At 36.1% G+C, this 270321-nt stretch overlaps 11 protein-coding genes across 14 annotated transcripts; 8 read left to right on the top strand and 3 right to left on the bottom strand.

Moving 5' to 3' along the window:
• The first annotated feature begins 13192 nt into the window (after window positions 1-13192).
• On the top strand, window positions 13193-44809 carry LOC140153229 (uncharacterized). 4 transcript variants are annotated; one of them, XM_072175916.1, is made up of 7 exons: window positions 13193-13457; window positions 35856-36176; window positions 37220-37345; window positions 39548-39695; window positions 41151-41297; window positions 41986-42105; window positions 44298-44809. In XM_072175916.1, the coding sequence occupies exons 2-7, from the start codon at window positions 35880-35882 to the stop codon at window positions 44384-44386; spliced, it is 927 nt and encodes a 308-aa protein (XP_072032017.1). In that variant the 5' UTR covers window positions 13193-13457; window positions 35856-35879; the 3' UTR covers window positions 44387-44809. The 4 variants fall into 4 exon arrangements, with proteins under 4 accessions (XP_072032017.1, XP_072032019.1, XP_072032018.1 ...); XM_072175918.1 differs by lacking the exon at window positions 13193-13457 and adding an exon at window positions 13486-13790; XM_072175917.1 differs by lacking the exon at window positions 13193-13457 and adding an exon at window positions 13827-14416.
• Window positions 44810-71953: 27144 nt separating this feature from the next.
• Window positions 71954-82813, top strand: LOC140153231 (uncharacterized). The gene is made up of 4 exons (XM_072175921.1): window positions 71954-72176; window positions 78378-78626; window positions 80253-80445; window positions 81766-82813. Exons 1-4 carry the CDS (start codon window positions 72033-72035, stop codon window positions 82188-82190), a joined length of 1011 nt encoding a protein of 336 aa, XP_072032022.1. The 5' UTR covers window positions 71954-72032; the 3' UTR covers window positions 82191-82813.
• A 6282-nt stretch (window positions 82814-89095) lies between these two features.
• Window positions 89096-93116, top strand: LOC140153228 (E3 ubiquitin-protein ligase TRIM65-like). The gene has a single exon (XM_072175915.1). It carries the CDS (start codon window positions 90243-90245, stop codon window positions 91371-91373), a length of 1131 nt encoding a protein of 376 aa, XP_072032016.1. The 5' UTR covers window positions 89096-90242; the 3' UTR covers window positions 91374-93116.
• A 1232-nt stretch (window positions 93117-94348) lies between these two features.
• LOC140153227 (CDAN1-interacting nuclease 1-like) lies at window positions 94349-105133 on the bottom strand. The gene is made up of 11 exons (XM_072175914.1): window positions 104951-105133; window positions 103559-103604; window positions 103133-103191; window positions 102283-102343; window positions 100630-100708; window positions 100099-100178; window positions 99143-99192; window positions 98358-98425; window positions 97522-97587; window positions 96121-96226; window positions 94349-95284 (listed from the first exon to the last, which is right to left on the bottom strand). Exons 1-11 carry the CDS (start codon window positions 105067-105069, stop codon window positions 95155-95157), a joined length of 864 nt encoding a protein of 287 aa, XP_072032015.1. The 5' UTR covers window positions 105070-105133; the 3' UTR covers window positions 94349-95154.
• A 1311-nt stretch (window positions 105134-106444) lies between these two features.
• Window positions 106445-122412, top strand: LOC140153226 (uncharacterized). Its single transcript, XM_072175912.1, has 7 exons — window positions 106445-106651; window positions 117410-117730; window positions 118527-118664; window positions 119842-119912; window positions 120560-120654; window positions 121380-121544; window positions 121973-122412. The coding sequence occupies exons 2-7, from the start codon at window positions 117469-117471 to the stop codon at window positions 122406-122408; spliced, it is 1167 nt and encodes a 388-aa protein (XP_072032013.1). The 5' UTR covers window positions 106445-106651; window positions 117410-117468; the 3' UTR covers window positions 122409-122412.
• Window positions 111750-112778, top strand: LOC140152234 (uncharacterized). The gene is made up of 2 exons (XM_072174536.1): window positions 111750-112122; window positions 112558-112778. The coding sequence occupies exons 1-2, from the start codon at window positions 111801-111803 to the stop codon at window positions 112776-112778; spliced, it is 543 nt and encodes a 180-aa protein (XP_072030637.1). The 5' UTR covers window positions 111750-111800.
• Window positions 122412-124758, top strand: LOC140152233 (uncharacterized). Its single transcript, XM_072174535.1, has one exon. The coding sequence runs from the start codon at window positions 122683-122685 to the stop codon at window positions 124756-124758; it is 2076 nt and encodes a 691-aa protein (XP_072030636.1). The 5' UTR covers window positions 122412-122682.
• A 10228-nt stretch (window positions 124759-134986) lies between these two features.
• On the bottom strand, window positions 134987-137530 carry LOC140153225 (uncharacterized). Its single transcript, XM_072175911.1, has 3 exons — window positions 137340-137530; window positions 136567-136726; window positions 134987-136002 (listed from the first exon to the last, which is right to left on the bottom strand). Exons 1-3 carry the CDS (start codon window positions 137344-137346, stop codon window positions 135693-135695), a joined length of 477 nt encoding a protein of 158 aa, XP_072032012.1. The 5' UTR covers window positions 137347-137530; the 3' UTR covers window positions 134987-135692.
• Window positions 137531-140744: 3214 nt separating this feature from the next.
• On the top strand, window positions 140745-144968 carry LOC140153224 (F-box only protein 48-like). Its single transcript, XM_072175910.1, has 3 exons — window positions 140745-140851; window positions 142274-142735; window positions 143059-144968. Exons 2-3 carry the CDS (start codon window positions 142499-142501, stop codon window positions 143218-143220), a joined length of 399 nt encoding a protein of 132 aa, XP_072032011.1. The 5' UTR covers window positions 140745-140851; window positions 142274-142498; the 3' UTR covers window positions 143221-144968.
• A 2770-nt stretch (window positions 144969-147738) lies between these two features.
• On the top strand, window positions 147739-254648 carry LOC140153223 (cytoplasmic dynein 1 heavy chain 1-like). Its single transcript, XM_072175909.1, is given in 88 exon segments — window positions 147739-148065; window positions 163410-163518; window positions 164106-164279; window positions 165241-165496; window positions 166190-166376; window positions 167727-167947; window positions 168566-168786; window positions 169670-169715; window positions 169717-169830; window positions 171462-171553; window positions 172255-172471; window positions 172768-172854; window positions 173360-173857; window positions 174229-174312; window positions 174709-174888; window positions 175374-175520; window positions 175953-176099; window positions 177069-177313; window positions 177709-177781; window positions 179024-179134; window positions 180859-180978; window positions 181492-181632; window positions 182090-182188; window positions 182702-182825; window positions 183306-183451; window positions 184075-184185; window positions 184326-184535; window positions 185891-186037; window positions 186352-186518; window positions 187344-187495; window positions 187498-187516; window positions 187957-188122; window positions 188675-188860; window positions 189382-189582; window positions 189715-189997; window positions 190500-190600; window positions 191015-191174; window positions 191931-192165; window positions 192658-192841; window positions 193855-194067; window positions 195206-195358; window positions 195888-195973; window positions 196650-196806; window positions 197414-197632; window positions 198149-198352; window positions 198974-199141; window positions 200027-200260; window positions 200410-200584; window positions 201132-201285; window positions 201476-201805; window positions 202546-202732; window positions 203759-203854; window positions 204118-204213; window positions 204796-204867; window positions 212133-212345; window positions 212699-212790; window positions 213678-213771; window positions 219174-219365; window positions 219968-220147; window positions 222004-222157; window positions 222879-223074; window positions 223726-223843; window positions 224483-224698; window positions 225413-225652; window positions 226280-226464; window positions 226774-226843; window positions 228359-228505; window positions 228901-228990; window positions 229500-229648; window positions 230003-230168; window positions 230766-230995; window positions 231722-231896; window positions 234860-234892; window positions 236904-236979; window positions 238213-238373; window positions 239465-239637; window positions 240322-240445; window positions 241144-241257; window positions 241894-242166; window positions 242627-242748; window positions 243395-243498; window positions 244188-244348; window positions 248811-248879; window positions 249583-249849; window positions 250331-250441; window positions 251226-251383; window positions 251765-251801; window positions 252489-254648. Coding segments are annotated over 88 exon segments (13959 nt in total). The 5' UTR covers window positions 147739-147839; the 3' UTR covers window positions 252627-254648.
• A 5768-nt stretch (window positions 254649-260416) lies between these two features.
• On the bottom strand, window positions 260417-263239 carry LOC140153222 (uncharacterized). The gene is made up of 3 exons (XM_072175908.1): window positions 262627-263239; window positions 261660-261844; window positions 260417-260991 (listed from the first exon to the last, which is right to left on the bottom strand). The coding sequence occupies exons 1-3, from the start codon at window positions 262967-262969 to the stop codon at window positions 260422-260424; spliced, it is 1098 nt and encodes a 365-aa protein (XP_072032009.1). The 5' UTR covers window positions 262970-263239; the 3' UTR covers window positions 260417-260421.
• Between the last annotated feature and the right edge of the window lie 7082 nt (window positions 263240-270321).

Below are 270321 nucleotides of genomic sequence, written 5' to 3'. Positions count from 1 at the left end.
CATTTGAAGGAAAGTGTATAGAAAACTATTATATAAATTATTTTGCCATAAACTCATTAGACTCTGATTAAATGGGGATGGAACTACTGGAGACTTTCTTTTTTGGCTGTGTTTACTTTCACATCAATATGGTCCATATGATCACAGATTGTTGAGAATCTGTGATATGATCCGGGGATATGGTGAAGATTTTGATTCTATAGATCTGTTATCAACATGAGATCACGCTGTTCAGTGGTCAAGGAGTAAGGACCCCGGTCAAGGACACTGATATGACATCATAGGTGATGTCAGATTTTCTTCTGCTGACCATATGATGCTATATATATTAACTATTATTGTTACATTTAGGCCTTTAAACTTTTAAAGTCATAATTAATTAGTTCAAACATAACTTTGGTAATACTCACTCGTTTTCGTTCGTTGAAACGGCAAAACATACTTACTTTTCCTAACAAATCGAATTAAAATATTTAAAAAAAATTTAACCACAAAAAGTAAAAAAAAAAATCATTCCAATACCACTAAAATATAATCTCTTGAGTAAACTGACCCCAAACCTGAAACAGGTACCAGCCCCGAATGGGCTGGCGAAAAATGACTTCATTTACATGATTTAAGCCTTGCGATTGGTCACATGCAGAATGAAAGTGTCATTGTCAACAAATTGACGTCAGGCGTACACATATACGCTTGACATCAATGTATTGTCAACGACACTTTCATTCTGTACACGCACCTATCTTTAATCATGTTTAAAACACGGGAGCAGGCGGAAAGTTGAGAAGCTTTGAGATGACCTATAAGATGCCCCGCGACTGAAAAACATTTCCTCTTTACTACGCTGATTAATTGCGAGATAATATTGTAAAAAGTTGATGTCGGCCTTGATATATAGTTATAGGTTAGTTGATATCTGGGCATTAAAGACATGATAAATAACATGCATATTGCATGGTAATGAAAAGGCTAGTATATAAATGTACAAATGAGGCCAAGAATCAATAATTTGTAATAAATCTGTATATATGTATTTGATATTGCAAAAAAAATAATATAGCTGAAAATGATGAATGGCTTGTTCATGTTGTTATGAATTGACGTCAAACTGCTTCTTGTGTTAAAGGGCAGGTCTATCAAGTTTATCTCTATTCGAAGAGAATAATTATTACATTACAAGTTGACACTCGTTGCAATTTTTTTAAAGTCCAGCCTCGTACGTGTTCTGCCCCCGTTTAGTGAAGCGTATACGTGTTCTTCCCCCGTTTGGCTGATGACGTAAGTAAATGAAGCGGACACATACCTCTCTCATCATACAATCACAATCACTTTGACAAGTTTGACATTAGCAACAATGAGTTGTTCTATTATTTACCATAACAATGCTGCATAACAATATGCAGACTATTGTTCTCATTTGGGAAGAAAGCGTTACACAGTATTGTTACTATGCGTTTGCTTTGTAATATTTCATCCAACTGAAACTAATAACTATAGCATATTGCAATACCGCACAGGGAAGTATACATCCTGTGCATTGAGAATGTTTATAGTCCCTTCTCGCAGAGCAGGCACAGTCATTTCATGACGTCAATCTTTTTCTAGGCCAAATCTGTCTCGTTCGAAGGAACTCATCGCTTAAGTTGGTTTTTGCGGAATATCAATTTTAAACGTCTTATTTTCTCCAAAAGGAGTCATTTTCATTGTCCTCATAATATTACCTTGCCAATGATATGATGTTGTCCGAGCAATATACCTGACCTTTAAATGTTGCTCGAATATTCGGCTGCGGTTTTAAACTTTAAAGACAGGTGTATGAAAGTGATATTATTTTGGAAAGGAAACAAGCCATAAGAATGCAACTTTAATTTCCAAAATTTTTAAAAAGAATGATTTTTTGAGAAAATCCCAATGGCATTTCCACCCAAAATTTCAAACCACCATGACAAGTTGCGTCCATCTCAACAATCAACGTATTGGATGAGACAAATATCTATACGTACATTCCTCTCAAGTTTTGAGTATTTGGTCCTCACATTTGCCAAAGTTATAAATATCCAAGAACTTGGAATTACCATAAGTAAGCCTATAAGTTCAAAATTTGAAAATGTAGTGCTATTTCAGTTTAAACAATAATTAATAGGCCTAGTTGTAGAACTGTAAGTAGTTATGATGGTTATAACATTTGTTATTTTCTCAACTAATTTTTCCAAAGACAGTTTGCATTTTTTGTATGTTCTTTCCACAAACGCACACTTTCATATACTTGTCTAACATGGTGAAATGCCACCGCTGCTGTAAAATGGGTACAGTGCACGTAAGGCGTCGGACTAAAATTTCTAATTATACATGTAGGCCTATAATACTGGCCATATAATGCAGATTTTACAAGAGTCAGTTTTACCGAAAATCGCGAAACCCGATCTTTTATTCTCCTGCTCCTTACATAAAGAGGTCAGATTAAATATTGCAGCACTCGATGTATATTGCATAGCTTTTGATTTATGTAAATATTTGTAGAACATGTAGAATAATATCAAACATTTCAATGACATATCATTATTTGTAAAGCAATACTATTTACCGCCACCATGGTATTTACAGATACTTAAAACTAGCAAGTATTGTAGAATTTTGAAAATGAATTAAATATTTTTACAAAATTGCATAAAATACAATGTGTGCTTTGTTGTTGTTGTGTGTTTTTTATTTTTTGGGGGGGGGGTTATTTGCTTTTGTCGGAGTATTGTATTTAATTAAATATATCTCAGTGATCTAGCACATTAAACTTTTAGATAGAATTTTTAGATATAAAATACTACGTCTAACTTGAGGGATCGGATAGCAATTGCACAGTATTTTTACGAGGAATGTCCTTCTGATATCATATAATTTTGATTTTATAGCAAATTTAATATAAAAATGATATTTTTGACATTTAACAGTCCTCGATGTAAACTTCGTAAATCTAATGATTTTAAGTAGGCCTACATATTCTGAAGTTTACTTTGAGGACTGTTAAATAGGCCTCTATCAAAAATGTAAAAAATATCAAAATTTAATAATTTGCAATAAAAATTTGTATAATATCGCGAATTTCAAAAAACAAAATCAAAATTATTTGATATTCCTCGTATTGAGAATGCAATTTGCTGTGTCTGATTTGCTCCCAGATCCCCAAACAATTATGTGCAAACGTTAAGCCAGCTGTGTATATCTGAATGAGTAGATATTTTGCTTTTCTTGAACACAATCCGTGTGTGTCAATATCGAGGTATATACAACAATTTTTCCGTCAGTAAAGTTGCACACTTTTCGCAAAAAGATGACTTTTTTGGTCCTGTAAGGAGCACCCTCAGGAAATAATGGTTCTTTTAATGTTCAAGAGCCCAAAGGTTCTTGATAAAACCAAAAGGGGTTCTAAAGACCCTTTGGAGAACCGGGTTATTTGAAGAATCTTAGGTTCTATCTAGAGGACAGTCAAAGAACCATTTCGGTAAAGATATTTTTTTAAACTACTTTTAACAATTACATGTGCTTTATAGTTGCTGTTGCATAGTTTTACGATACGGAAGATAGCGGAACATGCAGATCCAGCAATTTTGTTATGGCGGAAAATTTCCCGTAAAATTGCAACGTTACGGTTACAGCATGCCCGAGATACTTTTACAGTGTAGGTCATAGTTCTAAAGATGACAAAATGTGTCATCAATCAACATCTTATATAAAATAAAAATGTACTAGATATGGTATCAATTTTTCATACATATACAGGGTGTCCCAGAAAAAATTACTGGGCAAATAAATTTGGTCGTAAGTCAAAAAATATACATCAAAATCCAAAGGTCTGAACATCAGCGTTTAGCCCATCTTATTCTTCATCTTATATGCCAATTTTACTGGAATCGGTTGACTAATCGCGAAGAAATGAGCGATTACATAACGCATGTGTCAACTTACATCATTCAACACATATGCGCACTCTAGTGGTTTAACTGTCAATGGGCTTCTTATTTTGTTCTTTGAAATCCTTTTCGTTCTTTTTAAACAACATGTTTCTTGCAAAACATTTAATTAGGTTTTGTTCAAATTTGAAAACCTGCACGATATTGAAAATGAAAGCTTGCGTGTAAGATAATGCTCGGTATTTGTAAATATCTTTTTTCGTTAATGTTAATATAAATGTTGCATAAAGAATTACAACATAAAGAATTCCAGCTGGCTTAAAAATTTCTCACACACATTAATGTTTTCGGAATATTTCCAAGAAATTGTAATGCAAAGTTAAATATTTTAAAACTTCAACATTAATGTTGCGTGGTATATAAAATCACACATAAAGCTGTAAGCACTTGATCATTGTCATTCTTGGCTCAAATGTTCTTTGTAAAGTATATTCGCACGACCTAAAGAATTAAAGTTGGAGAGCTTCCAAATGCAGAAATCAAAGTTTTCTCGGACAAACTGTTATTCATCTTCAGTGAAAACATAACACCGTCGGGTTTTAATAGATAATGTAGACTAAATTTAATGAGATAAACAAACTTTAGCAAGCGGTGAGCGAGTATGAAAAAAGCGCCTGTAGATCATTATGCAATTATTGATTTCTCCGGAACCAGTCAACCGAATCAAATAAAAAAATTTGTATGTGATGCACAACAAAATAGGCTATGCACTACATTTTGAATTTTTTGATTCTGATGTCTATTTATCGACTTACATTGAATTTTATTCACTCGGTAATTGTTTCTGGGACACCCTGTATAGGCCTACAAGTTATTTTCACGGATTCGTATTAAATTAATATTGTATTTGTCTTCAATTAGATTTTAAATTTTAAAGTGATAGAAAAACAATAAAGCGATAGTTTGTATAAAATTGATGACACAAATTATACAAATAATGAGCTCAATAACCACATCAGTGATGGTATAATTTTATCATAGTGTTACAGTTTTAGAACTATCAGCTGAACTATGCACTGAGCGAGTATTTTGAGGTAACGCTAATGGCGATATTAGGCTAAAATTAATATGCTTCCTCTGTCGGCTACTAGAGCAAAAGGACGCGTTTTACGTTTTCTGTAAGCATACTTTCTTATAGATTGGTACCCTTAATATTAAAATGATGTAACTATACAACGTATAATTAACGGTGTATGCGTATAATATATATTAATAGTTAACACAGGCAGATGTCTATGCTTTCTTCTGTAGTGGTAAGCCGACATTTTGACAATTCAAACGTCATTAAACAGGCCACTATCTTCTGCTTATCAGGGTTTACATTCTCTATGAAAGCCACAATTTTGGGATGACAGGATGACAAACTGGGCCAAAAAATGTATTGACCATAGCGGCATGCATCCGAATTTTGTCAGGGGAGATTTGCGCCAAATTGCCGCAAGAATTGAACATTTTCGTAATTTTGTGTTTTGACTGATGGAGGAAACTGGAAGAAAACCTCCTGACTGGGGCATCCCCTTAGTCTTGGCGCCGCCGCCGCCATGATCATTTGGCGATGAATAATCACATGATGAGCAATAAGATAGCTCATTATACATGTCATCAGAAAGCTCGATACATTCCATTGGTCAAAACCAGTCGCTTGCTATCAGCGACTGCACTGAACAGTAAAAACAGCATCTTTCTCATGGGATAAAGCATATGAGATATTCATGTCTATCTTGTAGTGATCTTGTTGGCGAATGAAGCAGATATCTCTACCCATGCTCGGGGGAAATCAGTTAATGCCCATAGTATCCCTGAAGAGAATTACTGTTAAACTTCTAAAGTAAGTTTAGTTTGCCACCGAAAAATATCCTGCATTCAGCGACGGCGTCGTAACATGGCAAACTAACATCGAGGCACACCGTTGAAGTCTAGTTAGCCTGTCAAGTTGTGTTTTAGTGGAGACACACGCTGAAATAACAAAGCGAAACACAATGGGTGAACTAATGATAATCATGTATGTTCAGAGGACAGAAATTATTTCCCAGCTTAGCAGGTATATATAACAATATGAGGCATCAAGTCTCTTGTACCACTATCAATCCTTGCTCTCTTCTTAAACCCGCATCCTTGGAGCATTCTCTGTATATAAAATGGAACACATCACCAGACTCCATTTGCAATGGCCACTACTGTAACTTAAAACTCATTTATTAGCTCATTTGCTCGCAAATGTAGCTATAGGTGTAGTCCATATTTCTGTATGTTTTTTACTTTCTCTTGCTACATTGTTTGACCAATGGAGCTGCTAATTTGAGGGAGCAATCTTTGCATGATCGTTCATGATTGTTACTTAATTAGCTAGGAAAATTCGGACGGAAAGTGTGATTTTTGGAGCATTTTCTTACGAAAATTTTTACCAGATTTCATAGAATAGTCTCCTTTACAGACTGTTTGTGGTGCTGATCATATTACAAACACTGTTCTAACTCCTTGATCTGGCGATTTTGTAAAAGAGATGTTGAATTTTAATTGCTTCAGTGCGGCTTCAATGTTTGCTTTTCAGTGTTGCTTGCCATACATTTTGCAAGTCCATAGATATTGCACCAAGGCTAACTAATAACTCAATGGTGCTGCTATGTGCTAATAATGTGTAATTTTTCCAATTGGGAGGTTTTTGGGGGACCAGTAAACAACTATAAAGGCTTAGCAGTCATAAAATACTGAGCAAATAATCTGAGAGCTAATTAAATACACTTAATTAGATCAGGCAAACATGTTGTGTTCAAAAGTAATTATATCAAGAAGGTCGTATCTGCAATAGCTACCCTATACATAATCTTAAAAATAAAGCACTTGACAGCTATTGCATAAACCCTACCTAGATGGGTTTTTACAATTTTGTATATAAGAGATAAAGTACACATTAGGGGTTTAGGGCAAGAAACCCCTATCTGCAATAGCTGCCAGGTGTAAAATGTGTACAATATAGATTGCAGAAATTACCCAAATGTCTATGGAGCAGCTATCACTGCAAACCCAGAACGTCTAAATTCAGCAAAACTTCTAGTATTGGAGATTAGATATGAATCTAGAGTATTAGCCTTTGTTAAACTGATACTGGACAAAATTACTTATGGAAACAATTATTATAGACACATTCATGGTCTGCTAGCTCCCTCCCAATTGGTTTGATATACACTTTTTCTGAAGATCACTAACTATTATTCAGTGTTGATTGTTGTACAACTATATGTAAAATTACTGCTCAAATAATACTATTAATAACATCACCATTGAAATCCATGCTTATTGTTTGCTAGCAATTCACTGAACTGGAAATTGCTCCTTTGCAATGATTTATAAGAGCCCATAATGTTACCCATGTTTGCTTCTTATTCCAGAACCACCCATGTGTAAAATGCACCCTATGCTGTTTTGGGCTTATAGTGTCTAATTTTGAGTCTATTTATCAGACTACATTTGAGGTCTGATCTTCTGGATTGTATACTCCCCAAATAGTGGTCTAAATTTGTGCCTATATTTAGTAATTAATCCCTCATTGTTACTGCCAAACCAATTTTAGAGGATCTGCTGAAATATAGGCACTTTGGGTTTGCAGTGTATGGTCCTAAACCCTCAATATAATTGTTTCTTGTTTTTCTTCTCACCCAGTTGTTTGTCTCCAAGATAAGTACTTAGTGGTCCAATTAACATTATTGTTATCTTATTGACTATGCAGCTCGTAAAAATTTGGCCCTGCTTTATATTAAGGTGAGACAGGTGTAATCGGTTTTTGTGTGAAGATCATAGAAATTTAAAACTTGGTACAAAGTAATTGATATAAACAAAAAATACTCAAATGTTAAGCATATTAATTAACTAATTTGCATATTTAATTAGGGAAAATGAGCTACAGCACCATTGGTGCTCTTGTCTATATTCTATTTTTTGCTGTATTGTATTGGAGTGCACTGTTTTCTACTTAGATACTGCTGTCTACTCAAAATAGCAATATCTTATTGCTATCTAAGACTTGCTATCTACTACAGATAGCAAGATCCTATCTCAAAAGACGTTCCATCTCTTGCGCTATCTACTGAAGATAGCAATATCATATCTAATCACATGACTTTATACAATGTAGAAGAGAACAAAATCTTATGTCAAAACACATGCTGAAGTTGGTAATATCTTATATGTTACATCGTATCTCAATACTTACTATACATCAGGATAGAAATTATTTCTTTACTATATCTACTGACGATAAAATATCTTGTTATGTCAAAAGACTTACTATCTTCTGAAGATAGTATACAAATATATACTGCCATGAGAGGTTCTGGTTAAAACTATGGGCCCGAGGTGAGATCAATAGTGCTATTTTCCTGAGGGGCGCAGCCCCGAAGGAAAATAGTATTAATTGATATCATTGATTTGAAAATAGTATTAATTGATATCATTGATTTGTTAAAAGAAAATTATTTTTATCTTATTATTATGATTATCATTATGATTATGATTATCTTATTATTATGATTATCATTATGATTATGTCATAACTTACTATCTATTGATAATGGCATATCTTTATTGTCAAAAGACTGAAGATATCAATATCATCATATGTCAAAAGACTTACTATCTATTGAAGATAGCAATGTTTTATTTAATATGTCACAAGACTTACTATACTATCTACTGAAGATAGCAATATCTTATTATATCAAAATACTAAATATTACAGGAAGATATGTCCAGATGATTGACAGATGAGATGTGTCAAAGACATGGCATTATAATTGACAGGTGTCATCATTTCCTATATAGCACTGCTGTTCTTTGTTTCCTGTGAGGAAGCTTGAAGTCGTTACTTAGGCGTGTTTGAGAACAATGTTGTAAATCAATTTGGTCTTCTGTCAGTTAAATATACATAATATTATACACATATAAATACTTCTGCTCTTAAACTTGTCCAGCAATATCTGGCTCACTATCTGAAGATAGCAATAATTTATTATGCCAGAGCACATAAAATTATACTAATACTGAATATAGCAATATCAGATTATATCAAAAGACTAATCTAGCTAGTATTTGTTTTGACATAATAAAATATTGCTATCTTCAGTAGGTACTGAGTTTTTTGATATAATAAGATATTGCTAGAAAAGTTGATGTGCAGAAGTATTTATATGTGTACGTATTATGTGAAAAGACTACTATCTACTGAAGATAGCAATATCTTATCATGAAACTTACTATACTGAAGATAGCAGTATCTTATTATGGCGAAATACTTTTACTATCTACTGAAGATAGCAATATCATATTATGTCAAAAGATCTACCGAAGATAGCAATATCATATCATGTCAAACGACTCATTATCTACTGAAGACAGTAATATTTTATTATGTCAAAAGGCTTACTATCTACTGAAGATAGCAATATCTTATCATGAAACTTACTATTATACTGAAGATAGCAGTATCTTATTATGGCGAAATACTTTTACTATCTACTGAAGATAGCAATATCATATTATGTCAAAAGATCTACCGAAGATAGCAATATCATATCATGTCAAACGACTCATTATCTACTGAAGACAGTAATATTTTATTATGTCAAAAGGCTTACTATCTACTGAAGATAGCAATATTTTATGTTAAACGACTTACTATATCACTGAAAAGTTTCATCTGTAGGATTGTTCGAGAAATTATTCAACTTTTGATAGGCAAATCCAGAAATTAAAACTTACGTTTCTTAGTTTTCGATAGCTGAACACATATCTCAAGAAAATCATGTTTTCAACTGGAAGAGGGCGAAAATCATAGACAAAGACTCAAATCAATACACCAGGAAGATCCGCGAAGCAATATGGATTCGCAGAGGGGGCGACAAAATCATGAACAGAGACACTTGGAATGTATTCTCTTGACCACGTATATGACTCACTGATTAAGTACACATCACATCGTAGGAACGAGACTACCAGTTCCCGCGGGAGATGCAGTGAGCCTGGAAAGCACATGTGATCAGGATGGCATACCCTGCTATCGAAAGCTAAGAAACGTAAGTTTTAATTTCTGGATTTGCCTATCAAAAGTTGAATAATGACTGAAGATAGCAGTATCTTATTATGGTAAAAGACTTTACTATCTACCGAAGATTTTATAATGCCAAAAGAGTTACTATCTTCTGAAGATAGCAATATCTTATCAGAAGACCTTTACTATCTACTGAAGATAGCAATATTTTATTATGTCAAAAGATTCACTGAAGCTAGCAATATCATATCATGTCAAAAGACTTACTATCTACTGAAGATAGCAATATCTGAGTATTTCAAAAGACTTACTATCTACTGAAGATGGCAATATCATATTATGAATGTTTATTATATATCTGCTGAAGATAGCAATATCCTGAAGATATCAATCTTATTATGTCACTGCACTCACAACTATGATTTATCATGAGACCGCGTAACACTCTAAAATATCACGACTGGGACAAAACATTATATATATTAAAATACTTACTATCTACTGAAAATAGCATATCTTATTTTGGCAAAAGACTAAATATCTACTTTAGATATCTTATTATGTCAAAAGACTTGCTATCAAATGAAGATAACAATATTTTATTCATGTCAAATATGTCAAAGATATCAATATCTTATTATGTTAAAGACTTGCTATCTACTGAAGATGGCAATATCATATCATGAATGTTTATTATATCTACTGAAGATAACAAATTATATCCTGAAGATATCAATCTTATTATGTCACGCTATGATTTATCACATCCGAAAGGAGATTATGAGACCGCGTGGACATAATAATAATATCATGAATGTCTTAACGCTAAACATTGACATTATGACATAATGTCATAACGTCAAACATTTGACTGGGAAAATCTCAGTCAAATGTTTGTCGTACTTCTCAAGTCATGTAAGAAAAGACATTATACAAATTCACATAGAAGAGTGACCTTTAAAAGCAAGTATTGATAGAAGGTTGTGTTACAATAATATCTCATATTTACACGTTCGTTTTTTGTAACCGCTTTCTCCATGTTCTCACTCAACTGTTCAGATACGCTAACTTGCAAAGTGACTAGACTCTTTAAATCTACCCCCTCTTTGTGACACTAACTTTCATCCTTACTTTTTATTTTAATGATTTGCATACTCAACATCATGCCATCAACATGGTCAACGTTTTGTTGAAATGAAGGACTGAATTTGGGTTAAAACTAATTAAAGTATTTTATTTTTTTGTAAATCTTTTATCACCATTGTCGGAGATCGCAAGAAAAAACGATACCGGACCGGTCACACCATCCATGTGAAAAGGCTGCCAATTTCAATACAACTTTGAAATCTAAAACTTCAGTAAAATTTAAAAATAAGCAAAATAAATGTAGCAAAATACAACATTGAAATTTTGAATGCATGGTTGATATGCCCAGGGCCGAATTTACCATTGGGCCAGATGGGACCGGGCCCAGGGCCTCCCAAATTTCCCTGTGTATCTTCATTTTTAGCCCATGTTTTAAGCCATGATGGGGTAAAATTGTAAGATAAAGATTTTGGTATGTTCAGATCTGTGTTCAGATCATGCGCGTGAATTTGGAAATGTGAGTCTAATCAATCAACATTGAAAAGTTATGGAAAGTTGACAACGGTTGCAGTAAAAAACCAGTGCAGATCAAACAACGTGTACAAAGGGAACTTGTATAAAAGTAAGATATTGGACGGAGAGGGTTGTAGTTTACTTCCTCTTGCTACACTAATGCATTGTTTTGTTTAAAAGTGCACATTGTCGTTCATTTAATACATTGGTTTTTATTTAAGTCGGAACACATTGTCGTTATGGTCATTGGCCTTCAAAGGTTCAGGGAAACACGCATGAGTTGGTTTGAACTAAGTTCAGATATAATATGAAAACAAACAAACCAAATTCAATTTACAATAACGGTTAAGAGTCATAAAAGGAGGCTAACAATATCATTAATTTAAGGGGCGCCATGATACCCCTAAGGGTAGTGTTTGGTGGGGGTTTGCGAAAAATCAGAGTCATTGCAAAATTGACGACTGAAAGTCTCTTGTCAGACCTTTTTAGGTTGATGTTTTAAAATAGCAAATGTATAATGCATGCAAGCTTTCTGAATGTCAACGCTTAAATAATGCAACGTAAACAAACTTTTATGTTGTGAAGTCATGCTTATGACTACAAGTACAAAGTAGTACCGTATTGAATTTATATTTTGTAGAAAATACACACTTGAAAAGAACATAATCATTATCCTTATTAAAGTGACTCACGCATGGAAGTGGAAATGTCCTTGGATTTTGTACTGTTATAATAATAATAATTGTTGCACATCATTATTATAAATACTAAAGGTAATTTTGTACACCATAAATTTTATATCCAGCCTCGTTGATGTTATAAGGGTTTTTAATAATTGTGATAAATGCAAAACAAAAAAACAAACAAACAAAAAAAAACCCAAGGTAATCCATATTTTAAATATTTGACGATTTATCAACTACATGTAAATTGCCATATACGCTAGACATAAGTTTGATAAATATTCAATTAAAATTTATGATGATAAAAATAAGCAATAAAAACAGCACGTTTCATTCGTAATGGATATCTAATACTACAATAATGCCGTTTTGATTTGAATATCAACAGCCGGTTATTATGAAAGATGAAGGTTGATGCCCGTGTATTCGACCTTTCATTCAAAACTGGTAAAAAATGCCTTAGTCAACGCTGGACCTTTCTTCCATGGCTGGACCACACCCGCGGGGCCACACAATAACAGCAACATTATTACACGACTGATATTACAATACGAAGATGATTACAATGTAGATACATTTCATATGATAATTTTTATGACTCATCTTTTGCTGCTTTTGTATCCCCTCTTTTCTTCTAAAAATGTAGTAAATAAAAAACTCAATATCGGAATACGTACATAATTCAATTTGCATAGTAATCTGTCACCGCAACAATAACAAGCTTTTACATGCACATAAATTCGCTGAACATATTTTTTTATCTCCTTAAATCCGATTATTGCATTCAATATATCGATATTACATGAATATCATTTTTTATAAGTGAAGATCTCACAGTGGGGGCAGGTGTTCTAAACACCCCGTGTGTTCACCTCATATACCAAAATATGAATAATTAATAAGTGAGATCAATGTTATACCTCATCGTGGGCTTCCGCAAAATTAATGACAGTGTGATGCTAAATAATCTTAATTCAATATAATGAATTCAAAGCTGCTGATTTCTCAGCTTAGGTCACCGACTAGCAATGGGCCACATCTTGCATTTATTTATCACATCAGCTAAGGGAACTACTAAAGGATAGATTACTCCGGAGTTGACCAAGCTTTTGAGTGCTATATTTCTATTGATGATATTTAATATACGAGGAAGGTTTCATTATTAAGGTAGGTATTCTAGCCGTTGTCGTGGTTTTTGAGTAGTTGGTGGTAAATTTACCGTGACTAGTGGGACAATAGAACGACAGAATAACCCTCATAAAGAAATTATTATGACCTATGCAGTTTACTCAGAGGTACATTAAAATGCTGGAATAAAAGGGAACAATAGCGGTTTGAAGAAAACGTACAGTCAGTCACTTGTAACCGGAGGGAAGATTTGTAGTTGAATACTATGAATTCAGAATGGAGTAAATCCGTTGCTTGGATAAGCTTTTAGATGAGGACTACGAGTGGTTTTAACTGAATCTTTAAGGAGCCGAACACAAAGGACCATAACAGGTAATCAGTACTTCTTACATTCTCAACATGCATGTCAAGTGAGGATCAGTGAAACCTTGTTACTACAATACGTTATATGCCACATCATGAATCAGTGGTATCACTAACGCACTTTTGGAAAACACATGTTCTCTTAAACAGCAACATCATCTCGCGATAGTTGCATTACCGGTTTTTGTCACATATTTTATGCTAGCGTGGGTGCGTAAAATATTTGAATTGCTATTTTGCAAAGAATCTACATAGAGCGTGAAACTACTCACTCTAGTCACACATCAACGATTAAGAAATAGAAAATATTCATGGGATGTTTGCTTGTGTAGGTAAACACACACGTCGGTCGGACACAGTCAACTCTCTCTTATTATGCATTTGACAACCAAGCTCTCTATTCAAGCAAGCAAGCCACAGCAATTCTACGTGTTACTTGCATAGACGTAGAGGAGACCAATGCTACTTCGTGTGAGATGAATTGCTAAACTGAATGAAAATAAAATTCATATATCTGTGCAGATGACTATATTGTGGATGACAATGTGACAAAGCTGAGGATGATAAAAGCGATAAGAGGAGGAATAGTAACGTCTACACTTGTCAATTTTCATTAATAATTGCTGTTATTTAAGGTAGGCTAACCACTCTACGTCGGATTTCTGATTGACTACTGTCTCGCACTGCTTGGGATGTCTCAGGTTGGATTCTAATTTGTTCACTCTCAATGAACACAATTATAATCTTCCAATTTTATCTGGTTAATTTAATATGACCTATAAAGCGATGGAGGAAAAAATTAAGATGTGATCGCACTCACTTTAAAAGCAGAGTTATGCACGTTCCTTAAAGGCTTACTAAAAATACAATATTAGGCATTCTTTGACACTGTGCTGAGTCACACGGGGATACACACGGTATGAATTACCATAGTATGGATCTGTGCTTTGCCTCAATGCAAAAATTCAACTGGTAAGAAGAGCTCTGGTATAATGTGTGTGTCATCAGTATATGAACATTGTGGTGGGGATAGTGGGTGTGTGTATAGGGAGGGGAGGGGTAATTATGATGATGAATCTGTGATGGGGGTGCGTGTGTCAACGTGTCAACTAGATAATTACGTCATTTGAATGACACGTGAGCCCTCGAATCTCGTGAATGCAAGATCATGAAGATGGGGGTGTGGGGTGGGTGTGTGTGTGGGGGGGAGTCACGTGCTGGTGGTGGAGTGTGCAATATATACATGTATGCTTGTCCCGATGAGGATGATGTCTTAGAATTTGATGAGTAAGAAAAGCATTTTTCAGTGGTATTGCGAGATGTAGTAAAACGACATTACTTTACTATGTGTCAGTTATTAAGACTATGATGGGGTGGGTTGGTGTGTGCAGGGTGGGGTGGAGGTGGGGTGCGTTCAGATGTGAGAAGGGTTGGTGTGGGGATTTACATGTGAATGTATACTAGTGCATCCATCAGGGGCATAGTGGGTTTGTTTCTCTGATTGCATCTGCATTTTATTTCTCTGACTGCATGCGCTAGAATGTTATTGAATGTGTATATCTGTGAAGTTTTGTATTCGGCATTATATAATGCAATTAAGCTGTCAGTGTCAGTAGCCAGTGAACGTGAGACTTTAACATGTGCATATTATATCGGTGTCAAATGCATCCTTACACTAATGTACAATACAATTAATCATGAAAAACAGCCGAGTGGAAAAACAGCGATTCGTCTTTTGTTCAGGTCAATATCCTCAAGTTCATTATAAATTCAAGAGAAAAAAGACGATAGATACAAGAATGCGGCGATATTTAGATAACGTGTACTTGAATCACCATTGGCAATAGAGCAAGATGCAGGAGATGTTATTCTAAAGCTTGTTAGACATCTAATTTTGCCGAATTGATAACATCAGTACATGACTCTGTAGTTATCTTGTTGAATAAACTGACAGTATAAAATGAGCTTCATTCTTTTCCAGGCATGCATGCATTTGCCAGGCACGAGTTCAATCTCAAATATACACAAAACTTAAAATCCCCGGTTGTGAAATCCGATTCACATAGGCCCAGAGTGTCCTACTCAATATCTTGAAAATAGCATTTCGAGATTAATATAAAACATTATTAACTTGAAATTTAATGCAGTTATTTAGTCGTATGAAACCATATAGCTTTTAGATAATTTTGTTAATAAGGGATGTCGTTGTGGCTGAAGTGTCATTGCGTGCACGAGCATCAGCTCCAACATACCGCGATGTAATTACATAAGAGACATTAGACCATCTCCGTTAGAAATATCAAATAATACATTTCAAGTTCAAATAGTAAAAAAGACACACTGACGCTGTCAATAGTTTGTATTGGAAAGAGGTTTAAAAAAGAGTCAGCAAGACTAGACGGCAACGGTTAAGATGAAGACATCTTTTATCAAATGTCAAAGACAACGAGTTACATCAAATATTGAGTAATTTGTTAGCCCGCTACATGCATGCAAGCAACGCAGACGACTGCCACAGAAAACTGGTTAAAAAATGATCAGAAATCAGAATGCCTTCAATATTATTTGCAATATTTAAAATGATCCGTAAAGATGAGCAGTATTAATCCAGCGATTCTTAAACTAAAGTAATATATTGTAAAAAAACGTTTGGTAAAATTTCTATTGTATGAGTATACCGATATTTTACATTCCTCCAAATTACGTATTGATCAATGTATCATATAACATCTTCATTGCCCACTGAATCAGAATCGGAATAGCTACCACTTGTCAAACCAAGCTTGCTTCGATTTCAAACTGAACCTTCAACTAAAGTCTTTGCAAAATTTTAAGGGGCCAATACCTTAGGCTAGTTTTTGCTATTTTAAGAGTCTTTATGCGAGTAGCGTCTTGAATGTAAAGAGGGTGGGAAGAAACTTCTTGATTCTATGTATGGAGGTATTCAAGACGCATGCATAGTGGTTTAGAAAATCTCTTGTAAACCTCTTGTACCGGGTAGGCATGTTTGAACCAATGTGATGCTATAGTATGTGTGTTGAAAATATAAAGAGTACATCAGTACATTGTCGGAAATTGCAGAAGTTATACAGTAGTCCAAGGGCATTCAATCTGCAGAATTCGGCATCCGAACAGCTTGTGATGTCAGTATAGAAAAGGGTATTCATACTGTGCGAGAAGGCGCGAATATGCAAAACTGGCTATCTGTGTTAACTTGATATTGTAAGCCATTTCAAGATCCATTTTATATTGATGTGAATTGATTTTCTTGCTGAATTCAAATTGCGCAAAAGATAATGTCTTTTTTGGACAAAATTGCTTTTTGCATAGATAGTAGATACTTCACATGGCACACATGTGCATCGAGGAGGTTAACGCTATAAGACTTGGCTTGCTTGCTTCAACCAAAAGATGCCTCCGGTTTTAACTTGTGTATAAGGTCATTTTGTTAACCGGGAGGAAATCCGAAATAGATTCACTCCATACAATAATCTTGTTATTCTTCTGCATAAATCAAAATAGCTCCATGAAAATAACGGTAGTAGTTATAAAGCACCCCTGATTCTTGAATTACAATGGATTTTATGACCATGTAAAATGCTGTTTCATTTCATTCTAAATAGTATGGTTACATTTCAGCAAATGTGGGCAAGGAAATGGGTTAAATCGATTCTACTTGTAATTAAAGTGTGGGTTAGTGCTTCAATCCGCGTGAAGAGAGGATAGTATTGCCATAATGTGAGTGCTTTAGCCATAAGGTTTGTAAATCCCGTTATATCAGTGAGAGTTACACTGACCTCCTAACTACCTTCATTTGCAGTTTGCATTAGTGGTTTAATGCAGTCTGATTGGACAAATATCAAGGCAACTTGAAAGCCAATGTCAGTGTACTGATTGGCGTTAATCTGATTTAGGAATGGGATTTTTGTGTGCACTTTCCGCAAAGTAAACACTTTTAGTCCGCATAATTTGATCAATGTCAGAATAAAATCAACACAATCACTTCACTACTTTTATGAAATTCAAAAACTGGTTTCAACCCATTACTTTCCATGCTATGATAGCTGTGCCCGGGACCTGTGCATAATTTTGTTTCATCCAACGTAGCATCCTCTGTTCATATGTTTTGTTATCGTACACCATTAACAGAAGATGTACGTATTTGATTTCATTCGTTTTATATGGCTTGTGTCTGAACATACACGCTTTGATAGGACCCAAAGTAAAATGTAACTTACACAGGTATATTAGGCCAAGTAAAATAAAATACAAGTTTCTCGTCCCCGCCCGCCTCCTTTTTGGCCGCCGCCTCCTTTTATTTACTATTTACTATTTATTTAAAAAAAAAAAAAAAAAAAAAAAAATCGATTTTTTTTTTCCCAAAAAGTTTTAAACTGTTTTTCCTACCCTTGCACAAAATCTAACCCACCCCAAACCTTACTACATGTATACAAACCCACCCAAGCTCAACTAGCCAAACACCCTTGCCCCAACCCCCAAAAGGGAATTAGGGATGAAATTGATTTCACCCCAAAATCGGACCTATATTTGGTATTTTTATAATTAAAAAAAAAAAAAAATTCCAAATAACAATTTCGATAAAATGAGGCAAAATAAAGTAATTAAAACGTTAACACATTCATGCATTTAAAAACATTATAGGTCCGATTTTCAGGTGAAATCAATTCTCCCTAATTCCCTTTTGGGGTAAGGGCAAGGGTTTTGATTAGTTTCAAGGTTAGTTGGGCTTGGGTGGGTGTATATTTGGGGTGGGTTACAGTTTGTGTAAGGATAGGAAAACATTTTAAAATGTTTTTAAAAATTAAAAAAAATAATGTTCGATATCGGTTTCGGTATTGATTTCAAACCGATATAAACCAGGAACTTCGGTAAATCGAATATATGCCTATTGTCAAGCTAAACAAATGTACATTTTCACTGTTTCTGAATTTTGAAACATGCTTAGCAAGTGGACTAAAAATGATACATTTGTTTTGTCATACATTGCATCAGTATACTCAAATATCGGTGATTAAATTGAACAGCCATATTTAGCATGGCGGCCATCTTGGAAAAAAATAGCAAAAATTGAAAAATAGTAAATAGTAAAGCCCTGCCTCCTCCTTTTTTGAAAAAGTCCGGACGAGAAACTTGTTTCTTTTTTACTTGGCCTTATGCATAATGTCGGTCAAAATATGAATGTAGATTATGTCCTAGTTAGTACTAGTAGTTGATCTATGTTATTAATAGGCGTGCCTCTGTGTTATTGTTACCCGCCACTATATGTGTCACAAGTTGAATTATTCATGAACGACCTCAATATACCTGGTTTTAAAAAGGGTAAGAATTGAAATGTAGCTGAATAAGCTTTCATTGGCAAATTGTATTTACTTAGCGTAACCCTCATATGTAAGAGATACGGTGTATGATATGGATGAATGGATTGAATGAGGCAGTAATGGTTTCATTATGTGGTTAAGGTAACAATGACCTTGAGAATATTCTGATTGTTTTAGGTTTGAAATTAATTTTGACAAGTCCACTACTAGTATCCCGAAAGTAAATCAGACATCTCACATTATCTGGCAGGTTACAGGCTAATATTTACATTGCTTTATAAATAATTGTAAAAGGGGGAAGGAGGACTTAACATTTAATCAGCATCTGTGTCACCATTATTCCATTTAGACGACTTGATATAATCCATCATGCTAGTTTTCAATATTATAAGTTGCAATTGTATGCATTTGATATTATTGTTATGTAGAGACACATTTTGACAGGATGATTTTAAATGCCAGTACATCCAGGCAGTAGATATTTATGTCTGTGATTACTGGTAGTATACAGCTGTCCAGATTTCATAACATCCTCCTTTAGGCCTCCCTATGTAATTATACCTCTGTCCTCGCGGATATAGTTAAAGTTATCCTACCTTTTCAAAATTTCAGAACAGTTTATGTTTTATTCTTTTGTTTGAAGGATCACCTTGAAAACTGAATGAATATTAATCCACCAAAGTCAGGTCCCAAGTCCAGAGACTTCAGAGTACACTGATCTAGACAGAGCTGTTCTGCATAAGGTGAATTTTCCCTACGAAGTTGTCTTCACAGAGTGATGTACCAAGAGTGCTTATCTTAAAACGGATGAAATAGGTTCCAGTTAACAGCGCTGGTGTTCTACCAAAATGAACTATTCACCAAATGAACTATAGTCCCATTTAATATTTACATGAAAATGGTTTCAAAACAATACAAACAAGCTATACATAGCATATCGGTAGAGTGGCGTATGGTTCCTGAGTTAATCTTATTATTATTTGACCCATTTTCAGGCACATATACGGTGTACATGTTTTTAAACTGATCTGCCTTCATATATAACATTATAAAAATATCTATTTGAAAAGGATATGCTGAATTACTTAATAGTTCTATTAAAATACATTGTACATTAATTTTTAGTCATCTCGTTGAATAAACAGACAATTTTAAATGAGCTTCACTCTTTTTCAGGCATGCATACATTGCCAGGCATTATGCTCAACCTCAAACATACAGAAAAGTTCAATTCCCCAGTTGTGAAATCTGATTCAACGTTGGCCTATACAGATTGTCCTACTCCAGTGTCTTGAAAATAGCATTTTAAAATTAATGTAAAATAAGCTTGAAATTTAATGCAGTTATTTAGTCGTATGAAACCATATAGCTTTTAGGTAATTTTGTTATAAAGGGATGTCGTCGTGACTGAGGTGCCATTGCAGCATGCCTAGCCTGCAGACCACCAACTCCAACATGTAATTACATAAGAGACTTTTAGACAACCTCCATTCGAAATAAATAGCAAATAGTTTCAAGTACAAATAGTAGAAAGACAAACTGGCGTTGTCAATAGTTTGTATTGAAAGCATGTTTTACTTATAAAAAGAGTCAGCAAGACTAGACGGCAACGGTTAAGATGAAGTTATCTTTGTCATAGACAACGAGTTACATCAAATATTGAGTAATTTATTTGCCCGCTAGGTACAACGCGCAGACGAATGTCACAGAATATTTAGAAAACGATTAGAAATTAGATTTCCTTCGATACTTTTTGTGATATTTATATGATTCGTATATGGTCGAATCCAACCAAAAGTGTTCACGGGCCAAAAATAAAAGTCCGAAATAAAAATGTCTCCACAATTTTTTCCTTTTGCCCATTGATTGATGACATATTGGCCTTATAGGAACCAAAAGTGCCATTACTAATCTTGAAAAATAAATCCAGGACGTGTGATAGTAAATGTGATATAAAAACCAATGTTACCTACGAATACCACTAGGATGCTTTCACTATCGCAATACTAATCAACCTAAAACAAATGGAATATTCCCATTAACGCTTTTTTTCGTGTAATGTAGACCACAAGGTGTCAGGAAAATGCTAGCTCAACCAGAAAATATTTGTTTTTATTTTTATAACGCGATCAATATGATCTTAGTCAATTTATGCTAGTTTATTTTTGAAAATGAAGTTTAGGTCAGTTTCTGTATTTTATTTATCAAATGAGTATGAATCAATTTACACATTGTATAAGAACGAGTATGATATATGTTTTCAAGAATATTATGAATTATACGCATACACCTAACGCTTTATACAATGAAAAGGTGAAGAAACCCGGGTATTCGTAGGTAACATGAGCGATTTAACAATATCTATATTGAGTTTATAGGTTTAAATTTTGCTATTATGGTAATGAATTAATAAAATGGTAGTTTTTAGATCTCTTTTAGATGGTACGTCCAAATGAATAAATGCTATTACCGTAGATCAAAAAAAATTTGATGCTTTTAGCAAGATTTTGACCACTTCATTTTGATATACAAGTAGTTAATCAGCAATTTTACATAATAAATAATTGTTGAATGAATCCGTATATGGGTAATAATAGTGTCCTGGGGTACCGCTTAAAGTTTTTGGCAATTAATTTCCATTGGTAGGGACACTTCATTACACATATCATATATTATGCTGTATTCGTAAGTAACATTTCAGTATTTGTAGGTAAGAATTAGACTTTTAGTGGATATCGCAATCAAAACTTCATTTTATAAAGCACTTTGAATGTATTATTTTCTTTATGTGCGTTTATTGATACTTTAGACCCTATCATGTATTAATAATGTCGGTTACAGCGGTTGAAAGAGGATTGAAGTAAGAAACAAAGGCACTAAAGTGACTTTAATTTGTAATTGCACACAAATCGCTTAAAACCGTTATTGCAGACTTGTGAAGTCCATCTTGGAGTCAGTTACGACTTGTGGCCTTTCGTTTGAGGACAACTACAATTAGCTTTATACCAGGGTCCATCAATGTGTTGTCTAGATCATTAGACAATGAGAACAGTCGTTTTTTCCATGGTATTCGTAGGTAACCTTAGCGAAAACGTCAAAAGTTACCTGCGAATAAATCTATTTGGACACAAATTACTCAGAAACCAGAAGGTCGGTAAACATTTAAAATGAAGCACACATGACAGCTGACAAATCCAAGTATTTATCCCCTTCTAATCTCCTTTGAATCTGATTTTTCTTTCAAATGAGCAGACCGTCGTCTATTTCAGTATATATTTTTCACCAATTAAGCCGTATTCAGTTTTGCATGGTGGGCATGTATGTGAATTTGCAACTTTCATTGACATATGATTTGATAGCAAACATACAGGCCTTCGTTATGTACCAATATGGGCATTGGCATGAATGGCGGTGTTTCACAATACTGTCATGATGTCAAAAGTGTATTCGTAGGTAACATTCGGTTACCGAAATTTACCTACGAATACTTGCTTTTATTGTTGACATCTCAGAAATATTTAAACGCAGGTTATTGAAACTTGGTAGAAATAAAGAGTGTATTACCCTGCACCTATTGCTTAACTATTGTTTACTATTCTCTCACTTTGTGAAAATGGCACAGCTTTTAACATGTATTCGGAGGTAATGCATATTTTTTACCAAACCTACCTTTGTGCCATTTAGAATTTCTGGCAGCTAAACACAATCATAAAGATGTCCGAATGCAATGCACTTCAGTATTGGACATATCAAAGCTTGTATCAATTGCACATTTATTAGTGATTTCCATTTTTAAAGATATATCTAGTGCTATGAAAAATTGTATTCGTAGGTAATGTAAAAAATACCACTCAAAAAATTATCACAAAAATTCATAATTATGTACAAATATGTGAAAAATTGAACAGGCAATCTTTGAATACACACCTTTCAGGAAATCAATTTAGATTCAATCCAATGACTTCTTTTCATAACTGATTTAGTTGTTTTTAAAAATACTTTAAGAAATATTTTGAAAAAATGGGTAAAAATAGCATGTTTTGGGGTCTCTGTGTCTAAGTTTTTCACAGAAGGGGTCTTATTATATATGGCGCGAAGCGTATGATCAAGGCGAATAAACACAATACAAAAACGAATGCCAATTGATTAATACTTTTAAGTTATGGGCCTGAACATGCCGTGTACACTTTTCGTTGGATTCGACCATATCCATAAAGATGAGCAGTATGTCCACAAATTCATACTGTTGGAAATATTTCCATTCCTTCCATTTTGGCTATATACATGTACTGATATAATACATTAATTTCTCCAAAATTACGTATTGAGTAATTTAATAGTGTATCAGATAACATCTTCATTGCCCACTAATCAGTCCAAGAGAACGCCAAATATGGATCAAGAGTATTACATAATAATACCCTGCTATGACAATAGCTGCACTATAGGTTAATCGTATAATCTCCTTATGTGGTTAGCATGGCTGGGCCAGGAAATCCACAAGGTCAGCCAATGTATGTACATGTATTCGGTACATGTGCCATATCTTTTACAATGGGTGATAAATTTCTGGTTTGTTTTATTTCAAAACGCAACAGTCGATATTCTAAAGCTTGGTCCAAATCCAAGAGAAGAACCAACTCTAGTAATTTATGTGGTTTCAAATTATATCGGCCGTTGCCTTTTTGATAGAAATGGTGTTTGTTGATGTGCACAGTTTCCCATTAGATCATCACATGCTGTTGTACATCCAAGGTCAAAGGTCTTTTAATCCATATTTGGCGTTGTTCTGGGACTGATAATGAGAATAAGACTACAGCTACCACTTGTCAGGGTTAAGCTTGCTTCGATTTCAAACTGAACCTTCAACTAAAGTCTTCACTAAATTTTAAGGGGCCAATACCTTAGGCTAGTTTTTGCTATTTTAAGAGTCTTTATGCGAGTAGTGTCTTGAATGTAAAGAGGGTGGGAAGAACTTGAATCTATGGAGGTATTCAAACCCGGAATTCAAAACGCATGCAAATGGTATAGAAAATCTCTTGTAAACCTCTGCTTGTAACGAGCAGGCATGTTTGAACTCAATGTGATGCTGTGAAAATAGTACATCAGTACATTGTCGGAAATTACAGGAATAAAGTAGTCCAAGGTTATTCAACCTGCAGAATTCGGCATCCGAACAGCATGTGATGTCAGTATAGAAAAGGATAATACTCATACTTTGCCAGAAGGCGTGAATGTGCAAACTGGCTTTTTCTGTGTTAACTTGATATTGTAAGCCATCTCAAGATCATGTGAATCGACGTTCTTACTGAATTCAAATTGCGCAAAAGATAATGTCTTTTTTGGTCAAAATTGCGTCAGAATCTTTTTGCGTTTACACAACCATAACTACTGTATGTGCATAGAGGAGGTTAACGCTAACCATCACTGCGGTATAAATACATGGGATTGCTTGCTTCAACCAAAAGATGCCTCCGGTTTCAACTTGTGTGTAAGGTCATTTTGTTAACCGGGAGGAAATCCGAAATAGATTTACTCCATACAATAATCTTGTTATTCTTCTGCATAAATCAACATAGCTCCATGAAAATAAGGTTTTGCAGATATAATAAAGCGCCTCTGACTCTTGAATTACACCGGATTTTATGACCATGTAAAATGCTGTTTTGTTTTCTAAATAGCATGGTTACATTTCAACAAAATATTGGCAAGGAAATGGGTTAAATCGATTCTACTTGTAATTAAAGTGTGGGTTAGTGCTTCAATCCACGTGAAGAGAGGATAGTATTGCCATAATGTGAGTGCTTTAGCCATAAGGTTTGCAAATCCCGTTATATCAGTGAGAGTTACACTGACCTCCTAACTACCTTCATTTGCAGTTTGCATTAGTGGTTTAATGCAGTCTGATTGGACAATATCAAGCCATCTTGAAAGCCAATGTCAGTGTACTGATTGGCGTTAATCTGATTTGGGAATGGCATTTTTGTGTGCACTTTCCGCAAAGTAAACACTTTTAGTCCGCATAATTTGATCAATGTCAGAATAAAATCAACACAATCACTTCACTACTTTTATGAAATTCAAAAACTGGTTCCAACCCATTACTTTCCATGCTATGATACATGTAGCTGTGCCCGGGACCTGGGCATAATTTTGTTTCATCCAACGTAGCATCCTATGTTCATGTGTTTTGTTATCGTACACCATTAAGAGAAGATGCACGTATTTGATTTCATTCGTTTAATATGGGTTGTGTCTGAACATACACACTTTTATGAGAACCCAAAGTAAAATGTAACTTACACAGGTATTTTATAATGCATAATGTCGGTAAAAATATGAATGTAGATTGTGTCCTAGTTAGTACTAGTAGTTGATATATGCTATAATAGGTGTGCCTCTGTGTTACCCGCCACTTTATGTGTCACAAGTTGAATTATTCATGAACGACCTCAATATACCTGGTTTTAAAAAGGTATAAGAATTGAAATGTAGCTGAATCAACTTCCATTGGCAAATTGAATTTACTTAGCGTAACCCTCATATGTAAGAGATACGGTGTATGATATGGATGAATGGATTGAATAAGGCTGTAATGGTGTCATTATGTGGTTAAAGTAACAATGACCTTGAGAATATTCTGATTGTTTTAGGTTTGAAATTAATTTTGACAAGTCCAGTACTAGTATCCCGAAGGTAAATCAGACATCTCACATTATCTGGCAGGTTACAGGCTAATATTTACATTGCTTTATTATAAAAGGGGGAAGGAGGACTTAACATATAATCAGCATCGGTGTCACCATTATATTCCATTTAGACGACTTGATATGATCCATCATGCTAGTTCAATATTATTAGTTGTAATTGTATGCATTTTATATTATTGTTATGTAGAGACACATTTTGACAGGATGATTTTAAATGCCAGTACATCCAGGTAGTAGATATTTATGTCTGTGATTACTGGTGTATATATACAACTGTCCACTGTCCAGGTTTCATAACATCTTTATCTAGGCCTCCCTATGTAATTATACCTCTGTCCTCGCGGATATAGTTAAAGTTATCCTACCTTTTCAAGATATCAGAACAGTTTATGTTTTATTCTTTTGTTGAAGGATCACCTTGAAAACTGAATGAATATTAACCCACCAAAGGTAGGTCCCAAGTCCAGAGACTTCAGAGCACACTGATCTAGACAGAGCTGTTCTGCATAAGGTGAATTTTCCCTACGAAGTTGTCTTCACAGAGTAGTGATGTACCAAGAGTGCTTATATAACGGATGAATTACTTAGTAGGCTCCAGGTAACAGCGCTGGTGTTCTACCAAATGAACTATTCCCATTTGATATTTACGTGAAAATGATTTCAAGCTATACATGTAGCATATCGGTAGAGTGGTGCATGGTTCCTGAGTTAATCTTATTATTTTTGGACCCATTTTCAGGCACATTTACGGTGTATAAGTTTTTAAACTGATCTGCCTTCATACATTATAAAAATATCTATTTGAATAGGATATTCTGAATTACTTAATAGTTCTATTAAAATACATTGTACATTAATTTTAGTCATCTCCTTGAATAAACAGACAATATAAAATGAGCTTCATTTTTCAGGCATGCATATACATTGCCAGGCTAATATGCTCAACCTCAAACATACAGACTAAAGTTCAATTCCCTAGTTGTGAAAGCTGATTCAACATGGGCCCATGGACCCTACCCTACTCCAGTGTCTTGAAATAGCATTTTAAAATTAATGTAAAATAAGCTTGAAACTTAATGCAGTTATTTAGTCTTATGAAACCATATAGCTTTTAGGTAATTTTGTTATAAAGGGATGTCGTCGTGACTGAGGTGCCACTGCAGCATGCCTAGCCTCCAGACCACAAACTCTAACATGTAATTACATAAGAGACATTTAGACAACCTCCATTCGAAATAGCAAATAGTTTCAAGTACAAATAGTAGAAAGACAAACTGGCGTTGTCAATAGTTTGTATTGAAAGCATGTATTAGTTATAAAAAGAGTCATCAAGACTAGACGACAACGGTTAAGATGAAGTTATCTTTGTCATAGACAACGAGTTACATCAAATATTGAGTAATATATTAGCCCGCTATAGGTACAACGCGCAGACGAATGCCACAGAATGTTTAGAAAACGATTAGAAATTATTAGATTTCCTTTGATACTCTTTGTGATATTTATATGATTCGTATATCCATAAAGATGAGCAGTATTGGTCCACAAATTCAACATGCATACTGTTGGAAATATTTCCATTCCTTCCATTTTGGCTATATACTGATACGGTATACATGTAATACATTAATTTCTCCAAAATTACGTAATGTATCAGATAACATCTTCATTTAATCATTGCTCACTAATATGAGAATCAGACTACAGCTACCACTTGTCAGGGTTAAGCTTGCTTCGATTTCAAACTGAACCTTCAACTAAAGTCTTCACAAAAATTTAAGGGGCCAATACCTTAGGCCAGTTTTTGCTATTTTAAGAGTCTTTATGCGAGTAGTGTCTTGAATGTAAAGAGGGTGGGAAGAACTTGAATCTATGGAGGTATTCAAACCCGGAATTCAAAACGCATGCAAATGGTATAGAAAATCTCTTGTAAACCTCTCCTTACGAGCAGGCATGTTTGAACTCAATGTGATGCTGTGAAAATAGTACATCAGTACATTGTCGGAAATTACAGAAATAAAGTAGTCCAAGGTTATTCAACCTGCAGAATTCGGCATCCGAACAGCATGTGATGTCAGTATAGAAATGGATAATACTCATACTTTGCTAGAAGGCGCGAATGTGCAAACTGGCTTTTTCTGTATTAACTTAATATTGTAAGCCATCTCAAGATCATGTGAATCGACGTTCTTACTGAATTCAAATTGTGCAAAGGATAATGTCTTTTTTGGTCACAATTGCGTCAGAATCTTTCTGCGTTTACACTACCATAACTACTGTATGTGCATAGAGGAGGTTAACGCTAACCATCACTGCGGTATAAATACATGGGATTGCTTGCTTCAACCAAAAGATGCCTCCGGTTTCAACTTGTGTGTAAGGTCATTTTGTTAACCGGGAGGAAATCCGAAATAGATTCACTCCATACAATGATCTTGTTTGAGAGAGGGTTTTTTTAAACACAAGTCTCCACATACATAAATGACAGCCAGTGAAAAAATTTCACTGACCATCCAGGATTTGAACCTGGGACCTTCGGATCACCGGACCGATGCTCTGCCAACTGAGCTAATGAGTCAGATGGAGAAGAGCAGTGATGTTATTATCTATAGGCCTTCAGTTCAATAATCTTGTTATTCTTCTGCATAAATCATGTAAATCAACATAGCTCCATGAAAATAGGGTTTTGCAGATATAATAAAGCGCCCTGACACTGGAATTACACTGGATTTTATGACCATGTAAAATGCTGTTTCGTTTTCTAAATAGCATGGTTACATTTCAACAAAATATTGCAAGGAAATAGGTTAAATCGATTCTACTTGTAATTAAAGTGTGGGTTAGTGCTTCAATCCACGTGAAGAGAGGATAGTGGGGATAGTATTGCCATAATGTGAGTGCTTTAGCCATAAGGTTTGTAAATCCCGTTATATCAGTGAGAGTTACACTGACCTCCTAACTACCTTCATTTGCCGTTTGCATTAGTGGTTTAATGCAGTCTGATTGGACAAATATCAAGGCAACTTGAAAGCCAATGTCTGTGTACTGATTGGCGTTAATCTGATTAGGGAATGGGATTTTTGTGTGCACTTTCCGCAAAGTAAACACTTTTAGTCTGCATAATTTGATCAATGTCAGAATAAAATCAACACAATCACTTCACTACTTTTATGAAATTCAAAAACTGGTTTCAACCCATTACTTTCCATGCTATGATAGCTGTGCCCGGGACCTGTGCATAATTTTGTTTCATCCAACGTATCATCCTCTGTTCATGTGTTTTGTTATCGTACACCATTAAGAGAAGATGTACGTATTTGATTTCATTCGCTTAATATGGCTTGTGTCTGAACATACACACTTTGAGAGGACCCAAAGTAAAATGTAACTTACACAGGTATTTTATGCATTTATGTCGGTCAAAATATGAATGTAGCCGTTGTATGCCTCAATATTATTGTTACCCGCCACTATATGTGTCACAGGTTGAATTATTCATGAACGACCTCAATATACCTGGTTTTAAAAAAGGGTAAGAATTGAAATATTGAAATGTAGCTGAATCAGCTTCCATTGGCAAATTGAATTTACTTAGTGTAACCCTCATATGTAAGAGAGTACGTTGTGTGATATGGATGAATGGATTGAATAAGGATGTAATGGTTTCATTATGTGGTTAAGGTAACAATGACCTTGAGAATATTCTGATTGTTTTAGGTTTGAAATTAATTTTGACGAGTCACAGTACTAGTATCCCCCGAAAGTAAATCACACATTATCTGACAGGTAAAATTGCTGTAGAATATGTAGAGGCTAATATTTACTTAGCTATTGCTTTATAAACATGATAAATGGTAAAAGGAGGACTTAACATATGTGACCCGGCAGCACAAACGAGCCGTAAATTCCCTAAATTGTATTCTGAGTTATGGTGTAAAATGTGTACGAAGGTCGTATTCATCGGTCACTAAAGCTGGCGGCGACATCTGTCTTATTTTGATAGTCACAACACCAATCAATAATCCTATTATTGAAGTGGATAATAAGCTTCTACCTTAGATGGCTATAGAACTTTTAATAACTCTGGTCTTTGCTTGCTTTTGCTAAATCCTTTTCAAGTGGTGGGTTATTTGTATAGGTATGCATAACCAACAATTAACAATGAGAGAACCTTCTTAAACCTCGTTGACTTGGGGATGATTTGAAATGACCGCCAATTATGACTGTTTGATATTTATTGCCAGCAATGTGGAAAAAGAGACACACATAGAAACGAAAAAAGCTATAATTTTGTTGAAGGAGCAAAGTTTAACTAACCATAACTCCGCTTCTGGATATCGTTTGAAGTCAAATGATATACCATTTTTAAGTTTATGATGTTTATTTTTTAAACACGAAATAAAACAAAATTGACCGGGGGAGGAATTTACGGCTCATTCGCCGTGGACGGTCACATATATATAATCAGCATCGATATCACCATATATTCCATATTAGACGACTTGATATGATCCATCATGCTAGTTCAATATTATTTGTATGCATTTCATATTATATAGAGCCACATTTTGACAGCATGATTTTATATGCCATTACATTCAGACAGTAGATATTTATGTCTGTGATTACTGGTATATACAAGCTTATACAGCTGTCCAGGTTTCAAAACATCCTCATCTAGGCCTCCCTATGTAATTATACCTCTTATCCTCGCGGATATAGAACCATGGTGCTTCAAGTTATCCTACGTTTTTCAGTTTATGTTTTATTCTTAACTATACTAGATATTTACGTGATAATACTTTTAAAAGAATAAAAGCAAGCCTGGTTCCCGAGATGCTCCCATATTTTTAGACCATTACTATGCTATTCAGGCACATTCACGGCATCCATGTTTTTAAAATAATGCAATAATTTTGATAGAGACGTGTATTATCATATTAAATATTTATATAAATTATATTGAATGGCTTATAATGCTCTGATAAAATTCATTGTGCATACATTAATTTCTGGGTAATTAGTAATAATTATAATTTGTCATACATGTATCTCTACGTGTTAGGGTTTTCTCCCGTATATCATACATGGCACAGCTTTCACAAGCTCATCTGTCGTCACATTATTCTCACCAGATTCATTTCCATCGAACTAAAAGCAAATTTACTCTAATCTAAAACCGGTTTCCACGACAAATATTCACGAACTGGTGAACTGAAAATTAACATTAATACGAGTTAGCACGTTACTTAGAATTTAATGAGGACAAGTGTGTCACATTTAAGCAGCAAAAAACCTAATCTGTTCTGGAGATAAGTTTGCGGAGATATCTCCAATTTCCGCGATGAAATCCACAGTCGCTCTGTACAGATTGCCTTTCTAAGTTGACATATTCCCGCATCAATCAAAAAGCTATATAAAGAAATAAAGGTCTGACATTTCCGACGAAACACTTGAGAGTTTTACCGATTTAACATGGGCAAATAGTTACGTGAATACCGCTATGTAATTTGCTGCGAAAGAATCATATTTCTCTATAAATAAGCCAGTTAATGCTGTACGTGAGATAAAGCCATACTTGCAATATTAAAGCAATTTCAAGGCACTGTCAGTGCTTCATCGAATCAGAAAATCTACAAAACTAATCGGAAATCAGATTTTTGTAAAGAGTAAAACATACTATGTACGTGAAACCGAACATGAAACAGATCACAAACATAGTCAATGTTGGAGTCTGTTCTATACGAAATACACCTAATATCGTAACAATTTTATTGACTTATCAGCTCTTATCCTCCACTTGAAGTCATTCTAAAAAAAACACCATCTATTTTTCACTGGTTTGCGGGATAGAGAACACTTTTGACCACTTTTTGCAAATGTTACATAATAAACACACTACGTTTTAAGCTACCTAAATTTCAAAATGATCTTTTTGCAATATTTCTATGTAACTACAATTAAGCAACTCACCTGTTCATATAATGTGCTTTAATATACTGACTGTACTTGTATAATTGACATTTCATGTGATCAGGCAAAATAAATCATTTATGGAGGAAAATCAATTTTATTCTTTTTATTTAGTGTTTTTTGCAAATGTTTTTAGTGGTACATGGAACGTTTACATTCACGGTCCTGCATATTAGACTATTCGTGCTATTTGCACGTTGTATAAAAAACAGTTAAAAAAATCTGCAAATGTCAAATTGTCATGTTTAAAAACTATTGCAGTTATTTATTGCAATGATATAATTCAAGTAAAACACTACAACCTTGCTGACCAGTAATTGCTAACATTAACAGTAATGTTATCATCGCGGTGTACCTTTAATTCAAGCCTTTATAACAAACATTCACATGGATGCAATTTCGACATGCTTGACATATGAAATACATTGTACGTTTTCGTTTTATTAATTTTTGTGACTCAAACTACATCTTTTGCTACGGCTCATCTAAAAATAGTACATTTGTGTACGTAGTATTTCCATGTGACAATGCGCCGTATGTATATATAAAAGTGATGTTGTAAATTTGGACCGTATGCATGGTATGGCCCCTTCGGCCCTGGTTCGTACATTGAACTGATGCATTCGCTTCCATTACAATAAGGTTTAAATATAACTTGCACTTAATGATTTTGAAATGTAGAACTCACGTAAGATTTTTATACGAAACAGAAGTTGTTTACAAATGCAAGAAACAACACTAACAGACTTTCCCAGAGTGTTCCTCACAATTTGTGCAGTAAGAAAAAGGGTCGTCATTTCTTTTGATATATTTGTCTGCAAAACAAAACTATATGATTTTAAACATGAAGCTCATGCTGGATTAATAATATGAACTGAAATGTGAAAAAATAGTTTGTTTGTTTAAACAAATTTAGCAGATAATTGTCAGATACATGTATGCGTTCTCCGCGCTGGTATTCTAGTAATATATGAGTAATTCTCTTTTATAAATTTATATAATCATATGCCATCTCTATATAATTGAATTCAAAATCAGATAAGACTCTTCAATGGATGGCTGTTCAACGTAAGTTTTTCCATGCAAGCTGGTACGTTAAAGTAACAGGTGCCATGCTATTGTTGTTGTTTAAATAAAGCACTACGACCTTTCACATATAACAAAGACACCATAATTTAATTAGCTAATTGGCTTAACGTAATTATTTGCTAAATTAACCTCTTTTGTTTGACGGTTAGGTAAAACTGTAAAAAACAATGGAACAACGAATGGTCAGCGAAAGTAGTATTGTTTTGATCATAGCTGATGAACGCGATAAAGCACACTTAGTATATCCCCTTAGCACACATTATGTAGTATGTAAGCCACTCTGTCGACGAATCATTCGTGTAGGAGACACCAGACATAACAGTCAGAAAGGCACTCTTGGGAGCCGTGCGTGTCCGATCAGGACGACTCTGTCGGTCGAAACTTTACTTTTCTTTAGTCGGGTAATGGTGAGGCATTAACCTGTGATGTATATGTGATCTGACTATCTGATACAGCCATCTTCCGTGAGTGAAATTTTAACTGCAAAACAAAACTTATCGTTAAATTATGTGGCTTCTCTACTTTCTTTTTTATGCTCAGCAGCATGTGTAGGGAAAATTGTATCCTCATGCTGAGGACAAAGTTCAACAACGCTCAAGGAAGAGGCACATTATTTCCTTGTCTTATTATGAGGGTACTCGACACAGTTCCTCGGAAATCAGATTGAGGTCCATTTTACAATACACCGACAACTGCAAGTTTCTGAGCTATACATTTGGGAATTCCGAATGGTGACTGCATCACCTTAAAGATATGATGACGCTACTTCATTTGGCAAAGACAAGACAGTTAACACTCAATCGATTTTGTAGAGAAGATACGTGTAATGATTGATGACTATATATTACCATCTATGCAATACAAGTCATCATTGATGAGTCTGTCCATCCTGTCATGCCGACGAGGCAAATGAAAAAGATATACCGGGAGGATGAATCAATCTGCATAACTAAGAAAATTATGTGATTCTGTGGGGTCTCTATTAGCTTCTGGAATTACGCCATGGCTTCTGGAATTACGCTGGATTTAAGGAAACCAACGAGTTGAATGACCCTTGTCAGCTTATGACTGGACTGATTGTGGTTAAGTCTTTTACAAATTGTGATGTTTTACAATACCTAATGATGACTAAACGGTTGGAAATGGTAATACTGAATTGTTGAAGGATCCTGTGCATCAGGTTTGGTTCGAAAATGTGGAGGAAAACGCCCGAAACAGTTGGTATTAACCAGGCCATGTTTACATGATTAATAATATTATTAATGATATAACACTGACGCAGGTGTCGATGATCACTGTCGCAAAAAGTACAACCAGGCTGTATTATTTATATTCTGGATAGCTCGTTCTTGTTTATTATTATAGTACTGTCAAGAAGTTCCGACCAAAAAACTGAAACCATTAGATTTTTTAATGTTTGTTAAAAAAGCGACGTGCATCATTATAACTTTTTTATGTGATGTCCTAATACGACTGTTGTTCTCCTTTCTAAATCAAACAAAGAGCGTACTGAAGAATACTATAGCTACTATACTGAAAATACTCAAAATAGTACAAGTTGGTACTCCAAGAAATGGTAAAACTGCATTGACACCATAATTGCCGATAATATATAGTATACCAATGTGTCATATACTAACAGTGCAGACTGTTCGTTATCATGGTGGAGTAGGTGGTGGGGAGTGGGTGTGGGTGTGGGGTGAGTGTGAAGGTGTAGGGTGGGATTTGCAAGGGAGGGGGTGTGTGGAGGCCCAATACATATGGGTTTAATTGTTGGTGGTGTGTGTGTATACTATTATGAGCTGCCATGCGAGTTTGTGCTTCATTTTAATAGCTTTAAATTGTGGTTATTAGATTATATAAATGTGCATTTCAGCAACCTCATTACTTGAGCATTCAGTATACCACGCTATACATCGAATTCAGCAGGGAGATATTTTAAGTTCACATCAGCAGAGGAAAGACATAGATAGATGAGCGTGCCTTGCAAATCAGACATTTTGTAGCCTAATTCGGAATGACAAAACAAGCAGTAACCGTTTATCTTAGCTCTACGTGGTAGTACGCTTTACCTTTCACGGCAACCAAATTTAGCATCAAATAGAGCTCTGGGCTCAACGTAGTTTTCCCAGGAAATGGGGATTTGACTGTTATAAGCTTCCCATGATAATGTAAATGCGATTTGTTTCATCCAATTTGCAGAGTAAGCAAGCCTCGCTAAACCTCATTTATTATCCCAAGTATAGATATATAATACGATGCGGTAATTTTTCAATTTTCATTCTCAGTGGTAGCAGGTAGCGATATTGTACTTTGACAATCTGATGAACTCTATATATTTTCCTGTAACAATTCGTGCATGAACATTTTATGAGACGGTAACAATATGTCGGCTACATTCATTAGATATTACAAATATAGCAAATTATACGTCGGTAAAACATAACGAGAAACTAAATCGATACTATAGTATTATTACCATTTTAATTATGTCGTTTCTTCCGGAATGTTCTAAATGCTAAAGGCATAACAAATTAAATTAAATTGACATAAATTTAAGCATATTTTATTCTTCTTTTTGAAAAAAAAATGCTTTGTCGATTTCGCTTGGTTGCCTAAGCCTTCAAAAGGTTAAATCGTGGTTGACTACTGTATCTTTTTCAATTTTTGTCATTCTATGGCTGGGTGGTTTATGATGAATACAAAGAATAAAGTTGTAACTAGTCGACGTCATTGGCTGACTTATTATTGCCCTAAGGTAAATGACAGGGCGGACTAAATAACTAACCTCCAAATCACACGTATCGTTAATTGTTATTCAAATCGAAGGTATTTTGTTTTTCTTCACGTAATTCTTCGTGATCCCTTTCTGACAAGCGACTGCTACGCCATGAATGCGTTCTTTTTGTGTTTAAGGAACTCTAAACCATTTTTCCCTCTTTCCTTGTTTACTATTCAAACAGATTCAACATAGGAACTGAACCAAGATGGAAGCCTCAACAGTGACAGTACTGTCTGTACTTCTAAGTATTATACAGTGTGTAAGGACTGATTTACAGTGGATTTCAGATTGTGATCGAACTAAAGGGTGTTTTCGTTACCCCCCTGATTGTGCCAGATTTCCCGATATAAATAGTCTTCAATATGATGCAAATGCGTGTGAATTTACTATCACTTGGCAGCAAACATTTGATACGAAATCAGTCAATTTTGAAGTCTATGCACCTGCCACAATGGATGATTCGGAATATATCGCAATTGCCTTTTCACATGATCAGAATATGGTAAGTGGGGACTGGGTAACAATATGGCATAAAGTGTACATAATTAATTATAAAACTTCGTAAATGAAAAACAAATACAGTCTAATTCTTGAAAGCACAAACTGAAAATTATCCAACACTATTTCTTTCTTTTCTGGCCAGCATGCGTATGCTTTTCTAAGCCTGGCTTGAGCATTTCCCTGAGCCTGGTCCCATCAGGACCGGTCTGTCCCATCTCCGCACGGAGGAATGACCGTTTAGGGGCTGTGCAATAATTATGAGGGGGGGTAAATTTTCCGACGGCGTGTCATAAATACTTGCCCCTCCCCCTATCTGCCTGCAAAAATCGCTTGCCCCCTCCAGGCCTTCCAAAAATCTTTCCCCCTCCTTTGCAAATGCCATATTTTTTGGATCTTAAATGGTCTAGATAATATGGCGAGCGTGTCGAGCAGGAAAAATTGCAAAACGTGTCCGTACTGTTTTCCTGAGTCGTTTTTGAGCGTTTTATTTAAAAGATGCCAAAACTCGATTCCCCCCCCTCGGCTGGCCAAAAATGTATTGCCTCCCCCCAATATCCCCAGGGCTCATAAATATTACATAGCCCCTTAATCAAACAAACAACAGCAACCCACAACCACCAACCACCAACTTAAGGCCCATTCAAGGGCTCTTGGCCCATTCAGTGATTTGCTCATCATCATCGGGAGGATCGTAAAAATCATCAAAATTAATTTTACCATTGTTAGTGTCTTGTTAGTGGTTAAGCTGAAAGCCGTGTATTTAAAGACAAGAAATTTTACACGAATCTGTAATTTCTTTACTTAAAGGCCCATTCAGTGATTTGCGCATCCGGACAGCCGTAAAAATCATCAAAATTCAGATTTTGGTACCTTTGTCATTGTCATAGATGTGCTAACATAGCCTGCTAGTGTTTGAGCCGATTTTGTTTTTAAATACACGACTATTTTGGCTTAAATGGTTAATTTTGTCTTTATTTTTAAAGACAATATTTTTATACTGACAGTATATATAAGTAATATTTTGATTCTCTTATTTTCCCACAGGCTGGTTCCGATGTTTATGCATGTATATCATCAATGGGTAATACAAATATGGACAATAATAAAGCTCAAGTAACACTGTCACATTCGTATAACACAGTCTCTCATATAAATGAAGCAAAAGAATTAGTAAGTTGAATTTTTGCTTAGCTATATTTGAATATTTTTCTTGAAGACCGTGCAGAAAGAAGCACTTCTAAGTGGTGCTAAATGCACTTCTTCAAACTCACATACATTTTCTCAGTCTCGTTCATGTAACCATCTATAATCTCACTTAAGGGATCAGATAACAACGTTTGCACATTATTTTTTGTGGGACATATCGAATTTCTATTCTGAATACAAGGAATGTCCTTCTGATGTCAAATATTTTTGACTTTAAATTTGAAATTGGCGATATTATGCCTACATATTTTATGGCAAATTATTATAATTTGATATTTTTTTATTTTTTCCCTATTTAACAGTCCTCGATGTAAAATTTATAAATGTAGCTGGGAGGAAAAGCCGACGATCATTCGAAAAATTTATTTGACCTTTCGTATTGAAGATACACGTTGTTTCCCCAAAAGACCTAAATTTTTTATGTCTTTTTGGAAAAAAATGTATATCTTTAATACGCAAAGTCAAAATCTTCAAATGATCGTCAGCTTTTCCTCCCAACTACATTATACTTTACAAGTAAATATCATTAGATTTATAAATTTTACATCGAGGACTGTTAAACGTCAAAAATATCCATTTTTAATAATTTGCCATAAAATTTGTATTATATCGCGAATTTCAACAAATCAAAATTATTTGATTAAGAAGAAATTAACGATTACATAATGCGCGAATCAATGCAGTTCATTTCAAGTTTGATCAACAGGCGAGGCTTTTTCATACTCGCTCACCGCTACCCAAAGTTTGTGAATCTCATTAAAATTAGTCCACATTATCTATATAATTTACAATCCGACGGTGATATGTTATTCATGCTTTCACTGAAGATGAATAACAGTTTGTCCGAGAAAACTTTGATTTCTGCAATTGGAAGCTTTCGAACTTTAATTCTTTAGGTTGTTCAAATATGTTATATTAATGTTTAACTTTCCGAAGAACGTTTGAGCCCAGAATGACAATGATCACGCGCTTACAGCTTTACGTATGATTTTTGATACCATGCAACATTAATGTTGAAGTTTTAAAAGATTTAAACTTTTGAATTACAATTTCGTGGAAATATTCCAAAAACATTTCTCACACACAAAAATGTGTGTGAGAATTTTTTTAAGCCAGCTGGAACTCTTTATACAATAATTCTTTATGCAACATTTATATCAATATTAACGAAAAAAGATAAGTACCGAGCATCATCTATGCAAGCTTTCATTTTCAATATCGTGCAGGTTTTCAAATTTGAAAAAAACCTAATTAAATTTTTTGCAAAAAACAGATTGTTTAAAAAGAACGAAAAGGATTTCGCAGAACAAAATATGAAGTCCATTGACAGTTAACCACTAGTGTTGAATGATCTTTCTTTCAAACTTGGAATGAAATGAATTGACGCGTGCATTATGTAATCGCTCATTTCTTCGCAATCAGTGAATCGATTCCAGTAAAATTGGCGTATACGATGCAGAATAAGATGGGCTACACGCAGATGTTTAGAATTTTGGATTCAGATGTCTATTTCTCGACTTACGTTCAAAATTTTTCGCCATGTAATATTTAATGGGACGCCCTGTAAACAACACCTACATAGGCCTACATGATTGCACTGGTAACGTTAAGGACACTCCTTTTGTAGCATTATTCAAATCGTTTGGTACATACACACCAACATCTCAATATGAAGTAAAAACAACCTGCCATGATATATAGAGCAATAGTATTTTAATTCAAATCTTAGATTATTATGAGTCACTAGAAATTGCCACATGCCTCGTCAGAAACCGATAACTTGATTTTGCCGTTTCCTTTTCTCAAATGCTACAAGCATACATTTCCCTTTACTTACCCCCATTCTCGATGGAACTCATGACTTATAAGCTTTACTACGACATGTACAAGCTCGTGCGTCCGTTGATTTAACATTGTATTGTAATTTTTTGTGTCAAGTTGTCAAAAAAATCTTCAAATAATTTAAATGAACCAGCACAATTTGCGCCTTAATTGGATAGGGTTGGAATTATAATTTTGATTTATTTCGGTATTAGAAATGTTGGAAATGCCTAGATAATATGCATATTGCATAATATCAAACCTGTCCATGTATATAGCCTATAGGCCTATATCTGTAAAGCTGTAAAAATAAATCCTATTTTGAATTGTACATATTTCTTGCAGATCGGAGTAAGTCGTCTTTCCGGATCCAACTCGAATGGAATAATAAATTGCAACTTCACTCGAATCAAACATATAGATGGCCAGAAATTTTTTCATAATTTAAACAACCAATTTTATATGCTAGCATCGCGTGGACGTGCTTTAGAAGGTAAGGTTTGTTAGAGCTGTTACTCTATCCAATTCCTTATGGATATATATAAATCCAAATGCAATGTAAACTGAGCTCAAAAAGAAACTTATACTTTTTTACAACTTGTGAATCACAAGGTCATATCTTAAAATACTGTCAATCAAAATGAACCAAAATTACACACAGGATTACCTTAATACTCTACTCAAAACACATGTTAGTAACCAAGCAGTTGTCCAACTGACACAACAGCAAAATGCACTGTCATGGGACAGCTTCCCGGACTTCCTTCACTTTCACAGCCCCACAAGATCCTGGCACAGATGATAAAACGATGCTGCTTTCTGCTTTTCATACACTTTTTTCATGAAACAGGGCTGGGCTGTGAATGTGGTCCAGGAAGCTGTCCCATATCAGTGAATTTTGCTGTTGTGTCAGTTGGATAACTGCTTGGTTACTGACATGTGTTAAGAGTAGAGTATTGAAGTCAATCTGTGTGTAATTTTGGTTCAATTTGATGAACAGGATTTCAAGATATGACCTTGTGAAAAATTATAAGTTTCTTTTTGAGCTCAGTTTATTTTGGAATCATTAATAGACTGCATGTGACATGAACACAAATTATAACTTTGCACATTGAAGACACACAATGTTTGTTTGTTTTAATTCAACTATGAATGATCCTAGCATTTAGCTAGTTCTCCAAATCCGTATAAATAAAAATAAAAAAGAATAAATAGATATATAAAAATTGTGTCATCAACATGCAAAGTTATAATTTGTGTTCATGTCCTAGTCTATTAATGATTTCAAATTGAATAAAAATCCAATGTATTTTGAAATCATTAATAGACTATGACATGAACAAAAATTATAAGCATATAAAAAGGTTTCCACTATAACTTTGACCACAAAGCATTGGCATTGATATTAACGTCGTTTGAGGTAGTTTTGTTTAATTTGTTAGCTGCAGTTTGGTACCATACTTGTGTAAAACAAAATAGGAATGGTCGAGAAATTAAGGATTGAATGGAATTTGATGCGATTTGAAAAGTTGCAAATTCAAACAGATTGCCTGGTATGAAATTACATACCGTTCCACATGTTCCACTCACCTGACGTGAGTGGCGGTCAGCGTGTGTTATCGATCAGCATGAGCCATCTCTGACCGCGGTCTATTCAATTTGACGAGCATTATGCATGGTTGAAATTCATTTCAAGTTCTTTTTAAAACTGTATACTTGTATACAGCAAATTATTAGCAAACCCATATACATGTGGGCACATTTATATTAAGTCCATTCTTGTTTTGGAGAATCCATGCGTCAATGTAAGAGATGCAGGTTCGTGACACCTCATGGAAACCAAACGTCGGGTGTTCATTTTAAATGTTATTGCTATACCAATAAATACCCTGATATTGTAAATTTTATTATGTGTTATAAATTATAATTTGAATTATCCATCTTTCAGGTAACGTAGCGTATCACACGATTGGCAGATGGAGATCATCAGATGAAAAAGAAAACAAATATGATTTCAGCAAATTTACAGCTGACCCAGAGCCAACAACGCAGTCGCTAACGTCAGACTTAGGTTACAAAACTGGACAATCTGGAGGTAAAGTTCTTAACGTTCAAAACTCCGAGTGGGTACAATCATGCAATGCAATGCAGAACAGGCAAAAGATGACTGAACTCCTTTTTACTGGATACATTATTGTAGTATTCATCAGTTCATCCAAAACATGAAGCTATTCCAGTCACCCTTCCATAGGAATTTTGGCGATGCGTAGTTGCATTTTTCGACACAATATGATTGCGTTATATTCGTTTTTGTACCACACGCAACTCAATGGTTAAGCTTCCGATAATTTCAAATGTATACAGATAATTTCAAATGTAAGGGAGCACGGTGGCCTAGCGGAACGGGCACTGACTCATAATCGGAAGGTTGTGGGTTCGAGCCCCGGCGACGCCATCGTGTTTTTCCCTTGAGTAAGGCATTTTATCTCGATTACAGTCCACCCAGGTGTTTAAATGGGTACCGGCATTCTTAAATGCTGGGAAGGTAATAAAACTCGCTGTAGAGGAGGTGTAGCGAACCCCTATAGCAACATTACATGGAGGAGTCTGGCCCAATCGCCAATGAAAGAGAGATGGGCACTCCAATCACTGCTTATACAGGATCGTCTCCTTTACCTTTACCTTTACAGCTGATCGTAACTTATAGAAGCAGTGTCGAAACTGCAACAAGGGGTGTGTGGCTTTTGTGCCGTTATTTATTTATTTATTTATTTTCTTTCCAGGTCTTTTAGGAGGCCATTGTTCAAGTAGCCCATGTCAGAATTCAGGAACTTGCACGCATACAAAGACTGGCTTCAAATGTGTGTGTGAATATGATTACATCGGAGATAGATGTCAGCAGAGTAAGTATAGAGCATCATCTAATCATGGCAAAGTGCAAGTATTTCGCCTATTCGTTTCTCCGACCTCTTTACCCCCGATTTCAGAAAATGTGGAATTACTTTAATAATCCTATATTGGGAGTAGTACTTAGCTGTAATAAAACAATTGAGAGTCATATGAGTTTGGAAGTAAATGGCAAAACATAAAATAGCGCCTTTTTACACATATAGTCCTCTACCTCAGTCAAAGACAGTAATTTAGGGTTAGGAATAGATTAGGGCTTAGGTAAGGATTAGGGTTTATAATACTTTTTTAATTCTCGGATTACCGACCTTTCGGACTTTGTAAGCATCTTACTTGATTAGTGATATCAGTTGCCGTTTGCAAGTTTTTTTCTCGAATTGTAATATTTGAGTCTATAGTAAGACTTGAAACTTGACGTGTCACTTCTAGGAACAACAATTTGTTCCTGTCAGTCCTTGGATTCATCTTCAACGAAGTGACCATCCAATGTCCTTATTCACTCCTGAAGAAAGGTTACAAAAATATGACATTTTTATATTTATTGAGATGCTGAAAGTATATACCAAGCATTTATTGGACCTCACTATATAAGTATAAATTATACCACAATAGTATCGTATTTTGTATCCCAAAATCAAATATCCGCCATGATTTACATCAAATTGGACTTCCCAATAAAGATGCAGATCACATCTATGGGTGACGTTAGTGGGGTTTGTGAAGCATATTCACTTATTAAAGAGGCTTTCAGGGATGGACGGAATAGCCATCTATATAAAATGTGTTAAGGGGGTACACCCTGCCCAATTTGTGCCTATTTTTGCATTTTTCTCACAAATTATAGCGCATTGGTGACAAGTAAGGTATGTATATATATTTTAGGGGCAAGGACTACAACTTCTGCACTGGAAATTTTATTTCAGCACGGACAACAGTTGTGGAGTTACAGTCAAAAATGAGGGAAAACCAATATTTTATCAATGAATCAATAACTACTTGCCTTGAGTTGCTGAATTTTCAGTGCAGTAGTTGTAGTCCTTGCCCCAATAATATACATATCTTACCTGTCACCCATGCGCTATAATTTTTGAGAAAAATGCAAAAATAGGCACAAAATTGGCCAGGGGTGTAGTACCCCCTTAATGTGTCAAATATTGCAGAACAGAGTGAAGTAAACATCCCTTATGTACTATGACCATGTCGCCTCGACTAAATTCTGAAACACGTCACGTGTTTATGGCGTTTTTTGATGTAATTGTAATTGGAAACGCGTACTAGTATTTAGATTGATTTGTCCGAGTTAAATTGTATTCATGTTATGGCTCCATGCATTATACTGGGTGTTTATAAAGCATAAAGCATGTTCAGAATGAATATTGACGTACAGACATGGCTAGAATACGGTCAGCAATATTTACCTTGTATCCAGGAGTTCCTTAAGGAGAGGATATATATTTATATAGATTTGTCACCGACTCATCGTGATTTGTCATCATTCCGTACGCATTTTTTCTTTCGAATAATGGCGTTGTTTTGCGTAACGAGACTGATATATCAATGGCCAGTATGAGGTCTCGGGTCCTGAAAGTTAGTCTCTTAAACACTTTTTCATAATTAATCGTTTGCCAAAAAACCAAAAACCAAAAAAAAAACACCAAGGAATACAAATTTCCTATACGTTTGGGCCGTCAAAACTTTTCATACTCGAATACAGAGTGCTTTGCTAGGACTCGTTCATTTCATCATCAAAGAGTATGCATGATATAATATCAAAGCGACTTAATAAAGGTAAAACTGTTTTGTAAATGTTGGCCGTAGGAGTTCGTACGTACGGACAAGTTACAGCTACGTGCAATTGAAATATGGAACTTCACATTTTGCAGCACTCCTTTTTATATCAATTTTTCACATGAAAAAAGTACAATTTCCCTTTTTAGCTTTTTCATATAAAAAGATCACTAAATGTATAACAAATCTTTATTGTATGCTATATTTCGATCAAGAAAAATATTGTTTCTGAATAAACGGCATAAATAGATCATGTAGATAATCGACATATTTGAAGGAAGTAAAATGCACATATGTAGGCCACTACAAGAAAACCACGCAGTACAAATATAATAAGCTATATACAAAATCACATAAAAAACTACATTATGACCTACTTTATATTTTTGTTTCTTTACAGAGTCAGCAGGCAGTGCGGTGGTCTATTCACATAGGATACTATTATTAGCGATTTTGGTGACACTAGTTGTACATTCATTATGTTTATGACCTTAATATAAGATATTGTTATGTATATTTTTGTGTTGTTATATGTAAAATTTACTGTACAAATTACTGTCATACAAAACACGTGTCCATGGACATTGTCTTCCCAGCAAACATGGCAAACACAAACGTTTTCGTAACATTCCCAAAATAAAAGGGCGCACAAAAACTATTAAAACGTGGCGTTATATAAAGGTGATAAAAGGTTTTAATAACATTTTAAAATTGTAACATAATTATGTTTAACTGTTGGCAAAAGATTTTTTTAAACTGAAGTTATGATAACATTTTGACAACATTTAAAACAAAAAAATATATTTAGAATGCACGTTTTAAAACTGTTTCCTAATCTTTTTCATAACTCGACACTTTAAGTTTACGTTATTGAAACGTTTTATAACTTGTCGAAACTGTTTTTAAAACGTTTTAAAAGATATTTTGTGTTTGCTGGGTATCGATATCCTTCGAATACAACGGATTTTACTACTCTAAGAATACAAAGGATACATAGACCAATACCGCAAAAAATCGTTAATAAGCATATGTGCCTATTAACGATATGTGCTTATGAACGAATTTTTACGGTAGTCTATTAAACATTAAACAAACTACCGTAAAAATTCGTTCTTGTCCTAGCAAATCGTTAATAGACACATGCTTGTTATAACGAATATTTACGGTAGTGTTAGGCCCTATAAAATTAATGTTTTGGTTCTCGTCCCCTCCCTCCTCAAATTTCTGGGATTTGTCAGATTTTTATTTTTAGATTTTTAATTTGTTTTAGACTTTGGAATGATTTATGAAATCTTCATACATATAAATAAGTTTATTAGAGTCTTCCAAGTCTTTTGGGGGGTCTAGGGGGTTGTCCCTCAGAATCTCACATTTGGAAAAAAGGTCTCATCGTTTCCTTGAGCACTGTTGGAAAATACCGAAAACTGCTAACAATGCCAATTTTACATTGAAAAAAAAAAAAACACATCCCTCCCTCATCAATTCATAAAAATCCTCTGGACGAGAACCAAAACATTAATTTTATACGGCCTTATCTGAAGATACACGACATGCAGCGTAACAAATTTACACCCTAAAGTATATCTCGTTGGGCGTACTGCGCTAATTGTGTAAGTAATTTTTTGTAATTTTGAGAAACATACATTTTAACATAGGCCTATTTACTCACCAATCTTTGCATAAGAACACATAATAATGAGTCAAATTAAAGGGAATAATCAGAAATAATACATGATTACGTAACTGATGCATGCTTGAACCATGCTTTGTACTTTGTTCTCAAAATTACAAAAATTGACTTCGGAAATTAGCCTACTGTCATAATGCGACGCGACATGTGCTTTCTCGCATATACGGATATTCGTATGTAATGTCTGTAATACATCGGCTATAGTTATATATCACGTATATATATAATTCCTATAAATGACACTTTCCTGTCGTTGAATATCATGTATTATAAAAGCAGTTAATTAACGAAAGCGAGACCAGAACGGCGCAAGATCGAACAGCAGGAAAGCGTCAATTATAGGAATGGTCTATATAATAGTGAAGACCATCATGAGACATGTTGGAGAAACGACCCATCTGGATAAAATCCGTCCAGTCGTACTTTACCTCTCTATTTTGGTTTTTAACTGGATTTGGCGATGAGCTACGTGATATGTGATAATCGGTGTACACAGGTGTTAATTAACTGAGAAGTGAAATGTATAGTCCCAGGAGGTATATATAGTCCATGCTTGTAAGGAAATTGATACAAAAAGAATGGCGACGTTAATATGCATAATAGCTATAAGGCAACCGGAGATGTTTCTTATACAGGACAATGGTAGAAATCTATCTTCCGATCCATTATGAAAATCTCACTTATTTTCAGATAATCTTGTATCAAAACAAATAACCAGAATGATGTCTTTCAAGACGTCAGGCTTCCATTTTTTGACAGTTTGCAACTGAACATTTCAATTGGAAACTATTTTGTCATTGTTTTGAAGTTGTACATATTTTAACTTTGATAAGAGTGCCAAAATTTAAATGAATTAAAGGAATAGGCCTATCAGGTATAGGCTTAAAGCTAGGGGCCAAAACTGTTGGGCCAAACCAAGATACTGATGTTCTTTACAACCGGTATTATTACGCAAATTGCACTTCGGTTACTAAACAAGACCGCTCTGTACTTTACATTTTGACTGTAATGGACTTTGAATACTTATTGTAGGTATATGAGACCTTCATATAGCCATATGACGTTCTCAGTTAAATTGACGGTTATGGAAGGTGTGATATGATGTAGTATTTGAAAAAGGTGCCGCATGATTGCACTGAAAATAATAGTAAGAAAGTGCTCTTAGGTCGTAGCAAAATGATATTATGTATCAAAATATGCATTTTTATATCGACAAAGTATTATGTTGCTGTAACGCAGGCAGTTCAGTACCGTACACTTTCAATTGGACGGTCAAATTATGTTTGGTAACTGGAAAACATGCATGCATGTTTAATAAAATCTGCTCTATAGTCAGAATGAAAATAATTTCAATGTCTGAAAACATACTAACTATAATTTTGGTATATAAATGTGAATTTGTGGTCACTTCTGATTTGCGATTTCTGGTGATACCTTTTTGACCATTAACTGAATTATATTTTCCGTTACACATGTAACAATTCATTTCATTGGTCATAGACAATGTTATTTAGCAGCGAGTGAAATGCAAAAGCTGGTCAATCTAGTCTTATTACAGGTAAAAATAAGACCGTAAGAAATATTTTACTAATTTTTTTTACTGCAACATGTGTGAAATAATTTAACAAATATATTAATATAATTATTAATGTAAATAGCTTCATAACACTACGCGGATTTTATATTGCATTTGTAAATTTGGAAAATATTGTATATAAATGTTTGTAAATAATAACAGTGTTATTATGTATATGTTGAATGATGGTCACATATCTCTTGTATTTTGCTGGCATTTGGTTTGTGGTTGTTAATATTAATGCTTAAGACTTGTGTACATTTGACTTAACAAACCGAATATTATGTAAAACTTATTACCGACTGTGTGTATATAATTAAACTGAATTCTATCATAATTGAACTTGTATAGTGTGAGATGTCAATTCTTTTTGTACACTGAGTGTTCCAGAACGCGACTATAACTTTAAGGGTAGACGAGGTATTGTTGGTCGAAGCAACCCAAAAATCGATTTTCATTATCTAGATGAATATATTATTGAAAATTAACACCTTGATGTTTTGCAAAAGTTCATTCTATAAATTGTATACTCTGCAAACTTGCTTAATTTATTGTTGTTAATTAGTTATGTACGTTTTACAAAAGTGTTGTTGTTTCAGCCCTCTTCACAACGTAACTCAAGAACCACAGCTCCTATAAAAGTATATCTGTGATATTTTAATTCTTCTACACGCTCGCTATGAATTGAGCAATGCAATTTTGCCAAAGCTCACTACCATTCGTAAGATGCTGTGAACTACCAAATCACAACAGTTTAAAATAATTAATAACCGTAAGCATTTTTGGAAATAGACCTTAGGAGTCTCTTAGGGTGGCTCAACTCTCATTAAGGGTATGCTCAACTCTCCTTACCTTACAGGAGACTTGTTTCACCTGGCAACTTTATTTAAATGGAATATTTATGCAATAATGTAATCATCTGGAGAAACTTACACTGACCATAATTATGTTATCATAGTAGTTATAATTATGTCAATATGCATATAAATGTTCCACACAAGTCGCCAATAAAAAAAAATACTGGCCAGAATATAAAACTATGCTCAACTCTCCTGGATATCCCCTACAGTTTGGTTTACAAATTCCAGTTGTTGTTTTAGGTCCAAAATGCTATCTTTAGTAGATAGCGAAAGAGCATTTACTGAAGGCGCTGGCAGAGCGCGTTTTTGTATAGAGTCTATTGGAATAATTTTGATATGTCATGTTTTTTTTTGCTATCTACTGAAGATAGCACGTAGGGATTATGCTGGTAATTATTGCACTGGTACCGTAGTCAAACAATTTCAAATGACTTTAATGATTTTCTTGTGAATATCTGTTCAAAATTGGCATCCGAAATGGAGAATAGATGCCAGAACTATTATGAATTCTTTTCTTATCCACTGCCTTGTAATTTGTTCATGTCCCCTATATCAGAAAATGAAAATTTGAAAATAATTGGATAATTGGATTCTAACAAAAGCCCTGGTCATGATGGACTTAGCAACCTCTTAATTAATTAAAAGGATAGCCAACGAAGTATACTCTCCTCTTACCAACATATTCAACTTCTCTATTAGGCCTAATTTAGGGGTTCATTCATAGGATTGAGGGCATGATCGCTGTTTATGCCCGAGGCGCGAGCCAAGGGCATAAATCAGCGATCATGCCCTCAATCCTATGAATGAACCCCGTTCATACATACCCAACATTCTTAGCAATTCAATACAGATGAAAATAATAAGGGTTTACAAGTTTAAATAACATTTCCATACCGTTTTCCTTCATAATTTGAAAGAAAATGAGTAGGCCTACTTGCAGATCTAGGAAGCAGCTCGACTCATGAGGTCAACGGCCGGGAGTCAACGCGTAATACGCGTCACCTTTTGCGCTCTGCGTGAGATGGGCGCGGTGACATGCGCGTGTACGCAACACTAGCAAATCGTGAATCGTGGGTTCCAACGCTGCGTGACGCAGCTTGTTTATGCCCTGCGTACTGGTCATAAACGGTATTTATGACCAGCACAAAAAGGCGCAAATCCAATTAGAAACGTCATTATATCGTGAGTATGTATGAACGGTATATAGTTTTGTCAGAATTCCTTTATGTATGAACGGTATATAGTTTTGTCAGAACACCTTTTTTCATTTCCGATTGTCAATTTTTCAAAATAAACGCGTGAATATACCAATGGCTGGATGATTCTACATGTCACAATAGTTGCATATTTTGGCAGTCGGAAGTGAAAAATGGTGAAATCAAATCAATAGTCTTAGCGAGACTTGGACCTACGAAACCACTGCATTATAAGAGACATTCCGGGGGGAAATTGCGATTTCCAAACGTAGACATATGCAGATTGATCGAATGGCGCGAGCGACTGCGTAAAAACAACGCGAGACTTTGGTGCCACGGTTATCCGCGCATCCATTTTACGCTTTGTATGACGTACGGACTAGGCCTACTCTTTTTCAAAATAATGTCGCAACAAGCCTAACCGCTTGAATGTTTACTTGATCTCCAGCAGATAGCACAATTGGAGACCAAAATTACACCATATTTAATTTAAGCTACAGAAGATAGTAAAAACACGAATTTAACCGTGATTTTTTAAAGAAAGAAAATGTCGCAAGACATGCCGTAATTTGCTCGATTTTGGTACCCGGTGTCTATTAAGCTCATGCATTGACTTGCACGGTGAACGTTAAAATTGAAATATCTCAAGAAAGGAATATCGTATGACGCTGAAACAAACTTTGAAACAAAGCTATAAGATTTCTCTATCTGTTGTTTTTAATTTGGCGCATGTTGAATTCGTGTGTTTTGCTATCAACTGCCGATAGCTCAAATTTACTCGTAGTTGGCTGTCGTCTTTATCTGCTGAACGAGATAAGAAGGCACACCACTGACGTTATAAGATTTCGCAATCAAAAAGTGCAACCCGTAAAATAGTCCCCGTAATACGTCGAAATTGAGCTTATTTGTTTCATTTTTCAGCCAATGTGTGTCTGAAATACGTTTCTTTGATGCTATATTAAACCTGAGATGGTTTTTATGAAATTATGTGCAGAAAAAATAAATCTGTTCTGGCGGACTAATCACGCAAAATGCATTAAATTTGAGCTATCTTTAGTAAATAGCAACAGAGCAAAATATTGATTGAAATAAACGAAATGCTGTCGTACACAATTTATAATTTAATAATATTCTGACTTAGGATTGTGAACAAAAGTTTTTCAGTACTGTCATTTTAGAAATTGAGAAAGGTTGAATATACCGTATTTTGTTAGGCCTATCTACTGATGATAGCATTTTTAAACCTAATGAAATAATACAACAAAAAAAGAAGGAAATCGTAAGACTTAGCATGAGACGAGTCAGAAAGATCATTTGGTATATTTTTTTATGTTTGTCTGTCTGTTTGTCTGTTTGTTTGTTTGTTTATTTGTTTGTTTTTTATCTACCCAAGATACCATTTACGGTGCGATTTGCAAATCACCCGTGGCGACATGCATCATCTTCTGTGAACACGCGCGAGCCCACTTATGGCATGCATCATTTACGATCTGCATCATTTTCTCGGAACGCGCCCGTAAACGGCTATCTTCTGAAGATAGCATTGCGGGCCTAATAAAACATCAGAAAATATTTCACAAATTTAGAAAACATCTGTTAGGAAAGTTTGTTTTTGATGTGTATTGTTTGGGTTTTTTTTGGTTTTTTTCCGCTATCTACTCTAAAATTCCTATCGTTTATTCTCTAATTGACCGGGGCTGCGCTATGATGATTCAGTACGGCGCGAAACGGCAAAACTGCATTGACCGGGGCTGCGCACTTAGAGAAAAAAATCGGCATTAGACCGAATGCAAAGCTATAGAGAAATGTTAAAATGACGAAGCTGACCAAAATTGCTATCTTCAGAAGATAGCAAGCAAAAAACATGAAAAATAATAATATTTAAAAAAGAAGAAGAAAAAAAGAAGAAGAAAAACATTGTCTAACACGCGTTGTACATGATATGATTCAGTACGGCACGAAATGGCAAAACTGCATTGACCGGGGCTGCGCGCTTAGAGAAAAATCGACATTAGGCCGAATGCAAAGCTATAAAGAAATGTTAAAATGACAAAGCAGTAAAAATTGCTATCTTCAGAAGATAGCAAGCAATAAACATTAAAAAAATAACCATTTAATTCGCGCAGAGTAACCGTGCGCGTTTTAGGATTTGTTTTCGCTTTATCTAGGCCTACTGATGATAATATTTAGAATCTCATCCCGATTCATTGCATCTTTCTACTCTGGAAGTAATGTTTTACATTATTTTCTCTAAATTTTACTTCATCATGTAGCGGCGAATTTCTTCTTTCTAATACATCAGTCCCGATTAGAAAGTTAAAAGCGATATTACAGACTCATCACTTTCCGCATCTGCCTGTTTCTCTATTTTTACCTCTTTTCCCCTTTTTTTCTTATAGCTTGGCATATAGGCCGAATGCCGATTTTATAATTCGCATCTGCCTGTTTCTCTATATTTAGTAGATAGCACCACTATTACAACAGTAAAACATCGATTTATTTCGTTATAGGAAATAACAAAATGCATTAAATTTGAGCTATCTTTAGCGCATGAAGCAGAAATATATTGATTAAAATAAACAAAATGCAGTCGTACACAATTTCTAATTTAATAATATTAATTCCGACTTGGGATTGTGAACAAAATTTTTGTCATTTCATTTAGTCAAAGCTGCTGTTTTGTTTCTCATGCTGGTTTTTTTGTTTGGCATTATATTTTTTATTGGAAAAAGCAAACATAAGAATAATATAATCACAGAGAATCACAATTACAGCTGCAAATGTGTGTATACATACATGGCATAGTGTACTACATAATGCACAAATAATGAATAATGAGATACATTTTGTATATCATACAGAGTCAACATACATGTACATGTGACATAATGGCAAAACAATATTACAGTGCTGATGCACCTTGTACATCAAATGTCAAAGCACCACTTTTTAAAGTGATTACTTAATTTACCCTTTTTATAAGCAATATCATATTCCATTTTTCTTTTCATCAAAATGAAGTTTTTCAAAGCAGTAAAGTTTGGGTTCATTTCCTGAAATCTACATCTGTAAATGTAGTATTTACTGCATAATATTAAAAAGGAAAGTAAATTATCATTGGCAATACCAAACATAAGGTCAAAACTATTAAACTGAATATTCAGGTGAAGTTTGTCATTTAACATGTTAAATAACTCATTCCAGATACATTTAACTTTATCACATTCACAAAAAACATGAACCACAGTTTCGGGAAATTTGTCACAAAAGAAACAAAGAGGAGAATCTTTTCTTCCAATTTTGTGGAGAAAGCTGTTGAAAGCAATTGCCTTATGGAATAGTTTAAAATAAAATGATCTTAATTGAGTCTCAATGGTACATTTGAAATTCCGGATATGAATTTCTTCCCACCCTACATTCCCCTTATCACAAAAATCTTCAAAGATATCTTCCCAGAATTTTTGAATTCTTTTAGGGGAAGCTTGTTTAACATTATACTGTAGTTGTAGCGAGGGACCCTGGGGACCAGGATAAGATTATTAGAGAAAATGTCGAAAGTGTCAAAATCCTGGTCCTCAAAATCATCCAGCATCCCACAATAATGAACAATGCTATTCATCAACACATTATATTTTCTCCTATCTCTGTAAGAGATATCAAATTCAATTATTAAGTCGTCAAAAGATTTTAAGACTGGTGTGGGAAGATTATCATAAAGAACATCAGATAGAGTACAAATCCCTTTAGTATACCAAGAATCGTAATAAAAATACTGTTTTGATTTGGATCTAATACTTCTATTGAACCAAATACAAGTGCTATTCTGACTCCTCATTTCTCGGATCTCATAACCAAGGTCTTCAGTGGCTTTATCTCTAAAAGAATACCACGATCTTATTGAATCAGCCAGCTGCATATTCTTCAGACGCGAAAGAATACTTTCAGGTGCATGAGATTTCCACAGAATTTTAACATCAGAATGAAATTTTTGAAGAAAAGAAATCTCAAGAGATTTCCACATGCACTCATAGTTGTCATCAAGTAAATATTTTACCCAAATCAATTTTTGAGCCTCCGCAAAACATTTTACATTAACCATACGTAAACCACCCAAAGAATAATCAAGACATACAAAATCCCTCTTCACTCTGTCATTTCCCCCATTCCAGATGAAATTAAAAAATAATTTATTTAAATTTTTGAAAAAAGTTTCTGGAATTTTTATACAGAGCACAGAAAAAAGATGCAACAACTGTGGAATTCTCATGCTGGTTTTGCTGTTTACTGCAGATTGATCGAATGGCGCGAGCGACTGCGTAAAAACAACGCGCGACTTTGGTGCCACGCGTTATGCGCGCATCCATTTTACGCTTTGTATGACGTACGGACTAGGCCTACTCTTTTTCAAAATAATGTCGCAACACTCTGCAAGCCTAACTGCTTGAATGTTTACTTGATCTCCAGCAGATAGCACAATTGGAGACCAAAATTACACCATATTTAATTTAAGCTACAGAAGATAGTAAAAATTAGGGGTTCATTCATATATTTTCATGACTAAACGATTGTTTATGCCCGAGGGCTTTAGCCCGAGGGCATAAACAACGTTTAGTCATTCATATATTTTCATGACTAAACGATTGTTTATGCCCGAGGGCTTTAGCCCGAGGGCATAAACAACGTTTAGTCATGAAAATATATGAATGAACCCCGTTCATACATACGCAACATTCTGCTTGCTGTTATTTTTCTCCAAAACTAAAAATACCATCATTTTAAACTAAAATTACCAGTTCCTTATCATTTTTAACAGTTTCTCTATCGCTAATTGTAAGAAAACGTTTACTTGCTCAGTCCATCGTGCTTGGACGCGCGCGAACATCGCGTACATCACTCGCGCTTTGCGTAAATAGCTCGCGAACATAGACGCCTAATATCCTACTCGCTAGCGTCCATCAGTTCCCGCGCGGCTTGTTTATGACCGGAACGCCGGGCATAAACGTTGTTTATGCCCGCCTATCGACCAATCACGCATGCTGTTATATAGCGAGTATGTATGAACACGAATTTAACCGTGATTTTTTAAAGAAAGAAAATGTCGCAAGACATGCCGTAATTTGCTCGATTTTGGTACCCGGTGTCTATTAAGCTCATGCATTGACTTGCACGGTGAACGTTAAAATTGAAATATCTCAAGAAAGGAATATCGTATGACGCTGAAACAAACTTTGAAACAAAGCTATAAGATTTCTCTATCTGTTGTTTTTAATTTGGCGCATGTTGAATTCGTGTGTTTTGGCTATCAACTGCCGATAGCTCAAATTTACTCGTAGTTGGCTGTCGTCTTTATCTGCTGAACGAGATAAGAAGGCACACCACTGACGTTATAAGATTTCGCAATCAAAAAGTGCAACCCGTAAAATAGTCCCCATAATACGTCGAAATTGAGCTTATTTGTTTCATTTTTTCAGCCAATGTGTGTCTGAAATACGTTTCTTTGATGCTATATTAAACCTGAGATGGTTTTTATGAAATTATGTGCAGAAAAAATAAATCTGTTCTGGCGGACTAATCACGCAAAATGCATTAAATTTGAGCTATCTTTAGTAGATAGCAACAGAGCAAAATATTGATTGAAATAAACGAAATGTTGTCGTACACAATTTATAATTTAATAATATTCTGACTTAGGATTGTGAACAAAAGTTTTTCAGTACTGTCATTTTAGAAATTGAGAAAGGTTGAATATACCGTATTTTGTTAGGCCTATCTACTGATGATAGGATTTTTAAACCTAATGAAATAATACAACAAAAAAAGAAGGAAATCGTAAGACTTAGCATGAGCCGAGTCAGAAAGATCATTTGGTATATTTTTTATGTTTGTCTGTCTGTCTGTCTGTTTGTCTGTTTGTTTGTTTGTTTATTTGTTTGTTTTTATCTACCCAAGATACCATTTACGGTGCGATTTGCAAATCACCCGTGGCGACATGCATCATCTTCTGTGAACACGCGCGAGCCCACTTACGGCATGCATCATTTACGATCTGCATCATTTTTTCGGAACGCGCCCGTAAACGGCTATCTTCTGAAGATAGCATTGCGGGCCTAATAAAACATCAGAAAATATTTCACAAATTTAGAAAACATCTGTTAGGAATTTGATGTGTATTGTTTGTTTGTTTGTTTGTTTGTTTTTTCCGCTATCTTTCCTATCGTTTATTCTCTAATTGACCGGGGCTGCGCTATGATGATTCAGTACGGCGCGAAACGGCAAAACTGCATTGACCGGGGCTGCGCACTTAGAGAAAAATCAGCATTAGACCGAATGCAAAGCTATAGGAAATGTTAAAATGACGAAGCTGACCAAAATTGCTATCTTCAGAAGATAGCAAGCAAAAAACATGAAAAATAATAATATTTAAAAAAGAAGAAGAAAAAAAGAAGAAGAAAAACATTGCCTAACACGCGTTGTAGATGATATGATTCAGTACGGCACGAAATGGCAAAACTGCATTGACCGGGGCTGCACGCTTAGAAAAAAATCGACATTAGGCCGAATGCAAAGCTATAAAGAAATGTTGAAATGACAAAGCTGAAAAAATTGCTATCTTCAGAAGATAACAAGCAATAAACATAAAAAATATTAATTTAATTCGCGCAAAGTAACCGTGCGCGTTTTAGGATTTTTTTTTCGCAAATATCTAGGCCTACTGATGATAATATTTAGAATCTCATCCCGATTTATCGCATCTTTCTACTCTAGAAGTAATGTTTTACATTATTTTCTCTAAATTTTACTTCATCCTGTAGCGGCGAATTTCTTCTTTCTAATACATCAGTCCCGATTAGAAAGTTTAAAGCGATATTACAGACTCATCACTTTCCGCATCTGCCTGTTTCTCTATTAATTTTTACCTCTTTTCCCCCTTTTTTCTTATAGCTTGGCATATAGGCCGAATGCCGATTTTATAATTCGCATCTGCCTGTTTCTCTATATTTAGTAGATAGCACCACTATTACAACAGTAAAAACATCGATTTATTTCGTTATAGGAAATAACAAAATGCATTAAATTTGAGCTATCTTTAGTAGATAGCAACAGAGCAAAATATTGATTGAAATAAACGAAATGCTGTCGTACACAATTTATAATTTAATAATATTCTGACTTAGGATTGTGAACAAAAGTTTTTCAGTACTGTCATTTTAGAAATTGAGAAAGGTTGAATATATTTTGTTAGGCATATCTACTGATGATAGCATTTTTAAACCTAATGAAATAATACAAAAAAAGAAGGAAATCGTAAAACTTAGCATGAGACGAGTCAGAAAGATCATTTGGTATATTTTTTATATTTCATGTTTGTTTGTCTGTCTGTCTGTTTGTTTGTTTGTTTGTTTATTTGTTTGTTTTTTATCTACCCAAGATACCATTTACGGTGCGATTTGCAAATCACTCGTGGCGACATGTATCATCTTCTGTGAACACTCGCGAGCCCACTTTACGGCATGCATCATTTACGATCTGCATCATTTTCTCAGACCGCGCCCGTAAACGGTTATCTTCTGAAGATAGCATTGTGGCCAGCCGGCCTAATATTTCTAAATTTAGAAAACATCTGTTAGGAAAGTTTGTTTTTGATGTGTATTGTTTGTTTGTTTGTTTGTTTGTTTTTTCCGCTATCTACTCAAGATTTTATTTTTTTAAATAAAATACAAAAAGGTAAGAAAGTTTGACAAATAAGGGAAAATAAAAACAAAAATTCCTATCGTTTATTCTCTAATTGACCGGGGCTAGGCTGTGCTATGATGATTCAGTACGGCGAGAAACGGCAAAACTGCATTGCAAATCTTTAAAGTTCGAGTGGATAGGCCTATACAGGGTGTGCCAAAAAATATATAGGGTGATTCTACTGAAAAATACCTAAAAAATTACATTTCTTTACCACTCCAATATTTCTACAAAATACCGGTATATTAAATTGGAAAATGAACTTGATATTTGTAATGTACACAATTAGTCCTTTCATTAAATATGTAGTTTGCACTATATTTGTTAAGCCCATTGTGTTATACAGGTTATGAAAAAAAGTTGTATTTTAAATTGTTAAATTTAATGTAAAATTTCCCTAAGTGCCAACAATTGTAACAAATGCACTTTAAATTTGGAAAATATATTCAAAATAGTTTTAAAGCATTGCTATTTCACATTTAAATATCCAATTCCCATATAGGGTATTCAAAAAATCAATATACAGTGAATAATTTGTACATGTGTACATGTAGGCATATATCACAATTATCCTACATCAATAAACTAGTTTTACAGTAACCAGAGATCAATATGTCATCAAATTAAATCCTTTGATTGTAATAATCTCCTTTGAGAAGATTTATTTGATAGATATTTCAAAAATAAAACAATTTAAAAGATCTATTTATGACAGATGAAATTTATTTTCATTCCTTTTTTCATGCATGCAAAATTTAAAGCCCATTGTATTGTATGACACACATTCCACTGCATTGATTAAAAGTTCGTTAAATCCTTAATTAATAAGTTTATTTAAAAGATTAACTAGGCAATTATAGTCATAGAAAGTTAAAAAATAAGATTAACATTATGCAAATGCATTTCTACTTCTACTAGACAATAAAGTGCATACATTTTATTATTGAACACCAACTTCCCATTGGAATTACACAATGCTCCTCCGCTTCCTGCTCCTCTGCTTCCTGCTCCACCCCTGACTAATTAACTTAATTAAGCTGTTGTAATTAATTAATACATTTGTTCAACTGTATTTGTTATTATTTCATTAAATTAATAATTTATCTTCAAAATAAGACCAAAACCATTTCTTCATGATGGATTTTTGCAAAAATATAGGAATAAGAAGAGAAAAAATTTGAAAAAAAGGTGACAGCTCCACCTTTTTGGGTGCCCACCTCAAAAAACATGAACTTAGAGAAAAATCGGCATTAGGCAGAATGCAAAGCTATAGAGAAATGTTAAAATGACGAAGCTGACAAAAATTGCTATCTTCAGAAGATAGCAAGCAATAAACATAAAAAATAATAATTTAATTCGCGCAGAGTAACCGTGCGCGTTTAAGGATTTTTTTCGCTATATCTACTGATGATAATAGTTAGAATCTCATCCCGATTCATTGCCTCTTTCTACTCTAGAAGTAATGTTTTACATTATTTTCTCTAAATTGTTACTTCATCATGTAGCGGCGAATTTCTTCTTTCTAATACATCAGTCCCGATTAGAAAGTTTAAAGCGATATTACAGACTCATCACTTTCCGCATCTGCCTATTTCTCTATTTTTACCTCTTTTTCCACCTTTTTTTCTTATAGCTTGGCATATAGGCCGAATGCCGATTTTATCATTCGCAAGCCTAACTGCTTGAATGTTTACTTGATCTCCAGCAGATAGCACAATTGGAGACCAAAATTACACCATATTTAATTTAAGCTGCAGAAGATAGTAAAAACACGAATTTAACCGTGATTTTTTAAAGAAAGAAAATGTCGCAAGACATGCCGTAATTTGCTCGATTTTGGTACCCGGTGTCTATTAAGCTCATGCATTGACTTGCACGGTGAACGTTAAAATTGAAATATCTCAAGAAAGGAATATCGTATGACGCTGAAACGAACTTTGAAACAAAGCTATAAGATTTCTCTATCTGTTGTTTTTAATTTGGCGCATGTTGAATTCGTGTGTGTTTGCTATCAACTGCCGATAGCTCAAATTTACTCGTAGTTGGCTGTCGTCTTTATCTGCTGAACGAGATAAGAAGGCACACCACTGACGTTATAAGATTTCGCAATCAAAAAGTGCAACCCGTAAAATAGTCCCCGTAATACGTCGAAATTAAGCTTATTTGTTTCATTTTTTCAGCCAATGTGTGTCTGAAATACGTTTCTTTGATGCTATATTAAACCTGAGATGGTTTTTATGAAATTATGTGCAGAAGTAATAAATCTGTTCTGGCGGACTAATCACGCAAAATGCATTAAATTTGAGCTATCTTTAGTAGATAGCAACAGAGCAAAATATCGATTGAAATAAACGAAATGCTGTGGTACACAATTTATAATTTAATAATATTCTGACTTAGGATTGTGAACAAAAGTTTTTCAGTACTGTCATTTTAGAAATTGAGAAAGGTTGAATATATTTTGTTAGGCCTATCTACTGATGATAGCATTTTTAAACCTAATGAAATAATACAAAAAAGGAAGGAAATCGTAAGACTTAGAATAAGACGAGTCAGAAAGATCATTTGGTATATTTTTTTATATTTTTGTTTGTCTGTCTGTATGTTTGTTTGTTTCTTTGTTTGTTTCTTTGGGTTTTTTTATCTACCCAAGATACCATTTACGGTGCGATTTGCAAATCACCCGTGGCGACATGCATCATCTACTGTGAACACGCTCGAGCCCACTTACGAAATGCATCATTTACGATCTGCATCATTTTCTCGGAACGCGCCCGTAAACGGCTATCTTCTGAAGATAGCATTGCGGGCTAATAAAACATCAGAAAATATTTCACAAATTTAGAAAACATCTGTTAGGAAAGTTTGTTTTTGATGTGTATTGTTTGTTTGTTTGTTTGTTAGTTTGTTTTTTCCGCTATCTACTCTAAAATTCCTATCGTTTATTCTCTAATTGACCGGGGCTGCGCTATGATGATTCAGTACGGCGCGAAACGGCAAAACTTCATTGACCGGGGCTGCGCACTTAGAGAAAAATCGGCATTAGACCGAATGCAAAGCTATAGAGAAATGTTAAAATGACGAAGCTGATCAAAATTGCTATCTTCAGAAGATAGCAAGCAAAAAACATGAAAAATAATAATATTTAAAAAAGAAGAAGAAAAAAAGAAGAAGAAAAACATTGCCTAACACGCGTTGTAGATGATATGATTCAGTACGGCACGAAATGGCAAAACTGCATTGACCGGGGCTGCGCGCTTAGAGAAAAATCGGCATTAGGCCGAATGCAAAGCTATAAAGAAATGTTAAAGTGACGAAGCTGACCAAAATTGCTATCTTCAGAAGATAGCAAGCAATAAACATAAAAAATAATAATTTAATTCGCGCAGAGAGAGTAACCGTGCGCGTTTTAGGATTTTTTTCGCTATATCTAGGCCTACTGATGATAATATTTAGAATCTCATCCCGATTCATTGCATCTTTCTACTCTAGAAGTAATGTTTTACATTATTTTCTCTAAATTTTACTTCATCATGTAGCGGCGAATTTCTTCTTTCTAATACATCAGTCCCGATTAGAAAGTTTAAAGCGATATTACAGACTCATCACTTTCCGCATCTGCCTTTTCTCTATTTTTCCTCTCCCCCCCCCTTTTTTTCCTTATAGCTTGGCATATAGACCGAATGCCGATTTTATCATTCGCATCTGCGTGTTTCTCTATATTTAGTAGATAGCACCACTATTACAACAGTAAAACATCGATTTATTTCGTTATAGGAAATAACAAAATGCATTAAATTTGAGCTATCTTTAGCGCATGAAGCAGAAATATATTGATTAAAATAAACAAAATGCAGTCGTACACATTAATTCCGACTTGGGATTGTGATTTAGGGGTTCATTCATATATTTTCATGACTAAACGGTTGTTTATGCCCGAGGTGCCGCTTGCCCCGTTCATACATACCAGAACATTTTGTGATTCTTATTTCATCAAAATAATAACAAAAAATAACAATCAACATCATTAAAACCACAAATTTCCTTCGTTTTTCCTACCCCGTTCCTACCCCGTTGTTTATGCCCGGCTCTCGACCAATCACGCGCGCCGTTATATAGCGCGTATGTATGAACAAAATTTTTGTCATTTCATTTAGTCAAAGCTGATGTTTTGTTTCTCATGCTGCACTGCTCGAATGGCGCGAGCGAATGCGTAAAAACAACGCGCGACTTTGGTGCCACGCGTCATGCGCGCATCCATTTTATTGACGCTTTGTATGACGTCAGGCCGTTGCAACTCATATGCTAGCGCAATACAAAAAGGTGGCGACAGCGTCGGCTTTCCCTGTGTATTACCCTCACAGAATTAAAACCAGAGAACCAGGACTTGACCGCCATCTTGATACAGGCATGGAGCAAAAATTGGGGGTATTCGGTTTCCCTCGGAATGCGCTCGAGGCATTCGTTGTCATGCAAGCGCGACATAGATGATGGGCGCATTTGAGAGACGCACTTGATGCGACCTGCACGCGAGTACCAAGACGCTTCAGATGAGACGCAGAGTTGTTTTCGTTCGTCTCCGCGCACCGTCGGCAAGGACCCGAATACCCCCAATTTTCTCCCCATAGCTGACGGCGCGATTGTACGTGGCGGTATAGGGAGTCCCGGTTCTCCTTCTCTAATTCTGTGATTACCCTGCACTAACATGGCGTCCAATGGCGTCTCCCGGGCGGGGCCATTTTGGAAAAGTAAAGAAAAATGCTGCTGCCACCACGATAGTACTAAAAGCTACGTAAAAAAATATGCGTAGTGCTGTGGAGACTTACTTTAACATGACGTCACGAATATGCTAATTAAAGAAAAATGCTGCTGCCATCTACGGCCACATGTTGCAAGCGTGACGATCGCCTAGCCTCACGTCGACGAACGGAGTTTCAATTCCATCGCACTACGTGCTCTATATACTTATTCCATGATGACGTACGGACTAGGCCTACTCTTTTCAAAATAATGTCGCAACACTCTGCAAGCCTAACTGCTTGAATGTTTACTTGATCTCCAGCTGCAGATAGCACAATTGGAGACCAAAATTACACCATATTTAATTTAAGCTACAGAAGATAGTAAAAACACGAATTTAACCGTGATTTTTTAAAGAAAGAAAATGTCGCAAGACATGCCGTAATTTGCTCGATTTTGGTACCCGGTGTCTATTAAGCTCATGCATTGACTTGCACGGTGAACGTTAAAATTGAAATATCTCAAGAAAGGAATATCGTATGACGCTGAAACAAACTTTGAAACAAAGCTATAAGATTTCTCTATCTGTTGTTTTTAATTTGGCGCATGTTAAATTCGTGTGTTTTTGCTATCAACTGCCGATAGCTCAAATTTACTCGTAGTTGGCTGTCGTCTTTATCTGCTGAACGAGATAAGAAGGCACACCACTGACGTTATAAGATTTCGCAATCAAAAAGTGCAACCCGTAAAATAGTCCCCGTAATACGTCGAAATTAGGCTTATTTGTTTCATTTTTTCAGCCAATGTGTGTCTGAAATACGTTTCTTTGATGCTATATTAAACCTCAGATGGTTTTTATGAAATTATGTGCAGAAAAAATAAATCTGTTCTGGTATGGCGGACTAATCACGCAAAATGCATTAAATTTGAGCTATCTGTAGTAGATAGCAACAGAGCACAAAACAGACATGCATCATCTTCTGTAAACACGCGCGAGCCCACTTACGGCATGCATCATTTACGATCTGCATCATTTTCTCGGAACGCGCCCGTAAACGGCTATCTTCTGAAGATAGCATTGCGGGCCTAATAAAACATCAGAAAATATTTCACAAATTTAGAAAACATCTGTTAGGAAAGTTTGTTTTTGATGTGTATTGTTTGTTTGTTTGTTTGTTAGTTTGTTTTTTATTTACTCTAAAATTCCTATCGTTTATTCTCTAATTGACCGGGGCTGCGCTATGATGATTCAGTACGGCGCGAAACGGCAAAACTTCATTGACCGGGGCTGCGCACTTAGAGAAAAATCGGCATTAGACCGAATGCAAAGCTATAGAGAAATGTTAAAATGACGAAGCTGACCAAAATTGCTATCTTCAGAAGATAGCAAGCAAAAACATGAAAATAATAATATTTAAAAAAGAAGAAGAAAAAAAGAAGAAGAAAAACATTGCCTAACACGCGTTGTAGATGATATGATTCAGTACGGCACGAAATGGCAAAACTGCATTGACCGGGGCTGCGCGCTTAGAGAAAAATCGACATTAGGCCGAATGCAAAGCTATAAAGAAATGTTAAAGTGACAAAGCTGAAAAAATTGCTATCTTCAGAAGATAGCAAGCAATAAACATACAAAATAATAATTTAATTCGCGCAGAGAGAGTAAACGTGCGCGTTTTAGGATTTTTTTCGCTATATCTAGGCCTACTGATGATAATATTTAGAATCTCATCCCGATTCATTGCATCTTTCTACTCTAGAAGTAATGTTTTACATTATTTTCTCTAAATTTTACTTCATCATGTAGCGGCGAATTTCTTCTTTCTAATACATCAGTCCCGATTAGAAAGTTTAAAGCGATATTACAGACTCATCACTTTCCGCATCTGCCTTTTCTCTATTTTTTCCTCTCCCCCTCCCCCCTCCCCCCCCGCTTTTTTTTCCTTATAGCTTGGCATATAGACCGAATGCCGATTTTATCATTCGCATCTGCGTGTTTCTCTATATTTAGTAGATAGCACCACTATTACAACAGTAAAACATCGATTTATTTCGTTATAGGAAATAACAAAATGCATTAAATTTGAGCTATCTTTAGCGCATGAAGCAGAAATATATTGATTAAAATAAACAAAATGCAGTCGTACACATTAATTCCGACTTGGGATTGTGAATTAGGGGTTCATTCATATATTTTCATGACTAAACGGTTGTTTATGCCCGAGGGGCCGCTTGCCCCGTTCATACATACCAGAACATTTTGTGATTCTTATTTCATCAAAATAATAACAAAAAATAACAATCAACATCATTAAAAACCACAAATTTCCTTCGTTTTTCCTACCCCGTGATCGCACATCCGGGCCACCGGGCATAAACGTTGTTTATGCCCGGCTCTCGACCAATCACGCGCGCCGTTATATAGCGCGTATGTATGAACAAAATTTTTGTCATTTCATTTAGTCAAAGCTGATGTTTTGTTTCTCATGCTGCACTGCTCGAATGGCGCGAGCGACTGCGTAAAAACAACGCGCGACTTTGGTGCCACGCGTCATGCGCGCATCCATTTTATTGACGCTTTGTATGACGTCAGGCCGTTGCAACTCATGCTAGCGCAATACAAAAAGGTGGCGACAGCGTCGGCTTTCCCTGTGTATTACCCTGCACTAACATGGCGTCCAATGGCGTCTCCCGGGCGGGGCCATTTTGGAAAAGTAAAGAAAAATGCTGCTGCCACCACGATAGTACTAAAAGCTACGTAAAAAAATATGCGTAGTGCTGTGGAGACTTACTTTAACATGACGTCACGAATATGCTAATTAAAGAAAAATGCTGCCGCCATCTACGGCCACATGTTGCAAGCGTGACGATCGCCTAGCCTCACGTCGACGAACGGAGTTTCAATTCCATCGCACTACGTGCTCTATATACTTATTCCATGATGACGTACGGACTAGGCCTACTCTTTTTCAAAATAATGTCGCAACACTCTGCAAGCCTAACTGCTTGAATGTTTACTTGATCTCCAGCTGCAGATAGCACAATTGGAGACCAAAATTACACCATATTTAATTTAAGCTACAGAAGATAGTAAAAACACGAATTTAACCGTGATTTTTAAAGAAAGAAAATGTCGCAAGACATGCCGTAATTTGCTCGATTTTGGTACCCGGTGTCTATTAAGCTCATGCATTGACTTGCACGGTGAACGTTAAAATTGAAATATCTCAAGAAAGGAATATCGTATGACGCTGAAACAAACTTTGAAACAAAGCTATAAGATTTCTCTATCTGTTGTTTTTAATTTGGCGCATGTTAAATTCGTGTGTTTTTGCTATCAACTGCCGATAGCTCAAATTTACTCGTAGTTGACTGTCGTCTTTATCTGCTGAACGAGATAAGAAGGCACACCACTGACGTTATAAGATTTCGCAATCAAAAAGTGCAACCCGTAAAATAGTCCCCGTAATACGTCGAAATTAGGCTTATTTGTTTCATTTTTCAGCCAATGTGTGTCTGAAATACGTTTCTTTGATGCTATATTAAACCTCAGATGGTTTTTATGAAATTATGTGCAGAAAAAATAAATCTGTTCTGGTATGGCGGACTAATCACGCAAAATGCATTAAATTTGAGCTATCTGTAGTAGATAGCAACAGAGCACAAAACAGACATGCATCATCTTCTGTAAACACGCGCGAGCCCACTTACGGCATGCATCATTTACGATCTGCATCATTTTCTCGGAACGCGCCCGTAAACGGCTATCTTCTGAAGATAGCATTGCGGGCCTAATAAAACATCAGAAAATATTTCACAAATTTAGAAAACATCTGTTAGGAAAGTTTGTTTTTGATGTGTATTGTTTGTTTGTTTGTTTGTTTGTTAGTTTGTTTTTTCCGCTATCTACTCTAAAATTCCTATCGTTTATTCTCTAATTGACCGGGGCTGCGCTATGATGATTCAGTACGGCGCGAAACGGCAAAACTTCATTGACCGGGGCTGCGCACTTAGAGAAAAATCGGCATTAGACCGAATGCAAAGCTATAGAGAAATGTTAAAATGACAAAGCTGACCAAAATTGCTATCTTCAGAAGATAGCAAGCAAAAAACATGAAAAATAATAATATTTAAAAAAAAGAAGAAAAAAAAAGAAGAAGAAAAACATTGCCTAACACGCGTTGTAGATGATATGATTCAGTACGGCACGAAATGGCAAAACTGCATTGACCGGGGCTGCGCGCTTAGAGAAAAATCGACATTAGGCCGAATGCAAAGCTATAAAGAAATGTTAAAGTGACAAAGCTGAAAAAATTGCTATCTTCAGAAGATAGCAAGCAATAAACATAAAAAATAATAATTTAATTCGCGCAGAGAGAGTAAACGTGCGCGTTTTAGGATTTTTTTCGCTATATCTAGGCCTACTGATGATAATATTTAGAATCTCATCCCGATTCATTGCATCTTTCTACTCTAGAAGTAATGTTTTACATTATTTTCTCTAAATTTTACTTCATCATGTAGCGGCGAATTTCTTCTTTCTAATACATCAGTCCCGATTAGAAAGTTTAAAGCGACATTACAGACTCATCACTTTCCGCATCTGCCTTTTCTCTATTTTTCCTCTCCCCCCCTTTTTTTTTTTCCTTATAGCTTGGCATATAGACCGAATGCCGATTTTATCATTCGCATCTGCGTGTTTCTCTATATTTAGTAGATAGCACCACTATTACAACAGTAAAACATCGATTTATTTCGTTATAGGAAATAACAAAATGCATTAAATTTGAGCTATCTTTAGCGCATGAAGCAGAAATATATTGATTAAAATAAACAAAATGCAGTCGTACACATTAATTCCGACTTGGGATTGTGAATTAGGGGTTCATTCATATATTTTCATGACTAAACGGTTGTTTATGCCCGAGGGGCCGCTTGCCCCGTTCATACATACCAGAACATTTTGTGATTCTTATTTCATCAAAATAATAACAAAAAATAACAATCAACATCATTAAAACCCACGAATTTCCTTCGTTTTTCCTACCCCGTGATCGCACATCCGGGCCACCGGGCATAAACGTTGTTTATGCCCGGCTCTCGACCAATCACGCGCGCCGTTATATAGCGCGTATGTATGAACAAAATTTTTGTCATTTCATTTAGTCAAAGCTGATGTTTTGTTTCTCATGCTGCACTGCTCGAATGGCGCGAGCGAATGCGTAAAAACAACGCGCGACTTTGGTGCCACGCGTCATGCGCGCATCCATTTTATTGACGCTTTGTATGACGTCAGGCCGTTGCAACTCATGCTAGCGCAATACAAAAAGGTGGCGACAGCGTCGGCTTTCCCTGTGTATTACCCTGCACTAACATGGCGTCCAATGGCGTCTCCCGGGCGGGGCCATTTTGGAAAAGTAAAGAAAATGCTGCTGCCACCACGATAGTACTAAAAGCTACGTAAAAAAATATGCGTAGTGCTGTGGAGACTTACTTTAACATGACGTCACGAATATGCTAATTAAAGAAAAATGCTGCTGCCATCTACGGCCACATGTTGCAAGCGTGACGATCGCCTAGCCTCACGTCGACGAACGGAGTTTCAATTCCATCGCACTACGTGCTCTATATAGGCCTACTTATTCCATGATGACGTACGGACTACGGGACGGACTAGGCCTACTCTTTTTCAAAATAATGTCGCAACACTCTGCAAGCCTAACTGCTTGAATGTTTACTTGATCTCCAGCTGCAGATAGCACAATTGGAGACCAAAATTACACCATATTTAATTTAAGCTACAGAAGATAGTAAAAACACGAATTTAACCGTGATTTTTAAAGAAAGAAAATGTCATAAGACATGCCGTAATTTGCTCGATTTTGGTACCCGGTGTCTATTAAGCTCATGCATTGACTTGCACGGTGAACGTTAAAATTGAAATATCTCAAGAAAGGAATATCGTATGACGCTGAAACAAACTTTGAAACAAAGCTATAAGATTTCTCTATCTGTTGTTTTTAATTTGGCGCATGTTAAATTCGTGTGTTTTTGCTATCAACTGCCGATAGCTCAAATTTACTCGTAGTTGGCTGTCGTCTTTATCTGCTGAACGAGATAAGAAGGCACACCACTGACGTTATAAGATTTCGCAATCAAAAAGTGCAACCCGTAAAATAGTCCCCGTAATACGTCGAAATTAGGCTTATTTGTTTCATTTTTTCAGCCAATGTGTGTCTGAAATACGTTTCTTTGATGCTATATTAAACCTCAGATGGTTTTTATGAAATTATGTGCAGAAAAAATAAATCTGTTCTGGTATGGCGGACTAATCACGCAAAATGCATTAAATTTGAGCTATCTGTAGTAGATAGCAACAGAGCACAGAACAGACATGCATCATCTTCTGTAAACACGCGCGAGCCCACTTACGGCATGCATCATTTACGATCTGCATCATTTTCTCGGAACGCGCCCGTAAACGGCTATCTTCTGAAGATAGCATTGCGGGCCTAATAAAACATCAGAAAATATTTCACAAATTTAGAAAACATCTGTTAGGAAAGTTTGTTCTTGATGTGTATTGTTTGTTTGTTTGTTTGTTTGTTTTTCCGCTATCTACTCTAAAATTCCTATCGTTTATTCTCTAATTGACCGGGGCTGCGCTATGATGATTCAGTACGGCGCGAAACGGCAAAACTTCATTGACCGGGGCTGCGCACTTAGAGAAAAATCGGCATTAGACCGAATGCAAAGCTATAGAGAAATGTTAAAATGACGAAGCTGACCAAAATTGCTATCTTCAGAAGATAGCAAGCAAAAAAACATGAAAAATAATAATATTTAAAAAAGAGAAGAAAAACATTGCCTAACACTCGTTGTAGATGATATGATTCAGTACGGCACGAAATGGCAAAACTGCATTGACCGGGGCTGCGCACTTAGAGAAAAATCGACATTAGGCCGAATGCAAAGCTATAATGAAATGTTAAAGTGACAAAGCTGAAAAAATTGCTATCTTCAGAAGATAGCAAGCAAAAACATAAAAATAATAATTTAATTCGCGCAGAGTAACCGTGTGCGTTTTAGGATTTTTTTTCCGCAAATATCTAGGCCTACTGATGATAATATTTAGAATCTCATCCCGATTTATCGCATCTTTCTACTCTAGAAGTAATGTTTTACATTATTTTCTCTAAATTTTTACTTCATCCTGTAGCGGCGAATTTCTTCTTTCTAATACATCAGTCCCGATTAGAAAGTTTAAAGCGATATTACAGACTCATCACTTTCCGCATCTGCCTGTTTCTCTATTAATTTTTACCTCTTTTCCCCCTTTTTTCATATAGCTTGGCATATAGGCCGAATGCCGATTTTATAATTCGCATCTGCCTGTTTCTCTATATTTAGTAGATAGCACCACTATTACAACAGTAAAAACATCGATTTATTTCGTTATAGGAAATAACAAAATGCATTAAATTTGAGCTATCTTTAGTAGATAGCAACAGAGCAAAATATTGATTGAAATAAACGAAATGCTGTCGTACACAATTTATAATTTAATAATATTCTGACTTAGGATTGTGAACAAAAGTTTTTCAGTACTGTCATTTTTGAAATTGAGAAAGGTTGAATATATTTTGTTAGGCATATCTACTGATGATAGGATTTTTAAACCTAATGAAATAATACAAAAAAAGAAGGAAATCGTAAAACTTAGCATGAGACGAGTCAGAAAGATCATTTGGTATATTTTTTATATTTCATGTTTGTTTGTCTGTCTGTCTGTTTGTTTGTTTGTTTATTTGTTTGTTTTTTATCTACCCAAGATACCATTTACGGTGCGATTTGCAAATCACTCGTGGCGACATGTATCATCTTCTGTGAACATTCGCGAGCCCACTTTACGGCATGCATCATTTACGATCTGCATCATTTTCTCAGACCGCGCCCGTAAACGGTTATCTTCTGAAGATAGCATTGTGGCCGGCCGGCCTAATATTTCACAAATTTAGATAACATCTGTTAGGAAAGTTTGTTTTTGATGTGTATTGTTTGTTTGTTTGTTTGTTTTTTCCGCTATCTACTCAAGATTTTATTTTTTTAAATAAAATACAAAAAGGTAAGAAAGTTTGACAAATAAGGGAAAATAAAAACAAAAATTCCTATCGTTTATTCTCTAATTGACCGGGGCTAGGCTGTGCTATGATGATTCAGTACGGCGAGAAACGGCAAAACTGCATTGCAAATCTTTAAAGTTCGAGTGGATAGGCCTATACAGGGTGTGCCAAAAAATATACAGGGTGATTCTACTGAAAAATACCTAAAAAATTACATTTCTTTACCACTCCAATATTTCTACAAAATACCGGTATATTAAATTGGAAAATGAACTTGATATTTGTAATGTACACAATTAGTCCTTTCATTAAATATGTAGTTTGCACTATATTTGTTAAGCCCATTGTGTTATACAGGGTGTGAAAAAAAGTTGTATTTTAAATTGTTAAATTTAATGTAAAATTTCCCTAAGTGCCAACAATTGTAACAAATGCACTTTAAATTTGGAAAATATATTCAAAATAGTTTTAAAGCATTGCTATTTCACATTTAAATATCCAATTCCCATATAGGGTATTCAAAAAATCAATATAGGCCTACAGTGAATAATTTGTATATTTGTACATGTGTACATGTAGGCATATATCACAATTATCCTACATCAATAAACTAGTTTTACAGTAACCAGAGATCAATATGTCATCAAATTAAATCCTTTGATTGTAATAATCTCCTTTGAGAAGATTTATTTGATAGATATTTCAAAAATAAAACAATTTAAAAGATCTATTTATGACAGATGAAATTTATTTTCATTCCTTTTTTCATGCATGCAAAATTTAAAGCCCATTGTATTGTATGACACACATTCCACTGCATTGATTAAAAGTTCGTTAAATCCTTAATTAATAAGTTTATTTAAAAGATTAACTAGGCAATTATAGTCATAGAAAGTTAAAAAATAAGATTAACATTATGCAAATGCATTTCTACTTCTACTAGACAATAAAGTGCATACATTTTATTATTGAACACCAACTTCCCATTGGAATTACACAATGCTCCTCCGCTTCCTGCTCCTCTGCTTCCTGCTCCACCCCTGACTAATTAACTTAATTAAGCTGTTGTAATTAATTAATACATTTGTTCAACTGTATTTGTTATTATTTCATTAAATTAATAATTTATCTTCAAAATAAGACCAAAACCATTTCTTCATGATGGATTTTTGCAAAAATATAGGAATAAGAAGAGAAAAAAATTTGAAAAAAGGTGACAGCTCCACCTTTTTTGGGTGCCCACCTCAAAAAACATGAACTTAGAGAAAAATCGGCATTAGGCAGAATGCAAAGCTATAGAGAAATGTTAAAATGACGAAGCTGACAAAAATTGCTATCTTCAGAAGATAGCAAGCAATAAACATAAAAAATAATAATTTAATTCGCGCAGAGTAACCGTGCGCGTTTAAGGATTTTTTTCGCTATATCTACTGATGATAATAGTTAGAATCTCATCCCGATTCATTGCCTCTTTCTACTCTAGAAGTAATGTTTTACATTATTTTCTCTAAATTGTTACTTCATCATGTAGCGGCGAATTTCTTCTTTCTAATACATCAGTCCCGATTAGAAAGTTTAAAGCGATATTACAGACTCATCACTTACCGCATCTGCCTTTTTCTCTATTTTACCTCTTTTTCCCCCTTTTTCGCATATAGGGCGAATGGCGATTTTTTAAATTCGCCGAGTAACCGTTTTAGGATTTTTCGCTACATCTATACTGAACTAGCATTTAGAATCTCATCCCGATTAATTGTATCTTTCTACTCTAGAAGTAATGTTTTACATTATTTTCTCTAAATTTTTTCCAATTGATTCTGTGATGAAATTCACGCGGCGCCGCCGGCGCGAAAATTTTGACTTTCAGTTTCAATGCCGGGGCGCAGAATCGATGCTGAATTGGTCAATTCGGCGCCCCCCTCAGGATGGCGGCGTGGCGCCCGGGGCATGTCCCCCCCCCCCCAACACACACACACAGTCACCAGCTGAGCTGTCATCAGTGAATCACTTAATGAAAAGTAGCAGTGGCACTTCCAGTCTTCCGTACAAATGTTATACTGCAGGTAGAGATCCTGATAACATCGACATGATTTTCAAACGAGTCAGTATCCTTGCTCATATACAAATAATTGTACACAATGGTTTGTTTGTAAGAAAGGTGAAAACTGCGCTTAGAACTTCGATTGCGTAGCAGAAAACTTGTAATTTAACTCGAAATGGACGACGAAGCCGGTCCAAGTAGTTCGACTGATCAGTCAAACATGGAAGAGGAAACACTGACACTTCTCACTATTCCTACAGAAGTACTGCATGTGATATTTTCGAATTTGACATTTGCTGAAGTTGCTGAATCACGACTGGTAAGCTTAACAATGTTAAAACACGGGTTAAAACTAGCCCTAGAACTCTGGCCATAGTATCCGTTTTGACTTCTACTAGGGCCAGAGGCACTTGCATTGAAAAATTTGTTGAGCATGCTTGAACGATCCAGTACAAAAGTTGGAAGCATTTCAATGCTGATCGAACCAATTAACATGATTAACAATACAAGAAATGTAGGTATCACCCAGACAAACCTTACAATGCTTTAGTAGGCTTAGTTTAGTTCCAGTATAAATTGTAACTCAGTAATATTAATTTAACATTATGACATTATCTGATTACAGAGTTACAGATCGGTCTATTTGTATCCTTTTCGCAAAGAAGCTTATTCTGGCCAATACCACATGATTACCGGTTGCCGAAAACTTAAAATTCTTCTTTCTCTAAATCACATAAATAACTTACGCAAATGTAGTCCAATATGTGAACTTCAGACACTCCGGCGTGTCTTCATATTTTCACTTATAATACTGTAATTTGATGGGTTTTTTCGGACTTTCCACATTTCGTTTCACACTGAAAGTGCTATGAGGTCGTGTGTCTTGAGCTCACCACCAAAAAAAGGTGGCGACGTTACATTTTGCCAAAGTCGACTCAACACAAATGATGATATCTCTGTCAAGCAAGTAGTTATTGTCATGCTTGTGGTCTCATTTTATTGCTAAATTAAATGCACTTTCAACCCTGTAAAAAGAATTACTTGAACTTTTTTAATACTGACACTGTGCTTCATAGAATTCAGAATGGGCAGGGTGGCGGTGGTGGGGGATGTGGTGGTGGGGGATGTGGTACACACAAACTTTATGGGATTTGTATTTTTAGTGCGTAATCTGCTTCTGTAAAGGCTGTAAATTGGATTTGGACTCTATTTAGCATCTAAAAGACTCATGGCCTTACAGCTAAACAAGTCTACTAATTGTTTTTAATCATTTATGATTGGTTTAGTCTAGAAAATACACACTTTTCCACACAAAACTACCCGTTGTTATATTAAACACTGTAGTAAGTAATGCAGATGTCTTCAAAATCTAAAAATTACTGTAAAATTTTAATTACTTATCCTATCATAGTCAAAGTATAGATTTTCTGAAGGGAAATTTGACGAGGAATCTAAATATGGACATATTTTTTCTGTATGGGTTAGGGGAAATGTTTAGGTTCAAATATGTTGAATTGTAAACAAATCTAACATACTTTGGGACACCCTATATTCCAAGATTACCAAACAGCTGTGATTTTAGTTTCTTCCAAAGTCAGTTGGCTCTCCATATCCTCTAACCAAATGAATGTTGGTTACTTACAGTTTATTACTGTAAGTTGGTAATAAGCAATGCATTGAGTGACCCATTTTTTATCAAAATCTTTTAATCCACCCTGTATAACCTGCAGGTTACCCTGTATAATGAGTTGAGATGTATATATTTGAATTGCTTATGCCTTCAGCTTTCCAAAAATGTATACTTTTGCTAGTTTAGGGTTGATGATTGTCGAGATAATCTAATTAGAAACCCGGTTGGTGTAAAAATTCATGATATTTGTCATGTAACGCTAAGGGTGGCGACTTCAGGACACACAGCCATGACAAATATGTTTTCAGTTTTGGCTTTCTTTACTCAAGGGCTTTAATTTGATATGTAAAATGATGCAGTTTGATGGCAAATTTGAATTCATCTAGCATACCTAATAAATGTGTGTCAGGTCTAGCCCTAGAACTCTGGCCATAGTATCCGTTTTTACTTCCACTAGGGCCAGAGGCACTTACATTGAAAAATTTGTTGAAGATGCTTGAACGATCCAGTACAAAAAATCAATGCTTGATCGAACCAATACAAATGTGTGTCAGGTCACTACGGTAATTAACATGATAAAACCTACTTAAGAACACACTCGCCAGTCATTTCTAAAGATGCATTTATACTCAATCGCTTTTGCAGAAATCTGAATCGCATGCATGATCAGTGTACTAAATCGCCGACGTATTTGCCTGCTGAGCATGCGCATGAATCGCTGTTTTTCAAAAGCGACACGTAGGCTTATATTGACACCCTCTGGTCTAGTCAGGTCGCTATTACTCGCTAATAAAAGTAAAAAGTACCGTAATAAACATGAAAAGGTAAATCTAGTCCTGGCTACACAAAATGTACGTATGCTATACACAGTGTAGATACCTACATTACATTGTACAGCCTCCAGCCTACATGTATTGCATGCACACTTCATGCCACTCATACATGTATACTACATTTAGCATTCACACTCAGGAAACACTCATAGCAAACTGGAACTAAAACATTTCAAGAATTGTTGTTTGTGGTGAATTTCAAGTTATTATGTTATGATATCATTATTATAGCATTTATTCATCATTTTAAGAAATTACTACACCCTCGATAAATTTGTGTCTATTTTTGCATTTTCTCAAAACTAATAACACAGTGGTAACAAAAGTTATGTATATTATAGGGGCAAGGAATCCAATTACTACACTGGAATTTCAGTGACCCAAGACAAGTGGTTTGTTATTTATGATCAGAAATATGGTACCGCTAGGATGTACCTCGTTTCCTATCATAAATACTGAACCGCTTGTCTTGAGTCACTGAAATTTCAGTGTAGTAATTGGATTCCTTGCCCCTATAATATACATAACTTTTGTTACCAGTGTGTAATTATTTTTTGAGAAAAATGCAGAAATAGTCACAAATTTACCACATGGGTGTAGTACCCCCTTAATATTCCCCCATCCAAATACACTCACCTAGCACAAGTGCACACATAAAAACTACATTTTCCACCACATGTACTTGGGCAGTGTGTGCATTTGTGTACATCCGTATCAAAACGATGCACTTGTCGGCTACTACATGTGTCTCATTTCACCTATGTAATAGTTAGGAATAATTTATACCAGACTCATCTTCAAAGTGGAGGTCACTTCAAATCACCCCAAGTCACATGGTTTTGGAATACAGAGAACATTCCTTATATACAATTTGACTTGGGGATGATTTGAAGTGACCTACACTTGATATGAGTCTGGTATTTATTCCTAGCTACTATGTGAAATGAGACACATGTAGCAGCCGACAAGTGCATCGTTTTGATATGGATGTACACATTTGCATTTGAGTCAAATGATAGAGAGTTCCTTTGCCATACCATGTTTACAGAAATTTATGATTTATTTGAGCTTATAGGCAAAATATTAATAAACCTTCACCGCTGTGGTAAATTTGCGACTATTTTTGCATTTTTCTCAAAAAGTAATAACACACTGGTAACAAAAGTTATGTATATTATTGGGGCAAGGAATCCAATTACTACACTTGAATTTCAGTGATTCAAGACAAGTGGTTCAGTATATATATGATCCGAAATGAGGTACATTGTTGCGGTACCTCTTTTCTTATCATATATATACTGAACCGCTTGTCTTGGGTCACTGAAATTCCAGTGTAGTAATTGGATTCCTTGCCCCTATAACATACATAACTTTTGTTACCACTGTGTTATTAGTTTTTGAGAAAAATGCAAAACTAGACACAAATTTATCGAGGGGTGTAGTACCCCAGTGCTGTACGGTGCAAAAACTGATTGAGGAGCCAATGGCTCCTAACTTTATAAATTTAGGCACCCAAATTTTGCTCCCAGGTAAAAAATCTGAGGTGCCAACGTAAACTGAACAGCCACGTGTGTTGAATGTTCATAGCTGCTGTACTCTGATCTACATATTCCCATTGAACGCTACATACTTCATACGCAGCATGTACAGTGTAGGCCTATATCTTTTCCAGGAAGTCCCCATGGAGACATCATGATAAATGGATATTCATAGCATATATTCGTACTCTTGAATGCTACGTTACATACATGTTTTGTTTTTGGTGATTAAAAGCTTTAGCAGTTGGTCGCCATTGGCGCCAGAGATTGAATATTTAGTCGCCATCAGCAAAAATCTAGTCGCCAATGCGCCTAAAATGATCGCACCGTACAGCACTGTAGTACCCCCTTAAGGTAGGAGCATCGGATAATAGGCCCATGCAGGAAAATAGCTACTATATCAAATCAGAATTTTGTATCCACATCAAATATATAACCAAGTGAAGAAAAGTCTTCACTCCACTTATTTTTAATGTTTCATGAAAATTTAAACATTTCTTATGTTTTTCTTTATTTTATGAAAATTCCCTAATTTTTTCTACAAATAATTATTGCTAGCCTAGAGGGAATGTGATATGGTTTCCATAGTTTGAGGGGTGGTTAATAAGCCTAATATCTAAATTCTCTCGCCAGATTTTTTTGATAAAGTGTTTATTTTTTGAGAAAAATGATTTTTTCCATTTTTAAATTAGGGAAATCTAGAAACACCCATAACTTAAAATAGAAACACTTTATTTAAAAAAGCTGGCGAGAAAAGTTTCTAAATTTAATAACCTTTAATATGACACCTTGTTTGTTCAAATTGGCCCTATGGTTAGCTCAGACAATAATTATGAAATTGGGTCATTCAGTGTTTCTAGATCAAATCAAGAAAATTTGAGCAAGTACTAACATTACCTTCAAATATCACCTTTATTACTGGCCAATATATTGGAAAAAAGTCACTAATATTATTTGGTAACATTTTTGTAATAAAAAGATCCAAAAAGCAGTTCTATAAAGGGGATATAAAGGAGAAAAATAATATTTAAACATAGTATCCATTTTCAAATATTCACAAATTTTAGTGAACGAGGCTTAGTGTCAAAACCACTTTATGTACTAAGTCAATGGGGTTTCTTAATGATAAAAAATGGCATAACTCAAAAATGCTTTTTTGGCAAAAATTAAAAATTGGCAGGCAAGTTTTTCTCACCCAACTACACATCCTGTATCATTTTCAACCAAATCTGTGCATGACACCGTAGCCGATAATCCTACCTTAAGATATTAGCTAATGGATAATCTGGTGGATGTGTGCTGGGGATGTGTGGATGTCCCGGGGGGGTCACTCACTACTTGACTTGAAAAACGTCTAAAAGGGTATGTTTTTCACCACACAGCAGCGTCGACGTCTTTTTGAAAAAGGGGTACTTTTTCAGAAGGCATCGCCATTTAGGGGTCCTTTTTCAGCCAAATCCTTAGACGTTTAGGGTTAGTAATATTATTGTTTGAGTGAGTTTGCACTAATTTGATAAAAATAAAAATCACCACTATTTAATTGATTCTTGTTACTTTTGTGCATGTTTTCTTCAGTATCACATATATACATGCGTTCGAGAAAATAAACTGAATTTAACACATGCCCACTACCCAGACTTGAGGTGGACCAAATTTTATGGAATTGTAAGCTAAGCTAATCTAATCTAATAAGGTTAGCAACTATTTTAAACTGTTGCAATTTCGTAGTTCATTCTATTTTGAGGACTTCTTAAAAAAATTTACAGTGTACACACAATTAAGTTTTTAGAGCAGAAATTTGACGGGTTACATTGTATAGCCTACATTTAAAATGTCGCATACAACTTACAAGTATTAATTAATTTCAGGCCAAAAAGTCGACCTCCCTCCGAGCTTGCAAAAAATTCAAATATTGGGGGTTAAAATAAATTTTCTGGAGTCCAATATATTTTGTGCCATGTAGTGATGCACCGGGAGCACCTTGATGCACCCCCAAATTTTGGAGCTTTTTTTTTTTTTTAACACGGGCAACATCATTATTTTAAAGTAAAACAAGAAGATGATAGTGCACTACAGCTGCTAAAAACAATACCTTTGTTCTCATTCTTAAATACGGTACTTCAATTCAAATAATATATTAATCATAAGTACATTGTAATTTGTATACCAAATTTTAATCAAAGTAAATCCTACATTACATTTACAAGGAATTCCAATTGAATGAACGCAGCTTTCAACAGCTGTATTCCATCCAACAGTGATCGTACATGGCATATTTTAAACTACAACGCGAACGCACAACCTTGGATACAATCACAAGTGCATTGGCATGGTTGGATTCACTTCCGCGTTACTCACGTACAGTCGCACACGCTGGCGTAGATCGCGCAGTGTACTCAAAAAACATCATGATATTGAAAGCTGCATTCATTCAATTAGAATTCCTACTATAGTACTAGTAGTGATTGTGAAGAAACAACACATTTTGTGCAATTCACCATTGTTAATTTCTCTTGCAGGTATGTAAACACTTTGACAAGGTTGGTCAACTCTATCTAAATCAAGGATTCCGTAAACTCTGTTCCTTTCATTCATCATGTTCCAAACAACTAAAAGCTCAACTACCCAGACGGGAATCGGAGAGACGTACACACCCATTGGCCAGACACTGTGATATCTTATCTGCTGTTGAAACAAGGTTGTCACTTCTAGCTATGACGTATATGAAATACATAGAGATGCAGCTGTGTTGTTTTATTCCAGGAAAGGTATGTACTGCTTTTATGTACGGTACTTCAAAAGTATCTTACTAGCACAGAATGTGCCTGGTTCTGGCACTCTGTGCATCCGCGGAGTACTCATGCTCTTCAGAAATTTCACAAAATTAGGGGGCATTTTCAGATAAAGAAACATGATTCACAAAACACAAAAAAAGAGGTTATTTTTCATACCACTTGTTCGCGAAATTGAACAAAAAAATTGCTCCTCATTTACGAGGCTCTAAAGGGATCTAAAATGAGCGTTTATTGCTTTTCGACAGTATTTTTTGTGGGACATGAGAGCACCTCAGACCTATCGAATTGCATTCTGAATACGAAGCATGTCTTTGTGATATCAAATAATTTTCATTTTTTGAAAATCGCAATGTAATACAAATTTTATGACAAATTATAAAAATTTGATATTTTTCAAATTTTTGATACATAACAGTCCTCGAAGTAAATTATATAAATCTAATGATATATTCTTAAAGTGTATGTAGCAGGGAGGAAAAGCCGACGATCAATTGAAAATGTTGACCTTTTCAGATTGAAGATATGGATTTTTTTCCCAAAACACCAAAAAAAAAAATAAGGTATTTTTGGGGAAAAAATCCATATCTTCAATACGAAAGGTCAAAATTTCAATTGATCGTCGATTTTCATCCCACCTACATACACTTTAAGTATAAATCATCAGATTTATAAAGTTTACTTCAAGTACTGTTAAATATCAAAAATATCAATTTTAATGATTTGCCATAAAATGTGTATTAAATTGCAATTTCAAAAATCAAAATTATTTGATATCAGAATGACATTCTTCGTATTCATAATGCAATTCGATATGTCTGATGTGCTCTAATGTCCCAAAATAAATACTGTCCAAACGTTCATACCCCAGCCCTTAAGAAGTTACAATTATAATATTTGTAAGGCTATGGCCTCAGTGCTTGTACAATTTACAAGTTTATGTGACATGGTTATCATGAAGAGAAGTACATTGTATTCACTCCCTGAAAACGTAACAAAGTAATGAATATTGATACAGAGCTGTTTCTTGCTTGAATATAGAATTAAGTTTATTGATTTCACATTTTGTTTATTAAGTCATCAAATTTAAAAGAAACATCACATGAATTTTTAAACTATAATTCTGTGGGCATACTCTACATGTAAAGTGCAAGGTATTATCATTATGTTGGTAACAATTGAAAGCCACTAGCCAGCAACTCGGGTAGGAACACATTACTGACAACCTAGAGGTAAATTAGGGAGTAGCGGGACACACTGGTTAAGGTCTTTGCCTTTGGTGCGAGAGGTCCCGGGTTCAATTCCCCGCAGGACCCAAAAACAAATCTTATCCGTTCTCCCCGTGGCTCATCTGGTAAAGGCGGGGTAGATGACCATGATAAAAGACCTTGTTACAGTCGGATCCGATCAGGGTAATAAGCCAGATTGTTGACTGTCCTGTAAAAATTAGCCCGACCAGTTATCTACGGTGACCCCCTTCGTTCACCAGTTTCGTCAGCGGTATCTCCTAGATTTCAGCTGTTAATGCCTCTAGATGCTCAATGCAATGCATTTCCGATACCAGTGTGTATGTACTTTATAATTTTTTTCTTGAATCGGCAGGTTATCGATGAATCATACTTTGTGATGCACTATGTAATGAAGACACCTAAACCACCCAGACCCCATGAAATCCTGCAGGAACTACGAGATATATCATCCATGGCTATGGAGCACTTTGATGAAAAAGTTGTCCCAATTCTGAAGAAGAGAATGCCAGGAGTGGTATCCGTGCCGACAGTTGTAACTACAGCTGGTAAGAAATACATTAAGTGTATGCTGGTACCTAATATATTACATGTGTGATGGAAAAAGATTGACTGCATCCAAGTTTCAACATATTTTTGGTTAATTAACCCAATGAGAACTACCTGCCTATTGGTCAAAAAGAAGTTTTCATTATCAATTGGACCAATCAGCAACATTGTTAGAATAATTACACCACCTGACCACCCAAAAAAATTGGGGTGAATTATTTGCAAAGCTCCATTCTGATTGGTGATTAAAATGAAGATATCATGTAATTTACAATCAGAGGGGGTTAAGGGGGTACTACATCCCTGCCCAATTTTGTGCCTATTTTTGCATTTTTCTCAAAAATGATAGCGCATTGGTGACAAGTAAGATATGTATACTATAGGGGCAAGGACTACAACTACTGCACTGGAAATTTTATTTCAGCACAGTTAAAAATGAGGGAAAACCAATATTTGATCAATAAATCGATAACTACTTGCTTTGAGGTGTTGAATTTTCAGTGTAGTAGTTGTAGTTCTTGCCCCTATAATATACATATCCTGCTTCTCACCAATGTGCTATATAATTTTTGAGAAAAATGCAAAAATAGGCACAAAATTGGCCACGGGTATAGTACCCCCTTAAGACAATACATGCAACATATTTACTGACTGTTTTTGGTTGGCACTTCACCGCTGCACCACCATGCCCTTGGTTTCAACAATTATGATAAGATTTCACATCAATATCAGTGACCCAATATTGAGGTCTGAATCGTAAAACATAAAATACAAGTATATGGCAGGAATGTAGGTGTGATTTTCTTGCACTAGCCAAATGTGACCAACTCCAACAAAACCCGGAACAAGTCGCCAGACATGTTTTTGAGTTATAGACCTTTAAAGATAACATTCCCATAAAAATGACATTTTGGAATCATTCATCTCGTGGTATTTGACTGTGGGACTAAGTCGACTTTCAAATCCTTGAAAGTACTTATTAAAAAGAGGTTTATTTAATCAATAAATAACAGTTGAACTATGATAATCCCTATTCAATCCTGTGTAAGGCAGGAAACTAATTGGCCCATTACTCAGAATAGCAATTTGGCATTTACAAAAATGATCCATATCATGAAAAGTATGCTATTTATATAATTTTGGTATCATTTTAAAGCATTTTTATTCAAATCGTGAAATGTCAAAAATGTGACTTGTTCCTGGTTTTGTCAGAGCGGGTCACAAATGTGTTTTCAGAAATCAGCTAATTCACCAAATGTTGTAAATTACATTTTGGGTTCAATTGTTACGGTTTCATTATTTGTTGTCACTCCTTTCAGCTGTAGTGTCATCTAAGTCATCAGACTCCTCCATGACAACATCTTCACTCCCCCGATCAGACTATATAAGGATGGAGCAACAGCTAAAACGAGCCACCCTGCAAACTGTTATCCTAAAGAAACAGGTTCAAGGTTTGAAAACACAACGCTCAGAAGACAAGAAAATCATTGATGAACAAGGACAGAAGTTGGTGCATCAAGGCCAGACTATTGCAGAACTCAGCAGCCAAGTGGCTGCCCAAGAGCTCAAAATGAATGATTTGGATCGAAGACTTTTAGAATTTTCTCGACAACTTGAAGACAGATTTGACAATGGGTCACAAAGAACAGTAAATCGTAGGAGAAAAGCAGCTGTCAGTGCTACAGAGGACAATGACAGTGTTGCTGGAAGTAGCCACAAAACCAAAAGAGCAAGGAGAAAGTGAGAGGAAAGTAGTTTTACAAGCAGTAACAAGAATTCAGTTACTCCAAATGTAATGTAAGCACCATTACCAGTAGACATCATGTGTTATAAAGCCATATAATCAGAATACCCACCTTTAAATTGCCAAGATAAAGAATTGTACCATATCGTCGTTGGACAGAAAAAAACCTCCTATGTGTCTTTGGCCCCTGAACATGTTTAAAAGAAAACCTACTATGTAACCTCTTGGCAGTTTTGTTTTAAACATGTTCAGGGGCCAAAGACACATAGGAGGTTTTTCCTGCCCCTATATCCTTCTGAAAATGTCATGTATACTGTATTCGATTTAATTAGCGCCTAGGTGCACTGCAAAAAGTGTCATAATTTGGAATTTACAGACATCATTAAATACCGTAAACGTTCGCCTAATAGCGCTATGGGCTCATTCGACATAACTGGAATTTCAGACTCAAACTAAAAGTGCCCTCCTATAAAAATTCCACCAGCAAATAAGGGCATGTACCCTTAATTCTTGTTGGGATTTTTAGAGGAGGGAGGTCTCTATTTGTACATGAAATTTACCCCAAGGCAAAGGAGCCCAGGTGCGACATTAGGCGAACGTTTACGGTATACAGTCAAAGTACAGTCAAATCGACATCATTCTAAGCCGGAAAGTTAAGATGGTATTTTTATTTAGATATTTGAGTCAAATATGGTATGTGGCAAAATGGTTTTCACATATAAAATAATCCTTTGTCCCCAATTCTGTAAATCATCAAATTTTTCATCTTTCTAAGTATGAATTTGGTGTATGTAAATGAGTCTTCAGCCAGACTTAAAGGAGGATTTCGTGATCCTAACTCCCTCTTTTTATGACATTTTTCAGTAGATATCCACGAAAAAAGCTTATTCCCAAAATTTTAGTTGATTCCAATTTTGCGTTTGCGAGTTATGCATGATTTAGTGTATTACACTGCTCCATAGGCCACTGTTGTAATTTCGTTCTGGTGCACCAGAACAAAATTCAAATTTGGCAATATTTTTGCTAAACGAATTAATCTGCAAGAAATTTTTGGTACATAAACAACATTATGTAACCAGAGGTATCCAGTGGTATAAAAATCAAAACTTTTTTTGAGAAAAGTGGGGGGATGAGGCTGTGGATCACAAAATGCCCTTTTAAGAATAAGCAGTATTGCAGTTCAAAATATTCCTGGTGTAATACAAGTGAATTATAGACATGGATACAAAATTGATATACTTTTTGTTTGTTTACAGATAAGCATGGTGTTGCACCTCATATTTCCCTTTCAAATAGCATTACAATGCAGTGCAATTTTACAATACAAGTCAGAAATACATAGTTGACTCAACAAGAACACAGCACTAACTACTGATTTTTTTGGTGACAAATCCAACGTTTTTATTCACTTTTCTGAGCTTTTGATGAGCCAATTGAAAGCTCGGATAAGCAAGCTTAAAACATTGGATTAATTCACACAAAAAATCACCAATTATCTGAAACAATCCTACAAATAAAACGCATTACATGTACTATTTATTCAGAGCTAAGTTACCGGTGACTATTTTATTAAATCATGCTTACTTTTATATTCCAGCAATTTACAAGCAGTCTAAGGGAACAAACCAAAAGATCGATGACGTCCTATAAACGTAACTGGTTTTGTTTAGGGGAAGGGGGTAAAAATACTCGATTACGTTTGTACAAAACATCTGTCTGAAAAAATGTGTCATTATTATTACGGTATTATGTCAAAATTTTCAAAATTTTATTATTACGTTTCTGGCAGGGAGGGAGGGGATCAGCTGAGAAACAAAACCAGTTACGTTTAGAGGACGTCATCGATCTTTTGGTTTGTTCCCTAAACCCAAGTGACAAAGTTTAATCAATAATATTCAAATTAAGAAAAATCATAAAAATGTCACAAGCTATACACACATCACAGAGGTCCCTACAAGTGAGGGTGTTATGGAATATACACTTCCCTGTATTGTTTTCTGGTGTATCCTTTGTGTAAGATGATTAACAAAAGGTCACAGAATAAAGCTCATTTGCCTTTGCACTGATCCACCAATCTTGCTACCATAATAACGTTCTCCCTGCAATGAATGCACAAAAAGTGCATTTTTGTTTATCACGCTTTTTCAGCAATGCACCAGAAGGCTTTAGCAAAGCGTACGCGGTAATAAAAGCGTGTATTTGACAGGCTTACACATGCACAGCAAACACTTTGCGGGTAGAACCTCGTTTTGAGATGACCACTCGATCGGTGTATCATCACTCATTGTAATCTATTTACACACAGGATAGAGGTTCGAATCCTGGTCAAGGATGACGTTTCTCATCCTTAGTCTACTCTAGGGAAAGAATAAATTATGTGCAAATGGTAGATCTGTTTTCTTCTATCCCCCTTTATACATTTTGCGATGTGAGATCAAGCACACTCTAACCCTTATATCTTAATCATAATTATAGTCCTAATCCTAACCACAAAAAAACTAACCCTATCTTTAGGTGGTGACTCTGAAGTCTTGGCAAGCTTTTTCAATCCTGTTTTCCTCTTTCTTCCCTCCGATTTCCCCCAGCACATTACCCCTCCCTCTTTGGTTTGTGTGTGTGCTGCTTGAGTTGGAAATGGCTACACAAATGTGAGTGTTACAGTGTTTATTAGGGAACAAACCAAAAAATTGATGAGGTCCTATAAAACATACTAGTTTTGTTCATAGCTGACCGCTTCCCTCTCCATCTGTAACGAAAACCGGAAGTGGGTCAAAATATCATTGAAGTCCCATTCAGTGATCCTAGCAAAAGTGTAAATATTAAAATTGTGTATAAGTGAAGGATAGGTCGTTAAAATTGTCATTAGGTATTTCTGAAATGAAAAATTTGGGCACAAAAACAAGGAAACCGCTTTATTGACAAAGTTGAAGCACCATTGAAATACATGTAGCTAATTCATATACTGTCAGTATATAGATTATACAGATTCATGTAAAATGTCTTATTTTGTCTTTCATACATGGCTTTCGGCTGAACTACTAGCAGGCTATGTTAACACCTCTATGACACCAAAATCTGAATTTTGATGATTTTTACGATCGTCCGGATGAGCAAATCACTGAATGGGCCTTTAATGCCTTATAAGAGCATAGGAGAAATGTAATCAACAATGTTTACCCCCTCCCTCCCGAACAAAACTCATAGGATATCATCAGTTTTTTGGTTTGTTCCCTTAATTCACTGCTTCAATTTGGTAGCTGGGACTATTCCAAGATTTTTAACATCCATTTTGTTTTAAATATAACAGTTGGAATTGGAATTTCTGAAACAAACTAAAATGGGTTTAAAAAAATAGAATACCCCATTTTGACTCCACCTTTGTACAAAATGATATACTTCCATGTAAAATGCAAGCCTTATGTAAATTTCCAATATGTAATTAACATTGTGTATTTGTATATATAGCAGAGATCAGGCAGCAGTTTCAATATTGCTATTAAAAGAAATTGAGCAAGTACTTTAGTTGTAATGTTTTGACTTACTAAGAGAAAGGTGCTGAAAGCAAGTAGATCAAACTCAAATTTGCCCACATTTGGGGTTCAAGCAGCTCTGGGGTTCAAGTATCCCATTGATAAATGATACCTTGGTTGCCAAGTGATGTATAAGGTGCATGATATTCACTGTGATAAAAAATAAGGGCTCACATTGAAATACTCTACCACGTTTTCACACAGAAAGAAGGCAGGATTTCCCTCGCTAAGCGCGCGCCTCAGGAAAGCTCGGTCATAAAACAGATGGATTATATGCATCAGTGATACACCCTGCCCAGGATTTTAACAAAAGAAGGCTAGCACAGGAAAGCTGCAGGATGGCGCACACCTTCCTGTGTAAGGGAATTTCAATATGAGCCCTAATTAATTTTGATATTGCCATCTTTAATATATGTTATGTATAATGTAATGGGAGTTGTTAAGTTAAATACCAGTTTTAACTCGCATATATGCAGAAATATAAGTTCATGTAGTTATGTGGAAAGAAACCTTTAGATAGGAAAAATTAGTTTCTTCTGCTGTTGTTTCCATTGCTTTCTTTGAAGTACTTATATATATTATAGGAAAATAACTGTTGAAAATGATCTTGGACAAATCTGTCCTCGGTCCATTTTTGCAGGACTCGCTCTCCAAATATTTGATTTTTTTCCCTATACTTTTAAAAAAGGAATATACAGTCACTTTGCCAACAAAAACGATTTCAATTTTGACATCCTTAAATGAAAACCAAACCTTCAGAGCTTTTCACACCTAAAGATTCACAAGTTCAATTCAAGGAATAAGGTAAACAATATATTAAAAAATGAATTGCCCATGTATGATGGCAGGTCTATACTAAATGCACAACAAAAAATACGGCCAGTTATTGGGCAATTCCAAGCGCATCATTCCACAAAGCGAAATTTGCATATGTAAATTAGGAAATAAGGGTGATTCGGAAAAGTTTCTCCTACCTTAATCATTCACTTACCAAAAATATTTTCCATTATGCTATTCACCTACATGTTTGGCTGCTGCATTAAAAAGAAATTTGTATGTAAACTTCATATTTGCTGTTAGAATGGCCCTTGTCAAGGGTACTCAATTTGGCTGACAGAATTATGACAAAAACAGTTTGTTAACATGCATATTCTATCAAAATATTGATAAGTTGGTTTAATATTTTGGATGTCAAAATTAAATTACCGTACAATATCCCTTTTGTGTTTCTTTGTCTTGTCATGTCACCCCGTACATTTTTTACACAAAATTTTTCTGCACACTAGATAGCTGGGAAATAAATTTGGTAACATCTAAATTTGTTTCGGAATTTTGTACATCAAGGTTACTAAAATCAAGGTAATGAAAAACTGTACATTGGGCGCATAAAGACATGCAGCAGCATGCCACATTTTGAGAGAATATTAAAATATGTAAAATGGAAACAAAATCAATGAATGCTGATACATATTCTGAATGATTTAATCCGTCCATGTAGATTCTAAATAAAGGTGATATTAAACTTTGTTCAGCACCAAGTATGTTTAGCCGGCAATGTTTAAAATGGAATAACCTCTTTCATTGAAATATTTCCATTGCATTGACAATGCAATTTGTGCCTGTTGCATGAGATATTGCAAACTGCAGAGGCAAAATGAAAAATTAAAAAAAAGTTTTCAAAGCTCTTGATGTGGTATACTTATTCCCCACTTTCTTTCTTGATAATGCAAAGTATTCTCAATATAAGTATGTACCAGTTAATCACAACTCTTTATAGTATGTGTATGAATATGGTATAATATCTTCAGTCTAACAAGTGTTTTAAAAATCAAGAAATGTACCTGGTACAGGTGTTGTGTACACATAATGAGGTATGAATTGATTAACAGGTATTAACAGTGATATTTCACAGTAATATGTACATTGGGGTAGTATTTTTCATGATAACCTAATTGAAGCTGTAGGCAAAAAAAAAAAGGTTAATGTTTACTGATATTTCCTTTAGCGAGCTTTGAGACAACAGGTGCTAATGTAAGGCTGTCGGGAAAAAAAGAGGCGGGGACTATAACTGTCTTCATTTCAATAAATGTTCTGGGGCTATTCCAATTGAAATCCATAGACCCCCTATGGAAGACATGACCTTAATATCCCACACAGGGGGTGTAGATTTCAAATGAAGTCACCCATTCAGGTAATCCTATTTGAAATTTGCACTCCCTGTGTGGAAGATTACGATCATGTCTTCCATCTAGAGGGTGTAGGGATTTAGACTGGAATAGCTCACTGCAGTATATCAAACATGGGGGTGCTGTATAGAAATGTCACAACATTCTATTTATGAGTGAAGATGGTAAGGGAATAAACCAAAAGATTGATGAAGCCATTACATGTAAGTTGTCCGGTAAAATGTAAAGTAAGTTGGGGAGGACTAGTTCTTACGAGGCTATGCTTGTGTCCTTTTTTGAGTACAAAACTAGCTTGTGTGTCGATTTTTTCTTGTGTGTCTAGGCACAGAAGTAAGCTCTTGCAGGGGGGTATAGAGGGAGTGTAGAGGTCATTTGTAAAGGTATTGAAAAAGGCACACAAGCAACAACCAGTCTGAGCAACAAAACAGACACACAAGATGGAAAAAAAAAGATACACAAGGTCTGTCAGGCGTCCGTCGGGTCAAAAAGACACAAGAAAAGTCACACAAGTCTCACAGACACACAAGTAGGGGTGCGTGAGTATGTGTGATTATGCAATTACATTATGTAACTACATGTAGTTTCCTCACAGAGCTGACCCCAAACTGTAACAAAATCACACCTTTTAAAGGGGTACTACACTCCATGACAATTTTTTTTTTTTTTTTTTGCATTTAGAAAAAAAATTGGACAAAGTGGTATGCAAAATGAAGGGGAAAATCTTCTCGTTCTATTGGTGGCATCGGTATCAATGTAGCTTACATGCTTTTAAAGGTAGAAGCCAAAAGGTGGTACATAAAAAAATGCAATGGGTGTAGTACCCTCTTTAGAGGAAACAAGAAACTTCTTGACATTTGTAACCTCCCAGCGGCGTGGCAAGGGGCAAAGAGGTGGCAGCTGCCCCCTGTGAGAAGTTGTGTACCCCCTCTTGCCCCTCCGCCTGTGGGATGCTGGCCGCTCTGATATGAAAGATTTTGGACCTTTTTTTGTAATTTTAGCCCATTTTTGTCAAAGTTTGCCTCCTGAAAGTTGCCCTTGCTCCCCCTACGAAAAAGTCCTGGCTACGCTATTGTAACATCCCCCCCTAACAAAATGATGACTTCATTGATCTTTTGCCTTGTTTTGAAAGACATTTCACAAAATTATAACTGGGGTGATTGACAAGAGTTGAGGAAAATATTATAAATAAAACCATTGTATTTCTCAAAACTGCCATTTTTGCCAAAGCTGCTTTTGTTTTGCTGTTGCATGTTCATTTTTGCGATGTGCATGTGTCTCAAGAGTAATTTGAAATATTTGCCAGTCTTAAATTTTTCTCTTTTTTTTTGTTGGTAGAATTTAGAGAATTACTTTTTACTAAAGTTTGAGTCGGGGAAAAAAATACATTCCACATTGGATTTTTTAGATTGCAATTGTTAAATTGGGTTTGATGCTTGTAACACCTTCATTTCACATGAAAGAAGATCTATTTGTCCTTTGTACTTTTTCATGTATGATCTGTAACTGTTTACAAACTGTAAAACTTGATAGTTAGCATATGTGCTTACTATCGAGCTTTTTAAACATGCAAACATGAAGAGCCCCATCCACAAAAGTGTAAAAGGGTTTTGAGCAAATCATCGATACACATAGTTACGTGTATATACGAACAAGTTAACCTACAAATATGTGTCTCAACCCCATTAGCTCAGTTGGTAAAGCGCCAGACTTTGGTACAATTTCATGTTTTCAAAGGTTCTCGATAGTATTCACATACGCTAACTATGGAGTTTTTACGGTAATTGATAACAGAATTGAAATCTCTTTCGACCCAGTTAAATTTACTACATGCATGACTTTTGCCCAGTGTAAAGGTGGTATATTAAGTTGTTATCATATAATCATTCATGTGTGTACTAAAAATATATGTTGACATAATTTACCTTGTATACACTCACATTATAGTATATGCTGGCTATACCCATGCTGTAATCAGATAAAGTGATTGATTATTAACATATTTAAGGGAGATTAATAATTTCCATGACTGATTTTATATACACACACCAGAAGTTACACTTGTATTTGCATCACCCTAAATATGTGACTTTGAACTTCTAATGTTTGTACATTAGCCTTCATAATCTATCAACAGTCATCATTATCTGTATCTTTTATAAGCATTGTGCATCATTCATTTGCTCAATTTTGATCACACACCAATTTATGATGTTTGTCCTGATCATTATTGATACATACATTGTATAATTTGCGCTAAGTAGACTATAGATTTGTTTTCAACTCATTTTGCAAGTCTCAGTTTCAAATATCTTAAACATCCTTGACTCTCAGTAACCATGGCTTCAGCATCAGGCAATAATCCGGATGTTTCTGTTACATTAATGGAGGATGATTTATCTTGTAACATTTGTTATAATCTACTAAGAGAACCCAAGGATTTGGACTGTCCTCATGTGTTCTGTCTGCAATGTCTTCAGAAATGGGTGAAAAACAAACCAACAGTTGAGTGTCCAGAATGTCATCATATCACTTCTGTACCACATGGAGGATTGGTTAACTTGAAGACTAACTTACGCTTAAAATCCATGGTAGACAAATATGCTGAGCATGTTGAGAAACATAAGAGTGTGCCGATGTGCCCAAATCATGAGGGAGAAAAGCAACATTTCTTCTGTGTTACTTGTGGTGTTACAGTTTGTCATGACTGTCTTGTGTCGCAGCATCCGATATCGCAACATGAAATAAAAGAGCTTACAGTTATTGTTACGACACAAAAAACAGAAATGAAAGCTAAAATGGGTAACGTTGAGCAAGAAATGAAGAGAATAGAAGGTGATGCAAAGAAATTGGAGGAGATGGAAAGACAGTTGCAAGCGGCCAGGTCGAAAGCAGAACACGATGTCAAGAAACGAGTGCGAGTAGCTATGTTTGAAGTAGAAGCCAAAGGGAAAGAAATGATTGCATCAATCCAAGCTTCATATCGGCAACACATGAAGACACTAAGCGAAAAACGGCATGAGACAAATGATATGGTTACTCGATTGCGCAATGTTCATACAGCCACGCAAAATGTAGTTGATACAGCAGCTGATCACATCTACATGAAACAGCACTCGTTACTTGTAGATAAAGTGGACACACTATGTGAAAGTATCAGCCAATATGAAATACAGTCTCCAGACTTGGCTAATTTGCAGTTTAATCCAGGATCAGGTACAGTGAATTCATCATGGTTTGGTGACCTGGCTGCCAATGATACTAGATTGCATGAATTGAAACTTACTGCTGAATTTGGTGCATTTCAGCAAGCACAAGGAATTGCAGTAACCAAAACAGGTGTACTTGCAGTGGTTGACTTTACAGCTAAAGAAGTCAGGATACATCGCCTTGTCAATGGGGAATACAAACCACAGTTTAGTCTCGACTCCTCAGCTCATAGTCCTGGGAAAATTTACGAAGCCATTTGATGTAGCTGTAACATCTGAAGGTAAACTCCTTGTTACCCACAGTGGGCATCAGAGTAGGCATACTGTAAAGATCTTTTCAACATCTGGACATTATGAGAAGACATTGACTGGTTTTGGTGATAGAATTACCAGCACTCCTGATGATATGATAGTGACTGGTAGCAGTATAACAGGTGTCATCACTGTACATCAGTCTGATGGTGAGTTGATTAGAACACATCAAGTTGACTATATAGCAGACATAGCCAGCAATGGGAAGCAGATTGCATTCACAACAGGCAGCAAGGACAATTCAATACATGTGATTGACATTGTAACAGGTCAAGAAGTCTGGAAAGTGGGTTTGACAAAGCCACATGGCATATGCTACGATCCAAAATGCAATATCTTATTGGTAGCAAGTGGAAAGAGATCAGGTCATTATGTGATAGAGCAGTACTGCAGCACAACTGGACATCTGATTGCATGTCTTGCACATAATCTACACCACCCTTTCTCTATGACTGCTTCACAGGACGGCAAGATATATGTAGCTGATCAAACTTCTGTTAAAGTGTACAGTGTAGCATAGGTGCTGTATTACATAAAGAGATAATTATAACCTACCCTTCAGGCTGGAATGATTAATTTTAGACCTGATCTTAACATGAACCTATGCTCAAAGAAGTTTTTAACTGTAGACCCTCTTTGTGCATCGGTTCATGTAAAGACCAGGTCTAAAATTATTCTTTTTATATGTTCATTTTTATTGCAATTTTGCATTTTATTTGTTGCCTATACTTCAATGGCATTACTGTTGACTTTGTCTGGTGGACCAGTATGAACATTGTTTAGCTGATAATGGGCTAAATCAGTAGTTCAACTTCAAAAAGTGCAAGAATTCTAGCTAATTCCTGTACATGCAGCTTGCTATCCAAATCAAAGTAGTGTAAGCAGGTATAGCTACACTAATTATTTGATTGGAGAGAATGTGCCATTGATTGAAGCTTTGTGACATTTAGTGAAATCCATCAGTGAATTCAGGTGTTAATTATGGGGTGTGATGGTGGTACTGGTGGTGGCAATTACTAAATACTATTTATTTACACTCTATACCATAACACACACACCTTTGTTTTTTTTGTGTAGTATGTAGACTTTCATCTGGGGAACATGGAAACTAGACCATTTTACACCCTGATGTGGCAGTGACATCAGTACGCATTTCATTAGGCGCAGCATCAAGTAGCTAGTGGATGCTCAAAGCGTATGCACACTCGCGCTTAAAAATGCCACACAGATGGGCGTCGAAGCAGCTGCCTCAACCAGACATACCTATTTATTTTGTTGAACTAACATTGTTAGTTGCAGCTGAACAGGATTGTGATGAAAGTGACTGGAAATCAAAGTAAATGGCTATTCCAGTTGAAATCCATATGCCCCTATGGAAGATATGACCTTAATCTCCTATGCAGGGGTGTAGATTTCAAATGGTGTCAACCATTCAGGTAACCCCATTTGAAATTACACCCATGTGTGGAAGATTAATGTTATGTCTTCCATAGGGGGTGTATGGATTTCAACTGGAATAGCCCAACCCTGCTTCAGTTGCTATGTTGGTTTATAGGTATACTAAGTATTTTGTTGGTTGATTATAAAAAAGTTTTGATATAAAATTGGATCGGTTGAGCCCATATTTATTGGTCGAGCTATGAGTTTTAAAATATTGGACGAGACGTAGTCGAGTCCAATATTTTACAACTCATAGCGAGACCAATAAATATTACGTAAAGCATCAATTTTATCATTATTATGTTTTGGATCCAATATTATCACAACTTGGATCCATCAAAACATAATAATGTTTAATATTGGATGTAGAAATAAAGCGTAATGCATTATCCTTGCACCCAGTAAAATATTTTTACTGTCCACACATTTGGGGTGTAAAGGATACTGCAAAACATTATTTTTGTTCTATTACGGCAAAAAGATATCACTTTTGGTCCAAATAGATGCGTTTTACATTTAAAGGTAGAGCACACATGCACAGCGTTAGACATTGCGGAAAAATTGTATGCTTAAACGCATAATGCGCTGCTTAGATGTGTCAAGCTTTGTTATTGCAAATAATGTGCCAGCATGACATATTGTGCAAATCACAGTGCACAATTTACAGTAATGGGCAGTGAAGGTCATAGAATGTGAGACAAGGAACTGAATTGTTTTATTTTCTAAATGAGTGCCTAGTCATGAAATATGTAAAATCAGGACAAAATAAACCTGGATGCTTAACAAACCCAAGTTGTTGTCTATTGGTAATTTTGTTTGTGTTGTATAGGTTAAATAGATATAGTCCCTGACTATTGTAGCTTCAACAAAGTTATGTGATGGGGTGTGAAGGCAAGATGTGATGATGCTATTATGTATAGAGCAAAATGGGCCATTGCTGATCAAACAAACATACAAGTTATTCTCAAAAGAATTGGTCATATTTATTTTGTTCTTGCTCCAAATATGAACAAAATGATGCACTGTAGGAACTGCAAGTTTGATTGTAATGGGAAGTTGACATTTTATAAAACAGGCAGAAAATCAATGATTTTTTTTTGCAAATTGATTTTGCTCAACAAACGACTGACCCATCTGTGCTTCTTGATTGCATCATCACAGTAATTACTGTCTAGTAGATCAAGGATGCCTGCCCAGTAAGAGCCGGCATTTCCTATTTTATACAATCAAATCCTAAAATGATGACAATGTAGCTTCAATATCATTTTATTTAATACAAATTTTGTTACTTTATTCAAAATATATTTCTTTGAACATGAAAGAAAACAAAAGAAATTATTTCAAAATATATTTCCCACAAAATAAAAGTAATCAAAAGAGAAGAGAAGAGAAGAGAAGAAAAGAAAAACAACCAAACAATATTAAGAATGGTTTGTTTCTCATATCCTCTGTCTTTTAAAACACTACATGGCTCATGTCTTGATTATCAAGAGCGCACTGCTCAAGGTATCCACATGCCACATCCCTTTTATTGGCATAACCTCCACAAAGTCTATAAAAGTTTTATAAGTATCATATAGTCATAATCAGGGACAGGCGATATGCGTGGAACTTTTTTTCCGCGCAATTTGGCTATTTTTTTCCTGTGGGCAGAGATACATGATTTGCACTGAAAAAAAGGTTCCGCGCAATTTGCCATTTTTTTTCCGTGCAAATCGCCTGTCCCTGGTCATAATTCACACTGATACTTGTTCCAGTTTGTGGAAATATCCATTTTTTCAAACAAAATGAACTTCTATATTACCATGACAACAGTATTTAGAGTCACAAAGGCTGACTAACATGATGCTGCCATTTCAGGTAACAGTACATTATGTAAGAAGCCAAATTAAAAACATGACAATACCATAATGTATCGTGTCATATGAGAAGTCGCTAACTATCATGGTGATACCATCCTTGGTTATAACATACAGATTAGTCTTCTATGACCATGTCATCATCATGTGTTGTTATGAGACCATCATGTGTTGTTATGCGACCATCATGTGTTGTTATGCGACCATGTGTTGTTATGAGACCATCATGTGTTGTTATGAGACCATGTGTTGTTATGAGACCATCATGTGTTGTTATGTGACCATCATGTGTTGTTATGAGACCATCATGTGTTGTTATGCAACCATCATGTGTTGTTATGAGACCATCATGTGTTGTTATGAGACCATCATGTGTTGTTATGAGACCATCATGTGTTGTTATGTGACCATCATGTGTTGTTATGAGACCATCATGTGTTGTCTGGTCTTAATGCTATGAAGTCATGAGGGAAGTCATGCGCTAACATGATGCCATCCTCAGATGTCACATCCAGTTCTTGTATGAAGCCAAACCAATAGATTACCATGCCGGACCCAAATCTGAAACAAAATACAAATAAATAGTAATGTTTTTCTGAAAGAAAAAAAAATAAATGGACTGACTTCTGATGCTACCCCTAGTTAATGATGACAAAAGTTAATCATAATATGAATTCTTAAACACTTGAGAAAGTTTGTACAATCTTATTGGTTGTTAGCCATGTGATATGACAATATAACACGGTTCAGCGCGTGCGAGTCAAAACGATACTCATATGCGCTATTTGAACCAATTGGAGGTGCATAGCAAAAACAGGACTGATTGATTCTAAGCCCTAGGTAATTCCATGTAAAATGTAGGATTTAATTTGATTAAAATTTGGAATAGGCCTACTTATGATTAATATTTTTATTTGAAAGTGTTTAAGAATGAAAATAAAGGTATTGTTTTTAGCTGCTGTCGTGCATCTATTGTCTCATATAACATGGGCGACATCATTGTTTTACTTAATATAATGATGTTGCCTGTGTTATATGAGACCATGGATGCATGACAGCTGCTAAAAATAATACCTTTATTCTCTAAATAAAATATATGTGTAGAAAAAACACACAACAAGATAGCCTAAAGAGTATATCATATAGCAATGTTTTAAAAAATGTGAGTAATCAAACACTTGTAGCATTAATTTTCACAATCACTACCAGCGTTCAGTCATGGCTAGCAATATAGCGACAAAATTGCCTTCAAGTCAACTACTTGAGACTTGATGCTAGCAGGCAGGCCTTATCGATCAGATATCGGCAATCACTTTTGTGATAAGTTACGTCACAATAAATACTATGCTCCTTGCATAGGTATGCCATTTAGGATGTATAGCGTTTTCAAATCCTACCTGTTAACATAGCTCCAAAACTGGTCCTTCATGTACTGGCTATGGCTGTGTGTATCACCAAATGAGGCCTTGCTCTCTATCCAGTTCACAATACGACCATTGACAGCTGAAAATTTAACAAACAAAAGAGGATCAATTGGTACAAAAAGTTTGTCTTTTTTAAGCCTTAAGCCTCCAGCATACTTTCCTGCCGCTTGCGCTCAAGTGCGGCAAGCGGCAGGCGTTTCAACCAATGACAAGCCTTTATTGTGTCCGTTTGTCTGCAATGCGCGTGCGCCACGCCGCTCAGCGGCAAGCGGCAGGGTAGTATGAAACCAGCATAAGTGTAGTTATGTTCAGGTGTCAAGTTAGCTCTGAAGAGGCGTTGATTTTAATTCTCTAATTTCAGCATGAAAGATTAATTAACTAAACGGAAAAGTTGCATAAAAAATTGGTGATGTTAAACCAATACTTTCTAGTGCACCCTCTCCCGCTTGAGTGACCAACTGGGGACACACATCAAAAAAAAATTCCAACTGGGGACTTTTTTGTGCGAAATTCCACACATCTGGGGCTTTTGATGTGTGTACAATCGGGGACTTATCCCTACTTGAATGAAGTCTCCAGTTGTGATAATGCCATTTTTGGCCTTTTCAGCCATAGAGGGACCCCATACGGCTATTATTACAATTGGGGACGTCCCCGATTTTAGTAAAAATTACCAAAAAGTCCCCGATTGTAGGGTTTTACCTATTCTACCTTACACACACAGCACTCACTGGCCCAAATTAATCTCAAGATTGCCAATTTTGTGCACTCACTTTTAAGAGAAAGTGAACCATGCATACTGAAAAAGAACAATTAAAGTGAGTGGGATGGCAGGAGCTATATTATTTTGTCAAGTTTTAGCCATTCAATTACAATAATTCATTGTACAGTGCAGTGAGTGATATCACTTGTAAGTCCGCATTTTATTTGTTGTAGCTTTTCTTTAAGTTGTGAGCCTTCACTCAAAGCAGTGCCATACACATGCACACGTTTAAAGGTGTCATATCAATGTCCAAGAAGACCTGGGTGAATTGAAATAGGACCAAGACTGGAGTCGGATGCACCAAGCACTTTTAACATAAGATTGGCGCAGCATCACTCTGAATGTGGTAAAATTCAAACAATGGAGCACATCATCGATGCCTGTCCCATCTACAAGACCCCACATGGTGCCACTGGACTTCAAGAGCTTGATGAAGACACCATCAACTGGCTGTGCAGGGATCTACCTATCTAGCCATGATGTACTTGCTGGGCCTTACACGAAAGAAGAAGACAGATGCGTGCAAGAAACCGCTGCCTCCTTCAATACATTGATTTCACTGACTGGACTTGGCTTATCACACTGTATAACTATAATAATTGATTCCTTACCTATTGGTACATTCAGCTTAATGTCTGGTGTCTTGTCATAACCTTTCTTTCTCATATCTTCTTCACCTGCAAATTTAATTTTTTTTTAAATGCAAATGAGACCCACTCAAAATGGATTTTGAGATGAAAGCCAAAATGAAGAAACACTAAAACTTATATTTTATCAGTTTCTATATGACTTTTTTTATATTTGATCAAATTTCAAAGGACATTTTAGCATATTGCAGCCTGTTATAAAGGCAAGAATATTAAATGCTTAAAGAAAATTAATTTAGATTGACAAACAACTTGTTTCACATGATCATGTCACATGATTTAAAAATAAAGGGCAAGTTTGCAACTGAAAGCAACAAGGTTGCAGGACTACAATATATAATGAAACAGCTGCTGATATCTCACATAAATACTTCAATCTGGATGATGACGCACACCCCCACACACTTGTAAGAGCCATCAAACAAGGACATCAAATTTGAACCCATAGTGTACTGTTCAATCCCAAAGTTAACTGACATTCTGAAAATATTACACTTTTAATACACACATGAAATCATACTTTCTAATCAGAAAATGTCCTATACTCCCTAAAGGAGGTTGGCTCTAAATAGACTTTTACATTGTTTGCATCCTCTTGCACCCCTGGGCTTGCACCTAACAGTAGAACGTTGATGTCCTCACTTCTGTGTGTGTGTCCATGGATGTGATTAAAATATCATAAGTCAGTGTCCTCATTTGGACTCAAGTTACTAGAAAATGCACACATAAGCATATAGGTACACACACCTCCTACATACAAGCACACCCGCCAAAGTCCAGGTTTAATTAATGGTACTTGCCTAGAAATTCTAGATTGTTTTGTTGCAGTCTAATTTTCAATAGAAATTCATACTCATTGCCGACAGAACTGATTAATTCTTTGGGTTAAGGATGATAATTCAATTACATCACAATGCTATGATATTATGCAGTATAATTGCATACATGTATGATGTATGTACATTGTATGTTTTGGATAAATGTAAATGAGAAATTCGTTGCAAAAGTGTAAACGAATGAAATTGTTGAAGTTAAAGGCAGTGGCAACATCAGATTTTGTTTCCAGAGAGGGGACCAAATTCACAGAAAGATTTCTTAAAATTTGGCAATTTCAACACAGAATAGTGTAATTTCTGTGATTTTTTTCTAACACTACAGGGGGGATTGGGAGGGCAAATGACCCATTCCCTACCCCCACCTGTGCCACGACCACTTGCTGAGGGTTGCAGGGTTACACATGTAGTTAGGATAAGGGTTTATACAACTTTTTTATCACTTGGGAAAGCATATATACAGTAAATATTTTTTGTCACTACCAAAGACATCCAGCACCTTTGCCCAGAGGCATACTGACCAGGGGACAGGGAGGTGGCAAGTTGCACCCCCTGGCTCGAAATATAAGGACAAAATTGATCAAAAGTTGCAATGCACATCTTCCATTGCCTACTTTAGACTACAATTGTCCAATTTTGACTTATTTTAGCATTCAAATTGTAATTTAGTAGCAGGAAATTTTGCCCCCCCCCCTTGGCTTGGTGGACCAGGTACGCTCCTGCCTTTACCTTACAATATTTAAAAAGGATACTGTTTAATGCTCTCTACTACTGGACCATAAGTCGTGTCCATCAGTATACACTGTAAGGAAATCAAAGTACAAAATAATTAACTGCAAATAGTAACTGTTGCAACTGAGTCATAGGTTGGCAAATATCCCTTGAAAAATCATAAACACATCATGAGTAAAAGAGATGTTGAGTGACTAGCTAGCTGCTCAAGACAAGTGATTACCAATTGCTGGCTTTTCTGGTTGAAATCCATACAGCCTCTATGGAAGCCCTTGAGGCGCCTCCCACAGAGTGTGAATATCAAATGGAGTCCTCCATTCAGTTCACCCCATTTGAAATTCAAGCTCCTTGTGTGGAAGCTTAAGATCATATCTTCCATGATTTCAACTGTAATAGCCCATTGCTGGTCATTTATACAAATCAGGTATTTATATAGACTCAAGAATGACTAGAGTCCGAACTGTTTTCTAAAATCCATTTTCCGTGTTGTAATCCGTGTTGTAAAATTTAGAAATCTGTGTCATGAATAAAGCTTAAAATGTAAAAACGATGATATTAATGTCACAATAAAGTATCAGTATGCTCTGATTGGAATATTCTCACGATAATAAGCTATAATAGGCTGACTATTACGATGTTTGGAGGGATATAGGGGGTTAATGTCTTGGTAATATACCTTTATTTTGGTATTATTAAACAGTATTTGTTTCATAACAATTGACACACACAACTCATGATTGTTATTAACATTTATTTCTCTTATCTTTTAACAATTTTTGTCACATCATACAAAAATATCATTTTCCGTGTTGTACCTCCGATTCCGTGATTTTTTTCCGCTTTCCGGAAAACGGAAAACTTCGGACTCTAGAATAGACAAACTCTTTTGTGATTGCTCCCTCACAATTTGACCATATTATATATTTTCTATTTTCCTTCATACAAAAAACAAAACAATAAAATAAAATAAACATACCTGTTCCACTTGGTTAGCAAGATGAGGATCCTCAATCCTGAATGGTTCCTTCAAATATTTGGTAATTAAACCTTTAGGAGCTGTAAAAAGATGGTTAAATTCAAAGTTAAATATAGGGTCTCTAATTTGTATTTTTGAAATGTTGGGTTTTTAACTTTTGTGTTATTCCTCCATTGGATGCTGTGTCAAATTTCAAAATGTCATTAAATGCACACAAGAAAATGTATTAAGAAATAAAGACCAATTGTTCATACTCCTCAAGGGTGGTTCACTCACTGCGAGATTTTGAGTTTCACAGTACTTGTATAAACACTGAAATGCCATTGGTCTCAGACCAAGACTTCTTCCTCCTTATTTAATTGAAGAAATTTTCAAAATGTCAGGATTACACATCTGGCAGGGAGGGAGGGGTCAGCTGGGAAATGAGTTTCATGTTCTGGGTTATTCCCTAAAAGAAAGACACAAAACTGACACATCAACAGACAAACAAACATACCCCACAATCACAAACTGACAAACCTGTAAACCTACTTGTCTCTGCTGCATTGGGTAGTGATGCTGCATATTGTTCTACAACAAGCCTGGCCATGAGAGCAGGTGGAAAATCAATCTATTATGTAAAATAAGTGAAAGATTCTGATTATAAACTGAGCTCAAAAAGAAACTTATAATTTTTCACAAGGTCATATCTTGAAATCCTGTCCATCAAATTGAACCAAAATTACACACATATTTACTTCAATACTCTACTCTTAACACATGTCAGTAACCAAGCAGTCGTTCAACTGACACAACGGCAAAATGCACATGACATGGGACAGCTTCCTGGACCACATTCACAGCCCAGCCCTGTTTCATGAAAAAAAATGTATGAAAAGCAGAAAGCAGCACCGTTTTATCATCTGTGCAAGGATCTTGTGTGCATTCTCACAGATTTTTTGTCCTGGGTGCCAAATGTTGGGCTGTGAAAGTGAAGGAAGTCCAGGAAGCTGTCCCATGACAGTGCATGTTGCTGTTGTGTCAGTTGGACAACTGCTTGGTTACTGACATGTGTTTTGAGTAGAGTATTAAGGTAATCCTGTGTGTAATTTTGGTATAGATATGACCTTGTGATTCACAAGTTGTAAAAAATTATAAGTTTCTTTTTGAGCTCAGTTTAGGTTGCCATTCCATTCCATAAAGCTTTTAACTCATCATTACTGCAAGCAAGTAGGTCCATGCTTGTGTTTACAGTGAGCACAGTGGCTGGGTGAGTGATCAGACCCAACTCATTTAAGGGGTGGGGTATGAACCTTTGGACAGTATTTATTGTGGGACATTAGAGCACATCAGACATATCAAATTGCATTCTGAATACTGAAGAATGTCCTTCTGATATCAAATAATTTAGATTTTTGAAATTACAATGTAATACACATTTTATGGCAAATGATTAAAAATTGATATTTTGATATTTAACAGTACTCAAGTAAACTTTATAAATCTGATAATATGTACTTAAAGTGTATGTAGATGGGATGAAAAGCCGACGATCACTTGAAAATTTTGACCCTTCGTATTAAAGATATGGATTTTTTTTCCCAAAACACCAAAACATGCCCCGGCCCCATCCTTGGGGTCGCCAAATTGACCAATTCAGCATTAATTCTGCGCCCCTTCAAGCGATGAAAGTCAAAATTTTAACGCGCTTCACGTGCATTTAAGCACAAAATCAATTAAAAGAACATTTGAAGACCGATATTCAACTTCTAGTAACCAAAAATAATTATTTGTAGGCCTTTATTGTCCGAAATTCCGCGCGCTCCAATTGTTTCAAAATTTGCCAGCGTCTAAGATATTCTCGATTCTTGCCCAGGGCGCTACCAACCCTAGTTACGCCACTGTACACAGAGGAGACAGATCCAAAGCCACTTAAAAAGTGGTTTAACTAGCAAAGAAATCTTATCATTGGGAGGGAAATTTTGCTTTTCGAAAAGAGAAATACATGTATTATTAAATTTGTGGAAATGTTTCTACATTTGTTGGAAATTTGGCTTATCTTCCCAGTAAAAGAACAGGTCTGATGATCAGTAGCCACCCTACCACAGATGGTAGGATATTACAGAAAAATATCTGGTAAGTAAATTGCAGTCAATGTCCTTATATGAAATCACAAGAATATATGTTGGGTATGAATAAACTTACTTCTCTTGCCATTTGCAATAAGACTGGTTGACCTGGGCTCTCTGCCATTCTTTCTTGATATCTAGGGGTGAAAATCAAAATGATACCTTAAAGTGCAATTCACTCAAATATATGAAAGTGTACATGAGCATGATCAACATTTATCACCAACAGTTACATACCTGCCAACCCTAAAACTTCACATAGGGACAAATGGGAGAAAAAACTCAAAAATAGGGACATTCCTGAATTTCCTATACATGCAAATGCAAATATAGGGACACATGGTAAAATCGCTCTCTCTTATGCTTTTTGTTTCAGTAAAAATAGGGACAGTCCCTATTAAATAGGGACAGTTGGCAGGTATGCAGTTTAAATACACTAAACAAAAGCCTGAAAGCTACCTTCCCTGAGCAAATTAAATATGAACAGAAACACTCCCTTTATTTCTGAAATTTGTTGCTTTTTAAATGCTTAACACAAGTACTTGCATGGTCATAGGGAAAAACCCCAAATAAATAAACACCCCTTTTCACTTACTGTGGTCATGCATGTGTAAGCACATTTCAGTATGGGGAAAAAGTGCTCAAAATCAAAGGAATTTCGGGAGGAACTGATTTTTGAAGACCACAGCAAGGAGTACATCAGCTTACATCCATCAAATGTGTGTCATCGGCCCTCAAGACTGTAGGAACCCATGGATTTTATTCATGTAAGCAAGGAGCAACACTTACAATGCTATAAATATATTTGGTCTAATTTTAAATCATGCAATAAGCATTTCAAATCTGGGATATCTTTGAAAATCATTTTGTCAACTTCATTGGTCACTCATTTAATGAGAGCAAGGTCACATACAATGTATATTTACCTTTGATAGTATTCTGGAGCAGCTTCTGAATGGCCATAGTGAGTTTGCTTGGTTTTCAACTGATGAAAAGATAAAAAAAAATCTTAAAACATAATATAGCAGAAAATTCATATATAATTAGTCCAATAAAACAGATCTCACTGTGGATGTTTCAAAGTCTAGAGACTTATTTATCAACAGCATTTTAATAAATCTGGAATCCCTGTTATTCTCCCAACATAGGCACTGGAATGAATTACCCCCATTGGTTTGGCCCAATATTAAAAGAGGACATATCTGACAGGGAAAACTAACATTATTTGGTGAAAAAGTAAACATCTATTTTAATGGAAATTGCACAATATTGCTTTAAAGTACAGAAAATTTAATAATAGAGTCTTGAGTATTACTATTTTACAAATGTGGTACGGTAATCTCTTTTCTTACCTGCACATTCTGTGAATATATGCTGACAAGAGTCCGATGAGAAACACTTTGCAAAAGAAAGAAAAAATAATAGAAATACTCAAATAGATATGATTTAAACAACCCACTGAAACAGAAAAGGATTTGTCAAACTTGTCTTGATCGAGTTTCACTCAATCACTCCAAAACCAACATACCAAGTCCAGATAAAAACTACACACAAGATGTTTGTCTAAAAGTTGATTGAGAAGTCTAGCTTCGAATTTGTTCACTGATAGTTCACAACTTTACATTCGAGACAAGAGTCCAAAGCTAGTAAAATCGATGAAGCGTGAGTGAGTGACACCATGTAAAGCAATGGAAGTATAAATACGTCTGATCACGATGGGCGATCGCACCAAAAATGTTGTACTTCAAGCCAATTTTGCTGTTCAAACTAGGCAACTATTACTCTAAAAGATTGACTCATTAAAATAACTATCATCTAAATTTAAACGTCAACAAAATATTTAAGATGCGTTGCAAGAAAAGAAATGAAAACACTGGTCTACCGAAAAATGATAGCAATGGACTTGTAAATGTGTATAAACTATATCGACATGCGAATTTGATGTACATTAATAATCAAATGGAAAATTGTATAATGTAATATATCATACATGCATGTTCATGTGTTTATTTATTTATTATCATCATTATCATATCATTATCATCAATTCATCATCAATCATCATCATCATCATCATCATCATTATCATTACTATTATTCTTTGTAGAAATCAGATGCTCATGCTCCTTCACATTTCATTATTTTGAACAACACTTGACACTGCCAAACATGATGAACAGAATAGCCAATGTCTAGGTAACCTAGGCAAACCTTAGTTAACACATTTACTAGTCAGCGAATTCGCCGAGACCGGGGCCCCAACACAATGCATATTTACATAGAAATTTGAATTTTTTTCGAGAATAGGTGGGTGAAGGAAACCTACATAAATATGTTTTCTATACTTCACTTGACCCAAATATATGATTTTTTATGGTGATAATCAAGTCGCACATGGAATTTTAGAGGGATTTTTATAGTTGTTCCATTAAAAAAAGCTGCCATCGCCATGAGACTAAGATCTAGAAACACCCCGAAATGCCGTTTTGGGGAATTTTGCTAGCTGAATCTTTTTGATGAAAGTCAATCTTTGACAAGATGTAACTTTGCTACGGAAAGTGCTATGAAAAAAAAGTTTTCAGTTTTGGCTTAGTTTACTCAAGGGCTTTAATTTGATATATAAAACGATGCAATTTGATGGCAAATTTGAATTCACCTAGGATACCTACAATGTCACATGTATGCATTCATTGGTGCAATGTAAAATTACAGTCACTCTCATCTCTCATTTCACTGTATATTACCCGGGAAATTGCTGTGCAACTGCTGAAATACTTTCTGTCGTTCCATCGCATTCTGGAGACGTCAAGACGGCAATAACTGCGTTATATCTCGATTGTTTCATCATTTTTATCAATAACATTTGAAATGACAGCTCATTTTCAAGCACTTCGTGTATCTGTGATCATGCCGATTCCGGGGCGGTCCATTTATTTATGGTTGCCAGTTTCATTTTTACCACATTTTCTCCACACACAGACCTAAAATCCCTATGGTGGGATCATTAAAGCCATATTATAACATTTGCTGAAGAGGACGCCCTCACTGATTTTTTAAAATTAATTTTTTTACCTGATTATATTGTACTTTATTATACCAATATACCCTGAAAAAATCAAGACTCTAGGTGCTGTAGTTTTGTCAAAATCCGAGATTTTGAATAAAACGCCTGAATCAGCGTTTTATTATTACGATGGAATTATTAGTCGAACGCATACACGATGTTCATAACTCACTGTTCGAATGCTGCGTCCACCACCGAGATCTACACAACAAAGGACCGTACCATAACATGACCGAAGGAGTGGTACGTATTGGCGACATATGCGCTGGTAGTAAATTCCAATTTTCTTTGCTCTGCCGTAGTTGTTCGGCTCAAAAATAAAAGGGGATATATCTGACAGTAAAAACTAACATTTTATGGCAAAGAAATGCTAATCTTTTTTGTATGGAAATGTTATAATATGGCTTTAATCTGTGATTAAAAAAGTGCAACATTTCCCCGGCCACATGGACTTTCCTTAAATAATAATCTTTGAGCAATTTAACCGCTTTTCGGTTTTGTTTTGTTTTTGTTTTTTTATTTCAAAAATCAAGACAATTTTTTTTTTGAATATTTTTTTCCCTGAGATTTTTTCTTGTGTTAAAGCAATATGAAATTACAAAATAGTTTATCACTCTGTATGTTTCCTAAAACTATCAATTTCCCCATATTTCACCTACTCTGCACTGAGTTGACAATAAATTTAAGTAATTTGAGGCACTTGATGTACTCGACTCTTAAAAAAAAAAAAAAAAAAAGGAAAAAAGATAGTGTGGACTTTATATTATATATATTCATTCATTCATTCATTCATACATACACGCTATATAAAAGCGCACGTGATTGGTCATGAGAGCCGGGCATCAAACAACGTTTAATATGCCCGGTGTCCCGGATGTGAGATCGCCGGGTAGGGAAAATGAAGGAAAATCATGTTTATTAATAATGTTACTTGTAATTTTTTGTTATTATTTTGATGATATAAGAATCACAAAATGTTCTGGTATGTATGTATGAACGGGCAAGTGGCCCCTCGGGCATATTCAAACAACCGTTTAGTCATGAAAATATATGAATGAACCCCTAATTCATTCATTCGTTCATTCATGTCAGGACATTCATGCCACAAGACCATGAAGACCCCGCGTGAAGACTGTGTTCCACCCACCGATCCATTTCCAGATGCAGTTCCACAAAGGAATTAACACCATCACTGAATTCAGTAATAAAAATCATTTAGGCAACGGTATCACGAACTGTGACCTTTTCGAGAACGAGGCTAAAATTTTGCAGCTGATTTCAATGGCGGATGATTTGACTTGATTTGCAGAATTATTTTTCTCTTTTATGCTTTGGAAATCATATTTAGCTGTCTAGAATAAGACATTTTAATACAGTATGTGTAAGTAAATATGCTACTTTGTTATTGATGGTAAATTTTGGGTCTTGTGAACAAACTGAAGTGAATATAAATAATCATAATGCACTACTTCTTGGCATGCATGACTTGAAGTTGAATTTGATTTAAGATTTATTTATTTGATTTTGATATTCATCTTACAACACATGAACAATAAAATTGCACACTTCACTGTTTGTCTAGACTATGGCATAAATTTGCTACACACAGGGTTCGATTTACTTTGAAAAACTTGCATAGCAATTTTTAGCGAAAATATTATTTAGGTGATGTTTACAACTTTACATTCTAAAAATATTGCTATACAACAAGCTGATATTTGTGCATGTGTGTAGCAAATTAGTACAAGGAACTTATACGATGTCCTCATTCACAAACTGATACTATCTGTCCATCGTATAAGACTGTTACCGTACAGCAATGTGGTGAAGGAATTACACAGTCAAGAATAGGCTCCATCATTTTTTTATTATGATCCCTCCCAGTCTCCCGAAACATCAAAACATCAAAAGCGTTGCACTTATACTTACGGTACTTAAAAAGGTACAGTCTTAAGTCTTAAGACTGTCCTTTTTCACATAACGCAGACAAAGTAGGGCCAACTTGCCTAGAAATGGTCAAATTAAGGCAAGAAATATCTCGGTGTAATCCTATGTAAGTCCCATATCACATCGTTATCGGCGATCGAGTTTTTTTTCTTCTGAAGTTTGGTTGGTACCCGCGTGACCAGCGTCATGCATGTGACGTGACACAGCTAAAATAATCGACCGGGAATCGGGGATCGTTAAAACGTCAACAAATTTCAAAACACAAAAAGCAGTAAACTTAATGGCGAGCGGTCCGAATTTTGAGCCATACAAGTTTACGTGGTGAACTAGTAGCAAATGGGGAGCATTTTGCTCCTGAGACGAATTTGCTCCACCACGACACAAGTAATTGAACCCTACCCTGGTCCCTGGCTACAGACATAAACCTTAAGGCAGGGGTAGCGTTAACCCCTGATCGGGGGTGAATGACCCCCTAAATTTAAAAGATATTAATTTTTCACCCTCTATATTGGGAATATGTGCAAGCTCGGGGGTGAACGCTAGACGTTCGCTTTTCGTATCTCTTTCCTTGTTGGAAAGGTATAACGTTGACGAGATAGGAACATGTAACGAACATCCGGGACCTACTCTGCCGTGTTTGGCTGAGTAACGGTACATGAACACGGTCTTTTGTGCCTATAGGTAAATTAGTCATTGTGTAAAGCTGTGTTTATACCCATAGGTTACTCATCATCAGACTGAATCATTATCGTTAACTGCACAAGTACAAGTTATGTGTGCAATTCTAGAGAACGTTGACCGACAGAGGGTGTCAATATAGGCCTACGTGTCGCTTTTGAAAAACAACGATTCATGCGCATGCTCAGCAGGCAAATATGACGGCGATTTAGTACACTGATCATGCGTGCGATTCAAATTTCAGCAAATGACTGGCGATTGTGTGTTCTTAAGTGGGTTTTATCATGTTAATTAGTGACCTGACACACATTTGTATTGGTTCGATCAAGCATTGATTTTTTGTACTGGATCGTTCAAGCATCTCCAACAAATTTTTCAATGTAAGTGCCTCTGGCCCTAGTGGAAGTAAAAACGGATACTATGGCCAGAGTTCTAGGGCTAGTGAACGCTGACCCTCTACTTTCGGGCCTTACCACTGAACCGAATCTCACTTACTCTCATTATTTTGGAAAAGTGAGATTTAGTGAGATCAAGCATTCTGTACTTTGCAATTTTTTAATGAGATTTAGTGAGACTTGGTATTATTCAACTTTCTGCCCATTATGCTACAGTGAGATTTAGTGAGATACAGTTTTATGTGTACAAAAAGTGGAGTGAGATTTAGTGAGATACAGTTGCTGTCTACACTTAGTGAATGAGTGAGATTTTGTGAGATTCAGTTTTATCAAAGATATCAATAGTACAGACAATGAGATTTTATGAGATTTAGTAATGTACATACAATTGCTGTCTACACTGAGCGAATGAGTGAGATTTTGTGAGATTCAGTTTTATCAAAGATATCAATAGTATAGACAATGAGATTTTATGAGATTTAGTAATGTACATTTTTTCTTATTTCTTATTATATGTGCAACTACCTTTATATAATAATCCTAGTATAATTCGGATCATATTATACTGTATTGCCTAGCTGATAAGCCACATCGCAACATGGGTCATATAATTATGTTATACCGTAATGTCCAGGTGATAAACCACAGCTCAACTACATTTAGGTCATTTATATTATACTGTATTGTCTAGTTGATAAGCCACAGCACAACTTGGGTCGTATAGCCTATGTTCTACTGTAATGTGTCGCTGATAAATCACAGCGCAACTAGGGTCATATATATTATACTGTTATTGTCTAGCTGATAAGCTACAACGCAACTTGGGGTCATATATGTTCTACTGTAATGTCTAGTTGATAAGCCACAGCTCAACTAGGGTCATATATTATACTGTATTGTCTAGCTGATAAGCCACAAGCGCAACTGGGTGTTCTACTGTAATGTGTCGCCGATAAACCACAGCGCAACTAGGGTCATCGATATTCTACTGTAATGTCTAGCTGTTAAACCACGCCACAACTAGTTATAGATAAGTATGTACTGTAATGTCAGTGAAATAAGCTGCAGGACTTTCTCATGTTATATATTTGTTTGTTTGTTTTCTTGTAGTAATAATGAAAAACCTTAAGCTCAATTATTTTATGTTTGTTTACCACTAAAGGGAGACAATTATAATCTAACTGCTCCATTGTAGAGTAAACATTTTTACTGTCAGCCTCGTGGCTTGAGAGCAAAGATACTAAAATCCTAAGCTCTTAAATTCAAAAGGCTGAAGGGGGTGGTTTTTTTTTTTTTTTTTTTTTTTTTTTTGTTTTTTTTTTTGTACTTTTTTTGTATTTTTTTTTATAGAATTTTAAAAAACAGAAACTAAACAAAACTAATACTAATAACCCTCCATCTTTCTCAAATACTCATGCCACGACTTGTGGTGTCGCCTACATAAGTAGAGTCTACATGGCACGCAACCATGTACAGCAACTCTATATTTGCCCAGAGATTTGCAGAACCCACACCTCCGTTCCCTAGTCTGGCCATATATACCCTTTTCCCGGAGTTTGCCGAAAACATGGCTGGGATGGGCTGCAGGCACTGTTGCCGGGATCTGCAATCTCTGGGAAGAGAATACATTTCCATGTCCATCTCCTCGCTGTCTGAGGATGACATGTTGAAATGATTTTGTTGAAATGATTTGGTTCTATCCATTCCATTATATATAGGCATTTTCTTCCCGCCATATGCACATTTTCGAGTCACATGATGTATTCTGCAATTCTATTGGACAATTTTCCGCCATATGCCAAATTTGGATAATCATATTACATAATTAACAATAAAAATTGATGTGTTTTGACATGTGACTAAACAGTGGGAAAATTATTTAGATTTTAAACATCACATGACATCATGTGACTTAGATGCGGAAAATTATTTAAATTTTATGATCTCATGTGACTTAAAAGCGGAACATTACACAATCTGATTGGCTTTTTTTGACATGTGCCTAAACAGCGGAAAAATTATTTAGATTTTAAACATCACATGATGTCATGCAACTTGGGCGGAAAAATTAAACAATCCGATTCACTTTTTGACATATGATTAAAAAGCGGAAAATTATTAAGATTTTAAACATCACATGACGTCATGTTGACATAGAGCGGGAAAATTAAAAAATCTGATTGGCTTTTTTTGTCATTTAACTAAACAGCGGGGAAATTATTTAAATTTGATGATGTCATGTGCCTAAACAGCGGGAAAATTATTTAGATTTCAAAGCGTCACATGATGTTATGCAACATAGAGCGGAAAATTAAACAATCTGATTCGCTTTTTTGACATATGACTAAAAAGCGGAAAATTATTCAAATTTTCCAAGCAACAGAAGGGTATAAAAAGGCCAACATTCTGTGCCTCTTCCCTTTCTTCATTGAGAGACCACACGGTTAAGAGCTATCTTTTCCAAGTCTTGTTTGAACAGTTTTGTTTGAACAGTGTTTGAAGTGAAAAAGTTCACCCTACAAAATAGTGGAATATCCAAAGATATGTCTAGGAGAAGGCTGCTATCACTGCAGGCTGACCTGAGAGCTGCAGAGGGTGATACTTTCATGCAGGATATGGCAAGAGGAAGGCGTAAAGCTAGTGGTGGAGGAGGTAATAGAAGAGGAGATGGAGCCGGAGGTAGTCGTGATAACGGAGGACAAGGAGGAGGATTAAATCTGAATGAGTACGTTGAGGCATTGAAGAAGGATAAGCATGTTGCTCAACCTGACCAAGAATATTTGGACGCGATATCCACTTCATCAGATCCATATGAGTACGACTCTAAGTACAGCAGTGATGATGGTGAGTGTGGCCAAAATTTATTGCCTACTGAGATGAAAACATTTACTGAATTTTTAGACACAAAAGATTATATTTTCAGATACAATAATAGTTGAATTTGAATCTTCTATAAGACATGAAAGGATCATAAAATGTTACCACTATATGGAAATATTTGTGCAATTGATATATTTTTGTTACATGTTAATAACCAAACAACTATTTTGCCCAAGATTTCCTACCCCACTCCCCTCCCTTTCCATCTGAAGTAAGTTTGATCCTAGGACCATTGGACTTTGAACCAATTGTTTACCAATTAGCAAGTTCAGTCATCCAGTAACTATTTTGCCTAAGATTTCCTATTACCCCACTCCCTCCCTTTCTATCTAAAGGAAGTTTGATCCTAGGACCATTGGACTTTGAACCAATTGTTTACCAATTAGCAAGTTCAGTCATCCAGTTGTTTACACATCCCTGTTTACACCAAGTAAACTACTGTGAGATTCAAGCATGAACAAATTGTAAAATGTAAACTTTTATTTTTAGCAATCATAAGTTTTTGTTTGCAACTGAATGGACATGAATTTTAAAATATAGTATGTACATGTAGTAACATTAGGCCTATACCAAATGGTAATAATTATAAAAAAAATTGTAAAATATGTTGGCAAATCTGAATATTTGCTAATGTTACTTATTCTATCACACTCAGGTGGTGTTGCTGCTGGAGATGATGATGGTGCTGATATGGATGTGTCTGATGGCAATGGTGGTGGTAATGACCCTGGTAATGACCCTGGCAATGATCCCAACGATGACGATGATGATGACGATGACGATGACGATGATGACCCCAATGGTGACGATGATGGTAATGAACCTGGCAATGACGATGATGATCCTGACAATGATGACCCCAACGGTGACGATGATGGTAGTGAACCTGATCCCAGTGATGATGATGACGACAATGACGATGATGATGATGACCCCAGTGGCAGTGATGATGGTGGGTTCAGCGTTTATATCTTAGACAAAAAATGAGATTTCCCAGAGGCCTATATATATATATATATACTACCGTACTCAAAACTTTATATTTGTTGGCACATTTTAACCTTCTCCTGAAGTCAAAGTCAAAGTCTTTTTAAAAACTGTTTTAAACAAATTAGATGGTCAGTCAAGTCAACCAATTGTTTACAAATATCATTTTTTTTTGTTTACCTTCTACGCTTCCGAATCAAAACAGTAAATAGATGCATTTCACTTGTCCCTTGTATTCAAGCCGTCAGCCCAGATAGCTAAAGCTAAAGTAGTGAGTACTTTTTCAATGGATTTGTCAAGCAAAAATGTTTGACTTATTCAGAATGAAAACATAGAAATTTGAAGTAGCTTCAATATGTAACTGAATGTTCCCAAATTTATTGTTTTGTATCAAACACAGGTAGTAGTAGTGATGAGGGATCTGGGTCTGGAGACAGTAGTACCAACCCATCAGATGGCAGTGAAGGCGAAGGTGACGGTGAAGATGACGGTGAAGATGACGTGGGGTCTGAATTTGAAGATGAAGAGAGGAGAGTTCAGATAGTTCGGATGAGGAGATGGTGTTGCCACCTCAACGCCGGCGACAAAGACCTATCCGGCACTTGGACTCATGGCCGCTAGAAGACGACCCCTCATCGTACTCGGACTCCGACCATGACGAGGTGCCCGACCGGCATGGATGGAAGAAGCGTGGCAAGCCTCACCGGGTTCGCCAATTTGAGGGAGCTGGGAATGGGCCCACCTACAATGCAACAGGCATGAGCCCAATGGATCATTTTTGAAATTTTTCCATTGGCCATAATGCAGTCAATAGTCAATTGGACCAACCAGGCCCTCAGAAGTGCCAATGAACCAAGGACAACGTTGGCAGAGATTAGAGCTTTCTTCGAATCACACTAATGATGGGGCTCGTACCACTCAAGAGCATTTATGACTATTGGTATACAAGACGGGGTCTCAGAAACTAACTGATCTCTATAGGGATGACCCGGAAGCGGTACCTTCGCCTCTCCAAGTTTCTCACATGTAGGAATCCAGGCGAAGATGCTGACAATTGGGCGAGGTAACTCCTGAAGACAAGCAACATTACTTCCACCACACCAAGCGACACCCTCTTTATAAAGTGCTGCCTGTCTGGGAAGAGGTTTTGAAACGTTGTGGCGACAATTTCAACCTTGGTAGAAACATCGCCATTGATGAAGCCATGATTAGATACAAGGGCTTCAAAGCATTCGTCAAAAAGTTCTTTATGCCAAGTAAACCAATCCGTGCGGGTTTCAAGGTGTACGCTCTGTGCGACTCTGCCACACATTACATGGCAAACTTCAATGTTCATCCCAGATATACCACCACGGTCTATAAAATCAGTAAAGACCTGATACGTCCAGTGTTTAACAAATGTCACCATGTTTTTATGGACTCGTATTACACAGGTGTTAATCTGGCAAAGAAGTTGCTGCGGAGACGGACGTATATGACGGGCGCTATTATGAAGACCAGAAAAGGACTTCCGACGCAGTTTAACCTCGGCGACAAGAAGAACGGTTCTAGACGCAGAGCGGTGCACATGCGAAATTTCAAAAAGACGCGTCGTGGCACAATGTATTTCAGGAAACAACACCACCTGTCCTACACCATGTGGAACGACAGCCGTCCAATGCACGTCTTATCGACTGGTCACCAAGCATGGCGAAACCGTCAAGAGGACTTCGTCCTGAGGACCTTCTCCTTGGATGGCATCCTTCCAAAGGAGAAGCACCAGGTTGCCGCTCCGAAGCAGGTGCTAGATTACATTGCCAACATGGGTGGAGTCGACCACAACGACCAGCTCCGTGCATATCATACATGCAGCCGGAAGTCCAACATCTGGTGGAAGCAACTGGTCTATTTCCTGCTCGACATCTGCAGAGTGAATTCTTACATCTGTCACTTTCGTATGGACGGAGGAAAGCTATGCGGCAGCAAGACTTCATCCACGATGTCGTTGAAGGTCTCATAGACGGCTACGCCTACGGTCAAGACCATACCAGAAGGCACTACAGCAGCCGGCAAAATATGAGGGCGAGACCAGTGCCTGCGCTGGACCAATCCACCGCCTGGAGTTGCTGAAGGGCAAGAAGGAATGGGGCATTTCTTGCGTTAAACTTGCAAGGCGGCAGGAAGGGTCTGCGCTGGACGTCGTGGCAAACCAATAGTCACCAAGTGGGGATGCCGGCGTCAAGGGGCCCATTTCTGTCGTCTGAGCAAGAATCCGGAATGCTTTGCCAGCTACCACGGTGCGAGACGTCCTAATGCTGCCAACTAGATCCGTGCACCCACCCAGATGGACCTGCTTCAGATGGATCTTCAACCGGCCCGCCTACTTCCACGGGCCCGTTACTTTAAAAACCACCACCCCACCAGTTTGATGGGTCTTGGCCCATGTTACGATCGATGCCAGACCCAATTGATAACTGGACCAATTTTGGCAATGGCGATGACTGACTGGTCTGAGCCACAATTTTTTTTTTCTAATTAGGGGGATATGTGAAAAGATGAAATATTTTATAAATTTTAGGGGGATATGTGAAAAATTAAAATATTTTATATGTAAAAATATTGCAAAGAAATAGCTTGTAGGTTTTACACAGCCGATTCTTAATTTTTAGGCCATGGAAGTATGGGGTGGTTGCTTTTCAGCCTATTCTGTTTTATTTTTTAGATTATATTTTCCAGCTTTTGAGCTGAACAAGCATTTCTTTGCATCATCAAAAAATGGCAAGGATGAGATATACCGGAATGACAGAGTGGTTTGGCCAATGTCTATGATCGATGCCAAACCCAGATATAGCCACCGAGTAACTCTGAGCCATTTGTAAAATTCAGAAACATGTTGCCTGGCTTTTCAGCGAAATCAAATTTCTTTGGTATGAAATTTTTGCATGGCTTTTCAGCCTTGGTTTTTCTAATATAAATTTATGCAATTTTAGGGAGCTTTATGCCTATGGTTTTTCAGCCTAACGGCATGAGATACTTGCATCTGTGGCTTTTCAGCCTCGATGTACATGTATCTTGAATGTCTAAATTATAAATGTTTGTGCAAAAGTGAAGCCTGGCTTTTCAGCCAACCTAGGCTATAAATTCATAGTGATGTTCCCTATTCAAATTACTTTGACTTATGGCAATATTGTTTCTGAATGGGGGGTGGGTGGGGATGGCAATGATGATAGGAAATTTCCCACCTTGCAAGCTATACAGCTAGTCTGCTTGCATTGTAAATATCTGAGCCATCACTTCAACAACAAAAATGCTATGGTCCTACATACACTCAACCCCAAACTAAGTCAATGTTACAGTCCTACATATTCAATGATCCCAAACAAAATGTACGCCTATGTTCATGACAATAAAATACAGGGCTATTAGCTATATTCAAAACAAATAAATAGCTAAAAAATAAAATAATGGCCTTTATTCATAACAAACAAATAAAATTTGTGGTTAAAGTACTCCTGTCACAACACTCTCATGCTGAGCCCAAAATAATTAACAAAATGAGTTACAGATAAATAAAACAAAGAGCATGACTTTTGTTTTGGTCAATAGTATAATAGATAATGAAACTAAAACTAAAATGTGAAGTCTATAGTTGATTTGTAGTTGTCAGTGACCACTAGGATTGGTTAATGATTATGTCAGTCTCTGCCCTTTTGCTGCAGCTTAACAGCAAGATATTATGGTACATGATTGAAATACCACAAAACACCACACTTGAAAATAAGATTGAAAAGATCGATAGGCTTTAAAATTTTTAATTACCACAGCTAATTTGTTACAACATATATAAAAACCAAATACCACCTATTTTTTACAAAGTGAGATTTTGTGAGATTTAGTTTTTTTTAAAAAAAAAAAAAATGAGATTTAGTGAGATTCAGTTATGACTTTACTTTTGTGCATTTTTTTGTAGTGAGATTTTGTGAGAATTAGTTTTGTATGAATTAAAGTTTGAGTGAGATTCAGTTAACATGTTTAAAATCAGTACAAATAAGATTTAGTGAGATTCGGTTAATAACATGCATTAATAAATTACATGTTATTTCAACATACACTCCACATCTCACAAAATCTCATTCCACTTTTTTAATGAGATTTAGTGAGATTTAGTTATTAACAGGCTTTGCAGATGGACATTTAGTGAGATTTTGTGAGACTTGGTTATTTACCAGGGTTTTTCCCCTTGTGTTCAGTTAGGGTTAATGCTACCCCTGCCTTAAGGTACATATTTCGAGGAGCATAACAAACACCAAATTGGTGTTGTATGACCTTTGACATGCATGCATTCTTTTGTCAAGAGTGACATGGTCTTTCAATTCGTGCCGAGTGTCCTTGGCAGACTTGATTATGCTTCAGTGGTCATGAAAGGATTCAATAGATAACCTCTGCCCCAATAATCCCAAGCTATTGTCTGAAACTGCACCTCGAAAGATGTATCAGAAGAACTCAGTCCTCAAATGATAGTCATATACTGACCAAAAGATAAATGACTGACTATCATTGAGGACTGAGTTGCTTAGATCTACCCTGGCTACACATTTCCAAAATTGTGAAGCAAAGCAATCAAAATTGAGTGCTGCATTTTGTGTTGTGTGTGTTGTAACAGGAAAGGAAGTGTTGCTAAAGTACTTGCCCATTGGCAGGAAATTAAACTACATGATCTGCCTTAGAAGTTTGATCAGTAAATAACAAGAAAAATTACCATCATTAACTTTACAAACTTATTGCACCTGAAAATGAAAAGAAAACTGCATATATGTATACAGATTAAATTAGGGTTATTTTACTATTGGGCTCCAGATCCGGAATAAGGCATGTGACTTTGGTTGGCAAAAGTTTATTGACCAGCCATGGGCAGTGAGCTAGTAAAAGCATAATGTTTGAATGGGGATTCCCTGTAACTTATAAATCTGTATTGGGGATTTCTAGCACTGTAGCACCTTAAGTTGATAGGGTGATAGAGTATGATGACCTTGGATGCTGCATATTTATGAATGTTAATAAGCTTATTTGGATTGTTAACTCATCACAAACCAATACAGGTGATTCTCCTGCAGTAAACTCATGCATCCACAAACTCTGTTGTGGAGGCTCCTTAATGAGCATAATGCCAAATTTCCAAAGGTCCATAATATGCATTTATTTACACATCAACATCAAAACAATTGATGCATACAAACTAATTTACATTATTATTTTTTCATTCCTAACTGCAGAAACTCCAGACTACATTTGTATTATGCTGTAGCCATCTAGCTCATAAAAAGCAAGCCAGATGGGTAAAAGACGACACCAATCGAGTTCTGTTGAGGAAGTAAGCCCAGTAGTCACCAGGCGTACATCAACCAGACTTACTCGCTCCAAGAAGCTGAAATCCACTGTCAAATCCTCTTCACCTGTCTTGGGGAAGGCAACGGTCAGTATCAGACAACATCAGGAAGTAGGCAATACCAGACAACAGGAAGCCGGTCCCAGTGCAGTAAAGAGTAGCAACAGACGGTCACGACTGCGATTGTCTAATGCTCATAGACTATTGGGTATGTGTTTTGTTTTCAAATGATGTACAAATAAGGGTGAAATAAAAAAAGTAACTTTTAGTGAGTGACAGCAATTTTTTAGTAGTACCAGATTTTATTTTCTGTTTCTTGACAACACTGAGTATCTTTAGAATAAGGAATATAATACTTCCAAATTCTATCCCCCTTACTCTAAAAGTCCTGCCGTATGTATGTACACCTCTTTTGTTACACAACGAATCTGTAATTTTATTACATCATCCCTGGACACCAAAACTATTTGGCACCAGTACCTCTTGTCTAAAACAATGGCCTTTTGAAATGTGCAATTATTATTTAAAAGTTCCAACTAAATCAAATTGAAGGGTGTTACTTAAGTTAAAATGTGATAAGTAGCATCAATCTACATGTACAAGTGATAAGATGTGTCGTCACTGTTACTTCAAAAAAATTGTTTTTATTTATATATGTTCTTTAGGACCTCACTAAAGTGTGAGGATAAGTAAGACCCAGTGGTGTTCACGGAATATTGGTCACTCATTTTGTGAGTTCACAAGGACATGACTGCATCATTGGGTTATTCCAGTGTGGATTACAAATGGTTACCTGAATGAGTGACTCCATTTGAGATCTGCAACCCCTGTGTGAGAGATTAAGTTCATGGTTTTAAATAGGAAAATATTGCAACGGAAAAGTCTAGAAGTTTTTTTTTTTTTGATGTGGGCATATTGGTTCACAAAAACTTCTGATGAAGTACATATAGTGGTTATTTTCTTATTTTATGCAGCCAATTATTTCATTTTGCCATCTCAAACAGATCAAGACTGTATAACTCCTGTGAGACCAAGACACGGCAGGAGCCATCATCTACAACTGAACTCTCCACACAGCGAATCTGAACCAGAGATTATCTGGGATGATAAGTCTCCTAATGCTGTACAACTCAGAAGATTAGGTGAATATAGTGTTGCTCATATAATGTGATGTGACCAAACATTAAAGTCGGTAATTGTATTATTAAAATAATAGGAGCAAATGTGCCAAATAGTTATCCGGCTCTGAAAGCTTCACAGGAAAACATGTTTTTGATGATTTAACACCTTAATTCCATGCTCTGAATGTTTAGAATGCCATATCTATGTTGCATAAAGCACTCTAAAGCCCTCTTTTAGTGTTATTACCCCATGTGCCTTGGACTGGTTGCCTGTTGAAAAATTTATTGATTGTAAGATTCTCACCTTTGTTTTCAAATCAATTAATGGACTTGCACCGTCATATATCTCTGAGCACACCTCTGAACACTTACATACCTGGTCGCACTGGACTTTGTCCAGCCAATCTTCTTCTTCAGGAACCAAGATCTAGCAACTCTTTTGGCGACTGTTCTTTTGTCATTTGTGCTCCTAAACTTTGGAACCATCTTCCTAATAATATTAAAAACTGTACTACTTTGGACTCTTTTAAATCTTTGTTAAAATTTGTCTGTTTAATATCGCTTTTATAGTGTAGAATGTTTTTCATAACATGGTATTTTGTATTTTTTTCTGTATTTTGCTCTGTTGTTCATCATGTTCTCCTTTGTGTTCATATTCCTGTTGTTGCGCAGTGAGCGGCTCTGACGAATACTTGCACGTTATAAATTTCCATATTATTATTTGTTGTCACAATTTCAGTACTTGGGACAGTCAATGCAGTCAATTACATGTAATTCACTTATCCGGATGTTTCACTCATCCGGACAATGCTTGGTCCCATCATGGCCGGATAAAAGAGGTTGGACTGCAATTAATAATTGGTAATCTAATAATTATCTAATCTAATAATTTAGCAGCTGGATATATTGTTTTGTATCATATTCTGTCGGTCTGACATCTGGGCATGAACCGGCTGACAATAGCACTGGAGTGAAAACAACATTCGCATTCACTGAACTCTGGAGTGTATCACAAGCTATCACACTATTGTGCCAGGTTTGACTCTCTTTGCAAATAAAAATATGCGATAAGTTGTTTTCACTCCAATGCATGAATGGATGTGACGTGGCCCCGACCGAGAGAATAGGCTTATAGAAAATATCATTTTAAAAAAGCCCAGAAAATTAAATGTGTGCATTATGTGTGTCCTATCAACAGGTAAAGGAGGCAAAAGAAATGCAATAGAAGACATCTCAGATATCATCAATTGTGTGCCAGAAGTAACTGTTGTAAGTAATTGTTCATCTTCAAAATCCACCAAAGACTCTCATACACTGGGTACTTGTTCTGCTTATAATTGGCAAAAAAATGAGACTCATGATGTCATGTATTGATATAAAATTACATGCATGCAGTTTGGTGCAGCACTTACGTAAGATAGTTGCATGTTGTGTAATGTGTAATTGGCATGCGCTTATGTGCATTTATGTGAACGGTAAGTTGGGACTTTATTGATGCGTGCAGTAACAAAAACCAAATCATTTTGGCCAATTATATGCCAAACAAAGTTGTTAGGTCCTGATGCCACGTGTAAGCCTCTTAAAGACACTATAGATACAAAGCAATGGACATGTATCTCTGTAATACTGCTTAAAATTGCAATTTTTAACATAATTCCTGTCTGGTAATTTGCATCAATGTATTATTTATTGGTTCTAAAATTGGTTGCATTCAGTTTTCTAAACTGCTGATTGTATTTACCAGAATACACAAGACAGACACCCACAGTTATTCTTAAGATGGGGAAAATGATCTACTGTTGTGCTTTTCACTAGTCAGCAGTCCTGTTTCTTTAACAGTAAAAAATTCAAGCAGTACATCAGGATGAATGAGTATTTTAGTAGCACTCACTCTGTGTTCCATTAACTTTCTGTAGGATGTCAACACAAAACCATCATTGCTTAGTCTGTGGATGACTAGAGACAGCCCAAGTCCAAAGCCTGCAGGCAAATCAACACAAGGATCCAATAGGTATGTAAACATGTATGGGTATTAATGGGGCAATTTCTAAATGCTTATCTCCATCATAATTAATTTTTGTTATTAAGGTGGTACTACACCCCCTGATAAATTTTGTGACTAATTTTCTCAAAAAATAACTACAACTGGTAACAAAAGTTATGTATATTATAGGGGCAAGGAATCCAATTACTTACCTGAAATTTCAGTGTTTCAAGACAAGTGGTTCATTATATATGTTAAGAAATGAGGTATATTCTAGCGGTACCTCTTTTCTTATTATAAATAACGTACCACTTGTCTTGAGTCACTGAAATGCCAGTGTAGTAACTGGATTCCTTGCCCCTATAATATACATAACTTTTGTTACCAGTGTGTTATTATTTTTTGAGAAAAATGCAGAAATAGTCTCAAATTTATCAAGGGGTGTAGTATCACCTTAAGCCGTAATGCTTACATTGTATAAATGTAACATGATCTGGTCCAAGGGGGCCAAAAGCGGCAAATTTGAAATTGAGATAAAGGCAAAAATATGGAGTAAAGAAAACAATAAAATATTGTATACATCGTATATGTAACATGCTCTGGTCCATGTAAATCTGTAAATTGTTACGTTAAGGTCTGGACCTATATAATGGTCTGTGATAAGTAGTTGTGATGAAAATGAAATTCTTACCATCATACACCAGTCTGTAAGTCCATCCACCATGTAACATGATACATATTTGGCCTTTCAGGGTTTCCAAGAAAAGCGGCGGCAAAAAGAAAGCCAGGAAAAGTCGTCTTTCAGCATTGACTCATGAACTGGAGAAGGTCTTGAATGCTATAGAACCCGATGAGGATGTGGTAGAGGAGGATGAAGAGTCTGAGGAAGTAGTGTCATCCCCTGAGAAGCTTCCACTGTAAGTATAGAAGTAATAAAGATAGAGAGCTCCCTACTATCTGTTTGATCCAAAGAGAGTAGGCCCAAAGACTACTAACTCAGCATTGCACCAGGCATAATGTGATGGGAAATCTGCTGGTTTGTAATGTATGGAGAGACCAAACTAGTGCTCCTCGGCATATATCTGTAAAAAACCTGGTACACTGTTATCGAATAATAATTTGGTGTCTTCAAGTTTGTGCATTACCAAACCAATCTAATACATTTTCCCATTGATTGTAACATAGTCAGCAAAGTAGCTTCTTGTATGTCATGCCCTAGTTTACATAAGTATAATCCACTATAACAGTATTCACATGAATATGCTGTCTATAATGATTACTTTAATATGTTCCTAATTATTTCCAACACATGAAGGTAACATTTCATTTTTTCTTACTTTTACAGCTCCAAAACTGCAGTAACAGTAAGCACTAAAACAGATACAGTGACAGCAAGAAGTACATCACCAACCCTCTACACCCAAACCAAACCAACACAGAAAATCATATCACCAAGACGAACACCACTTCCATCTGTTGGTCACAGTCCAAACACCAATGCCGACCAACAACCTAAACCTAACAGTGTAGAGAAATCTGAAGAGAAACAGCCATGTAAAGAAAGTAAAAGCACTGGGTCTGAAGAAAGTCCTCCAGGAAGCCAAACCAAATGGGAGGCTATTGGCAATGAATCTGCTGAAGACCTGTGGGGTGATGATGACCTGTTTGAAGACGACGGTCTCCTGATGGAGGCAATTGAAGTTGAAATTGCTAGTTCTCAGATGGTACAGTCAACTCCAGTACGCAAAAGTCAAGAAAAGACAAAGTCTAAAAGGTGCTAATAGTGTCAAGAAATCTGCTTCGGAGCAAGCGAAAGCAACATCTTGTAGTAAAGAGTCAAAACCTTTTGCTAAACCAACAATATCAAGTACCACTAAAGTTCATCAGACTAACTCTGAAGGTACAAAACAGAAGACATTTGTGAGAGCTTCCACCAGCACGGGTGTTGTACAGAGAGCTTCCTCCAGTACAGGTGTAATACAGAGTCAGACAAGAAGTGCATTAAACAGTGGGACATCTATTACTTCAAGCTGTCCGGTGAAAGCCCAAACAAAAATGACAACAAAAGAACCAATATCCCAAAGCCAAAGAGTGTTTGTTCCTCACAAATCCAATGCTAAACCTAGTTTTCAAACCTTTAGCAAGCAAAGTACAGCTACTACTACAGCAAGTGGAACTTCACAGTATTTACCACAGAGCTCTTCGTCACAAACGACCCTGGCAAAATCATCGGATTATTCTTTGAGATCTGGACATAAAACACCAGCTGTTATATCTAAGCCTCAAAACACACACCCACCTGTGAAAATTTCATCATCAACAACTAGCAGTGCAATTTCAGCAGGTGTTTCTACCATGAGTGCTTTGTCAAAGAGCACCTCTTCTGCTAGCATTAACAGAACTAGCCCACCTAGTGTCACCAGGGTTGTGTACAGTACAAATCCCGCTATCAATCCATCTGCTTCTAATAAGCCTATTCCATCCAGTAACAAATTTGTACCGTTCAAGTCGGAAACAAAACCATCTGTTGCCAATAGCAGTACTGTGAATGTTGCACCAATAAACTCATTACACACTTCATCGCATAGCACTACTGGAGCCAAAAGCAGTACCGTTAACGTTACACCGATAAACTCAATAAATACTTCATCGCAAATTGCTACGAATCCTGCTATCAATCCATCTGCGTCTAATACGTCTATTCCATCCAGTAACAAATTTGTACCATTCAAGTCAGAAACAAAACCATCTGGTGCAAATAACAGTACTGCGAACGTTGTACCAAGAAACTCATTAAACACTTCATCACAAAGAACTACTGGAGCCAATTGCAGTACTGCTAATGTTGCTCCGATTAGCTCACTAAATGCTTCGTCGCAAATCGCTACAAATCCTGCTATCGATCAATCTGCTTCTAATAAGTCTACTTCATCCAGTAACAAATTTGTACCTTTCAGGTCAGCAATAAAACCATCTGGTGCCAATAGTACTAAGAATGTTGCACCAATAAGCTCAATACTTACTTCATCGCAAAGTACTACTGGAGCCAATAGCAGTACTGTGAACATTGCACCAATGAACTCATCGCAAAGCACTATAAATCATTCAAAAAGCGAGAACTCAAATAGACCCAGTGCAAGTAAAGCTTATGTGCCATATCAGAAGTGTGATGCTCCAAAAACGCAGTGCAACAGTACTCAACAGGGTGCATCGGGGCACCAAGGAATTACCAGTCAAAAGTCAAAATCTTTTGTACCATTTGGGAAGCAGAATACATCTCTTGCTTCTGTTCATGGTGGTAGATCACAGACATCAGGACAACTGAATTCAAGTAAAGTTTATGTGCCATTCAAGAAGGTACCTCACACTCTGCCTAGCACAACTCAAGCTTCATGCTATAAACCACCTCCAGCATTGCATTCTGCAAGCAAAAGTTCACAAAACATTAAAAAATGTAGCAAACCTGGACAAGGGATAACTCAAATTGCACCCATCTCTTCTGGTCAAGTTTCAACCAGCACTGCTGCTTCAGTATCTTTTACTACTCAGTCCAAGACTTGTCCTTCAAAACCTGCATTTACCAGCAGTACTTCAAGCAAGCCTAGTGAAAATGGGAAAGGAAAAAGTTTTGTACCATTTAAAAAGCCACAGAATGTATCTGGACTTGGAAGTAAACCTAACACAAGTTCCAGCTTGTATAAACCAGCAATTCCGAGTTCACAGAAACCGCAGTCATTCACTAAGCACTCAAACCAATTCAAACCGTCCATGCCTAGGTCACATGCAATATCAAACACATCAATGAGTACAACTCCATCAACTGCAGCATCAACAGGAACAAATTCATCCACATCACATTCTGTTTCAAATGTGAATCCTGTGACATCAAAGTGCTCAAACAATAATGTCAACTTAGTCAACAAAGGACCAGCTGGGAGAGTTGCTCCAGCAACATCTGGAGCTAATCTGAATCAGAACAGGACCTTGACTGTTTCATCAAATGCTACTTCTGTTGGAACTGGACCTGTTGCATCTTCCACATCAGTTGAAGGAGGTCAATTTGATGATAGTCTTCCTGATGAGATGCTTCTGAGTCTGGTTGATATGGACGACTCTTGGGATCAATTCTAAATGACACTCAAAATTGTTTATGTTACAATGTACCCTTCCCTCACCCTTAGTCTCTATTCCAGGCAGCTTGTGTGCAACTTCATCACTGAGACAGAGTTTAGAAGCTTTTTAACTTTAAAACGTTGTGGGAAACTAGGAATTTACAAAATCACCAGGGCTTTTATTTTTGCAAGTATAATTTCCACTTTAAAGCTTTCAACCATGGCAAGCCATGGCGGAATTGAAATTTGACTCAGAGATGTCTCTACTTGCTAGACCATTTGTGTTGCGACGGAAGCAGCACAAGCTGTTTGAAACTAAGACTACTCCCTACCAAAAAGCAAAACATCGTTATGTGAGTGCAAGAAAAGCTTGTGTGCATATACATGCAAAAGCTGCCATATGCACTTCATTTAATATCATCAATAACATACAAGATGGTAAAATAACACCATGGATTGGACTCAACAAGAATGTATTTTGTATTGGGCAGCTATTCAACTTGATTAGACAAGATCGCCATGACTGATGACTATTGGACTTGTTTGGCAAAATGTACCTATAATTTCCTGAGAATGTGTAAAAGATAATGTCATAAGATGTGTAAATGATAAAAACAAGTAGTGTGTGTCACAAGGGTGAACATAAGAGCTTTTCTATCAGGACTCATGTGGGAAAAAGTGAGTCATGGTTCACCTGAATTTATTTGGGACCAGGACTCACTTGAGTCTAAACAAGACTCACTTTTGTTATAGTCAGCTGTCGGTACTTGCTGTATCAAAATGATTGGTACTCATCAGTTTTGATGGTTATTGGAAAGTCTGCTTCTTGCAACATTGGATCCTCTTGAAATAACCATAATTTACTGTTATATGACTGTTTATGACAATAATCAACAAATTACTGTAAAAGTCAATATTTTCGCGAGAAGATATTTTCGCGATTTTGAAGATTTTGTCAATAGCGCGAGAATTAAATTTCGCGGTTTTGATATTGATACAATAGAAACCTAACGCAAAAGATTATTTTCGCGAGTTTTTATTTTCGCGATTTTATGTCCACTCGCGAAATTCGCGAAAATAAAAACCTCGCGAAAATTTCTACTTTTACAGTATATGAATCCCATGTTACATTTTAATGTGGCAGTCATATCCATAATCACTGAAACTGATGGGTGCTAATGTTTTTGATACAACCAGTATTTAACCCAAAATGGTCTAGTATCCAATGGCACAGTTCTAGACTCCATTCTGACCTCACATTGCAGAGAACCCCCATTTCGGTTCACCATTTCCTATTTCTTGGGTATCTTAATATGTGACGTGTCATGTCAAAAGGAGACACTTTTGGGCAGGATCGTAAATGGAGAAATAGCCAAAAATCTGCCTGGGGTGCTTTTTTCACAATTTGGGTTTGTTGCGAATTTGTGATCTAATTAATGTTAAAAATATTGTCTGATAGTTTCAGACCAGAATATAACTGGTATCTTGTATTTTTTGAGACATTTTTCAAGGTAATTCCTATTTTCAACATTGTCAATGATATTTTTGAAGGCCGATATCTCAATTTCCAATTTTATAATACCATAACTTACGAACTTAATATCTTCGCCTAGGAATGTCCGATTGCATCGGGAAAATGGCGTTAGGAGCAAAATATCTCTATATTTAAGATATGTAAAAACCTCAAAATTGATAACCTGCCCAAAAGTGTCTCCTTTTGACATGACACATCACATATATGTATTATAGACGGTACAGTGATGGGCTATGATTCAGAACAAAAAGTGTAGTCTGGTGTTGTGATTTTTAATCGCAATGGCCCACATTAATCAAGTAACAGGCCTGAAACAAGACATGTATCCCGTTTATTTTCACCCTTGGTGCTTCAGCCCTTTGTCTATTTCAAAGGGGTACAACCATTTCCAACAAAATTTATCTGTTGAAAAATAAACATGCAACAGAGGTGTTTATTGTAATCTTTATTTCATACTAATAATGTTTAAAGAATGTGTAATTATTTCTTCTCTGTAATATTTTATTTTGTACTACTTTTGTAGGGTCAGTTAATTTGACATGATAGGCCAATAACTTATCTGGCAATTTCCTATCTGTATAAAGTGACATAATCTGAGCACATTGTGTAAATGTTTTGTAGCAAATGGTCACAATGCTTACGAAGTTACGGTAACCTAAAAAGTAGACCATTCATTTTCTTAAGAGTATCAAGGTAACCAGAAATACCTTGTATTATAGTATACACATGTTGTGAAGTTGTAATTTCTCTTCAGTTCTGATTTAAACTATTGTGTAATTGCAATACATTATTCAATATTGCACATTATTGTGAACACACATGTATATCTACCATGATGTGTAAATGATATACGAATATACTTGAGCATCCAGCTAGCAGCATGGTTGGTACTGCTAGATACATGTACTATAAGGTTCTCACAAATGAGTTTTATTTTGCAACCCACAAAGTGGGACAAGACTGAGTCGAGTGACAGGCAGCTAGCAACAGCAATCTTCTAGCAACAGTAACAATAAAAACAAAGATATTTGTGGGGATTTTAAGAGGCATTATCTGTTATTTTGGAGAATTTTTTTTAAATGTTTGCCACGGTCAAAAAATGGATTTCCTTTAAACTTTCATATTTGATGCACCTTGACCTGAAACAAACACACATGAAATAAATTTGGGAAAAATATCCCGTTGCCATGGTAACAGCCAAATTTTCATTTTAGGCCTATTCTCACAATTTTCGCATTTTTCAGCAGTCAATTTGTCAAGTTTTGAAGCCAGTGTTACTAATATACACAATATATAAATACTGTTTGCTTTATAAGGTCTGAATAGGTCAAACCTTAGATGCCGCATTGAAAGTATAAAAATAATCACCAGATGTCAGGGTGGGTTATACCATTTATTTGAAATAGGGTGTTTTTCAATTTTTTCAAAGTATGAAAATATACCAACTTTGTATAGCTCATAAACCATATGGTAGTGTTCCGATTTCAACATCGACCACAGCATGTTGAGATGATACATTGGTCTTATGAAAAAGTTATATTTGAGCTTGGGGAAAACACATCTGTATATACAGTGTTGCCAGACATTTTCCTATTTTTCGAAATTCAACACAAATCTCACCTTAAGTAAAAATGATGTGAAAATGAAACATCATCCTTTCAAGGAACATTTATTAGAAAAAGAGTTTTTATTCATATCAAATTTGATCAGTTATAATGGTCAGTGTTGTTCTAAACCACATGGGTGTTGCCATAATTGGGGTTTTATTGTGATTTGTGGATATTTTCAACTTTTTAAAAGTTATAAAAATACCAAAATGCATTTCTATAATAAAGAAAGAAACATCGACCTCGTCATGTTGAGATGATACATTGGCCTTATGAAAAAGTTATTTTGATCGGGGGGGGGTATAACATCAGTTTATACAGTGTTGCCAGATATTTTCCTATTTTTTCAAAATTCAACACAAGTCTCGCCAGTAAGTTAAAAGATATGAAAATGAAACTTCACCTTCATATGGAACATATCTTTTTAGAAAGAAAGTTAATTTCATATTCAATTTGATCATCTGGGATGGTCAGAGTTATTCTAAGCCATGGGTGTTGCCATAGCTGGTGTTTAATATGACAATATTTAGATATTTCCAGCTTTTTACAAGTCTTAAAAATAGTACACACCTTTAAAATTATTGTGGAATGAACGCAAATATTAAGGTTAAAAATTAACCTAAGAACACCTAGTATGTGAATTTAAATTAAAAATTTGAGTTCGGAAAATATTTCCTTCTATACAGTATTGCCAGATATTATCACATAATTCAAAATTCAACGTATGTTGAGCTTTTTTCAGCTTTTTTCAGCTTTTTCAGCTATTTTTCAGTCCTAAAAATGCCAAAATACAATGGCATGCATTCCTAAAATAAAGATGTGAAAATGAAACATCAACCTCATCATGTTGAGATGATACATCGGTCTTATGAAAAATTTACATTTGAGCTTGGGGAAAAACATCTGTTTATACAGTGTTGCCAGATATTTTCCTATTTTTTCAAAATTCAGCACTAGTTTCACCTTAGGTTGAAAATGAAAGTTTATTAGAAAGAAATTTACTTTCATATTAAATTTTATCAGTTGTATAAATGGTCAGTGTTGTTCCAAACCACATGGGTGTTGCCATAATTAGGGTTAAATAGCGAGATGTGGTTATTTTGAACTTTTTACAAGTTTTAAAAATACCAAAATACCATGGTATGCATTCCTTAAAAAATACGTGGAAGTGAAACATCAACTTCACCATGTTGAAATTATACATATTTGGTCTTATGAAAAATTTACACTTAAGCTTGGGGAAAACATATGTTTATACAGTGTTGCCAGATATTTTCCTATTTTTTTTTTTTTTTTCACAAGTCTCACCTTAAGTTAAATGATGCGAAAATGAAACTTCACCTTCACAAGGAAAGTTTATTAAAATGAAATTTACTTTCATATTAAATTTGATCAGTTGTATAAATGGTCAGTGTTGTTCCAAACCTCATGGGTGTTGCCATAATTAGGGTTTAATACATGTAGTGAGATGTCGATATTTTTATAAGTCATAAGGGTTCAAATAGCGGCGCTTTCACATATTTTTGTGGACCTGAGAGCACATCAGAATACAAATTTATGGCAAATGATTAAAAATTGATATTTTTGAAATTTAACAGATCTCAAAAGTAAATTGTATAAATCTAGTGATATGTACTTAAAGTGTATGTAGCTGGAATGAAAAGCCGTCCATATGAAAATTTGACCTTTCAGAAGATATATAGATTTTTTACCAAAACACCTTAGGTCTTTTGAGAAAAAATCTATATCTTCACTATGAAAGGTCAAATTTTTCAATTAACATTAATTAATTGATTAGTGGTCGGCTGTTCATCCCAGCTACATACACTTTAAGTACACATCATTAGATTTATTAAATTAACTGTAATATGTCAAAAAATAAAAAATAAAAAAAAATTATTGTATCGCGAATTAAAAAAAAATCAAAATTATTTTATATCAGAAGGACATTCCTCATATTCAAAATGCAATTTGGTATGTCTGATGTGCTCTCAGTCTGACAAAAATACTGTGCAAAGGTGGGTGACCAACCCCTTAAAATACAACACAGAAAACATCAAACATGTATACTTTAAAATATAGGCCTACATAAAAGCCATAATGTTTTTACCAATATACACATACTAGCTAGGCTAAAATAAATTAAAATAACATAAGATTGTTACATTGCAAAAAGATGCATATAAGAGCAAGATAATGTTTAAATTACGCCTACCCCATATTATTAAAGGGGTTCTCCTGGTTAAAGGTATACGGGATGTGCCACGGTTTTGGGGGTACCTTAGCAATTTTGGTATGTCGATTGGTGGGTTTGCAGTGGAGACAATACACCAAATTGGGTGCATTAAGGCAAAAGTGCCCATAAAAGCGCCAAATTAGGACAAATTTGTGTGCTTTTTGGGTGTTTTATGTGAAAAATTGGAATACTATAGCTGTAACTTTAATAAGGTGTCATTTTAAAATTGAAAATATATCCACATTTCACTATTAACTCCATTTATAGTGGCATCATCCATGTGGTTTATTCATGGCAGCGATTTAAACAATATAAATCCTAAAGTGAGACATACGTTGAATTTTGAATATATGTGATAATAACTGGCAATACTGTATAGAAGGAAATATTTTCCGAACTCAAATTTAAAATTTAAATTCACATACTAAGTGTTCTTAGGGTAATTTTCATTCCACACAAATTTTAAGGATGTGTACTATTTTTTAAGACTTGTAAAAAGCTGGAAATATCTAAATTGTCATATTAAACGCCAGCTATGGCAACACCCATATGGCTTAGAAATAACACTGACCATCCCAGATGATCAAATTGAATATGAAATTAACTTTCTTTCTAAAAGATATGTTCCGTATGAAGGTGAAGTTTCATTTTCATATCTTTTAACTTTAAGGCGAGACTTGTGTTGAATTTTGAAAAAATAGGAAAATATCTGGCAACACTGTATAAACTGATGTTTTACCCCGATCAAAATAACTTTTTCATAAGGCCAATGTATCATCTCAACATGACGAGGTCGATGTTTCTTTCTTTATTATAGAAATGCAATTTGTATTTTTATGACTTGTAAAAAGTTGAAAATATCCACACCCATGTGGTTTATCTGGCAACACTGTACAAACTGATGTCTTACCCCGCCCCCTCAGATCAAAATAACTTTTTCATAAGGCCAATATATCATCTCAACATGGCGAGGTCGATGTTTCTTTCTTTATTATAGAAATGCATTTTGGTATTTTTATGACAAGTTTGTAAAAAGTTGAAAATATCCACAAATCACAATTAAACCCCAATTATGGCAACACCCATGTGGTTTAGAACAACACTGACCATTATAACTGATCAAATTTGATATGAATAAAAACTCTCTTTCTAATAAATGTTCCTTGAAAGGATGATGTTTCATTTTCACATCATATAACTTAAGGTGAGATTTGTGTTGAATTTCAAAAAATAGGAAAATGTCTGGCAACACTGTATATACAGATGTGTTTTCCCCAAGCTCAAATGTAACTTTTTCATAAGACCAATGTATCATCTCAACATGCTGTGGTCGATGTTGAAATCGAAACACTACCATATGGTTTATGAGCTATACAAAGTTGGTATATTTTCATACTTTGAAAAAATTGAAAAACACCCCTATTTCAAATAAATGGTATAACCCACCCTGACATTTGGTGATTATTTTTATACTTTCATTGCGGCATCTAAGGTTTGACCTATTCATACCTTATAAAGAAAAAATCATATTTATATTGTGTATATTAGTAACACTGGCTTCAAAACTTGACAATTTGACTGCTGAAAATGCAAAATTGTGAAAATAGGCCTAAAATTGAAATTTGCCTGTTACCATGGCAACGGGGATATTTTTCCTAAATTTATCCCATGTGTGTTAGTTTGAGGTCAAGGTCCATCAAATATGAAAGTATAAAGAAAATCTATTTTTGACCGTGGCAATTATATTCTCAAAAATAACAGATAGTTCCTCTTAAGCTGCCAGATTTATATTTCCTTTCTTGAAAATGAGGAGAGATGTCCTTCAAAAATGTAGTCACAGTAAATGCCACCATTTCTTGTTGGTTTTTTTTGAAAATTTTGATTAATAGATTATTAACTTAAAGGAGTATTTCGTGATCCTAGCATCCTCATTTTATGACATTTTTCAGTACATATCCACGAAAAAAGCATATTCCCAAAATTTCAGTTGATTCCGATATTGCGTTTGTGAGTTATGCATGATTATGTGTATTACACTGCTCCATAGACAATACGTTGTAATTCCGTTCTGGTGCACCAGAACGAAATTCAAATTTCACGATATCTTTGCTAAACGAATTAATCTGCAAGAAATATTTTGTACATAAACATTATGTAGCCAGAGGTTTCCAGTGAAATAAAAATCTCAACTTTTTTTGAGAAAAGTGGGGGGATGAGGCTGTGGATCACGAAGTGCCCCTTTAAGGGGGTACTACACCCCTGCCCAATTTTGTGTCTATTTTTGCATTTTTTCTCAAAAATTATAGCGCATTGGAGACAAGTAAGATATGGATATTATAGGGGCAAAGACTACAACTACTGCACTGAAAATTTTATTTCGGCACAGACAACAGTTGTGGAGTTACAGTCAAAAATGAGGGAAAACCATTATTTGATCAATAAATCAATAACTACTTGCCTTGAGTTGCTGAATTTTCAGTGGAGTAGTTGTAGTCCTTGCCCCTATAATATACATATTTTACTTGTCACCAATGCGCTATAATTTTTGAGAAAAATGTAAAAATAGGCACAAAATTGGCCGGGGGTGTAGTACCCCCTTAAGTCACAAGTATAATATTAACATCCATCACTCTCTGTACAAGTACCACATGTATTACAATGCCAAGATGCAGCCCTCGAATTAACCCACGGCACCCATGGCATTTTGCCGTGGGTGCCCATCCCCACTGCCGTAATGCCCTCAAAATATGTCCTTTACCCAAGGCAGTCACTGCCGTGCCCTCTAATGACGTTGCCGTCGTGCCCCAGCCCTGCCCCTTCATTATAAAATCATCTATCAATGTTTGTGTGTGTTTTCATCACTTTTGAGAAATTGCCTTGGTGCCCTTCTCAAGTTTTTAACAGTTGCCATGATGCCCTCTTGAAATATTACAAACTGCCGTGCTGCCTTGCCTTTTCTGTGAAAATCCGAGGCAATTTTCAACTTGCCCTAAAAAAGTTGCCGTGCCCCTTCAGATCCTTAATTCGAGGGCTGCCAAGATGAGAGACTTAGGGGACATATAAATCTTGTTTCAAGGAATGTTTTTGTAACACAATGATGGAGAATCCAGTTGTTTATTTACATCTATGTCTTGTCAAAATTGAGACCAGACACTGATATATTTCTTAACACTCAAGAAGTAGAGATTACTTACAAGAAGTTGAAATTTTTCCTCATTATTGTAAAGAAAACTTAAGGGGGTACTACACCCCTTGATAAATTTGTGTCTATTTTTGCATTTTTCTCAAAAACTAATAACACAGTGGTAACAAAAGTTATGTATATTATAGGGACACGGAATCCAATTACTACAGTGGAATTTTAGTGACCCAAGACAAGCGGTTCGTTATTTATGATAAGAAATAAGACCGTACCGTTAGGATGTACCTCATTTACTATCATATACACTGAACCGCTTGTCTTGGGTCACTGAAATTTCAGTGTAGCAACTGGATTCCTTGCCCCAATAATATACATAAATTTTGTTACCAGTGTGTTATTATTTTTTGAGAAAAATGCAAAAATAGTCACAAATTTACCACAGGGGTGTAGACCGTGTAGTACCCCCTTAAGAATAGCCTGAAAACATTGTTCTGCAAAAGTTGGTATGTTATTTTGAAGTTGCTGTCATGTGATTCTTTGAATAAAGAGCCATTGAAACTGAACTTGCACTTAAAGAGATAGGTTATACAGGGTAAAATTGGGATTCTGAAACATTCCTATTTTATCGCTCATTCTACAAAATCCGGTGCCAATCCACTGTAAAAATTGAAAAAAATAAAGTTGTTCAAAAAGACCTGCTTTTTGTATTTTTTAAGAGCAAATGTATCACTACTTTCAGATGTAAAAGATTGTCAACACCACTTGTATATTTTTCTTTCATGAAGTCATGATGTATTTTAACACTAAAACTCAATGTAATGTGAGCTACGTTACGGCTACAAAATGGGCTGGTTTTACTTAATCCAAGGTCATAAAAAGCAAACAAAAGATCACTTGAGTGAAATGTAACACCGATTTCACCATTTCATAGAAGTTTTAAAGGTGCATAAATGAGTGCGTAACGTAGCTCACAGTAACGTAGTTCACGGGTTTTTAATGTTTTTGATGTGATTTGCGAACGTTAGAATGTTATGTCGGTTAATTCTTATATAAATGGGGTTCGATCACTAGTACCTATCACATATTATTAGGAAGTACTTGTTATACAAGTGCATACTATGGAATTCTGGTAACGTAGCTCACCAGTCTTAACATGGTCGGTCAAAATTTCAATGTTCACAAAATTTCTATGCCCAAAATGCTACAGCGTCACGATTTTTACTGTTATTTTTAAAAACCTATGAGTGTTTCCTTTCAAAAACCGTAAACTACGTTGATACCTCTGTTTTACGTCTTTCCAATAACGTGTGTTAAAAAGGGGTAACGTAGCTCACAGCGTTTTCGTGGAAAGTGCAATTTATTTTAGAATTACACAAAGGCGTTTTAATCACTAACAAATAATGTTGATATACAATATGATGGCGCCTTATCTAATTAAAAAACAACAAATATGTAAAGATATCGCATTTATTCAAAGAAAATATTAAGGGTCAGATTTGACACTTGAGCAGTGGAAACGCAATTTTAACGATTTTCGAGCCTTTGCAAGGGTTAATCAGGCTGAAGAAAGCATTTAAAGTATGGAAAACTATATATGTCCGTGTAGATCTCGTTTAGTTCTACCAGAAAAACAACATATTTGATGCCCTAAATGCTCGACAAAGTATTTGTGGACCAAAGAATGGAAAAAGGGCTATTGGCACGGATTTTGTAGAATGAGCGTTATATTCCACAACTACTAGTTTTTGTTAAAATGTTGATTTTCTTGTTTAAAATACCCTGTCATCCATAGTCATTCTCATGCAGAGAATGTGGTGTTGAATTGAGTAAAAATTGTATTATCTGCATCTATCATTTCACAAGGGATACCATAAGAACAATATTTTGACTTCTCAAATAAAGGAGGTACTGTATCACAATATATAGAATTTGTAATGGGGCTTTTGCTATTTCACAGAGAAGAAAGAGAGACTAAAAGTATGTTCGTAATTTTATTACTTTCTTTGATTGATTGATTTTTCTTATTATGCAAGAAAAATTACTGTTGACTTGGGCATGGTACGATACAGAGGTACACTTACACTGTGGGTTAATTTCATGCTCTATGAAATAGACATGGGATATTATGATCAAATTAGCCTACAGAATTATTGATTGTTTAACAATTATTTAGCCTAATTTGATCATAATGACATTAGACAAAATGTTTTGTACAGAAAATCTTAGAAGATCCCTTTAAATTTATTTCCTATGATTAACAAAATAATCTGTGTCCTCACTTGCCTGCTCCCCCCAAGTTTTTCTCCAAAAGCATACATTATGCCTCAGACAGCAAAACTTTGTAATAAATCACAACATGGTTAGAGGAAACATGTGAGGTAAACACTAAGTATTTTATGCCATTTTTTTAAAATCTTATTTAATTTCACTGCAGTCAAAGTTTAGCCACAAATCGATCCGTTTCACTACATCTCTGTACACGATTCCATAAATGCACGCAACCATTCATAGCAACAAAGACATTGTATAAAGAGGTACATTGTAATGCTCCTATAGCAATACCAATATTAAAATCTGCATCTGTTTTCTTAAATGTAGCTGGTAGAAAAGAACCAGTGAAGAAGATTGTCTTTAGTAATTGTTTCTTTGCTAGATAAGTAGCAGTTTCTATCATAGTATCTGTGCCATGCGTTATGAGAATCTTGGTGTGTGGAGATGACTTGCAAACTTCATACAGATGGTGTCTGTAGTAAAGAAAGTATAATAAAATATATGACAAACAATATACATTTGTGTTACTTTGGTTTTTAATTGAATGTATTTTAGTAAAACTAATTCTCATTATCTTGATGTGATAGAGTTAAAAACAATACTGTTTGCTGTATTAGATGAGGGTCGACCAGTCCCTTAAAAAAATTCAGCATGGTTCCCAGAGTTAAAGTTGGAGACACATTTTGTGTCATAGATATTTGTTAGAAAATAGCCAACTTGCTAGAGTTCTGAAAGCTCAGCCCTCTGAAAAGACTTCTCTAGTGAAAGATTTAATCTTACTCAGTTTTCTTTTGTGTTTGAAAAAATGGGTGGAAACTTGGGTTGGCAGCTTTTTTCTTTTGCACTATATTCAGGTGGAGGTAAAATATGTGTGTAGCTTTTTAGGGGTGGTCTGATTATAACAAACTGATTTTTTTAGTGTTACTGTTATTATTAGGTCTTCAGGATTTGGGTACAGAAGTGTAAAATCACTTAATCTTTGAAGACTTATTTCAACATTTCTACAAGTATAATTAATAAGTATACATGACATTTACCTATCTTGCTCTGTAATATCTTGGCTATCTTTCTGGCATACAGTTAAGAAGTCAACATGAATTGATGGCTGAACATTTTCCAAGATAGTCCTGGCCGCAGGAGGACCAATTTCAAAAGCATAACCACCTATACGCTTTGGATAATCCTTGTCAATCGTTCCTAAAAGAAATTGGGGGGAAATAAGTGTAAGTGTTTGATATTCTGTTTGTTAGTCATCATACAGGCTTTTTTGTTCAAGTCCTGCCAATTTGAGGAGTGCAATTATTGCAGGGCATCACACGCTAAAATGAACACGATACAAGTAGCATAATGTACAATGACCCCTTTTATATGAATTTTATTTATATACCGGTAATACCCATTGGTCAATGACCAGTGGCCCTCCCTGTCAATATTACTTGTTGATACTAAATTTGACAGAGTCAAAAATCAAATTGCCAATTTTTCCTACTTCGTACATGGGATAGTAAGGTCAGTTTTGGAAGGAAACATGTAAGAGCCCTGGTACTTTCTCTGTAATGAATGTAAAATATTAGACAGCATGCATCGTGACGAAGGTTTTTAACAATTATTTAACAATGTTTTACATTTAAAAAAGGCTAGGATTAGAGTCAAGGTTAAAACTAAATAGTAAATACATGTAGGCCTATTTAAAAAAGCTAAAATAGAGGATTGCCAAAAAACTGCTACAAGTACAACCAGGGATTGCTTTTATACAAAGACTAGTGTGATAAATGACTTGCACAGCACAATCAAACAACACAACACCTACCACCCATTTGAATAATTTGAATTGAAGATTCCTCCGTGACTTTTTTTTTTATTTTTTTTAAAATCGCCGGGGAAAGCGGTCATTCAACTTGAAAACTTGCCAAACATAAAACCTCCGAAACCGGAACTTGCATGCATGGAGCTAGACAGTACGTGCGTGCACTTGGCATCCAGGGCTTGGTAAATGTTATGTTTACATAACACAGCAGCTGTTTGAGGTCAGAAGCGCACACTGGGTTGCCAGTTATATCCTGCAATCATAGATCCTCTTCCTATTTTGAAATGCATGTCCGCACCAAAAACTTTGAAACCCACTTCAATGAGGGCTCGTGAGGTGCTGGGACTAGTACAACAAGTCATACCTAGAATATTTTCTCAATTTGAATTTTATCCTTTCCCATAAATCATCGTATAGATCCCTTTACTAGGCTGGGGACAGTGCAATATTATGTATTGAGCAAACGCCCCAATGTTGCTCAAAAAATGTGTTGATTTTCCCGACTGCCAGGCCTGCCCTGAAAATTCCTTGCCATGCCCAATTAGTGCCCAACTGCCCCAACCCCCTTCTTTGCACAAATTCACCCCCTAAACTTCTGGTGTCACCAGGCTAGCCCAGGCCTGCTAAAAATCTGCCCAAAGTCCCCAACTGCCCCAAATCCTGCTTTAAACCTGAGACGAATACTTTTCTTCCGAATTGAACCTGCATTAACTGCAACGGCCCGGAGCTTTTGCAATTTCCGGGGCAATTTCGCACTGCAGTATGTTTTCCTTTTCTTTTAAGGGACCGCTCATTATTAATGTGGGAGGGGGGCCGGAGGAAATGTAGGGGGGTTATGTGATTTTCACTTTGACAAACGGGGGTTATGTAATTTTATTTTTCCTGATAGGGGGGTCATGTGAAATTTAATAGTCAATCATACCATACATAATTGTCTAATGACTTATTCAGTTATTCACACAAAATTGTTCCAATTTTGCACCATATTTCACCATTTTAGCTTCAATAGGGCAAAAAAATTGTGCGCTTCGCGCGCATTTGTTCCATATACATAGTCAACGGTCAAAATGTGCTGGATTCACTATACTTCAAGAATTTTTTTCTTTTTCCTACCCCATCCCCCCAATGTCAAAAAAGAAATCTACGCCACTGCCAGATGCTACACACACAAACAACTCACTCCTCACCACATGACCACCCCACCTGCAAGCACACACCTATAAATTTTCTCACCAAAAGTAGGCCTAGCCCTAGATCTATAGGCGTAGATCCCAGGGATGGGATGGTAAATCCCCCCAATATTTTGCCAGGGGGATGGTCCATACAATTATTCCCTCCAATCAGTGGCGTAACTATAGGGGGCAGGGGGCAACGTGCCCCAGGCGCCAGCCTTAGGGGGTGCCAAATTGACCAATTCAGCATCGATTCTGTGCCCTTCAAGCGATAAGAGTCAAAATTTATGCGCGCTTCACGCGCATTTTAGCACAAAATCAATTGAAAGAACATTTCAAGACCGATATTCAACTTCTAGTAACCATAATTAATTAGTGGTAGGCCTTTGTCCAAAATTTCGGGCGCTCCGCGCGCAATTGTTTCAAGATTTGGGGATTATCCTTGGGTTAGGCGCCACAACCCTAGCTACGCCACTGCCCGCGTCTAAGATATTCTCGGGGGGGTAGGGGCACCAATTTCTTGCAGTTTCTTGCCCCGGGCGCTACCAACCCCTAGTTACGCCACTGCCCCCAATGTTGAGGCCTGTATGCCTATGTAGGTTTCTGACCAAATTAACCTTACATATGGCCATTTTAGTCTAAAAATTGCAAATTTTTTTGCGCTTTGCATGAATTTATTCCACTTTTGCACCATATTTCATCAGTTTAGCTTCAAAATTGCGCGCATTTGTACAATAGACTTGTCGCCAAAAAGACCTGGATTACTATGATTTTAAGAATTTTTTCAAACCCCATCCCCAATGTCAAAATCCCAATCTCTGTGACTGAATTAATAAAGTTTGCTTGAAAGGGGGAGGGAGGGGGGGGGGGTTATGTGATTTTGTTTGATTCAATAGGGGGGGGTACGTGAAATTGATTCATCGCAATAGGGGGGGGGGGGTATTTTTCACCCATAAAGCTCAACATTCCTCCGACCCCCCCTCCCGCGTTAATAATGAACGGTCCCTAAGAAGGTACCCCATATGTGTGCCAAAAATCACTTGCCCCTTTTTCCCCCTTCTTTTATTTACTCCTTTGAGAGCTTGAATCATTGCACAGTTCCTTCAGGAAACAAATATTTAACCAAACATCTGCATCAAATTAGCAATTATGCCTATATTTAACATTTAGTTTATTGTAGTTTTATTTGGCATCATTTGCCTTGTAAAAAATAAGGGCGGCAAAAACATGTGTTTTAGGGTGTTTTCGTATGCTGTGACAATCAAGCCCAAAGACTTGTACTAAGACTAATTTCAGTTTATGCATTCCAATTTTTGGAAAAGACATGTTTCATTCTTATAACCAACCATTTAATTAAAGTAACACACAAAAAAGTGAAAATTAGAGCAACATTTTGGCATATACTCAAGATTTTGAATGCTTAGACTTGTTCCGAGTTTGTGATTTTTGTGACTCGATTGACGGTCAGAAAACATGCTGAAAGTGCATGTTTTTGGCTCTTTTTTCAAGAAATTAGTAAAATAGTAAACTTTTTCTTTTATCCCCAGTTAGGACTAAATGAATGATTTAGGATTGAGCTATGTTTCATTTGGCAGAACTTGATAATAATTTCTTAATCCCAAAAAATTAGTGCTGTATTTTTCTGGAATGGTGAGTAGTTCTTGTTTAGCCCGGTTGTTTCGATTAAACATGTTAAATAGGCCCAGGATTTGCATGTCTGTTTCACTCGGGTCTGTCCATCAAATAATGAGACATTGTACGGGTTGCGCACGCTGCTCACATCAACTATTTTACAAGTAGGCCTACTTTAAAAGTAGGCCTAAGTGGCAAGTTTAATTATCTTTGAAATCATAGTAATTTATTATAGCAAGGCTAATTTAAAGTAAATCAAGGAGTCGTATTTGAACATTGGAACGCACGGCGGGTTTTAACATTCACACCAGAAAGACAAACAGTATTAGGATGATGTGAAAATAAAGTAATTATAAATAATTATTGTTTTCTATCGGTTTCCTATTCTATTTATCGCGCTGCTTTTTGTTTCAACACAGAAAAACAAGCAAAAAAAATGGGGGAAACACATTTTTCATGAAAATATCCCGTCCGTGACTTTTAATTTTTTTAATACAAAGAAATCCAATGTGGCAACACTATTTAAATGCCCACTCACTTCCGGGGAATCCCATGACCTCATCGCCAAAATAGCGTCGCTATGTTTTGATCGTAACGACGTGTTGTGTTGTGTTGTGTTTTGTGTCTCAATATTCTTCTACTTATTCTGACTGAATTTCGGCATATTCAACTTATTTGCCTTTCTCACAATACATATTCCATTACTTTTCGGTAAGTTGAAATAATTTTGTATTTTAACCCGACTGTTTTAACGAGATTTTGGCTCATTTTATGAGGGCTCTTGTGCAGGGGCGTGGACGCTGCAGTGAAGTTGTTTGTTTACAAATTTCCCCATTGTGTTCATGCAATTATAATATAACGGGAAACAACTGTGTACCGTTATATTGTATTGTTGAGGTGCAGTGTGCAGTATTCATCGCTGCAATCCATTTTTCCATTACTTGTACCCTACAATCAGGGTTCATTATCTGCAATAAGCTTAAGCTTTAATTTAGTAAGCTTACTTCTCAATTCTTCATTTTACATGCTTCGAATGTGTGATGCGTACGCATGTAGTGTATGTGCTCTGAATGTAGGTATGCCAGGTGAATTCATATTATTTGCCATCAAACTGCATCATTTTATATATCAAATTAAAGCCCTTGAGTAAAGAAAGCCTGAAAACCTTTTTGTCATAGCACTTTCCGTAGCAAAGACAGTTAAAAATCTTGTCAAAGATTGACTTTGATCAAAAAGATTCAGCTATAAACAAAACAGCATTTCGGTGGTCTTTCTAGGTCTTAGTCTCATGATGATAGTAGCTTTTCTATGTGGAACTGCTATCAAAATCCCTCTAAAATTCCATGTGCGAGTGTCTCATCACCATAAAAAAATCATATATTTGGGTCAAGTGAAGTATAGACAACATATTTATGTCTACAGGTTTCCTTGACCTACCTGTTCTTTTAAATTTCTATGTACATGTAAATATGTATTGTGTTCTAGGCGAATGTCATACCGATAAATGACATGTCTGTTTTGCCCATTTTTGTAAACTTTGCATTGCGAACTAGTTTGCCATTAGCACTAATGTACAGTAATTTTCAATTTATTGCTCAATCCGACATTCTCTGTTTCTTCGTGTACACATTACCACACACACACACCACCAGTAGTTTCTTATATTTCAGTTGTTTGCAATAATTGTCTTACATGAATCAAATCCATGGGTTCTGAGGGCCGATGACACACAAGCGATGGGTGTACAGGGTCTTAGCTAGCCACCCGTCTGGCCGTCATTTTAGACAGCCAGTTTGCTCCTGGGATGGGCAAAATTATGCCTTTGACAGATGCTATATTATAAATTGTATGTTTTGAGAAGCTAATTGCCCTTTTTAGTAGACCCAATTTGTAGAACAAGGTCATATCAGCACATATTTGAACTCTTTGAACCCCCAGTGGGCTATAGATGTCTGGTAAATGTTTTAAAGGTCAAATTAGGACAGGCAATTTTATTCAAATGACGGGCAACCCTCAATTTCTAGCTAAGACCCTGTGGGTGTATATTGCACAAAACTGGATAATTGTGACATTACATTACAATAAAATTATTTATTATGAGTGCATTTTCAACATTTTTCTTCATTTCATTAGGCTGCAGCTCATGCAAGATACCAATTCCTAATCCTTTGCCATCTCGTAAGGAGCTGGACAACACTGGATACTAGATACTGATGGATTCAAACCTGCTGATGGACTAATTGTGTTTGATAGAAATTGATATAAATGATACCAAGCCAATAAAGTTCATAAACTGATAGAGTCGTTATTCTATGCTTTGAGCATCACTGCTGTGCAACAAAACCTTCAGCATCAATCATGTCATCTCGGTCTTCTAAGCCATCCTCGGACTTCATACAGCTTCTACCACCAGAGCTGGCCATGATGGTGTTATTAAATCTTGATATACCTAGTCTATGTTATGCATCTCAAGCTTGTCAAGATTGGCATAATGTGATACAAGACACTGAATATCTATGGAAACTACTATGTGATCATCATTGTGTAGATGCTGCTGATATTGCTGAAGATAGAGCAAATGGATACTCATGGAAGGTAATAATTAGTTGAGAAATGAAGAATTATTAACTTGATTACTGCTGGATCCTGGAGTCCACAGGGGGAGCTGGGGCAAATATAATCCCTTGAGCCCCTTCTTGAATCAGCTCGATTTCAGGTTTTTATAACTTTTTTATATAATAGGCTGGACTTGAGCAATTTGCTTGAGCCTTGTCCCATCACTCCAGGATCCGAGTGTGTATCCATCTGGACCAACTGTTTAAACAGAACAATAAACAAAAGTCTATCAAAGCAAAACAAAACTTTTACTCTGAAACTAACCTTGATAATGTCTATTTTTTTCTTTGTCACATCTGTAGGAAACTGTAATGCGAAACTTTGGTCATCATGCAATAAAGAGGAAATGGCTTAAGGGTGAATTTAGCAACTTCTCATCATTTGAAGACATCCCTGGCAAACATATGTGCTGCATGGATGTGGAAACATGGGGTAGAATACTAGACTTGGAACTAAGTCGGTAACCTAAATCATATAGAAGCCTCATCCATGGACTATTCTTTTGTTTTACATGTATTTTTGTTTCAAATTATAAAGTAATATATTTCTTCAAAATTAAATGTAATTTATTTTTGTTCTTTTATTCGGTTTTAAATTGTTCTTTTGTGTAACATTGGTATGTATAGTTGTAATTGTTTTTAAAAATATGAATGTCTAAAAAAAATTTAAATTTATATGGTTTTGGCCACATTTGGTCAAATTTTAAATGTTCACTTCTAAACTATGACAGTAATGATAAACTTCTTTGAAGGCTGATTACCCTGGTGTATCCTTAGTGTAAGATATTCATGAGTTAAGTCGGACAGAAGTCACTTATTATTGGTAATAAGTCACTATTACCGGTAATAAGTCACTTATTATTACCAGTAATAAGTCACTTATGTCCGACTGTGTGAACACGACTTTAGTCTAGTGTAAAGACTCCATTGAGGAATTAAACAGCTTACAGAATAAAGCTTTATAATCCTTCAATAGAAGATTTTAGGCCTATGCGCTAGGCTAATTCCATGCAGTTTTACAGAGGATTAACTGACTATCCTGTATAATATATATTTTTTACACCGTTTACTAATAGTAAAGATATCAAAAACAAAGAAAAAATAACTCACAAAATGTTGTGAGGTAACTCATAAAATATTGTGACGGAATCAGACAGATTTTGGACATGTTTTATGGACATGACACTGAAACTGTGTCAGAAATAATGTGGTCTTACAGCCAGAGGACAACTAAACCCTTGATCTACGTTGATGACTATGCTGCTTTACAAAGAACAACTGCATTATATCACGTTCTCTTTGTTCAACTATAATTTGGTTCACCTCAAGTTTGGTAGTGACGTATGTGCGTATTTCACTCATCGCAGTAGTGAATTGCGCCCGTAAATTTAATAGCACAGAGCGTACACTCACACATGTACAAGAGCGGTTTGTTGGCACGCATGCAGCATAACCGTGATAAAGCATTGATGTCAATACTGAACTTGAAGCAAATCAATGTATAGGTCAAAATTGCAGTTTATTCATATTCCAGAATAAATGTGTGATCTGTTTTAACTGTTATGTGTTGAGTTTTCAGCTTTTTATTACATTTATTTCAAAGTAGATTTGTTTTCTGTACTATGTTTGACCTTAATTTTATTTGTTATAATCTGTTTATACTGGTATCTGTTTTAAAAGTGATGTTAAATATCCTATGATAAATGGTGACTAAGTTTTATTAAAATTCTTATAGTAGTTTTAACTTTTTTGAGGTTTTTTTATTAGCTTTACTCCTTAACATATAATATAATTATATTATTTATATTATATAATATTTATTTGATTATATAAGTTTTAAGAAGATTGGGCGGCAAAAAAAACCTGTTCTACGGGCCCAACGGATTTCATTTTGATAAAATCATGTAAAATCAACCACTTTAGAACATTTTTAGAAAATATGTTTTGGTGAAATTTTTGGGTAATTTTAGCCTCCAGCAAAATAACAAAATGCCAGAACCACCGACCCTACTACCCGAAAGGTCAGTCCACATGTAGAACAGGGTTTTTCTTTGTCACCTTAAATATATATATTAAACTTAAACGCAATATATATTTTTTGTATATAGCAAAGATTTATGTAACATACCATAAAAAATGTGATGGTAATATATTCATAATATTATATTCATACATAATTATACATTTTGTAAATTATATTTACATGAGCATAGATAAATAACAAACCCAGCAATCACACATTGTTTGTGTTTTGGTCAAACAGTTTAATAACATTAAATGTCCAGTTACATAAAAGGTCACCAAAATATTTTAATAATTATGTTTTGTATGGAAAAAACTCCTGAAAAACATAATAGTGACATTGTTAAAACATCATTGTAATAGGTTTTTTTTTATAAAATACAAGTTTTAAAAAAATTGTCAATGTTTACACAAAGTAGAATACTTTGGTTTACAGCAACTTTTAAAAATGTTTTTGAAACATTTTATACCCTTTATATAATATATTTAAAGATTATCTGGCAACCTTTTGTGAATGTTTTTGAAATTTTTGAAAACGTTGTGCATTTGCTGGGAAACTCCTTCACAAGAAGTTTAATAAAGGAAAATTCTTGAGCTATCATAGTTGGGCACATTCCTGCACACACACAAAATTCAAATAAAGGTTAAGGGAGTGTTTTATGATTCTAGCATTCTTTTTAATGGCATGTTTGAATAGATATCCATGAAAACAGTTTTATTCCCAAAACTTCAGTTGGTTCTGATTTTGCTTTTGCGAGTTATGTATGTTATATTGCTCCACAGAACACTTTATACAAGTTTGACAATATTTTTGCCAAGCCATTGGAGCTGCAAAAATCTTTTGCACACAAACATGAGCCAGAGATTTCCAGTGGAATAAAAACTCAACTTTTTTGGGAGAAAAGTGGAAAATAAAGCTATGGATCCCAAAATGTCCCTTTAAAAGATAAAGTGTTATTGTAAATCATCATGATATCTATTTGTTAATTCTATATTTCAATATTCATATCACAACTCAGATAAAAGTTGACAAAAACAATATTATTTTTATTGTTCGTTTTAAATAATGACAGGTTTTGCCATATCTAGTGTCTCAACTTTTGGCTAGGTTGTATCAGCAAGTAGGCCATTCACAAGCTGTGCTTTATTCAGAGAGGAGTGTCGAACCACAGGTCATACATGTAATATAAACATTTCACAATATAGTGCTGTCAACATGCATTGGCATCACATGGTTCTAACAGGCTTGCTGTGTAGGAGACTACACATGAGCATGACAGTGCATTACTTGGTTCTATTAACAGAGAAAGCATCCCATTGGCACCACCACTTTGAATGTTAATTTCAACATTGTCAATAAAAGACTGATTGGACCACACCATATCAAAAGTGCTAGTGTTATAGTCATGTAAAAGCTTGTAAACATTATGCAAATAAAATACCCAAGTCAAAAAAAAGAAGTTCAATTTGTGTGTAATTTTTTATGTTGTATACTTGTACGTTTTATCCCTGGTTTTGTCCAAACAGTTGTTCACTTAAAGGCCCATTCAGTCATCCCAGCGCCCAGTCCCAGCGCAAGTGTGAAAAAAATCTAAATTGTTTATAAATGAAGGATAAGTCATTCAAATTGTCATTTGGTATTTTTGAAATGAAAAATTTGGCAAAAAACAAAGAAAACAGCAGTATTGACGAAGTTGAAGCCCTATTCAAATACATGTACCGGTAGCTAATTTATATACTGTCAGTATGTAAATTACAGATTCATGTAGAAAGTCTTATTTTGTCTTAAATACACAGCTTTCGGCTGAACCACTAAGCAGCTATGTTAGCATATGTATGACAATGACAAAGGTACCAAAATCTGAATTTTGATGATTTATACGATCGTCGGATGAGCAAATCACTGAATGGGCCTTTAAATAGGGGTCTCTCAGTTTCAGTGTGAGTGCGAGAATCTTTGAATATCTTTTTTCCTCCCCTCAGTCAAAAGTAGGGGTAATTTTGATTGGTAAAAGATGATCTTATGTTATGTTCATAGGGTAAGCAGGTGGAAGTCATGACTAGCAACATCATTTTTGGGGTCATTCATTAAGGGAAAATAAGGGGTCATTGGGTATTACAGAACAGCAAAAAGTTAATGGGGTCATTTGCCCATTTTCAATGAATGCCCTCCCCACTGCTGGTATTCCATTTCAAAACTACTGATTTTTTGGCAGGCCGGGGGAGCTCGGGTGGGGGGGAGGGGGCATTTTTGGCAGGTTGAAAGGGGGGCGAGACAAGTAATTTTGCCAGGTCGAAGGGGGGTGGATTTTTGGCACAGATGTTTTTTGGCAGAACATTTCGGGGTACTTTAGTATTGCACCACTCTTGTTAGGGCCACTGATCTAGGGCCCACTTCCATGGTTAGAACATGGTAGGTACCGGTATTATAAATAGGCCTACCAACCATGGTTTAATAGAACTATCAAAATGGCCTATGACAAAACAAGATAATATTTCCAACAAATTAGTGCTGTATTTTACTGGAATTATTAAAGGTTTGCAATTTGAGATCCCGAAAATTTGTCATATGTGCGGAGGGGGTTATTGTATGCACCATAGCACCCCCACCCCCCACCCCAAAATCTTGCCAGGGGCACAGGGTCCTCTGATGATAAAAACCTGATAAAAACAGGACCAACCACAAAACTTCCAACATTATAGCGGGCGCTCATTCACTCAATCAATTAGCCCGGTGTTTAAAAATTAAAAAAACCTCAATGACTTGGAGGCACTGTTTTTCGATATATTTTGAGTGTATTTGTAATACTTGCTTATGCTACAAACAGTGATCTTAAAAACGTTCTTACATTTGCAGTTAGAAAGTATTTAAGCAGGATTTTGTAATAATTGAATAGATGTAGATAAATGCATTAATGCATACTAGAAACTCTTACCACCGGCAGTCGATTATTTTTCTCGATCTCTGCACTGCTGAAGTCCAATTAGGCAGCGCAGTGATTGACATTTTTGTGTACAAAATGACTTGATTTTCCCTTAAAATAGCATCGACCGCCACAAATATGGCCGATAATAGTGATACTGACAGCCAGAGTACCCAGGCAGTAGCCGAGGTACCTTCTCTGGTGCAGTATCTGCGGAAAATCGTACCTTTACTGTTAGAAGATGGAGAACCATCAGCTGCATTGGACAACGCCCTTGGCGAAAAAGTGCACATAGAATGTATGAAAAAGTTCCTTATTGATCAGCAAACGATAGCATTGATGGTGGAAAGAAATGTCACAAAAGGTAAATTAATATGTAATTATGAATTTAGTGTCACCCTGTGGCTATTTGGACGAAATATCTTGCCGTACTCTCATGATTATTGCTTCGCCAACGCTGGGACCGGCATTGGGACACCTTTCAATTTTTCCCAAGCAGATACCGGGTAGGCCTACTGTAAGTGTAACATGTAAGTTTTAAGTAGTACTCATGTTGCATGTACTGGCCTGAGTAGTACCGTGGCCGTGCGTGGTGGCAAGTCTCAAGAGAGTAATGTTTTGCCTATAAATCAATTGCAGTAAACCTTTGACATGTTGACAAGCGCGTATTTTAAGCATACATAGCGTATTTACTGCGTTGGACGCATTTGTATCTGATTGGCTGCTGAGGCGATCTGCTGTTGCTGAGTGCAAATTTATGAATGAACTGTGCGCCGTACGTGTTGTTTAGCTTCGAATTTGCAACATCACGTTAATCGCGCTTGTCAAAGGTTTACTGCAAAATAGTATATACATGTAGTTAACACTTTTTCGCAAAGACCTTTCGCACTGCCCGATTTGGCACAGTTTATGGCGTAAACACATGATCATGAAGTCATCACGTCACATTCTCCAATCATCTGCGTAGTACAGTACTAAAGAAAAATTATTTAATTTGTGTACATCGTGGAACATTCAACAACAATTGTTACTCTGTGACTAATCATGCTCGTACACAAGTGTACAACGCTACTCTAAGCGTCCATATATATGCGAGGTTATCTGCGTACAACAGCTTACTACGTACAGCCACGCAAAGAGTAAGTTCCACGATGTACACAAATTACATAAATTTTCTATAGTAGCATCGCGTGACATTCGGTCAAATGCTGTGACAGACCTTTGCAATTACAATTTTTACAAGAGGATTTTATTTACAGTTTATGTAGGCCACCGGCCCCAAAATACATTGATAATAAAAGGAAATAATTTATTACATTTGGCTTGCAGAATTTTATACAAATGCTCTTGTCGCAGTCTTACAGTCTACACACTATAACAATGCATACAATTGTTACAACATGCAGTCATTGACTCAACAACAGTACGACTATGATCAGTATCATGTCAGCAGCCAATCGGAGACAAGTCAAGTGCATTTTAACACAATGGCTACACAATGTATGTGCTTAGTAAAGTACCGGTACACTCTCTTGAAAAGGAATGTGCAGCAATTTACTATAAAAATTTGGAGCTATACTCATAATTGGGCAATTTATTTATACCCCTGGCTAATTGACATTGATCAGTTTTAAAGAAAATGGACTAATTTGAAATTTGGATCCCAGTTGACCTCATATGACAACCTGCATGATTGTATTTGTAGGAGTTAAATCTGCCAAAATTTTGAGAAAAAAAGACTGACTAATATGAATTCTAAAAATGTCAAAACTGTAAATAACTCAATATTTTATCACCAAAATGGCAACCTTTTGGGCAAAGGTACCTGATCATCATTCTTATTTATTTATTTATCGGCCAAAGCCAGGCAAAGCTTCATAGTAACTTCAGAGACTACTAAATTAAAGGGATGCCAACGAATATGACGGGACAGAGATATGGGAAGAGATCCAATTTTATAGGCAGGGGGAAAACCAGAGCACCAAGAGCAACCAAACTCGCACATGGCAACGCAGGGAATTGAACCCGGGTCACAGTGGTGAGAAGACCACTACACCAACTTGTCCTCCTAAATCTTCTTTAAAATTAGGGCCAAATAATTGGATATGGTTTTTGAAAAGCTGGTTTCAAAATTTCAATTTGGCAACTTATACTTTGGATATGGAAAGATAATGTAATTTGTATTTGTTTACCTACCTTCTTTAGACCTTAATTAACATGCTAATCAAGGGCTTAGGTAGCCAGCCGTGGATAGACTGGCCCCCAGTCTCGGTTCGGTTCCATCTCTGGATAATGTAACAATAAATAATTACGTAATGCCCTATGAAAAAAAATGCCAACTCCCCCCCTTATTTTCTTCAATGCCAAAACCCATTCCTCTTCATCCACAAATCGGCGCCACTAATTACACCCACCACAGTCAACCCGAGGAGTCAACCATGCAGCAATATAGAAATATACTCGTATTATAAGTGAACGCGAAAGTCCATTGGCGCTGATTCCGAGACTGGTCCAATCTGTGAGAGATCTCACTTCCAAATATTCGTTCATCGAAGCACGGTGATTCCGATGTCAATTCTGAAAGCCCGCCCCAGTTTCAATTCAAATATGGTAGCACAAAGCTATGCCGCGGGATGTGACGCAAGATTGGATGGGACACTTGTCAACAACTGAGAGGTATTGAGCTCAACTGGCACGCGTCTGATAGACCCATGGTACAGCGCAATAATAAAAGGTAACCACTCGACTCGGACTTAGGCCTATTGTCCATATTATGTACATTATCGCGTGCGGTTTGCAAATGTTTGCACATTATTTAGCTAGGAAGCCTTTTCAAATATCCCCGCTGCCAAGCTGCGTTGATTGGTCGGATACAATATCGTTGTTTAGTAAACTTACACAAGCGTTAATGTAGTGAAAACATGGGCGTGGTATATAGAAAGATTGCGTGACTCCAAATCCGTAAAAGTGAACTTCCAGCAGTTTGTGGGAGCTGGAAGTCAAATTGCCTACAGACTGGGAGGGTCCGTGTATTGGGTTGATTTTTAATGCTATGTAATCTACATTTACAGTCGTTCTCCACGGACCCGAGGGAGGGTCTAGCCGTGGAGGGAGTGTTTTACACACCCAAATGTGTAAATACACACCCAGTTTTTGCCCACATGGCCTATACTTTGTACACAAATCTTTAATTTACACACCCAGTTTTTTTAATTTACACACCCAAACCTTCAAATCCTGCCTAAGACCCTGATGCTAATTGTGTTAATTATTTACATCTCACCAGTTGATCGTAAATTTTATGTTCAATTCATCCAGCTGACTAGATGTAGCATAGGCCACACCCAGTAAAAACAAGTGCATGCCAATTTCACACAATAGTAACAGCTGTTGCAGTAGAGATTTACCAGGGTATAGTTCTACCCTGGATATCAATAATTTCACACTAAATGCATTTATGCATATTGTATTGTGAAATTTGCTTTGCATTGCTTAATTCTTGTATGTCAGGTGATCTGTTTATTTACAGTAATTTTCTGCAATCATTTAGTATATATTTTAGACAAAAGAATTACCTTACTTAAAACATGACAGTTGATGAAAATGTTATTCTTTGATCTTCTAGATTACATCCCATTACTTTACATTATTTGTTAAGACAGAATTGTACACTACATTGTTTTAATTTTGTTCTACACATACAGAATTACAGATCTATGTTAATTAGACAAATATTTTATATCATGTAAGACTCTTGCTTGTATTTTCCAGTTTTCCACAGTACCAACGAATTTCTGAATGTAATGTGATTTCTATTCAATTTCACGGTTCGCCAAATTTTACAAGCTGCAAAAATTTTAATTTTGTTATTCTTTACCCAATTTGTTGAAATAACATTACTAAATAGTAATATCGTAACTGTCAGGAAGGAGTTCTGTCCATCCGAAGCAGAAATAAGAAGTGAAAGAATTTCAAAGAAACCCCACTGACCCATTCCATGTCAACTCCAGGGATGTGCACCGCAGCACCTCTTCAATTTTTTTCTTTTTCTGTGTGGTGGTAGATATTGATGAGAAAGTAAAATCCCGAAAATTTGAGCTTCATACTCCGTTTCGTTTTCCCGTGGCATCAATTTGAAATTTAGGGGGGTCAGCATAAAAAATGTGTCGTAACGCGAAAGACGACGTTTGGAGGTCCATAAATGTATAAAGGGAACCCTTTACAATTTTGAAAAGTATGTATCCTGGGATACTTATTTGTGTAGAATTCAAATCTGGCATCAGAAAACTTGTAACTCCTTTACTTTAAAAGATATAGGGCCCTCAAAATGCAACTTCGTCCATCCAGGACCAACTTTGGGGGGTCAGAACTCCAGAAGTAAAAATAATTTTATTGTCCATTTTTTTGCCAGTCAGAGCCCTTTGGTAGGATCAAATTGTCTGACATTGATTTTCAGGGGGGTCAAAATGTACAAAAAAAATGTACAATTGGGGTTTTGCATGGGTAATATCTCAGCTAAAAGTATTCTAATGGGCTCAATATTGGATAATTGACCACTACACCAACTTGTCCTCCTAAATCTTCTTTAAAATTAGGGCCAAATAATTGGATATGGTTTTTGAAAAGCTGGTTTCAAAATTTCAATTTGGCAACTTATACTTTGGATATGGAAAGATAATGTAATTTGTATTTGTTTACCTACCTTCTTTAGACCTTAATTAACATGCTAATCAAGGGCTTAGGTAGCCAGCCGTGGAGGGAGTGTTTTACACACCCAAATGTGTAAATACACACCCAGTTTTTGCCCACATGGCCTATACTTTGTACACAAATCTTTAATTTACACACCCAGTTTTTTTAATTTACACACCCAAACCTTCAAATCCTGCCTAAGACCCTGATGCTAATTGTGTTAATTATTTACATCTCACCAGTTGATCGTAAATTTTATGTTCAATTCATCCAGCTGACTAGATGTAGCATAGGCCACACCCAGTAAAAACAAGTGCATGCCAATTTCACACAATAGTAACAGCTGTTGCAGTAGAGATTTACCAGGGTATAGTTCTACCCTGGATATCAATAATTTCACACTAAATGCATTTATGCATATGGTCATTTTCACAGTAAAGGGTGTAACTTTTGATTTTTAGGGTCAAAATTTCAAACCACTTAAATATCTTTCTGTTTACTGAAATCATGCATAGAAGCAACTTAAATTCCAGTAAAATAATGTTTCAAGGCTTAAACCTTTTGATTTCTAATAAAAATTTGACATTTCCATAACATTTTGGTTAAAATCTAAGAAAAAATGTATTTTACATAACCTCAGAAAATTATGACATGAAAGCTGGAATACATGTGAAATCCCATTCCAAAGTAAGTCAACAGATATAAGTTAAATTTTATACCATGTTTTGCTATGTTTGTAATTGCAGTTTTGAAAATTTTTAACATCAAGTGTCATTTACAATGGAAGTTTCCAAACCTTAAACATATTTTTTAAGTTTTATTTGGGTTCCTAAAATAATTTGAATGTCTAACTTCATGTACAAATACTACTTGATGAAAGGAACCTCCCAGCCAAGTTTCACAGAAATTGGAGTTATTTTTTAGAATTGGCAATTCAAGCGATTTGTGTTTCGGAGGCTTCAGTTAACAACACAGGTGATCATAAAAGTAAATATTTGGCTAACTACTACAAGTTGACATAAAAAAATAGGTAAAAAATATCACAATTACCAATGTTCATGCTTTGCTTCTAAGTATTGAATTTCAGTTGTGACAAAAATTAAATTATCACAGCAAGTCATTTTTTTGTTTCGGAGGCTTCATGCTAACAATTGTTAAACATTGCAGAAGTAGTTTTTTTGAAAACAACAGTGTTGGGATCATCTAAGCTGTTATTTTCTTGTGTGTATTGAATCAATGATTCTATGCGGCAGATATTGTAGATTTATCACATGTTAATTTTTTCACCCATTTGTTAAGTATGGTGTTTTTTGCATGTGAAGCCTCCGAAACAGGCTTTTTGGGTATCAGTATATTTTTCAAACATTAACCATAATGTCAAAAATTTTTTTAATTTATGACATTCTGCACATATCAAGTAATAATTACAATGCAGATATCGGTATGAAACACACCAATTTAGATATGCATAGATGATAATTAATCTTATTGTTGTTTCGGAGGCTTCATTTGTTTCGGAGGCTTCAATTGTTAACGGAAAGTTTGTATTGGGTCCCATTTTCAAACGGTGATATATATCTCCACGATTTAAAAACATGTGACTTGAGGATCTACTTTGCTACATTTTGATAAATAGATTGGATGAGCTCTTTTATTTATATTTGCACAAGCTTGCTGAACAGTTTGTTTCGAGGCTTCAAAAAGTTAACGGAAAAACGGCTCTTTGAAGTCAAGATTTTATAAAAATTTTAAAAGCTTGCAAATCGACTAATTTTTGTTACCCATTTCAAGTTAAGATAACAACTGTTATGAATCAAGAAGAAGTGAAGAAATAACCAAGAATTATGAACCAAAGCTACACCCACAAAGTTTGTTAACATTTGTTAACGGAAAATGAAGCCTCCGAAGCGACAAATATCAAGTCCGGTTCTCAAAAATACAGGGCTGTTCACAATTAAATCTAATGTGGCAGTGTTTACTGAACATATGACTGTACTTTCAGGATAAGAAAAATTATCCATGAACTAACTGAAGAAAACACAGGGTTTTACAAAATGTTACTGTTTTTATAGTTTTTCAAAATGGCAATATTAAGTACATTTAAGCCTGCTAAAACTGAACGCAGTAACTCCCAAAGCTGATTATGCTACCCAAGGTAGCTGCTAACTAGATGACTTATGTGGCCAAAAATCATGGAATTCTGTGGCTTTATTAGAACACTACTGATTAAAATGTTAAAAATCCAAAGTTACACCCTTTACCGTGAAAATGACCATATTGTATTGTGAAATTTGCTTTGCATTGCTTAATTCTTGTATGTCAGGTGATCTGTTTATTTACAGTAATTTTCTGCAATCATTTAGTATATATTTTAGACAAAAGAATTACCTTACTTAAAACATGACAGTTGATGAAAATGTTATTCTTTGATCTTCTAGATTACATCCCATTACTTTACATTATTTGTTAAGACAGAATTTTACACTACATTGTTTTAATTTTGTTCTACACATACAGAATTACAGATCTATGTTAATTAGACAAATATTTTATATCATGTATTAAAGACTCTTGCTTGTATTTTCCAGTTTTCCACAGTACCAACAAATTTCTGAATGTAATGTGATTTCTATTCAATTTCACGGTTCGCCAAATTTTACAAGCTGCAAAAATTTTAATTTTGTTATTCTTTACCCAATTTGTTGAAATAACATTACTAAATAGTAATATCGTAACTGTCAGGAAGGAGTTCTGTCCATCCGAAGCAGAAATAAGAAGTGAAAGAATTTCAAAGAAACCCCACTGACCCATTCCATGTCAACTCCAGGGATGTGCACCGCAGCACCTCTTCAATTTTTTTTTTTTTTTGTGTGGTGGTAGATATTGATGAGAAAGTAAAATCCCGAAAATTTGAGCTTCATACTCCATTTCGTTTTCCCGTGGCATCAATTTGAAATTTAGGGGGGTCAGCATAAAAAATGTGTCGTAACGCGAAAGACGGCGTTTGGAGGTCCATAAATGTATAAAGGAACCCTTTACAATTTTGAAAAGTATGTATCCTGGGATACTTATTTGTGTAGAATTCAACTCTGGCATCAGAAAACTTGTAACTCCTTTACTTTAAAAGATATAGGGCCCTCAAAATGCAACTTCGTCCATCCAGGACCAACTTTGGGAGGTCAGAACTCCAAAAGTAAAAATAATTTTATTGTCCATTTTTTTTGCCAGTCAGAGCCCTTTGGTAGGATCAAATTGTCTGACATTGATTTTCAGGGGGGTCAAAATGTACAAAAAATGTACAATTGGGGTTTTGCATGGGTAATATCTCAGCTAAAAGTATTCTAATGTGCTCAAAATTGGATAAGAGTAATGTCCTACCAAAGGGCTCTGACTGGCAAAAAAATGGACAATAAAATTATTTTTACTTTTGGAGTTCTGACCCCCAAAGTTGGTCCTGGATGGACGAAGTTGCATTTTGAGGGCCCTATATCTTTTAAAGTAAAGGAGTTACAAGTTTTCTGATGCCAGATTTGAATTCTACACAAATAAGTATCCCAGGATACATACTTTTCAAAATTGTAAAGGGTTCCCTTTATACATTTATGGACCTCCAAACGTCGTCTTTCGCGTTGCGACACATTTTTTATGCTGACCCCCCTAAATTTCAAATTGATGCCACGGGAAAACGAAATGGAGTATAAAGCTCAAATTTTCGGATTTTACTTTCGCATCAATATCTACCACCACACAGAAAAAGAAAAAAATTGAAGAGGTGCTGCGGTGCACATCCCTGGAGTTGACATGGAATGGGTCCACTGGCTATTTTGGCCATTTAAGATTTGTAAGATTTTGGTAAAAAATTTGTCCAATTAATTTAATCCTACCTTTTGTGATGACAGTTGGTTAGACCTAAAAGAAGTGTTTAGTTTATATCAATATTTCACATCATTTGAAGGTCATTACATTGGGTTTTCATGAAGCTTGGTGAAAATGACTGAGTTCAATGTTACTAAGCTGTGTCCTCAACTCCCCTTGGTTACAACGCCACCTGGGAGAGGGTGCAAGTTTCATTTTAAAAAATAGCTACATTTTATATAAATTCATTTGTTTTGTAATAGTTCCAAGAAGAATAAATCAGTGTTACCCGGTACCAGGCTTCCCGTTAGTGTGCGTCATTGCGTCCAGACGCGTATTTTACAAATTTGGACGCAAATTCACATGGCTAATCAAGTATTTTGCGTCCATGTCACATGGATTTGGACGCTTGACAAAACTTCAAATTTTATCATTAATTGATGATAAAAATAAGAAATTTTTATTCTTTTATATTTTTAAGATACTAAAAGCCCCGAAATTTTGACCCACCTGCTGAGAATTGAAGTAAATTCTGAGTTATGTACGTCATCCACCAGTGGAGCTCCTGCGCCCCTCCGCAGAACTTCCGGTAGTGGATGTTCTGCGCTCGGGGGCGCAGAGAATCCACTGTCGGAGTTGCTGCGCCGGAAGTAAAATAATAGATTTTCGTATTATAATAACGGTGGATCATTGCTGCGCTCGGGCGCAGAACATCCACTGTCGGAGTTGCTGCGCCCGGCGCAGTCCCTTATATGTAACGGTGGATCATTGCTGCGCTCGGGCGCAGAGAATCCACTGTCGGAGTTGCTGCGCTCGGAAGTAAAATAATACATTTTCGTATTATAATAACGGTGGATCATTTCTGCGCCAGGCGCAGAACATTCACTGTCGGAGTTGCTGCGCCCGGCGCAGTCCCTTATATGTAACGGTGGATCATTGCTGCGCTCGGGCGCAGAACATCCACTGTTGGAGTTAAGCTAACCGGAAGTAAAATAATACATTTTAGTATTATAATAACGGTGGATCATTTCTGCGCTTCGGGGCGCAGAACATCCACTGTCGGAGTTGATCGCCGGAAGCAAAATAATACATTTTCTTATTAGGCCTATATTAATAAATAAATACATGCGTATAATAACTAGTATTGGGCCTATTATAACTCCAAATTGAAAGCAAAATAATACATTTTCTTATTGAAATTACGGCGGATCACTTTTGGAGCTTCTTCGCCGGAAGTCAAATAAATTATTTTCTTATTTTATTAATAAAATATAATTATGCATGCGTATAATAACTAAACTCCGAGAAGTTTATTGCTATAGTATAACCGAATTGACAGCAAAATAATAGATTTTCTTAGTATAATAACGGTGGATCATTGCTGCGCTAGGGCGCAGAACATCCACTGTTGGAGTAACTGCGCTCGGAAGCAAAATATTAAAATAACGGTGGATCATTTCTGCGCTCGGGGGCGCAGAACATCCACTGTCGGAGTTGATGCGCTCGGAAGCAAAATAATACATTTTCTTATTAGGCCTATATTAAATAATAAAAATAAAACTATACTACTATTTTAAATTCAAAAGATAAAAGTGGTATATTTCGGAAAACACGTATACTTTCCTTAGACATGTTTAAGAAAGTAGTGTTTTTGATACATATAATATATATATCATATATGATTCGTTTTTTATATATAAGTTTCACAAGGTGAAACATATTTTGGATATTTTCTTTGATAATGTTACCCCTTTGTGGTTCTGATTTTGGAATTGGAAGCAGGTTCCGTCCAGGGTCCGTTATCTTATTAATTAATTAAATATTTATTTATTTATTTATTTTATTATTTATTTATTTAACCAGCGATGCGTTCAAAACAACAACATACATAATTATATACAAAAAAGGAATAAAACACAATTAAATGTAGAATGCACAATTATGTCACAAAAACAATTAAAGGAGGATTTCGTGATCCTAGCATCCTCTTTTTATGAAATTTTTCAATAGATATCCACAAAGTAGGTTATTCCCAAAATTTAAGTTGATTCCGAGTTTGCGTTTGTGATTTCCTTATTCGTGTAGGCCTATATATCGTAGGCCTTGGTGTAGCCTAGATACCGGCGACATGAAACCACGTTTATCGGTTCCTTTAATCTATAACCACAAAATGACGGTAGCATAATTATCCTCATTGATATTGTTCTGTATTGTTCTGAATGTTTTGTGTGCCGTGGATTTAAATTTGGCATTGATCTTCGGTTATGCTAATTTTTGGACCCCTCCGCTTGTTTGGGAATCCACCTACTTATCTGTTGACTAACAAAGGCCGAATTGCAAGTGGTCACGTGTCAATCAGAATTATATTTGAATAGGAATTATCTGAGAGAGCAACTGCGGTTACATGAAAAGTACCGACAAGGAAACGTGAACGGAAAAAAAGGGAAAGAAAAAAAAAGACAAAAGAAGAAAAGAATGAAGATGAAAGAAAACAGAAAATAAATGTAAAATGAGAAAAAAAAACATATTATATTATATTAGACTCTAGACTCTTTTTTTTTTTTTTTTACTTCCGAAGCAGAGTTACTCCAACAGTGGATCTTCTGCGCCCGAACAGCAATGATCCACCGTTATTATAATAAGAAAATCTATTATTTTGCTTCCGAGCGCATCAACTCATATTTTGTATATTGATAAGTATTGTAATTTTATAAATATTGTAATTTTTATAAATGCTGTATTAGGCCGCTTTATGTGTGTATTAGTGCGCTTTTAATAAATGTCTTATTATTATTATTATTATTATTATTATTATTATTATTATTATTATCAACTCCGACAGTGGATGTTCTGCGCCTTGAGCGCAGCAATGATCCACCGTTATTATAATAAGAAAATCTATTATTTTGCTGTCAATTCGGTTATACTAATAGCAATAAACTTCTCGGAGTTTAGTTATTATACGCATGCATATTATATTTTATTAACATAATAAGAAAATAGCGTTTATGATTTCCTTATTCGTCTATATATCGTAGGCCTTGGTGTAGCCTAGATGCCGCGACATGAAACCACGCTTATCGGTTCCTTTAATCTCTAACCACAAAAGGACGGTAGCATAATTATCCTCTGCCGTGGATTTAAAATTGACATTGATCTTCGCTATGCTAATTTTTGGACCCCCTCCGCTTGTTTGGGAATCCACCTACTTATCTGTTGACTAACAAAGGCCGAATTGCAAGTGGTCATGTGTCAATCAGAATTATATTTGAATAGGAATTATCTGAGAAAGCATTTGCGGTTACATGAAAAGTACCGACAAGGAAACGTGAACGGAAAAAAAAGGAAAGAAAAAAAAAAGACAAAAGAAGAAAAGAATGAAGATGAAAGAAAACAGAAAATAAATGTAAAATGAGAAAAAAATCCCAAAACAAAACAAAAAAACATATTATATTATATTAGACTCTAGACTTTTTTTTTTTTTCTTAGCGCACTTACTCAAAAAAAAAACAACAACAGTGGATGTTCTGCGCCCGAGCGCAGCAATGATCCGCCGTAATTTCATTAAGAAAATGCATTATTTTGCTGTCAACAGTGGATGTTCTGCGCCCGAGCGCAGAAATGATCCACCGTTATTATAATAAGAAAATATACTTCTCGGAGTTTAGTTATTATAAGCATGCATATTATTTTTATATAATAAGAAAATATTAGTTATTATACGCATGCATATTGCATTTTATTAATAAAATAAGAAAATAATTCACTTCGAGCGCATCAACTCCGACAGTGGATGAGCGCAGAAATGATCCACCGTTATTATAATAAGAAAATGTATTATATTGCTTCCGGCGCAGTTACTCCAACAGTGGATGTTCTGCGCCCCCCCCCACCCCCCAGCGCAGAAATGATCCACCAGTATTATAATAAGAAAATGTATTATATTGCTTCCGAGCGCAAATAATTTATTTGACTTCCGAGCGCAGAAGCTCCGGTAGTGGATTTTCTGCGCCCGAGCGCAGCAATGATCCGCCGTAATTTCATTAAGAAAATGCATTATTTTGCTGTCAATTTGGAGTTATAGTTATTATAATAGGCCTAATACTAGTTATTATACGCATGTATATTTATTAATAAGAAATTTTACTTCGGCGCAGTTACTCCAACAGTGGATGTTCTGCGCCGAAGCGCAGAAATGATCCACCGTTATTATAATAAGAAAATGTATTATATTGCTTCCGGCGCCTTAACTCCAACAGTGGATGTTCTGCGCCCGGCGCAACAATGATCCACCGTTACATATAAGGGACTGCGCCCGGCGCAGCAACTCCGACAGTGGATGTTCTGCGCCCGAGCGCAGAAATGATCCACCGTTATTATAATACGAAAATCTATTATTTTACTTCCGAGCGCAGTTACTCCAACAGTGGATGTTCTGCGCCCCCCCCCCCCGAGCGCAGAAATGATCCACCAGTATTATAATAAGAAAATGTATTATATTGCTACCGGCGCAGTTACTCCAACAGTGGATGTTCTGCGCCCGAGCGCAACAATGATCCACCGTTATTATAATACGAAAATCTATTATTTTGATTATTTTTTATTAATATAATAAGAAAATATTACTTATTATACGCATGCATATTGTATTTCATTAATAAAATAATAAAATAATTTATTTGACTTCCGAGCGCAGAAGCTCCGGTAGTGGATTTTCTGCGCCCGAGCGCAGCAATGATCCGCCGTAATTTCAATAAGAAAATGCATTATTTTGCTGTCAACAGTGGATGTTCTGCGCCCGAGCGCAGAAATGATCCACCGTTATTATAATAAGAAAATATACTTCTCGGAGTTTAGTTATTATAAGCATGCATATTATTTTTATATAATAAGAAAATATTAGTTATTATACGCATGCATATTGCATTTTATTAATAAAATAAGAAAATAATTCACTGCCGAGCGCATCAACTCCGACAGTGGATGAGCGCAGAAATGATCCACCGTTATTATAATAAGAAAATGTATTATATTGCTTCCGGCGCAGTTACTCCAACAGTGGATGTTCTGCGCTTCCCCACCCCCGAGCACAGAAATGATCCACCAGTATTATAATAAGAAAATGTATTATATTGCTTCCGGCGCCAAATAATTTATTTGACTTCCGGCGCAGAAGCTCCGGTAGTGGATTTTCTGCGCTTGAGCGCAGCAATGATCCGCCGTAATTTCATTAAGAAAATGCATTATTTTGCTGTCAATTTGGAGTTATAGTTATTATAATAGGCCTAATACTAGTTATTATACGCATGTATATTTATTAATAAGAAATTTTACTTCCGAGCGCAGTTACTCCAACAGTGGATGTTCTGCGCCCGAGCGCAGAAATGATCCACCGTTATTATAATAAGAAAATGTATTATATTGCTTCCGGCGCAGCTTAACTCAACAGTGGATGTTCTGCGCCCGGCGCAGCAATGATCCACCGTTACATATAAGGGACTGCGCCCGGCGCATGAACTCCGACAGTGGATGTTCTGTGGCCGAGCGCAGAAATGATCCACCGTTATTATAATAAGAAAATATATTATTTTACTTCCGGCGCAGTTACTCCGACAGTGGATGTTCTGCGCCCGAGCGCAGCAATGATCCACCGTTACATATAAGGGACTGCGCCCGGCGCAGTTACTCCGACAGTGGATGTTCTGCGCCGAGCGCAGCAATGATCCACCGTTATTATAATACGAAAATCTATTATTTTACTTCGGAGCGCAGCAACGCCGACAGTGGATTCTCTGCGCCCTCGAGCGCAGAACATCCACTACCGGATGTTCTGCGGAGGGGCGCAGGAGCTCCACTGGTGGATGACGTACATACATGAAATTCTGCAATATTTGTAAATGCAACGTCAGGAAATCGTGCACTTTTGCATGCTTTCCGAGCGATCGCTGTACAGCTGTTTGCTTTGTTTACAAGCTAGCACGTGCCGCTAACGTGCGGTGTTTATTTAATTATTTATCACAACCTGACAATATTCAATTTTTAATATTTTAAGTTTATTTTCTCATAAATAATCTAGGTTTCCTTTATTAGTATTATTGTTACGATGAATAAAAGCAATTTTAAAGACAAAATCCAAATGATAATCCTTTTTCGTATTATTTGTGGCAGCGCGTGTTTTAGTTTTTGTAGCATCTACAGCACGTTAATTTAAAAATAGAAATGCGGAAGTGAAAGTACGAACGAAAATTGCTCAAGATTGACAGACTTTACTCATGTTTTTGCACCTGTTTTTGACCACGTAAAAAAAAAAAAATGACACTGAAATGAGAAAAATTATCATAGCGAATGGAGATGGAATATCACGGCTAAAATGCACTTTTATTTTTTTTAACAATCAGCATTTGATGAGGTGTAGACCGAGTGCGTGTGTATCGTCATAATCGTGAATTTCAGATGGACGCACACAAATCTGTCTGGACGCAAGTTTTTGCAACCTCGTCAGCAAACTTGCGTCATTACGGACGCACATTTTTAAAACCTTAACGGGAACCCTGCCCGGTACATGCAAAGATAAAGGCCACAGTGGCTAAAGGCAAATCTTACATGGAACAAATATCAACCTTAAGATGCACTAATACTTGTTTGCATTAACTTTGGCCCTGACACATTGCATATATCCTGTGCCCTCCTGGTTGTGTTATTTTGTTTAAATTCTAACTTCCTGCATTGTGAGTCACAACATTGCTAAAACTACAGATATTGTATGCCTTACACAAATGTAGTAGAGTAATAGGCCAGTAGTAACATTAGTAAGACTTCTGGGATAATTTTTTAACAGCATTATCATTTTTTTTACCATTTACAAATGCAACATTTAAAAAAAAATTGGAAATAAAATATTACTAAATGCTTGATGATAGATACAATGTAAATGCAGTAAACCATCAAAGGTTGATGGTTCCAGATTATTGCAGAAATATTCTGTTCTTTCCCTTTTCAAAATATAATAATATTGTGTGACATTATTATGATTTCCAGAGAATTTCCAGATTTCACTGCACTTATCATTTTATGAATATTGTACATGCATGGCATATATATATGTGTTGAACTACTTGTGGTTCTAATGTATATCATTATGTGTTTGATTTTGATTTGTAGAAGAGGAAGATGACGAAACTAGTGAAGCAAGTGATGTCCCAGACAGTGAGAGCCAAGTCACCTATGATATCACTATTGAGGTGCACTTCACCAATAGTAAAATGACAAGGTATGATAAAATTAAAACTTACCCCCCCCCCTCCTCCCACACACACACATGTACATGTATCACCATCTTTTTAAGTAAGGACACCAACTTGATTTGTGTCATGTGTTTTCAGAAAGTAATATATTGTCAAAAATGGTGGAGGAATGATGGTGTGTGTTTATAATAAAATAATGTGAGAATAAAACAGTATATTATGCACACTTCCAAGAAGTAATACAATATTACACAATATGTAATGGTTTTGATTCAGCTCTCTTGAAGTTTATCTGAAATACTAGCAGTTGCATACATGTGCAAAGACACATGCACTGGCACACCCAACATTGTGACATTTAGGCCTAAGTACTACCAAATAGGGATAGTCAAATTAGAATCTGTATTGTGCCATGCAATTGTGGACACATTTTCTGGAAGTTGGTCGCTATACTGTTGGCATACACATCACAAATTTAATACAGATGCAAACACACTTAATTTCCTATTTCTGAGTACCGTACCATAAAGGGTTTAAAAATATGTTTTGCATGTGTGTGTTTTTAAAAATTCAATTTAATTTAGAATATAAACCTTGATGTTTGTATTTGCAGTGTGATATTTCTGAAGCGTGGTACCCTCATGGATGCTGACAAGTCCATTTCCAGTCAGCTGAGAGTTATCAACATGAGTGATGGGTCACCATTTGAGACACTCCATTCCTTCATCAGCAATGCTGTGTCACCATACTTCAAATCCTATGTCAGAGCATCTGGCAAAGTAGATAGGTAAGTGGCAATTGTATGCCTTTGCATTGTCAAAATGTGGAATTTTGAAACGAATTATTAGACAATGAGGGATATTGAACTAGTCATCAAATCAGCCATATTTTCAATATAAATATCTTCACTAGCATTCAAGTAATTAGTAATAACAAGAAATCAAATTTGGATCACAATGTCGTAAATGAGTCAGATTGGCAAAATTGAGTAAAACTTGAAATCAAGCTTGAATAGCCATCTTGTATTGCACACAAAATATGTTGTTGGTTGAAAAAATTATTAGACAATGAGGGATATTGAACTAGTCATCAAATCAGCCATATTTTCAATATAAATATCTTCACTAGCATTCAAGTAATTGGTAATAACAAGAAATCAAATTTGGATCACAATGTCGTAAATGAGTCAGATTGGCAAAATGGAGTAAAACTTGAAATCAAGCTTGAATAGCCATCTTGTATTGCACACAAAATATGTTGTTGGTATGCCCGGAATAAAAAACAGTCAGTATTTATTTTATATACCAAATCTTAAGATTCTTGTCATCCGTTTGGTTAAAAGCATCGATTTTGGGAAGGGAAATTAACAGTTTCAATGCGAACGGCACAGATTACAATCCACGATTTCCGCGTAATTATAGCGCGCAAAAATATTAACACATGCGTAATATCATTTGACGCTGGGAACAAAGCACATGCAGAACTATGCCCGGGGAATAGCTACTTTTGCAGGCATAGTCAAAACTATGCTTGTGCTTTTAACCAATCAGATGGCAGGAATCTTTAGATGAGGTATATAAAACTAGCTAGTGCCTTCACAGAAAACGCAAGTTACGCTGGCTTGAAATACAGGACTCGATGTAATACATGCCGTTGAGCCAAATGCAAGTGAAAATTCAAATCACTTGATTGAGTACTTCAGGTTCATATCTTTCCTCACTGGATGTGTAAATGACATTTTGTTGCAGAGATGGAGACAAGATGGCACCCTCTGTAGAAAAGAAAATTGCAGAGCTTGAGATGGGTTTGCTGCACCTGCAACAGAACATTGACATCCCAGACATCACATTACAAATCCATCAGGTGGTGTCCACTATGATCCGTAAGTGTGGTGAGGAGGGACGCAAACCCAAGGTGATTGACTTTGCTGACAAGGCGGAGGATTCAACCTTCCTGAACACACTACAACATGGCGTGAACAGGTGGATTAGGGAAATACAAAAGGTACGTGTCGAAATTGTGATCATATGAAACCAAGATGGAGACACTCTCATTTGATTTGACTGTGGGTACGATTTTATCAATTTGACAAAATAGATTAAAAAGTTCATGCAAACCACTCTCTTGGAGATAATTGGAGGGGAATTAAAGATTCTAAATGAAAGTTCTGTGAAGTATGTCAGTGATCATTCAGACTTCTCAACCCCAGCATCAAACTCCTGTGTTCTTCCAAATTCTCAATCAGACACAGCGTGAAACTCACATTTTTGATAGATAATTGTATTGAAGTTTGAATGGTTCCAAATGGTACATATTTTCTGTATAGGCGGATGTGGACATCCGGGTGCTTAGCAACAAATAGAGCTAAATTCCTTAGCAACAAGCGAGTCAAAATAAAAACATTCCATGAACGCACTCAACGTAGGCATCACACACGCGATGCTCAGTAGGCGCAATGTGCAGTGGCCTTTATAATTGATTTGCGCATGTTGTTTTCACCTGGATTTGATTATTTTCACCCGCATGATGTAGCTCCGCCCTTGGCTATATAACCAAATTATGCATTTTTCTTTTCCAGTTAAAGTTGTGAGTTGAAAGAAACCTTAGGAAACTTGCAGACTGGATGAGTTAACTTAGAATCTATGAAATATGGAAAGATTTGTTTGACAGAAAGTTTTGATTTACCCCGATCTGCAGGTGACCAAACTTGATCGTGACCCAGCATCTGGCACTGCCCTGCAAGAAATAAGCTTCTGGCTTAACCTGGAACGAGCATTGATGAAGATTCAGGAGAAGAGGGAGAGTCCGGAGGTTGCATTGACGCTTGACATCCTGAAACACGGCAAAAGATTCCATGCCACAGTCAGCTTTGACACAGATACAGGTATTGTTAACACCAAAACTTATCAGACAAGCAACGTAACATTTTATATCTTCAAGAATTACTTGATCCATGTAAGAAACAAAGAGGCATATTTGACTTAAAATGACCTGCAGGACAGATTTGTAAGAATCAATTTTGATTCTCCTGAAAAATTTTTAGGGGGTGGGGGAATGGGAAGAATAACTTTCAATATAATGATTAAATTTGTGGAACTAAAAAGCTTTCCTGGATAATCAAATCTGCAATTGCAATTTCACAATTTGCGAAAATGATCAAGCAATTTCATTTCATGACCAGCCCTCGAATTAAGGATCTGAAGGGGCACAGCAACTTTTTTAGGGCAAGTTGATAATTGCCGTGGATTTTCACTGAAAAGGCAAGGCAGCACGGCAATTTGTAATATTTCAAAAGGGCATCAAGGCAACTGTTGAAAATTTGAGAAGGGCACCAAGGCAATTTTTCAAAAGCGAATAGATGCATTACCGTCAGCTGAATTCGACACCAAAGTAAAATTCGACTCTCAACTTGACACTAAAACTAACCTGATTGCTTAAAAAACCTGCTTTATAATAAAAAGCAATCAAAAATCAACAGTTTAATTTTGCGATCCCTAGTTCTGAGCTGCAAAACTGACTCGAAACAGCGATGAAACAGCTGTAACTTTGGTAATAATATTGATCAAATTCGCCGGGATAAAAACTATTTCGCAAAACATATCTAGAGATGGGCTCACATGTACATGATAAGACGATACCGGAAGGGTATCGCCATCGGTTTGCAATGGGAAGTCAATGTTTGATAATCGAGAGAACAATTGATTTGCCCAGCGCTCAGATTTTGTTCACGACACGTGGTCGAGGAAGCTTTAGTTACTAACAGCGTTTCTGATTGGTCGATAGTATGTTGAAGGTATTTCTCTGACCAATCGAGTAAATGAATAGCAACCAGATAATGTATAAAAGCCGATGTGATTGGCTGAATATGTAAGCTTACGTAGGGGTAATGAATATTAATTCACAACAAAATATTGTGTATACTGTGATTGATAGCTGGGTTACGATGCTCAAAATAGCGATCGTGTTCAAGATTTTCGATTTAATTTTCTACAATTTTGCGGGGATTTAACCAGTACTTGTTAATGATTTTATAATGAAGGGGCAGTGCTGACCGGCTAGGGCACCCACGGCAACTTCATTTAGGGGCACGGCAAGTGACTGCCGTCGGTAAAGGACATATTTTGAGGGCATTACGGCAATGGGGGTGGGCACCCACGGCAATATGCCGTCGGTGCCGTGGGTTAATTCGAGGGCTGTTCATGACTTGTTGTATATTATTATTCTCTGTTACCAGGATTAAAGCAAGCCCTAGCAACAGTAGCAGACTACAGTCCGCTGATGAAGGATTTCCCTCTCAACGACCTGCTGTCCGCTACCGAGCTGGACCGCATCCGTCAGGCTCTTGTCAGTATCTTCATCCATCTGCGTAAGATACGCAACACCAAATACCCTATCCAGAGGGCGCTTCGCCTGGTTGAGGCTATTTCCAGAGATTTGAGCACACAGCTTCTCAAGGTAAACATTGTGGTATGAAGACATACAAATAGGATGCACGCTTGTTTAGGAAGCTTAATAATAATAAGAATCCTCATTTAAAAAATATGATCATTAATTTTATACTCCTATGAAATCTTTATTTGTGAATGATGCAAATTGTTTACACAGCTCAACATATTTTAGTAGTTGAGTTGAAATACTCGATAACTTCAAATATAAACATTTATGCCAATGTATTCTACTTGACGTTAATGACAAATGTTAACTAAAATCTGTTGTAAAGTTCCTTTTATTAGTTAACCATAGTGTACACGTGCACGACATCAAGCATGTGCATATGCGCTGGCCGGTTAGCAGTACACTTAATTTGTAAAAGGAATCCTAGCAGTACGTTTAATTGGAATAGGAATTTTGCCAAACATACAACATTTTAGTAAGCTCCACACAATTTTTCTACAAACAATGACTTTGATAATGAAGATGTGTGTTTTTTTGCATGTGGGATAAGGCAATGACAAAGATTAAATTGTGGATCACAGAATGGTCGTTCTATACACACAAACAATTACAAATGTATGGAAATGTGCAATGCTCACACCAAAATCTTACACTTCTTAACTTGTTACTTTTATAAAGGTCCTTGGCACCAGACGTCTGATGCACATCAGTCATGACGAGTTTGAGAAGGTGATGGCAGCTTGTTTTGAAGTGTTCAGTACATGGGATGATGAGTATGAAAAACTGCAAGGATTGCTGCGAGACATCGTCAAGAAGAAGAGAGAAGAGACATTGAAGATGGTATGGAGAGTCAATCCTGCACACAAGAGGCTCCAACTCAGATTGGAACACATGAGAAAGTAAGTCATATAATGAAAAAATAGTAGTGAAATCAGGGTTCGCAGGTTTTTGCCGCAGGTGGAAAAAACCGCGGTTTTAACCACTTGGCAAAAACAGTTTTTGCCGGCAAAAATGGCAAAAACTAAAAAAGTGATTTATAGTTCAGTTTTTCATCTTAAGTTTCAAAAATAAGCTCCCGAGTGTAACAAGGCCAGATTTTGTAATTATAAGCAATATATTAAGATATTAAAGGCATGCATTTTCTTTGCTCAAGTGCATTTAATTGAAATGTGGCATGTATCAAATTCAAAACTTTTTCATTTTAAGGATTTGATGAGACAAAAAATATGTTGAATGATTCATTAAAAGTTGTGTGTTACTGTTTATGAGCTTTTTGTGTCACTTTTTAATATTTGAGTGACTATATGTGTGTTTTTGCCAGTTTTTTGCCATTTTTGCCGGTTTAAACCAGGCAAAAACTGGCAAAAACAGTTTTTGCCAGGTTTTTGCCACTTTGCTGGCAAAAACCGAACCCTGCGAATATAGGAACATATCAAGAAAAGCAATTTGTCATCATGTGACAAGCCCGTCGCATTCATGCAGTGTACACAGTGTTAGACGCAGTCTATTCAATGTTATCCTAAATTTCTACGAAGGTTCTAGCCACGCCAAATGTATGTGTTGCTGTCTGCAATGATGCATGTGTACTAAGTGTTGCACAATGGACACAAATTGACCAGTAGTTTAAAGCACTTTAACAACACACCCTCATATTTGAAGGTACTCTTGACTATTTTTTCCAGAATAATTGGTGATTTCAAGTCCAAATATTCTCTACATGCAACTGAAACCTTTTGACTATTCAGTTCTTACTGTTTCAATTTTCTCATTTTTACACACCAGATTCCGTAGACAACATGAACAGCTTCGTGCTGTGATAGTGCGTGTGCTTACGCCCTGCTGTCACATCTCAGGCTACCGGCACACCAGGCACTACACCAGATGAAGCACCGCAGAATGTCAATGAGCTAATGATGGATGCTGCAGATGCCAATGCTATTGAGGTAAGTATTATAAGTCATTTGTGAAAGTGTTTGTCATAAATCTTGCAGGATAGAAATGTTTGTAAACCAGGGAATTTGTGATATACTTCAAATATGTGACACAATCTGATCCATGGGGGCCAAAGGAGGCATTTGAAAATTGAATCACTGTAATTATTACATTATACATAAAATAGGCTTTCATTTACTGAATACACCAAAGGTCTAGCATACTTGGTTCCAAAGTTATGAAGTTTTTTGATGTGTATTTGCTTATGTATTTTATTGTTTTTTTACTCCATATTTTTACCTTTATATCAGTTTCAACTTTGCCGCCTTTGGCCCCCATGGACCAGATCGTGTCACATATGTTTTGCAGTATGATTTTAGTGATATTTCCTTACTTAACATTTGTAACTGTTGTTCACCAGTATTGCATTGTATGGACAAACTTTTGTGTTGCATACTCTTTTCACAGATTAGGAAGCAACTATGGTTTGATTTTCAGCTCATTCTGAAACATCAAAGATTTATCACTTGTTTAGGCACTGAACATGACAATCCAGTATAGCGGATTCCTTGCATTTATTACCAAGGATTCTCGAGTACTAATATACTATAGGATAAGCCACTCGTTTGCGCAAATGAAGTCAGTCATTCAGCCTATGCGCCTTTATGCATGTGATGGCCTAGCTGGGCCCAGTACGTGTAGGAGTGTATAACCTGTGGAAGAGATGATGCAATGTTTACGCCATCGTTTCCAAAAAAAATTAAATGGCTAAACACGGCGAACATTTGGTCGAATCTTTCCATTACTATCATATCGTGAAAAACCAAATAGCTGAGGAGTTAGCTCAATATGCTAGGAAAATATTATAACCGAGGACCCCATGACGAGACTGGCTAAATAAGCTGTATTTTTGCCGGAAAGGGTCTGAATAATTGGCAGCGATGGGCGCCATCTTGGAAAAATTTGGTGTACTGAAAATGCCCAGCAACTGTCAATCAAATACGAACTTGTCAATTGAATATGGGATAAGTCTGTTCCACTCTAGCATAAAATACGCACAACGTTGTTGTGCGAACGTCATGTAAATTTTAAACTAATGTGCCTGAGCGTTACCAGGGCGTTACTAGGTGTACTGAAAAGCCTAGCAACTGTCACTCAAACTGCCGATATGTCAATTAAACTGCCGTAAAGTGACTTCACTTTTTATACAGGGTTTGAATACGAGTGTCACGGCCCTGTTATTACCCTGTCCTGAATTCTTTGTTTTGGACATGAAACTAGTTATATTACTCATACTGCTGACCATTACACTCAGTGATGTCTAAGGATCGTGAAGATTTCCGATTTGCACCAGTCCACATCTACACAATGTAGAGAAGCCATATTATCAAGTAATATGGTAGAATGCTTTTGTGACTCATATACTGTCCATCGCAGTACTTCCCAAGCATACGCTGACTATAAGAGAGCCATGTCACACAATTAATTGTTATAGCTCAGTCAATAAGATTCCAGTATTCAAGGACCAAATTAAATCAGCCAACCAATACCCCACTTGAGTTATTTGCACTCTTACATGCTACATTAGTTAAAGTTTGTTTCAGGTTAGATTACAATGTATTCTGTTCCATTTTCTTAATAGGAGGTAAACTTGGCCTATGAAAATGTGAAAGAAGTAGACGGATTGGATGTGAGCAAAGAAGGCAATGAAGCCTGGGAGGCTGCCATGAAAAGGTATGATAATAACAGTGTTATTTCTATCTGTTTGGGGACCATGTCAAGCATAAGTGCAAGGCTACCATGATACAGTGGGCATGCTAATTTTGCCCATGCATTTTAGGTGAAATTTCTAAATGAGACAAGTAATTGAAAATTTAAAAAGGAAGGTTTTTATTTCAAACTCTAATGGTGACCCAGGTCAAATTGCTAGAATTGTACATTAAACACACCTAAACAGACACAATGCAATTTGCATGCAGCAGCTAAATCAGCGCCAATATTGCAACATTGAAACAATAACTATACAAACATCCAATCCAACCCAACCACATCCCCCAGCAGGCAATGAGGATAAAGTGCCTTGCCCAAGGACACAACACGTTGGCACGAGCGGGGCTCAAACTCACAACCTATGGATTATGAGTCGGGCGCCTTATCCACTCGGCCACTCGGGATATGTAAGTTGGAAGGTGCCTCAAGTGAGTTGAAATTTAAGCTGTGTAAATCAGAAAACTAATCATGAAACCAGTTATATTAGATGCCTGTACAGTCTATAGTCTTTGTCAAGTTATACCAATGCAGGTTTTGTTGTGAGTACTTTCACAATTACGATGAACAAAATCTTTGAAATGTTCATTACAATGTTACTAAGAGATAAGGTTTTAATCATAAAGAAAATGTTTTGTAAAGTTAATTCAAATGTCTTGTGTTTGTAGGTACGATGAGCGTATTGATCGTGTGGAGACCCGTATCACGGCCCGTCTTCGTGATCAACTTGGCACAGCCAAGAATGCCAATGAGATGTTCCGCATCTTCTCCCGATTCAATGCGCTGTTTGTGCGCCCTCACATCCGTGGTGCGATTCGCGAGTACCAGACACAGTTGATTCAGAGGGTCAAGGATGACATAGAATCATTGCATGACAAGTTCAAGGTGAGATGATACTGAGTGAAGATGATCCTCGAGTTATTATTAAACCAAGATACTAAAATAGTGAAATGTAAAGTCTTAAAACCATGTCAGAAGTAATGTAAACAAATGTGCTAACATAAAGTTGATGTTGGTACCCGTGGCCATGGCATGGCTGTATTTTTTCCTTTAGTATGTCCTGGTGTTTGCCATCCATCCAGGAAATCGGCATAGTGCCAACTCTGCTATGATCATAATATGTACTAAGTAGTAAGTTGAGTGTGTCAATCCAATTTTTACTTGTTTATATTTTTGTACAGGTGCAATACCCACAGAGCAAGGCTTGTCGCATGAGCAAAGTAAGAGATCTACCACCTGTGTCTGGGTCCATCATCTGGGCTAGACAAGTAAGTAGAAACATTCCTAAAGGTGACTGACAAAATAAAGAAAGTGTACCATATAAAATGAGATGTGAGCAAACAAAATGAGTTTTTTTTTGGAGAAAATCAAATGTCATTTTGAACCATTGTTCAAAGAGGCTACAAATACTGAAAATCTATAAAAAAAAATTAAATCAAAACTTGGATTCGGATTTTGATTTTTTGATGTTGCTAAAAACATTGAAAAAGAAAATTGAATATGTATCACCTTAGATTTCTCAATATGAGTTTGCCAAAAAATAACTCTTTCTGTATTTTTACATATTGAGTATTTCAAAAAATGTAAATGCTTTCTGTAATATTGTCACTATAGAGTATAGAGTGCAAGATCACCTCTCACAGAAATGAAACTTTTGAAACAACATAATAGAACTATTCCAATTCTTCTTTGTGACTATGATTTGATGTCACTTGATTCATCTTTTGCAGTTCTGTTTTGTAAACATTAAGTCTTTTTTTTTTCTTCATTTAGATTGACCGTCAACTTAGTGCATACATGCATCGTGTGGAGGACGTCTTGGGCAAAGGATGGGAAAACCACGTAGAAGGCCAGAAGCTCAAAGCCGACGGAGACAGTTTCCGTTCCAAACTCAACACTCAAGAGTTGTTTGACGAATGGGCCCGCAAGGTCCAACTCCGCCAGCTGGGTGTATCAGGCCGCATCTTTACAATTGAGAGCACCCGTGCACGCATGGGTGGTAAGAGCTCGGTACTCAAGCTCAAAGTCAACTTCCTCCCTGACATCATCACATTATCCAAGGAAGTACGCAACCTCAAGTGGCTTGGATTCCGTGTACCATTGGCTATTGTGAACAAAGCTCATCAAGCCAACCAGTTGTACCCATTTGCCATCTCCTTGATTGAGAGCGTCAGGACCTATGAACGCACATGTGAGAAGGTGGAAGAGAGACCAACTATTATGCTACTGGTGGCTGGACTCAAGAAAGATGTACAGGGACTTATTGCTGAGGTATGTTGAAATATCTCCCTGGGCCTCAAGGAAGAACAGATGGTTAATTGTGTATAAAACAAACAAACAATCTTTTATATTAAGTTTAAAATTGTTAACAACTGACATATTCAACTTTAAATGCTGCAGAATATTCTTCAGATAGCATTCTTTCCATAACTCTTTCATAAATACTTGTCTCCTGATTGTTTGAAAGCAAGTAATTTCTTAAATTATTAATATTACTAGCTTTGTAAATAACAAAGTGGTGTAGGTAAAAGATTGGTTTGGCAATAGTAATGTGCAACATTGCATAGATATAGTTGGTTTGTCATGTGTGACTGATTAAAAGATTTGTAACATGTTTCATGAATATTTCTATTCTTATGTAGGGAGTTGCCCTGGTATGGGAATCATACAAGTTGGACCCATATGTACAACGACTGGCGGAATCTGTCTTCAGCTTCCAAGAAAAGGTAAGTTATTTTAATTCTTATTGTGTAAACGTGCATAATTTACTTAAGCCCAGTTGTTTGACAATTTTAGTAAGCAAATCCTGTTGGCTGGTGCACCAAATTGGTCATGTATGTCCATTGTCCAAGTTTGAATTGATGTCCAGGTAATTTTCTTTCATTCTTGGAAGTGTCACAAAGATAAGATAAACCTCTATTCACATTCTTAACACCCATCAAAATCACAAGAGAATGTAGGAGATGCAAAAGAGGCCTGATGACCTTAGAGGGAGGTACCCAAGAGGCCTGTCGACCTGAGAGAGGCATCACCTTAATACAAAGCATCAGTTTTATTAAAGTGATATGACATAGTAGTAATCTGATGACATAATAGTTTGATTTGTTTCTGCTTCGGTACAGGTGGATGACTTGTTGCTGATTGAGGAGAAGATCGATGAACAGGTGCGATCCCTGGATACTTGTGACTACAACACCAACATGTTCTCTGAGGTATTGGGTCGTATACAGAAGGATGTGGATGACCTCAATTTGCACGCATATTCCAACCTGCCCCAGTGGGTGGCTAAGCTGGATGAAGAGGTAAGTGATGTGACTTGGAAATGATGTGAAAATTTTGTTATGTTTATCAAATCATCATTTAAATTGACCTGTGAGAATATTTGCTTAATAACAATTGTAATAGTTTGTACCTTGTTTTAGTATATAATTCCCTGCATGATGCTAATCATAATTTTGAAGGTGGTACATACTTTCAAATCCCACTCTTAAACTGTTTGATATAAGGTGTGCTTTAAATCACATTTATAAAAGGGAGAACCATTGAGTGCTGTTTTGTTTTAGGGCTTCAATATGTCAGTATTTTATCGTAGAATGTTTTGATGAGATTAATTATATCCTAATCCATAGGATAACAAGAATCAGTGAAGTTATTGAATGGTAGATCACCAGCCCAGTTACTGTCAGGATCTTATTTCACACTTTCTTAAGATTAGCAATCCATTTTAAGTATAGGTTGCTTGGGACATGTTCCTTATTGTAAATGAATTACCCATTGACACCCTTAGGTTGAGAAACGTCTAGCTAGGCGTCTGCAAGCTGGCATCATTGCATGGACCACATGTCTGCAAGGAGAAGATAAGCGTGATCCAGATGACACCATGGACACAGACACACCATCAAGACACAAGCCTGGAGGTGAACCACAGATTAAGGTAGGTATTGGTCACATGTGTAAACAAATCTGGTTGTAAACTGACCTTTGCAGCAGGAGATATGGTTATACATAAATCACAGGCAGCTGTCTATGCTATAAGTGATCAAGGTAAATGCATTCATTACCTCTTAGTCTAAGAATATGACGGATCATTTCTTCACCCAAGGTTTAGTTAGTGATACAAGATGATAGGGCTCAGCTGGTAGCTTGCCATATCTGAAGTGTACAGTGTTGAGCATACAGCATTATGTTGCAAGGGTGATGTTGGGAAGTGTAAAAGTGAAGCGCATACCATTTAGTGTGGATTTGGTTGATACTGTGCCATGAAGTTACAACATGGGAGCTGTAGAGTAGAACTAAGGGAGCTGATGTTAGCGTACTCAGTTGTGTGTATTAATAACATGTTGTCTTGGACTAATTCTTCACACAGGGTTTGATCCATGAGATTCGCATCACCAATCAAGTCATGTACTTGAGTCCTCCCATTGAGGAAGCACGCTACCAGATCACACAACAACTGTTTGCATGGCAGAGAATCGTCATCGGACTCAGAAGATTGGAAAGCTCACGATACCAGGTAAATTTGGATTGTATTACCATAAAGTCCATTTCCAAATAAAGAAGTACCATCTCCATCACCAAATATTTTGACTTCAGTTATCAGTTGTGCAAGAATTACCTTATGGTGTCAGACAGAATTCATCAGAACCCCGTTATAAATATGTTTACCAAATTACATGTATAGATTTCTATCACAAAATACACTAGAGAAAAGTGTATGATATTGCATGACTGTCTCAGACTTGGGTTATGATAGCTCTTAAATGAAGGAAATTTTTTATTATTAAATTAATCTGAATGTGTTGAAAGTATATTCAAACTTCTTTTTTTTCTGTGTTGCAAAATTAGCATGTTAAAGGTTGTAATCCTTTTTGAATGCATTGTTGGAAAATGATGATGTACTTTATCTGAGGGTTAGAATACTACAGGAGCCGATTCATTTTGGTGGAGACGAGAACCAGATAATTTATTTTATACAACCTTCTTCTTCTTCTTCTTCTTCTTCCTTCTTCTTCCTCAAATTGAATATTGTCGCTTAACGTGCACAGTTTTTTTACCTATGCACGATCCTGGAACCTAGGATTGATTGCAGATATCAGACCCGGGGATGGTCCCCCTTCTCTTTTCGAATAGCTCTGACACTTAACGTGCACAGGGTTTGACTCTTCCTGTACACGGGACCAACGGCTTTATGTGACTTCCGAATCACGGACGAAGCACATACATTACCTATATCTGCACGTGTTAAGCAGTGTATGGGAGCGAGAAGAAATTCTTCAATTAAATTCTGAAATTAATTGGGAGGGAAGAGAATTTTCACCTAAAGCAAGCCCAAGGCTCGAACCCTCGTCGATCGTACCTTTTAGGGAACTGTAAGCTTGGCTCTTATTATCTTCATGTATGATTAAGAAAATGCTTTGCAACAACTGTAAGTCATGTTGTCGGATAGGTGTACTATATAATTTTCAAATTATTTGCATCATAGGTTGGTGTAGAACATCATGAATCGACCAAGACAGCCGTCTATCGCAACCTGCTATCCAAGCTGCCTGAGGGTAACAAGGTGTTAGAGGATGCCTACTCTGCCATTGAGAGTGTATTGAAGCAAGTACAGGAATATGTTAAAGTGTGGTTGCAGTATCAGTCACTGTGGGATATGCAGTCCCATAATGTCTATGATAAGTTGGGAGATGATCTCAACAAATGGATGCAGTTACTTACAGAGATCAGGTAAATATTCTTGGTCAGTGTGTCTGTATGTATTCTTTAACTCTCTCCACACGAGTGTGAACTGTAGACAACAAGTTTCAAATTTTGTTTTAAAAATTCAAATATTTCAGAAATGTAAATTGTCATGACCATATTTGGAATCAGCATGAAAAATGCATTAAATCAAGTACAAACAAGCCTAGTATTGGTTCAGTGGTTCTTTAGGTGGATCTATATATTTTAAGAAAATATCTCAAAATGTTTGATGTTGAATGAAAACTATGGCGAGCACGCAGAGTAATAAACAGTGGTTTAAATTAATTTCTTCTTTATAATATACTTACCATTTGATATGATGACTTGTAGTGCTGTTGTAAGTTGTTTATTGACCAATGTATATACTTAACCTATTCCAGGCAATCTCGTACGACCTTTGACACAGCTGAGAACCGCAAGGAGTTTGGCCCTATTGTGGTGGATTATGCCAAGGTAAGAGGAATGAAACTGAGGGCAAAGTACTACATGTAGTAGTTTGTAGAGACTAGTTGAAAGACCCTATCAAGGTTCCATAAAATTATATATCATTCAATATGCCATGAGAGAAAGTTACACCCTATATCAGGGGTTCTCAATTTTGCTTCCTGCGGACCAGATCCGGCTCTCCGACCAGTGTGGTTGGCCCTTGAGCAGCTCTGAAATGTACAGTAAACATAGCAAAACAAGGTGTATCTTTAACAGTGATTTTTGCCCTCCTTGGCCTGTGAGCAAATATTAATGAGATGCCACGCCTCTATATGAATGTAGAAGTTCATACTTATGCACATCAGAGTATGCAATGAGGCTTAAAGTTAGATGGTTCTGTTTAACATATCCCAATCAAACTAAGTCATGTGAAATATGGGGAGTGAAATTTGTCGTCTAACAATTGCCTTATGGCGTGAAACTCTGAGTAATGACTCCTATTCCAGTAGGTATACACTTTGAATTTGTATACGCTCTCCCTTTTGGGATTGCGCACTCTATTTATGAATGTTGGGGAGTGAAATATATTTAGTCTTGTGACTTTCTGGTAGTGGGTTTTTCTTCTGATTCAAATCAATCCAGTGAAAATTTACTCCAGAACTTCAAAATAAAATGTTGGGGAGTGAAATATATTTAGTCTTGTGACTTTCTGGTAGTGGGTTTTACTTCTGATTCAAATCAACCCAGTGTAAATTTACTCCAGAACTTCAAAATAAAATATACAAGTTAAAGTCGTTCAAACAGTTTGACACGTCTGTTAAATCGGATCATTCTCTTTAAATAATGCGTCACATTGGCCCTCACTTAACTCAAATACACAATCATTGAGTACTAGTCAAATACCATACACTTAACTCTCAATATGCTATGTCAAATGAAACCATCTACAACCTGACCAACACCAATCCACTGGTTGCCAGAGTCAAGATTCATCAACTCAAATTTCTCGGTCATATACTGCGTCTTGAAGATGGCGAGACTGTGAAAGAATATGCGCTTTATATTCCACCACATGGGAAGAGGAAACCGGGACGGCCGCGCACACTGTACTTACAGTATGTCCAGCACCTCCTGGGAGATACTGAAGGGATGCTGCAGCCAAACAAAATTGTTTCGCTTGCCCAAGATCGCATTAGTTGGAGAAAGCTTGTGAGTCGCCTGCTCCGCAGCCGACTGATGATGATGATGCTATGTCTTGTCTCCCAACAGGTACAATCCAAGGTGAACATGAAGTATGACTCTTGGCACAAGGAGATCCTGAGTAAGTTTGGTAACAGCCTAGGAACAGAGATGACAGACTTCCATGGTGCACTATCTAAGGTGAGAATTTACCACATGTCCACTTTTTACAAATCTTGGTTGGTAGAAGAATGTTAGCATCTTTTGTCCATGGGAATGTGATGCTATAATTGGTACTTGAGTTGTTGTTTCTTCATCCTGATAATGCTTTTATTAGAATCTATAATAAATTACTGAGTTTGGCGACTTGGTAAGGCTAAAAACTTCTACGTTTTACATTATTTCGGAAAACGGATATTTGCGTTGCGTAGAGTAAAGTTGTCCGCACCCCAATAAAACGTCCAATTTTGTTTTTGTTTACGTTAAGGGTGTCAAATTATGTTAATTAGTTTCAAAGCCACTACCAGAGCACCTCCATGCTCAAACTTTTCAGGCCAACACAATACACTAATGTTGACCAGAGAAGATCCTGTCATCGGTGTGAGGATAGTATGCCTGTAGTCTCAACTATTACATGACACAGTAGAAGTATGCCTGTAGTCTCAAACACAGTAGAAACTCAATTAACATCTATTGTTTATTCAACTAATTTATCAACATTAGCATGTATTCTGTGTTTTTATGGAGAACCTATAGTCAACAGTAGAGTGTTTGTTTATTGAATTAGTGAAACTTTTGAAGGACAAATTAATCAGGGTTGCCAAAAAAAAATCATAACTTTATATGAAATAGAGTGTAAGGAAATGTGAATAAAATTGTTTCAGCTGCACAGTGGTGTAGCCAGGACTTTTTCAGAGAGAGGAGAGAGAGAGGGGGGGCAAGACAAATTTCATGGGGGATTGTCACAAATGGACTATAAGAGTACGACAAATTTATCCAAAATGGGCTAACAAATAAAAAGTACAACAAATGCATAGAAATCTAAAATATCAGATCAGCCAGCAGGCCACAGGGGCCAAGAGGGATGTGAATAAAATTGTGTTCATCTGCTCAGTGATGTAGCCAGGACTTTTGCAGGAGGCGGGGGCAGCAATGTACATTTCAAGGTGGGGAACAAACTTGGATGAAAATGATAAAAAATGAGCTAAAAGGTACAACAAATTTGTCCAAAATGGGCTAAAAAGTACTGCAGAAACAAATGCATAAAAATCTTAAATAGCAGAGCGGCCAGGGGCAAGACTTCTCACGGAGTCACGGTGGATATGATATGGTGGCAAGAAGACTTGCTTCGATCATGATCTAATTGCAATTTCAAGCCATTGATTTATATGGAAAAGATACTAAATAATTATACTTCTAAGTTCTAAATGATAATCTCCTCTCATACCATTAATCACATTAAATAAAACATTTACATGTACACAAAATATAACAAAATTTATATACCAACCGCGAAAGACCCTGATCGCGAAAGACGGGTGACCGCTAGTAAGTAAAATATTACTCTTGTTTATAAGACTTTATTAAGAGTCTGTGCAGCTTTCTCCCCATGCTAAAATGGCATAGGTTTTTATTTGGTACTGCAAAAATCATCTTGGATTTGTAGGCATACAATGGTTAGAAATTGTGTCAAATCTATTAATTATTTATATAATTACCTTTTTCAATCCCTTGAAAATATCATAATTTGATTTTAATCTTAATTCAGACTTGTATGTGACCGGACTTTTTTACTTCATATAAACATGATAACTCAATTTTGAAAAAATATAACTTTAGCCTGAGTGGACTGGATCGGGTCACATATTAGAACTTGAAACCTCAAATTACTGAAGATTAACACTTTTCATTTTTCTTATTAACAGTCTCGAGTAGATCTTGAGCAGCACTCTGTGGATACAGCCAGTACCAGTGATGCGGTGAGCTTCATCACCTATGTGCAGAATCTGAAGAGAAAACACAAGGCTTGGGAGAAACAAGTCGAGGTAAGCGAAAAATCACAGAATCATTAAATAGATACATTCTTGCAGTTGAATGGAACAGCTGTATCTTGAAGGTTGAAGTTTCCTCTTTATGAAGAAGTCTTTAGTTATTCTGGGAGAGGGGGAAATGATGGCGAACCTGTTAAAACCTTCAATGAGTAGTACCTATGGGGCAGTTTGAAATAGAATAGTATCATTGCTCTGTCCATGACTGCATTTGAATAGCAGGGCAGGTGCAGTGCATATTGAAATTTTCACAGCCAGTTCCAATTCAGGGTTATGTTTTTTGTCAGTATCCCTGTCCTGTGGAATAACAATCTAGTAATAGTTACCCCAGGTTTGATAAAAATTACGAATTTGGAAGTAAATAAGATGCTGCTGAAAATTCCTGGGATTCTGTTTTATTATTTGTCAGATTAACTTTTCAAGTTAGGTTATGAAATAGGTTCATCAAATAAAATGATACACTTACATGCGAATATTTCATACTTTAATTTCTTTGCTCTCTGCTAATAGACCTACCGAGGTGGTCAGAAGCTACTGGAACGTCAACGCTACCAATTCCCAACCAGTTGGCTGTATGTGGATAACATTGAAGGAGAATGGGGTGCATACAATGAGATTATGAAGAGAAAGGATGCGGCTATACAACAACAGGTAATAATATCATGCATTGTTTACTCAAGCACACATGCAAACATACCTACATGGCTAAAAATTCATCTCTATTAAGTTGCATTTTAACGTAAAAGATATAAGGGTGCATGCATCGAGATTGTGGAAAGCATGCTTGCACACTTGACTTACTTACTTGCACACAACATCTACAAATACATGTTCACCCAAGGTATTACTTGTAAGCATAATGTATGTACATATGTACATTGCTGCCAATCTCCAAAGTGTTGGTTGTATGTGGGTAGCATTGAAGGTGTGTACTTGCATATAATGAGGCTATTTTTAAAGAAGTAAAAGATGCAACCATATTACAATTTCAGAGATAATGTAAATATTCATGTACATACACACACATACACATGTTCACAGATATTATGGTTTATTGCTGGAGAGTATTTCTGTATCATATTGACATACTGTTTATTTCTTTGTTTAGGTTGCCAGTCTTCAGATGAAGATTGTGTCAGAGGACCGTGCTGTGGAGGCCCGCACTACAGAGCTGTTAGCTGAATGGGAGAAAGGAAAGCCAGTGGAGGTAAATTATGATTCTTGCAATTATTCAAATCAGTGAAAGTTTGAATGTGTGTGTTCAAACTGCGCAGTGGAAGTAAGCGTGAGTGAGGTGTTATAACGAAAGTACCTTGTGTCAGCCGCAACATACCTTTACTTCAATGAGGACTAGCTAAAACTAATCCTACCATATGATAGAAAGGGGTCAGCCTAGTCCTTCCTTATTTGTTAGCAATGTTGCCCATTTTAGAATGACTTTTTCCTTGCCTACACTTGTCTGGGTGTCAGTTTAAAAAGCGTTGTTATTTCTTGTCTTAATTTCAACACTTTGAACATTCAATGCAGAATTACATAAAATTTGCTTTTGCCAATTTTTCACTTATGCTGATATTTCACTTATCCAGCCTATTTTTGGTCCTATCATAGCAGAATAAAAAAAGTAGACTGTACATGCTATTTAACTTTAACCAGGTTGGTGGTTTCTTACTGATTCAAATTCTTACAAGAGATTAATATTTTGGTCTATTCCTAATTGCAGGGAGACCTGCAGCCAGATGTTGCCACTAACGCCCTGACTATCTTTGAAGGCAAATTCTCTCGTCTCAAGGAGGATAGAGACAATGTAGCCAAAGCTAAGGAGGCATTGGAACTGCAAGAAATGGGTAAGTAAGATGTATCTCTTTCATTCTTTGTTAAACTGTGACATGAGAGCCAGACTTTTTTAAGTTACAGCCCATGCTTGAGTATCTTACAAATTTAATATCAGCATAAAATGCAACTTTTAAAACTACTTCTGATGTCACCAGAGATTTTCCTGTGTATAATAAATGAATAAGACAATATGAAAAAGAGAATGTATTGGTCACTTGTAAGTAATTCAAAACACGAGGACCTCTTTGTAAAGTGTACTTCATTAACAATTGAGCTTCATAGACTAATTAAACCATGTTAGGCTGCACCTTGATCTTTTTCTATAGTTACACAGTTCCAAGTTAATTATTAAGATACATGCACAGTCAGGCCATGATTGAATGTGTGCACAAGTAGATTTGCAAGGTGGCCAAAAGGTAGTTTGCTAAATGTGTAACAGAGGTTTATGGACACTAATCTGAATTTGTAACTGTTTTGATTTTTATATACAGGTCAACTCAGTGCCAGTGAGGAGAGAGTACAAGTAGCTCTTGAAGAACTACAAGATCTGAAAGGAGTCTGGTCAGAGTTGTCTAAGATCTGGGAACAGATTGATGAGATGAAAGACAAACCTTGGCTATCTGTTGCTCCAAGGAAGGTAGGCAACACAATTATTGCAAACCCTGGTCTTTCAGGTGTGACCAGAGCAAATAAACTACAAGAATGTATGATGAATGGATGAGCAAATGCAATTGGACCAACAAGGAAGATTGAATGGCTGAAGAAATGTTTTTCATTGGTATTTGTTGGACTTTTAAATGGCACAAATTATTTGGCTGAAGTTACTGTGCCGTGTCAATAAAATCCCAATTTACGCTCACATAATTTCACATATGCGCACATCATTACGCAAAGCGAAACTAGCATAGGTGGAGCATCCAACTGCATGCACATCATATCAGTACACAATGTCCTGCCATTTATAAGTCGAACAAAGTATAGATCACCAGTGCAGTCACCTTCACCCCAGTTTAATATTAATAAAAGGGTTTTGATAGTAGTCCTTCCATTCATTGTCCATAATTATTGCAGTAGAGTAGAGGGGGAAATGGTTCCTCCCATAGTTAATATAGTGAATTTAATGGAAGAATCAAAGCAGCTCTGGAATGTTTTATCTAACATATTGTCAAACTATTTTGTAGCTCCTTCAGGTTTAATATGTGAAAGAATGTTTTATTAGTCTACCTAACCAGATTCTTTTATGTTCTTACAACATTGCAGCTTCGCCAGAGCATTGACGCCTTGATGAACCAGATGAAGACCCTACCAGCCCGACTCCGGCAGTATTCATCCTATGAGCATGTACAGAGAGTCCTCAAAGGATACGCTAAGGTATGGATTCTTGTCAAATTGTACACCATTGTAAAGATCTAAATGAAGTCCCATGAAATAAGATAACAAAAAACAACAACAGTATGTTCATATCTTCCTGTCTTATTTGCAATTTAAACATCTAGTGACCAATTTTGCAGGTGAATATGCTGATCACTGAGCTGAAGTCAGAAGCCCTGAAGGAACGTCACTGGAAGCAACTGATGAAGCGCCTTCGTGTCAACTGGGTCCTATCGGAGCTGACTCTTGGACATATCTGGGATATAGACTTACAGAAGAATGAGAACATTGTTCGGGATATTATCATGGTAGCACAGGGAGAGATGGCTTTGGAAGAGTTCTTGAAGCAGGTATGGAAATGGTGCTGACACTAGTATAGAATTTGAAATGACTATTCCCATTGCAACTAACTTAAACCTGATCTCAGTCATAAATATTCTAATCAGGGACCTATTCGCCCATTGCACAGTTCCACCATATGCAATGAGAGCCTCTATCTGGCAATAGACAAAAAAGAAAGAATTACGTAACATCATAACACAATGTTATATGACTGGTTAAATTCCCATTTATGTATGCTGCTGGATTGAGGATTTCCTCACATATGATGGAACCATGCAATGGGCGAATACCAATTATTTTCACAACTTTAGCCCTTTATTCTGCTATAACCAAGTAGAAGTAACATTTCATCAAGACCAACCATACTGCATTTCTAAAGCGCCTTACGCTTACACCAAGGATTCCCGAGTACTAATATACTATAGGATAAGCCACTCGTTTGCGCAAATGAAGTCAGTCATTCAGCCTGTGCGGGATAATGCATGTGATGGCATAGTACCCTGTATGCGTGTAGGAGTGTATCACCTGTGGAAGAGATGATGCAATGTTTACGCCATCATTTCAAAAAAAATTAAATGGCTAAAAAGCGGCGAACATTTGGTCGAATCTTTCCATTACTATCATATCGTGAAAAACCAAATAGCTGAGGAGTTAGCTCAATATGCTAGGAAAATATTCTCTTCGATGACCCCATGACGAGACTGGCTAAATAAGCTGTATTTTTGCTGGAAAGGGTCCGAATAATTGGCAGTCGATGGGCGCCATCTTGGAAAATAGCTCGAAATAGACTTCCTCGACAGTCGCTCAAGATTAGAACTGAGATCTGGAACTAAATTAACCAATCAAATCTTGCGCACTCAAATGACCTAGCAACTGTCAATCAAATAGAGGATAAGTCCTTTTGAACAATAAAGCAGTCTTGCGCATCATAGCCGTTCACAAGTACGTGAGATTTAGGCTGCGCACTCAAATGCATAGCAACCGGCATAGCAACCGTCAATCACTGTCACTCAAACTGCCGGCGAAGTGACTTCACTTTTTATACAGGGATTGAATACGAGTGTCACGGCCCTGCTTACACCTCAAGGTGCTGAACAAAGGAACGTTTAACCTAACACATTACTTAACCCCCACCCCATAATATAAATTGTACAGTTTATTTAGATATACATATGAAAGCTACACTGGCAATAATTAAAAAGCGCAAAGTGCACCTAATAAATATTTTCTTTACATGTGGTTTTGATTTATTATTTAAATTCAAATATTAGAATCATGGAATTATAGATATATTCAACAAACTTCAGACATATAAAACAAATTCCCCCTTTGATTTTGTATTGCTTATTGTTTTCCATTGCAGGTGCGTGATGTGTGGCAGACGTATGAGCTAGACCTGATCAACTACCAGAACAAGTGTCGCGTGATTCGTGGCTGGGATGACCTCTTCACCAAGGTCAAGGAACACATCAACAGTGTGGCAGCAATGAAACTATCACCATACTACAAGGTAAGCCTTATATAGAAGCTGTAAAAAAATGAGCCTATAATTTATATTTGTTTAATTTATGCATGAACCGCCTTAGTTCATTGATGGTACATTTGAATTGTGCTGTTGAATTGAAGTCTGATGGTTTAAAAGTTTGACCAAAGCACATTGGAAATATCAAGCTTGATCAAAGCACATGTCTTTTCTAGCAGCAAACTTAAAACAGATTTATGCAGTGACTCTTCAAGTGAATCAAGCAAAGTTTTTTATGAGTCGGTAATTCAGACCCATCATTGCACAATGAAACTTAACATTTGCTCTTCCATTTTATTTAGGTGTTTGAAGAAGAAGCTCTAGCATGGGAAGACAAACTGAACCGCATCAATGCTCTGTTTGATGTGTGGATTGATGTGCAGAGACGATGGGTGTATCTAGAGGGCATCTTCACTGGTAGTGCAGACATCAAGCATCTACTACCGGTAGAGACACAGAGGTTCTCCAGGTAAGACCTGCAAGGTTAAATAGATATCACTGGGCTATTCCAGTTGAAATCTATACACCCCCTGTGGAAGACATGATCTTAATCTACAACACATGGGGTGTAGATTTCAAATGGGGTCACCTGAATGGGTAATAGCCCAATGGTCTGATACTCTCTTTGATCACTATGCATGCCCTGAGTATAGTATACATGTACAACACTGCCATACATGAATCCTACCAAACCCTGCTTTACATGCAAAAGGATCGGAAAGTTGCAGACAATCGTGTACATACTTGTTACACTCAACACACAGCAAAGAGAATTTGAAATTCCAAACAGTTGGTGGAATCAAACAGGTGCATGTTAGTCAAGTAATTGGGTAGTGTTGCAGTCTGCTTGTGTAGTTGTTTCGCTCTGGATCTTACTTTTGGGACATGTTTTGAACTTCAATACATGTACTGCTTCACTCTGTAGATGTAATTGTTCAAATGTTACCTCATATAAAACCGTACGATGTGTTAATCGACCTACTGTTCTACATAGAGGCCATCAGCATGGCGTCATATGCCGCCATCTTGTGGGTACACGTTGATGGTCGTATGATATCCATGCGTGAACAGCAAAATCACAGTGTTTTTGCGTGATAACAGCTGCGTGGCAAGCTGCTCCCTGCGCGTAGTCCCTGCTCCCTGCACGCATATCATTTGTACCCACAAGATGGTGGAAGGCTCACTGCCTTAATTGTGTGCAAATAGATTTTAAATGGCAACATTCAAACATATTGATGTAAATGTGCCTACAGTTCAAATTAATGTCTTACTCTGCTTTGATTTTGTATTACAGCATCAGCACCGAGTTCCTGGCCCTGATGAAGAAAGTTGCTAAGTCACCATTGGTAACCGATGTACTCAACATCCCTGGTGTACAACGCTCCCTGGAGAGATTGGCTGATCTACTGGGCAAGATTCAGAAGGCTCTTGGTGAATACTTGGAGAGAGAAGAGCATCATTCCCAAGGTAGGAGCCTGCTGTTAGGAATGTTCTTGAGTACTGGGAAAATGAAATTTCTTTTTGGCAACTTTGTTACTTGGTTTACTTTTTTTGTAGATAAAATATTTGAACCTCATTACGCAGTTAAAATAACCTAAATTGCATGGAAAGAAGCTACACCTGGGAAGGAGGCGATAAAATGCTTCATTGATATTGATAATAGTGGTGCATCTTGCTTCACACTTAATGTGAAGTGCATATTGTAAAGCAGCTCATCACATAATCTGTTTGAGAGTGCTTGTTTTAGACAATTACATATTTGTATGATATGAAGGGGGGGGGGAACCCTACACGACCACTAAGTGCAGAGATATTCAATAATAATCAAATAAAGGACAAGGAAAATGGAACCCACAACAAACAACTATGGAATTTCTCATTTTTTATGTGTTTTCTTTTTCTATCAGATTCTACTTTGTGGGTGATGAGGATCTGCTTGAGATCATTGGTAACAGCAAGAATGTAGTGCGTCTACAAAAACACATGAAGAAGATGTTTGCTGGTGTACATCAACTCATCCTGGATGAAGAGGAAGGAATTGTGCTTGGTATCTCATCAAGAGAAGGAGAAGAGGTGAGTCTATGAATAAGATGATTTCAAAGTTAGCTTTTGCTAAAAGCAATGATAGTTCATGTGTTGGTATTCTCACAAAATTCATGTCATAACTATTTTATTACTTTATTAACTCACCTTTACCAAAGAACAAGCCGATGTATACTATCCATCAAATTACTCTGTTCTGAAACCAATCAACTTGACACAGTTAAACTGGTTACCGTATCTTCCAACTGAATCTATAGAACCTAATAATCAGTTTGATCTACCTCCTTTATGGCCTAATATTTGTGAGTTATTAATTTTGCGACCTAACTGCTATGCACAAGATTTGTGAAACTAATACCCTCACAAAAATGACTACATCATTAAGGGGGTCACAGACTACTTCAGGAAGAGTACAGGATCATCCCGACTCTTTTATCAGCATAACCCCCGAATCCTAGGTTCCAGGATCATGCATGGCAAACTTTTTGTGCACGTATGAAGCCAAGCACAAAAAAAGATAACATAAAATTTATATTTACTATATGGTGACTGTATTATTTTGTGTACATTTATTCTTCTTAGGTGATGTTCAAGTCTCCAGTGTCCATCATTGAGCACCCAAAAATCAATGAATGGTTAACTCTAGTGGAGCATGAGATGCGTGTCACACTTGCTAAACTTCTTGCCCAGGCTGTGCAGGGTGTGGCACAGTTCCGTGAGGGATCCATCGATTCAACCAAGTATCTAGACTGGGTAGATCAATATCAGGTAGGAGAAATTAAAATTATTGTTAGCTGGTACTGAAAGTTAGGTATTCAACAATTTAATTTTCTAAGCTAGGCTGATGTGTGATTATGTAACTTTCAGAAAAAGTTTCTGTTTAAAAAAAGCACATTGCCAAAATTTAATTCATGATGCAATGTTCAGATTAGTACATATAATGAATATGCATTTAAATAATTATACATTGTTATTGACAGCTGACAATTGAGAGTTGTAAATATGGTGAGCAAGCTACCAACACTGGTCGTTTATTGTAAATTTGAGCCTAGAATCAGGGTACTTGTTAATTGTCTTGAAATTCCTTGAGAAAAGTTGGAATCTGAAAGAACCAGGCCAGTGGAAAAGCAAAAGGATATTTCCAGCTCATGGCACCCGGCAAGTTGATAAAAAAAGTTGCATGTTAAATTGTGGGACTTATAAAATATTGCACAAATGTGTCAATCAGATTCATGTGTGCTACATTTGTCAAAGTATAATATGTTGTTATTTTGTGTGAATCATTGTAGGCTCAGCTAGTGGTACTGTCAGCACAAATCTCATGGTCAGAGCAAACAGACAAAGCTCTACAGGCAGTAGAGAAAGCAGGTGGCAAGGATATGAAACCATTGGAGGTTGTCCTTCAGACGGTCAAGAACACACTGGAGGTGCTGGCAGATTCTGTCTTGCAGGAACAACCACCTGTACGAAGAAGGAAACTGGAACATTTGGTATGTATATCAGCCTCAATCTGGCCATGATACTAACCTAAAAGAACTTTGTATAAACTGACAGCCTTTATGTGTTCATGATAAATTCTTTCTAATGTGCCACTGACTGATCACTGACTTTGTTCCCTGCAGATCACCGAGCTTGTGCATCAACGTGATGTATCCCGTAGTCTTATCACCGACAAAGTAGCTGGACCTAACGCCTTCGCCTGGCTGTGCCAGATGCGATTCTACTTTGACCCCAAACACACCGATGTGTTACAGCAGTTGTCTATACAGATGGCTAATGCTAGATTCAACTATGGATTTGAATACCTGGGAGTACAAGACAAGCTTGTGCAGACACCATTGACTGATAGATGTTATTTGACTATGACACAGGCCTTGGAAGGAAGGCTGGGTGGATCACCTTTTGGTAGGTAGAATTAGGCTTATGTATTTGAAATCCTCCCCCCAACCAAATTCAAGTCTAAATAAGTCCAGTTCCAACCATTTTCATCCATAAGTAATATGGATAAAGTGTTGAAATAAATTGATATGAGGTGTTCCAGGAAAGGTAATGTGTGCTCATTGAATTTATCCTTATTACAAGTAAACTAGGTAAAACGACAATACAGACAAACAACACCAAGAAAGGGATTGAAGTGCTTGGACCATAAGATCTTGATACTAAAGGCATATATGTTTGTGACATTTACTGAGCATTTGATGTGCAAAAAGAGTAGTGTTTACAGTGCATTCAGAATGCACAGAGAGCCCAATTTTCATATACCAACCAAAAAAAGCTAACCGGTACTGAAAACCTTTGATATTTGCCCATGTTTTTTTGCATTGGTCAATCTTATTTAAAGAAAAACCTCTAACTGTGCATAAATGTTGTCATTAGCATTGACAATGTGGCTGTAATTTCCTTACAGGTCCTGCTGGTACTGGAAAGACTGAGTCAGTGAAAGCCCTTGGACATCAACTGGGCCGATTTGTGCTTGTATTCAACTGTGATGAGAAATTTGATTTCCAGGTCAGTTTTGAGACTAAATTCACATAAGATCATTAGAAATAGGCCTAAAAGTTTCATGGAAATGTTGTAGGTAACTCTTCAACTGCCAAGTAGACTTCGGTTGAAGAACATGTTATATGGGGTGATGTTATCATGAAGATGGATGTATGAATAACTGCTGGACATCTGTCATCTGGCTAAAATCAAGATAATTTGCCCTCACTATCACCTACCACCTAATCATAATGGCTGATTAAGGTGAATGATCATAGGAATTTCTGGGTCTGTATAGTTTTACATCAAGTCTATCTGCATTTTATAAGTTAATATTAATGAACTCATTTGAATATTTGTTTAAAATGTGTTTTTTTGCCATCTGAGAATATTTTGCTTTTTTTAAATGTTTATACTGACTGATAATATGTTGCATTTCAGGCCATGGGTCGTATCTTTGTCGGTCTCTGCCAAGTAGGAGCATGGGGATGCTTTGATGAGTTCAATAGATTGGAAGAGAGAATGTTGTCTGCTGTCTCACAGCAGATTCAAACCATTCAGGAGGCCCTCAAGGAACAGGCTGGAGGAGATAAGAAAAAGGGTAAGGCATGCATGTGTAGCTTAGTAATCTGTAAGTGTTTAGGTACTACCATTTTGTATCAAAAGTGAAAGTGTGCTTTCAGCACAAAATTTGGGAATTCTTGAATGTTTGATGTGTACGAACTCATCATCATCAGGAGGAGTCCAGTATTCTGATTGTCTCTCACTTTTTTTTGCGATGGTCTTTCAATTCTGTGGTGAAATTTTATTTAAATCAATTTAGAATTATATGCTACCAGTTTGAGTTTATAAGGGACAAGAAAGCAAACAAATCAGATGCATGGATCACTTTATACAGGCATGAGAATTTTCCTGCTTTTGCAGGATTTCCTGCTTTTTTGTGGTCCAAATTTCTGCACTTTCTTTTAATTTCAGTCTGTTTTTGGCCTTTTTAGCCTCATTTCACACTCTTTTTCGCCTCATTTCACACTCTTTTTCAGGCTTTTTCAAACTTTTCAGGTTTTTCCATGGATGATCATTTTCATGCCTGTTTATAATAGTATAGTAGTTCCTATGAATAATATAAAAAGGGAGAAAGAGTGTGTCTTTGTGAAAATTTAAACAAAAGTAGTGGCTCATGGACTACTGTCAAGAGAAGCATTAACTAACAAGTAATTGTGATTTGAGAACAAGTAAAGCTATTTGTGAAAGCTGACACATCCTTCTGTGAAATCTATTGTCAACTTGTGTACTAATCTCAACCATTCTTACCAGACTGAGCGTTAGTATTAATTGGTGTATAATTTCTGTGTTACAGACATCCAAGTTGAGTTGGTTGGCAAGCAGGTGCGTGTCAATCCAGACATGGCTATCTTCATCACCATGAACCCTGGCTACGCCGGACGTTCCAACCTGCCAGATAACTTGAAGAAGTTATTCCGTAGTCTGGCTATGACTAAACCAGATAGACAGTTGATTGCACAGGTCATGCTGTACTCACAAGGATTCAGGATGGCTGAGAAATTGGCCTCCAAGATTGTACCATTTTTCCAGTAAGTAGAGAATAAAAAAGGAATGTTAATATAAATATAATTGATGTGTTTCTCAAATGACTGTCCACAATATTGCTAACTTGAAGATGTTTCTTCAAGATTACTTTTCTGCTTATTACAGTGACAGTTAGGGTTTCTTTTGCATTGTTATATTTTGACAATCCTTAGTTATCTGTAATATTGCCGTTCTGTTTTAGATATCATTGTTGGGCAGTAAACACCTCCTATGTGTTTGTGGCCCCTGAACATGTTTAAAATAAAACTGCCAACCGGTTACATATGAGGTTTTGCTTTAAACATGTTCAGGAGCCAATGACACAAAGGAGGTTTTTCCTGCCAAACGATATATGAACGCAAACAGGTCCTTTATCTTGCAAAGTAATTCTAGCGTTACAATATAGCCATAATTTACATTACATGCCTTGTAAAAAATGGACTAAATTCTAAGTAAATCACTTTATTATATAATTTTGATTTTTTTCACACATACAGGCTCTGTGATGAGCAGCTTTCATCACAATCTCACTACGACTTTGGTCTGCGAGCTTTGAAGAGCGTACTGGTCAGTGCTGGCAACGTGAAGCGTGATCGCATCCAGGCCATCAAGGAAGATCTGATCAGCAGAGGGGAGAAGACTGATGAAGGCACTATCTCAGAGAAATTACCTGAACAAGAGGTGAGGGTAGAAGGAGGATGATTTGAGGATAGGAATATAAAGATGGAGTATCAGCTGTTTGATATTGCTTCTTGCGTACCTGCCAACTGTTCTTATTTAATAGGGGCTAAATTTCAGTCTTTAGTGGTAACAAATAGGAACATACCTCATGAACATGACCTCATTCTCATGATGGCAAACTCAATCATGAGAACAAGAAGCATCAACAAAAATTCTTGGGAGAAATTCTCTCCAACATTTGCTCATTAAGTTTGCTGATTTCAGACCCACAGCAGTCTCTGAGGTTCAATTCCATGAAGCTCCATAATGGTAGTACCCTTGGGCAGAAGTGTGGCCTAGTGTTCCTATTTCTGACTGTCCTGTGTTGGCACAAATTGCTCTAATGGCTTTTGTACTAGAATACTAGATCAGGGTTATCACAGACTCTTGAAAAGTTATTGACTTTTTTTAATGACAAAAGTCATGAAATTCTCTCATATTGATCATGGAAATTCCAGAGAGATCATGGAAAAGTAATGTAATTTTTTTTTAATTTGTAAAAATAAGTGTAAGAAAGAGCAAAAAGACCTGTAAATCCTGTGTTAGGTCATTAGAGTGGGAAGCAAATGCAGCTTGATGAGGGGTGGTCAGACAGTGATTTCAATTATGTATATTGTATATGTCGGTCTAGTCAAGGAAATGTCATGAAATTTTTAAATTGAAAAGTCTGTGGGAGCTGTGTTAATTTTTTGTAGATTAAATATCAAGTAGAGCCTAACATAAAAGAATAGATCTAAAGTGTAATTGGTATTCATTTGCGTTTATCATTTGAACCAACCTAACTACAGTATCCTAGAAGGAACCGTCCCTATATGATAGGCCACCATATGAACCAGCCAACACCTGTTCATTTGGTGACAGATATATTATTTATTCTTTGAAACTCTAACCTCGGCTATGCTCCACAGACCTAAACTGTACTCAACGTAACAGGCGTTTTAATTTGTGTTATACCTCTATTTCCATCGCTACAGATCTTGATCCAGAGTGTATGTGAGACCATGGTACCCAAGCTTGTGGCTGAGGACATACCGCTCCTGTTCAGTCTTCTGTCTGATGTGTTCCCAGGAGTCCAATACACCCAGGCACAGATGAAGGCACTGAGACAAGAATTGCAGAAGGTGTGCAAGGAGATGTTCTTGACTTATGGTGAAGGAGAAGACTCAGGAGCACCATGGGTGGAGAAGGTGGGTTTAAGACGAATACTGATGGAATCTAAAAGAAAAAGAACCGTGTGCAATATTGATACATATTTCATAGAGAGACTGAAACAATCTGAACCATAAGTTATAATCTAGGCATTTCTAATACCTAAGATTTTACAGGTAATGTAAAATCTTAATATGGTTTTTATAGAAACCAAAGCTATAATATCATGTCACTTATTGAAATGTAGTGTTATTCCATAAGACTTTATTCAAAGTTTAGGTATACCATATACGAGGGGGTATCAAAAAGTTTTAGAAATCGCCCAGAAGTGAAAGAGCTACTATATCAATGAAATTTTGTCAGTGCAATCACTGGTCCTTATGTACACTATGGTGCAAAAATTGTCTCATAGGTATGTTTACTTTTTTTACAGGAGCTAGATGTGACTACCTGCCTATGTAACCGCATAACCAGCAAAATGGAGAAAATTGAAGCATGCAGCATGATGTTCCATTTTAAAGGGTTACAGTGCCCAGAAAATCTGTGATGAAATAAAAATTCCTTTTCCAAAAAGCGACAGTGACATATCACAATCACCACCGAAGATAACTTTCATTTCATCATCAATTTTCTAGGCAGTGCAACCCTTCAAAAGCAGGATCTTAATAATGCTGCTTGCCTCAATTTTCTCAATCTTGCAGTTTATGCGCAGTAACTGGGGCAGCAAGTTATTGGCATCTAGTGCCACCTGTAAAAAAAGTAAACCTACCTATGAGACAATTTTTGGACCATAATGTACATAAGGACCAGTGATTGCACTGACAAAATTTCATTGATATAGCTATTTCACTTCTGGGCGATTTCTAAAACTTTTTGATACCCCCTCGTATACACATAAAAGAAGCGCAAGAAGCGCAGTGGTTTATAGTGCGCTATGCACAGACACAACGCCTAGATGTTGATCCACAAGCCTCGGCACACTTTACAGGTTGTATCCTCTATTCGTTACAAGCTGTGGTATATTCTGCTTCACATCAAAATAGTAATTGTTCTGCATGACCCTGCAGTTGACAAAAATAGGATGAGATACCACCTCTTACAAACATTCTAAATTCAACCAAAATTGAGACATATGAACATCACTTGCATATTCTGTTATTTCTATGTACTTAACAGGTGTTGCAGTTGTACCAGATCTCCCAATTGAGTCATGGTTTGATGATGGTAGGACCCAGTGGTAGTGGCAAGAGTATGGCATGGAAGGCATTGCTCAAATCACTGGAGAGATTGGAAGGTGTAGAAGGTGTAGCACATGTCATTGATCCAAAGGTAGGTTGCAACTAATTACAAATACAAGTGTTTACTTTGGTCACAGAAATCAAATTGATAAGTGAAACATGCATGCTACTATGTACATGAGATATAATCAAGGACAGAATGTAAAAACCCGTTCCTGTCTGACCATTCTGTCAATCAAAACCTGGCACAACCCATGATTGGTTAGCAGAGAGTAACTTGGAATGGTTCCCCCCTCCCAGTTACAGTGTACTAACCAATCATGGGTCATGCTGGAGTTTGATTGACAGGATTGCCAGACATGAACTTTTTTTTTTCAATTTCTGTCTTTTATTATAGCTGCAATTGTAGAGTTTCTTTCTTGACCCTGAAACCCTTTGTAAAGACTGTCTGCTTCAGTATAATCAGCTGAAGAAAAATGTTAATGTTCAGTATATATATATGAAGAAAGACATTCAAGAAAATTGCTCCTGCACCTTAGAAAGTTTTGCTTTCACTGTATACACTATACAGCAATATGTATGACTTTTTAAATCTCTTTTCTGTATGTTCCCATTGCCAGGCTATCTCCAAGGAGAATCTCTATGGTGTTCTAGATCCTAACACTAGAGAATGGACAGATGGTCTATTCACTCACATCCTGAGAAAGTAAGTTAACTTGTTTGATATTCTTGTCTGAAACAAATCAGATTATTTTTCTTATATGAACGTGCGATGTCATTATAACATAAATTTTATTTGATAGAAACAAATTCAATGAACTTTTGCAGCACTAGAATATGGTACGTCAGTATGAAAGACAATTCTTTAAAAAAATAACAGCTTAACACTGAGGTTCTTTCTGTTGGAGCACATTATAATGATGTCACTCGTTCACATACAGTTGTGTAACATTGAACTTGGTTATTTTATTGTTGCAACTGAATCCATCAGCCTTCAGTAGATGTGTGATGTTAAGAACTGACGGATTCAGGTGCAACATGAATTACGACATTTTACCCAATTTTATTAAAAACATCAATATTTCTGAGGGAACATCCAAAAGTTGAATAAAGCCCTACTAATGTATCTAGCAGACCCCTCTCTCTCACAGTCTTTAACGAAACAAGAAGTGGATCAAAATATAAACACCTATGTATGAACATAGACAAAATGTAATCAACATTTTAACCACCTCCCTCCATAACAAAAATAGTTTTGTTCAAAAGACTTCATATATTTTGCTTTGTTTCCTAGTCCATTTTCCTTCCATTTATATAATTCTGACTCCTTATTACCATTGTAATTGTTGTTTGTTTGTTTGTTTGGTGGTTTATTTTTATAGGATCATTGACAATGTACGAGGTGAGATCAACAAGCGTCAGTGGATCATATTTGACGGTGATGTGGACCCAGAGTGGGTAGAGAATCTAAACAGTGTATTAGATGACAACAAGCTACTCACTCTACCGAATGGAGAACGTCTCAGTCTGCCACCCAATGTGAGTAGCTCTCTGTCTTGAGAGGTTTCTTGTAATGGGTTATTCCAGTTAAAACCCATACGCTCCCTACGGAAGACATGATATTTATCTGCCACCAAGGTGGTGTGTATTTCAAATGGGGTTACCTGAACGGGTGACTCTATTTGAAATCTACTCTCCCTGTGTGGAAGATTAAGGACATGTCTTCCATGGGGGGTGTATAGATTCCAACTTGAATAGCACAATTGCTTCAGAGGTCCAGGGGTCGCTTTCATAAATCTTTACCACAAGTAGTGGTTTTATTGTTATACCGTAAAAACTTGATAGTTAGCATATGTGCTTACTATCGAGCTCTTTTAAAAACATTAAATTGTACCAAAGTCCGGCGCTTTACCAACTGAGCTAATGGGGTTGAGACACAAATTTGCAGGTTTACTTGTTCATATTTAACTATGTGTATCGATGATTTGCTCAAAACCCTTCACACTTTTGTGGATTGGGAACTTCATGTTTGCATGTTTTAAAAGTGCTTGATAGTATGCACATATGCTAACTATCAAGTTTTTACTGTAGGTCTAGTAAAAAAAGCCACATAATTAATGTAATATGTTACTTTAATCATCTGTAGGTACGTATTATGTTTGAAGTACAAGATCTACGCTACGCCACCCTGGCCACTGTCAGTCGTTGTGGTATGGTATGGTTCAGTGAGGATGTACTCAGCACAGAACTGATCTTTGATAACTTTGTCGCCAGGCTTCGCAACGTACCCCTGGAAGATTCTGACGAAGGGTTCAGCCGAAGTGCTGGATCTGATGAGAAGGAAGAGATGTCGCCACTCATGAAGGTATGTGTAATTTCAGTATCAGTAGTTTGTATTATATTCTGAATGGTTGTCATAATTTTCCACTGAGATAAGGATTAAGTTCACAAATAACTATAGCGAAGATAAAGCCTAAATTTTTTTTTTTTTCAAATGTTTTTCCTAATTTTTTTAAAAATATTTTAATGCAAAATGTAAATAATTTGTCCACTGATTTGTTGAAGCCAAAAAAGCATGCCACTATGAAAAAGAATCCATATTTTTCCTACGAACTTCAAGAACATCAATTCTCAACATATTGAGGAATTTCTATAAACTTACGGAGCAAAGTCGGTGGAGCAATATCGCACTGAGATATAACATGCCTCCTATATTATGGAAAATGCTAGATTGTTGAAAACACCTATGAACATTTTGCAAACACATCTGCCAATTTAAGCAAGTAAGTTGGTAAAAACAGTCACATTTAACATAGATATTTTATTGCAAACTTGAAATTGATCAATTAACTATTTGAATCTAATGGTTTGTTTTTCCCAGATTCAGCATGACGTAGCAGCAGTGTTATTCCCACATTTCTCATCTGATGGACTGGTCATCAGAACACTGGAATTTGCTTATAAACAAGAACACATTATGGACTTCACTCGTCTACGTGCCATTGGCTCTCTGCTCTCTATGTTGAGTCAAGGAGCTAGGAATATATCACAGTATAACAATACTCATCCAGATTTCCCCATGCAGGTAAGTACTAATGGATTGTTCTTAAAAATAAAGCTACTGTAAAATTTGGTTACAGCCATGATAACATAACATACACACATATACATGCACCCCCCACACACACACACATACCTGTATCACCCTCTTTCAGAGGACACAAAACTTAACTTAAAATGTGTGTCCTTGGAATGGTGATGTGTTGTCAGAAATGTCTATGGGATGACATGGCCCTCAAAATAATAACACAGGGCGTGTTTGTTTATGTTACAAGTTCATATGATAATAATTGAATGTTACACAATATCTAACTTCCAAGGAGATGGTCCTCATAGGCCCTCAGATTGCAGGTATAGGTCACAAAGGAATCATTTGTGAGTTGAGGCTTTCTGGCTCTCAACCCTTGATATACATATACAATTTTACTGATGTCATTGTAAAGTCACCGTATGTAACATAGCAGGAAAAGGGAATGCATCAAATCAGTATGACACTAAAATTGATTTTGAGATGAGGTATTTTATTGTTTCCTGTAATGTGACTATAAACGTATCTTTTTAAATTTTGAAGTTTTATCTTGAGAAAGATAAATCGAATTTGATTTGATAGTGAAGTTGCACCCTTCTTAATTATGTCCACTCACAGCAAGATCAACTGGAACGCTACATAACCAAATATCTGATCTACTCCCTACTATGGTCATTCAGTGGAGACTGCAAGATGAGTCTACGCAACGTCTTGGGTGATTTCATCCGTGGGGTAACCACCATTCCACTGCCAGCACAGACCAACATTGCTATCATTGACTTTGAGGTAAGAAATGGAATACAATGGTTTGAAATAGCAGTCACAGGTTAAGGTGTCAAAATTGAAAAAAAAACATATTCCTCGCTTTCTGTTTCCCTTGGGCATTTCCTTTTTCTTCCTTTACATTTACAACCTTCATATGTTCCCTTGTCAATTTGTTTCTTTTGTTTTTTCATCTTTCTTCTTAGTCATCTGTTTTATTGCTTAAGTATTTTCCAGCCTGATGTGGCAGTGACGTCAAAGCATTGAGGCAGCTATTTCACGAGCACGCACCTATGCTGTGTATTTAAGCGCATTCGTGTGTACGCCAGCGCTTTGAGCAAACACCAGTGATTTGTAGCTGCGCCCAATGAAATGCGCGCTGACGTCACCAGGGTGGAATATGCTTTACCATCTTATTTCTATATGACTTGGTGTATTCATTAATATTAATATATAAACACTCATAACAAATGCATATTGTCTGTAATCGAGTCTCCCCTTCTGCTGTTGAAAGCCCTCAGGCTTCTTCAGAAATCTTGTTCATTACGCCCATGTTATATCAGACAATATATGTGCAGTAGAGGCAAAAACCAGTGCATGTATAGACCACTTGGCATCATTGCCAACAAAGGCGAAGGACCAGCCTATCGATATGCTGGAACGAACCGCCACACTTTTCAATGGCTTTCTTGTACTGTATGAAATGTGGTGGGCGATTTAAAATGCAAGTGCTCTGAGCAAACTATGATGCATACGCACACTGCAGGGCAAAGAACAATGGAAATTGCCATAATTCGCGCGCATACTGCCGGGCAATGATGTCACATGTCAAGTGGTCTATACTTTTAATAGGGTATTTCTACATGTTCTGTTTAACTTATTCTCATTTTCCTTTACTACCACTCACAGGTGTCCATCACAGGTGAATGGGTACCATGGCAATCCAAGGTGCCACAGATAGAGGTAGAGACCCACAAGGTAGCCTCACCAGATATCGTTGTACCTACCCTGGACACAGTACGTCATGAGGCGCTACTCTACACATGGTTAGCTGAACACAAGCCTATGGTACTATGTGGCCCGCCTGGCAGTGGTAAAACAATGACGTTGTTCAGTGCACTGAGAGCTCTACCAGATATGGAGGTGAGTAGAACTTCAATTTGATATTTTGTTTCCAAATAAGAAATGTTGAGGCCAATATCCTTCACATTCCAGACGGGTGTATGACAGTTACAAAAACATGAAACATTTCTGTTTTTATTTATTAAGTGTTTTTTGTTACCTTTTAACAGGTTGTAGGCTTGAACTTCTCCAGCGCCACAACCCCAGAGTTGATGTTGAAGACCTTTGATCACTACTGTGAATACCGCCGTACTCCCAACGGTACCGTCCTGGCTCCCATACAGCTGAGCAAATGGATTGTGGTATTCTGTGATGAGATCAACTTACCTGACATGGACAAATATGGTAAGGGTAAAACTGGAAGTCAGTGAATGCTATACAAATTTCAGAAGAGTTAGTAGGGATAACAGGAGCCAAAATTGTGAATTTAGATCTTTGATAAATAATTATGTCAGAAAGAAGAAGAGTTCTACAAAGATTCAATCCATTGTCATAATTTAACACTGCAAGATTCCTGTTGTGGCCGCCTGCACAGGTACACGGTCACCAAGGTACCTGACTGGTGCACACAGAGTACCTACAAAGTACCAATGCTGCTACTGCCCAGGACCCACCAGTAGTGGTACTGCACTGGTACTACACTGGTATTCCCTTCTTACTGCATGGTGTCCCTGCGCAGGTGGCCCAATAGGAATCTTGTAGTGTATAAACAAATGGTATATTCCATTAACAAGACGCAATTTATAGAAATCAGAATGTTCTTTTTCATAGTATTTGTATAGCAGTTTATCAAGCTTGCAAATCAGTTTGCAGTTCATGTACTTGTTGTCCCATGTCTTTTGTTACTTCAATATTTCGATTGTATATCATTTCCATATCATCTACCTGACAGGTACCCAGCGTGTGATCTCTTTCCTGAGACAGATCCTCGAGCATGGAGGCTTCTATCGTACATCAGATATGACCTGGGTCAAGCTGGAACGAATCCAGTTTGTTGGCGCTTGCAATCCGCCTACAGATCCTGGCAGGAAGCCTCTGTCACACAGGTAGGTGTAATAAGGATATCTTATTTTGTTAGTACTTATTTTTTTCTCCTATGTATCATTTGCAATCAAAGTGACCAGGGCTAGTATTCAGCTTAGTTTAAGTGCTTGATTACTAAATGCAGTGTTATATTACTTGTGAGTATAATCAAAATGTAGATTTACTTAACAACTGAATTTTCTCCATCCACAGATTCCTTCGTCACGTACCAGTAGTATATGTAGACTATCCAGGCCCCACTTCTCTTACACAGATCTACGGAACCTTCAATCGCGCAATGCTTCGACTTGTTCCAAACCTCAAACCCTATGCAGTGCCTCTCACCGCAGCCATGGTTGAATTTTACACTATGTCACAGGAGCGTTTCACCCAGGACATGCAACCCCATTACATTTATAGCCCCCGTGAGATGACGCGATGGGTACGTGGTATTGTGGAAGCACTGCGCCCTCTTGAAACTCTACCGGTAGAGGGGCTAGTGCGCATCTGGGCTCACGAGGCTTTGAGACTTTTCCAAGATAGGTAAGTCATTTAGCTGGCATAAGTAACAAGACATTTTGGTTAAATAAAACAACCTGGACCATTTTGGAGTAACTACAGATTAGTTTTAGAATGATTGTGTCTTTGTTATGATGAGTTGGGGTCAAAGATTGAGTCAAGCGGCTGATATGACTGGAGATGACAGATACAATTGCTTGCAGAAATCATTGTGTAAAAATAAAGAAGGCTGCCCAGTGTAATGTGATATTGCTGAAACAGCCAATGAGATGCCAGTATATCATGACATAATTTTAATCTGCCAATCAAGACCTTGCTTCTGTATTGACAGACTTGCATGCTACATGGACTGTCCAAGAATAGTATTGAATAGTATTAGACCAAAAAAAAAAGGTTTGTCTCAAAGCTCGCGCATTTGTAAAATCACACAATTTAAAAAAAAAAGAAATGCAGAATTTTTTTATTTCAAAATTTTTCTTTTTTCATTTTTTCCAGAAAAATTCGACGAAAATCAGATTTTTTTCTCAAAATACCATAAAGATACCAAGTCAGGAATAAAAAAATTTAAAAATCACATTTAGCATTTGCTTTTAAACCACTCGTGAGCTTTGAGACAAACTTTGCTTGCTTTGGACTGTTTTTATTCCGAATCTATCTGAAGACTTTTTAATTCCAGGTCTAAAATACTTTTAATTCCTGGTCTAAATTAAAATGTCAAACATTCGAATATTATGTAACCATCTTATCTCCATTTTCCCCTTTAGGCTGGTAGATGATGAAGAGAGAATCTGGACAGATGAGAACATCAACAGTGTAGCCCTGAAACATTTCCCCAACATCAATAGGAAGGAGGCGTTGACTAGACCTATTCTATTCAGTAACTGGCTGTCTAAGGACTATGTGCCTGTTGAGCAAGAGGAGCTCAGATCTTATGTCAAAGCTAGGCTCAAGGTTAGTCCGTATAATGATAAGAAAGTTGTATTCCCAATAGTTACCTAGTGAGAATTTGAGCAATTTGAATTTATTACAGTATCAAGAGTAAATTGCACTGTCTACGAGGGGGTATCCAAAAGTTTTTGACATCACCTAGAAGCGAAGGAGCTATATCGATGAAATTTTGTCAGTGTAATTACTGGTCCTTATGTACATTATGGTCCAAAAATGGTCTCATAAGTATGTTAACTTTCTTTACAGGTGGCGCTAGATGGGCAGTAGGCGCATAACCTTTTCATGATAAGATTCTCCATTTTCTTAAATTTCTTCACTGTGGCGCATCACCCGAAAGTGATGGGCGTCCACTTCTTGGCTCATCTGTGAGGGACATGTGGCCAGTTTGGAAATTCCTTTTTCAAAAAGTAATAGTGCCAAATGATGGGCAATCATCACCGTAGATTGCTTTCATTTCATCATAGATTTTCTGAGCATTGTAGGCCTAACCCTTCAAATGCAGGAACTTAATCACGCTATGTGCCTCAATTTTCACCATTTTACAGGTTATGCGCCTACTGCCCATCTAGCGCCACCTGTAAAGAAAGTAAACATACTTATGAGACCATTTTTGGACCATCATGTACCAGTAATTACACTGACAAAATTTCATCGATATAGCTCCTTCGCTTCTGGGTGATGTCAAAAACTTTTGGATACCCCCTCGTATAAAGAGAAAATGTCATGCTGAGGAGTTTTTAAATCCCTTATGCTGGTTTCATACTACCCTGCCGCTGAGCGGCGTGGCGCACGCGCATTGCAGATAAACGGACACAATAAAGGCTTGTCATTGGTTGAAACGCCAAGTATGCTGGAGGCTTTAGTTTCTAGTGTAGGCACATTACTCAATCATTCTGAAATTAGTCTCATTTAGCCATGTCTTTGTAATCATGCAGCAGGACTGAGTTTAGAGACCCAGTGACAAGGCCAGGTATTTAAGGAAAGCTGTAACCCAACAACTTAATTTAATGTACACATTATGTATTTCAGGTATTCTACGAGGAGGAGTTGGATGTACCACTGGTCTTATTCAATGAAGTCTTGGAGCATGTGTTGAGGATTGACAGAATCTTCAGGCAACCACAGGTGAGTGAAACTTTTGTATTTATAAATACAATGATCATACCAAGGTGTAATTTGCAAGTTGTGTTTTTTTGATGCCCCGATTAGTTTCTGATGATGCTCAGTAGATGAAAGATTTGTTTGGACAGAACTTTATAATAAGAAAATCCAATTTATAATAAGAAAATGGGAACAATTCAGACAAACTGGCAATATGTGCAGAAATGTAGATCAAGAGAAGATAGATCAACAGTATTGAAATGAAGTAAATCTTAATTATTTTGTAGGGTCACTTGTTGCTGATTGGTGTGAGTGGTGCCGGCAAGACGACTCTGTCTCGATTTGTAGCGTGGATGAATGGACTCAGTATTGTACAAGTCAAGGTAGGTTAAACCTAGAAAATTGTACTACTACAAAAAACATTGTAAACCTCCTTATCTTGTATTAACATATCTTGCGCACAAGTTGGAATATTGCCAGCGCAAGTTACAATATGGCAAGTTATGTGGAGGACAAATGGTGGTCATCCTGAAATATGCAGGCAAGGGAAAATAAACTACAATTACTTCATAAAGATTTCAAATGATAATTCCTCATAAACAGTTTTAAAACTCGCTCAAAACTTGCATTGTGAATAATTTAATAGCATTCTCATGCCAAGGTTCTGCATCTTGGATGTGATGCACAGGAAAGGGAAATCCCCAGATGTGGGCTGTGTGGAAGAAGTGGTAAAGAAAATAATGTTTGCAGTCAATTTATTCCTTAATGCATTCTGCTGCTTATATTTTGTCACAGCACTTTGCATTAGTTTAAGAAGTTTCAAACTGAAAATGTTGAAACAAAAAAGTACTTTGGAGATGAAATGGCATCTGCAAACTTTCCTTTTACATAATTAATCCCTGGCTAGACTTTTTTCTCAAAAGTAATAACTAATACAAAATGTGCATTATGTCTTTGTGCTCTAGGTCCACAACAAGTACACAGCATTTGACTTTGATGAAGATCTACGAACCGTGCTCCGTCGTGCCGGATGCAAGGTAAGTCATGCATTGCATATGATATGAGAGCTTCATACTTCAACATAAAGTGAATCGGAGAAGAAACTAGAAGGCTATATATTTGTACACAAATACGGCTATACCCGCATGTTATCGGTTTACACAAACTTACAGTCCTTATTTGCTGAGGACTTATTGTCAGTCTCTCTAATTCACAGTGAAGCTATGCAATTTGATAGATTGAAATTCACAATATGCAATTTGATTAGGAGAAAGCTATTCCAGAGGGAGTATGTAAATTAAATCGAACAGCCATTTCAGAGGGAGTATGTAAATTAAATAGAACAGCTATTTTGGGATAATTTCAGAGGGAGTATGTAAATTAAATGGAACAGCCAAAGGTATGTAAATTGAATGGAACAGCCTTAACGCTTCACACATGGTATTTCCAATTATCATCATCTATAATTATTATAGGCCTAATACGCTATTGAAATTCACAATATGCAATTTGATTAGGGAAAGCTATTCCAGAGGGAGTATGTAAATTAAATGGAACAGTCATTTCAGAGGGAGTATGTAAATTAAATAGAACAGCCTATTTTGTGGCCATTTCAGAGGGAGTATGTAAATTAAATAGAACAGCCTATTTTGTGGCCATTTCAGAGGGAGTATGTAAATTAAATAGAACAGCCAATGGGTATGTAATTTAACTGGTACAGCCTTAACGTTTCTGTCATCTATATTATTATAATTACGCTATTGTCTGTGAATGGGGTGGGGTGGGTGTTATTAACAATATAATTCGCAGGTGCAATCTGTGTACAAACTCCGAGCACTGAAGCTGCTTTATTTGATGATAAACGGACCCTTTTTAACATTTGGGGCCCTGGCCCATAATATTTGACTTATGAGGCTGTACACATGTTGAAGTATAATTCTCAAGTGCTATCAGTAGACTCAAGCTGGGCACTGTAGCTGCTTTATTTACTGAGTAACGGCTGGCCCTATGTTTTAGCGTTTGGGGCCCTGGGCCCATACTATGTGACATATGGGGCTCATATGTACATAAAACAATATAATTCTCAGGTGCAGTCTGTGTACAAACTATGAGCTCTGAAGCAGCTTTATTTGATGAAAAACGGCCGGGCCTTTGCTTTAACATTTGGGGCCCGGGCCCATAATATTTGACTTATGGGGCTCATGTGCATATGTTGAAATATAATTCTCAAGTGCTATCAGCAGACTCAAGCTGGACATTGTAGCTGCTTTCTTTACGGAGTAACGGCCGGCCCTATGTTTTAGAGTTTGGGGCCCTGGGGCCCATATTATGTGACACATGGGGTTCATATATACGTATAACAATATAATGTTGAAGACCTATTAGTGTACCAAATCTAAACCCTGTAGCTACTTTATTTGCTGAGAAACGACCGGCCCTTTGTTTTAACATTTGGGCCTCTGGGGCCCCTAGTCTTAAACATCTGGGGCCAAAATGGGCAGAAGACACATTACAACTTAGGGCCCATACATGTGCCACATATGAGCCCTAGTGCCCTTGTAGTTTTATAGCTGGCCTTGTTAATCTGTTGCCCCTTATTTTAACATTTGGGGCCCTGGGGCCCATAATATATGACATATGGGACTCATGTATACTTGTATATATAGAGTACCCCTGGGGCTATCAGTGTACCAACTCAGGGCCATGAGGCTGCTTCATTTGATGAGAAACGGCATGCTTTGTATTTTTACATTTGGGCCCCTGGGGCCCGTGACCTTTGACCTCTGGGGCCAAGATGGGCAAAGGATAAATCTCTGGGTAGGGCCCATAAGTGTACCACATATGGGCCCTGTGGCCCTTGTAGTTTTAGCGCTAGCCTTGACAGAATGTTGTGTTTGATGGAGGAGGAGAAGAAGGAGAAGAAACTAGAAGGCTATATATTTGTACACAAATACGGCTATACCCGCATGTTATCGGTGTACCCAAACTTAGTCCTTATTTGCTGAGGACTTAAAATAAATAAATTGTAAAAAGTCGCCCAATTGGGCAGAAAATGTGTAAAAAGTGAAAGTCCAAGTCACAAGCTTTAATTGAATGTAGGTTGCACTGTCGTAGCACTTAAAATAAAGAAATTGTAAAAAGTCCCCCCAGGGGTCTCTCTTACTCTCCATAGGTTGCTGTTGTCAGTATCTCGTACTCACAGTGAGGCTATGCAATATGATTAGGGGAAACTATTCCAGAGGGAGTATGCAAATTAAATGGAACAGCCATTTCAGAGGGAGTATGTAAATTATACTGGAACAGCCTTTTTTGGGGCCATTTCAGAGGGAGTATGTAAATTAAATGGAACAGCCAATGGGTATGTAATTTAACTGAGCCTTAACGCTTCACGCTGGTATTTCAAATACGATTTGTCTGTTTAGTCCTACGTGTGTGGGGTGGAGGGGTGTGTGGGTGTTAGTAACAATATAATTCTCAGGTGCTATCTCTGTACACATTCTGAGCCCGAAGCTGCTTTCTTTGATGAGAAACGGCCGGCCCTTTGTTTTAACATTTGGGGCCCTGGGGCCCATATTTTTTTACTTATGAGGCTCATGTACATAATTATGTTGAAGTATAATTCTCTAGTGCTATCAGTAGACTCAAGCTGGCCACTGTAGCTACTTTATTTACTCTGAGCCATAAACTCTGAGCCATAAAGCTACTTTATATGATGAGAAACGGCCGGCCCTTTGTTTTAACATTTGGGGCCCTAGGGCCTAATATATAGGACTTATGGGGTTCACGCACATATGTTAAAGTATGATTCTCAAGTGCTATCAGTAGACTCAAGCTGGGCATTGTATCTGCTTTATTTACTGATTAACGGCCGGCCCTATGTTTTAGCGTTTGGAGCCCTGGGGCCCATATTATGTGACACATGGGGTTCATATATACATATAACAATATAATGCTGAAGACCTATTAGTGTACCAAATCTAAACCCTGTAGCTCCTTTATTTGCTGAGAAACGACCGGCCCTTTGTTTTAACATTTGGGCCTCTGGGGCCCCTAGCCTAAAACATTTGGGGCCAAAATGGGCAAAAGGCAATTTACAACTTAGGGCCCATATATGTGCCACATATGAGCTCTAATGGCCTTGTAGTTTTATAGCTAGCCTTGTCAATCTGTTGTCCCTTATTTTAACATTTGGGGCCCTGGGGCCCATAATATATGACATGTGGGGCTCATGTATACTTGTTTATATAGAGTACCCCTGGATCTATCAGTGTACCAACTCAGGGCTCCGAGGCTGCTTCATTTAATGAGAAACAGCATGCTTTGTATTTTTACATTTGGGCCCCTGGGGCCTGTGACCTTTGACCTCTGGGGCCAAGATGTGCAAAGATAAATCTATGGGGTTGGGCCCATAAGTGTACCACATATGGGCTCTGGGGCCCTTGTAGTTTTAGCGCTAGCTCTGTCAATCTGTTGCCCCTTATTTTAACATTTGGGGCCCTGGGGCCCATAATATATGACATATGGGGCTCATGTATACTTGTATATATAGAGTACCCCTGGGGCTATCAGTGTACCAACTCAGGGCCCTGAGGCTGCTTCATTTGATAAGAAACAGCATGCTTTGTATTTTTACATTTGGGCCCTTGGGGCCCGTGACCTTTGACCTCTGGGGCCAAGATGGGCAAAGGATAAATCTACGGGGTAGGGCCCATAAGTGTACCACATATGGGCCCTGTGGCCCTTGTAGTTTTAGCGCTAGCCTTGACAGAATGTTGTGTTTGATGGAGGAGAAGGAGAAGAAACCATAGAATGGCAATATACCCGTTCATGCTTCGCATGCGGGTATAACCAAGGAGCTTATATAGAAAGGAGAAGAAATAGATTACGTAACGCATTGAAACCTTGTGCCGATTTGAAATCTGACAAGCTATTCATCGAAAGGTACCTTTTGTTTGGGACAAAGGGCTTCCGCCATTAAATCGGTAAGCTGACCCGACAGTGTATTAACGCTTTACCTAGCAGGCTACTGTCAATAAGTGATCAAATGCAAGTCGCGTGAAAGCGCTTAATGGAACGAAAAGTACCTATTGTTATACATAAACCCAAGGGTGTGATTGAGTAGCCGTAAGCACAAAAGGCACACATTAGCCACTAATGCATAGTTCGTTGTCACCCCACTGACATTAGGTGCTTCATTTAAATAAATTGAATGCGCCTGCTGAATGATTACACATCAAGGCTGCCATAGTACAATAATGGTATTAAATAGCTACGTCCCGGGAGCTACATATGCATGTAACATATAATAAGTATACCGGTATAGGCCTATATCGTCGGACGCATCACATACTGGTCTATCTCGAAAAACACGCATTTCGAGAAAATCGCAATTGAAAATCTTCGTATTAAGTTAACCTTTCTATAATTTAATTATACTATGGATTTTAATGAAAGTGGTTTTAAATTAAAGCATATACTTAACAAATTTATTTAAGTGGAATTTTGAATTATATTTATGTATGCAGTATTGCTTAAAACTACACTAAAATTGTAGTTGAAATAGTTAATTTCCCGATATCGTATTTAAAATTCGTTTCATACTGGTCTATCTTGTGGGCTATCTCGATTTCGCGAACAATGATGTGACTTTAGATCGCATCACATACTGGTCTATCTCGAGATAGACCAGTATGTAATGCACTTTCAATACGATATCGGGAAATTAACGATTTCACATACAGAACTACAACTTAAGTGTAGTTTTAAGCAATATTACATACGCAAATATAATTAAAGATTCCACTTAAATAAATCTGCTAAGTGTATGCTTTAATTTAAAACCACTTTCATGAAAATCCGTAGTCTAATTAAATTATAGAAAGGTAAACTTAATACTAAGATTTTCAATTGCGATTTTCTAGAAATGCGTGTTTTTTTCGAGATAGATCAGTATGTGAAAATACGTATTTTGAAAAAATCATAGATAGTTTAAATTAAACATTTTATAATTAATTATAAAGAAAAAATTGAGGTCTGTAATTTGTTGTATTTGAAGAGCTCCGTAAAAAAGAACTATATACCAATTTTCTCAAAAAAGTCAAAAATTCAAGATAGACCAGTATGTGATGCACCCGACGATATAAAGTATACCGGTATAGGCTTATATAAAAGTTGTTTTACAAATTGAGATTTTATTTTATTTTATTTTAAGAAGGAGAATGTCATAATCAGTGGCGTACTGAAGGGAGGGGGCAGCTCTTCTGTGAGAGGTCTTGGGAGGGGATGAGGTTGGAGGAGGGATATGAAGAATGAGAGGGACTGGAGGAAGAGAGAAAGAGGAAGAAATAAAGAGAAATAAATAAATAGACGTAAATAAATAGAAAGGTAAGGAAAATGATAGGAATGAGAGGGGACAAAACGTAAGAGGGGATGGAGAAGGGAAGGGAGATAAGAAGAGGGAGTGATACTTTAGCAAGTACAGAGAAAGGAAAAGAAATGAATGACAAATAAATGTAGGCCTTATAATAACATACTGCAGTTACTGTCCGTTTTCCTATACACAATACACAGTGCTCTCACCATTGACGTGTGACCCCTACAAATGATGTATGTTGGGAGAATGGACACTTGCCTAGTTAACATCACTGTGTGAAAAATAACCAGCCAATATTTTATTTATTCTCCAAAACTTCTAGCAAATATATTTCTCTAACATGACCTAAAATTACAGCTAGGTTAGATGTTCAGAAATGGTCGCACTTTTGTAAAATATGAGTGAGGGCAAGGCATAGCTAGCCAACTCCCGTGTTATTTGAATGGAGATTTGACCGAAAATATTGGTATCGGACCGCTCACTTCTGAAGGATGCCACAAAAAACCGGTAAAAGCTACATTTAAATTATTCTAAATAGGTTCTAGAAAATAAAGTTTTGTAACATGTCCTAAATTTTTAGCTAATTTAGGTGTTTGGAGAGGGTCGTACTTTTGTGTTTTAGGAAGGACATGTAAACGACAGATAACACCAAAAATATGAAGAAATTATTTCTAAACCGTGTTAAGTCAAAAATCATTATGTTGCTCATTTTCAAGAATGCTGGTTTACAAAAAGCACGACATTGTCTGATTTAAGTGAACAAAGCCACACATAGCATTGTTTCCTTTCGTTTCCTTTGTAATCGGTTACCCAACTGAAGCTATGAATACCAGCTTTATTGCGATATCGCACATGAAAACAGTCACTTGTGCACAACCAGAGAAGATCCGATTTAATCAGTTGAGCTGTTTCAATGAGTGTTATCTTGGTTTAATAGCTTTTAATGGGGTTAAGTCCTGCAAAGGTCGAGATGAATTCTACTGTAGACATGACTGCATCATGATTATTATAGAAACTAAACACAGCCCCCCCCCACACACACACATAGGCCTAACACTAATAGCACTATAGGCAGCCATTCGATGATGCCAGTGCCTTTATGCGTTACGTATTTAAAACGCCCAGTCAGATGTATTTTACACCTGCCAAACACAAGTCACCCAATTTCGAAAATTGGACGTTGAATGTACACTCTCATGAATATTGATTGGCAACATTTTCCAATATGTCAGCGCTCAAATCGGACACAATAGAACAATAGACCATTCAGTGCGTTGGGTATAACCATAGAATGGCAATATACCCGTTCATGCTTCGCATGCGGGTATAAGAAGGGTCACTGAAGCCTACAAAACCTCACCCTTAAAATGTTGTGTGGGTAACGTCTTACAGATTTGATTGGCCCTCTAGGCACCTCCTATATTACGCACACTTAGGGCTCCAGTCTGCAATAGTGTCATTCTTCAACCTGTACAGCAAATTGAGATATTCACCCTAGAGATGTGTTAAGAGCTCATCAATGCCTTGGACTAGGCAGTCAATGTCAGACCTGCCTGAACAGCTACCGTGAAAACTTCATAGTTAGCATATTGCTTACTATCAAGCGCTTTTGAAAACATGAAATTGTACCAAAGTCCAGCACTTTACCAACTGGGCTAATGGGGTTGAGACACACATTTGCAGGTTTACTTGTTCGTATATAACTAAGTGTATCGATGATTTAGTGTATCGATGATTTGTTCAAAACCCTTTACACTTTTGTGGATGGGGCTCTTCATGTTTTAAAAGCGCTTGATAGTAAGCACATATGCTAACTATTGAGTTTTTACGGTACCGTATACATATCAGTAAGTTTATTGACTCTCATATTTAAACTTTCTCGCCACAAGAATATCTCTAAGCAAAGTTTTCTGCTCTTTTAACCACCAGGATGAGAAGATCTGCTTCATCATGGATGAAGGCAACGTGTTAGATTCCAGTTTCCTGGAACGCATGAACACACTGCTAGCTAACGGAGAGGTACCTGGATTGTTTGAAGGTGATGAGTACACTACACTGATGACTCAATGCAAGGAAGGAGCACAGAGGAAGGGACATATGCTGGACTCCAGTGAGGAACTCTACAAGTGGTTCACCCAAGAAGTAAGCTGGCATTGTCAATGTCTTTGTGTAACAGTTGATAAGATTTTAGAGTTGACAGGTGCAAAATATGACCTTTTATGTTGCATTAAATTTGTAATTTCTTTGCATTAATACCTTGAGACTAGTCAGTCCATGATAAGCTACTTTTAGCCCATCATGGAACCAATATATTTAAAATTGGCTTTGAAGATGGCACTCGCTAAAGTTCCTAAAGCTCAGCCCTCTGAAAAGGACTTCTCTAGGGAAAGATCAAACCTTACTCATGTTATTGTTTACCGAATACCAAATAATTTAAAATCGATATCAGATCATGTTGGTGATAATGATGCATAATGATGTTCTCTTCATAACAGGTGATGCGTAACCTTCATGTGGTGTTCACTATGAATCCATCGTCAGAGGGACTTAAGGACAGAGCTGCAACCTCACCTGCCCTTTTCAACAGGTATGCAAATCCAATCCTTCATGTGTTTATATTTTCATGGTATTGATTTCTTTGATGAAAGATCAAATACTACTAATTAACGTCGAGAAGGACTTTCAGGTACACATAAGATATAAATCATAATTGCTTTGGCTATTCCAGTTGGCATCCATATACACCTTATAGACATAACCTTAAAGGAAGGTGACCTGATATATTTGGAAAATCAAATTCTTTCAAACTTACATGTAACATAAAATGTCATCCCTTTCAAGCACTCATGCAAAAAGAACATGTAAATATTTTTTGTAAATGTGACTAATTCCTAATGGAATTACCAACATTTATATAGCATGATATTGGTAGTCTACAGTGTTTTTATTAATGATAATCATCATGATCATGTAATATATTGATTTCAAGTGAATGGCCTTTTTTTTTCTCATAAACATATTGAAATTGAGAAGTTCCAACTCAGTGTATTTCAAACAAAAACATAAAAAAACTGCCTAATTAGTCTCAAATGTGGTATACCATATTTGAGACTAATTCAACAGTTTTTTGATCATTTCTTCAGAAATTACCGATTTGGAACGCCAAATTTCAATGTTTATGAGAAAAATATGAGCTTTCATCTGATACCAAAATCAGCATTTTGATGAGGTAAAGTGGGGGGATGAGATTGTCAATCAGGTTACCCACCTTTAATATCTCACACAAGGGGTGTAGATTTCAAATGGAAGTTGAAATTAAGATTAAGCGTTTATACTACTTTTGTGTATTCATATGTTGTCGGAGAACTCTTTGTATCATCTTGGTTTTGTGGGTGTTGTTTGTTTGTTGTATCTGTATGTTTATTTTTTATCAGAAAGCAAATGTTAACTATATTTCGAATCGTTGCTTTTCAGGTGTGTGTTGAACTGGTTTGGTGATTGGTCTACTCATGCCCTGTATCAAGTAGGCAAGGAGTTCACCAACAAATTAGATCTGGACAAATCAGACGTAAGTCATATGAATGCGAGACGTCTCACCCCGAAACCTATTCGCCCCACAAAAGTTCACCCAATACACATTACATACCACGACCAGTTAAGCCCCAATACACGCATACATACCACGACCAGTTCGCCCCAATTGACTCACCGTGTATAACGTTGCCGTAGCGTGCATAGTAGTGTTAAACATGTGAATTACTTATCGCCAGTATAGCTATGTAATAATTTATATAATATATGGCAAAACAAAACATTATATAAAAGAAAATAAAAACAACAAAAAACTCTTATTGAGAGTATTGTGTATTTTTATTTTACCGACTCAAACTCAGTTAAAATAAGTTTGAGATGTTCAAAACTTTCAAAACTTGCAGTCCTATAAAGATATTAAATCAGAGAAGATCTTCTTTGACATAATGAAACTATTAAAAGGACTGAAAAAAATATAGGCCTTTTTGGCAATTTTTCAAAGACAAATGCGCACAACCAACAAAACAAACGCCAGCAGCAGCTTTGAGATGTTTTGTGGGTGCTTTCGCCCGCTTTTTGCACCGCGTGTAAGTGGCAGATATTTGCTGCCGGGATTTGCTGCCACTTCCATGAAAACGCCGGGTGTGATATGTGTTCAATCAATGGTACCGTGACCAAAGCCACTCAAAAGTGCCAGAACACACCGACGGCGTACCTTGCTTGACAAGTCCCCGGGCCCGCGGCCGCGTGACTAACACACTGAAGTAGGCCTACGATCGATTGCTTGACAAGTAGGCTTAGTATGCTCTCAATTTGATTAAGACCCGGAGGCAGTGTCGCGGAGAAGAAAAATGCAATGATTTTGTTTGCAAAACTGGTTAAAGCCCCCTAAATACGATTTCTGTCAAATGTTAATTTGGTTATTCTTTGCCAAATATTATTATAGTAACAACTGTCAGGAAAGTTTTCTGGTCATTCTAAACTGTGATGTTCTAAAATAATCAAAGATATAACCATTTTTAAATATTAGTCTCAGATAATCATATTCATCCTCATATAGCTTGATATGCGCGTTACAACTCTCTACAATAACTTATTATTTATATATCTTTAATTAAAATGCTACTATTATAATAATAATTTTATAATGTTTCAGATACATTTATATGTACATTGTAATTGACAGTTATCATGATTCATTTTGTTCTTTATTTCTGCGACTTGCCTGTCAATCACGGACTAATCATGATTGATTTAAACGATACCATTTAAACACCACAGCACATCTTACGCTGTGTCCTAATCCTCTCAATATGCTAGCGGGCGCCGCGTCTCCCGCTAGTTTTACTTCATTTAAGACAAGCGAGGAAATCTGAACTTCTGGTATGGAAAAATGGGGTTTCCGACATTTTTAGGCCTACTCATGTTAATGGTGTTTGCAGTGCATGCATCATGCGTTTGAACGTAGGCCTACATGTATATATAGACATTATTATATCATCATGCATATACTGTACACTTTTAATGTAGGCCTAGGAGTGGAATTGACGCTCTAGGCATACTAAACCTTGAACAATAACACCCCTCCCCACCCGCCCACAAGCACCCGCACATAATGCTCACCTTCATTCAGCAGTAAAACATCACACATACATTGTGTAGGCCTACTAGAAGAATTGAACGCGGAAATGGAAAATGTTACTTTTGAGCGCATAAAACTGAATTTGTGTTTGTTTTCTTTTTCCTGTAGGCCTAATTCTAAAATTTTCTGATTGACTTCGGTTTTGTTTATTTGTTCTCTCTGCATCCACCTCCGGACACACACCCTTCCTCACACCACATAGGCCTATATATCACGCACCCTCATGAACACACGTACTCGAAGAATTGAGCGAGGAAATGGAAAATGTTACTTTTGCGCACATATGAATTTGTGTTTTCTTTCTCCAATAATTCGAAGTAATTCGTCATGATCGGTCACCCATAATGCCTACTCAAACTTAAAATTTGGCGCAGAAATGGAAAATCACTTTGACACAATGCATATTTATTTTAATGTTATTGAAATCTAAAACCAAAGAAAACAACCAGATATTTAGTTTAATTTAAGACCAGGGGGAAAAGCTGAACTTCTGGTATGGAAGAATAGAGTTTCCAACATTAGGCCTACTCATGAATGTTAATGGTGTCTTGCAGTGCATGCAGCATGCGTTTGAACGTATTATAGACATTATTATATCTTCATGCATGGTAATGTATCCGATAATGTATACTTTTCATGCAAGAATGGGATTTCTGACGTTATAGGCATACTAAACCTTCTAAAAACAGCTATTTTTTATACACCCCTCCACCCAAGTTACATAACGCACCTTCATGAACAGTATTGAACACACATAAGCCTACTCGGATGAAACCCAGACTAAATTAATTGAACGCGGAATTGGAAAATGTTACTTATTATATAGCCTAGGTCTAATACAATTATTTCACTCAGATATTCAATTTTAACGCTCACCTTCATTCAGCAGTATTAAACACACATACTAGAAGAATTGAGCGCGGAAATGGGAAATGTGACTTTTGCGCGCATAAAAGCTCAAAGTCCTGTCTTTCCACAAGCCATGTCTCCATGCAAGACATGACTTGCACAAGGACATGGCTAAAAAATGGCTTCAAAGTCACGTCTTAAAAATAATAGTGTCTTCAGATAAGACACAATTTTGGCAGTGTATATACATCCTCCACCCCCCCCCCCAGTTACATAACGCACACCTTCATGAACAGTATTGAACACTTGAAATCCATACTCAAACAATTGAGCGCGGTGTTACTTTTGCGAGCATAAATCCGCTATAATTCGAAATGGAAAATCTTTCCTATTTAATTATCTTACAACATAATAGGCTAAATACAATATATTGTGAATATTCTTAAGGGATCTAGAATGAGCGTTTATGGCGTTTCGACAGTATTTTTTGTGGGACATGAAAGCACCTCAGACGTATCGAATTGCATTCTGAATACGAAGCATGTCTTTCTGATATCAAATAATTTTCATTTTTTGAAATTTACGATATAATACAAACTTTATGACAAATTATTAAAATTTGATATTTTTCAAATTTTTGATAAATAACAGTCCTCGAAATAAATTTTATAAATCTAATGATATATTCTTAAAGTGTATGTAGCTGGGAGGAAAAGCCGACGATCAATTGAAAATTTTGACCTTTTATATTGAAGATATGGATTTTTTTTTCCCAAAAGACCATTTTTTTGTTGGTGTTTTGGGAAAGAATCCATATCTTCAATACGAAAGGTCAAAATTTTCAATTGATCGTCGGCTTTTCATCCCACCTACATACACTTTAAGGTAGGAGCATCGGATAATAGGCCCATGCAGGAAAATAGCCACTATTTCAAATCAGAATTATGTATCCATTTCAAATATATAACCAATTGAAGATAAGTCTTTACTCCACTGATTTTTAATGTTTCATGAAAATTGAAACAATTCTTATGTTTTTCTTTATTTTTTGAAAATTCCCTAATTTTTTCTACAAATAATTATTGCTAGCCAAGAGGGAACATGATATGGTTTCCATAGTTAGTGGGGTGGTTAATAAGCCTAATATCTAAATTCTCTCGCCAGATTTTTTTGATAAAGTGTTTATTTTTTGAGAAAAATCATTTTTTCTATTTTTAAATTAGGGAAATCTAAAAACACCCATAACTTAAAATAGAAACACTTTATTTTAAAAAGCTGGCGAGAAAAGTTTCTAAATTTAATTACCTTTCATATGACACCTTATTTGTTAAAATTGGCCCTATGGTTAGCTCAGACAATAATTATGAAATTGGGTCATTCAGTGTTTCTATATCAAATCAAGAAAATTTGAGCAAGTACTAACATTACCTTCAAATATCCCTTATATTACTGACCAATATATTGGAGAAAAGTCACTAATATTATTTGGTAACATTTTTGAAATAAAAAGATCCAAAAAGCAGTTCTATAAATGGGATAGAAAGGAGAAAAAATAATATTTAAACATAGTATCCATTTTCAAACTTTTACCAATTTTAGTGAACAAGGCTTAGTGTCAAAACCACTTTATGTACAAAGTCAATGGGGTTTTCTAATGACAAAAAATGGCATAACTCAAAAACCCTTTGTTGGCAAAAATTAAAACTTGGCAGGCAAGTTTATCTCACCCAACTACACATCCTGTATCATTTTAAACCAAATCTGTGCATGACACCGTAGCCGATGTTTCTACCTTAAGTATAAATCATCAGATTTATAAAGTTTACTTCAAGTACTGTTAAATATCAAAATATCAATTTTTAATGATTTGCCATAAAATGTGTATTACATTGCGAATTTCAAAAAATCGCTTGCCCCCCCCTCTCGGCCCGCCAAAAATCGCTTGCTCCCCCCCTCTCGGACCGCCAAAAATTCTTTGCCCCCCCCTTTGAACATGCCAAATTTTTGGGATCCCAATTTGCAAACCTTCCTAGATGTAGGAAAATTTGAATATTTAAGCGTTTCAGTACTGTTTTCCTAAGCCTTTTTAGAGCGTTTTATTAAAAAGGCTCCCTATGAATGTGTGCCAAAATTGCTTTCCCCACCCTCTCGGCTTGCCAAAATTACTTCCCCCCCCCTTTTGGCTCGCCAAAAATTTCTTGCCCCCCATTTTACCCTCTCCCAATTGGAAGTTATATTGATTGACCGTATGACCGCATGCATTGCATTCACGGCACTTTACAGTTTACACTGTGAGTCAATTGGCGCGAACTTGTCGTGGTATGTACGTGTATTGGGGCGAACTTGTCGTGGTATGTGCGTGTATTGGGGCGAACTGGTCGTGGTATGTACGTGTTTTGGGGCGAACTGGTACTGGTATATACTGGTGTGGGGCGAAACGTCCTGATACCAGTCATATATGTGCAAGTCATAAGGTCACAATATTTACATCACTGTAAACCACATCTGGTGTTGCTATGTCACTATTTTATGGTGAAATTATTGATTGCCTCCAAACAAAGGATTTGAACCGGTGTCCTTCACCGTAATCATGGCGCAGTGCAGTCCATTCAATCAAATGTTGTCATCAACCTATATGATCGTAGTGTATTTGTTATGTGTGTGAGATGAACTGCCGCGGTAGCTTGCAATCATGCTTTTGTTGAATGTATTTGAGTAGTCCGTCATATTTATGGTATGATACGTCATATGCACAACCTCTATTATTTATTTGTAATCGCAAATGCTTAAAATTGAAATACAATATAGATAGATTACATAATGCACAATTTCTGAAATCAAAGCTAGTGATATACCAACATTATTTTAAAATTACTTTTGAATTAAGTTATCAATTGTCAGTGTGTACCTTTTTTAACATTGTGAATTTTTGTGTTTTTTCTTTACAGTACATAGCGCCCTCAGACTTGCCACTTGCTTACGAGGGAGTCATGCAGCCACCAACCCATCGTGAGGCAATGATCAATGCCTACGTGTACGTCCATCAGACACTATTCCAGGCTAATGAACGTGTTTTGAAGAGAGGCGGGCGTGTCATGGTTGTCACGCCTAGACATTACTTGGACTTTATCAACCACTTTGTAAGTATATGGAGAAGGGCAACATAGCATCAGAGGGTGTTACCAGGTTTTAAACAATTTTAAAATCAGATGTATAATTTTATGACACATTGTCCAAAACATTTATTGCAGTATTTGTTATATCTAAAGAGATTCTACCCAAAGAGGACCAACTCAAAATTACCCTATGTGTAACACTATGGTAAATCTGCCATTTTGGTTTGTGGCTCATGGATGGCAAATAGTATATCTCCTGCAAGAGCCAGAAATCTAACAATAAATTGTATCTTCAAGCTTGAGTGTTGCAAAGGTTTTGCGCACATAGCACTTCTTGGTATAACATGTTACATGCAGAACGCAAACAGTAACAGGCTTTGAATCAAAGTTTGCTGGGCACATAGCGAAATTATCCAGAGCTACACTATTTGCCCTCCAACAGCGACGCAAACATGGCCGAGTCGGTACTCTTTGGTCCTACCTCATTAGTTATATCTTAAATTTTCTCCTGCTGCACCATATGATGCAAACTTGAATGTTTACTTCTAGCCCCAATTACATGAAAAATATTCACAGTTACAACCAGAAATCAATATTTGGTGTTTTGCAAATGTTGTATATCACAGGTGAAGTTATACCAGGAGAAGCGTTCAGATCTTGAGGAGCAACAGCTTCATCTCAACGTTGGTCTTCAGAAGATAAAGGAGACGGTGGAGCAGGTGGAAGAGCTACAGAAGTCCTTGGCTAGGAAGAGTACTGAGTTAGAAGCCAAGAATGCTGCTGCTAATGCCAAACTCAAACAGATGGTAAGATAATGGTATAATATGTGATGTTTGAAATTGGGTCAGAGGGGAGCATGACTTAGCAGTGTTTGGACTCAAATATTGAGACCAATAAAGCTGACACACAAGAGTTCTACCAATTTTGCACTACTTCAAGTTTCAATATTGCATGGACTAATTTTTCTGACATTTTATGAATATTATGACTAAACACATTCCCAAGATCAGAATTAGGGATTGTACAGATCTCCAACATGGATGGATGCTGATGTTCTCAACTGTAGAAAGCTATAAGATTCTGCATGGAGACATGTAAAAAAGGTTCTCTCCAATCTTGGACTGCATTTCAGAAACATAATAATCATCTCAAAAACGTGCTTCATGATAAGTAACGATGACCATATTAATAGTCTTGGTTTGACCATTGCTGAAAATCCCAAACGTTTTGTGTCGTTTCTCAGGTCTAAAAATCACACTCTTTCAGTTCCACAGGTGGTCAAAATTAAGTAACAACTGCACTGCATGTGGTGACAGGGAAAAAACACTTCCTGATAATATTTCTATATTCAAACACAAGTCCTTGGGCAACATTCAAAATTCAGGAGTCAGATCTTTTGGGTATTTTAACAAATCTTGACATTTCAGAGCTTCTGGGCCAGATGACATATCTCCTTGATTCCTTACAGGGTGTGCTGACAGATTGTTAGTTCTTTTTGTCATGTATTCAATTTTTGACTGGTTAAATGTAAACATTTGGTATACAAAAAAGAGGGTGAACAGTTAGTTGATAATTCCAGACCGGTTTCCTTGCTCATATATATGTGGTAAAATCTTGAAAAGAGCTGTGTTTGAAATTGTTTTCCCTCGTATCAAAAATCAGATTAACCTTGAGAGCAGATCTACAGTAACTCGGCTTCTTGCTTCAATATTATGGATGGAATTGGGAAGGTTGATATGCTTTATTTGCATTTTCAAAAACTTTTGATATTGTTTCTCATTTACTCATTCAGAAAATATTGTTTGCTTGTCTTGTATTGTATGCCAGATTGATAAAAAAGATGTGATTTGAAATATTTATCTACTGTGTCACATTACTTATGTTTTTAAAAAATTTATGGAGCTGAAAAAACTGTTTCAGGGTGTCAAAAATTAAATTCTGCTAGAAAAAAAAGCAGTTTTTCTTGAACTTGGTGTTCTTTTGTACTGTAAGTACTGTTTTTCTGATAAGGGTTGGTCCAGCAGGACAAGCAAACAATTTTTTGGCTTAAGTTGCAATCATTCGATTTTCATTCAAATCTTCAGTGGTTCGGTCCTATTTATCGGGCAAAAAGCAAAGGGTAATTGTTGATGGGCATAATTATGATTGGCTCCCTGCCATCTCTGGTGTCCCACAGGGATCAATTCTAGGCCCATGTGCTTTTTCTTTGTTATATATTAATTTAAATCAAAATTCTTCTCTTAACCGGGAAAGCTTTAAATGGAAGTGCTCCACAATTTACATAATGGAATCGATATTATGAATATTATTTATTACTTTTTAGGTTCAATGGCGAGTCCTCTGATTTACTTTTGGCTATTGGTGGGACGGTCCTTGTCCTTACCTGTCATTGGTGGTGTAAAATTTCATTTATAATTCTTCCATTTTTATATCCTTTATGTGCAATATCTTGTATCTTCTAAAGGTTTGATATTTACATGTGATAATGCATAATAATAAAAAAAGTGTGGAAATTTGGTTTAAAAGGAGACAATCTGGTGCCTGAACATAAACATACCCAATTGGAAGCAATATGAGACTGGAATTGATATTGGTGGTTATTACTACCATCTACATGCAATAATAGCTATTTATGATGCATTGTTTTATTTGTGATGACTAGGTCAAAGACCAACAAGAAGCAGAGAAGAAGAAGGTGACCTCCCAGGAGATTGCAGAGGCTCTACACAAACAGACTAAAGAGATAGCTGAGAAGAGGAAAGAAGTCATGGCAGACTTAGATAAAGTAGAACCAGCTGTAGCTGATGCTAAACAAGGTATAAATAATTGAGTTGATTACAAAAGGAATAATTGCATATTGTTTGTCTTTGGTCAAACAGGCTTGTTCATAATAAATTTTTTCCTCTTATTTTCCCCTTTTCGTTTTCTGTTTTTTTGTTTTTGATTTTTTGAAGAAAGTATCAAGCAAAAAAACAAAAAACTGCATACTGCATTACATTTCCAACCTCCCATTTGACCAAAGATAAACCTCCTTTTTTGCCTGGTCAAGTGTTGTAACTAGCTTAAATTAAGATATACTAGTAATATTAAATACCTAAATGATCTCGGGTTGGGATTTTGCTGCTATTTTAGAGAACAAAATGTGCAGTTATTGTAAAGCGTGATCTTTTTTGCGGTATTATTTTTTCGCGATTTGAAGTGATCGAAACATAGTTGCGGTTTCTTATATTCGGGATTGCAGACAATTACACATTAAAGCCTATGGATGGAAAATATTTTCGCAGCCAAATAAATATGCGGTTCTGTAATTAACCGCAAAAATAAAAAACCTAGTGAAAAAATTGCTGCGATACAGTACTCAATATAGCTCAACCTCTTGTCTTGTTCACAAAGGTCATTTATTTAGTGTTAGCATCTCGCACAAGCACAAATGAATTGATCATGCAAGTACTAGAGGATTTCCATACAATTTCTAGTCTGCAACTTGGACCTTTTACAAGTCTTCCTCGTCTAATGTCATTCAAATTGTTTTCACAGCTGTGAAGGGCATCAAGAAGCAGAACCTTGTAGAGATCCGATCTATGGGTAACCCTCCTGCTACGGTCAAGATGGCCCTGGAATCTGTATGTCTGATGCTGGGGGAGAACACCACCGATTGGAAGAGCATCCGTAGTGTCATCATCAAGGAAGGATTTATTAACAGCATTGTCAACTACTCTACAGAAGATATCTCGTAAGTAAAAGAAGGAAACATTGTTTATGAAAATTAGATTTTGCGCATAAGAATTTGCAGTTATGTATTACAGTTAATTAATTTGAGCATTTTTTTTATCAAAAATGTTGCCAATTTAGGGGAAAAAATGCTTCATTTCCAGATAAAGTAAACACTGGTCACCGCTATTATAAAGTTGAGAGATTAGATTTAGGGTTTAGGATTAAGGTTGGAGGTAGTGAGTGCTATTCCAAAGTTCTGAAGTATGTATCAGGTGCATATCACAAGAATGTAAGTTCTTCAGCAGTTGCAGGATATTTTGGGCAATCTCTCTTCAAGTAAGACCAGGTTTTGACAAATTTCAGACAATTTGCCTCAAACCTACCTGGTAATAATTGCCTAGTATTGTTTCAAAAGTTGCAGAAGAATGGGGCCATTTTTATTGCTTTAAATAAATCGCAGGTCAGGTATACAAAAGTGCATTGAGGATAGTAAAATGTGCATAAACTGTAATAACAGCAGGTTTGTACTCTGTTCACTTTATTAGGAGCTTTCACTCTTTACTGTGAGCTGTTTCTACATTTACTACAACAGATAATGGCAAATGGATATATTGTTTTCTTCATGTAATTTGCATATTTAATCATGTTTTTGTCATTTTCTATTCAACAGAGAAGATATCAGAGACAAGATGCTGTCCAAATACCTGAGCCGAGACGATTACACCTATGAGAAAGTCAACCGTGCTAGTTTAGCCTGTGGCCCTATGGTCAAATGGGCTATTGCACAGGTATGTCATTAGATATATGCATATGAACACTAATTGCATTTTTCATTGAGGTGGGTGGTTAATTCATAAAATCAATTGATTTTGTATTTGACAATATATTAAATTTCAATTTCATTTATAGGAACATTTTAACTCAAGTAGCCCATTTCACACGTGCCAAACAATGGTCCATAATAAGGCAAAAACAAAAATATTGTTGTGTTGCCCTCAAGTGGGAAAATGGGAAATTTGGGTCAGACGGTCGGATTTTTTTTCAGTTTTTTCAGTTTTTAAAAATCCCCTCAAATATTAAATAATGCTTCTTCAATTAGGGGACATTTGTCAATTTTGACTTCTGGATACCTGTTAGACATCAATTAAAGACTAGTCTTTTAATAAAATAATAATTTTAAGTGAAAAACATTGAGTTTTTGAACAAATCTGTAAAAATCATCATGCAAAAAAAAAAAAAAAAAAAAATGCGACCCTGATTTTTCAGGATTTAGGGTAGGACGGTTGAGGGCAACACAACATTTTTTTTGTTGGCCTAATGCATGCTCCGAAAGGGAGCACATAAACTGAATGTACTTGTCCATATTGAATGATTGGATGTTGAAAATTGACTAGCATATTGATTCTTGTTATCCACTACTATTACAGATCAGTTATGCCGATATGTTGAACAAAGTTGAGCCGCTGCGAAATGAACTGGATCGCCTCCAGCAGAAGGCTGACTCCAACAAGAAGAAGCAGGAACAAGTCAACAAACTCATCCACGACTTGGAGAGGAGTATCGCTCTGTACAAGGAGGAGTATGCACAACTTATTAGTCAAGCTCAAGCTATCAAGTCTGATGCAGAGTCTGTTGAGATCAAGGTGAGATAGAAGTGTCACTTCTGTGGCATAGATTTGAAAATGGGCTATTCCTGTTGAAATCCAATCCCCCTGTGGATGACATTATTTAATTTAATTACTTAATTCCCCACACAGTGAGTGTAAATTTCAAACAGGGTTGCCTGGATGGGTTACTCCATTTGAAATATACACCCCCTGTGTGGAAGATTAAGGTCATGTCTTCCATAGGGGGTGTGTGTTTTCAACTGAAATGGCCCAGCGTTAGTCCGTTGTTACTAATGGCAAAGTGCTAATCATACCCTGAGATCAATTTAACATAAAACCCACCTTGTTACACTTGCTGACAACTGCTGTGCTCATATTATTGTTAAATACAAACCGCATTGCATAATATAGGTCTTTTCATTATCAGCTAATGTGATGCTGCATATTTTATGGGCATGATTCAATCAGGACCAAACTACCATATTTGTACCTCACATTGTCACATACAACAAGTACGAAAGGATTGTGTGCCAGTCAACTATTTCAGACTTTGATGTCCAAGTTACATAATAAAACTGACTACAATAATAATTTATTATAGTGAAATCTCAACTGAGGTAACAAAATGTGTTAGCTAAACAGAAATATTAATATTGCTTGCCTACTTCCAAAATTGCCCAATGTTAAGAGAAAGTTTAAGATTTTCATACTTAACCTAATTATTGTTATTGTCTTGTTTCTTTGATATAGGTGAATCGTAGTACAGCATTGTTGCGCAGTCTGTCCCATGAACGTGAGCGTTGGGAAGCAGGTAGTGAAGGCTTCAAGGCTCAGATGTCTACCATCCTTGGTGACTGTTTGTTGTCGTCTGCTTTCATGTCGTATGCTGGATACTATGACCAACAGATGAGAAACCATCTGTTTGTGAGCTGGACAAGTCATCTACAACAGGCTCATATACAATACAGACATGACATTGCACTTGTGGAGGTAAGTTGCAGTATTCCAACTTCATACACACATAGGACTTACATTATCAGATAGTCTATACCATTTGTCACCCTGATGGGGCAACATTGAAGCAGCTGTTTCGCTCGCACATCTATGAGGTGTCGTTTTTAAGCTTGTGTGTGTGTACACCAGCGCTTTAAGCAAATGAAAGCGATTTGAAATGAAATGCGCACTGCCGCCACTGCCACATTAGGGTGAAAAATGGTATAACAGTTTTGAAACTTCATGAATGTTTTATAAAATGCTTCATATTTTGTACATGTCAAGTATGTTTTCAAAGTTGGAAATTTGAGACAATCTTTCCTCAACTTTTTGTAGTGTCACTTTGCTTTGAACAATAATGCTTTTGACTGTTGTTATTTTGGGCTAGGTATACATTGGCTCATGAAGAAATCACAGTTTTCACAAATTATACCTGGCCTTGAAAGGATGGAAGCGAACAAAACTGGCCAGGAAAACAATTACTTGACCAGGCAAGAGCTGGGGTTAATGGTGATAAAAACAACAAAAATGGTCAAATTTTACCAAGTAAGATGCCTGGTTTTTTGTTAGTATACCTTTTAATTTCAAGTTGCTCACAATGTAGTGTTTTGTTTTCTTATACAGTATCTGTCTAGTGCTGATGAGCGTCTACGCTGGCAAGCCAATGCCCTCCCATCAGATGATTTGTGCACAGAGAATGCCATCATGTTGAAACGATTCAACCGCTATCCACTCATCATAGACCCATCTGGTCAGGCTACAGAGTTCATCCTTAATGAATACAGAGAGAAGAAGATTACTAAGACGAGGTAAGAGAATGTCATCATGTTGAAACGCTTCAACCGCTATCCACTCATCATAGATCCATCTGGTCAGGCTACAGAGTTCATCCTTAATGAATACAGAGAGAAGAAGATCACCAAGACGAGGTAATAGGATAAAAATGGGATGGTTTTTCCAGGTGTTTCAATATCAGCATTAAGTCTCCTAAAATTCAAATTGAAAATGAATTACAAAATCAATGGACTAAGTTATGTAAATATGAATGAATGATTGATTGATTGAATAATTGAGTGACTGAGCAACTTTTATAATACTCATAAATACCTTTTTTGCAGCTTCTTGGATGATGCTTTCCGTAAGAACCTGGAGAGCTCACTGCGTTTTGGCAACCCACTGCTTGTACAGGTCAGTATCTGTAAAAAAATTTTTTTAATAATTACAAATAAATGGGAAGGAATTCTGAATTCTTTACTACTATAACTTGACCAACTATTTGTCTAGTGTCTATCCAGATTGTGCAATTTTTATGAGCAAAGAGTGAAAAACTGACTCCATTTTAAATCATGTATCCATCAGTTTCATTCAATTGTACAGATGCAATATCTCAATCAAGACTCAATATTGGTTACTGTTATTTTACAGTGCTATGAGGCCACCTCATTTTGGACTGAACAAAGGATTCATAAATGACAATGTTGCCTCTTGTCTTGAGATGGGTGTGATGAAATACAATAGGCATTTTATTTCAATGTGCTACAGTTTTCTTCATTTTCAGTTGGATACATTTTGTAGTGAAACAATTATGGATTCAAAATTTATTGGAAGTAGAAGAGGTCTTTATTGGTTTAAAATTATTATCCTATGCTTGTATATTTATATTTAATATATTTGTGTGTTGTCATTTTTATGCCTCCACCGCGAGGCATACTGTTTTTGCAATGTCCGTGCTTCCGAGCTTCCGTGCTTCCATCCGGACGCTATATCTCGGGCATGCATGGGCGGATTGACTTCAGATTTTCAGGATAGGTGGGTCATTTTTTTGGGTGAGGTTCAAGGTCATATACTGAGGTTAAAGGTCATTTGAGGTCAGGGGGCCCATTTTCCTTATTTACCTCTTTTCTCAGAGACTAGGGTGCATACGTTCCTCAAACTTGGTGGGTGGGTGGGTGCATCTTGACCCCAGGCAGAACAAGTTTGTATTGGTTAGTGGGTCAAGGTCACCTGAGGTCACCCAGGGGTCATCTGAGGTCAAATGAGCAAAAACTGTTGTATGGCCATGATACTTGGTACATACAATCAACTTTTAGAGCCAAATTTTTGGAAGGTCATTTTGGGGTCATCTGGGGTCACCCAGGGGTCATCTGAGGTCAAATTAGTAAAAAGTGTCATATGGGCATGAAACTTGGTGGGTACAGTCAACATTTAGAGCGAAATTTTTGAAGGTCATTTTGAGGTCATCCAGGGGTCATCTGAGGTCAAATTAGTAAAACTAGCATATGGGCATGAAACTTGGTGGGTACAGTCAACATTTAGAGCCAAATTTTTGGGAGGTCATATTGGGGTCATCCAGGGGTCATCTGAGGTCAAATTAGTAAAACCTGTCATACGTGCATGAAACTTGGTGGGTACAGTCAACATTTAGAGCCACATATTTGGAAGGTCATTTTGGGGTCATCCAGGGTCACCCAGAGATCATCTGAGGTCAAATTGATAAAAACTGCTTTGTATCAACTTTTGAGTGCCACATCGCTCCCTTTGGTGGAGGCATCACGGTCGACGCTGTGCGTCGAAAACCGCGACATCCGAGAACCGCGGTCCATCTAGTTGATTCAAAATTCATTGGAAACTTAAAGTAACAGAGGTCTTTATTGGCTTAAAAATTCAATATGATATTATTGTAATTCTATGTTTGTGTTTTAGGATGTTGAGAGTTATGATCCGATCTTGAACCCTGTGTTGAATCGTGAAGTACGGCGTACTGGAGGACGAGTGCTGATCAGTCTTGGTGATCAAGATATTGATCTGTCACCATCATTTATGATATTCCTTTCCACCAGGGATCCAACGGTAAGTAGTATTGATCTAATTAAGATTTTATGATCAGTTTACAAAAGTGTTTTCCAATATGACTATACATGACATGAACTTCAATTTATAATCATTATGTTGTATAAATCTTTTACCAGAATTGAAAGTGCGAAGTAGGAACCTTTTCAATATATTATCATTTTATATCTTGTATGTGAATTCAGATTGTTATTTCCAGTACCAGTTTGGTTTCTCATATGATTTATCAACAGAAGTATTTAAAATGTAGTTTTTAGTTTCAAAAAAACAAAAAACATTGCTTTATAATACTGGCACCGTACTCAACCAAATACACATTATGCATACATTCGGCTTCAGTTGTTCAACTTTTTATAATGATTTACCAATCAAACATATTTTCTGTTTTCTTTCAGACTGAGTTCTCCCCAGATATCTGTTCTCGTGTGACCTTTGTCAACTTCACTGTGACACGCAGCAGTCTGCAGAGCCAATGCTTGAACCAGGTATGTTATTAGCATTTATTACACATCAAGAGATTGTGGAATAGGCTTTTATGACAGGAGTTCATAACAATAATTAAATTTTTAGCAGATTCACTGTCGGACAAGTTTAGAACAAACTGTCTTGTCAGTTCTAAACTTGTCCGACGGCGAACCTGATAAAAACTTACTAATTGACATCAAGAGAAATTGTATAAAACAGCAATTGACTCTGCACGAACCAGTTAACTGAGAGTACATGGTTAATAAGTAAAAAAGTACATGTAATGCTTCAGGTGATGTTATAGAGCATGGTATAGCAGTTGTTATGCCTAAAACAAAATGAGGAATAGCAGATTAATTGGACAGTTGCAGGAAATTGAGGGTGTACAACATTATACGGTGTCTCTGACATGAAGTATTAATTCTTTAATAAGAAGATTATGATGTAACTTTTAAAATGTGAGCAGTCTTCCAATTTGTATCATTTTAACTTGCCCAGATATATAACTCCGTCACATGTTTACTCACAGGTGTTGAAAGCAGAACGACCAGATGTTGATGAGAAGAGGTCCGATCTTCTCAAATTACAAGGTGAATTCCATCTGCGTCTACGTCAACTGGAGAAATCATTGCTGCAAGCGCTCAATGATACCAAGGGAAAGATTCTGGATGATGACAGGTAAGGAGATGGCTTTCATTCGCTTGTAAATCAAATTGGGCTATTCCATTTAAAATCCACACTACCCCTGTGGAAGATTTAGCTAAAGTGTTCCACAGAGGGAGTATAAGTTTTGAATAGAATAGACAATTGGGTAAGATAAAGGTAAAGCCATAATACAAGAGGAGTATGTGTTTCAAAATGATTAACCTTAACTAATTACATTTGTTAAACATACCCCCCCTGTGGAAGATATTTCCTACATCTTGCACCGGGGGAGTGTATATTACAACATGAATATCCCATTGCCATTGATGAGGTGATGCAAATTGGGTTTCTTGGGAGAACTGTAATTAATTATATTCTCTTCAACAGCATCATCTCCACACTAGAGACTTTGAAGAAGGAAGCAGCAGAAGTGACACGTAAAGTGGAAGAGACTGATGTGATCATGGCCGAAGTAGAGACGACATCTCAACAGTACAGTGCCCTTGCTCAGTCATGCAGCAGTATCTACTTCACTATGGAGGCTCTCAACTTGGTAGGTTGATGTGTGATATAAGATGTTATTAAATCATGGTCCAGGGTTAAGTTCATGCTATCAAAATCTGAAGGTCCTTATTCCTCTCTCACAGCTTTGCAATTACCAGAATATATTAAGTATAAAATCACACTCCACTTCCTCTTTCAAATATTCCATATATTCCTGAAGATTTCATTAAAACCTCCCTTCCCTCCATATTCCCCAATACGCAAACTGAAGTGCAATCTTTATTGATGTCAGTTACTGTTCATTTTTCCTCAAAAACAGATGAAAGCAAAGGGTTAGTGACTTTGCTATAATCAGAAACATTGAAAATGATTTTCTTAGAAGAAATTATCTCATTTCAAGGCCATACTGAAGTGATGCACAGTTGCTCCAAAGTGCCCATCATTTTGAAAAGTTATGTATTAATGGCGATTAGATCTGATCATACTCCCATTCCCATTACCCAGCTCAGATCAGTACAGTACATATTGATCTAGGCAGGAAAAAAAGATTTTTCAACAGGTTAACTGGATATGTTTCATTAATTGCTGTCAAAGTTTATCAGATTTGGATACTAATAACCTCTCTCCATCTCCTTGGTCTATACAGGTGCACTTCTTGTACCAGTATTCCCTCCAATTCTTCCTGGAGATCTTCAACTCTGTGTTATATGAGAATGCCCACACCAAGGGAGTTACAGAGCACTCATCTCGTCTCTCCATCGTCACCAAGGATCTGTTCCAGGTCTCCTTCAATCGTGTTGCCAGGGGTATGCTGCATCAAGATCGTATCATGTTTGCCATACTACTCTGTAGGATTCATCTGAGAGGTGTGTCAAGGTAAGAGACCCAACAAAAATCACCAGTGGTGGGAGTCAGTGACAGCGAGTGATGGGAATGTCCAGCCACAATCATCCTTTCACCTCTCACACCAAAGTACCTTTTTAATACTCAATAGCCTATTCTTTTGGCACCCAATGACACCCCACCCCACCCATCATATATTTTTGTGGAATACATTTGTCAGATGTCCTCAAACAATGCCCGGGGATCCATTTCACTCAAATTTACGAAGCTTCATAAGTCTCGAAATCATTTGTAACTTACGACAAGTCATAAGTGCCATTTCACTAAACTTAATTACGAACGGTACCCTTCGTAAGTAATAGGGGTTTACAACAGGGTCCCTTCGCAAAGTTACGTTTAGTATTGGGTTTTCCTAACTTTACGAACAGTTGAGTTACGAAGGGTTAAAAGTTTCGTGAAATGGACCCCTTGTTTCTTTCTCAGAATTTCACATTGTCCAAATTTACATCAAGTTTAAGCAATCAACAGACTGCATTTCACTATATTAATTTAAAAATGTCCATAATTTCACATATTTGCACTTTACACACCCCACACACCATTTGTATATTCCTCAGATGAATTCTCCTCCTACTCTCCAATTAAAAACTTCTTACTTATTCAATGACCTGCAGCTTCAAATTGCTGTCCATACACCCTTATCACTTCCATCCTATAACTTGTTAATTGCATTGCTTTGTCTATGATCTTTCCCCTCAGTGAGCCGGACTATGACCGTGAGTTCACACATTTCTTGCGTGGAGCAGAGCAGACCATTAAGACTACAGAACTCCCTAAATATGAGGGATTGAACACCCAGCAGGTGGAATCCATGCTACGATTGGAACAACTGCCATCCTTTGAAGGATTGGTTAGATTTGTGGACTCCTATGATGTAAGTCTTCATCAATAAATAATAGTGCTTTTATAAGTCTTATATGATGTGGTTGTATATATTTCTGTTTCTGTTGTTGGCCCTTGTGACTATGTCCTATTAGTTTCATCCTTCAATTGTCTTGTTTCTCTCTGACTCTCTTGCTATCTGTATCTTTGTCTCTTGTTCTGTCTTTGTGTCTCTCCCTGTTCTGTGTCTCTTTATTTCTCGCTGTCTTTCTCTCACTTCTGTCTAAATTTGAAACTCTCCCCTTTCTCTCTCAGCTCTGTTAATTTGAAGTTACTTCTTTTTTGCTGCATATCATGTAGTTGAAGTGATCCCTATAAAATCTGCTCCTTATAAAACCTTTGTGATTTGCTGTATATATTGTTGAAGAGCTGATAGTTGCATAAAGCTTTCATGTTTTACCTTTTCTTGAAACTTATTGTATATAATGCAGTGATGTTGAGAGCTAGCTAAAACAAATTTAGCATTTTTCATTTGAAGACTCTTCTTGCTTGATCTGCATAATCTTGTGAAGCAATGCTTCTTGTTTGAACTTTTTCTTTTGCCATTTAGTATTTTATATTTATATAAAATCATGATTTTGTTTGATAATATTTGTTATTATTATATTTTCCATTTATTAGTTTATGATATTTTTTTATCTAAATCAAATTGTACATAGTGATGCAAGAAAATTGCAAAACTGTATACACTCTTATTTTTGTGAGTGTACTATTGCGCAAAAGGGCACAGAAACACTTCGATAACAAGATGAGAAAAATATATTATATAATAGAGTTCTGTTAAACTTCAGATAAATTTGGCAAAAACTTCTTAACTTTTTCAAAACATAATCACAAACAATTTTATACATAAATATAACGGCGTATACAGTAACTGCTCTCAAGTGTTGATTTGATGTGAATTCCATGACCATTTATTGTATGCCTTTGTTTTCTTTGCATGGTTGTTATTTGCTCTGTTGTATATACAGTCTGTAAGTAGTCCCTGCTGTCAGTTCACCCTACAGCTACCTTTCTTTACTCTCATCATTATAACACATCATTGATTAACTCATCATGTAGTCCAACATCACTTATCTGGTCATGACAAAACAAAGCACTCCAATGCTTAGAAAAAAAGTGGTCAGAAATTCTGGTTTTTGTGTAATTCTACATCAATTTGTCGGTCACATCACATACTGTTCTTTATGAAAACAAACAACAAAAGTGTTTCACATAAAGAGCTATACAATACTGGTTCTAGATTTAGCCTCAAACTTACTTGTTGCTCAATTTTTCTCAAAGGGTATTTTTATGAAGAAGATACTTGCAAGTTTTAATTTTGGTGAATTCTACATGCGAATCTTTTGAGTAACATAGTGTAACATGGTATTAAAGTTATAGCTCTATATGTGAAATGATTATAGCTCTGTATGTGATGTGATGTGACCAACAAATTGATTGTTCAACCTATTCAAATTGAGGTAACAGAATAATACAGAATGAGAGATGGTAACAGTTGATTGCACCAGACAACAAAAAATGACCACAGGGGCTTCAGAGCACGTCAAAAAGAAGAAGCTGTTAAAAAAGTTGTTTCCATAAAGGTTATCATCCAGATAACTGAGAAATGATTAAATGAGACCAGATATATGAGGTTGGACTTCAACCAGAAACATGAAGTATTCTATGCATGTAGTATTGAAAATGAATTTCTGCACAAGAGCCTATTATGGCTATTTTCATTACTGTGCTATGCAAAATGTTTTCTTGTGTAGTATAAAAGATACCATTGGGATCAAATGCATTTCTAGAATAATACAAGAATGGAATACTTCTCAGTTAACATTAACATGATGAATAACAGTATTGAGTCACTGAGTGGATCTGTTCCAGTCCAGCTTTTGTATAGCTCAAACTCCAATTCTCTTGCAGCCTACTACTAAGACTAATACTGTTATCAATATATCAGTTTTCTATCAAGGCTAATAATACTGTTATCAATATGTCAGTTTCACATTTATTTTTGGCAATCATGAATGTGTTATCTGAACACTTGTTTGACTATCAGTTGAGGTGGACGATGTTGCCCTTCCCATTCCAAGTGAATATTAGCGACAGTGATTTTGTATCAATGGAGATGGAACTCTTGTAGAACAATTCATGATTGTGGAAAATAAGTGAGAACTAACATGCTAATAATAAGTGAAAACTAACATGCTAATAGAGTCACAAAGCAATACTTGCTTGGTGATTTTAATAGCTCATCCATAGTTATCATCATAAATATTGTAAATCAAAAGTAGTAATCAAATTTACTTAAACCAGCCTATGTGTCATTGGAAAGTATTTAATGAGAACTTAACAGTAAACAATGGCAGCACCAAGACTTTTTGGGGGATGTGAAATCTGCAGGGCAAAAATCTAAACAATTTGCTTTTTTTTATCTCTGATTTTTGTTTCTGACGAGGGAAAACCAGCGGGAAGCTCAAGCCCCCATGCTCTTATGATGCTACAACTGGCAGTAAAGAGTACAAGGAAGAAGCAGATGTTACAACCACTTGTGCATTACTTCAGTAGCTCCCATGAATCCAAAAATATTAAGTGTACAGGGGGCGTATCTTTACCAACAATTGGCCCCAGGGCAGTGTGCTCCCATAAGCCCTGTCATAAAGATTGTAGCTGATATAAGATTTGGGTCCTTGAAATTGGTAGATTGAACTTTCCGAAAGATGACACATTGGACTATGTTTGCAGTGCTCGTAAAGTCTGTAAACCACCAGTACTGCAAAAGTGTGACTTTTTAAAATAAAATCATGCACTTCAAAGTGACATGATTTTAGTTTTAAATTTGTCATATTCATTTAACATTCATCTCATTGTATTGCTATTAACCACTAACCATTAGTATGTTGCTTGTGGCATGATGTATGCATATTAATCATATATATATATTAACTAACTGTCATATAATAGCAACAAGAAATGTTTGGAGAAATCAGCAAGGCGGTTAGTAATAATGCTACCATTATAGATCATTCTAGATGCATGCTTGCTTCATTATTTCCTTACTGGGATAACAGGTGATGACAGTGAAGTCTTAAAAGCAATGTGGAGAGAATATCATCCCTCTTATAATGAAAGACAAAGATAAAAAGACTAGTTTGCGTCTGACGTCACTGTCAATCAAATTCTATACGATCCTTGATTGGTTAATAGCGCTTACAAGGAAGGTCGATTTATCTGGTGCTGATCGGAGAAAAGGAATAGCAGTAAATGGCGAAAAATTACATACTTTTACAAGGCAAAAAGCAACTTTCCTAGGCATTGTTGACATGGTGCCTTTGCGGAAGAAAGTTTCCTACTATTAAGACCCAACTTTTGAGATAGTTTGTATGTTTGAAGGTGCAAAATGAACAATAAGGCGCCCGGTTTTACCGCCGTGTTCAGCAACTCATATCATCACGATACTTGTAAACAAACCGTGCTTGAGTTTGATTGACATATATGATGTCAGACGCAAACTAGTCTTTCATTATAATATTAGTCCATGTACAAGGCTACTTATTTTCCATCTGCTGCTCATGTCAGATAACCACAAAAACTTGAGTAACAGCGTGTATCAATATTTTCTATTCATTTATTATTATGGGTCAAAATTGCTACATTTCATCCAGTTCATCCTTAGAGATTGTCCAAAGTGAAAACAAAGAACACAACATAATATCAGAGGTCTGTAATTGGACCATTCCCAAAAAGAATGTGCCTTTAGGAAGATATTTTATGAAATGAAGTAAAAGAGGTATCTCCACATTGCATTCACTGTCTTTGTATCTTGACCATTTCTGTTAAGGTTAAAGGTTAAAATGCTATAAAAGGGTAAGGTGTTGGGATGTCTATCTTTGAAATCAACTGCTTTGGCTAAATTTTAGAAAAATGGTTACACAGAAACTATTATATTTATATATTTAAATCACATTTACCTGTTTTATTTGTACACTGTCTTGGTTTGGGGTTCTGTACTTGTAGATAAGAGAAATATTTTGTTTGATTAGTATTAAAACTTTCTTTAGAAGTACTTGGTTTGAGGTATTAAACATTTCAATAATTTTACTAATAATAAACACACATTTTGATAGTGTTTTATGTAAGGAAACTGGTCTGGAGTGTTTTACGCTCTGGGTCAGTTGCCATTAGTTTAGCCTCTTCCCATTTCCCTGTCCCATCATATTTGGTTGGCATTCCTTTAATTTAGTAGCCTCTGAGCATCTTTGTAATAAGTAAATTAAAAAATACTGAAGTGCATGTGATTCTGTGGTAATGGTTGCATGAAGCTTAAGTTTATTAGGGTTATTGTATAGGGAATGGCTCTTAAAATTGAATATAATGTAACACTACGTGAGTAACATGAGGCTCATATCGGTAATTTGCTTTTAATTTGTAGGCACAAAATAGCATGTCACAGGATTATGTGTGACACGATCTGGTCCATGGAGGCCAAAGGAGGCATTTTTGAAAATTTGAGTTACTACAATTATTACCTTATAATACCAACATTAGGCTATCATATATTGAAAGTATACTTGGTTCTAAAGTTTTGTGATGTCTATTCTCTTATGTATTTTATTATTTTTTTACTCCATGTTTTTACCTTTATCTCAATTTCACATTTGCCGTCTTTGGCCTCCATGGACCAGATCATGTCACATGTGGTCAATTTAAAAAGAAAGAGTAAATATAAAAATGCAATACCCATTCTATTAGACCCATTATTTTAATAAGAAGCCAATTATGTTCTTGAATGTGTGGAGCTATTGATTTCTTATTGAGAAGTATTTTGTGTGTTTTTGGAAAATGGAATTGGAAATCACTTAACCTTTGGTTTATTTTATCAAAATCAACTTTATTTTATTTTATTTTTATCTAAATTGTGACCTCTTCTGACTTGTACTTATGTTGGGTCCCAAATGTCTACAATGATCTTAGACTTATAGTCTTCCTTTGCTTATTGATTCTGTAGGGATTTGTTGAATGGATGAACTCGGTGTACCCAGAAACCAATGTACCTATCTGCTGGAAGGAAATCACTCCACTTAGTAAGTATCACACAATTCTATACACGGTCAATTTGGTTTTATTTCCATCAATCTTTTAATTTGGGCAAAAATTGCACAAATTTAAAGATACAAATAAATACATTGTAATAGAAATACATTATGCATGCAGTAAATTTCCATGCAACTTGTGCACTTTGGAAAGAAATTGTAAGTCATAGAATAATTGATATATTAATTTTTCTTTAAATCAACTTTTCTGTATATTTTCCCGTTGGGAAGAAACAATTTGCACAATTTTAACAATTTCTTTAATATCATATCTATATCTTTGCTGATTCATAAGCTTGGTTCTGGTGGCTGTCATACATATTTTGTGTCTGGAACTTTTAACTATGATGTATTTTGATCATGCCATAGTGCTTTTAGCATTGCGGCAGATGTTTTGCATGTGTATCTATTCAGCATATTATATGTCCACATGAATATGACAGCACTTTGAGTGAACACTCATAATTTGAAACTCTGCAATTAAATTTGCTCTGATGTTACTTAAAGGAGGATTTTGTGATCCTGGCATACTCTTTTTATTACATTTTTCAGTAGATATCCACAAAAAAAGCTTATTCTCAAAATTTCAAGTTAATTCCGATTTTGCGTTTGCGAGTTATGCATGATTTAGTGCATTACACTGCTCCATAGGCCACTGTTGGAATTTCATTCTGGTATACCAGAACGAAATTCAAATTTGGCGATATTTTTGCTAAACGAATTAATCTGCAAAAATTTTTGGTACATAAACATTATGTAGCCAGAGGTATCCATTGGTTGAAAATCTCAACTTTTTTGAGAAAAGTGGGGGGATGAGGCTGTGGATCACGAAATGCCCTTTTAAATATATTTGAAAAAAAAATGCTATAGTGTGTGATTGATTAGTAAATCATGTGATATATTCACACAGTTACACCTAGTTCAGTTCAAAATTGGTGGGCCTTATAGCATCACAGATTAATATTAATATATTTCATTTTGAGAAATGTCTTGCAAAATGTCGCCAGTAGCATCACAAATTATTAATTCACGTCCTATACTTAATCTACTTTCTTTGATACAAAAAATATACCCCAGACAGGCCAACTATATCACTCTGAACGTGGATCTACTTTACGGCGTAGTGGTAAAAGCCTAATAATTTCACCCAATTACGAGATGGTCAAAGTAGAGTCTGCCAAAACACTGACATTTCTCTTTTCTTTCTTTCTTTCTCCATATTAGGTCCTATTGGTCAAGCTATCCACAAGCTGTTGGTCATCCAGACATTCCGACCAGACAGACTGCTAGCAGCAAGTCACATATTTGTCAACTCCATCTTTGGAGAGCAATTCCTACATACTGCTGAACAAGAAATGAACCTAGCAGATATCATTGAGAATGAGGTAGGAATTATTTGAATTGGTTTGTTGGGAATTTGAAGACATGTTCTCAGTAGTTAATTCAGCAGCAGTAATGCCAACACCTTGATTTAGGCACAGAATTGGTGTTCTTGACGATTACTTACCACACATGAGAAAATCATGCCCCTGACTTGCCTAACACTTTTGCAAGTTTAAGGTTGCGGCAGTAATTTTGATGTATTTTCCTTTTATTTAACCAAATTCTAAAGTCTCTAAAGTTCCAAATTGCAATATCAATAGGTTTTGTGTTCATTTATTGATCGGTCAGTAAGTACTGGAAGTTTTATTATTCAAGAGCTCTTCAGCCCAATTGGGTGGTTTATGTTCTAAAATGGGGTAACACTGCCCAAATATCCGGTGCTAGGTGCGTTTTTGTAGTTGCCAAAAATTGGGCTACTTTGAGAGTCATTCACTGCAGCCTGGTGATTTAGTTCACTACTTCTTAGTACTGAAAAGTATTGGCAACACTGCTCAGCATTTCTAAGTTTGGATTTATTTGAAATCATTCAGCATGCTGCCCTGGTACAGATGTCAGTTGAAACAAACAAATTTCATATTTTGGAGAGAAATAAACTGCATTACTTACTGGTCTCCCATTGGGCTATTCCATTTGATTTTCTTACACCTCTTATGGAAGACATGACCTTAATCTCCTTGGGGTGTAGCATAGACTAAATAGATACAGACCATGCACCAACAGGCAAAGTCCCTGTGATTTGTGTGCTGAGAATTCTTGCATATGTTCCGATAGGGCTGATCATTCGATGGTGTATCTAACAGATTTGACAGTGTTGCATGCCTTTGTGTCTACGTGGTAGAGCGTTGTGTGTCTGCATAAATGCAAAAGTAAAAATATGCGGAATGTGAGTAGCAGTTTCGCATGTTTCACTCCTTGAAACGATTGGCCTTCACTCCCTGTGTGGAATATAATAAGGTCATGTCTTCCATAGGGGTGTATGAATTTCAACTGGAATACACCATTGTAAACAAAGCAAAACTTGATTCAGAGACTCAGAAATGAGAGACTAATGACTCTTATCATGATTGGATGTGCTTACTTTCCTCCATTACAGATGAGGAGTGCCACACCAGTATTGATGTGTTCAGTGACTGGTTATGATGCTAGTGGACGTGTAGATGACATGGCAACTGAACTCAACAAAGGAATTGCATCTATTGCTATTGGATCTGCTGAAGGTTTCAGTCAGGCTGAGAAAGCCATTAACTCAGCTGCCAAATCAGGACGGTAAGGAATTATATTCCTACTCATATTTTGGTGTAGATTATTCATCGAGTTGATAAATCAAAAGTACAGAAATCAAATCAAATCAAAAATACTGGAACTTACGTTTCATTGACACAGCGTTTCGTCCGAAACCATCGGACATCATCAGGTGACTGATTAGATCGATTGGTCACGTGAAAGACGGTGATCAATTCCGTTCAGTGCCTGGTCCCACGCATGCCCGAGTTGAAAGTGTAGTCCTCCTGTCCTGTTCAGCGACAGGCTTTCACATGACCAATCAACCTAATCAGTCACCTGATGATGTCCGATGGTTTCAGACGAAACATTGTGTCAATGAAACATAAGTTCCAGTGTTTGATTTAATTTCTGTACTTTTTTATATTCCTACTCCTTATTCATGTGTAGGGTATATGCTGTACATATACCATGGGAACCCATATAATTCTATATTTGATCAGGACAACAAGAAAATTTGAATTCATCAGTGAATGGCACTTGCTGCAGTTTGACTAGCGTATCTAATTACTGACCTGGCTGGCAAGTGTCAAAAAGGTTTTTTGAAAAAAGTACAGCCCATAGCAGATGGGGCAGATAAAGATGGTACAAAATAGAAACAATGAAATGGTAGATAAGATCAGTAAGGATACATGAAGCCTAACATATTGTGTTATTTATGTTTTCTAGATGGGTGATGCTGAAGAATGTACATCTTGCTCCTCAGTGGCTGATGCAATTAGAGAAGAAGATCCACAGCTTGTCTCCTCATCCTAACTTCAGACTCTTCCTTACCATGGAAATTAACCCCAAGGTAAGTGTGAAATAAATTCTAGCTTTTGGATATTTTAGCTCAAATTTATCCCCTTCCCCTTCCTTTTCTGAAATTCTGATATTTAAAATTACATGTTCAAAAATTTAGTTTGAGTTCCGGCAACTTGAACTTTAAATAATGGATTGAGGAAGTGCAATGAGCTTTTCCATTTAAAATCCACACTACCTCTGTGGAAGATTTAGCTAAAGTCTTCCACAGAGGGAGTATGAGTTATGAATAGACTAGACAATTGGGTAACTTCCGTTTGAAATACTCACTCCAGTTGTGGAAGATATAGGTAATGCCATAATACAGAGGGAGTATCGGCTTCAAAATGATTACTCTGACCAATTACATTTGAAAAACATACTCCCTCTGTGGAAGATATTTCCAAAATCTTCCACAGGGGTAGTGTGGATTTCAATTGGCATGCCCCAATTACTAGTAGCATATGTCATTTGTTACCAGGTTCAAAGAGAACAAATTGTCCATTCAATGGTGGTCATGTTTTCCCTATACTTACTTCCAAATACTATTATTGATCTTCAGGTGATATAAGCCATCAATAACCCTTTCCTCTCCTCTCCCCTCTCCCCGCCCTCAAACAATTAAGAAACAACCTGGGAGTTCTAGATATATCTACCTACCAAGTGTTAATTGTATTAATATTTCCATCATGTTTGTATCATTATGTTTAGGTCCCAGTGAACTTGCTTCGTGCGGGACGTATCTTCACCTTTGAGCCACCTCCAGGTGTGAAGGCTAACCTACTGAGAACATTCAGTACTGTATCTGTAGGCCGTATGAATAAGGTAGGTCAATTACTTTATCAATACCATGTTAGATTTCAAGCCAACATGAATTAACATGGCCTGCTCCTATTGGCTGAGGACTGAGCTAGGCATCAAACCACCCTGTGATTGGACCAAAAGAATGGTCATTTAATACTTGCAACCCAAAATAAAGCAATGGTGACCTTAGCGGGTCATAACCAGCGTTCGAAATAGGGCCGGTCAGCCGGCCATTGGCCTGTAACTTTCTGGCTTGGCCGGTAACTTTTCTGACTAGCAGTGCAGTTGCAGGCCCGGCTGGCCGGTAACTTTTTAGTTACAGGCCCGGCTGGCCTGTAACTTTTTGAGGCATATTTCTAACACTGGTCATAACCTTCCCAATCATTTTGCAGACAAAACCACTTCTCGCACAGCGTAAACTTGTCCCCTCAGGACTATACATTCTGAGACATAATTATTACTGAAATTGTCAAAGATATGTCTTCACTTTGGCGCATTAGATATATATATACTTGAAAGATGTGTGATCTATTAAGCAAATAACTTGTATGGATATAATAAATTGTTGCTAGATATGTGTTATCTTGTATAAACATTAAAAAATGAATTTTTGATGCTGGTTCATTTAGTGTTCTCTCGTGGTTTCTTACTTTGTAGGCTCCCAGTGAAAGATCTCGTCTCTACTTCCTCCTGGCCTGGCTGCATGCCATCGTCCAGGAACGTTTGACCTACTCACCACTCGGTTGGGCAAAGAAGTATGAATTCAGTGAGTCTGATCTACGCTGTGCATGCGACACATTGGATATCTGGATTGACACTGTGGCAAAGGGACGCTCCAACTTGCCCCCAGACAAAATCCCATGGGATGCCCTCCGCAAACTCCTGTCACAATGTATTTATGGAGGACGCATTGACAATGAATTTGATCAGGTGAGTATTCTTCAAATAAAAAGATTTGAATCATGTATTCTGAAAATAGATAAATATGAGTGATTAAAGGGCACAGTGTTAGCACTGCAAATGACCAACTATGATAACTGTACTTCAAGTTCAACTTGTATTATGATGTTACAAATGAACAACTGCTAGAAACGTACTTCTGGGATTTTAACTAGATATGAGCTGTTGCAATTCATTTATCAGTAATTTCCTCTGGATTTTGTGCTCATGAAGTGAAATAAGCCATGCAATTTCTACAAAGGCACTGTCTTTTATTTTAGCACAATCACTTATCAGCCTATATAAAAAGTGACCATCACAGTCTGATTTCCATAAATACCAAACTAAAGAGCAGCGAAATTACTTAATAAACTTGCTTCACCATTTCAAGTCTTTCAAGAACAGTATTCTTTGATGTAATCCATTCAACCTTGTTTGTTGTCATTGACAGCGCTTGTTGACAGCATTTGTGGGTAAGGTGTTTACAGCAAACAGTTTTGACAGTGAGTTCCCACTCATATCCAACGTGGATGGTGTGGAAGGCAAGAATATCAATGTACCAGAGGGTATCAGGTAAGTTACCCATTTCAAACTATATTGTTTAATCCTCACCTTAACAAAACCTACAGATATTGGCTATAAAAATGTTCACTAGACAACACAAATTAGATCTAGTTTGATTCATATTCTTAAGGTGGATTTGACTTATAGACCCTATGCAATAAACCAACCGGAATGGTCTAACAATTGAAATGGCAGCCATGTTGGAGGATAGTTCTAAGATAGCTTAAGATGACAGAGGGACAGGTCTCTAGATCGATTCCACAACCATTCATACCTGTCACATGTTTTATTGTATTATCATGCGAATTACCCCGTCTTATCTTATGGAGGACAGAATTTTATTTAAATGAGGATGACTCTGTCATGAGTGACATAGTATTGCATACACTCTATAGAGGTTGTTTGCAAGGCTGAAAACAGTGGTGCGAATTATTCCCCAGAGTTGATACCAATACCATGTAATGACCCTTCTGATTTCTTGGTCCTTTGTGCTTGTATATTTCAATTCAAGATATTTGTGACCTCTTGCACTCCAAAGTCATGGTACAGATGTTGAAATTATTACGAACCCAATGTTGTACAATTATGCTTGTACACTGAGCAATCCATGTTTTTGAGGTATTTGTTAATAACTTTTACACTTGTATGTTTGTAGACGTGAGCAGTTTGTGCAGTGGGTTGAGGCGTTACCTGAGAACCAGACACCATCATGGCTTGGGTTGCCTAATAATGCAGAGAAAGTACTCCTCACCACCTTAGGTAAGCTGTGTACCTGTAATTAATAAGAAATATAAGGAATGGTATAAGAATGATAGTAAAAGACATACCAAAGCAAACCACAGGAGGAGTACAAAACTGCCAGCAGTTTTGTTATGGTAAAATAACAAAACTTGCTGTTGATGAAGATGAGGATGTCTATGACGAGACCCCTAACAATAACAGTAAAGCTGAACTTTGCTATAAGTTATGAAAGGACTCCTACCTCCCAGGGGGGTTCTTCAAAAATATTTTGTTCAGGGATGTGTCACACAGACTTTCGGAAGCTGACATTCTCTATATCTACTTTTTGCTGTTTTTGCTACTCATCAGTATACCAATTTTTAACAAAAAGCACCCAAATTTGCCCTGATTGGGCACTTTTAAGGACACATTTGCCCAAAGGCACCCAATTGGGCACATTGGTCTCCACTGAAAACCCGACCATCGACATACCAAAATCATTGAAACAGTGGCACATCCCTGTATACATACCTGCATACAACTATGGAGAACTCCCCCCACACGGCCGAACCTAAACTACCTACAATCCTTTATATATATATATGCCTTGTCACATGATTGGTAATAATTTTGTGTTTGTGTATTGTTTAGTAATAAGTATGTCCTGCTTCGCTTGATGGGTTAGCAAAAAGTAATAGATTTGTTTGCATCATGATTGATTGTTGCAGGTAATAGTATGATTGCTAAGCTGCTAAAGATGCAACTGCTAGGTGATGATGATGACTTACCAACCAAGGAGGTAAAGAAGAGGCATACATCAGATGGTAGACCAGCCTGGATGAGGACACTCCTCACATCCGCTACCAATTGGCAGACTATCATACCCAAGGTCAGTAGGCAATGCTTCTTTAAGCTTACACAAGATAATATATAAATTGTCATCAAGCTACAAGTTTGATTTTAAATCGCTAAAGAATCGATGTACTTGTCATTGTAAAGCATCTGTCAATATCAATCTGGCATTGAAAGTAAAAATGATGATATAAGAATCTTCCGTAAATTATATATTAATGCTTGTACTTTTATCTGATTTTATCCATTACTTTTCACAGCTGGTAATTACACTGAATGGTTATGTATAAGGCTGGGCTAAATCTTGGTGTGGCCTTTAGTTTACTTACATTCCACCTTAATTTCATCCTTTCAATTTTTAGTTGTAATCATTTCATGGCTTTAAGATGGTGTAGGGAACAAACATTTATGATTTGGTTTGTGCTTGAAAATTATGCATACTATGATCAGCTTGTAATAGGCAAAAATTATTTGTTTTTTGTTACTGTGGGCACATCAATCAAGTCCCAATTTTCGCCCGCATAAATTAATCAATGTGTGCATCAGTCACCCAATATGCAAGGTGCTGTGCCCTGCTATGTGTACGCCATGTTATGAGTTCCACCTATTTCAAGCTGATCATAGTATAGTCTGCCATTACCACATATACTGCGCCAATAAAGTATTCTTACACTTGGAAAAATAATCACAATTTCAAAACTGAACAATATGGGGGGAAATTTATTTTTTTAGTAGATGCACTATCTAATCCTGCACATTATGACACCACATTGAATCCAATGTGACCTCAAGAAGTAAAGTTACAAGCAATTGAATAGGCGAAGGTCCCGTTTTAAAAGTGACAAACTGGCCTATACAAAGCGCAAAAAGATTCCAACAAGCGCAACAAAGAGACAACACAGTTTCTTCAATGAAGCATTATTTAAAGCATTTTTTATTCCAGTTTTTTCTTCTCTGTACTTTTCATAACTTTCATTTTATTTGTCAGTTCTTTTGTTTCAGTTTTCGTTTCTTCCTTTTGTTTTAAATTAAAGCCAAACGCATAAATTTGCCATTCACCACTCTCAAACCAGATGTCTAGTCTGTGGAGTTTTGAATAGGCCAGTTTGTCACTTTTAAAACTGGACCTTCGTCTAATCAAATGCTTGTAACTTTGCTTCTTGAAGTCACATTGAATTCAATGTGGTGTCATAATGTGCAGAATTAGTTAGTGCATCTGTTAAGAAAACAAATTTACCCCAATATTGTTCAGTTTGGAAATTGTGAATATTTTTCCAAGTGTAAGGATATTTTATTGGCGCAGTATATGTGCACAGTACATAATTATGAGTTGCAGCTACGTCCGAGTGGTGATCTTGCAATTTTGTATTATTGGTTTATTGTGACTTTTCATCATTTTGGGTGGAATTTTGGTTAATATATGCCAATTACTTTGTTTCTGTTAACATCGATTTAGCAAGACTCATACACAAAGTAGTTAAATACAACATTAATTAATAGTACTTGCATCAATCAATCAATCGATCCACAAGCAAAATGCACACCAACTAAAGTCAACCTGGTTTTACCAGTCTTATTGTAGACGATTTTAATAAATGAAGTCATTGTAGACAGTTTTAAGGGCTGGGGTATGAACGTTTGGACAGTATTTATTTTGGGACATTAGAGCACAGCAGACATATCGAATTGCATTCTGAATACGAAGAATGTCATTCTGATATCAAATAATTTTGATTTTTGAAATTAGCAATTTAATACACATTTTATGGCAAATCATTAAAATTGATATTTTGATATTTAACAGTACTTGAAGTAAACTTTATAAATCTGATGATTTATACTTAAAGTGTATGTAGGTGGGATGAAAAGCGACGATCAATTGAAAATTTTGACCTTTTCAGTATTGAAGATATGGATTTTTTTTCCCAAAACACCAAAACAAATTAGGTCTTTTTGGGAAAAAAATCCATATCTTCAATATCAAAGGTTAAAATTTTCAATTGACCGTCGGCTTTTCCTCCCTGCTACATACACTTTAAGAATATATCATTAGATTTATATAATTTACTTCGAGGACTGTTATATATCAAAAATTTGAAAAATATCAAATTTTATAATTTGTCATAAAATTTGTATTATATTGTGATTTTCAAAAATGAAAATTATTTGATATCAGAAAGACATGCTTCAGATTCAGAATGCAATTCGATAGGTCTGAGGTGCTCTCATGTCCCACAAAAAATACTACTGTCGAAACGCAATAAACGCCATTTTGGATCCCTTAATGAATGAGATAAACTAAAATTCAGGCATGTAAAGACTGAATTTGAATTTCTGTGAATTGCTCGATATTTATTGTAAACAATTTTTGGGAGACCAGGATGAACAGAATTCATGCTATCACAAACTCATTATTAATACACAAATATGTGACCTGCCCCCATAAAATCAGCGTAAAGTTGATATGTCTTCAAACTCCCAACATTGCGACTTAACATTCATTTCATGGGAGCAGGTCACATATTTTGTCCACACTAAATTTTAGTAGCTTTATGCTGGGTTCTGAAATTACTTTAACGGAATCTATAAAGAAACTTGAATCCGGAATCTTTGTTCGGAAATTTTTGTATGAAAATCCTGATTTCTGATTTAATTAAAGAGTCTCTGGTTTCTGATATGACACTAGTATCGCTAATCTTTATTTCTGGGCTCCATGATTTAGCACTAGTGGCTTTAGCTTCTGATTTCTATTTAGTAATTATGAGAAGAATTGGAAAAAAGAATGGATTCGTCTGGTATCAAGAAAAAGTCAAAAAAATAGCTGTGGGATTTTCGAAGGTGGTCCCCCTCTTTCTCTCCCTCTTTTTTGTTTTCCAAATCTGACAAATAATATTATATTTGGTACATTCAAAAATAATTTTTATGCATGGGTGGTGGTGGTGGTGGTGGTGGTGGTGGTGGTGGTGGTGGCGGTGGTGAAGAGTTAACATTATGAATTACATAATTTGATGGTTGAATGCAAGCAGCCATAAGTGCCTTGTTATTACTATCCACTTATGATGACCTTCTCACATTCAACTGACAAATAATACTTACCACAGCAAATAATAGTTAAGTTGCTCTATGGAAAAGGACATCAAATCTAAGCCACTAATCTACCCCAATTACTGGTATCCCCCCTTGACTATTTTTACTCTCACTGTACTGTCACCTTGTGCTTGATCTGCGTAGTTCATTGCTCATTGCCTCAAGGATGATAATTGTTGAATTAGTGGTCACACTTCTAAGCTCTTGATAACAGCTTATCAGTAGGGATCAGCTTGCTTGCTTGCTTATTTCGGGTGGTTTTCCCGAAACACGACAGCTTTCCATATCCTCCTGTCCTGCATCAGCAGGGGTACAATTTCATGTCCTTTTCCATAGAGCAACTCAACTCAACTGTATTGGGTACTAATGTAAGGACATCTAACACATGCGGGTTATTTTACAGTATCGTAGTACACCATGTGACCACAGGGAGTTGTAACCAATCATCATATCATTACAAGCATAACACATCTATGACACTTATAATTAAAACACTATAGAAACATTATTTAATTTGTGTTCATCGTACCACTTTCTCTTGCCGCATACACTTGGTATACAATATAGGGGAGAGCGTGAATGTGTGTTATTACACATCTGCGATTGGTCAGTTCTAAAATGTTGCACCTGTGCTGTACGTCCTTGTGTTGCTACCTGCAAAGTTGCCGGCGTACCGAGAGGTACACGATGAACACAGAATTAGCATTTTTCCTACAGTCAGATTGTATCAACTTGAAATTTTCATCCACGCTTCTGAGACTAATATGTAGAAGTTAAAAGTAAATTTCTTAATTGTTCAGAGTGCTGGGTACACAATGATGATAGTACATAGGCAAAGTATCTGCCTCTTCTCGATGATCAATGAGCCAACCGTCTTGTTTTCATAATTGTTGATTAGCCAAGTAGCGTGATTGTTTATCACTTCTGCTTTCACGCTCCTTAGATGCTTGACTCATGACACATAACTCATAGTTAGGAAATTTACTTTCTACACTACTAAGAATGGCAGGCTACTGTATTTGATCTTATTAGCACACCTCTTCTCTTATTTGTGATCCCAGTAGACATTTCTATTTCAGTTAAACCAGTTTAAGGACTCTTTTCAGTACAGTTGTTGCCTGAATAAGGTCAAGAAACAGAATTAAATCACTGAAACCTTTGCTATGACCTTAACATTTTAGTTCATATTTCTCTATTATGAACTGCTTTATTGAAATCAATGGCCCCTTGAATGATTTATTTAAGGACATGCTAATAAGATTAAATACAGTATTATCATCATGGACAGATCAGTAACTTGCATGTGAGGTCAAAATTAAATAATTGTAGTACTTGCACACCACCATATTTATATTGACATTCCATGAGCACACATCACCATTTTATGTCATTTCATTGTTTCTATCCTACAGAAATTGAACCCACTGAAGCGTACAACAGACAACATCAAGGATCCTCTGTTCCGGTTCTTTGAACGTGAGGTATGTGGGTATCGTCAAGTTTGTTACAAATATTAACCCTAACACCCCAATGGGTTTTTTGCTAGAGATATGAACCTTGAACCTCTCGCATTCCAACCTCGGGATCACCGACGGGTAGCCACAAGGGTTTTGCTAGCCCAACCAGCGATTCTGTGCGAATGTGACTTACGGTGAATGCATCGTGGCATCATGTGGGATGCATACATGCACGTACAATGGTTTTCCTTGTTGGATTTTGCAGGATTAGGGTTACGATATAGTATTTCAAATATATATTATAGTACAGGTTTTTGTGCAATGGTATCTGCATCCCAAAGTTTGTTGTGCATTATTTTGTGGCAATATGTAGTAAGTTTTCATGGATTTGTTGGGGCCCCTGCCCATGTAACATCCATCTAACATTTGATGTCTGAAGCTCAATTTATATTTGTTTATGAATATCAGATGGTAAAATCAAGAGCAAACTTAATCATAAGATGTCTCAAAGTGAAGCTAAAATTGAGACATCATAATGTTTTGTTCTAATGAATTGGCAGCAGACATCAAGAGTAGATGCTTTAAAATACTGCCTTAAATTTCGTCAATAGTTGGTATATTGTGTGTGTAAATGCGTTTAGACAATGATATTCATCATTGATATGAGTATTGTACACATGTTTGGCACAGATGATTTTGACGACATATTTGAATCTTCCATCTTTAGGTGAATCTTGGGCTACAGCTCCTGCAAGACGTCCGTCAAGACATCCAGAATGTGCGTCTGGTGTGTGAAGCCAAGAGAAAGCAGACCAACCGTGACCGTGAGTTGCTGAGTGACCTAGCCAAGGGTATCCTACCTAAAGACTGGAATCGCTACACCGTACCTAGAGGAGTGACTGTCATCCAGTGGGTTTCAGACTTCAGTGAGAGAATCAAGCAGTTGAATGCTATCTCGGCTGCTGCTGCCTCAGGTGGTGCTGCTGCTCTTAAGGTAAGAGGCAATCAGAGTACCCAGTCAAATACATTAGCAATCAAATGACAACATATTATGTATGTAGTGCCTGTTTCATTAAAAAAAAAGCAGTAGTCGGGCAGGATTGCTTTGACTAAGAAATTTACTGTGTTAATAATCAGTCTATAATTTTGAATTGATTAATTCTAATTTTCATCAAGGTTACTCAAAACTTACCTAGCTAGTTTGTTCTTAGAAAAAAAAATTTGGTCTAAAAATTGGCCAAGGTTACTGCTGTCCCATTCAAAATTACAGGAAGACCACCCATAGCATTGAGGTCACCTTTCCAGCCTTCCTGTCTACAATCAGTAATGGATACTGCCGGTGCTAGCATCAATGAATTGTTTAAAACAAATTAATAAATTTGGTATTATAGACTGGTAATGGGAAGTGTTTGCACGTTTAATTTTTGGCGCTTGACCAATTTTGACTTGTTTCATTTGTCGTCTTTGTTTAATAGACCCAGACAGTATGGTTGGGTGGTCTCTTCACACCAGAAGCTTACATTACAGCATCCAGACAATTTGTAGCTCAGGCTAACAGCTGGTCATTAGAGGAACTCAACTTGGAGGTAAGTAAATTAACAATATTTGCAAACTGGATTCAGAATTTTTTTCCTTTAGAAGAGTTTCCATGTTACACAAACCAAGATGTAGCTTTGATAACCATTTCCATTTGTGTATAACAAAGAGATCAATTTTATAGCATAGCTTAATAAGTTATAATGTCTAACTTGGGTGTATGTTGTGATTGTTTAAGAAGATCCTGAAACAGGTAAAAATTATGTTGCCTTATTAAAGTAAGATGGTGAAAATTTTAAACTTTCCATAAAAGGCAGAGCCAGTTAATGTGACTGGGAAATTGTATGTGAATCTTGACCATTTTCAAATTACATATAGCCCATTATCTCATAACCCACCATTTTCACCATCCAGTTCAGTGGCGTAGCATGGGTTATCACATGGGGGGCACCAACCATGATTGGGGGGGGGGCACCAACCATGATTGGAGGGGCACCAGATCTGATTAGGGGCACAAGCCGTTTTTCGGCAATTTTTTTTAAATTTCGGATTGATTTGGGGGGGCACATGCCTTATGATGCTACGCCACTGATCGAGACATAATTCAGCCTTAATTTACAATATTCAGTACGGAAAATGAAGTCGTAACTCTATACCAAAATGTCAGTTTGAAACAGAACAACTGTAATATAGGAATTCATAAGATGTGCATAACCACAATACAGAGCTCATTGGCTTCACATGTCAGCCAACAATTGTGTATTTTGAAAGTAATATCAATATGCTGAATCCAAAATTCATGATTATCTTTGTGGCTCTTTGTGGCTTTACCAGGTTACCATCTCAGATGCAGGCGGTCAGGTCAAATCCGATGACTGTAGCTTTACCATAATGAATCTCAAACTCCAAGGAGCTACCTGCAAGAAGAATACACTGCATCTGAGCTCTACTATCTCCACTGATCTACCACCAACTAACATCTCCTGGGTCAGGTATGTATGGGATATGACAAAGACAACAATACATATAAGGGTGTGCAAGGAGTAATACAGATGTCTGTATGTTACCATCCTGGTCTCTTTTAACCTTTTTTTTTTTTGGTGTGGATAAGCGCTATTCTTGGGAAGATTGATCTTGTTTAATGTTTCAGTTTTTAGCCATGGGAGTAAAATTACACAACAGATTGATTTACTATGGGAAGCAGCCTAAATTAAACAGATATTTATATTGATGCAAATCAAGAATGGAAACACGAAAAGATTTTTGTTATTTGCAGTCTTGCTTGTGAGGGAAACATACAAAACCATCAGGTAGAATGAGAGGTAAAGTAGATTTTGTTTATACCTAATACCTCTTTTTTCCCTTCATTACAGGGCTGAAGGAGGAGCTCCCAAGAGTTCAGATGATAAGGTATGTAATTGATAAGTACATATTTTGATTGGTACCATATAGACAATCCTCTATGTTAATTGGCAAAAAAACATAAGAACCAGGGTGCATTACAAATGCATCAGACACATAAGAGAAAGCGTAGCATGTACAGTTGTACACTTATTTCAAGAAAGGGCAAGCAAAGTGGTACATTTTGGCTACAGGGATTAAGCTAAATATAACAAGTAGTGCAAAGTTTAGGAGTTTTACTTTAATGATTCCAAATTTGAGAATTGCACATGGAAGAGAGAGATATCAATGTAGACCTGCTTCAGTTTTACCTGCTTCATTTTTTGTAAACACACAAAACTCACTTAACCAATTGTTCCCTTGAAATAAATAATGTGTGTTGGTGGATTGTGTTGAATTGGCATAACTACAGAATAGCCTCAGCACCCTGTGATCTAGGGGTAGGGTTAAAGTTTACGATAGTTTAAGATTAGGGTTTGTTTAGGGTGTGAAGGGGACTCTAAAATGTTTTGCCATGTTCTTTTTAAGATTGTACTTGTGTGACATCAAGTTGTGGAAAAAATACTATCGCGCTGGACAGTTGGCAGTATGCTTAATTTGTAAGAGGAATTTGGCGAAACATTTTAGTCACAGAGCTAAATTTTTGTAAGTTTTAAATTAATGAATACATTTGTTTTTGATGTTTTGCATACTCAGGTCCGTTTGCCAGTGTATCTGAACCAGACCCGTGCCGAGTTGCTCTTCACTGTGGATTTGCCTGTCCAAGGATCCACTGTAGACCACAGCTTCTATGAGAGAGGTGTAGCATTACTGTGCTCTGGTATGACTGCTTAAGTGTGATCAAAACAAACGTAACAATAAATATAACAAAACATAGTCACAATATATGATGTAGCCTTTACTATCCTTGGGTATGACTTCATAAAGACTCAATGTTTTCCTTCACAAATGTCTTTGAGACATTGATATGTGTCATTCATATGAAGGAGACATAGTCATACCTCAAAATATTAATTCGACTCTAGAATGAATGTGCATTCAATTTGCTCTCAACTTAACCAACTAATCTTTATCAATGATAGAGTAAATACATTATCTAATTTGGAGATGTTATTTAACAATTAAAATGACATAATCATGAGCGTATTAATCGTAACTGTAATTTGAATATAATTCTGTATGTTTAAGTGTGCAGAAAAAAAGCCGATGTGAAATATATGTAGTGTAGTAACTTAGACAAAAGCTTTTAAGATATGTAGTGTTCATACATATTGCACAAGCTGATTGTAACTAAAAATACTGCATAATTTTTATTCATAAAAATCAAGTTGTAACTATGGCATCGGTAGACACCAAAATATAAGAGTACCTGTAAATCAAGTACATCTATCTAATTATCATAATTGTCATAAGTATGAACTTGTTACTTTATTAGCGCTAGTCACTATACTTAAAAGAAAGATACTTGTAAATCAAGTATATCATAATTATAGAAAACCAGATGTTGATACTGACGCTGATCCATTCGTGATTCATTATATTGTTATAGAATTCTAAAGTGTGAAGCATAATTCCTTGTACAGGGACTATGTGCTCTCTGTCAACTTTTGCAAACTGGATGCAGCTTAGTGAGCAGGGAGACAATCAGTGGTTTTGCACAATTATGTGTTCCACTCTTATCTTATAAAAGGAATCGCCTCTTATAAACAGATTCTGTTTCTATCATTCTCAATTTGTAAAAGATAATGTGTTAGAATGCATGATATTTTTGATCTATAATCAAAATACTTTTATGGGTAAGTTATTATGGGTATATAAACTTGAATTGATATAAATGGGGGGTTATTTTGAAATTTAGAATTAGAGGTTAAAATATGTGACATATTTAAAGGATCCAAGGATATATACCTGATGGTTATATATTTGTCATAGATGTTCAGGTGGTGTTGTATGTGGAATTTATATCATAAAATGTAGTCTTTAAATCTTTATGTATTTGCTGTAATTTGATATTATGAATGCACAAGTAAATCATTAAAATAGTAGTTGACTGTGAATTGTAAACAGTAAATACAGTAAAATCAAGTTAGCAAAACATCAGACCGTGTGTACTAAAGTCTGTTCGGTTTATATAAGGCGGAAAAAATAAGACTCATAACACCGTGTATTGATATGGAATGGCATGCATGCAGTTGGGCGCAATGCTTATGCTAGTTGTGCGTTCCGTAATGCGTGACTGGCGCACGCTTATGTGAATTTATGTGAGCGTGAATTGGGACTCGCGCAGTAACAAAAGCCAAATAATTTCTACCTAATAAAAGCCGAACAAACTTTACATGTATACCATGTCGGGAGCAGAATTCTCCACGCAACATGTCATTTTCTGCAATCCCATGTTTGTCTTGGCCATATCCAATCCACTCTGTAAGAATTAATATACTGTGAAAGCCACAGATGGCAAAAATCATTACCGTAATATGGCAATGAAATTAAGTGTTATTTGGTAGCATTTATATCAGATAGCCGAAAAATCTTACTACATGTAGGCCTATATGGTATAACATTTTCATGGAGGTAAAATGGTATGAATTTAAGTGTTTGATCTACATCATTACACAATATTGTGATAAATATTCTCCTAAATATTTTGTGTTGAAATTAATTATCATGTGTTGCTAAATGCAGTAAATTGATAATGCATGCTATGGAATTAAGAAATGCATGTTGTGAAATTGAATACTATTTAATTGAATTATATGGGCTAAGTATGTTTGCTGAATGAATTGTTAGCTAGCATGTAAACCTCTAGGGCCTTACTGGTATAGAATTAAAATCAAACCATCATGAATAACTAAATACTGTTGTTAATGTCAGTTTTTATGATTGATTCTATCAACAAATTGTACCAAACAAGTGACCTAATGTGTGTGTATTGTGTAGGTATTCTCAGTGGCATACGGACCAGTGAAAGGGGACAAAAATGACCTAAATTGTAGTATGCATCTTTTAGACCAAAATACTCCTTGAATTGAGGCCAATTATGATAGTACAAATTGCAAATTTTCCCACACTAGATTTGCTCGCATTTGTCTTGGTAAATTTCCCCCCTGTAGACATTTAACTCGGTATGCCTCTGATTATGCTGTTTTTATTTTTTTATGTTACATATTTTCTTGGGGAGGACACAAAACACACTTCAGGCAATGAAAGCATCCATTTTACTTCCTGAATTGTGATTTGTGAATAAATGATGTTTAAAAACCTGCTTAAGGGCTGGGGTATGAACGTTTGGACAGTATTTATTGTGGGACATTAGAGCACATCAGACATATCGATTGCATTCTGAATACGAAGAATGTCCTTCTGATATCAAATAATTTTGATTTTTTGAAATTGCAATGTAATACACATTTTGTGGCAAATCATTAAAATTGATATTTTTGATATTTAACAGTACTTGAAGTAAACTTTATAAATCTGATGATTTATACTTAAAGTGTATGTAGGTGGGATGAAAAGTCCGACGATCAATTGAAAATGTTGACCTTTCGTATTGAAGGTAAAGAATTTTTTTCCCAAAACACCAAAAAAAAAAAAATAGGTCTTTTTGGGAAAAAAATCCACATCTTCAATATAAAAGGTCAAAATTTTCAATTGATCGCCGGCTTTTCCTCCCAGCTACATACACTTTAAGAATATTTCATTAGATTTATAAAATTTATTTCGAGGACTGTTATATGTCAAAAATTTTAATAATATTAAATTTTAATAATTTGTCATAAAATTTGTATTATATCGTGAATTTCAAAAATGAAAATTATTTGATATCAGAAAGACATGCTTCAGATTCAGAATGCAATTCGATACGTCTGAGGTGCTCTCATGTCCCACAAAAAATACTGTCGAAACACCATAAACGCTTATTCTAGATCCCTTAATTTGACTTCTTCAAATGATTCATGAAAGGTCCTTGTGGGTTAAATAGCCAAATACTGCTACATAGAGACTTTGTGTAAATTATTGTGAAATAATACTGAAATTATCACTTGGCAGTTTCTGATAGACTTCTTAAAAAGAGTAACAAAATTACGCTTCAACAAGTGCAAATAATTTTTTCTTCAGAAATATATTTTATTAACAAATACAGTCAACAAAGTGCTTTTACAACAATGTGATTCTTTTATGTGTAAGGTGCTTAATTTAACTTACATGTAGTAATAGTTCTTACACTAACTGAACAGATTTATACATGTACTTTCCATTCAAAGCAAGTCTACAAAAATGTACAAAAACAGCTGTAGCAAAATATTTGTTAATTGTCAACATGATCTTGCAAGTCAAAATATCCAACGAAAACTTGATACAATCACAAATCATAAAATCACACAAAAACTAACAACAAAGTTGATTATACATGTAATGTGAAACTAAGAAGTCTAAAAACAAAAGATTGTGGAATGTTCACTGTCCACCACTCTTGTTTTTCATAATGATACTTGAACCATGTGCAAATGATTATAATTCGAAACTAGTCTAAAATGATTTTGAGTTGTCAGAGAACAATAATTGGAGAGAGCTTAAAAGGGATTCCATAAGTTCAAACTTGAGAATGCCCATTCACTCCTCTTGTTTTTCATAATAACCAACATACATGTAGAGCTTCAATTTACCAAAATTAATGACTAAAATGAGTTTGAGTTGTCTAAGAACAATGGTAGCAAAGAGCTGGAAAGGAACTTTGGAATACCTATTCACATCTCTTGCTTTTGTATATCATCAACATTACGTAACTAGGCTAAAGAGATTTTGAGTTGTTGTAGAACAATTGTAGCAAAGAGCTGGAATGGAATTCCACAAGTTAAACTTTGGAATATCTATTCACATCTCTTGCTTTTCTTAATATTACCTACATTCACGACATATATAGCATCAACAGTACATCACAAAACTAACGTAAACCTGAATGTTGAATATAATGTAAAACTAGACTACAAGAGATTTTGAGTTGTCAAAGAACAATTGTAGCAAAGAGCTAGCTGAAAAGATATTCCACAAGTTGAAATTAATAACTTTGGATTATCTATTTGCATCTCTTGCTTTTCATTATAACCTACATACTTCTATAGCTTCAGCAGTATTTCACCAAACTGACTAAGAAGATTATTGAGTTGTCAAAGAACAAATGTAGCAAAGAGCTGGAATGGAATTCTGCAAGTCAAACTTTAGAATACAAGTCACATATCTTGCTTTTCATATGTTGAATATGATGTTAAACTAGGCTAAAGAGATTTTTAGTTGTCAAAGAACAATTGTAACAAAGAGCATGAAAGGAATTCCTCAAGTTCAAATTAAAGTTGAGAATATTTATTCACCTCTTTTGCTTTTCATAATAATCTTAATAATGCATGTATAGGATCAACGATCAACAGTACTTCACACAATTTTTGCAAACAATGTTGGATTGAATATAATGTTAAACTAGGCTAAAGAGATTTTGAGTTGTCAAAGAACAATTGTAGCAAAGAGTTTGAAAAGAATTCCACAAGTTCAAATTAAACTTACGAATGTTTATTCACCTCTCTTGCGTTTCATAATAATCATACCACATACATAACATCAACAGTATTTTACAAAACTAATGTAAAAAAAGTTGAATATAATGTGATTTTTTTGAGTTGTCAAAGAACAATTGTAACAAAGAGTTGAAAATTATTCCGCAAGTTCAAATTAAACTTGGGAATGTTTATTCACCTCCTGCTTTTCATAATAATTGTACCACATAATCACATACAGCATCAACATACAATGTAACTTAACTTTAACAAAACTAATGTAGACTGTTGGATTGAATATAAATGTAAAACTAGACTAAAGACATTTTGAGTTGTCAAAGAACAATTGTAGCAAAGAGCTGGAAAAGATTTCCTCAAGTTAAAATTAATAACTTTGGATTATCTATTTGCATCTCTTGCTTTTCTTAATAACCTACATATTTTTGCATAGCTTCAACAGTACTTTACAAAACTAATGACTAAGAAGAGTTTGAGTTGTCCAAGAACAATTGTAGCAAAGAGCTGGAAAGGAATTCCACAAGTTAAAATCAAACTTTGAAATCTATTCGCATCTCTTGCTTTTCTTAATAACCTACATATTTTGCATAGCTTCAACAGTACTTTACAAAACTAATGACTAAGAAGAGTTTGAATTGTCCAAGAACAATTGTAGCAAAGAGCTGGAAAGGAATTCCACAAGTTAAAATCAAACTTTGAAATCTATTCGCATCTCTTGCTTTTCTTAATAACCTACATATTTTTGCATAGCTTCAACAGTACTTTACAAAACTAATGACTAAGAAGAGTTTGAGTTGTCCAAGAACAATTGTAGCAAAGAGCTGGAAAGGAATTCCACAAGTTAAAATCAAACTTTGAAATCTATTCGCATCTCTTGCTTTTCATAATAATCTTAACACATGTATACTGTATAGCATCAACATAACTTCACAAAACTAATGTATACAATTGAATTGAATGTAAAACTAGGCTAAAGAGATTTTGAGTTGTCAAAGAACAATTGTAGCAAAGAGCTGGAATGGAATTCCACAAGTTAAAATCAAACGTTGGAATGTGTATTCACATCTCTTGCTTTTCTTAATAACCTACATAAATTATATTTGCATAGCTTAAACAGTACTTTACAAAACTAATGACTAAGAAGAGTTTGAGTTGTCCAAGAACAATTGTAGCAAAGAGCTGGAATGGAATTCCACAAGTTAAAATCAAACTTTGAAATATCGTTCCCATCTCTTGCTTTTCATAATAATCTTACAACATGTATAGCATCAACAGTACTTCACAAAACTAATGTTGACTATAATTAGAAACTAGACCAAGAGATTTCGAGTTGTCATAGAACAATTGTAGCATAGAGCATGAAAGGAACTCCACAAGTTCAAATTAAACTTTGAAATATCAATCCCATCTCTTTCTTTTCATAATAATCTTACAACATGTACTTCACAAACAACAAGTGGATTGAATATAACATGAAACTAGACTAAAATTGTTTTGAGTTGTCAAAGAACAATTGTAGCTAAGAGCTGGAAAGATTGTGAAAAATCAATTCACAACTTGCCACTCTTGCTTACATAAAAATGAAAAAAAAAAACTTGTGTTAAAAATAGCATACAAAAATATATAAATCTATCAATTATATACAGCCTTACAAAGTTTCAATCTATCACTTCGACCCATATATTCCAAAACTTCATTTTTGTCATGTTTTTTATTGTTATTGTTAATTAGATCACTTAAATCACAAGTGGTTATTTTTTTGCTCATTTAGTTTTTAGAATGTAACCAACTCCCACAAAATTGTGAACATAAACAAATTAATCTTTATTTTGTTTGACTTAACAGATTTCAAAATACCCGGGAGCAACGTGTTGTGTTCCTGATTTATGGGCAGGCTTTTTATACACCTGTACGGTATTTGCAATGGTTTGTAATGATAATCTTACACTACTATTGCACTATCCCATCAATTCTGATCCAGACTTGATGAATATTTATAATATTTTTAGGATTAAACTCATGGTACTATCCCATTTCAATGAGAACCAATCCAAATATATCTTAAATATTCATATTATCTGGGTCATATATCAACTGCTTGGAAGACAAAACTGTTAACTACTAAGGTTACTTGGAGCACTAAAGGGTTAACTGCTAAGGTTAAACAAAGGCAGTTAACTTTTTTCCCCAAGCAGCCTTAGCAGTTAAAAGTTTTGTCCTCCAAGAAGATGATGATCTTAAGTACTACATATTTACAAAAACCTGAGTTATATTGTCTGAATTCAACCTAGTGTTACAGAAGTATCTGTGTTCACTGTTGTTCAGTTTTAAAAGGCAAGACGCAACTAGCATTTAGAATGACCAAACAAGGTTATTCATCAATATCCTTAAATACATTGGTTTTTACACAGATACAAATGTATAACACATAACTTGGTGCACAAATGAGAAAGTGAAGTTCCATGTGAAATTACATAACAAAGTCACTGTTCAAGATGAAGTCAATTTGAAAGATGTTTTAAACACTGGCAGTAAAATTGGAGTTCTGTATGATGTGAACATGTAACGTAACATTCAAATGAGTGAGTGCAAGTAATTGAATGTGATTTTATATCATGAGTATGAAACAAAAACTTTCATAACAGGTCCTTCAAGATCCAAATATTCAGTCAGAGTGATGCAAGAACACTGTCAGACCAGGGATGCATATTGTCAGTTGAGTTCACAAGGCTTTCTGGTTGAACAGACACAGGTAATCCTACTGGTGATATAGCAGTTGGCAAAGACAAGGGTAATCCTACTGCTGGAAGAGAAGTTGGTTCAGATTTCACAAAGTTTGACACATGTCCAGGAATCTGAGGCAGTGAATATGGCATTCCAGCTGAAGAATTCATGGAAGACGGAGCAGCACTGGAGGATGTAGAACATTGGAGTTCTGTATGATGTGAACATGTAACGTAACATTCAAATGAGTGAGTGCAAGTAATTGAATGTGATTTTATATCATGAGTATGAAACAAAAACTTTCATAACAGGTCCTTCAAGATCCAAATATTCAGTCAGAGTGATGCAAGAACACTGTCAGACCAGGGATGCATATTGTCAGTTGAGTTCACAAGGCTTTCTGGTTGAACAGACACAGGTAATCCTACTGGTGATATAGCAGTTGGCAAAGACAAGGGTAATCCTACTGCTGGAAGAGAAGTTGGTTCAGATTTCACAAAGTTTGACACATGTCCAGGAATCTGAGGCAGTGAATATGGCATTCCAGCTGAAGAATTCATGGAAGACGGAGCAGCACTGGAGGATGTAGAACATGGTGGTTCTAGTGGCTGGTACGCATTGGCCCAGTACCAATTACGACGATTTTGCATAGTTGGAGTATTCCATTGGTTCTGATACGGATGATATGTTGGAGGAGGTACAGAGGAGACGGTTGACGAGGAGATGGTTGACGAGGTATCTTCAGGCCAGTGCATACTTATAGTTGTCATAGCAACAGGTTGCGGTGGTGATGGAGTCGTTGTTACAGTGGCAGGCCTTTTTTCTTCTGAAGGCACATGTACACCTAGTCGCTTAGACTTTTCTTTTCTTCTCTTTTCTCGAGCACGACGATTCTGGAACCAGACCTGTAGTGGAGAGTAACAACAAGAACATACATACAAATTAATAAGTCAATCTTGTTGGAGTGGTGTACTGCAACTAGAAATCACTCTGAACATCCAATTGGTAAAAGAGAATCAAATCTCCGTCCTTTTAATGTTGGTTTATTTTTTGATACTGGTACAAAAATTGGCAATTATAAAGCTAAGCTGGATTGAAAGGCCCCCAAACATCTTTGAGAAACAAAAGTATAATAGAAATTAGAAGGCTTGCAAACAATTCGTTTGTTTTTAGTCTTTGGTCAAAAGTAAAGTTAGTGTACAGCTCTGATGTGGAAATAAGTTCTGGTAACAAGTGGTTTTGAAGAAGAGGAATCTGATGATTACTTGCGATGTTTTCAAAGTTTATGACTGGACCTGCTGAAATTAAGTATTCCTTATCTTCAGGAATCCAACATTTTCAAATAATATTAATCAACCTCAGCAATAAATTAAATCGGATTAAACATTAAGTCGACTTTTACTTATAAAATCAAATACTTCCAAATTTGCCAATTCAATGGATAACATTAATTTAATGTCAACTTGTGACTCTGAACTTGAAGATGTTGAACAAAACATTATACCTTTATATACCAGTTTTAAACTACAACAGATCACTTTTTAACTTTAAAATATTATAGCTAACAATTTACCTTGATGTTATCTTTTGGAATTCCTGTCATCTCTTGGACTTGTGTTCTCAATGATGAACTGGGATACTTGGCTGCCTGGAAGGTTGTCTCTAATAAATCCAGTTGAGTCGAAGTGAAGTGAGTACGATACCGACGACCAGATCCAGATGAATCGGGGCTTGCTGCTCGCTTCATGGACGGCTTATCTGTTGAAATGAAAGTGAAGTTTTGGTCAATCAATTATGTTAAGTACAAAACAATTTAGGCCCACAAAAAGATGCCGGCTTGTAAAGTTACAGAAACCAAAATCCCAGCAAAAACAAAACGTTTTACAGAAAACATTTAAATGTCCGGTTATAAAATAAAGGGTAGCAAGTATTAAATATATACTTAGCAAGTATTAAACATTGAAAAACATGCCGGAAAATGTGAATGTTTGTCACAAAATACGTTACATTTTTAAAATGCAGTATTTTTGTTTGTTTTGTATTGTTTAATTTTATTTCATGTAAAACGTTTGCTATTTTAATAGCATTTAAATGTCTTAAAACATGTCTTAAATGTAGCAAAACGTTTTAAAAAAGTTTTGACGAAAACCAGAACACGTTTCTAACGTTTTTAAAAACATTTTTGTGTTTTGTTCGTATTCCAGGATATGATTTTGGTAAATGCAAAAATACTTTTCTCTTGCCTACTTGGAGACAAAAAGAAGTTCTTTTCTTCGTACGCTTATCTTCTTGATAACAAAAGGTTTGCAAGGTTTAATCGTGCTTTTAAATGTTTTGTCTTTAGTACTGACACTATACATTATACATACTTTTCAAAGCTCCGTGAGTTACAAATTGCCCTACACATTTTTACTTTTAAAAACTATTATCTCTTTATATTTGCACTTAAGAAATTGCATATAATATCGTGTTCCACTTGACGCCAAGTGTTCCAAGTGCAGATAATCGTAGTAAGGCGAATAATAAGTAAATGAACTTACCTATCTTGACGTTGGTAGTCATACCGTGACGTCTATGTGTCGATTGCATCAAACAAGTATCCTTAGCTGCTTGCTCCTGTTTCATCTTCAACTCTTGTTCCAAGACGTCTCTAGCTTTCAACTCCTGCAACGTGAATGATGTCGATGACGAGAATAATCGTGAGTAAAACCTAACTCCGTCACCACCAGCAGCTTGCAATTTATTAGCGTCCAGGAAGTCAGTGAGATAATGAATGGCTTCCTCAGGTTTATAATTGGTAGGTGATATTTCTTCTGATGAATATATCGGAGAACACTGTTGCGGTGAAAGGTGTTCAAAAGAACTGCGTCTAACAAATGTCATTTTTGAAAGCAGATTTTTGGTGTATAATTTACAAAAGCAATTTTCAGATCGAGATGAAACTTTAACTTGACTGGAAGGAGAGCAGCAACGAAATGATGAAGATTCTCACGATTAAATTTTATTTATAAAGATCTCACGCTTAGAAAAGATCATACCCGTGTGAACTAAATTCAATTGAAAAGGTTATAAGTTTCAAAGGAAGCGAACTTGAAGCTACTTGAAAGGGGCAGAGCATCCTCCAATGGAAACTGTGCGGTCTTCCGGCGAGCGAAGGGTAAGCGGCTTCCCTTTGCAACTTTCTCCGCCTATTGTTTGTTACAATCGAATTGACGGTACCGGTCACTCAACTCTATAAAAACTTTGGACCGATTGGTAGTAAACTTTTGTTTTTGTTTATGGACGAGCGGGATATAGTAGCTTCTGTTGTTTTTTCCCGTTTCCCATGATCCTGTCGAAATCGGATTAATTCGGTATTCTTAGATAAATGTTTTAATGTTTAGTTGACTTTTGTTTACTATTTAGGCTTATTGTTTACCATGGGATGCGGTGAGTAGCTGTGTGAGTCGCGGTGTCGCGCCTACATGAAGGGTGTTAAAACAAAAAGTTATAAAACACATCGAAAACAAGAAGCGAATTTAAACAACAAGTTATAAAACATAATCCAAATTAGAACTTTATGGGTTTATTTGTGAAATCTTTGGATTATATGATATTTTATTAGGTCTAATTTGGATACAAATACGATGTATTGCTATTTATATGTCCAAAATGTTATTATAATTAGGGCCTATTAGCATGATTTAATAGTTAGACCTACCCTTGGCGGGGCCTACCCTTTTCAGCATTGGGACTTATACCACGCCACCGCTTTTTTTTATTTTTTTTATTCCATTCTGGTTTATTATATATTTTTTTGTAAACTTTATAGTCGATCAGGTATCAAGTGAGTGATCTATAGAAAGAAAGATAGTTTTACATTAAAAAAAAAACAGGGGTCGGTCACACTTTTGCACAGTGTATTTTGTGGGGCCTGTGAGCACATCATACACCAAATTGCATGCTGAATACGAGGAATGTCCTTCTGATTTCAAATAATGTTGATTTTTTTTTTTAAATTTGCGATAGGCCTATAATAAAAATTTTATGACAAAATTGATATTTTTTATATTTAACAGTCCTCGAAGTAAACTTTATAATGATATGTAATAAAAGTGTATGTAGCTGGAAGGAAAAGCCGTCCATCGTGAAAATGTGTACTTTTCGTATTGAAGATATACATTTTTTCCCAAAAAGACCTAAAATATTTAGGTGTTTTGGGAAAATATGTTTATCTTCAATACGAAACGTCAAAATGTTCATATGATGGACGGCTTTTCATCCCAGCTACATACAGCTATACACTTCAAGAACATAGGCCTAGCCTATCATTTATAGATTGATACAATTTACTTCGAAGACTTGTTAAATGTCAAAAAATGTCAATTTTATTATATCGCGAATTTCAAAAAATCTAAAATATTTGATATCAGAAAGACATTCCTCGTATTAAAAATGCAATTTGAATTTGATGTGCTCTCACGGTCCCACAAAAACTGAGACGAAAATAGGTACGGTATAGGCACAAAAATACGTGAAAACGGAAAGTTTATCGAAAAAACAATGTTTTAATCACAAAAATGTACTGACTTTCAGCAGATTAACTAATTATTCAATTTCTCTCTTTTTTAATATTTTAAATAAAATAACTGAAATGCGTGATATTAATTGCCTTGAGTTTAAACTATTATAAGTATTATAATTTAAATAGGCCTATTTTGTTCACTTCAATAAGATTTTATGGACATTTTGTTCATGATATAGAATATTGTAGCCCGAAACATCCCATGGAATCGTGGTCTTCTCTCCTATCCTCACACGAAGTACCGATTAACACTGGACAACAAAGATTTTACTACTGGGGTCCGGTAAAAGTATTGTTCTAGACTAAATAGAGCAGAATTTGTACATCACGACTACATGGATTGCAAGATATATTCATGGAAGAAAGAGATCTCTTTCTTCCATGATATTCATTCATTCATTCATTCATTTTATTTTTTCATCATCATCAATAGGGAGAGCGGGGAGTGTTCGCCCTAGGGACAGGTTCGCCCACCCCTTGTTTCTCAGCACTACGGCTATCGGGGGATTTGGTGATGGCAAAATTAGGTGACATAGGTCATTATAAACTTCTCATATTAGCTACGCGACATATAGGGACGTGTTCATCGAACTGCAGCCAAAAGAAAATAATTACACCAAAACGTAATTTTTTGTTGCATTAATAATGTTGTATTATCATTGATACATAAATACAGATGGTTTTAATGGAAATCTGTGTTGGGAACATATGGGATTTCTCAAAGATTTAATGCAGTTATAAGCTCCTTATTCGATTTTTATTTTGCACACCCTGAAGAAAATACAAAAATGTGCACAAGGGGCACGTTCGCCCTTTTGAGGATGGGGCATGTTCGCCCTATATCTTCCCCGGGCGGACTTACCCCAAACTGGAGGGCGGACCTGCCCCATCAGCGTATTATGCAAAATATTGATAATTATACCATTAAACAAGGTAAAACTACTGAAAAGCATGTTTTTTAAAGTTATGTGGTATCAGTATTACTCATACCACCGTTTATGTCCTAATCCATAATCTCCCCGAAGTTGTAAACATGATACGTAATATTTATAAGCTCACTTTGGACCCCTACATTTTACCATGACCCGACCCCTGCAACAAATTTAGTGACTCCCCAGAAAAGAATGAATGCCCTGTATACTCTTGCTAAATGTTTGCATTGAAAATGTTATTGTTATGCAATGTTTAAATCTTTTTTTGTGATTAGGGTGAACTTACCCCACCATGTGGGCGAACCTGCCCCAATATGGGGCAAGTTCGCCACTTTGCAAAACTTTTTTGTTTGCTCTATCCTGTTGCTATTGTAAGGCCTATAGTTCTGGGATTGTGGCCGTATATAGCTAAGACATAGGGCTTTCACATGGGCTAATCAGGTCATCCCTAACCTTAAAAATGACATCGCTAGGGTGGTCAGAAAAAAATAGGGCGAACACTCCCCGCTCTCCCCCATACATAATCAGCATAACAGGTATAAACAATGTTGAAAATAATGATGTGATGAGGTAGATGCATTACAAAGCCAAAGGCCTGAAAGACAATGCATCACCTTTACATTAAATAATAATATATTTAAGGCCTATCAGCAAATTGGCTTGAAAATCCGACTGTGGATTCCTTGCGTCCACCGTGCACAGATAATCCACTAACGGAAGTTCTGCGTAGGGGTCGCAGAAGCTCCACTGGTGGATAGCTTACATAACTCAAAAATGAGTCAAATGCGCTTCTTGTATTCTCATCTTTCTTTCCACCTAAGGGTGAGGTAAGTGTTAACCCAAACATGATGGCGGATATATTTTTATAATAGCATTCCCAGTAAAATACTTGAAAGTGTGACATGCTGGGTAAATTTCAAATATTAATCGACTGCCCTGATTTAGTCAAGAATGCATTGATTTTATTTACTGATCAGTAATAAAAGTGTTCATTTGTTGTCCAGTGTAATCATATAATGGGGGCAACTTTGACGAACACTTTTCGAAACTGGGCTAAAAAGTACCAAAGAAAAGCCTAAAAAGTTTTAATTTTATGCGATTCTTAAATTGCCCGATTGAATCAAAAAGATTGAATTTTCAATCTTGCCGTCCCGAATTAGACTCGATCCGCCAGTCCTCGAATACTCACGCACGGCCACTCCAACGAAAAACTATGTTTAACGAGTGAAAAACGAGGTGTATCTCTGTGTATCAGCTATCTGAGTTTATTGATGAAAAACGAGGTTTTACATGTTTTTGCCGATATTTTTCGCTCAACAAAGCTGATCGTGCGAAAACAATGTAGCCTATGTGATCATGATGTGATAAACTGAGTTTTAAATATGATTGAAAATGGCAACTTAGCGGATTGTCGCCGAAAACTAGGGTTTTCAAGTAAAAACCTTGAGTTTTCAAGTGGAGAAACTAAGTTTATCTTGCGGAAAATAGTGGTTTTGTTTTTGTGTGATAAACTTAGTTTTTGATGAACTTAGTAGTCACCTCGAGGTTTGAAATAGAACAAACGGGGGAAGGAGGTTAGACCCCTCCAAAAATTTGGCAAAAATAGTAAATTGAAAATTGACCTGGTCAACACATTATTATGTTTTGATGGATCCAAGTGTGTGAAAATATTGGATCCAACACATAATAATGATAAAAGTGGATGCTTTACGCCCAATATTTATTGGTCTCGCAATGAGTTATAAAATATACGTCGAGTCCAATATTTTAAAACTCATAGCTCGACCAATAAATATGGGCTCAACCGATCCAATTTTATATCAGAATTGGTCTAAAATGGTGTACAATTTTTGCCTCTCATATACAACTGACCCTGATACGCCACTGAACAGGTCAAATACTTACCCCCCCCCCCACACACACACACCCCCACCCACACACACCCCCACACACAAAGACCACACTGGGGTTGTATAATTTTTTTGTTTTTAATTGTTTGTTTGTTTGTTTGTTTGTTTTTAACAAAATCGAAAGTTCCCTTAAAAGGGCGTATATAGGGATATCGTAAACCAGGATAAAACGGTATTTGTTATTTTTCTTTTTCCCCCCATCCTGTCGAAATCGGATTGATTCGGTACCTGTAGGCATGGTGGATGTTTTAAATAATGTTCATGTTCATTTGACTTTTGTTTGATATTTACCCAGCAAACAACCAAAAACAAAACGTTTTTGACATTATTCGCAAAAGGTTGACAGAAAACGTTTAAATGTCGGGTTATATGAAGGGCAAATAAACAGATAAAGGGTATGAAACGTTTTCAAAACCATTTTTTGACAACTTAGGCCTATACTGCAAAATATTCTCCCATAATGTATATTTAATTAAGTGTTGACGAAATATTAAAACTGTTTGCAACAAATATTTTTCAACATTGACATTTTAAAAATGTTGTTGTATAGTACGATTTCATAAAAAACGTTATGACCTTTATGTAACCCGAAATTTAATGTTAAGAAAAGTTTTGTGTTTGCTGGGCCATTGCCTATAATTATTTGGACGGGGTGCGATGACTCGCGGTGTAAAAAGTTATAAAACACGTTCAAACCAAGAAGAGATTAACATAAATGCATATATATAGCAGATCCAACTTCATTTAGAATTCGCTTATTTGCGAAATCTTTGGATTATATAGTTTTTAGGGTAAGTACCTAAATATCCAGGAATTTGATTTCCATAATTTGGATGCAAAACGTGCACAGAATGTCATCCAAAATGTTATTTCTGAAATTAATGTTTTACACTTTACAGCTGAGCTTTCATATATTAAATATATAGGCTTTCCATAGTATTTTAGTTCGTCAAAACTCGATGGTCAAAGTATATCTACATTCCATGATGTAAAAATCAGAGGATATATATGAAGAACCTCCTCTTGATCCAATCCAAACATATCCCTGGAAACTGTCCCTAATAATATGCGCAGTTTTGTAATTATTTCAATTGCTTTTTGTTTTGATTGGAATAAGACATTGTGGGTTCAAGAGTTATGGCTGAATAAAATGAAAAAGATTTTTAGTGCATGTAATTGCACAAATTTCTTCTTTTTATTTCATTGTTTTTCAAGCTGCAAAAAAATTAATGAATTATTTTTCAAGCTGTTAGAAATATTATCAAATTATTAACAAAATAATTATTATTTTCAACAAACTCCTACAAAATGTTTAACTTTGATATAATGAACATGGAGAAAAATTGATTTCATAAAGAAATAATATTTTAGGTGTACGCAAACTTCTTTTATTATTATTTTATTTTATTTACGTTCATTTTCTCACAATATGTATATTTAGGGAAAACTGTAGGCCCTAACAACTCTTGAAAGTATTACAAATCCACCTTTTAGGAGAATGTGTGTAGTTTGACATGTTAAAAGCTGTTTAAAAAAGTGATTGACCAGACTCATAACCCTAGTGAAATTTTAAGCCGGAAATACATGTTTCATTTAATATGCGGTATGCATAAAACGTGGTAGTTTCAAAGTTGGCGCGGCAGCTATCTTCCCGGAAGTGTTTTGTTTCTGAATTCCAAACCGCTGGTCAGAGCAATTTAACTACAAACTTGGAATAAGGATAAATAAGAAATTATTATTATTATTATTATTATTATTATTATTATTATTATTATTATTATTATTATTATTATTATTATTATTATTATTATTATTATTATTATTATTATTATTATTATTATTATTATTATTATTATTATTATTATTATTATTATTATTATTATTATTATAGGAAAAAATGTTTATTTTCCGGCAAGAAATTCGTGATCCTAGCATCCTTTTTTTATGACATTTTTCAGTTATTCTCAAAATTTCAGTTTGCGAGTTTATGTGTATTACTAGGCCACATGTCACAGGGGAAGTTGCCCAAAGTTGTCAAAATTCTCTAAAAATGTCCGAAATTTTGCAACATTTTTTAATGTTACGTAAAGTTCCCCAAAAGTGCGTGAGGTTGCATGACCTATTTGTGCTGCATTGGAAAAAATTTGACAATTTGATGAAATCCGCGCTCACTTTACGCAGCTTGCGCGGGAGTTGAAGCAATTTTGAGTAATTTTGAAAACTTTTGAGCATCTTTTCAGCAACTTTAAGCAATTTAGAGAAAATGTTAAGCAATTTTGTGAAATTTTGAATAACTTCACGCGATTTTGAGAAACTTAAAAAGCAACTTTGTGCAACTTACCGCAATTTCGAGGAAGTTTTATCAGTTTGTGAAACTTTGAATAACTTTATACTATTTTGACAATTCTGGACCACTATTTAAATAATATTAATAAAAAAATAATAGGGCCCAGTGATTGAAGACAGATTTATTTATTTATTTTTTTTTTTATTTATCCATTTTTTCTCTTGTTTTTGTATTTTTTTAAAGGGGCATTTCGTGATCCACAGCCTCATCCCCCCACTTTTCTCAAAAAAAGTTGAGATTTTTCTATCACTGGAAACCTCTGGCTACATAATGTTTATGTACAAAATATTTCTTGCAGATTAATTCGTTTTGCAATTCCAAAGATATCGTGAAATTTGAATTTCGTTCTGGTGCACCAGAACGAAATTACAACGCATTGTCTATGGAGCGGTGTAATACACATATTAATCATGCATAACTCGCAAACGCAAAATCGGAATCAACTGAAATTTTGGGAATAAGCTTTTTTCGTGGATATCTAC

This window comes from Amphiura filiformis, chromosome 5 (assembly GCF_039555335.1).
Source record: "Amphiura filiformis chromosome 5, Afil_fr2py, whole genome shotgun sequence".
NCBI classification, from domain to species: domain Eukaryota; kingdom Metazoa; phylum Echinodermata; class Ophiuroidea; order Amphilepidida; family Amphiuridae; genus Amphiura; species Amphiura filiformis.
Note: the sequence above shows the minus strand (reverse complement) of the source record. Positions and strands in the feature narration are given on the sequence as shown.

Bases quoted from the DNA above. Each gene is read 5' to 3' on its own strand.
- LOC140153229 (XM_072175916.1), top strand. From the start codon at position 35,880: ATGGAAGCCTCAACAGTGACAGTACTGTCTGTACTTCTAAGTATTATA. The intron at 36,177-37,219 runs GTAAGTGGGGAC...ATTTTCCCACAG, and splicing joins TTTCACATGATCAGAATATG to GCTGGTTCCGATGTTTATGC. The intron at 42,106-44,297 runs GTAAGTATAGAG...GTTTCTTTACAG, and splicing joins CGGAGATAGATGTCAGCAGA to AGTCAGCAGGCAGTGCGGTG.
- LOC140153224 (XM_072175910.1), top strand. From the start codon at position 142,499: ATGTCATCTCGGTCTTCTAAGCCATCCTCGGACTTCATACAGCTTCTA. The intron at 142,736-143,058 runs GTAATAATTAGT...TCACATCTGTAG, and splicing joins CAAATGGATACTCATGGAAG to GAAACTGTAATGCGAAACTT.
- LOC140153225 (XM_072175911.1), bottom strand. The intron at 136,003-136,566 runs GTAAATGTCATG...TCTTTACTACAG, and splicing joins GATATTACAGAGCAAGATAG to ACACCATCTGTATGAAGTTT.
- LOC140153226 (XM_072175912.1), top strand. From the start codon at position 117,469: ATGGGTAAAAGACGACACCAATCGAGTTCTGTTGAGGAAGTAAGCCCA. The intron at 117,731-118,526 runs GTATGTGTTTTG...CATCTCAAACAG, and splicing joins TAATGCTCATAGACTATTGG to ATCAAGACTGTATAACTCCT. The intron at 118,665-119,841 runs GTGAATATAGTG...TCCTATCAACAG, and splicing joins TGTACAACTCAGAAGATTAG to GTAAAGGAGGCAAAAGAAAT.
- LOC140152233 (XM_072174535.1), top strand. From the start codon at position 122,683: ATGACAACAAAAGAACCAATATCCCAAAGCCAAAGAGTGTTTGTTCCT.
- LOC140153231 (XM_072175921.1), top strand. From the start codon at position 72,033: ATGGACGACGAAGCCGGTCCAAGTAGTTCGACTGATCAGTCAAACATG. The intron at 72,177-78,377 runs GTAAGCTTAACA...TTTCTCTTGCAG, and splicing joins AAGTTGCTGAATCACGACTG to GTATGTAAACACTTTGACAA. The intron at 80,446-81,765 runs GTAAGAAATACA...CACTCCTTTCAG, and splicing joins GACAGTTGTAACTACAGCTG to CTGTAGTGTCATCTAAGTCA.
- LOC140152234 (XM_072174536.1), top strand. From the start codon at position 111,801: ATGTTACTTATTCTATCACACTCAGGTGGTGTTGCTGCTGGAGATGAT. The intron at 112,123-112,557 runs GTGGGTTCAGCG...TATCAAACACAG, and splicing joins CCCCAGTGGCAGTGATGATG to GTAGTAGTAGTGATGAGGGA.
- LOC140153222 (XM_072175908.1), bottom strand. From the start codon at position 262,969: ATGACATTTGTTAGACGCAGTTCTTTTGAACACCTTTCACCGCAACAG. The intron at 261,845-262,626 runs GTAAGTTCATTT...TCATTTCAACAG, and splicing joins GACTACCAACGTCAAGATAG to ATAAGCCGTCCATGAAGCGA. The intron at 260,992-261,659 runs GTAAATTGTTAG...TCTCCACTACAG, and splicing joins TTCCAAAAGATAACATCAAG to GTCTGGTTCCAGAATCGTCG.
- LOC140153228 (XM_072175915.1), top strand. From the start codon at position 90,243: ATGGCTTCAGCATCAGGCAATAATCCGGATGTTTCTGTTACATTAATG.
- LOC140153227 (XM_072175914.1), bottom strand. From the start codon at position 105,069: ATGTTATTGATAAAAATGATGAAACAATCGAGATATAACGCAGTTATT. The intron at 103,192-103,558 runs GTAAGAAAAGAG...TCTTTTCATCAG, and splicing joins TATATTCACAGAATGTGCAG to TTGAAAACCAAGCAAACTCA. The intron at 100,709-102,282 runs GTAAGTTTATTC...TTTACATAATAG, and splicing joins TATTGCAAATGGCAAGAGAA to ATTGATTTTCCACCTGCTCT.